Source organism: Marmota flaviventris, chromosome 2 (assembly GCF_047511675.1).
Source record: "Marmota flaviventris isolate mMarFla1 chromosome 2, mMarFla1.hap1, whole genome shotgun sequence".
Classification (NCBI taxonomy): domain Eukaryota; kingdom Metazoa; phylum Chordata; class Mammalia; order Rodentia; family Sciuridae; genus Marmota; species Marmota flaviventris.
This window is the reverse complement of record NC_092499.1, coordinates 197,330,846-197,612,038: the sequence shown is the minus strand read 5'-3', so window position 1 is coordinate 197,612,038 and position 281,193 is coordinate 197,330,846. Positions and strand designations below refer to the sequence as shown.

The 281,193-nt window shown below is 60.7% G+C and overlaps 1 protein-coding gene and 2 long non-coding RNA genes across 4 annotated transcripts; 2 read left to right on the top strand and 1 right to left on the bottom strand.

Moving 5' to 3' along the window:
- Nucleotides 1-101,242: 101,242 nt before the first annotated feature.
- On the bottom strand, nt 101,243-240,620 carry Prex1 (phosphatidylinositol-3,4,5-trisphosphate dependent Rac exchange factor 1). Its single transcript, XM_071609007.1, has 40 exons — nt 240,387-240,620; nt 185,012-185,083; nt 182,290-182,412; nt 175,053-175,157; nt 169,730-169,831; nt 157,445-157,606; nt 152,342-152,475; nt 149,330-149,448; nt 148,343-148,492; nt 146,476-146,623; nt 141,335-141,435; nt 140,134-140,237; nt 139,578-139,627; nt 137,846-137,921; nt 131,399-131,471; nt 128,660-128,802; nt 127,201-127,293; nt 126,420-126,568; nt 124,934-125,019; nt 123,087-123,223; nt 122,555-122,666; nt 122,100-122,287; nt 121,745-121,906; nt 120,952-121,162; nt 120,072-120,330; nt 117,604-117,810; nt 116,180-116,268; nt 114,894-114,976; nt 114,720-114,810; nt 112,783-112,911; nt 111,392-111,433; nt 110,183-110,403; nt 108,743-108,842; nt 107,047-107,190; nt 106,842-106,956; nt 105,840-105,906; nt 104,883-105,055; nt 103,632-103,734; nt 103,381-103,448; nt 101,243-102,065 (listed from the first exon to the last, which is right to left on the bottom strand). Exons 1-40 carry the CDS (start codon nt 240,603-240,605, stop codon nt 102,023-102,025), a joined length of 4,953 nt encoding a protein of 1,650 aa, XP_071465108.1. The 5' UTR covers nt 240,606-240,620; the 3' UTR covers nt 101,243-102,022.
- Nucleotides 240,621-247,916: 7,296 nt separating this feature from the next.
- Nucleotides 247,917-256,706, top strand: LOC114101369 (uncharacterized). The gene is made up of 5 exons (XR_011706806.1): nt 247,917-251,876; nt 252,281-252,360; nt 252,640-252,743; nt 253,283-253,759; nt 255,873-256,706. It is a non-coding gene; the product is annotated as an uncharacterized lncRNA (long non-coding RNA).
- Nucleotides 256,707-265,259: 8,553 nt separating this feature from the next.
- On the top strand, nt 265,260-277,432 carry LOC114101430 (uncharacterized). Of its 2 annotated transcripts, none has more exons than XR_011706477.1 (3): nt 265,260-265,447; nt 266,986-267,202; nt 276,371-277,432. It is a non-coding gene; the product is annotated as an uncharacterized lncRNA (long non-coding RNA). The 2 variants fall into 2 exon arrangements; XR_003584311.2 differs by lacking the exon at nt 276,371-277,432 and adding an exon at nt 267,620-267,815.
- The last annotated feature ends 3,761 nt before the right edge of the window (nt 277,433-281,193 follow it).

The following is a 281,193-nucleotide window of genomic DNA, read 5'->3' as shown; positions in this document are numbered from 1 at the left end:
CTGTTTGGTCTGTCCTGTTGATGACGCCTGCTGTTTCCTGATTAAAATAAAGCAGAAAGTTTAGAAACTGATCCCTAAGGTAGGTGAAAATAGCCTCCAGCTCCAGTGTCTTCCCTCACGCGTGAAGTCCCCTTGGTGTGGAGCCAGGATTCGGGATCTGCTCCTGGCTGGTTTTATCCCATGTGGCATCAGGTACCTGCCCCTGGCCATCCTCCTGGGCTACAGGATGCTCCATCCCAGAGACACGACAGCCCCTTCGATAGCCCCCCACCCTGACGGCGAGGTGGTCTTCTCCTTGGTCTTCCTCCTCCTCCTCTGGTTTTTGGTCGTTATAAATAACCTGCCGTGGACACTCCAGCTGAGAATCTGCACTCCCCAGTGTGACTCAGCTCCCCCTGGGGGAGAGGGAAGCCCTGACCACAGCAAGACCAAGCCTCGGGCGTCCTCAGGGCCCCTCTGCAGCGGTGAAGGTGGGCGGGAGGAAGGTTGTGGACCCAGGGCTTCACCCGGAGCGGACACAGGTTCCACAGAGTGCCTGGGCACCACCGTCCTCCATGTGGACCTGGAACCAGCAGCATTGGGGAGCTTGGGCTGGGTCCCACCCTCCCTCACCAGGACACACTGAGCCCCGGGCAATGCTAAATAACTGGTGCAGACAGGTTTTCCTACAGGAAAGTCTGAGTGTGCTGAGGGCAGGGCCGAGGCTCTGGCCCCTGAGAACCCTCCAGGCACAGGCCAGCCCTGGCTCCTCCTCCTCCCGCCTGGAGGCAGGGGACTGGGCACCTCCTCAAAGTCCCCAGGAGCGAGCTTCATGGGGGACATTTCTCTGGCCTGTTTCCTTACATCAGACAGAAGAAGGTTGGGTGACTGGATGTCTCCAGTTTTAGGACTGACCTCTCTAGGCTGTTTGCTCCAAGGAACCATCTAGAATATTTTGAAGCTCATTTTATGTACTGTTAAAGCCCAACCTTCATAGTACTCTAAACTGAATCGTCCCTCACGTGGTTATCCATGGATACTTGCTTCTCAGTGCTGTCAAAGGCGTGGTACCTTTCATCTTTGCTGGAGAGCATCCAACTGCATCCCCGCCAGGAGCCGTGTTGCGGAGTTCAGATGTCAGAGGGAAAAAGGACGTGAGTATCCAGAGGGCACGGCCACCCTGCTCTTTTCTTGTCACTAGGAAGAGGCAACTGGAGTCTGACAAAGGCTTAGTGAAAGGTGCTGGGAAAGCGGGTGTGGGCTGGCTCAGCGCTGCCCGGCTTCCTCTCCGTGGGAGCAGCTCCTCGGGTCTTTAACGTCTGATGAGAGAAGAACAAAGCCATAAAACACAAGAACGCTGCCCTTGCTGGGCAGTGCGGCCCACAGGGCACAGGCCAGAAGTGCCCCGGCTGCCCCTCAGGAACATGGGCCAACAGCCCCCGTGGGCAGGGACCCACTGTCCAGGGCAAAGCTGTTCCAGAGGCAGAGGAACAGGAGGAGCCCTGCTGAGGGCCAGTGGACCTGGGTGCTGACAAGCATGGGGTTGGCGCCAGGTCCCTGTTGTCACATCTGGCTGCCCGACAGACTCAGCTGCAGGCATCAAGAGGCATTCCTGTCCTTGTCACCTCCCCAGGGCTGCTGGGCTTAGCACACCTGGCCCAGGTGTCACCTTTCTTGGCTCCAAGCTAAGAGTGGTCCCGTCAGTGGCATCCTGGGCCTCTCAGCTTCCTAGGACCAGAGACAGCCGGAGTCCACTTCTCATGGAGAACAGCACAGCTCAGGGGACAAGGCCAGCCATGCAAGCACATTTCACATCTGTCCTCATCACACGGTCACCAGCCAAAGCAAGTCATATAAACAGGGCCAACACCAGGGGACAAGGAAAGTGCCCCACTTCTGTAGGAGAAAACTACAGTCACACGATGAAGGATCTGGGTCCGGGGAAGGTGAGGAACTGGGATGACGTCACCCACCACAGGGTTCAAGGTCCCATGGCTGGGTAGAGGGCACAGGCTCACACCCCAGGATCAGCCCGGAAGGTCTTCCTCATCCCGCTGAAGCCTTCTCTCGTGGAAAGAGGGCGGAGATCATCAAACTGCACTGTACGCATCTGTGACGAGGTTCAAGTGAGCAGGTGGCAGGAGTCACCTGGAGGAGCCAGGCACGGGTCAGAAACCTGTGTCCGCCCCAGCATGGCCATCAGTGCCCGCGTCGCACACATTCCCGCTGCGGTCACCCAGACTTCATTTATTTTCTCTTAAAATAGGGAGAGTGGAGTATCCGGGAGCATAGAGAACAGGGGAGGGGCGCTGGGTGGCACATCCTGGATGGAGCCTCCCCTCCCCCCACCCGCCTCTGAGCTTCGCTCTCACCCTGAGAGTGAGCGGAACCCAACGTCATGTTCCTGGTCCCAGTCCAGCAGGCTGCGTTTCCCAGGGGCTCAGCACAGGGCTGGCACGGGAGGGCAGTGATTCAGGGGACCCATCACCTGGGGTCCTGCAAGAGTCACTCCCTCCCAAGCCTGGTCACCTGTATGCTGATGAGGTGGCAGAGCCAGTCGGGCCAGCAGAGGCCCCCAGCTCTCTCCATCCTTTCTCCATCTCCCAGAGGTGACCAGGGCAGGCCCCACCCAGCCCAGACGCCCTGTGTCCCACCGAGGGTGGGAGGCACATGTGTGGCCACAGGCAGGGCCACTGGGGTCCCTTTCTCCCTGGAATGCTGACCTCAGGGTGTTGGAGACAGGTCCCCTCTCAGAGGACAGTCAGGGGCTCCATCCCTCAGCTGCAGGGGGGCCTCTGCTGGCTCTTGGTCCAGCTTCCCAGGGCCAGACCTGCCCTGAATGATGTCACTCACAGACCCGGCACAATGACCCACAGTGTCACTTCCAGGCCCAGCACGACAGCCCTCCTGCCCAGTGCTGGGCTCGGCCTCCACAGGGGCCATTCTCCTAAAGTGGTCCCAGGATCACCTCATTCAGTTCCAGTTCCCAGGATGTCACACTGTGAAAAGCACCAACACACAATGGCCACACGTGAACTGGTCACATGTAAAGGACACTGCAGCGGCAGAACGTGTGTAGCTGTTGCCACCTGCAGGGACTGTCTGTGGGATTTATGGGCTGTGACGGATCACTGGCCTACCCTGCTCCTAGGTGACAACCAGGAGAAGTGGTCACAAGAATCACGTGGTACAAGAAGACACACTATGATCTTCCAGGGGCCTGGTGGAGACCAAGCTGGACTGGCATGAATGGGCTTCCCAAAGCGACCTCCACGACCAGGTGGGGACACGCAAACCTGAGAGCACCTGCCGGGTCCTAGGGGGCCAGCTGCTCTGCTGCAGGGAGGGAGCCGCCATCTTAGGCCCCTGCTCTTCCAGGTGGGAGGCGAAGGCAGCCCGGCCTGGGGGTCTCAGGACAGCCCCGTGCCCCACACCCCCACACCCCTCGGCCCAGCCTGTGGGACATCTCCTCCCAACACATGTCCTCCTGACCACCCAGGAGGACCACAGTGACCCAGAGCAAGACTGTGGACTCAGGGATGCAGCAGGGAGAGGCTGCACCTGCCGCAGACCCCCAGTTGGCTCCCACCTGCTTGTGGGGCGGTGGGAAAAGGCACTGAGCCCTCAGCTGTCGCAGGAAGAAACAGGTTCAGTTAAAAGAACAGGAGAGTGCCCACCTGTTAGAGTCTGTAAACAAGTCAGGATGGCGCCTGGTATTTTGCCAGGGGGAGTGGTTTGTGAGGTGGCACCATCGAGCCGTTAAGTGTGGAGATTCCTTATTGGTTGACTGCTGTATCTAGTTTATGCTAATTAAGATAAGCTGCGTGGAATGTGTAAATACCTCTGTTGTCCTACAATAAAGGGCTCCCCCTCCTGCTATATCAATCTACACAAGTTGCTCATCACCCCCTGGTTATTTTGCTGCAGCCAGACTGCGGCACCCACCTCACCCCTGGACCAGCCATGGAGCAGGACACTGACGTGATCAAAGCTCTAAGAGGGCACTGGACGACTCTCCTAGGACGAATCTGCCACGAGATGACGGTCACGTTAGTGGCCACGGCACAGGCACTGCCCCCTCCCCTGCTCCACTGTGAGCTCCACCTTCAGGTGTCTCCAGGTGCAGGGAGGCAGGAGGCGTCCGGCAGGTGAGCTGCAGGGGGCTGCGTGAAGGATGCAGCCAGGCTCAGCGGCTCCCAGGGAAACCGTTTCCAGGGGGACCAGTGAGGGGCGGGAGGGGGCGGGCATCGGGGAGCAGACGCAGGAATCGGGAGGAGGACACGGCCTGGCTGCCCGGCTCTGAGCCTGTCTGTGTCGTTGCTGCTGATCCCACCCTCAACCCTGGGCTGGGTTGGCCATGTTACGATTCCTGTCACTGGAGAGAAGGCACCTGCCTCTGGCTAGTGGTCCCCAGGCTTAGTTGGTGGCCCAGTTGAAGGGAGGTGGCCTCTCGGGGCCTGCTCTGTGACTGACAGCAGCTCGTGAGCAGAGCCCTGTTCCAAGCCCGACCTCAGGAGGCGGTTTGGGAAGGGCTCCTGCCATCGCAGAGCGAATGCTTCAGTGGATTTCAGACTCCCATCGTGACTCTGGTCTCAATCCAGTGGCCCGTCCTGGTCAGTCAGTTGTCCCAACAGCATCTGTGGTGACTGTTTCCAGAACTGAGATGCCGATGCAGAGGGGGGACGGCAGCGTGGCCCCGGGGCAGCCAGTGTTCCCGGTACCGGCAGCTTGGGAACCCAGAGGCGGCTCAGCCTAATGTTCTGGGGACTCTGTTCAGTGGCTGCGAAGCCAGTCCTGAGTGTCAGTGTCTTGAGCAGCTCAGAGCCGGCAGAGACTGCCCTCGGCAGTGACATTGACTCCGAGGAGAGTGACCTGGAACAGGCCTGAGCCTGCTGGGCCGCAGGGCTCGGTTCTGTGTCTCACAGGAAGAAGACGGCAAATCACAGGTGTCAGGTGATCGCGCTCCAGCGTGGTGGCTCTGGGGTGCAATCAACCAGCTGGAGCGCCACCGACACTTGATCAATCAGCCGTGATGCTGCCAGAACCGTAGGCACAGGCTGGGTCAGTCCTGGAGAGAGTGATTCCCCAAGGGACAACCAGCCCCCTAGGGGACATTGTCAATATCTGGAGTCAGATTTAGTTGTCACAACCCGGGGGTGGGGGTGCTGCTGGCGTCCAGGAGGTAGGGGTCAAGGATGCTGCTAAGCCTCTTACAGTGCCAGGAAGCCCCCAAATAGACTCATCCTGCTTGACCTGTCACTAGGTAGAGCCACAGGGGACATTCCCTCCCACCTCTGGGTGGTGCCAGAGCTGTGCCAGTGGGACCTGACTCCATCGGGGCGTCGCTGGCCCCGTGCAGAAGCAGACCGTGCCTGGTCCTCGCTCCAGGGCTCCCTGCCATCTTCCCTCTGTTCATTTCTTCCACTTTTGATTTTCTGGGAAATGGAGAAAACGCTCCTGCAGAGTCACTGAAAATACTGTTTTCTTCAGTGAAAGTAAGTGAATTGGAAGTGACTCCCGTAAATCAGAACGAGAATGAAGGGGGAAGCGTGAGACCAGCAAAACTTGACCAGCCCAGGAGAGGAGCCAAGCAGTCTCCAGACGGGACCAGAGGGTCCAGGAGAGCCCCGAGGCAGAGCTGCAGGGAGGCCTGGGGACCCGGGCCTGGGGACACTCCAGCTTCGCCACTAAGCAGTCAGCGCAGCAGCCAGCAGCGTGGAATAGCAGCATGGAATAGCATCATTGAATGGAAAACGTCAGAGGGCATCATTCGAGGTGAAGGGAGACCACGTTCTGTGAAATCTAGATTCGTAAGTTGTGTATGCGCGCGTGTGTATGTGTGTGTGTGTGAGTGTGTGTGCGTGTGCATATGCGTGCGTGTGTGCATGTGTGCGCGCGTGTGTGCCAATATATTCCTTAAAACGAATCATGGTCAAAACATCTCCAGAAACACAGGAAGGGGTGTAATGGTGGAGGGTTTGGGAATAACCAAGTATCTGTCAGCAAATTCTGCAAGAAAAAGAACAAGGACCTTACAAACTCTGGGGGAAATGAGGCTGAATAAGAGAAAGAGCAGCCACGCCCCAGCCCTGGGCTCTGCACAGGAGCATCTGCCTGTCACTGGACCCGCACACCTGGCTCTGTCCCCTTCCTCCAGGGGTTCCGGGGTCTGCAGAAGCTGGTGGCTCTACACACCAATGCGCGTGGGGAGCAGTTTCTGTTTTAATGGTTGCTTGTGACTGGAATGTGCACTGGGGAGAAATGAAGCCTGTGGTTTCATGGGGGTGACAGATGAGGGCACAGGGGCTGGTGCCACGTGATGAATTTCCTTAAGGTGGTTTGGTTTAGAGAAAATGCTAAGTGCAGGGCTGTACCTGCGTGTCTCTGACGGTGTCCCTCGGGGAACAACAGCTTGGGGCACTGAGCCCCCCAGGCCTCCTTATAGATCCATGAGGACCCGTCCCTGGCCAGCCACACCCACATCCTCTTGGGAAAGGTGACAACGTGAGGGACCTGGGAATGGCAAGGCCATGGCAGTGAGGGGGTCCCAGGCACCAACTTCCTCTCGGGAAATCACACGTGATGGACCCGCAGGGCAGGAAACACGGCCTCCTCCCCCGAGTCTCCTGCTGACGTGGAGGCCCACCCCGAGCCTCCCAGGTGCCCTGGCCTGAGTCAGGCCCCGCTCCCAGGGCAGCCAGGCTGGTGGCCTCCTGCTGGAGACCTTTATCCCAGGGCCTGCTCCACCAGGCTGGCCCTGACCTCTAGGTCACTGGCTGAGTCTGCCCACTGTGGCCTGCGATGCACGCAGACCCCGTCGTGAAGCCCCCCCCACCCCCACCCAGCAGCCCACACAGACCTTCCATTGTTCCCCAGGCTCAGACCTGCCCTGGCCTTTGGCCTCCACAAATGCCCACTTCCTGCTAGGGCCAGGGGTCATTCCTGAGCACCCACGACCCTGGGGCTTGTTGGGGTGCTCAGAGCTCCCCAAGTTCCTGAAGAATTCCAGGATGTGCACAGGAAGTCCAGCCCAGAGGAGGAACAGGGAGCCCAGAAGCAGACCAGACACAGCGTCACGTGGTGATGAGTGACGTGGGCGTCTCCAGCAGTGGGAGAGAGGGACAGTCCCTCTGCAACCAGGCCGATCCTCCCTGAGTTCCAGGACCCAGGACTCACTGCCTACGGAGAACAGGTGGGAAGAAAGGGATCAGTCCCCAGAGGCCCGGACGGGGACCTTGGCTTTGGCTGGGACTGACCGTCCCCCACGCCAACCTCACGCCTGAATCTGCCAAGTCTGTTCACTTGCGTTTGTTCTGTTTTTGAGACAGCGTCTGGCCAAGTGGCCCACGCACGGCCTGGAGCTGGCCCCCACCCACCTCGGCCCCCAGCTGCTGGAGCACGGCGCCCCTGGGGCGGGACTCCCACCCACCCGCGTGTGGCCTTGGCCAGGCTCCCGCACCCTGCTTCCTCCTGGGTGAGGCGGGAGCGATGGCCGCCATGTCCCCTGCCCTCGTCAGAACCATGTGAGACAATGCAGGAGCAGAAGGGTCCCAGTGGGAGCCCCCATGGGGCCACCGTCGTCCCTCGGGGAGGAGTCCCTTCAAATTCTGGCCAGAGGAGGAGAACCGCAGGCCCCGGGGCTGGGAGAGGAAAGGAGCAAACCAGGCCCGGCCAGGGGCTCGCGGCCCTGGAAATGGTGGTCACGGAAACCCTGCAGGAGGGACAAAGCCAGGCCTGCTGCTGCCGGGACCCCGCACCTGGCCTCTCTCTGCACCGCGGGTCCTCCCGCCAAGGGCCAGGTGCCGAAGGGCCACGTCACAGACCCGGAAAGATGACTCGCGGCAATGGATCCCCTGGGGGTCAGCACGGCCAGACGGGCACCTTAGCAGGGCCCACAGGAGCCCAGGGATGGCGGCTAATGCCACATGGGTGTGGGGCAGGGCTGGGGGAGACCAGCCGAGTGGCTTCAGAATGATCTGGTAGAAGGTGGGAAATGGCCTGACGGGACGTCTTGAGCTGGTTTTAAGGGTGGCCTGTGGAGTGTCCCCCTTCCTCTCCTCCGTCCCCTCCTTGGCCTGCCCTGAAGTGTCCCCAGAGCCTCCCCCACCCGTACCCTCAGCAGGCCTGGGGGGTGGCCCTCGGGGGCTCCACCGTGGCAGTGGCCACCCGCCTCCTCGTCTGTTCCAGAGGACGCGTCCCCGCCCCTCCCGCAGGAGAGCAAACGTCTTCAAGCTCCTCCAGAGCAGTGGGGGATGCTGTTGAACAAGGGAAATGTCCCCGACCCCTTTGCCTTTCAGGGACCCCAATCACGAGCTGGTTCAGTCTCTAAGGAGCCCGCACTCCTGAGCATGTGACAACTTACAAGGTTATTTCTGAGGTTCCGGTGGTGACATCCATGTGCGGCATCTAAGCTGGTTTGTGACGGAGGATCCAGAGAGCACCTGGCTTCTCTCAGTGTCCCTTTGTCACCAGAACCAAGGACTCAGCAGGACCAGACGCTCCCTGAAGGTCAGCCCTGGGGGGTCCCTGTCCTGGTCTGGACTGAGGCCACCTGGTGACCGGTGTTGGTCATCATGGGAGGGCAGGGGGCAGCTGAGGAGCTGATGGAGGGGGAAGGAGAGTGAGTCCTGGCACCGTGGGGTCCCCAGGCCTCGGCCTCCCCAGGGCCCACAGCCTGGCCGCTGTCCCCTCCTGGCAGCTCCCCTCTGGGCAAGTCCAGCCAGCCTGGGACAGGCCCCTGACCTTGGCCCGGCTCCCGAGGCCTTGTCCCCTGGTGCTCTGCCGTCTCCCCACTGACCGGCAGCTGGGATGGTTTCCATGGTTCCTCGTCTTAGAGCACCTGGGGACACAGGGCCCAAGAGCTGAGAGCCCACGGTGGCCCTGAGACCCCTGTGAGATGGCGCCGAGTGACATTAATGCACTAAATCAGCAGCTTCAGCCCCAGGAGCAGGCTCCTCGCAGAGGCTGGCTGTTGGGTAAAGGCGTCATTAGATGTTTGCAAACATTCCAGGCGCTGAGGAAGGGCCTCGGGCTCTGACAAGTGATAAATGAGAAAATTAGAGGCTTCAGGAAAATGTAAATACCATCCTTTGTAAGTCTGTCCCTTGGCAGGAGTAAAAAAAATGTTTCCTCAAAGCAATGAGGCGTTTCTTTTATTCTCCCCTCCACCAGGATAAATGGCCCTTTACACACGTTACAGATCTTGATTAGTCTTGCACACCTACCCAGGCGGGTCCCAGGCTGCCCACGCGGGGACCCAGGCTGCCCACGCGGGGACCCAGGCTGTGGTTTCAGTGTTGCTCGGCCTTTGTTTCAGAGTCAGCTGTCAGGACACCAGCTCAGCTCTGCGGTGCCCGCCTGGTCCGTCCACTACATGCTCTTAGCCAAGGCCAACGTGACCCGACCACTGTTCCAAAGCCATCAGGCCTCCCTCTGCCGATGGGACTGTCTGGGCAGGGGCGGCTGCATGTCTGGGCAGGGGCAGCTGCATTTCTGGGCTGAGTCCTCCTGCCCCGAAGCTGTGGAGCCCCAGGCCAGTGCAGAGGACCAGGAGGTACTCGCATCATTCCCCAGATCCCGTGGTGACGGGAGCCAAACCGCAACGGTTCAGGTCCCGACTGTGCCCTGAGCCAGTGACTGCACCGCATCACCTCAGTTTCCCCGCCTGTAGCAGCGGGAGGCCAACAGCACTGTCTACATGGCTGACACAAGGATTAGATGAGCTTATACACGCAGAACCTGTGGAATAGTGCCCGGCAGGCGGCCAGCCAGGGACCAGTCAGCCCGACACTCCCAGATTCTGGCCTCCCACCAGCAATGAGGGAGACCAGAACCCACTGAAATAGCCATCAGGGAGGAGGGGCGCTGCCAACCAGGCTCTCGTGGAACGCTGGGCACAGTGGAGATGGGGCTGAGCCCGTGTGTGGACATGGACAGGCCGAGGTTCAGCCTCGAGGAGAGCAAGCGCAGGGCCCCGTGCACACAGGAACCTGAGCGTGTGTGTGGTCTGAAGCCCTCATGGCCATTCTGCACCGAGCACGACGTTTTCAGACACACTTGTATAAACAGATCAAGTGCCCAGAGCCTCTCCCATCCACGGCAGCCCAGCAGCCACTCTGCCCGGCCCTGCTGCCCTCTGACACCTGCCTCTCCTGCAACACACCCTGTTCCTGACACACCACCTCAGCTGTGCCCTGGACGTGCAGCACATTCTGCCTCAGGCCTCCTCCCCTCCCAACCCTGCAGGACCACTGCTCTCCAGGTCACCCCGCGACCTCTGCCCTCTGCTCCAACTCCACCGCCTCCCCCAGGAAGCCCTCCCTGACCTCCCGCGCTCCAGGTCCCCCATCCCCCCCTTGCTGTGTGGAGCTGTCTCCCCTCCCCTCACCCTGGCTGTGCTCCAGGGGGGCCCTGCGGGCACACAGTGGGCACTGGACAAGCACTTGTGCCTTTCCGAGTAGCCATCAGGCCCTGGCATAGGAAAAGCCCCAGAGAGGGGCCCCCCTCCCTGCCCAGCAGCCACCCCGGGTGAGCGGTGGCTGCCTGGGGCGGGGACAAAAGGACCCAGGCTCCTCCATCAGGTCTTGGTTTTCTAACAGGGGAATTCACTTAGGTGTCGTGTGTCACGAGAATTAATTTAATTAAAACATAAATTTCATGCCATGTTGATTCCAGAGTAAAGGAGCAGGACCTTCAGTTCTCCTGATTGAGACATCTGACACCAGGCAGTGCCATCCCGAAAGAGCCAGCCTCACACAGGCAGATTTTGGTGCCTACGACGGTGACAGGAACAAGCCCTCCTGCTGCCCCTGCTGACCCCTGTGGGCAGTTTGCTGGTCACGGAGGGCTCTGCCTCCAGGACCTCCCCTGCCCGTGGCCACAGGGCCAGCTGGGAGAAGAGGTCACCACTCGCCTGGCCGACGCCATCCAGGGGGGTAGCGGAGCCCGAGCAAGGCTCTGACAGCAGAAGTCCTGTGTGCAGCTGGGGACAGCGGCTGAGATCTAGGTCACTGAGCCACGCGCCGGCCTCATAGTGAAGCCCCCAGGGCGCCGTCACAGCGGCTGCGTTGGTTACGACCGGGAGCTTTGGAAGCAGGGAGACCTGTGTGCCCATCCCTGCTCCAGCAGGCACCTGGGACCCTGGGAGGGCACCCCCTGGGGACACTGCACCTGACTGTCACTTACCCAGAGAGGCCACTTCCCGGAGAGGCTAGGGAGGCAACTTACCTGAAAAGCCACAACCGGGAAAGTCCCTTACCTGAGAGGCTATTTCCTAAGAGGTCACTCACCTGGAAGTCACTTCCCTGAGAGGTCACTCACCTGGGTAGGTCACTCACTTTCTATGAGCAATTTCTCTCAGGTCAGGGATCTTGGTGAAGGTTCGAGCATGCGATGGCCTTGTTCCTGCTGGGCGGTCAGCAGACCAGGTCGTGTTCATCACCTGGAGGCTCACTAAAAAGGCCGCTTCAGAATCCTTCCATATCCCCTGAGCAGGAACCCAGAGTCTGGCCACGCCCCAGCTGGGGCACCTCCCTGTGGAAGGGCCTCCTCCCAACAGGCGCTTCAGACAGGGGGCTTCCTAGTCCGCTCCCCGTTACACGATTGCACACAGAATGGCAGGTTTTTTCCTGTAGTTTTTAGCTTTTACAGAATCCCACACCACTTCAGGCGGAGGTGGGGCTGCTCCTGGTGCCTGCATCCTGGTGCGACCCGAGTTTCTCCCCCTCTGCTGCGGGTGGGGTCTGCCCACGCTGCAGCCCTCGGCAGCCAAAACTTGCTGCAGGTCTTGGTGGGGCCAGGCCTCCAGAGCTGCAGACCCCAGCAGCTCACCATGAATTTCTTCTTCTTTCTGGGTCTTTCTCAGTCTTCAAAGAATGAGACCCACAGACCAGGAAGAGTGAGAGTAAGGCAGGACTTTTTCATGGGTACATAGAAATAGAACTCCCCACAGAGAGAAAGGGGTCCCCAGCGGGGTCACCCCCTGAGTGCTCTAGTCTGGGGGTTTATAGAGCAATGGGGTCAAAGCTATTGGTCCAAATTATGCTAATCAGGGTTTGGAGAAATCCGGACACTGTTGGTTAACTCTGGAGCCCAAACTCCCCTCCCAGTCTGCCCCCTTCCATTTTCTCTCCACTCGTCCGCAATCACAGGTTCCCAACAGGTTGCCATCAGTGGTGTGGGGGTCGGGCTTCTGCAAGACATCCACACAGAGCCCGGGCCTGGCCGATGCAGGACGGGGCCCACGGCTTCCCGACATCCCTCTGGCTGAAGGACCCACAGTGGGGTGTCGCTGTGCCGGGGGGCTCAGGGCTGCTGGGCAGGTGGGGACACTGCACCTGGTGCTGGCTCCTCCACCTGCCCACACAGCAGGGCCTTGCCTGGGGCCTGAGCCTGGGGCAGCGAATGTCACCATCCTTCTGACCCCAGGCCATGTCCTCCGTGAGGGGTTGGGATGCTCCATCTGATGTTCCTGTGCCCCGACTAAGCGACAGCTTGCTCATTGCAAAAGTCACCGGCCACGAGATTGTAGGCAGGGCTGAGCACAACAGCCGGGCCTGTCACCTGGGCCTCCAGTGAGGGTCTGGGAGTCTTCAAGCAGAAATAATGGCCACTGTGGACTCTAAAGAGCTGTCATTTATCTCTGGGACCACATCCAGCCTGGAGCGGCCACAAGATGGTGACAGGAGCCCTGGCCATGCGGAGCTTTTATGCCTCAGCTGTCCACAGACGGAGGCCGCTGAGGCTTCGTGGGCCAAGGCACCTGGAGCTGGTGATCAGTGGGGGCACAGAAAAGCAGCCACCTCAGCCTGCGAGAGGTGGCGGGCAGGGCCTCTGCTGCACTTGGAGCTCACCGTGGCTGCTTGGGGTAGCCAGGCCCAGGGGGGACCCTGCAGGAACCCTGTGGTTCAGTGGCCTCCCTCAATCAAAGCTGAACTGTGGGCAGGTGCGTGCTCTCCTCTGATGGAGACGGCTGCACCCACACCCTGCAGCCCCCTGACTGCACCGAGGTGGACCCCGCCTGTCTGCCCCACGTGTTCCTTACTCCTGGGCCCAGCCTCCTGGCCACCGGGCCCACGTGGCGTCGTTCTAGCCAGTGGGGTTGACGCCGATGTCTTCTGGGGATTCTGGGAAGCCGGCTTCTGTCCAAGCCTCTGCCTTCTCTCCCTGCCCCTTCCTCTTCTCCTGCCCGAGACAGACAAGAGCAGCACCAGCCACCGCAGGAGACCCCACCAGTGAGGAGGAGGCTCAGGAGGGCGGCAGAGACAGCAGAGCCAGGCCCCGGGTGGCATCAAGGGTCCCCTGCACCTGCCCTGCCCCTATTGTCTGGAACAAGGCAAATGGCCTTTCCGTCAGGCTGTGGGTCCTGGCCTTCTGTGGCTTGGAGTTGAGCCCAGTCCTGTGTGGGAAAAGCATCCTCACCCTGCCCTTGATCACCCAGGTCCTGAAGGCCACTCACCCACCGGTTTCCATAGAGCCAGGATCACCACACTCATTAGTTCTAGGGCAAAGACCGAATGTAACTGCCACAGACCAGAAACCACTTCCCAGGTACAAACTCCAGGGCACCGGAAGCCTTAAAAGCTAAAGCCAGAGTTGAGAAACTCCTGCACCAACCATCTGCTTCCTTCAAGGTGTTTGCCCCTCAGTCTGGTCAGCCTGCACAGGCCCTCTGGAGAAAGAAAGCCTGTGGCCTCCTCCAGCGTCCACCTCCCCTTCATGGGACAGAACTCTCGATTGTCACTGGGGACAATCCCCTTGACCCCCCTCAGTCCATGGATTTGAGCTGAGTCAGGACCCGGGCCCAGGTGGGGAGCCGCGGGTACAAGGCAGGCCTGGCCCGGCCAGCACACCTGGCCTAGGTCCTGATGGCTCTGTGGACAGAGGGACCTACGCTGGCCCATCAGGTGGCCCTCAGGACTTCGTGGGACCTGCTCTTATCCCTGGATTTGAGCCTGAGGTTGAGAAGCTGGAGACCCGTGGACAGTCCAACAGCAGAGACACCAGTGGACAGCTGGGGCCACCAGCTCCGAGTGGGGCCTGCAGTGGGGCCTCCACAGTGGGTGGGGGACACCCCGAGGCCAGCCAGACCCAGGGGCAGCATCAGATCACCAGACCCAGCTCTGCCTGAAGCCCAAGCACTGGGCCAGAGCCTCTGGATACCCTGCTGGCTGAGCCACCGGGTTCCCTCTGTCACTTGTCACTGAGGGAATCCGCCAGTCAGTGCGGCTTAAATATCACTGGCCCCTGGGAGACCTCCAGCTGCCCAAACCTCAGGAACACGTTCCCCTGCGGAGCTCCATCCCGACACACAGTGTCACTGCTTTGGCCAAATTCAGGGAGTGGTCAGGGAGGCTCAGCTGGGGCTGCCTTTGCTCATTTCCAACCAGGGGACACGCGGTGGGCGATGTCACCCCTAAATGGTGCAGTTGTGCCCTGCGTGGTGCAGGAGTGGAAGTTCCCGATCTCGGGGAACCGTGGGATCCTGTTTCTGAGGTTTGGTTTCAGGAAAAGGGACCTGCCCTGAGTGCCCAACCCTGGGAGGCCAGGAGGTCTGTGGCCGCGGCTGCTCTGAGCACAAGGAGGTCTGCACAGGTGACCTGTGAACCTGCACCCAGCTCCTCCCTGGGTCCCGTCCTGACTGCAGGCTCTGGACTTAGTACACACACACACACACACACACACACACCATATTGGTTCTGAAAACCCCTCACTAATAAATCACCCGCATCCTCACTAGAGGGACAGTTTAGCTGCTTTGTGGAGTTTCCAGAGCTGGTGACAGAAGAATGAATGAAATTATATATAAAAAATGGGCTTTGTTAATAGTGACAATTATTACCCTGATGTTGGGTTAAATATTAATTCAATAATCATTACTGTCAGCTCTGATTTGCCACCAGCTTCATCATTTTTGGGCACAGAGCTGGATTTATATCAGAAACCCCAGACACCTCGAGGTGACAGGATAGGGCGCCAACACAAAGCCCTTCACCCCATGGTCCAAGTAAGATGTCCGTGAAAGGACTCTTCTCAGAAGGGCAGTCGGGGCCAAGGAACAAACAGGGACATCAAGGTCCGTGGATTGGCAGCAGCAGGTAGCTGTTCCTGTCCCCAGGAGGGTGAGACAAGGGAGGAAAGGACTCCCTACATGACGGTCATCATGAAGGACCTGAGGGGCAGGGGAGCTGAAGCCAGGGGATAAAAGGACCCACCTCGTCACCCCTGCTGCCCAGACCTGACCTAAAGTCAGAGTCGGGCCCCACAGAGCAGGCAGGCTGGACAGGGAGGGCTGGACAGAGAGGGCTGGACAGAGAGGGCTGGACAGGGAGGGAGGGATGGGGCAAGACCCACAGGGGCCTGGCAGGGCTGGTGCGGCCACTCCAGGGTGGAGCCAGCGGAGGGGGACAGCGCAGGCCTGGGTGGAAGGTCCTCGTCCTCGTGAAGCTACTAGAGGAGCAGCACAGCAGCGATCAGGAGAATGGATTTCCATCGGGAGCCTCTTGCCTTTTCTAGACAGCCTGAGAGCTCCAGGGAGCAGGTCCGTAGGCAGAACGGGGCAGGGCCTTCCCTTCCTTCCCACAGCCCCGCGGCCCTGCAGCAGCGCCAGGGTGGCCTGGCGGGGACCTCAGCCCCCAGCCCCCAGCTCCAGACCAGCCCCCACTGATGAATGCAGCTCTGAGCCCCAGCCACGGAGCCCCGATCCCCAGGCACAGAAGCAGCCCCAGGCCACTGAGCTGCAGGTCACCCAGAGGCTCTGGTCCTGGTCCTGGGGGGCCCTCGTCCTGGTCCGGGGGACCAGGTGGCTCCCTCTGCCTTCTCCCAGAGCCTTTCCATCTCTGCAATTCACCCACCACCAGAGGGAGGGACGAGAGAGCCTGAAGTCCCTCTGAGCAGAGCTGGGCGCTGACTGCCGGCCTCAAAGACAGTGTGTGGCCACTTCCCTCCCTCCTGCATGGGACCTGTCTCCCCGAGTCCCCGTCCCCTCCCGGCACGCGGCATCTCCTGACCCCCTGCCCTCCCTGCAGAGCCCCTGCTGCATCCAGGGACCCTGGGCTGTGCGGAGGGTGAAGCCCCACAGGGTGCTCCCTTCCCAGGTCACCTCTGCCAACATTTCATGCTCAGGTTCGTCACAGGGAGTGGAAGACGGTTGGACGCTAAGGACCCTCTGAGCCAACACGGAGGCCCAGGAGGAAGTCACAGCCATGGGCAGGTGTTCACAGGCCTCATGGGGGGCAGGTTCCTGTTCTGGGCTCTCCAGACGTTAAATTGAGCCAATGAAGCCATGACGGTGGCCCACAGGATCGTGAGCAGCTGACTCAGCTCCCTAGTGCTGTCTCTCGACTCCTCAAAGCCACCTCCTGCCCTCGGGCTCACTCATCCAGCAGCTGCCCATGGAGCAGCCCCCAGGCCTGTGCTGGGGCTGGAGACAGGGGGATGGCCCTGATGGCTGGGCCCTACTCCACAGGACGCACAGGAGGGTGGGTGTGGGCAAGGGATCCGGGGTCCAAGCAACTGCTCCTCCCTAGGCAGACTCCCTCCATGGCCAGGGTGGTCAGGATGAACTGAATACCTGTGGAGGGAAGGTGGACGGCAACCCGCAGGGGCCAATTCCCACGCAGTGTCGTGAGCTCACACCGTGTTTACGGCTGAGCTTAGCAGGAGGGCAGGGGGTTTAAGTCCTTAACAGAACTGAAACACCAAGGCACTTAAGGCCGCTCAGGACGGCCAAAGGAAAGTGAGAGACCCCGAGAGGTTTGTGTGTCACCGAGACGACGGCTGATCACCACCAAAAAGCCAAAGATGGTGGCAGTCGCCAGGCCCTCAGGGCCGAGGAGGGGGTGGGGGGTCACACTTCATTCATGGCCGGGTCTTAGGTGCGATTTTTATGTTGATGGTCCGTGTTAGTTTTGAAATTTAAACAAATCTAAAGCCACGTGTGGTCTGAAGGTGCTGAAGTGGGTAGATCTGCTTCCCCGGGGCACCAGTCTCCACGCCCACTGTCCACTCAAGAGATGGCCATGAAGAGGACATGGAGTCCCCCCATGACTCCTGGGTTGGAGGCCTGGTCCCCAGTGCAGCGAGTTCAGAGAGGGGGCTTGGAGGACAGGACTCTGCCCCCCCCCCCCCAGGGATTGGCCTGTGGAGGATTCAGAGCTGAATGAGCTGCCCCAGGTGGGACCTTGGAGGGAGTGGGTCCTCGGGGCTGTGCCCTGGGGACCGTATCCGTCCCTGGCCCCTGCCTCCAGCTGTCCTCCGCCACACCCTCCCACCATCCTGCTCTGAGGCTGCCCAGGCCCAAAGCAGGGGGGCTGCACGACCTCAGACGGAAACCTCCGAGACCAGGAGCTAAAGCCAACCCTCCCCCCCTCCTGTGTGTTCCTCGGGTGATTTGTCTCAGTGATGAGGGCCTGAGAGCACCAGTGCCCTGTCCTGCACAGGCACTGATCGAGGGGCAGCTTTGCGCCAAGCCCCGTGTGATGGCAGGGTGAGGGGCAACGAGCCTGGCCTTCCGGGGCTCCACCCACACTCTTTCGGGTCCCAGCACCAAGAAAGGATGACCACACAGGCTGGGGGTCTTCAGGCCTCCTTCCAGCCCCTCAGCCCTCCTAGCATCCCAGCCAGTGCCACCCGCCTCCCCATCACTCCCCGCGACAGCGAGCGCCTCCCTCACCAGGTGGCTCCACCCATCATTGAAGTCCTCCCTGTGCTGAAAAGACCAGGTCCCCACAACCAGCGGGTGCAGCAGGAGCTTTAGTCCCACCATGGTCCCCGTTCCCTCCCCCAGACACCCAGCTCGGCTGGAGTCCACGTCAGACAGGAGCTGGCTGGTCAAAGGCAGCATCCGTGGCCCCCGGGGTCCCCTCCTATGGGACGGGCCCTGAGCCCCAGTGGAAGGGAAGTCCTGGTGTCTGCACTGCCCCGAATCCTGCCATCCCTCGGGGCTTTGAGAACCGCACCTCTGGCTGACGCAGGCCCTGGAGTGGCGGAACCTCTGGTGATCATGGGTGACCCCCATCCTGTACCTAGTGTGCCCAAGCCAGGGGGCATGCAGCCCAGGTGGGCAAAGGGTGGGAGCAGAGAGGGAATGTTAGGGTCTGTAAACAAGTCAGGATGGCGCCTGGCATTTTGCCAGAGGGAGTGGTTTGTGAAGTAACGCCAGCGAGCCATTAAGTGTGGAGATTCCTTATTGGTTGACTGCTGTATCTAGTTTATGTTAATTAGATAAGCTGTGTGGAATGGATAAATACCCCTCCTGTCCTACAATAAACGGCTCCCACTCCTGCTGTATCAATCTACACAAGTTGTTCGTCACCCCCCCCCCCCGTTATTTTGCTGCAGCGGGACTGCAGCAGATGGTGGCCTGTACGGGGAGCCCCGGGACACTCGGGGGTAAGTGACGAAAAAAAGCTGCCCGTCCATAGAAAGATAGGACGGGAGCAAATCTGCTCGTCCCTAGATAGGGCGAGAGGAAAAATGGCCATTTTGAGAAAATGGAAAAGATGGATAGAGTATGTTTGTGTCTTGTTTTGTCTCAGTGTATTGTATTGTCTTTGTGATGAAAATATGGAAAGGTGTTAGGTAGATTGATAAGGGAAGGAGGCACCCCAGTGGAACCAAGAATAGTTAGGGCATGTGTTGATAAGAGCCCAGGAACTCTAGTCAGAAAGAAAAAGAAAGTTCAGAAGAAGAAGGATGATCAGGAAAAAAGTTGCAGCAAAAGGCTATTACTGAATACTTTTCGTTACCGGAGGGTGCGTGAATCGGCGCAGCAGCTGCCAGTCATGGTGCAGCAAGGACTTTCCAAGCTGCGGCAACGGGCTCTTCCCCACCCCCGCCCGGGGAGCGGGACACCACTGTGAGAGCCCAAATCCAAACCTGACCCGGAGGCACGGTCTCGCAGGCTCTTGCTCCCTGTGCCTAATGGCAGTTTGAGTCCGGAACACTCCCGGACTCTCTCCGGGGCCATCTGGGGCTGCCTGGGATGCTGCAGGCGGAAGACGGCCCATGTCCCTGAAGTTTGATCATTTCCAAGGCCAGTAACTACAATGATTCTCCCACACCTGGAGGCTAATGAGTAATGAGCACCATTAAGGCCTACTTCAAATGTAAAAAACCTTGAGATAATGTACTAAATTGTTCAGAAGGTTGTTTTCTTAGTGGAATGCTACAGGATTTTCTTTAGCCATATGGAGTTCCTGCCTTCATCCCAGTGCCAATGAGGACGAGGATGGAAGAATTTCCAGTGTTGCTGAGAACCGGACGAGACTTCGGTGCCGCGTCCAGCTAACGGAGCCGAGTCCGGCGAGGGACGGCGGGGTTAAAAATACACAGGACACCAAGGTTCTTCATCCAGGAGGGAGCGTGTGCGCGCTTTATTGCCAAATTTGTTCCCCTTATATATCTTTTTAACAGCTGCTGGAAATTACTCAAAAGTGAGGAGGGGAGAGTAATAACTGCGTCCTTGGGTTACCGTCACGTCACCGTCCCCTATCAGGAGGCTCGAACAGGTCAAGATGTGGGGGCAGAGGGGCTGCTCTGGAAGTGTTTTGGGAACATTGGCTCCGATTCCCGGACGCCGGAGAGCTTGTTTGATGGACGGCATGTGTCCGTCTGCCTGGCTGCTCACACTCGCACATCCTGCTGCGAGTTCACATGTGGGTTTTCCAGGGGGAGATTGTGGCACGTGGCGAGAAAGGTGGATTCTGGAGCCCACCACACCCCCTGTGTGGCCGCCAGACAGTGCCCAAGCCTCCTGAGCCTCACCTGTGGAGTGGGGATGGTAACGTCACAGGGAGGCCTGGTGGTGAGAGGTGACATAGTCACGGGAAACCTTTGAGAAGCGCCTTGCAGGCAGGGACCGCTCGCCCGTCACTGGGAATTAAGGACAGGCAGTTAGTGTGCATAGGTGGTCAGTCGCATGGGGGAGATGAAAACTGACGTGGTCTGGGAAGATGGAGAGGCCTCTGGGGGGTTGCGATGCTGAAGCCTCAGAGCCCATCCTGCACGGTTACCCAGAGATAAGGCAGAAGGAGGGCACGAGAACAGAGAATCTGAAATTTATAAAAGGGACAGGACACTCCCATTTCTTTGGACACCAACTCTGGGTCCCTTTCTCGGTGGAGAAGTGCGTGTTACCATTCTTCAAATAAAACTCGCGGTCTAGAGTGGCCTCGGCGTCTCTCAGTGTTTCTCAGAAGTTCACCCTCCAACACCGGGAGAGAGTTCCGTCGTCACGGTAACCGGCAGTTCCTCTGTGCCCAGCACCACCTTCCCCAGCAGAGCCACGGTGTGGTGGCCTCACCCCCATCCCTGTGCATTGGCCACGTACTGTGCTATATGTCACCTCCGTCACTGAGCCCCCCTCAGGGGCATATTTAGTGTTAGCCCCATTCCAGAGAGGAGAAAATCTTGACCCGAGAGAGGCCCCCTGCCCCTCAGCCAGGTGCCAGCGGGTGGCCCCGCTAGGACTGCCACCCGGACTTGGATGCCAGTGTCCCCCATCATGTGCTGGGCTGTGCCTCTGTGCCACATGCCACCGTAGGGGGTGGGGACAGACAGACAGGTCCCTACCTGGAGCTTGTGCTCAAGTGGGGAGCAGGGAGATGGTCCCTGAGTCAACCCATACTCAAGGTCATTTCAGGTGGCCTGAGGGGTCCTGAGAAGGGGGACAAGGCAGCAGGCCAGGCGTGCCCAGGTGGAGCAGCCACTGAGGATGTGGTGCCAGGAAGAAGCTCCCCTAGAGGTGACCCTGGCAGAGCTGACTTCAGGGCAAGAAGGGGATCGATCAAAGGGCCGGCACCCTGACTGCCAGGGAGAAGCTCCTCCTAAGGCCCCGGACCAGGAATGACCCCGGGCGGGGCTCCCTCCTCACCAGGCTCAGAGACTGTGCTGCCCCAGGGAGTGCCGGGACAAATGGCCCAACCCAGGTAGCAGCCAGAGGCAAGTTACGATGTGCAAGTGGCTCCTTGTGGCTCCTTGACCAGGGGCTTGCCTTCCCTCCCAATCTCCCAGCTCTGCCCTGTGAAGCCCGGCCGTTGCCGGAGCCTCCTTCCGACGACTATTTGGTTTTCTTACTCTACAGATGGAAGATGAAGCGTCAAGATATACGCATAACGCGGGATGAGGACCCCTGATCTGTGCGGGTTGGTGCCTGACATGGTGCAGTTAAAGAGCAAGACGAAAACACGGCCCTCTCCAGGGAGAGCCAGTGGAGGAGGCACCTCACCCGTTAGTTGCTCACTTGGCCTTGTGTGGGGTGTGGGTCCCACTCTGCAGCTGCTCATGACACCACACACTCACACACACACTCACACACACACATTCACACACACACTCACACATTCACACACACTCACACTCACACACACTCACACACACTCACACATTCACACACACATTCACACACACTCACACATTCACACACTCACACACACACATTCTCACACACACTCACACTCACTCACACTCACACATTCACACACACTCACACACACTCACACTCACACACATTCACACACACTCACACACTCACACTCACACACACACGTACTCACACACACACTCACACACACTCACACACACTCACACATTCACACACACATTCACACACACTCACACACACACTCACACACACACATTCACACACACACTCACACTCACACATTCACACACACTCACACACACACACACACTCACACTCACACACATTCACACACACTCACACACTCACACTCACACACACACGTACTCACACACACTCACACACTCACACATTCATACACACTCACACTCACACACACTCACACACACACTCACACATTCACACACACACTCACACACTCACACACACACTGATTCACACTCTCTCTCACACACACACACTCACACACTCACACACACACTCACACACACACTGATTCACACACTCACACACTCACACATATACACTCACACACACTCACTCTCATACACACTCACACACACTCTCACACACATACCGGCCTCTTGTGTGTATTTACACTGTAACTTTGCACCCCCCAAGTTCCCCCTGACGTCAGAGGCGCCATGATTCACAATGACAGCTCCCCTGGTATCCAAGAGACCTGTGCAGGCTGCTAAGTCACTGTCCCCCACTGTGAGAACTGTCACTAGATTGGAGCCTCCAGCTGAAGGAACAAAATTCCATCCCCAAGGACCCACATTGTGTCACAGCTAATGACCCAGTTAACCTCGGGCTAATTTCCTGCCTCTCTGCGCCCTGGGAACGCTGGTGTTTACTCCGCTTGGGACAAATCTTTATGAATGTGCCCGAGCCTGGCCGCTCTGGGCCAGTGTTTTCATGGAAATTGGCTGAGGGCCAGGGCCCTGCTGAAGTCCAGAGTGTGAATGGCCTCCCTCCTCCCCTCCTCTGCCTGATTTGCATGACTGAGCTTTCTGCTCTTTCCTCTAAGGTGCTTGTTTGTTGATTATTGATCTGTCTCCTATGGAGAGACAAATTATCAGCCCACCAGCAGTGGCCTAAATTTGGCAGAAGCCCCAGCTGTGTCTGCAGCAAACCAGAGTCAGAGGGTCACACTCATCCACAGGAAAATCCCAGAACTCTGATGGCCCAAGGACGCGAGGATCCAAGCTGCTCTGGCCCCAGCAGCGTTCTCAAGAGGAATCTTGGCGAGGAGAACTGGAGGGGTGAGCAGGGAGGAGAGGATCCTCCTACAATAAAAATCTGGCTCAATTTAACAAGAGGCTCAAAAGCCTCTTTAAATGAGCCTGCTGGTCCCTGGGGAAAGGCGTGCTGCTGAGTCTTAGGAAGTGGCTCTCAGCCAGGCACTGGGCTGCTGCAGGCCCCTGATCCCAGGGAGGCCGAGGCAGGAGGAGCACGAGTTCAAGGCCAGCCTCGGGAATTTGGTGAGACCCTCGGCAACTTAGTGAGACCCTTTTTCAAAAAAAAGATTAAAATTGAAAAGGGCTGGGGATGTTGCTCAGTGGTGAAGTGCCCCTGGGTTCAATCCCCAGTATGTGTGTGTGTGTGTGTGTGTGTGTGTATAAAAGTGGCTCTCAGCTCTTTTGAGACCTGATAGCATCTTTTTTTCAAGCAAATATTGTATCATTTCCACTTTAGTTTAAATTTTGAGTTGAAATTAATTCTTGGGTAACAGCCTACTTACACATCTTTTTAGAAATTCAGTGCAGTGCCCTAATTATAATATAAAGGCAAATGTAAGAAAAGTAGTTTGCAATTAGGTCACACCTGTCCCAACATTCAGCCGCTCAGGCGTTGGGATGACTGGTTACATGGCCGGTGACAAGCACGCGGAGGAGGCCCCTCAGACCCAGGGGGAGGTGCCTGGTGATGTCACCTGGCAATGTTCTGCACGAAGCTGCTACAGCTGCCCTGAGTTCACACCAGAGTCGCCATCCCGGGAACGAGGGGACGGCAGGACAGTGCCCAAAGCACGGTTTCCAGGTGAAGCGGGTTTTTCTTTGGGGTTTGATGGCTGTGGGGTAAGAAGACCCGGGTAGGAAGGCGGCGAAGGAAAGGAAGGGGACTGTAGCTGGGGATGTGAAGCACCCACCCCGTACCTGGGCCCGACCCGCTGGGTCCTCTGGGCCCGTCGCTCCCAAAGCTCTGAGAAATCTCCAGGTCTCAGCCTCACTGTGAAGTTACTCATCTCTGAAAATCGCCTCCTGCTGGCGAGATCACCTGCGCCCTGAGCCGCACCATGCCGCTGAGATCAGGCAGAGGACAGCAGGTGCAGTTCAGAAACCTGCGGCCACCTGCAGAGGAGGCGGGGTCCACAGGCAGATCCCAAGGGCCAGGGACACCTCAGGATCTATGATCAAAGAACAGAGCTCACCAGACGGACGTCACCGCCCCCCCCCCCCGCCCCGTGCTTTCCCTGTGCCCACCTGAAATGCTGAAGGCAGGGTCTTCCCTCTGAAATAAGAATAAAGTCCCCCCTGCTGAGGGACGGGAGCCCAAGGGCTGTGACCCCCCCACACACCCCACCAAGGAGCAGCAAAGAAACAGGTGAGTGGAGAGGGAGGTCACCCCTGCCCCTGACCTGTCCAGCATGGACAACTGGCTGTATACGTGCCTCCCCAGGCTCTCAGTTCTATAAACTGCATCTGCCCCTCGGTGGGGAGAAGCCACCTAGCTGCTTGTCCCCATTTTGATCAAACTGCATGAATTCCTTTTTCTATGCGGGTGGGGGACTGGGTCTAGCCAGCCAGGATCCAGACAGGGTCCCTGGTCAGGTTGCTGGTAACACACCTATCACAAGGTGTCTTTTAAAAGCCAGCTTCACCTTGTCACCAGGGAGCATCGCAACCCCCCAGAGGCCTCTCCATCTTCCCAGACCACGTCAGTTTTCATCTCCCCCATGCGACTGACCACCTATGCACACTAACTGCCTGTCCTTAATTCCTGCTTCCCAGTGATGGGCCTCGTCACCAGAGAGCACTCTGTGCAGTCACGGGCTGCGTGCCATGTTCCAGTCCACCTCGGGCCACGCCTCACCTGGTGACATCACACCATGAATACACCCTGCAAAAGAACAAAGTTGCCTCATGGCCGCACGTTTCCCAGAACGTCTTCAGATTCTGCCCTCGACCGCGACTGTGGTCGGCACTAGGAAAAAACCTTTGAGGATTTCTTTTTCAAAGAACATATAACGGTGGGGGGTGCCTCGGTTTCTACGGGATCAGGACGCTGGGTGAGAGGACACGTGCGGGTCTAAGTTAGAGAGGCCCCAGTGGTGGATTCCGCCCAGGGCAGGGCCAGCCAGGATTCCTGGTGGGGCCAGGAGTGACAGCCCAGGAGAGGGTGGGGCTGGGGAGGCCCTCGGTCCAGGAGGAGGGCCAGGGTCCTCGGTCCAGGATGGGGGCAGGGCTCAAGGGCACAGGCCCCGAGGAGGAGCAAGCTTGGCCTGGCTGTCCCCAGTGGACGATAACAAGGTGACAGTAATAATGGCCGCTGCTCTCCTGCAGCCATGGCTGCAGCCCCGCCCTGTCCTGGGCACTGTTTGCAGAGCCTCCCAACAGCTCCCTGAGTCGGCTGTCATCCCGTCCTGGAAGAGGAAGGAGAGGCAGCGCTTCTTAGTCAGCTCTTCACCCTGGGCCAAAAGACCCGGCAAGAACTGTTCTAGAGGAGGAAGTTTACTGGGGCTCACAGTTTCAGAGGTCTCAGTCCACCGTCGGGCCTCCGTCCTGCTGGTGTTTGACCCGATTGACCCACGCAGGGCCTGCGGCTACCTGGCCGCTGCCCACCCTGCCCGGTGCTGGAGCCCTGGGCCTGCTGGTGGGAGGTCCACACTTGCTGGCGTGAAGCAGCGTGGAAGTGAGCCCACCTCTTCCTTCTGATGTCTTGGCATTGGGCAGTCTCAGGTGACAAGCCACGCTGTCCCTTCCTCTCTCCACACCAGGACTGAAAGCCTATTTGTGCCCAACGCCAGGAAAGTGGAAATTTCCCCAGGCCTGTTTCTGGTGCTTAGAGAGACCCCGGTGGCCTTTCCTATTGTTCTTCACCAAAGGAACTGGGCACCTCTGTTCGGAGCTCGCCTGGTGAGACCTCGACCTAACCCTTGGACCTGGTTCCCCCCTGGGACCCTTGGCTGGGCCCGGGCTGCGCTGGGGGCCCTCTGTGTGCATGTTTGCATTTTCTTCCCTGAGACGTGGCAGTCGCGGTCCTGCGGTCCCTGCAGCGGGCCAGGCACATGGAGAGCCACCCAGGAAGGTCTGTCACTCTGGGGAGTGCCAGCTCTCTCCAGCAGCAGACCCCCGCCCAGCCTTCCTCTGCTAGGAAGTACTTCTGCCTCCAGGAAGTAGAGAAGAGGCCAGTGCGGGCCTCGGGCGGCCAGCCAGCTCTGTGAAGCCTGCCCACCGCATCAGCTCCAGATGTTTTTCGTTCAAAATAAAACATGGAGTGGTCAATGCCCCTGTGACCTGCCCTCCGAAGTCCCGTCTCTGTGGGCCCCAGGGATGCACTCGGGGCGTCCATCGATGCAGGGCTTTGTGGTCTGCCACACGCGTGGGCCTGTGAACGCCACCCCGTAAGCCACCCAGTTGGCGTGTTTTAAACCATGCAAGGGTCACACGGCGCTTCCCACAGATGGCTCTTGTCTGAACTTGACTCCCATAGGGCCTCCCGCTGGACGGTGTGTGACCGTCAGATCAAGACAGAAGAGCCGTGTAGAACAGGGCAGGACGGGCAGCTCGGGGGACAGCAGGGGAGGTGCGGGGGGTAGGGAGGGGGCTGTCATCCAGAAGGTGGTCAGGAGCCCTGCTGGAGGAGGAGACACCTGTGAGGGCACGGGTCAGGGGCCAGCTCCACCCAGTCCACTGGAGATTTTCCCCGCACGAAAGTCTTGTGTCCCCTAAAACAAGGGAGCCCATGAAGTCGAGGGGGAGCACAGGCAGGTCCCCAGCACAGCTCGCGGGCACAGACGGGCACGGACGGGCATGCCAGACGCCTCTGCGGATCCCAGTGTCACTCCTGGCGATGACGTTTTTATAATTGTAGAAATCTGTCCATCAGGAAAACTGACTTTTTGGGTGATCATTTTGGTGACTTCTACACAGAGACTTGTGTGACCACCACCAGGGACAGAATCCAGATCAGCTCTGCCGCCCCCCGAAAGCCCCCTGGTGCCATACCAAGCCGCCCGCGTACTGCAGCTCGCCCAGTTCTTCTGCACACTCAGGAGAAGCCAACCCCATATGACTTCTTGTTTCTCTCTTAGGAATTCCCTCGTAGTGGGCTAATTTCTTACTCTTTCCATTCTCCCCCTTTCATGACAGGTAAGCGCAGCATCCTGATTGCCTTTGTGCGTAGAGATCAATTATAGCATTTATGACCTTCTCTGTAGGAGAACAACGAAGCTCTTCACAGGGGGCGGAGGGTTGCAGGGTTGAGAACCCTGGTCCCCAGGGAATTCCACCAGGTCATCGGCAACTGCACAAGGTGGGCTTTTTCTCCTTTGAGTGCCGCCAGCAGCCGGTGTGGCAGGACTCGTAGGAGGAAGACCCAGGTACAGGGCAAAGGGGGCCTGAGGACCCCACGGCTGATTCACTGTGCGTCTGCGGATCTTTCAAACCAGGTCTGGCGCTGTGTCACCTCTGGGTCCCTAGCATGTCTGCTGTCTGAATGGGTCGCCGTCTTTAGGTCCTCCCCCTTAGACAGCAGTAGGAAGGATTCGACAGGTGGGTCCCACGGGTGTTGGGGTGACCGCAGGCGTTGGGGTGACCACGTGGCCCCTGCAAGACGGCAAGGGTCAGTCTCTTGGTTACGGGCTCATGGGAACACCCAATTCAAAGGGGCGATTTGGATGAGTCTGAGGGATTTTTTAGAGCGATTTTAGATCTGTCCAAAACTGGAGCAGGAATGGAGGACTCCTCCTGTTCCTCTGAACTGAAGGTGGTTTTACTTAGTGAAAGTTTAGACGGGTCCAAAGGTCCCGAATGTTCCTTTTAAGTTTCACCCTTTGTGTTTCTCTTCACAGATGGAAACAGGAACTCCCGCTCCCACTTGGCCTGGCTGGCTGGGACAATAACGAGGCGGTCCAGACAGGATGGGGACGATGGGAAGGGCTTGGCATCCACAGCGCCCTGCGTAGGGACAGGGACGGTAAGGTCCATGGGAAGCTCCCCTGGAAGATCCATCCCAAAGACCAACTATCCAGCCCACCAGGACACAGGCGGAAGGCTGGCCATGCCTTGGGATTCTGAGTCCCATTTAGTCCAACCCCCAGCCCACTCAGGCCACGGTGTTTAGTGAGCACCTGCTACGTGAGGGGTGTGGGAACTAAGCGCCATGGACCCTACAGCCTGGAGCAGTGACAGGTATCAGGAGGTGCGCTGTCACACCTGTGGCCGGTTCTGGTTGGCGTGGTTCTCATTCCTCGCATATCTTCCAAGGAATGCTGCTCTGGAGGAGAGACCCTTCAACCCTGTGCTCAATTCCTTTGGAATTCTAACAATTCGGCCCAGCACACCTATTAACCCTGCTTGTACTGTTGCCCCAGGTGACCGAGACACCTCAGAGACCAGGCCAGTGCTGGGGGTCACTGATGGCCCAGCCTGTGTCCCCCCACTCCTCCCCATGACCCCCAGTCCTGTGCTTGCTTGTGCAGAGCCTTGGGTTCTGTCTCAGCACCACAAAACAACAACAACAACAACAGTAATAATAACAACTATCCCGGGGCCTCCTAGGATGAGAAACCCACAAGGTGGCTTGAAACAGACCAAAGCTCTCCCTGGCTCTGGGCAACTGGTTACTTAAAAGTACCTCTTTTTCCTAGGACATTCTGTTTTTAAATTAATCAACAGACTGATTTTTTTGGAGCGATTTTAACTCCACAGAAAAAATGGAGCAGAAGGACCAGGGTTCCCACGCACCTGACCTGTCCTGCAGCGAGCGTAACAGAGACAGGTCCTTCTCTCCTGTGACCCTGCCGTCCCAAGGTTCTGCTTGTGACCGGCACTGGCCAAGAGAATGAAATGTGATTTTATTTTTTATTTTTAATCAGACTTTACTTTTTAGAGCAGTCTCAGGTTTAAAGACAAAATCTGTAGTGAAGGAGGCCAGCGTCCCCAACCCCAAGCCCTGTCCCCCCCCCTCCTCAGTTCTTAGCATCTGGCAGAGAGGGACGTTGGTTACAAATGATGAGTCAACACGGGTCCATTATTATCAACTAAGGGGTCAATCTGTGTTGGCTGTTCTGTGGGTTTTGATAAAGGAATTGTGACACTTTCCCTCCATTGTGTATCTTACAGAGTGCGCACTGCCTACAAGCCCCCAGACCCCATCTCTGTCCCTCCTTCCCCAAGTCCCTGACCACCGCTGATTTTTTTTAAGTTTCTATAGTTTCCACCTTTATGAATCAGCGCGCCTGACCCAAGTCAGTGACGGACCCTGAGGAGGTAAGAGCCCCGGTACCCTCTGTTTGACAGTTGAGCGTGCACATTGGTGCAGGGGGACACGTGGAGCGAGAGAGTAGAAAAGGCACGGCTCACCCCACTTTACCCCCTCCCACATTGAAAATCAGCCTAACTTCCTCAGACCCCCCACCCAGGAACCAGGATGTGATGGAGACCCAGAGGACGTCATCAACGGCGTCAATCCTAGAGCCAGGCCCACGGAGAACCTCGGGAAGGGTTCCTTTGCTCCACATTTCACCTGTATTTCTGTGTCCTATGGAGTTCCCAGTGCAACCCACATGGATTTGTTTTCTTTGTTTGTTTGTTTTTTGGTGCTGGGGATTAAACTCAGGGACTCGACCACTGAGCCACATCCCCAGCCCTAATTTGTATTTTATTTAGGGACAGGGTCTCACTGAGTTGCTGAGGCTCACTGAGTAGTGCCTCGCCATTGCTGAGGCTGGATTTGAACTCACGATCCTCCTGCCTCAGCCTCTTGAGCTGCTGGGATTAGAGGCCTGTGCCCCACCTGGGTTTTTTAAAGAGAGAATGTGCCTTGGTGCCCAGGCTTGTCTGCTGGATGCCCCCACACACACACACACACACCTGCACCCCTCCCTGCAGGGAGCTCTAGACCAGGAAGAGACCGTCTTCCACAAAAACGCAGAGCGCTCCACAGCCTCATGGTCACGGATGCCGAGCATAAGTAGTGACAGCAGCTTGCCAGTGGGCAGGACTTGGCAGAGAGTCCCCATGCAAATCCGCCGCCACACCAGCACGCTCCGCACAGGGCTGTGAAATCCGCCTTCACTCGCTCAATTCACACCCCGGCAGAGCTGCCAACAGCTCTGTGCATCTGCGCAATAACCCTCATTCTGTCACCGTTTCCTTGACCTTCACCCTCTGACAGCATTTTTTTTGTTTTTGGGAAGTGGGGGCTACCTTTAAGAAATTAAAATGTCCAATTCTGTTGGGGGAGATCTTAGGTTCGCTTTTGCTTCATCGTCTCCTTCGTTTTGTGACTGTGAGCTGCGGGAATTTTATTTTGTCTTTGATATTCTGCAAAGCTTTCTCCAGCTGCGATGCAATTTCTAAAAACCAAAATGAGTCGTGCACACATTCCACACTCATGGCTCCTCTGTGAGGCCATCTCAGTGGCCCAGGGTGCTTCCCGGGAGCGCGGGGAGGCGCGTGTTGGCGGTGCCTGCTGAGACATGCTCTTGTCTCCCCGCGACTCACAGGACGAGTCTCCTCCTCTAGGTTTGTGCACACCTGAGAGATGCTCTTCTGTTCTGGAACTAGCTTCAGGACACGGGGGAGGGGATGAGTCTGAGCCAACTGGACCCATGGGAGGACAGGTGGGCGGGACAGGTGGGCGGGACAGGTGGGCGGGCGTGGTTCCAAACAGGGAAATCTGGGGCAATTTCAACTGCAGCGTTATAAGCCCCAGAAAGGCTCTCCCTGGGGACGGGGTTGGTTGATTCAGTTGATTCCCCACCAGTGACTGAAGGGTCACATGAGATACTCGGATCAGAGGACTCAGTTTATTCCTCGTCTAATTAAGCTCCTTAGAATTCTCCTGATGCGCCTGGGTTCTTGTGGCTGCGCATCTTAAATGAGATTTGACATCAAGAGACCGACACAGTTTTCCCTGTTTGAGTCCCTGGTGCAGTTCCCTTCAGGCTCAGAGACTCTGGTGGCCGTGGCCATCCTTGGCCTGGGTCTGTGACAGTCCAGTCTCCTGCCTGGGCACCCGCCTCCTCCTGCACTGACGGCTGTCTGGTCCCCTTTGTCCCCGTCTTTCAGGACACCTGTGGTAGCACTTAGCCTCCTGCGTGCTCTTGGGATCTTCACTGTACACCTGGCCATGGAAGGAGCGGTCACTCTTGCCTCACAAGATCACACCCATAGGCTTTGGGGACCAGAGGTGGACAGAGCTCAGGGGGGCCGCTGTCCAGTCAGTGCACGGTTCCCAGTCTCCTGTCTTGTAAGGTGCCAGGACTGGCCTCCCCCACCAGCAGGGAGGTCCAGGACTGCTGTGTTCACTTTCTATTCACGGCCATCACGGACGACCACAGATTTGGGGGCCCATGTTTACTTGGCGTGTCCCTCTCTGCCAGTCAGCAACGGTCCTGGTGGGTCTTCTCTGTATCCAGTGGGTCCTTCTCTTCCTTCGCCTTCCGGGGCCTCCACTGGCCTCTTGCTCACCAGGCCTTGCTGACCTCTGCAATCCCCCCCCCACCTTGGCACTCCTCTGCCCTGCCCCCACCCGCCCACTCGCTCACTGTCACTGGAACAGGCGCACCTTCCAGCACATTCCCTCCTCCGTCAGACGCCTCCCGTGGCCCTCCTGACCCAGCGACCTGGCCCCAACCTGACGCCCCGGAACACCAAGACGCCTTCCCTCGTGACCCACACCAGCGTCTTGTGTTCATTCTAATGAATTCCAGGGGAAAATGTAATGAGAAAGTAAAACCCATGCTTTCTCAGATGTCTAAGCCTAGGATGCAGCTACTGGCTTAAGGAGAGGAATGGAATCCGTTTAAGGAAACATAATAAACGGATTAATAGACAGAATGCGGGTCAGGAGACCTGCTGGTGGGGGACGCGTCACCGGGGTCTGGAAAACCCTGACCCACAAGATAGACCCCACTTTGGTTTGGGACACAAGCAGGAACTGTCCGAGCCTGTCCCCGCTTGGCCCTACCTGCTGGTGACACAGATGCCCCTTTGGCCAGGGGCTCCTCGGTGTCCCTGAACTGACCGCACCGGGCTCACGGGCCCTCCTGCCTGTCAGGGCCCCCCCACCCTGCCCCCAGGAATCCCAGCCGGCTCCCCTCCCGCAGGAAGCCCCTCTGCCACCTGCCCTGACCTGTCCACCTCTGGTGCTGACGATTGGAGCCCCTCGCTCGGCCAGGTGGACACAGCCATCAGGCCCTCTTCTCTGACGAGTGTCCCCAAAACGCAGAATTTGCCCCTTACCACGGACGAGGCCAACAAGGCTCCTTTAGAAGGCTGCAGATCTCAAGTGCTCTCTCCTCTGTGCGCCACATCCTGCAGCAACAGGTCCCGGTCCTCTTTCCCACTAGCTTCTACTGGGCTGTCTGGGGTCAGGTGACTGCCTGGGGTTTACGCTGGCCAAGGAGAAGGGGGTTTGAACATGCCGACTGGCCAGGCCTGGGTCACCATTGCAGCTAGACCGGGAGGCTGGGGGCCCAGGGAGGAGGGAGAACGCTGGAGGGTAAAGTGAATCAGGGTGGGCTCCCAGGAGGAGGAGGAGACGCAGGGCTGACGGAAGCACCAGCTGCCCGTGAGGTGAGTGAAGAAGGAGAAAAGAAACTCCGTGTCCAAGCAAGAGGGCGAGGCAGGAGGTGGCAGGTGCGTGGGGACCGGCGACCCACCGGAATCCCTGGGCACTTTGTCATGGTTGCTAGTCAAGGAAAGAATCATGCAGATGTGCAGCATGTGACACTGTGAACAGAGGGAACGCCGTGTCAAGTGGGCCGTGTCTGCAAATAGAAGGCGAGGGGGAACCACTGCCTGAGACGGCGCCAGTCCCCCCTCCCTGAGGATCCCGGCCCCACGGGGAGGTTACGTTGTATTTACCTGGTTTAAATATTAAACTTTCAGCCTGCGGCTTAGCTCCTGAGACATCTGCATTTCTGTGCTGCGTGGACTATCAGGGGCAGGGGTCTCCTGTCCTCTCTGATCAGGCTGAAGAACTCGGTGTCTCTGCTTCTAGCTTCTGATGAACAAAAAAGCCTCCCGGGCTGCATCTGGTCCCAGAGAGAGCCTTCAACAGAGGGAAAGGCTGGAATGAAAGCTCGGGTGTCGGCCGGGAAACTCCCAGTCCCCACAGGAGAGGACCAGAAAGGGAGAGAAAAGATGGAGGATCCAAAGCCCACTGCGGCCGCAGGAATCAAAGAGCACGGTTCCCCCGCTTCCTGTCCTACTTAACAGTTGTGAAATGTTCCCACGTCCCCACCTCCTGCCACTGTCCCTACCCTCTGTGCCCCAGATATACGGGCCTCCCTTCTGGCCCTTCAGAGCAAGCCCGCTCCATTCCCTGGGCCTTTGTACTTGCTGTTCCCTCTGCCTAGCACACTGTTCCCTGTAATCCCTCCAAGGGGGTCCATTTTATCCTTCAGGACTTAGTGCACTACCCCCCCCCCTCAGAAAGACCCTCCCAGACCACCTAGTATGAGAGAGCAGCCCCACCCCTCTGGTTTTCTTTATCGCGTCACCCAGTCTGTCCCATTTATGCATGTTTCACAACCTGAGAGTGAGTGTATTTGTATACAGCCCACCCTCCACCAGGAGACTGCAGCTCCTCGAAACACATGGAGTTTATCTCACCCACTACTCTTTGCTTAGAACCTAATGTCTTAATCCATTGTAACAAAATGTAACAAAATACTATAAGCCGGGTACCTTATAAAGAAGAAAACTCTATTTCCCATAGTTCTGGAGGTCAGGAAGTCCAAAGTCAAGTTGCTGGCAGATTTGGTGTAGGTGGGGGCCCGACTCTCGGGGTCATGGATGTCACCTTCTTGCCATGTCTGACATGGTGGAAGAGACAAGGCAGGTCTCTGGTTCCTCTTTTGTAAGGGCCCTACTGCCATTTGTGTGGGCCCCACCCTCAAGATGGATCATCCTCCAAACACAATGACTCCTAACACACCAAGGTGAAGATTGGGTCTCAGCACATGAACTTGGCACCCGGGGGGGGAGGGGACACAAACACTCAGACCATAGCACCTACCCTGTAGAAGATGGGCCGGCATCCGGGAACCCCAGCCACCATAGGCAGTGGCACATACACACACGCACATACCACAGACACGTGCATACACACATGCACACACACACACACACAGTTATTACGACCAAAACTTTCTGTAGGCATTGCCATTGTCCCTGGGGCTGGAGGGAACTGCCCCAGCAGAGCCCCCGTGGGCACCCGAGCTGTGGAGAGCACCCCATGAGCCCCCGGATCCCCCAGGCCATCGCTCTCTGGACCCCCCACCTTTGCCAAGCCTCAGTTCACTCACCACAAACCCAGTGAGTCCCCAGGAGATGCCACCCCTGACCAAAGACTCTCACCTACATCTGATGTAAAAAGATGCACAAGAAACGTCAGGCTTGAGAGGTCCTGTCACCAAGGGCACGGTGGGTGGGGGGGGTGACAGGGCAGCAGGAGGGACAGCCAGATGGGGGGTGGCCTCCCAAGCACTGCACCTTCCCTCACCCCAAAGAGGCCCTGCAGAAACAGGGGCAGCACTGCCCAGAGGCGGACGCTGGAGCCCAGGGCTCTGCTGGCCACTCTGACTGTCCCCAAGGGGGGCCTGTCCTTATTCTAGACAGAGAGGGGCCCTAGCTCCATGGGGGCTCTGACTGGGACCAGGCTGGTTCTCAGGGAACCAGACCAAGCCCAGAGGAGGAAAGACGTCAACGCCACCAGAGACCGGGAAGGGCAGGGCCAGTAATAGCACTGTCCCCTGGAAACATCTGGAGAAAGCTCGTCCACCGCTGACTCAGACTCCAGGACTGCACATGAGCCTGGGGCCAGCTCAGTGAGTGTCGGCGATGACAACCACGGTGACAGCTAACGCCAGTCGTGACTCTGTGCGGCTCCTTGTCTGGATGATCATTCCCACAGGAACCTGCGGGTGGTGTCCCTACTGTGTCTGAGGAGCGGGGACCTCACTCCCTAAATCCCCCCTCAGGCCTGCGCTGGCGAAGGCACCTGGGCCCTGTGTAGCCAAGACGCGCCTCGGCCCAGCTAGAGTGGACACATGCCCAGAAGACTTCAAAATAGACTCTGGCTGTTCTAAAGGTCTTAGAGGAAAAGATAGATGTGAAATGGACAGAAAGATGGAATATCTCAACAAAATGATTGAAAACTCTAAGATAAAGCCAGAAGAACATTCTAGAACTGAAAAATGCAATGCCTGAAATCACAACTGTTTGGATGAGCAAAATAGCAGACTGCACACAGAAGAATCAGCAAACCCAAGTCAGGTTGAAAGTGATCATCCAGACTGAAGCCCATGAAGGAAGAGGGAAGTTGTGTGTGTTTTTAAAGAAGAAATCCTTCAAGGGCTGGGGTTGTGACTCTGAGGTAGAACATTTGCCCTCACACGTGAGAGTCACTGGGTTTGATTCTCAGTACTATGTAAATATAAATGAATAAGATAATGGCCATCAACAACTAAAGAAATACTTAAAAATAAAAGCCTTCAAGACATGTGGCGCAGGGCTGGGCTGGGGCTCCGTGGGAGAGCGCTTGCCTGGCGTGTGTGAGGCCCTGGGTTCGATTCTCAGCACCACATATAAATAAATGAATGAAATAAAGGTTCATCAACAACTAAAAAGAATTTTTTAAAAAAAGACATGTGGTGCAGAATCCAACAGTCTAACATATGTGTTATCGGAGGTGCAGGAGGAAAGGAGACAGGGAAGAGGAGGAATGAGGAGGAGTATTGAGAATTAACATGGCTGAACACAGTGGCGCACACCTGTAATCCCAGCAGCTCAGGAGGCTGAGGCAGGAGGATTGAAAGTTTGCGGCCAGCCTCAACAGTTTTGTGAGGCCCTAAGCCATTTAGCAAGACTCTGTCTCAAAATAAAAAATAAAAAGGGCTGGGATTCAGCTCAGTTGTAGAGCATTTGCCTAACACATAACAAGTCCCTGGGTTCAATCCCCAGTACTGAGAAAATTAAAACAAGCCAACCAAGAGGCCCAACTCCAAGCTCTGCACAAGAAACACTTTACAGAGCAATGAAAGCAAACGGCTGATAAACCCCATGGCTTGGAGGGAGCGGGACAGTACTGCTGGGTGAGAGTGCCCACCTGTGACTGAACACGTGTGAAGTCCAATGATTACTGCAGGGGCCGGAGCAGCCGCTGTCAGGGGTCCTTCCTGACTAGAAAGGCCACCGGGGATTTCGGTTGTGGATGGAGTCTTCATCCTGCAGCAAGTGGGGATCACAGATGTGGATGCACATTTTAAAATCGGGGAGCTGCATATTAAGGCTTGTGGGTTTGGCTGTGCTTACATTCTGCCTTGGGGGTGGGGTGCAGCTCAGCAGTAGAGCTTTCCTGGCGAGTGTGAGACCCCGGGCTCCATCCTCAGAACCACAGGAAAAAGATTCCCTAATCCCTTCATAAGATATGTGTGCTGGACATGGAGTGTGTGTGTGTGTGTGTGTGTGTGCAAGAGTGTGTCCTCACAGCAGACGGGGTGCAGGGCCCAGAGCCTGTGAGGGGATGAAGGAGGCAGGCAGGGGGAGGGGAGGCACCTGTGACCCATGAGCAGCGAAGACCTAGCGAACCCCAGCTGTGGGCCTGCAGGGAGCTCCAGAGCTGCACCCAGGGAGGACGAGGAGCCGTCTCTGCATCCACACCACCTGTCGGGGGAGGTTGGCCCTTCCTTCCCAGCTGTCACTCACTGGTTGGCCTTGCTCAGAGTCAGGCAAATCTGACATTAAACTGCACGGGGCGTGGGGCGTGGGGCTGCAGCAGCACCCTTCCTGGGTGCCAGTCCCATCAGCCCTGAGCTCCGGTGCCTGTCAGAGAACCCGCTGAGCCCTCGCCACTTCTGCCAAAGAAGGGACGCTATTTACTGAGATGTCGGCATCCAAAAATCAGACAGCTGTAGGCAAATGTGAGAAAAGAAGGGGGGTTCCGTGGAGCCCAGCCACGAGGGCCTCCGGAGCCCGTCCCCTGTGCAGCACCGCGCCCACGGTGTGGGGAGGGGCTCTGCTGATCCCCAGGCGCCGTCTAGGTGGACAGTAAGGGGAGCGTGATGGGCCGGGCAGAGGGTGGGGCACCAGACAGAGAAACAAGTCGGGCTCGTGTTTTATCTCAGATTCATAAACGTGAGCGTCCCTCGGCCTGTGACACAAAACCCACTTCTCACTGCAGGTCACCAAAGGGCTTAAACTCCCTGGCCTGAGGGCCCAGCACAGGCGGCTGCTTCTGCAGTACTTGATCTTTCCAGAGAGCAGGAACCGGAACTCAGTGCCCAGCCTGGGAGTTTGCAGCCCGCAGTGGCCACACGCCTGGCCCGTCCCCACCGTGTCCTTCAGTCTAGGTGACCCCCAGCCACCCGGGGCATCAGGGCAGGATCGTCCTTCCCATACAGATGGGGACAGTGGAGACAGCAGGGCTGAGGCTCTGAGGTCACCCCAGGAGGGCAGAGCACCAGGCCCGGGTCCCCCAGCCCAGGCCCAACCCAGCAGGGTCCTGCAGCTCCAGCTGCTGCCCAGGAACAAGCCTGGCCCATGGTCACCCGCCCTTCAGGCCACACGGTGTCACCCCAGCCTGTCTCCAGGTGCCCCACAGTCACAGCAACAGGGAGGGGGAGGGCCATTAGGTTCTGGAAAGAGACCCCCAGCAGGAGGCGGGGTGCAAACTGCCCACACTGCTCCCCGGGGACCACCCCTCCCGCTGCGCTGCCCACGCTTGTCCCCAGCACTCTCAGCCGTCCACTCCTTGGGACACCCCCTGGGCTGACTCAGGAAGTGACAAGGAAGCCCCTGTTCCAGGTCTTGTCCACCACAGCCTGTGGCCCACCACTGCCCAGACCAAGGGGGAGGACGCGAGACGCCCGGGTCCCCCAGAGGGGAAGCCAGCGGAGGGGCGGGTTGCACTGCCCTGGCCAGCTGAGCAGCCCCGCCCCTCACACAGTCCCCTGTCAGGTGACACTGCCACGTCCCACTCAGTCTGTCTGAGGGGCTCAGCGCCACGCTGGCCGATGGGCGGTGACCACATGGAGCGGGGTCAGCAGGGCTGAGTCTTGGGCATGGACGGCTTTGCTCTTTCAAGGCCAAGGGCTCTGTGGCAGCCGGAGTCCTGCACACCCACGTCAGGCACAGCTCTGGGACCATGCCATCCCCACCCCTGGGTCCTTCTGTCCCTGATCAGCAAGGGGACTCTGAATGAGGAGGGGACCCTTGCCCTGCGTCCTGGAGGAGGGGCAGATCCAGGCAAGGGTGGGACCTGGGTCACAGTCCACCTCCCCCGCCAATGGCTGCAGGAGGACCCACAGGGAAAGCCATACCCTTGCCCCACAGCGGAGTCCCTGGAGGGGCCGCCAGGGCTCATCTCAGAGCCACGAGGTGTGGCGGCTGAGCCACTGGCACTGGTCCGCCTGAGCTCCATCTCAGTCCTGTCGCTGACCAGTGGACTTCACGCACTTCTCTGCACCTGTCCCCTGATGGTACTGGAAGAACCACGCAGAGGACCAAATGAATGACCTCCACAGAGCCACCCGGTGTCCAGACACTGCTGACCGCCAGCAGCAGCCGGACGCCTGTTCAGCAGATGTCCTCGGAGGCCAGGGCAGGCCGTTTAAACCAACCCACCATCAAACTGGACCTGCTGATGATGACACTGACCCGAGGATGCTAACAGTGATGGCAAAATCGCTCCTTTCAGAAGGAGCAGGGAGATCACTGCTCAGACTCACGGACATCGAGCGCTGTCCCGACAGGGTGTCCCAGAAAATCAGGGTTCTCCTCCCGTTCCGACAGGGCGGCCATGGCCAGGCTGCCTGCACCCTGAACCCCAAAGCCGAGTGTCCCAGAGGACGGGAGGACGCTGCCCAACCCAGGGATGGGGTCAATGAACCAGGACAGCACCAGTAGGATCTGTGGGACCGTGTGGACAATAGTCAGGGCTCCGAGGCCAGTCGCGGGGTTCAGACCCCAGTCCCACCACTCACTGACTCTGATACCTGGAGCTGAGCCTCAGTTTCCCATCTGTAGAATGGGACATGGAGGAGTGGAGGCAAGGAATGATTCTCCCACCTCTGCCCACCCTCCCACGTGCTCACAGAACATATCCTCACCTGACCGTCCCTGTTCACATTATTGTCATTGTGCAGCTCAAGGACAGTGAGACCTTGCCTGGTCAGGTTTGTAAATAGGACTCAGAGGTGGAGGAGGGAGCCCCACCCACACTAATTAGAAAGTCGCAGGGCCAGAGACAAGCCACTGGGCCACTCACTGCAGACCGTATCACCTGTGGCTTTGTGGGAGGCTGGATTTCTGGGTTCTGGGGGGCTTCCGGAACCCCCCACCCATAGGCAGTCGGCCCTAAGTTGAGCTCAGACGCCTTCACACCATCAGCTAAGGGACACCGTGGGCTTGCAGCGTGGACCTCAATCTGAGGAATTCTCTGCAAGAAATAATTGGGTGCCTTGAAGGGCTGCCCAGTCCTGTTGCTGTGCTTTGGCAGGAGCCTCCCTCCTCGGGGACCGCAGGGGCTGCTGCCAGCCAGGCTGCTCATCTCACCCTTGGTTGTCAGTGCTCTTGTCTTGCTGGATTCCACGCTCCAGGTGCCTCAGGGCAAGATCCTCTGCAGCACCTGTCCCTCAGCAAGGACCCGCTCACCAGCAGCCCATCGTCACATTCCTGCAGTGAGCGCTGTCTGGTCCCATCCACAGCCTCTGGGAGAGGAGGAGCTCAGCTGCCACCATGATGACAAGCGCAGGGCCCGCCATCCCGCGAGACGTCCAAGCCCATGTGCAAAGCTCGCGATGACAACAGGACAGGAGCGAGTGACACCCCCATCACCTTTAATAGAGCTTGTGCCTACCTTTTTACTTGTGACAAGGAAACTAATGACAGTGTGAGAAATCTTCGAGAAAAGGCACCACCCTGCCGCCTGCCGTTCCCCACTGGCCGAGCCCGCCCTCTGCGCCAGCCACAGGCACCAGGAGCCCCCAGGCTCCTCATCAGGCACCCCCCAGCCCCCTCCCGGGCTCCCAGGTGTACCTCGTGCCCATGAACAGAGCTGCACTGGTGAGCGGGCGGGCGGAGGTTTGCTGACTGCAGACGGACGGGGCACGGGCTGCGGGCTGCAGGTGCGGCTCCCACCTGGGGCCTCCCCCTTGAGCAGCAGGTGATCCCACAGCCACAGACGCGTGGAGGCCGTGGGCCCAGGTGGGGCCCCTGCAGATCTGTCCCTCAGAGCTGAGCGGGGCCCCACAGGCCTGGGCGGCCCAGGCTGAAGCCACCTGCACAGGTGGGAGGTCACCGGAGTGCACAAGTCTCATGAGGGTCATCAGGACTCCAGGTGGGGACTCGGAGCCCGGGGACACAGGGAAGGGAGAGATGGACACCCGAGGCCCAGCCCCTCCTGTCTGCCAGGACCAGGGCAGTGCCTGGGGGCAGCAGGGGGGGCTGCAGGGTCGCCAGCCCTGAGAGCAGGCCTGGGCCGTCACCGCAGCAGACGCTCCGACCAGGAACAGGGAACAGGCTGCGGGGCGGGGCCTGGGGAGGGCAGCAGGGGGCAGGACAGGGGGGTCCCTGGGGGCTGTGAGCATCTGTCTTGGCAGGGACAGGGGGACAAAGCCAGGGACAGAGACGGCCCAGTCCTCGGTGGCTCTTCCTCCCATGCTGCCCAGTGCAGGGGCTGGGGACAGAAAGCAGTGCCACCACAGGAGGTTTGCCCTCCTCTGCAGATGTCACCCAGGAGTCCCCTCAGCAGCCCTGGTCGAGGCTCCTCATCCCCTGTCCCTGATTGGGTTCCTCCAGGGAGCGCTGGCGTCCCCGTCCCTGTCTCCCCTCTGACGGACATGAGCAGGGCCCCGCCTCCCGACACCCTCGTCCTGTCCCACACACCTGGGTCATGTCTCAGTGTCCCCTGCAAGCCTCAGACCCTGAGCCTGGGGTCACAGAGGCAGGGACATGGCCTGTGGCCCCGTCCTGATGCTGCAGGAGATGGGTCCTATTGTGCCTGACACCGGGTCCCCTGGTGACACACAAGAGGGTGCTGGCAGTGACCTCCTTCAACAAGGCCAGAAGGGGCAGGGGACCCAGATGACCAGGCGGCCACTGCTTCAGAAGCACGCGTCCTGCACGAGCAGTGGCCCTCGAGACCCAGCAGGTCGGGGACGCCCGGGGACCTGCAGCCTCAGGAGGTTCCTCACAGAAATACCGAGCCCAGGGGACCGCCAGCCCCGGCTGCCCGCGAGCTCCCCTGGAGGCCGTTCTCGAGGGGGAGGGTGGGGGGACGCTCCTCGGCCTCTGCGCCCCCACAGTCTGCAGAGCCGCAGAGACCGCAGGCCGACCCACGGTGTTCAGGAGCCGCAGGAGGCCATGGCTGAGCAGGCCCCTCCTGGCCAGAGGACAGCAGCCATTGTCCTCCCACAGCTCACACAAGGGGCTGCCTGGTCCCCAGGGAGCGTCAGAGGCCAAAATCTGGCGCCTGCCACCTGTCATTCTTTGCAAGTGACAGAGTCCACTGAGGACGGGACTGTCTCTGTCCCTGGCTTATTCTCCTTAAAGGGTCACTTTAAGGAGAGGCGGCCATTGTGGGGCAGAGGGCATTGTGGGCCCCCAGCCCAGCCTCAGAGGGGTCAGCTCTGCCTGCCCACTTGGGGGGAGGAGGACAATGTCCTCAAACTGCCACCGTCCTTCCCAAGTGGGTCTGGGGGCTGGCTTTGCTTTGGGGGAGGGGGAGACATACCCCTGAGGGCCAGAGTCAGGCCTGGCCCGGGCCAGGGGCGGGCTCTTGGCCACAGGAAAGCCGATGGCCCTGTGGAGATTCAGGCCACCACTGCCTGACCGTCCAGCACCTAGGACAACGCAGGAAAGTGGACGCCAGGGTCCACTCTGGGGCTGTAACTGCTCAGGTCAGGGCTGTGTCCCACTTGTCCCTACCATGACCCCCATCTCCTGTACCTACCTGGGCCACCAGGAGGAGGGACACTGGCACCTCCCCTGACCTCTGCAGCCAGAGGCATGAGCCCCAGGGGTCACGTGAACGTGTCTGGTCTGCCAGGTGGACTCAGGTCCCAGAGGGAAACGTCCTCCTCGTTCCTCTGTCACCCCACCCACTGCCACGCACCCCCACGTCACTCACGACCCTCCAGGATGACAGACAGCTCCTCTCTGCGGCTCAGAGGTCACCGGACTCACTGCCCAAGTCGGCTGACAGGTGCCAGCTTGTCCCTCTTGGGTTTGGGAAAACGTGACTCCGGCGTCAACACGGGGCGCGAAGCCTCGCTGGGAGCCGCTGCCTGGCTCTCTGGAGGCCTCGGCAGGTGGGCACTGGGCCTCGTCCTCCCGAGCAGCGAGGGGCACAGCCACGTCCCCGCTGCCCTGGAGATGGGCTCCCTCCCTTTGTCACAGTCCCCACCCTGATTGTCACCCGACATGGAGACCCCAGGCTGGACCCTCCTCCCATCCCCGACGGCAGGGCTGGGAGGGCAGGTGAGGTCCCTCTCCTTCCTCCCCGTTCCACCAGGGACGCTGCAGAAGTCACCACGCACAAAGCGTCTGTGGGACTCACATTCCACGTGGGGGGTTCTGACAGCATCTGCAGCGTGGCCATGACCACTGGTGTGACCTCTCTCTGTCCACCCAGCCTCGCCCTGGCGGTTCCAAACTCTCCCCACACAGGCGTAGGCAGAAAGGCCGTGGGAGCCTGCACTGCACATGACAGCAGAATGTCAACCCGTGGGCAGCTGAGCCGCAGGACTAACATGAGCGATCGTGTAGGCAGAGGCTTTTAACCTGACACACAGGTGTCAGGCTGATGCCATGGAGAATGAGTGAGTGGCCACCAGGGTCACCTTCTCTCACAGGCAGGACCCAGGGGGCTCTGGGCGGAGGCTCAGGCATTGGCTGGCGTCTTAATGACACCTGACTTGCTCGTCTGAGCATGGGAACTGTGAGGGAGGGTTGCCTGGGTGTGCGTGTGTGTGTGTGAGTGTGTAAGTGTGAGTGTGCATGCTCCCTGCTCTCACACTGGAGCCCCATCTCCACATGGACCTTCTCTTCAGGAACTGGACCTTCACCACCAAGGCCTGGGCCTCTTCCCTGGCTGAGCCGGGGCACCTCAGCCCTGGGGGCCTGGCCCCGTGCGCTGCTCCCCAGGACCTCAGCAGGGATGGAGACGGGCTCCTGCCCTCGGGGAGGGGATGGCCCAGTGGGGCCTGCAGAAGAGACACGGAGGACCCACACTTCACAGAGGTGATTCAGATGGGGACACCCAATGGAGACCCGGGATAAAGAGAGTGACCGTGAGGGGCCGGAGCTGGAGAGCCAGAGAGGAAAACAGGGAGAGGCCAGGCACTGCCCCCTGGAACCTGCCCACTGCGTCCTGCTCTCCCCTTGCTCTTCCAGGCTGGACGCTCCTCCCCTGGCCACCAGAGCCAGACCCGCTGGACCCTGGGAGACTCCACTCCAAGGGACACTCAGGCCGTGAGAAATATCCCCAAACACTTTAAAACACACGCACACACATGCACACACTCGCCCTTCCACCCGCACACACGTGCACACACACACCTGTTTACACCGCAGTGGAACCCGTCTCCCCGTGTGGGATGCTCTGCCGTTTCCTCGAGTCCATTCTGGGCTGTGGACATTCAAGTGCTGCGCGGCCCTCCAAGTTGATTTCAGGGCCCACTAACGCACGCCGGCTGCCATTCCACCCTCTGCACTAAGACCCTCCTGTGGTCAGGACGAGTGTCCCAGGTGCCATTTACCCTACAGCAGGGAGCCACCTCTTCCCACAGGTGGGCAGAGGTGGCCTGTGCCCGTGAGACCCTCAGGGCCTGACACCAGTGTGAGACAGTAGCCAGCCCTGGCCCGGAGCACAGACCAGAGGCAGGACCCTGGCCTGAGGCCACAGCCAGGGCCTCCTGAGCCCTCCAGGGACAGACCCCCGGGGACAGCTGGGGGAGGCAGGGCCTGCTGGTCTGAGCAGGCTGTGGACTGGGCACCATGGCCCCTTCCCAAGGACCTCAGACCACTCCTCCAACTGGACCAAGGTCTCCAGAGCTCGGGGCCACTCCCAGGCCCAGAGAACCAGGCGGAGGCCACTGTTGGCCCACCTGAGAGTTCCCTTTCCTCGTGGGTATTATCTGTTCAGGTTACCAGGCCGGGATGCTGTCCCCTGCCCTCTCCTCACGCGGTTGACCTAATGCTGTTAGCGCTGCTGCGGCCATTCAGGGACAGCGGGCAGCCCTATCTCCTGACTCCCCCCACACCTTTACCTTGACCTGTCCCCTTCCTTTGCCCGGTCCCTTCCAGGCCTTCAGCTGGACACACCTCCTGTCCTCAGCTGCAATGCCACTGCCACCCGGGGCCCACACTCTTCATGTCCCATGCACAGGACAGGGGCTGGCCTCTGAGGACCCTGGACAGCAGCGGGCCTTGGTCCTGTGGGGCATCTCTAGGAGCTCCGCTGAGTCATGGTCACAGCTCCCCGTCCGTCCCCCTGTTGGGCATGTCTAGGTGCCAAGGGTGTTTGTCATGGGCCTCAGAACAAAACTGGACACCAGAGCATGATCTGGGGCAGAGCCGCCTGGGCCCACAGCCGTCCTGGTGGGGGCCCTGGTCTTGCACAGGTGCCCACCTGGGAGTGAGGGGCCAGCGCCTCCTGGGGTGGGGACGGTGTGAAGGCAGCGAACACAGCACTCTGTCCTCCGTCCCAACCAGGGCCCGGTGCCTGGGAGCCTCCCTCCTACCCGTTGGCTGCTAAGGTCCCTCCAAGTCCTCTGACTGACCGGCCCCCTAGGCAGGGTGGCTCTTCCTTCTCAGGAGGATAAATTAGGTGCCCAGGGAGACAGGGTCTCTTGTGACGCTTTGTCACTTTGGGGAACTGTCCTCCACACATCTCCGTACCACTGTCCCCTGTCCTGAGCACGGCCCCCATTCCCGGTCCCCCTGCGATGCTGTGCAGGAAGGAGTTCGTGGCCTTGCTGACCAAGTCATCTCAGCTCCAGGCCCACTCAGCAAACAACCTGACCTGCACTTGCTGCGCCGGCCGCAGGACACGGCAGGGAGCAGTCACAGCTGCCTCTGGGGAGCCACAGGGGACGGCAGGCAATGACCGGACCAATGCGGAGGCCCTCCTGACCGCACTCTGGAAGAGCACAGTCCCGGCCGCTGGGAGACCCCCAGAATGTCGGAGCCCTGCAGGGTGAGGAGGAGCGGCTGAGAGGACACGGTGACGAGAACCAGGCCCAGCCCCGTCGCCCTGGTGTGGACACCGAACACCCGAGAAACGCCCAGCAAACGCAGGAATCAGGTTGTATCTAAAGGGTAGAACAGAGCAGGACTCCTCCAGAGAGCAGGGCCCAGAGCGGCATGCCCAGGAAGTGGGGTGCCTGCCCCTTTTGTACCTTTCAGAATTCCTTGTTCCCAAGCCCGGTCCTCCCCCTCCACCCCCCCTTGTCCTGCCTACCTGACTAGTGACCAAAGTGGGGAAGGACCTTCCAGGGGTGCAGGCAGGAAGGGAGGGCCCAGGGGACATTCTTTACCAACTCCCACAATCCCCTGGGGGCAGGTTACCTTGGCCACCGGGAGGAGGGGAAGGGCTAGGGAGGTATTGACAGGCCACTTCCTCCTGAATCAGCCTCCCTCTTCCTGATCTTGACCCGGTCATTTACTGCCTTCGCTGACTGTCCTCCCCCTGGCCCCAGTGATAGGGCATTTCTGGCCTAGAAAAAAAGCAGCTTCAAAGGCCCTGAGGCAGGCAGACCCGGGAGATCTGAGAGGCAGGAGGGATTTATGATGGCTTATCCCCTGGTGCCCTGCACCCTGAACACCAAGTGGAAAATATGTTTCAAAAAGGTGTTTCCCTGAAGAGAGACCCAGTACCTACCCACTGAGGGAGCGTGAGAGGTTCAGACGGTGCCTGAGCCAGCACCAAACACTGCGGAGTCCCACCTATGGAACGCAGTCCCTCCCTGAGCCTGTTCACCTGTGCATCAGGATGTGCACTGCACAAGGGCAGGGGACTTTCTTCACGGTGTGCTGCTCACCTCTGTGTCCCTAGGACCTCGCACAGCGCCACACAGGCAGCAGACCGTCTCTCGATCTTGTGGAATGGACGAGCCAGTGAATGAGTGACAGATCCCATTTGAAGGACAAGCCCCTGGGAGGTGAAGAACTGGTTGATTAAGGGGGGAGGGGGTCAGGAGCCTCCGTCACTCCTTTTGCCAAAGAGAAAGAAGATGAAGACCAAGTTGTGAGGCCTGGGGTGCAGCTCAGTGGCCGAGCGCTTGCCCAGCACGCGGGAGGCCCCGGGCTTGAACTCAAGAATGACACGCAAGATTAATAATAAAAATAATCATTGTCCATGGGGACAGCCTCAGCGCCCAGTTCCTAGGAGGGTAGCAGACTGGCTGTCGTGGCAAAGCCCCCACAGAAAGTGGGCAGAGACAGGAGCAGGCGGAGCTGCTGCTCACCCAGAGTGACATTCTGTGACTGGGGGCATCCTGCTTGTCCTTTGGGCTCTGCCGGACACCTCTCCCCACAGGCCACTCCTTCCGTCATTAGGTCTCACCACTAAAGCCACACCAGGCCCGAGGTGCCCCCCCACCTCCTCCAGAAGCCGCCACGGTTCGTTCCACCACGCACTGGTCGCTCACGCGCTGAAATGCGCCCTGCTGGTCAGTTATCATCTGTCACACAGCCAGCTTTCTTCAGTTCCATGGTGTGTGCGCTTTGGGGACTTCAAAGTCATACTTGAGATTCCAGCCCTCAGGGGGCCTGAGGTGGCCGTGCTGTCCTCTCAGGGGTCAGTCCCTGGCCTGAAGCAGGAGCATCTCTCAGAGGCTGCTCGGAACCCGCAGGTCCACAAGACGTCCTGTCCTGGGGCTGCCTGTCACGGAGTCTCGTCATGATGTCCCAATCGGAGTTCCTTGTTTTCCCCTTAACCCTCCTCTTCCAGACCAGACCTCCTGGTTTCTCGAGTGACAACCCGCCATCTCCCAGAAGAAGCCCTGCCCACTGACCCCACACCCAGCCCCAAGCCCGGGACAGCCTGAGCCACTCGGCCCTGGCTAAGCCTACATCACAGTGACTGGCCCAGGATGGTCCAGTGCTGTTCAGTCCAGGACATTCCAAAGGACGTCTGGGCCCTCTGCTCTGCGAATCTGTGGAGAACGTGGCCAGGGAGCCTCCTCTCTTTTCCGTGTGAGCCCTTATCCTGTGGGACACATTCTCATTAAGTCCCTCCCTCGGGAGTCAAGATAAAACTGGGGACAGAAAATGACCTGGACCCTGGAGTTTTGTTTTGGCCTGTTGTGTTGTACCACAGGGATTGAACCTGGGGAAATACAACTCTGAGCACTTCCCCAGCCCTGTCTTGCATTTTATTTAGAGACAGGGCCTCACTGAGTTGCTTAGTGCCTCGTCTTTGCTGAGGCTGGCTTTGAACTTGAGATCCTCCTGCCTCAGCCTCCTGAGCCGCTGGGATTAGAGTCCTGTGCCTCGGCGCCCAGCTAGACCCTGCAGTTTGACACAGTGCTGGGCCCCTCAGGCTTCCTCGGTGACGGCATTGGGATGGCACCCCGTAGCATCCTGGAGGAAACGGGCCACCCTGAGGCTCTGCACGAGCCTTTCTACAAACAGGGCTTCTTGACAGTTCCTTTTGGAGGCCGCTTCTGTGAGCAGGCGGGGGAGGCTGAGAGAGCCCCTGCCCTCCACGTCCTCCTGTCCCAAGAGCGTCTCCTGCCGTGATGATTCTGAACAAAGGTCGCTCCAGGGCCGCTCACGTCTGGGTTGGAACCACCTCAGTGACGGCTTCATGTCCTCTGCTGTCACTCCCACATGGAAAGGCCACTGCCAGGTGAGCTGCCCACCCCACCCCCCCATCCCAGCCCTGGTTTCTTCTGTCTTTAATGTTGATTTTTGCTCATTCTAGAGACCAGACACAGAGAGGCCCCCCCGACCAAGGTGCCGAGGGACAGTGTGAAGCAGACCCGGGACCCCACCTGAGAGACCGGCCATCCGCAAGCCCTCCTCTGTCAGGTGGCATGTCCGCGGAGGCTGCTGGGGGGAGTGTCCTCTCTCAGGCCGACAGAGTCTCTGCAACGTCGTCTCTGTTTTCTGGGTAAAAACCTGGGAAACCTGTGTCTGGGCGAGAGGGTGACCAGGGCACCTGTCATGTGACCTCCAGGTACCCCTCCCGCCTGGGTACAAAGTGCAAAGAATCCCCAAATCCTTGTTCAGAGGACATTCCTCCTCCCACCTGCAGCCCTAAACTGCTTCCCGAGAATCCCTCTGTCCAGCTCCTCGGTCCTGCTTCATCTGCATCCAGAGTCCTTCTGTTGTTGGGTGTGGGGGGTGTGCGGGGGGAGGGAGTGTGTGTGTGTGGGTGTGTGTGGGTGTAGGTGTGTGTGTGGGTGTATGTGTGTGGGTGTGTGTGGGGGTGTGTGTGTCTAATGGGCACTGGTTTTTGAAGGAAGGAGGGGGAGGTCAGCCCCTGACAGGGTCAGGAGTGGGATGGCCTGGGGACAGACCTCTGGGGTGGCCCTGCCTCCTTTAAAATCAGCTCCTTCATTTTCCCTCCGGGCACTGATGTCACCTGGCCCCGCTGATCACCCGAGACAGCTCTTCCCGCTGGCTCCTGCTGCCCAGACCCCTGGGGCTCCTGCTGCCCAGACCCCTGGCCATCTGCCTGCCCTGTGCCAGGTTTAGCATGGATTCTGTCACCTGCAGCCCCAGAACCCAGCTACACCCCTGTGCCTATGACCCAGGACAGGCTCCGGAGTCCTCTGCTCCAGGAGGGTCCTTCCAGGACATCGGAGGGTGACACAGTGTCTCCAAGGAACTCTGGACTTTGGGGCTGCAGGACAGGAGCCCCTCAGGGGTGGGGACATGGAGACCTGCAGGGACACGGAACAGGTGGGGTGGGGACATGGCTCAGTCCCTGCCCTTGGCTTCAGGGTTGTGGCTTACTTAGGCTCCATGTCCTAGAGTCTCCTGTCAGCAGCCACCCACTGTCCTGCTCAGGGACACCTGTGACACCTGCTGTGCCCAGGACTGGCCAGGTGCCTGGGGGCAGGGGTCCTGGCAGGTGGGGTGGCACAAGCACGGCGCTGACAGGTCGGCTCGAGGCCTCTGGGGCTGTCAACCCCCGTGCTCCATCTGAGCATGTGACTGGACACCTACCAGATGCACCTCCAAGGAGGACCCACCCCAGGGGACACTGGGTGTCCCATCCCTGGGTGTCACCTCATGCACTGTTCCTTGAAATGACACGAGGCTCCAGGACCCCTCCCTCGCGGGCTGCATGCTGCAGTGGAGCCCCTGGTGTAGACGTGATGGGCAGGTGGCTGCCATCAGAGGGTAGATTGCAGACCCTGTGGGACCTGGGCTGCACTGGACAGTTGCGCTGACCAAGCCCCCATGGATTAGACCGATTCATACAGAAAATGGGAACAGCCTCCTAATCTCCCTACGAATGGGCCCAGAAACGGTCTCCACCGACCTCCAGGGCACAAGGGCTGCAGGGCTTGGTGCTGAGATCTCCTGACAGGTGGCAGAAGCTGGGGACACAGGACACGGTGCTGGGGGAGACCCTGTCCCAATGTGCAGCCAGTGCAGCCTGGGTCTGTAGCACCCAGAAAGGGGAGGCTGGTGGGGTACCAGGGACACACGCACTAGCCACAGACCGCCTGCAGCTGTACCCTGGGACATCGGGGACCTAAGACCCAAGGTGTCTGGCCACGTCACCTGGGCAGCTCTCCTTTGTCATGGTGTCTGCAGGCTTAGGTAAGAGAGTCTGAGCAGAGGGCCGAGGCGCTCAGGCCGGCTCCCCGTGACAGGAGGGAGGCCGAGGTGGAGTGAGTGGAGGGACAGGGCACCAGCACTGGGCAGTGCTATGCATGGGTGAGGGTTGGGTCTCATCCACGGCCCCCCGGACCCCTCCTGCCCTGCCTGACCCTGGGACCACCAGCAGGAGTGGAGGAAGGGCAGAGAGGGAAGAGGAGCCCGGGCGTCCTCCCACTAGGGACCCTGAGCCCCGGTGACAGGGCCAAGCCCACAGTGAGAGGTGAGGTCAAACTTAGCTTTTGACTTGCTGGAGCTCAACTCCTGAGTGAGATGGGATGATGGATGAGCGTGTTCTTCTAAGTGAAATCGACGAAAACCCAGGGACACGTCCCCAACTGTAGCAAGAGCTTTGAGGCGGCCATTGCTCAAGGCACTCCTTACGAGGGCCAGCAGATGCCCCGAGGGGAACTGAAGGCAGACACCTGTGCCTCATTCTGCATGTCTCCTTTGTCACCTTAAAATCTGGGTCAGATTGCTGTCAGCTCTGCAGGGGGCTGCTGACCGTGTAGGGGACGTTCATCTGAAGCTGCTGATCCTCCCTCCTCGAGGCCACCAACACCAAAACAAGGGTAACCAAGGTATTTTCAAGATTCGCAGGGACATCGCAGTCCACAGGTTGTCAACGGCCAGTTTCACAAGGTCCCATTGCAGACCCCTGGGATGGTGCCTAGAAGTCACTGCCCTAAACCTGCCAGGGGCGGTGAGACGGCAGGCAGATGCCCTGGGATGGGAACTGGGGCTGCGGCCTAAGCAGGAGCCTGTCCTCATGGGAACCCAACGGCCCCCGGGATGTGAGGCTTCCCCAGAGCCTCGCAGCTCCAGACGGAGACCATCAGTGCTCCCAGAGTTTGACCAAGGTGGCTTAGTTATGCCCACCTCTTGTCCCCACCCAGGCTCATGGCAGTGGTTCAAAGACAGCCCTGAGGACGTTTGCCCCCCGCCTTCCCAGCCCAGCCACGGCGAGTCCCCTCCTGTCCTGGACACCGACTTTCTGTTTGGTTTCTGGGGCAAGTGCCAGGATGACTTGCGAGGACTCCCTGACGCCAGCCCCCTGGGTCTAGCACTCCAGGGACATTTCCGCCACCCCTGGCGTGAACCTAAGGCCCACCAGAGGGTCACAGGAGGACACAGGAGGGCTATGGCGGCGTCCACAGGCTGAGCCCGGGTGACACTGATGGTGGGACGGGGCCTTTTCCACCCAGATCACCAGGAGCGTCACCGGCTCCTCTCTGTCTCTGCCGGTGCCCAGGCAGAGGTGGCAGGTGCCCAGCTGCGGGAGGAGGGAGGACGCGCCTTCGTCACTGGCTCTGCTCCCTGGCTCCCTGCTGTGGATTTGATGACACAGGACCTTTGAGGCTTCACCGTCACAGACTCGATGTGGCTGGTGGATGATCAGTGGCAGGTGGAGGAGAAGGGGGCGGCCGTGTCCCCTGGCACCTCTCACGTGACTCCCCATGTATCAGGGGAGCAGATCGGGGCCGTGGGCGCCCACACGTCCCTGCCCCCCGCCTGCAGTGCCCGGGCTGGGTTCCCGAGGGGCCACCGTGCTGATGGCCGAGGGCGTCTGTGAGCTTGGAATTGTGTTGGTCACCCCCAGGGACCTTGCGCTGGAGCCCTCCCTTGCCACGCGGTGGCACAGATGGCGCCTGTGGGTTTTGTCACCGAGCATCCATTAGGGCGATGAGCGAGGGCAGGAAGACGGGGACAGAGGTGTCACTAACGGGAGCATCACATGGAGCCTCTGAGAGGCTGAAAAGTCACCTGTCACAGCAAGACCCCAGAGTGACAGGAAGGAGGGGCCACCTCCGAGCCAGAGGTCGTCACCAGGGCACGGGCAGGTGCTTGCTGCTCAGGGAGGGAAACAGGCCCACTCAGTCCCCACAGCAGGTCACAGGCATCTGTCACTTCTCAGGGGCCCTGTCAGAGGTCACAATCAGGACCCTTGAAGGAGGACGATCGATTGCCTGACAGAGACCCTGTGGCGTCCCCTCCTCACGGTGGCAGGGCAGGCGCCAGCATCCAGCTCTCCACAGAGGGAGCATTTCCAGAGGACACTGCAGTGGGGAGTGGGGAGCTGAGGACACAGGCGCAGTCTCCTGACCAGGGGGGCGTGATGAGGGTCGCGGTGCCGGGAAGCCACGTCCTGCCTGCCGCACAGGGAGCAGCCACAGTGGCTGAGTGGCCCTGGAACCGCTTATTCACAGCTGTCCCCGTGTCAGTGACTCCGCCCTCCACTCACCTTAGTCAGTTGGGGACTCTACTCCAGTGCCACTCGGGTTACTTAGGAAATTGTGACCCGTCCCAACACCAGCCGCTGGGACAGGAAGACTCCTTAGTCCCCGCGAGGAACTTCAGTCATCTCCCACTCTGCAGGGACATCAGCGTGGCCATGAAGTCACCTGCAGGGAGAAGCCTGAGTGTCCCTGGTCCCCATGTGACCCACAGCCCTGGTGGAATTTGAGCTTCCTGTGCGGCCCAGGCTCTGAGCCCAGCAGGCGCCTCCGACCCCAGGTCTGCAGACCACGTGGGAGCCTCCCAGATCCACGTCAGGCTCAGCCCGACCACACGACCCTCCTCCAGCAGTGGCCTCTGTGTCTGCTCACCATGGCCATCTGGCCTCCCCTCTGGCCTGGACTTACCTGGCCCCCTGCCACCTCGGGACCTTTGCAAGATCTGCCCTCCTCCCCAATGTCTCCCGCCCCACATGTCCTGTACCCACTGACCTCAGTGACCCAGCATAAGGATGCTCACCAGAGCATTACCCACAAGCACATGCGCCCCAAGGATCACGCAGGGCTGTTGGGAGAACCACATTAGAGCTTCAAGATAACCCGAAGGTGTTTCTACAAGGAACTGGGGGGTGAGATCAGGGTATAGAAAAGTGTTGGCTGGGTTTATCAATTCTGTTGGCCTCTTGAAAGAATTAACCTTCATCTTTGTTAATTGTATCTATTAACATCTGTTTGCCACTCCTTGACTTCAGCTTTTCTCTTTGTCTTCCTTAATTCTACTTATTTGAGGTTTACTTTGATCTGTTTTTAATGTAGATTCTTAAAGGAGAATCTTAGGTCATCTTTTTTACCTTCTTCTTTTATAATGTGTGTGTGTGTGTGTGTGTGTGTGTGTGTGTGGTGTGTGTGGTGTGTGGTGTGCAGACACACAGTCATTGAAAGCTATGAATTTCCCTCTTTGCACTGCTTTAGCTGCATAAGCCAACTTTTAAAATTATATTTTCATCATCATTCAGCAAAATTTCCTTTAAAAATATCTACTTAGAAAAATACTGAGTCTATTTAAAACAAAATATAAAGAACTTTATGGACCAGTTGGCACACAAATGCAGTCAAAAGTATGAAGTAAAAATAGAAGTTACTGAGGTCTGAGATATTATATTGTGGCATTAATTTGAAGAAAACTTTTTACTTTAGAACTTGTTGAAGAGATTAAAAAACAAAACAGAAAGAAAAAAGGGAAATCAGCCTCCAGCTGTCAGGAGTAAAGCTGGAATCAAGTTGGCGTCCCAGGTGAGATGTCGAGTCGGCAGGCGTGGAGTTGCTAGATTCCTTACCTGCTTACGCTGACTGCCTGCCCCACTCACTTCCTTCAGCAGAGCCCTGCTGTTCATCAGCCTCTCCCAGGTACACCTCCCAGCAGGAGGACCACAGATTCCAACCTCCTTACAGAGACAGCCCCACTGGCTCCGGCCCACCGCCCCAGGTAAGTAAGTGCGGCCATATAGTGAGCGCAGGTGAAGGCGTGCTTGTTCCGCGCCCACCTGCCTCAAAGGCTCAGGTGTGGCCTGCTCTTCTCCTCTCCCCTCTTCTCCCTGCTGAAATGCAGACCACAGTGGGGTACCTGGACCGAGCAGAGGAGCCTGGGGCCTAGGGAAAATGAGGCAAAACCATACAGGGGCCTGGGTCCCTCAAAGCTTCATGAACCCAAAGGGCCACGGCAGGTCGGCCATTGACATGAGCCGCTGTCTCTGTTACAGCAGTCAAATCCTAGGTCCCAACCAACTCAGAGCCCAGAGACATGGGGTGAGACCGTGGGACATTCTGATGCAGGCTGTGGACCCCGGGCCTCTCTGGATACTTTCTGCACAAATAAAACTCAGTGGAGGAGCAAGAAGTAGATTTTAGAGACTTTGAACATAAATTGCAGCAGAAATAGAAGGAGCTGATTTTAGGAATGGAAAAACTGCGCTGAGCAGATGGAATGAATCACACGCCCAAGTTAGAAACATATTTTGCTACAAAAGTGTGCGGATCAGTGGTCTAACCCAAACAGCAAGTGATGGACGGCAGGCCACATCCAGCCAGGAGACATGTGACCAGCCCACAACACGCTGGTCTTATTGGTGTTTGACACTGACAATGAAAAGATTTCCTAAATTGGATGTTCCACCAATCAGGCCTCCTGTGGCCTACCCCGGTCAACAGCTGACCTTCTCAGGCCAGCAGTGAGCTCACACCTGCCCCAGCCCCCACCACCCTCTGCTGTCCCTCAGCAATGAAGTCCAGGTTCATCACTGTGTGTTTTCATTCAGACTGATTTTTTTTTTTTTGGTCCCATATTAAAACAAATCTCTCTACTCATCTCTCTTGAAAATGATAAAACAAAAGATAAATCAAAATAGCCATGTGTCCCAACAAAAATAGAACCACACATTTCTCTGTGAAAATGAATTCCCTATATATTTGTTATGCAAAAAACTACATCCATCTTAAAGGAGGAGGAGGAGGAGGAGGAGGAAGAAGAGAAGGAGGAGGAGGAGGAGGAGGAAGAGGAGGAGGAGGAGAGAAAAAACAGCCCCACTGGCTCCGGCCCACCGCCCCAGCCTCTGCAGGCACTTGGACTGGACCTTGGCTTCCACAGCCCCTGGGTCCAGCCGGCCCTCTCCACAGCATCCCTGACCAGCCCAGGGCTCTATCCTTCATTCCTGGGGAAACATCTGCTCACATTTTCCAGTGACATCACCCCTGTCGGAGCCAAGTCTCCACTTGAAGGTATTTTCTTTAACTGTTTGTTGTTTTTTTTTTTCCCTCAGACCCAGGGAGCAAGAAAGTCCTGTTTGCTTCCTGACGTGTTAACACCTCAGCTGCTCTGCATCCAGAGGCGCTGTCCCCTAATTGCAGGCTGCTCTTACTCAAGCGCGAGACAAACCCCCCACACTTGGGAGGAAAATTAATTGTACACCAACAAGAACACATTTCATCCTGAATTAAATTCTTCAATGCTCCCTTGGCAGAGGGCTCTCGGGCTGTTTCTTTTCTGTTTGGTGTCAAGTCTCTCCGCTTCCCTGGGAGATTTTCTTGGCAAGCAGGGACAGGCTGGCAGGTCCCTGGTCACCTCCCTTTATTGCTCCTTCTCTTGCCCATTGAAGCTGCCATTGCTCCAGCCCACCCTGAGCCGTGACACTCCCACCCCAGCCTGTCCCTTCCCATGCAGCCCCTCTGAGGACTGAAATGGTCCCCAGTCCACAACGCGCTGCTTCTCCCCGACGCCCTGAGGTGCAGGAAAGATTAACCATGATGAATCGCAGCCAGCAGAAGACGCTACGCGGGGAAAGAGCCTGCGCCAGCCGCGACTCCGAGATTTATTGCCGAGTGCCACGAATAACGAAATCATCCATCTTCCATGGACGGGGAAAGGGCTCCACGGAAAATTTGAAAAGGGCAGCAAGGATAGTGCTGCCCCCTGTTGGGAGGTGGCTGTGACCCCTGCCCAGTAACCAGCCCCTCAGGCTGGGGACTGCACAGAGCAGGCGCCCCTGAGGTCTGCCCCAAGGTCAGAAACAGGGCTGCCAACCCGTGACCAGCGTCCTGCGGGGCTGGCCTGAGCCGGACCTCCAACGTGCTTGGGACTTACTCTCTGAGCCCCCAGGACAAGAGCCCGGTCAGCCTCTGCCACCTCAGTCCCTCTGAACATGCTGCTGACAGGAAACAACCCAAGTTTCGTCACTTGCCTGGGGACATCTCAAGAACACTTTCCCTGGAATCCCAGAGTCTGGGGCAGAAGTGCAGTTCAAGGCTGCCAGGATCTAGGACCCTTCCAGAACTTTCCATCATCCTCATGCCTCACCTGTGAGCACACGCATCAGTTAGAATCCCGGCGGTGGCGGCAGCAGCAGAGACAGTGGCAGAGACAGCCCCACCTAACCGTGAGCATCCAGAAGGGCCTGGGACACGCGGCTAAGAAAGCACAGGAAGGAGGTGTCAGTCACACACCAGCCTCCGAGGGAGCTTCGTCCTCCCCGGGGCCCAGGGCAGACATGCACACTGCTGAGCTGCAGCCCCCAGGGTCTCACGGGCTCAGCACCCGCACCTTCAACCTGGGAGCTTCTCAGTCGTAGGACTGGCTGTGAGGTGAATGTCTGTGTCACTTTTCCCAGCCCCCACCAAGAGGAGGGACGTTGGGGAGGGGATAAGCTCCTGAGGGCTGTGCCCTGTGAATGGATCAGCGCCCTCGTAAGACAGGTTGAAGGGCTGCCTCCCCTGTTTTTTCCCTTGCACCAAAGGACATGAGGACATGACAGAAAGACACCACCCCTGAGGAACCCGGCCCCGCCAGACAGCAGATCTGCTGACCCCTCGATCGTGGACTTTCCAGCCTCCCGTCCAGCCTTAGAACTCTAAGTAATAAATCATCATTGTCCATCGATGACCCATCCAAGTTGTTTTGTTATAGCAGCTAAACAGACTGAGGCAGGATGCAAGGAGGGACCTCCGGTCACCACTTGGCCAGGGGAAAAGGCAGGTGGGCTGGTCCTCCCTCCCGGCCCCCATGCCAAAACCAACAGCTCCTTTTTCATTGGTTTCACAAACCAGAGTTCAATATGAGCTTCTCTTCAGCAGTAGAAGCTTGGAGGCCTAAAAGAAATCTAATAATAACCAATTTACATCATCTGCCTAATTAAATAGCTCTTTAACTCTAGTACAAGGATTCTAACACTGTGGAGTCACTCAAAGAGAATTTCGGCGTCCTTAATAGATGACGATTATCTGTTTCAATTTTCTGAGATTATTTGAAAACAAAGTGGCACATCAAATACATGGCTTCCCTGATAGTGTCGCCTAACGTGAATAAAAAGATCTATCTGAAGGAATTTTTCCCCCACTACTAGAGCTAGCGCACTGGGCCAGCCAGCCCGGCCGTGGGTGTGAGCCGTGAGCATTTTGAGGGCACAAAGCAGACTGGACTGACGATGCAGCTCGGTCTGGACGGTGCCAGTGTGTGTCCCTTCCGCTCTCTCTGCCTTTGATCCCCACAGAGCGTGGCCTTCCAAGATGTCCATCTGCTGACAGCAAGATATCACGAAGCTAGACTCAGCCCCCTAAAACCTGACCCCTTGCCTATTTGAAGGGCTTCTCCCCAATAAAACCCGGGGTCCAGGAGTGCTCCCTCTCTTTCTTGCCTGCTTTGCCCCCTTGTGGAGCTGCGGCTGAGGAGCGGTCACTGAACCCAAAGAAAAGGTACTTGTGTCTGTGACTATATTTAGTCCCCAAATTCACCTGGAGTGACCCTGAACGGTTTAGTCACGTGTCATGAAAGTGTCCACAAGGGTTAAAAGTCAGGAAGGCAGCCCTGGAGGGTCTGGGGTTTGGGAAACTCGACAGCAGCAGAAAAGTCAGGGGTCTGGGGCCTGTCCATGTGGACAGCCTTCCTCTGCCACTGCAGCCACACAATGCTGGGCACACTCGCTCCCTGGGCCGCAGGTGACGTCGGGGAGTCTCAGGCTCTGCCGCCCTTTCCTTGAAGCGTAAAGCCTTCCTGGACCTGGCTTCCAGAGGGTCCTGCACTGGCTGTCTCTGTGCAGTTCCTTGTGGGGACCCCCTTGGGCAGCCTGGAAGTGTCCCTTCCGCTCCAGGTCCCCAGCCTTCCCTGGGCTACATCTGCTCACCTGCACAGGCACCTGCTCACCTAGCAACTCTGCCCAGGAGGGTCCTGCCTCCCCGAGCTGAGCGACCACAGCAGTGGGCTGGTGCTGTCCCTGCACCCAGCTGGGGGCTGTGGGACACAGACCCTCCTTCCTCTGTTGATGGGGTCCTCGTCCACCGGCCCTGGTTCGTTCTACCCACAGGCTCCTCTTCCCCTGGGAACTTCCTGTTTCCTTCGACAGCAACGATCTGTCCTGGGGTTTGCAGAACTAGCTGAGCACGTAAGTACCACTAGGTGACTGTAGGAGTAGGACATTAAAGTGTGTGTGCATTTTATGGGTGGGGGGGGGACACTCTGAACTTGGCTTCCCGCCATTAGAACATCCTGAGAACCCAGGAGTTCCCACTTCCCAACCGCTGTCCACTGCATGTCTCACAGCCGATGAGTCCTGTCTGAAGCGTCTCCACAGCAACCATCCTGGACGACCTTGGGTGGCTCTTGACCCCTTTCTCTGTCTCGTCGTCATTTTCAAGTGATCAGCAAATCCTGTTGGGTTCGCTGAACAGAACCTAAAGCGGACCCCTCTCCCGCCTGCCTCCCCTCTCCCCACCAGGACCCCAGCCTGGGGTCATCCCAGCCCCTCTTTCTGTCCCGCATCTCCATTGCGCCCCCCTCAGGCCATTCTCCAGATGGCAGCCACACAGCTCCTACCTGGATCCTGCCTCCTCTGCCTGGTCCCCAAGGCTCCCAGCCCTGGAAACAGGACTCTGCACATGGACCAGCATCTCCCTAACTCTGTCCCTACCCCGGCCTCCCTTCTCACTGTCCACTCTGCCCAGGCGCCTCCGCCAATCCCCTCAGGGAGTGCCCTCACCCAACGTCCCCAAGCCTGTGTGTTAGTCAGCTCTTTCTCGCTGTGACCAAAACAGCTGACAAGGACAACTTAAAGGAGGACAGACTACTTTAGCTCAGGACCCGGGGTTCCCAGCCCCGGCCTGTCCACTCCATTGCAGAAAACTCATGAGGGAAGAAACCATCTCGGCTCAGGCAACCGGTGAGCAGAGGGGGCTGGGAGCCAGGGGAGCGGTCAACCCTTACAGGACACACCCTAGTGACCAGCTTCCCCCAACCAGGTCCCACTCCCAGGGGGCCACCCAGCCGTGGACAGATAATCCACTAACAAGGTCAGAGCCTTGTGATCCAGTCGTGGCCTAAAAACCCAGCTCTGGACCTTGCTGTGATGGGGACCATGCTGTCACCACAGGAGCTTTTGGGGGACATTCTAAACCCAAGCCACAACAGCCTGTGCCACGGCCCCCCTAGGACTTGACGGGTGGCCTTCCTGCTGCCCTCTGTGTATCAGGTGGGACTCGCCCACCTGCCGGCCCTTTTCTGGTTCCATCTCTAAAGCCCTGCACCCAGGGAGCCCTCAGACCTCGGCCGACCAGAACCACAGGCCGCAGGCTCTGGCCCTGGAGCTGCACGATGTCTGCCTCTGCGGGTCCGCGGTCCCCCTCCTCAGCCCTGCTGCGGCCCTGAAGGCTGACCTCCAGAGGTGGCCCCCTCCAGGCTCCTGGCCTCCGGCGTCTCTGGGGACTTGCCTAATAGGAAGGACCCAGAGAAGATCTCACAGGGCAAGGTGTCCACTTCCCATCTTCTGCTGGCCTGCAGCTCCCACAGCAGCCACATCACCTGATGCCCTGAGTCCCCAGTAGGTGTCCCCTCATCTCAGGTCCGTGAGGTTTGAAGAAGCAACATCCCACAACCTGATCTCAAAATGCTTATAAATACAATTTCTTCCAGCTTGAGGTGAAAGAATTCAAATCCCTTCCTTCAATTTTACTTATCAACCTGCTGAGGGGACGTGTGTAATTCCCGTCTCCCGTCACACCTGATCGAGTGCCAGCACTAAGGAGATAATGTCCCTTTCGTCCATGTCTATCTTGGCGAATTAAATGGCTATGTGACTGCGCCGGAGTCTACAATCCTCTCTGCTCCCCACACCCCCTCGCAGGCTTCGAGTAATAGCTTTGATAAGGGCAGAAGTGATCACCGTCATCACTCGGCTTAAAAGTGCGATCCCGGGTACAGCAATGCTCTGTCGGGCTGGGCAACATGGGGGTGTCGCTGGACAAAGAATGGCAGATGGAACCGGGGACGAGGTACGGCGTGGGGGCAGAAGGGTGCTCTGGGTAGGACCTGCGGGAACGGGGTCTGGGGTGCAGAAAACCGAGAGCCACCGGCAGAATTAAGAGCGCGGCATCCAGAAGGCACAGGCGGCGGCGCCAGTACACAGGAAGCAGGAGATGGCTCAGCCACGTCACCAGGGCTTCCAGGATGGGGAGCCATGTGAGAGAGGCCACCTGCAGAAATCTAAACTGATTCTTTGCTTGGCTGTTCCTGGAGGAGGCTGGAGGAGCAGTTGCCAAAATAAAGGATGATCAAAATACTTTTTTTTTTTTAAAGAGGCAAAATGTGCGTGTGTGTTCGTGTGTGTACAAACACATCCAGACAACGGTGCAGGAGACAGGGAGGAAGGAGAAGGGGAGCGTGGTGACAGGAAACCGAGACCATCTCGATCCTGAAGTTGCTCTGGGAGCCTCTCCAGCACGACCCACTTGAAAGCAGCCTGCGATCTGCCCGAGGAGCCTGAGCTGACGCCCCTGCAGCTCCCAGGCTCTGCAGGGACCAGGGAGCCCCCCGACCACCTGGGGAGCCAGCCCTGAGGTCCCTTTGTCTCGGGGTCCTGCACCCCACTGCCCGCACAGGGGCCCACCAGTGTGGTGGCAGGGCCTGCCCGCCCCACCCCTTCCTACTCAGGTCAACACAGGACAGCCAGCTCAGCCACTGTCCCATCCTCTGCTGACTCTTTCTCAGTTCTTTCAACTACTTCAAAGACAACACTCTGGCGTGGTGCTGAGCGCCTTCAGCACCCGTCTGAGCCCAGCTTCTCATCCCTTGAACAAAGACAACAGGCGGGCTTGGTGCCCACGCAGCCTCTTCCTTCTGCCCAGAGCGTCCTGCTCTGCAAGAGCTGCCGGCTTCGGGCTTGCTCTGGGGACAGTGTTCCTCTTTAAATAAAAGCTGCTTAGCTACAGCAAAAACGGGCTGATTTAAAGAAAACCATTGAGTGAATCAGGGCTCAGCCAACTGCAGCCCACAGGCAAGTGCCCGAGTTCGCACAGCACCTTCCTCGGGGGCTCGGACCTCCACCCGGAGAGTTCACATGTGGTCTGGCCGTGGCCGCCCTCTTGCTGTGACAGCGTGGAGAAGCCACTGGAACTTCTGAGAAAATATCCACCCACCCTGGTGTGAAGGCTCATCTAGAGGGTGGGGGGTCGTGGGGAGAGAAGGCAGTGACCAGTGAGTGACTTAAATGGGGCTAACAGTGAGCTCTGATTGGACCCCAGGTGCGACTGCCCCCAGAGATCCCAATACCCACACTGACCACCTTCTGCCCACTCAGCTGCCCCGAGAGAAAGCGGGCCTCCCTCTCAGGTCCCTGCGATGCCGAGCTGCCCGAGAGCCGCAGGCCCCAGCCCAGCGCAGCCGCAGTGGTGGCCTCTGGGGTGAGCAGCAGGGCAGGGGCGGGAAGGCCACCTTGCAGCTGGGGTGAGAGCTGCCCGGAGGACAGGAGCAATCACAGCTGGGGACACATCCTAAGAAGCCACCTGGGCTTGGACAGTGTGGGCCCAAATTGAACGAGGACCACAAAGCAACCGCTGCTCAGGGGGGTGGGGCTGAGGTCGCGGGGAGCAGGGGGAGGGTGCGGTTGCTAAGCAACGCGTGCTGGTGCCGGCGTTGGCAGAGATGGCCCAGGCACCAGGGCATCCGTGACATCACCTCATGCCGCTCCAAAGTCACAGTAACCTCTGTCCCTCACAGCTGCCCCCGAACATGGACTCGGGGAAGGTAAAACCGAGGAGCCCATGCCACACGTGGGGACAGACACCTGAGAAGCCAGAAGAGCAGCGACTGGGGCCCAGTGGAGACCCCGAGGCTGGACGTGAGAGTGAGGGGCAGGGGACACAGCGCCCCAGCAGCAGAAGCTTCCAGAAGACGGCTCTGGGCAGCCCACAGACATGGGGCTGACCCCTGGATCACGTGAGATCCCGGGGTCCTTTCAAGCCAGAACTGCTTGTGACCCGAATGAACACTGCAGAAATGACAGGCACAGGGGAGCCAGGCTGGTCCCCAGGACCCGGGGGAACAGACAGGAGGGGCTCCCTGCTGTCCGCAGAGCCCAGGTGGGAGGGGGCAGGGTTCTGACCACAGCCGTCTGTCTTTCCCCCCAGCTGCTTCCTGGAGCTTTGCCAAGGTCGACCCCCCCACCCCCCGCAGTGTCTCCATCGCTGACCAGACGCACCACAGAAAGACAACCACCCGGGTCCTGGTTCGCAGTGACGTCCCTGTGCCTCCTTCCGTTGGTCCCTACGCCTCCCTGAGTCCTGTCTGAAGCAGCCCCTTTCGGGACACACCTGTCACCTGAGCCAATGAGCCTGTGGGTTTGTGTTTTCTGTCACGGGGCAGAGGGAGGTTTCCTAACCCACAGAACCCTGAGGAGGTAGTGCGGTCGTCCCCCGGGTTGTACAGGGCAGGACCCTCAGTGTCCCTGTCATCCTGCCATCCCAACCTGACCTCCCGTGGCCTCCCAGCCATGGGAAAGAGGCAGAGCAGGACTCACACCTTAGAGGCCACTTGGGGGCTGAAGGCAGCCCGAGAATCGTGCCCCTGCCCCAGCAGCCAGGTGCCCTGCACCATGGACAGGAGGGACACTCGGGCACCAGCAGTCCCTGCCACAGCTCTGTGACTCCCGCCCACCCTCAGGGCAGCCATGGAGGGCAGGTGACCTGCAGCCCCACACCGGCATGGCGGGCTTGCTGATGGGGGCCCAGGTCTTCCCCGCGGGAGGACAGCACTGGCTCTGGGCAGGAGCAAGCCTCTGCAGATGGACAGGCCAGAGGGGACAGGCAGTGGCCATGATGGGGACGTCCACAAGGCCTCCCCTTCCTGGGACTCCAGGGCCCTTCCTGGGGGACGCTCAGAGGAGACCTGAGGTGGCCACTCTGCCCGTGACCAGAAGGCCAGCCTTGGAGGGAATGCTACTTACAGGCCTGAGAGCAGCCTGCCACCTGCCAAAAATACACTGTCACCTTCTTGTCCCTGGGTGAGCTGTGCTGGGGGCCATGCCGTTCTCAGCAGGCCCAAGGGGCCCAGTCTGGCTGCGTGGGGCATCGCTCCCTGGAATGCCACTGGTGGACAGGCCTGGCCCTCAGAGGAGGCCCCGCGAGCCGGGGACCCCAGGAGCAGAGCTGACGTGGCCGAGCTGCCCAGGGCAGGAAGCCGCAGCTGAGGCGAGAGCCGTGTCCATCCGGGAGGGAGGCTGTGGAAGCAGGGCCTGGGGACACTGGGCCAGACCCACCAGAGGCCAGAAACAGGGAGGCTGGGGGGGGGGGTCTTGAGACAGCGGAGGGAGGGGGCAGGTGGGGGGCTGGGTCCCTCCTTCCTTCCTCCTGTGAACATTCATGGGTCCCACCGGGGGCCAGGCTGCCCTGCGCTGGGTGGAGGGACAGGTAGGGTCGCCGTCCTCGTCCCTTGGTCAGTTTAACACTTCACAAGGACACACGGAGCCAGGAGCTGCCTGGGCACAGGGACACCGGACACCGGAGCCCCTCCCTCCCAGAGCTGGTGTCCTGAGGGGGTCTGACCCCAGAGCAGATGGACACAGTGACAAGATGGGGCCCAGGGCCCTCCTGTCCCTGTGTCTGCAGATCCTCCTTCCTGGGTCCAGGAGGCATGGGCCCCCCCGGCAGCGTCTTCTGCCCAGTTCACCTGTGGGTCCCCTCGAGGGCTCCAGCCACCACTCAGCCCTGACGCGTCCTCTCCAGGGCACAGAGAGGCCAGCTGGGGGGACAGTGCCCTCCCTTCAGGACCAGACCAGGCGAGAGGCTCCGTGGGCAGAGCGGATCTGCACCCAGAGCCCGACTGCAGGAGACTCTGGGAAACGCCATTTCCACGTCCAGCCTCCACTCAGGAGGGCACAGAGAGGACAGCAGGGCCGGGCAGTGTCCTCGGGGCCTCCCTGGGCTGTCACCCCCAGGCCTGCCCTGTCCCCACTCTGAACTCTGCAGCAAGGTCCCTCCCACCTGTCCCTGCGACACCCCCGGGAGCTTGTGCAAAGGCCAGGACACCCCCTTCCTGGGAGGCCAGAGTCCACTGTCCCTCAGCCCCAGGGGCAGCTGGGGAACAGGCGAGGGCTCACGAGGAACCTGCTCCGTCCCCCAGAGAAGCCATGTCGGCTGCAGCCGGAGAGGGCCCAGGGCTCGGGGACCCCACGTGCCTGTCCCTCCAACACCCAGGGAGATGCCACGGACAAGGGCACAGCCACTGGGCCCTGTGCCTGTGTGCACCTGCCGGTCACTAGAAGGCAGGGACGGGGTAGGGGTGGAGCCTGGGGTCACAGAGGGAGGATGGGGTCAGGGAAGAGCAGACCCCAGGGAGCAGTTTGCATATGGTCATTTCAGAGCCAGATGTCGGGAGCAAGAAATTCCACTTGAGGTCACGCCGCGAGAACGTTCTCCCAGGACACTCCCGCGGATGTGGCCAGCGAGACCAGAACCCTGAGCTGCCCCAGAGCACGGCTCCTGGGGATTCTCTGGGTTCAGATTCCAGAACACAGCTCAGGCCGTGGCCTCAGGCCAGTTGTTCACCTCCCTGCCCTCATCTGTGAAGACAGTGACAGTCGCCATAGTGAGAGTCCCCGTGGCCTGGGATCGTTGCTGATTAAGGCCCAAAATATCAGCAAAGAGCTGAGCACAGCGTCTGCCCACAGGACACAAGACTTGAAGTGTCAGGGCCGTCACCACATCCACTTACATGGGTTTATATGGATTATTGATTTTGTATGGGTTATTATTGATGGGTTTATTTTGATTATTTTATTACATCTGGTCACACTCTGAGGACCTTTATTCTGGGACCTCTCGGCTTCTTGCTGGGATCAGTTCTGTCCCTTGAATCAAGACTGTTCCCTGCAGGAACCAGGCTGAGAAGGAGGCTCTGGGGTTACCCTCATGCCCACCACAGTCCACAGCCCTGGGTATCCTGGACATCACTGAGCCAAGGCAGATGCGAGGCCACCGTCCCTTGGATGGATGGCATTCTACAGAGCACATCTCTGGTCAGCCTCCACTGACCCCAGCAGCCACGTCCGTCTCGCCCTGGCTTTCTGCCCCCCCTCTCCTGGACAGCCCTCGGGGGCTTGCACTGACCCACCTGGTCTCCTCCACTTTCTTGCTTCTAGTTCTGAAGAATAACTGTGGGACGGAGCGGGAAGGCCAGCTCCGGAGACGGGGAGGAACTGCCCAAAGCAGCCCAGCCTCGTCCCTTGGAGGCGATGTCACGTCCTCAGACAGGGAGGAACCACCCAGGACAGCTCTGCCCAGGGAGTCAGTCGCCCCGATGCGACACCACAGGGTGGGCTGCCTCTCGGGGTCCCCAGGGTGGCTGCCTCTCGGGGTCCCCAGGGTGGCTGCCTCTCGGGGTCCCCAGGGTGGCTGCCTCTCGGGGTCCCCAGGGTGGCTGCCCCTCGGGGTCCCCGGTGCACACGGTGGAGGTTCTGCCCGTCCTGGGCAGGTTTCCTGGACCTTGAGGACCAGCTCCCAGGGGAGCCCGGCTCCTGTTACCCCCTGGCCTCTGTAAGTAAGAAACCCACCTCACGTGACTTGTGGGCATGTTCCATGCTGCGGGGACCCAGACAAGGTGGCCCCTGGGGTCCCTGGGGCACGGCAAGCCTGCCTCGCCCCGTCCTGCTCATGAGCAGAGCCCCCAGCAGACCACCAATGCCCAAGTCAGAGCCCAAGTCCCCCCTGTGGGCCACCTCAGGGCCCTCTCGCAGCACCAATAGCACAGGACGAGCCTCCTCTCAGACCCCGGGTCACCTGGCCCCTGGCCCCCGCTGCCCAGCCCTGCAGGCTTCCCATGGCTGGCTCCTCCCCAGACAAGGGCTGTGTCAGGGTCTAGATGTGAGGTGTCCCCAAAAGCTCATGTGTGAGCCAACTCAAGGCAGGTGACATGATGGGAGCCTTGACCCAATCAGTGTGTCAATCCACTTGAACAGATTAACTGGGTGGTGACGCTGGCTGCAGGAGGGTCCCTGAGGAGGGTCCCTGAGGAGGGTCCCTGAGGAGGCTGCGGGGCTTGCGTTTTGTCCCCATGCGAGAGCTCTGCCTCCTGACTGTCCCGCCCTGGGTCTGGTGTCCTGCCTCACTCAGGCCCAGAGCCGTGATGTCCGCCGTCCAGGGCCCCAGACCTCGGGAGCCACAGCCCCAGATGGCTTCCTTCCTCTGTGCCGTTCTTGTGGGTCTTTGGGTCACAGGGTGAAAGAGCTGACTGACAGGGAGGGTCCAGGGCACCTCTTCCAAGGTCCTCCCACCTGTCACGCTCCTGCCCTTTCCTTCCTGGACTCAACACGCTGACCTGGCTCTGGGTCACGTCTGGACACTGACTCTCTGTCCCCCCCCACGGGAATGTGAGTCCAGGAGGACAGGGACGCAGGCAGTGCTGGTCACCACCGCATCCTCAGCAGCCAGCAGGTCCCCAGGGACACGTGTGGGCATGGGGTGGATCTTGTGGCCAGCACCGGGGCGAGCACAGCAGGCCTGGCTTCACAGCCTCGAGCGCCCAAGGCCCCGCCACCCCAAATGTAACAGATAAGCACAGACCGAGGCGGTCGGCCAGAAGACCAGGGGGAAGGTTTAGAGGAGCGAGGGACACATCGGCCAGCGCTGGGCAAGAACAGCAGTGTCTTCCTGCCTGGGCTTCTGAGGGGATGCCCGCGCAGAGGACACTGCAGAAAGACCTGAGTGGCCCGCGGCCGTGTGAGGGAGCCTTGGACCGAAGGCCTTGCGCCATGATTGTTGAAAACCAAGCAGCCGGAGCAGGAGGGCAGCCGCCCGAGCCTGGAGCAGGGGCCTCCTCTGCCCGGCTGCGTCCGGAGGCCTGACAGGCGCTGGCAGGGCTGGGCACATCTCAGAGGGGTCCGGGTCACTGTTCTTCCCCACGGCCCTTCCTCTCCTGGATCAGGAGTGACTGGTGAGTTCTGCCGTCTCTCAGAGCCATTAGAAGCAAAGCTGCCCACCCCAGGCCGAGCCTCCCGGCGCCCCGACAGAAACCTCACCTGCTAAGGCCCAGGTCCTGACGCAGGGCCACCTCTTGACCCGACGCGTCTGTGACCCCGACACTCGCCGTGTGCTGGGGAGTGCAGTGCTGAGCACTCCGATGAGCTGACTCCGGGGTCCTGGCCCGGGCCCAGTCAGACGGGCCATGCGGCTCCACGGGGCCCGGGTGGGCAGAGTCGGATGGACAGGGTCACGGCTCCCTGGGGCCTGGGCTGCAGGACAGCAGAGCTGGGTTCCAGGCCACCCGCTGGCACCTGCTCCCAGCCTGACCACTGACCACTGACCACTTGTGCTCTGGTAGGTGGGAAAGACGCCCATGTCACCTGCATAGCATCTAGGTCCTTCCAGCTCCCGTAAGTGGCAGAGTGTCCTTATTTTAAAGGTAAATGGCATTGCTCTGTGTGTCTGCCACTTTTTCATTATTCCTTCATCCACTGGTGGACACCAGGGCCCACTCCATGCCCTGGCGACTGTGAACAGGGCTGCGGTGACTAGGGACAGCGGAAGCCTCCTCCACCTGACTGCCGCCCCCGGGGAGGTTCGCAGCCGTCAGACCAGTCTCCAAACTCGTCCTTCAAGGACTTTTCTTTATAAAATGTTCCTAAACAACTCGACTTTGTTTTCCTTAAACCCAGGCCTCCCCGCACCCCTGGCTGTTGGTTTGGAACGTGTATTTAAGCTGCAGGTGACAGTCATCAGTGTGACGGGGACGGCATGTTTGGAAGCAAACTCCGCGGATTTGGATTAACAAGCAACTCACTGGGAACATTCCAGGGAGAAGCCAGTGGCCCCAGGCTGTGAGCTTGTGTGAACAGGAGGAGGAAACGAAGCCTGTCGTCAACCTGTCGGTGGTGAAGTGGATGCTCCGAGCCCGTGCAGTGGCTGCTGGGTAGAAAGGACCCCCCCCCCCCCGCAGGAACGAAAACCGTCAACTCTGGTCAGTTACATCGTCCATCTCAGGACCATCCACACGGGTCCCTCGGGCCTCCCGGAGCTCTGCGAGGCTGTCTGCCCAGAATCTTCTTCCGGATTCTTCTTCCCTTTGTGTTGCCAAGGCTCTCCTTCGTCCCCAGCACCCCTCAGGCCCATCCCTAACGTCCTCAAAGCCAGGGTGACTGTCCAGTCTGGGCGACTTGCCTAGGGCACACCCCCACTGTCCAGGGATGGGCCGGTCCCCTGATGGGTTAAATCGACTGAAGGGAAGGATCCACGGTCCTGGTTGAGAAGATGCTCTCCCGTCTTTATCTCGTGGACCTGCACCTGGTGACATGTGGCTCCGGGCACCGCTGGCAGCGCTCTGGTGACTAGGTGGTGAGCCAGCATTGGAACCAAGCCCACAGAGTGAGCCACAAATGCCCTGGATCCCTGGGGACCCGGCAGAGCTGCACCCCACCCGACCCCCACCCAGAGCTGGCCTTGGTCGGGGAGATAGCGGATCTCCTGACCACGTTGGTCAGGATCATTTGGGGGCTTCAGTCACTTGCAACCAAGAGCAAGCTCGCTGACGCACCACCATCCCCACGGCCCTCCCTGACCCAGCGACCAGCCATGGCCCTGGTCAGCGAGCCCCAGGACCTTTCTCACTGCAGCCTGAGTGCAGTTGGTGTGCGAGTCTCCAGCCTCAGACACCAGCCCACCGACAAGGGCTGGTTCATCACTCTTCTGCTTAGCCAGGGTCCTGCGCTGAGTGGGAGCTTGACAGGTTTCATGGCACCCATGGAGGAGTGGTCAGAAGACCCGTGTCTCCCCGTTGGTCTGATCTCAGAGCTGGGTGGGTGAGGTTTTTCGGTTTTAAAGACGTGCATGGCCATTCTGCCAAGTGCCCTTTCAGTGACCTTCGGATGCCGTGGAGATGGAGGAAGATGTTTTATTATGATAAACCACACGCTCGTTAAAGCCTCGAGTTTTAATTTGCAGTCAGTTACATTTGAGGACTCGGTTCCGTCCTTGCAGCAGGCCACCCCCTGTTTACGTTACCCTGTAACGTGGAGAACCATCCGGCAAACACATCTGGACAGAACTGCCAAGATAAATCTCTGTAATGGGCCTTAAATGGACTTGGGCCACCAGCCAGGTTTTCAGCGACTCATCTGCTTGCTGACCGTGGGGGCTGCCTGTCCTGCTCAGGAAGAGCCCTGAGTCTCTGATAGGACTTGATACCCCGAGGGTCCAGGTGCTCCTGAGTAACTTGACAAATCGACGTCAATGAATCATTTATGAATTTGGGCCTTATGGTAGCTGGGCAGATAGTGGTGGGTCACTTGGACGGATGTGGGGTCACTCCACCTTGGCACCTGTGCTCAGGACGGAGTAGCTCATGGCCAGCCAAGATGCGGTCACCCTGTGAGATGGAGTCACTCGGGGTCAGGCACAGCCTGAGCACCATGTGCCGGGCCCCACGGAGCCATGTCACATCGTGTGGCCCACCCGGAGGACATGTGCAGAACAGGACGATTCACAGTCACAGAACGCAGTCCAGGGCTGGGGGAGGGCAACGTGGAGCGATGGGGTCACCGTTCCCACACGGTAGCTGCTCAGACAAGGAGGCGCTGGTGAAGAGGGACTGAAGTCACAGGCGTGGGTGACGAGGGGCGGTGGGAGCCCAGCGCAGCTCCCCTGGGCGCCTGTGGGAAGACAGAGCAACGGAGCAGAAACGGCCGGCGCTGAGCTGTCCAGTCGCAGCTGCCTGTGACCATCCCTGGCCGGGGAGCGGGGCTCAGGGGTCTGGGCATGAGCGGCAGAGGCCACCCACCCCCAAAGGCACCCAGAGGAGAAGAGGACCTGGAGTCACAGATGCGGAGCCGAGGCCCGGGGCAGAGCAGGCCTGGCAGGTGGACGCTCGCGGGCTAGCGCCACGGCACTGGGGGGGCTGGATAGTGACCCTCCGGACGCCACAGGATGTGTCCACGTGCTGCCCCACGTGGTGAAGGGACTCGGGGACGTGATTGGAGGCAGATGCTTCCTCGGGGGGTCACGATGCCACTGCTGGGCAGTCTTAGGCTCTGGAAGTCCATCGCCTTCCAGAAAGGGGGGTTTCGTCCCCCAGGGAGAGGCGGCCTGGGGAGCAGGGAGCACCAGGGGCGGCCACCGTTTCTGAGCCTCTCAGTGGATTTCCACCCGTGGTTCTCAGCCAGGGCAGCTGAGCCTCTAGGACCTTTGGGGACCCTCTCGAGGCACTTTTGGTTCTCGCCTCTGGGTTCCAGCGTCAGGGCCAGGACCACTGCCAAAATAAACACCTTTCAACGCACAGGATGGGCCCATGGCAAAAAGTGACCTGGTCCCACGGTCAACAGGCTGACACTGCCCATAGACACTCTGGTCCAATCCTCGGGGGACAGGACAGCGTGGTCAGACTTAGCAAGAGACACGCTCATATTGGGACTGAAGTCCTACCCACTGTTGGAGAAACTCAGATTTAACTGGGTGCCCTGTGTTCTACCAGCAGACCCAGAACAGGGTCATATTGGTCCCCCACGGCTCTCCATGGCCTGGTACCTGGTGTCAAAGCACGTGGGATGAGCGAACACAGGGCCGCCTCCCACCAGGCTGCCCACTCTGGTCACCTGGTCCACACACCCTCTCCCAGCTCTTGCCCCCAAAGCTCAGGGCCAGACTCTCCCCTTCTGGGTTCAGTGATGGCAGGTCCCCTCAAAGCAGCCCAGGTGGCTTCGTCCTGCAAGGGACACCTGGCTTCCTGCTCTTCAGTGACAGGAAGAACTGACACAGGATCAGGACTTAGTCTGCGGGTCACCAGAGCCCAGCACTGGCTTGAGGTCTCCACTGCTGTTTTCACTGAGGCTGAGGCCATCCGTCCCCAATAGTGTCTGGTAACGGCCCCCAGAGGTGTGGTCCCTGCCCAAGGCAAAGAGACCCTGAGAGGACGCGGCTGCTGGCCGGCCACTCACGATGTGTTATCCTCGGGAGCTCCTTCGAGGGCTGAAGGGGGAAATTAGATCCGTAAGAACCCAGGCCCGGGTTTTCACAGTCAGGATCTGCAGGCGATGGAAGAGCGTCTCTCGGGCCTGTGGCCGCTCGATCCAATGCTGATCTGAGGCTCACTCACCGCCCCTTCCAGAGGTCAGGTACCATGTGTGCATGCCACCTTCATTATGTCACCTAACCCAATGACAACAGCCACCCAGGGCCTCAGTCATGGCATGTGAGGCAACTGCTCTCCTCTGAGCTACACCCAGCCCTGTCCACATTCTTCAGATGACGAAGCTGAGGTCCCAGGAGGTCAGCTAAGGAGTGACCAGCCAGTGGGAACAGAGGCCAGTTAGCACCGTGGACCCCAGGCTGCTGTGCTCTGCTTTTATTAAACCACCGTTAATCAGCTCCTGGGTGAGTATGAAGGGACGGTCGGAGCAGGTGCACGGACCCAGGGCCCTGAACTGACCTGCACTTACTGTGGGATGGTCTGATCATCTACCGAGGACCCACGTGCTCTGCCTCGTCCCCCGGGAGCCACGGCTGGGCCTCATTTTGATACTCGGCTGCGTGGATACCAGCACCGCACCCTGCTGACCTCCCTCTGCCAGACGCACAGCTCGTCTCCCTCGTATCCTAACAAGGGCGATGGGTGGGTGGCCACGCGACTGGACCAACTGCCCTGGCACCTGTTCTCACTGAAGGCACCCCTTGCCCTCATGGGACAGGATGCTGATGGAACCTCCTCGTTCCCCAGGAGACGACGGGGACCCCTGGCCATCACGTTCCCCTGCTCCTGAGCACGCGCTGCCAGACACCGGGCATCGGTATAAACCCCACTCTCACTCGGTTATTTGTGATTAAGGGAGAAAACGTGAGCCGAGCTGCAAAGCTTAGCTGTGCTGCTGGAGTAAACCACGGCCGTGCGGCGCGTGGCCCAGAGACGACAGGAAACACGGGGACCGTCTTCTGCCCTAACAGGGGCTGCTCCTCACACCCTAACATCTCAGGACCTAGAAGGTTCTCCCTGGTGGAATCGCCTTCCACCAACGGGACACCTGGGCCTAAATAAAACGCAGGCCGGACGGAGCCCAAGAGTGCATCATGGGGACGATGCTGCCACCTGCTATCGATCCCCAGCACAACTGTCCCTGCGCAGGAGCTGGGGAGTTTGCCCCAAGCCCGTGAGGTCGCCTGCAGCCTCTTCTGCTCTGGGGGAAGCAGTTTGACCCGATTTCCTGAGCTGTTGGGGCCACCTGCACCCCAGGTTGGCATCCCTGGCTCCCAAGCCCCCAGACCCCACGGCCACACTTTCCCACTGAAATGTGTCTCCTTTACCCGTTGATTTGCAGAGACGCATGAAAATCGAGAATTTTAAGACCCTCATTAAATCCCATCTGCTCCAAGCTCCGGCCCCCCAGCCAGGAAGTGCTCAGCCTCGGGGCAGAGTCGGGCAGCAGTGGCCCCTCTGTCATTGAGCCTAGTCACTCTCCCCAAACGCCCCCAAGCAAGATGCGGGAGGAAAGGCAAAGTGTGTAGTGTCCAGAGGAAGGTCCCCATCACAGTAAAGCCAACAGGGAGGGGTGCAACATTAGGAGTGTGAAAGGCCACTTGTCCAGCCAGGACCACCCCAGTGAGAGACGTCACCGGGGCACCAGGGACATGAGAGGAGACAAAAGGTCCCAGGCTGCGCAGATGGGGTCAGGGGCTGGAGACTTGGAGGCCACAAGGTCCTGAGGATTCTGCAGAGGCCACCCAGGCCTGAGTGGACCATGGCTGGGCCACTGCCTGGGCTGGGGGACATTGGAGCCCTGAGGCCCCGCATGTCCCCAGCAGACACTGAGTCCCCAAGTGGGGCCAGCAGTCCCCACCTGCCTGGAAGGACGCTGACCAAAAGTGGGGCCTGGCCTCGGAGCGACATGGAGCTTGCTGGGAATTACGGGAAGAGGGGTGGCTGCACAATGGCTTCAGAACCTCTGACCCCGAGGGTCACTGCGCAGAGGCCTGCCCCCGCCCCAGGAAGGAGGGGGCACAGTGCAGATGGCGCCACGTTTGGGTTGGCACAGCAGAAAGGAAGGAAACCCAGCCTTCAGGCACCAGCGCCTCAGCCCAGCGCGATCCCTGTCCACGGGGGAAACACAACCTGCCAAGCCGCCATCCGTCTCAGGTGAGGCCGCGTGTCTGGCCCAGGGACGACACTCGGAGCCACAAAGAGCGGAACGCTGCCGTCCCCAGGCCAGCCAAGCCCCACCTCAGAAAGTCCGATTTAACTGGTTTGGAGTTTGGGGTGTGGCCTGGGCTTGGGTGTAACTCACCCCAGGGGCTTCTGACCAGCAGCGGAGGCTAAGAAACACTGGCTTAAGTAACAGAGGCATTTAATGACCTCGTCTCTCAAGATGTCCAGGTGAGGGTGCTCACCAGGCTGCCATGGCCGCACAAGGACACGATTAAGGAGCCAGAATCCTTCCGTCCTTCTGCTGCACCACCTCATCACGTACCCAGACTTCATGTCTGATGGCCTCAAGATGGCTGCCCAGCTCCAGACATCACATCCTCACACAGGCAGGAAGGAGTAGCCGAGATCAAAGTGCTTCGTGGAACCCAGCCACATGGCCCCCTTCTCCCGACAGTAGCTATCCCTTCCGTGGTTTTTGTTTGTTTGTGTGTTTTTGCTCACAGTGGGAGATAAATATATAGGCTGCTATATTAGCAAAGAAGCCTGCAGACCATCCTGAATTTAAATTGGAACACAACTATAATAAAAAATGTCCATGCGTATCTGAAAGTCAAATTTACCTGGACATTCTGTATTTTGCTTCCAGTCCTAGTTATACATCTACCCATGAACAATCACTCACCACCACACGTGGGGTAGCCTCAGCCCAGCCTCAGACTGGTCCACCCTTACCCTTCTCTGAGTCTGAATCCCTCTCACTGGCCAGACCTGGGTCGTGTGTCTGTCCCTGAGCCAATCACTGGACTAGAGGAGTAGAAGGTGCTGCCTGAGGAGCCTCAGGGCTCAGATGTCCCCCATCCTGGGCAGTCACGGGCCATCACTCAGCCCCTGGCTCTGCTAAATCCCCAGGGCCCTGGTGGCCTCTGGGTCTCCAACCACCGCTGCCTCCGCCCGCATCACCTGGGACAGTCTTTGTCCTCTCACGCATTTCTGTTCATGTCTATAATAATAGGAAAGAAGGACATAAGCTCCATGATTTCACCACCAAACTGCACAGGTCAGGCTTAAATCTAAAAGAATCAGTCCATTTAAAGCAGACCATTAGGCCGGGCGTGGCAGCATACGCCTGTAATCCCAGCGACTCGGGAGGCTGAAGCATGAGGACCACAAGTTCAAGGCCAGCCTCAGCAACTTAGAGAGGCCCTAATCAACTTCGGGAAACCCAAACTCAAAATTAAAGAAAATAAAAAATTTAAAATAAAAGGGGGGGCTGGGGATGTGGCTCCGTGGTAAAACACCCACACCCTGGGTTCAATCCTGCAACAGAAAAGGGAAAGAAAACCTTAACTAGCGCAGCCTGGTGCCACGGCGGGGAAGACCCGGTCAGGAGGGCCTGGCAGGCTGCTGTCTATAGGATGTGAGTCCAGGGCTTGGCGGGGGCCGTCCTCCCAGCCCATCGGGGTCACAGGGAGAGGTGTCAGGGTGACGGTGCCAGCCCACTGCCGGACGTTGAGTCATGGAAAGGCACCGGGTCTGTTTTCCCCGCTCCTCCTCAGGCTGCTGTGGGGGAAAGCAGATTGGGCCTCACCTGAAGCGTTTGAAGCTGGCTTCTGTGCCCTGGTGGCCGGGTCCCCTGGCTCTCACCTCCCTCCTGAGCTGTGCGTCTGCATTGGATCATGTTTTTGTGTAAAAGATGCTGTTTATAGATCCTCTCCACTCGGCTGCTGTGATGAAGCCGGTTCCTGTCCCCAGGGGAGCTTCAACATGCCCTGCTGCCAGACACAGATGCTGCTGTCATTTAAGAACTGCCACAGCTGGGTCTGAGTAGCAGGCCGCCAGCGCCCTTGGACGGGCTCACTCGGGCAGGGGCAGGGCCAGGGGTCGGGTGGAGGCCCACAGGAGCCTCCACCACCAGCTGCCTCTGGAACTGGGCCAGGACCCCAGAGTGCACCCCCTGGATTTCTGCCCCGGAAAAAGACCCGGCTCGGCCGGCGCTCTGGGCCCAGCAGCCCCGCGACTCCTCCCTGAGCTCCGGGGAAGACTCTGGCAGGTCAGGTGGCCGCCAGGGCTGTCCTGAGCCCCAGGGGCGGGCCAGGTCCCTTCCAGGCCACCTACTGCCCCAGAGGCACCAACGTCCCTTTACAGACAAGGAAACCAAGTCCCACGGAGTGAAGTGCAGCCCGGGAGCGCACAGTGCGGCTGGCGTCTGAGCCTCCGTGTGCGGAACCTCGTGGCCTTGAGCCTTGGCGGGTGGAACCTCGTGGCCTCTGCTCTGACGACCCCTCTCCCCTCTTGTCCAAGGAGCAGCCGCGGCTGAGCCCCTCTGGGGAGCCCTCACACCCACATTCAGGGCTGCGTGGGGCATTGCCCATCCCCGTGACCGGGTGGAGAGGGAGTTGGTTGCAGGCAACCTGCTTGCCCACCTGCTTGCTCCCAGGATCAAGATCTGACCAATCAGAGCCTCCTCCCCAGGTGGTCCAGGGCTGTGCCTGTGACCCGGGACCTCTCATCTATGTCGGGGAAGAGGTGGCCGTGGTCAGCCGGGTGGTGGGCGAGGAGGACGGTGATCCAGAGCTGCTGCTGGCCGTCCCTGCTGCCCCCCGGAGAAGTGGAGGCACCTGGAGATCAAACCAGAGTCCAGACCCGGGCAGGGACCAAGACAGATCCCCTGAGTGCGTCTGAGCTGGGCCTCTGTCCCTGCCCGGCAGACCCCGTGGGCAAAGGCGAACACCCGCCCTGGACAGACGAAGCAGCGAACAGGAAGGGAAGGAGCCCGGGCTTGTCCGCTGCTGGCCGGGCCCTGCGCGATGGGCGTGGACCATGAGCATCTGATCACCTCCAGGGAAGCGGGGCTGGCGGTGGCCCTGCCGGAGCCTGCGCGTAGGTGGACACGAGTGCAGAGGTGGGCGTGGCACTCACAGGTGGGCGGCCGTCCACCGTGGCTCACCCCTGGCGCTGCAGGAAGCTCTCTCCATGCATCTGCCAAGGCCCTCGGGTTGGGGAGCTGAGGCTCAGCGGGTGGCCCCTGTGGTCATGGCAGCTGCCCCGCGGAGGGTGAGACCCGCACAGAGGAGAGAGCCCCCTGGTGGAGACTCCGTCCTGGGTCCAGCTGGGTCCCAAGCCCAGCGCACCTGGCCGGTCACCACACGAGATGGCAAACGTTCCCCTTTCACTTAGGATGTGTGAACTGAGCCTCTGTCACTGGGAACCACAGCATCGGGGCTGACGGAGCCCGGTGTGCCCTTGGTGGTCAGGCCAGCTGCTTCCCAAGGGCTGTGTCCTCTGCGACTGGGACGGGCTTCTCCAGGAGACGCAGGGCTACCTCGGCCCCCTGTCCTGTCCCCAGATGGCTCTGGACCCAGGGGCCCGTGGGGAGCCCAGCTCCCTGCTCACAGCCCCTCTCCCCCTCCAGGGGTCCACGGTCCTGCCCGGGTGGCCAAGCCCACCGACGGCCGCTTTCTGGAGAGGCTGTGATGTGGGTGGGCTGCAGGGGAGAGAGGGTTCAGAGCATGTGCCAGGCCTGCAAAGCAGAACACATGTCCTTTGTCCAGTGTCAGTCCCCTCCCCACAGGACCTGCCTGGGAGCATTGTGAGGGCAGGGCAGGCGTGTGTCCAGGTCACCACCGACAGGGGGCGCCGTCTCTTAGACTGTTTGGCTCAAACCCTGCAATAGCTCCCAGCTGGCTCAGAAGAAAAGCCAGTCCTCACAGTGACCCACAGCCTCTAACCCACCCGTCCCGCCCCCTCCCCCGCCCCGTGCTGAGAAAACGGTCACCGTGGGGCCTCTGCACCTCTTTCTTCTTCTTCAGGAATCCTCACAGAGAGCCGCCCGCCCCACCTTCCATCTCACCTGGGCATCTCCGGTCAGTGAGGCCTTCCCAGCCCCCACCGCCCCATGCCGCACGGCCTGCCTTCCTGCCCTACTCTCAGGCCACAGCGCTGGGGTCCTGGCCAGCGTTCGGTCAGTGAATTCACTGAGCTCTCGTCTGTACCTGTGGACGAGGCTCTGTGTCCCTGAGGTCAGGGATCCCCGGGGGCACCCTGCCTCGAAAACCACCGTCACTGTTAAACACCGGCCCCGGGAGTGTGGGCCTCCCCGGGCAGCCCCCGGCCTCCCCAGGGTGCTGAGGAGTGGCTGTCCCCTTTCCTATTTGTCATGTTGAAAGACGGCTGAGGCACTCCTTCCTCCTCCAGCCCGTTAATGCCCGCCCGAGGCAGCGGGAGAGGAAGGTGGTTCATATCAGTTAGCAGAGGGGCTCTGCAGAGCAGCCGAGGACCTGGGGACACACAGCGGGGGGAGCCCGGGCTGGAGCCCGCCTGGGCCTCTGGGGAAGCGAGACCTGGGGGACGGTCAGGAGCGGCCCTGGCCCCCTCCTTCCCACAGGCCGGAGGGAAGCGTACCCAGGGTCAGGGACTTCCTCCTCTTGCTGCTCCCAGGGTCAGAACGACTCCCCACAGCAAGCAAGTCACCAGAGTGTGCCCTGGTTCACCACCTCCACGTCCCTCCGCCGTGTCCCACAGCCCGCTGCTGGACACCTGGCCTTCACCTGGCCCCTGCAGTCCCCACCACACTTTCTCAGTGCATATCAAGGTCAGATTGAGCTGTAGGAGCGCCAGTCAAACCATGCTACCCTCCTGCTCTAACACCCTCAGTGGCTCCCACTGTTCCCAGAATGAGACCAACCCCCCAAGGCCTCCAAGGCCCTGCGGTCTGGCCCAGGCTGGTCTCTGAAACTCCTCCCTCCGCTCCCTGGCCCACTCCCTGCCCCCACATTCACCTGCTCCCTCCTCTTGTCTATTCAACTCACAAACACCCATGGAGCGGCCTCCTGTGCCAGGCACATCCTCAGCCCTGGGCACAGGGCAGGAGACCCCTCAGCCTCCTGGAGCAACCTGGTGCAGAGGTTTAGCAAACCAGGTAAAGGGAACAACAGAAAAATGTCCAAGGACGGCAAGTGCCATGGGGAAGACGCAGGAGGGACCGTCCTGGGCTTAGCAAGGCGGCCGGCAGCCGGAGGTGCCCAGTAAATGGGATCCGGATCCCGGAGAGTGGTCCTGGGTCAGAGATGAGGGTCACTGTCATGTGCCACAGGGCGTGGGGGGGAGGAGCGGGGGCGGGGGGACGGGGTCCCCGGATGTGAGACCTGAGGGACCAGAGCAGAGGCGGCAGGGGGGGGCTGGCCCGGGGACCTTGGAGTGCAGCGAGGACGGGTTCTGAGTGCTGGGGAGCCTGCAGGGACAGAGGCCTCTGGGCAGCGCCAAGGCCCCCGTCCGGGGCTCATCTTGCCTGGGCTCCCTCCACCTGCCAGGCAGTCGGCCGCTGGGTCCTTCCGTCCCACTGTCCTGGTCGCCTGCACATCCCTCTGTCACCAGAAACCCCTCCGCCTCAGCGGGCAGCTTCCCTTCTGCTGCCGGTAAACAGAGAACCCCAGTGGAGAGTTTGTCCCCAGTCCCCACGTCCCCACGTCCCCGCGTCCCCACACTGGGACTGCGTGGCTGGGTGGGGATGGCTGTTCCCACGGCAGCTGTGCGGGGACCTGCTCCAGTCACTCAGAGCAGCCAGCGGAGGGGGTGCCCCTGCAGCCCAGGGAGGGCCCCTCTGGGACAACACTGGAGCCCTCGCCATGGGGCGGGCTGAGTGGGGGGACAGCAGGCTGGAGCTCATGGGGGAGGTCCCCACCACAGTGAGGACCAGTCTTCCAGGGAATGAGCCAGCACGGAAGACTGAGGAGGAGAGACTCAGGCAAACACTTTATAGTGACAGTAGAGCTCCTGGATCCAGCCCCTCCTGCCACCCCTGAACTTCCCACTAGTGGGCCCATAACTTCCCATTTGGCATATGTAAGTTTGATTTGGGTTCATATCCTTATATCCAGAGATTTTTTAAAATTCTCTTTAATATAAACATTGATACAAATGACAATCTCTACATTTCTTCGTGGACAAATGATTTCACCAATAAACTGTAAAATTAAACATGAGAACACAGAACACAGCAGTCTGCTATATCAGTCACCTCCCAGCCCCAGGGGACGAGCACTGAGCTTGTCAGCAGGAGGGGAGGACAGGGAGCTGCAGGCTGGTCCAGGGCCAACAGGACCCTCGCACCCCGGCCAGCTGAGCCATGATCCCCCGCAGCACATCAGCTTCTTACCACAGTCCCGGACCACCCAGATGATTCCAGAGGAGACAGCGTAAATTCTCAGAAGACGAGCAGAGCTGGTGTTCATGGAATGCCTGACTCTGTTGCAGCAAAGGTGTTAGTTTTATATCAAATTGACAGGCCTCGATCCGTGTGTTGATAACACACAATAGTGCATTTTATTACAGTGGGGAACTCACAATAATCAACGTGGGCGGTAGATTTATGGCCGTCTTTAGAAGGCTCAGGGTGTCATTTCATTACTTTTAAATATTTGCAGAGGTTTAAAGCCGTGTCTTTGCTTTATGGCCCCTGGAGACGTGACATGGCCCCACCTGTGTTTCGTCTGGTGCTAAGTCCTTGGTGAGAAGAGCCCCCGGGAGAGCCTTGAGCTGTGGGGAACCTGAGCAGCATGCTGAGGCCCCCGGGAGGCCATGTCCAGGGTGGCCCTGGCCAGGAGGGGGACACTCCAAGTAGAAAGAACCCCAGGTTATGGCCACCTCAGACTAAGACAGGACCTTACCCTGAGATCTTGGAGACCTCCAGGGACAGGCCAGGTGGGGCCAGGCCAGACAGGACAGGTGGGAACTCAGGAGGCCGAGGAGCCGGGTGGTGCTTCCCGCGGGACACTATGTGACGTCACCGTCTGGGACAGTGGGCCCCGGGGAACTCTCCTTCCCTCCCAGGATGCTGAGTGCTGTGCCGGGCTCTGAGTCACTTAGGTTCCGATGGAGGCTTCTCCCAGGGATCTGCCCCAGGCTCCTGGAGCAGAGATGAGCCTCCTGCCTGGGCCTCGAGGCAGAGGAGGGTCCAGGAAGGAACTGGCTCTGGTTGCATGGTGGGCACCGGCTGTGCGAGTGAGATCAGTGTGCCAGGGAGGGACGGGCAGTGGGTCCTCCCAGCGGTTTCCACACACAGCAAGCGTGAGAACACCAGGTGTGCATGGGCATCTGCAGGAGACCAGGTGTGCATGGGCATCTGAACGAGAACACCAGGTGAGCGTGGGCATCTGCAGGAAGACCAGGTGTGCGTGGGCATCTGCAGGAAGACCAGGTGAGCGTGGGCATCTGAATGAGAACACCAGGTGAGCGTGGGCATCTGCAGGAAGACCAGGTGTGCATGGGCATCTGAACAAGAACACCAGGTGAGCGTGGGCATCTGAACGAGACTAGGTGTGCATGGGCATCTGCAGGAAGACCAGGTGTGCGTGGGCATCTGCAGGAAGACCAGGTGTGCGTGGGCATCTGAACGAGAACACCAGGTGTGCGTGGGCATCTGCAGGAAGACCAGGTGTGCGTGGGCATCTGAACGAGAACACCAGGTGTGCGTGGGCATCTGCAGGAAGACCAGGTGTGCATGGGCATCTGAACAAGAACACCAGGTGTGCGTGGGCATCTGAACGAGAACACCAGGTGTGCGTGGGCATCTGCAGGAAGACCAGGTGTGCGTGGATATCTGCAGGAAGACCAGGTGTGCGTGGGCATCTGAACGAGACCAGGTGTGCGCGGCAGTGGAAACTCCTCCCACCCTCATTCCTGTGGCTGAACCCCGTCCTCTGCAGGGAGTGTCATGTGACCTCAGCCTGGCCAACAGGATTCTCTGGAAGCCACCCACAGTTTCTGCACCAGGGGAGGGAACAAAGGCCGCTGCTCTCTGCCTGCCGCCTTCCAGGACAGGGTTAGGGTTGCAGGTGCCTGAGGGGTGGCAGGAGGCCTGGGGGCTACAGAGAGCCGTCAGTGCATGGCTGCTCTTCAGCTCTGACGTGAGGGCGCCAGGCCCTGTGGGCTTTTATGTGAAATAACTGTCTGCTGCTGCTGCTTATTTTTAATATTGGAAAAAAAATAATTTTTAAAAGAACCATCTGAAGGTAAGGAAGTAAATAAAGGGCACACATATTGGCAAGGTCAACACAGAAAGATCAATCATGTTTCTAAATAATAATAATGTACTCCTAGAAAAAAAATTAATACCATTTATAAAAACTTCCTGGAATGTAGTACTTAGATACTAATCTAACAAGCCTGGGCAGGATTTGCATGCTTTCAACATCAAAATATTGATTAAAGAAATAAAAGAAAACCTAAATTGATGGAAAGACATACCAGGTTCATGGATTGGAAGACCAAAATAGCACACATGGGAATTCTCCCCTCGCTGATCTACAGATTTAGTGTCATATGAAGCCAGCAGGATTGTTTATACATATAAACCAACTAATTTGATGATGTGCAGGCAAAATCAAAGGAGCTAGAACATTTAAAACAATTTTGAAACCAATAAGATTGGAAAGATCATTATCCCATTTTAAGTGTAAATATAAATCTATACAATCAACAGTGCGATATCAATGAAGGAAAACAGTGACGGAAACCGAGAGTTAGAAACAGACCCACCTAAATTTTGCCAAAGGATTTTTAACACAAGGTGCAAATAAATCTAGTTGATTGAAAATAGTCTACTCAGTAAATGGTATTGGAACTGTCCTGATAGCAAAAAGCTCAACCCAACCTGAACCTCACACCTTGTGCAAACATGGATCTAAAATGGACCATCGGCCCAGATGTGGCCACAGAGCTGTGACCCCTCCCTCCACTGAACATGAAGCGTGAATGAGGACAGGGTGAGGTCCACTGTGAGCACTGGACTCACTCCACAGTCTGACTTACGCTTATAGTTTGGGGACTGTGATGTCCTCAAAGGTGGGGACAGGATCTGTGTCCCCCTTGCGTCCCCTGCACCCAGTCCAGCCCCAGCCCTGGGGTGAAGGTCCACTGCCTCTGTGTGGCACAGGCCAGGGGAAGGGTCTGGAGGCCACATCCTGCCCCCAGGATGGAGCTGGAGAAACCCAGGGAAGCTACTGGGGACCCCCCAGCCCGGCCGTGTGTCTGCCAGACCCCGGGTCCCCGACTCCAGGGCTCCAGAGGGTCATGTCTGGTCAGAGAGGAGGACGGGGAGGGACAGGCAGGAAGGGGAGAGAGAGCAGGGAGAATCCTGGAGGCCCTGGCCCCCTTCCCCCGTCAGGTCCCTGCTGCCCGGGACAGGCCTCGCCAGGCCAGCTCCTTCCCAGTTGTACACACTTACTGAGGGCCACTGCCTGAGCCACAGCCGGGCCCCTACCAAGTGCCAGCAACCAGCCAGTCCCAGGAGCTGCAGCTGGACATCCGCATGCTGCCCAGCTGCTGCGAACGCCTGCTCTGGGCAGGTGCCGGTGGACATATCCAGGAAGCGGGTCCCAGTGTCACTGCCCCTCACAGCCCTGTCCTGTCACCAGCCCTGGGAACCAGTCCTCTAGGGCCGGGTGTGGACAGCATCCCAGAGGCCTCTGGGGGAGCAGGAAGAAGACCCCGGGGCGAGGCGGGACCTGGTTTGGCTCTGCGGCCAGCCCAGCCCAGCCTGGCTCCTGCCCTGGCAGCTTTCACTGCAGGAGGTCCTGGGGCTCGGGGACCGGCCCCCCGGCTAGCTTCCTGTCCTGCAGCCACATCTCACTGATGGGGACTGGGCGGCAGGAGCTCTCTGCCAAGGGCCAGCTTTGTCTTCTCAGTGGCTTCCAGGGCACAGTCCCCTTGTTAAGGGACCCCTTAACACCCATCCAGGATCCCTGCTGCTGGTCACACAGGGCACGGCCCCTCCGCCTGCTGCTGAGTCCCGGGCCGTCTGGACCCTGTCCCGGAGAACAAGCTCCAGGAGGTGGGGGGCACGACCTTCTCCCTGCTGTGTCCACCGAGTGCCGGGGAAGGGCTGCGTGGGAGCTGAGCAGAGGACGTGGGAGCCCCGGCGCGTCACCACCTGATGCCTGAAACCACCCTGTCCCCAGCGCCGCCCGCCCACACTTCTTATTCATTCATTCATCCCTTTTCCACTTCACCTTGCCGAGCACCTACTGTGTGCCAGCAACGGCTGCACAGTAGGGAAAGGTGGTAGGAGTGAGGCGTTGCCCTCTGCCCTCTGCCCTCTGAGGACCAGGACAGAGCAGACAGCTCTTCACCTGCTTACAGGGACCTCGCCGGAGCAAGAACCCGAGGAGGAGGCCAGACCTGAATCTCTTTGTAGTTTTTGAAAAGAAAAAAAAAGATGAATGTGTAAACAAATGACAAGTCGGGGGCTGGGCTGGCCCGGCCCATGGGAGGCTGACCACTCGGGCAGGTGTCTGTCCAGCTGACCCCCGCGCCCCGGCTGAGAGCACGTTCCCGGTTCCCGAGAACCAAGTGGCACATTGGGGTGAGCATCATTAGGCCAGGAGTGGAGGACCCAGGACCTGGCTTCACAGCGTCCAGACAAGGACACCTGCTTTGCTGATGGCGATAAAGTCCAGGGCAGGACTGAGGGGCCAGCGGGAGGGGACTTCAGGTGGGGTGGACAGGGACAGGACTGAGGGGCCAGTGGGAGGGGACTTCAGGTGGGGTGGCCAGGGACAGCCACACCCTGAAGTGACATCTCGGTCATGACCTGCCACAGGGTGGCAAGGCCCCCTCAGCCCTGCGAGAGGTGTGGTGTCACAGTCCACCCCAGCGAGCTCTGGGGGCTGCCCACTGAGCCGGCCCCACCCGCAGCGCCTGACGGGCACCGCTCTGCTCCTCCCTCTGGCCAGGACCCGAGGCCCTGGGTCCGGTGTCCTGGGCTGTGTCCCCCGCCCACAGCCTGGGGGCTGTGACCTTGGCCTAGGAAGGACCCCAGGAGCCGTGGGACCTCCTCGTCCTCGTCCTGCCAGTGGTCTGGGCACAGGTGAGGAGACCGTGCAGAGCCCAGCAGGACTCGCCCAGTGTGAGCCTGGAGGTGCTCCTCTGTGGACAATGAAGTGACGTTTTAATTACCAGCAAAGCACCTGCTGCCCCTGGGGTGAGCGCGGGCGGGTGTGGACGGGGCACCTGGGCCTGGAGGGTCCCACCTGGTCCCAGCACGGCAGATGAATGGTCCCCTTCTCTGTCACACGTGCAGCCAGGATTGTGCCCAGGTGACCCCCCACCCTGCCACCAACAGACCCTGCCAGTGCTCCTGGAGTCCTGCGCCAAGGGGCAGCTCGTACCCCCCCTGCAGCCCCTCCACCCCGCCCTGAGCCTGCTTGGACAGGGCAGCTGGGTGTCCACTGAGACAAGGTCAAGGGCTCCCACCGAGGTCAGCCTTGGACAGGAGCGGCCATCTGCTGGGACGGGGCTGCAGGGAGGTCTCAGCCGGGGGCCTCTGGCACCCGCAGAGCACAGAGCCCAGGGCAGAGGCTGCCAGAGGGGCCACCAACATGTGCTCCTCGCTCCTGGGGACACCGCTCCTCGCCCCGGGGACACCGCGTCTCTGGCCCCTCTGCTGGTCCTTCAGGCCCCTCCCTGCACCTCCTCCTGGCCGAGTCCGGCTGCTGTCCAGGCCCAGAGGTAGCTCCCAGGGCACAGCCTGCTGGCCACGGACCAGTGCTCCTGGAGGCCATGCCCAGCACCTGGCCCCAAGTGCACGGGCAGGATGGCCTGGTGGGCACAGACCTGGAGCCAGAGGAGGGGCTGGGATCCTGGCCCGGGGCTGCCACACTGAGAGGTGAGCGCCTGCTGCATACGCAGCCTGGCCCTGGGAGAGGAGGGGCCCTGAGCTACGCTGGTCCAGACTGTCACGGGAGGGTGGGCACAGACGGTGGCCGCTGCCCCCCCCCAGCCCCACCCGCGAAGCCCACCCTCTGCGCCACCAGCCCTGAAAGCTTCCTTCTGTTGGCCGTGTCCTTCCCCACGACCTCTGCCCACAGCTGGCCCCTCTGCCCTGAAGTGGTCTCAGCACAATAGGGCTCCCAGGGCAGATGGCGGCCCCAGCCCAAGGCACGTCCCCGCCTTCATATGAAAATGGGGGAGACAGCAGACAGATGTCCACCAAGCCGGCCTCCCCGAGCACCACGGCCCCAAGGCCACAACCCTGCCAGGTGGCGCAGCCCTGGACAAGCAGCCTCTGCCGGCCTCTCACCCCCCAGCCTCCGGCCCCACCTGCCTCCTCCCGTCTGTTCCCTCCCAGCATCCCAAGGCCACAGTGGGGACAGCTGGCACCTGGCTGTCTAGCAGCCTCGGACGTTCAGACAGGTAGGTCCTCTGCTTCCAAGGGACCCCGCTGCCCATAGTAGAGAAGCAGGTGGCTGGACCAAGAAGTGGCCCAGGGAGCAGCCCCAGAGCACCCTGTGGGCCCCTCCGGCCCCCGCAGCCTGGCTCTGGGGACAGCAGCGGGTCCCCGTTCGCGGCTCTGCCCGTCCATTTACTCGCTCACTCAACAGGTGCTGCGGAGCCTCAGGGGGACGGTGGCCACAGGGCAGCCCCTCAACAGTGGCTAGAGAATTGGGGCAAACCTCGTGGGGAGGCCCTGGCCAGCCTGGCTCGGGAGGGTCACTGCTGGGCGTGGTGGGCCGGGTCCTGCCGGGCGGAAGCACTGGGATCTGGGTTCCAGCAGGCCTGTGGCTGTGGACCTGCCGCGTCCCCCGTCCCCTCTGAGGGCAGAGCGGGCCCCGGCGCCCAGCAGACAGGGCACCGCTGGCTGAGCCAGTGTGGGCCTGAGGCCAGAGCCAGGCCAGGCCCTCTGCCCACCGCCCGGCCTGAACCAGGCTTCTCCACCCCCAGGGAGGGCTTCCAGCCTGTCCTCTGACGGAGCCCCCACCAGACAGGGCCCGGAGAGGGGACGTGGCCTGCGCCCCCAGGAGCCCTCACCCCAAGGGACAGCAGCAGGGTGGGAGGGTCCCTCCAGCCAGGGTCTCCTCTGCCAGAACCCAGCGGCTCCTTCTCTGTGGCCAGCACAGGGCCAGGGCCAGGACTGGTCCTGGTCCCTTGGGGAAGCCCTGACCTGCTCCTGGCCCCTGAGGAGGAGGAGGAAGCCGATTCTCCTGCCGAGGTCCCGACTCTGCAGGGGGAGAGCAAAGAGCAGGAGCCAGGCTGCGGCCCTCAGGAGCCTCCGTCTCCTGTCTGCCAGCTGGGCCTGGAGGGGGACAGAGTCACCTGGGAGATCCGCTCCAGCCAAGTGTCCTGACGTCCAGCGGTGACCGGATGTCCCGGCCACTCCTCCAACTCGGCCTCTCCCCGCCCCGTCACTCTGGGGAATCCCGTCCTTGTTGATGTCTTTCTTCCCCACTTTCCCACAGAGCGCAGGCTGGGAGCAGGGGCCCTGCCCGTGGAGTCCCCTGCTGGACCCAGGGCCTCCACGGCCAGGCCTGGCCCCCAGCAGGTGGGCAGGGCTTTGTTAGAATGACTGAGCTGGAGGTGCGTGGGGACAGACGGGGGCCGTCCATGACCTTGGCCCCGTCATGGGCTCCTCCCTTTGCTCCCCCATCACCAGCTCCAGCCACCTTGGCCTGGTTCCTGGGACACCTGGGGACACTCGAGCTGCAGCAGCTGCTCCTCGTGTCAGGTCACCTGTGCCTCCGCCAGGTCCCCGTGTCACTCACCGCTCAGGCCACCCTGACCACCTTGTCCACAACCGCAAGCCCCCACCCCCTTCCCTGCCCTCCACACCACCCCCCGCCCCTGGTGGCTCTTCCCACAGCAATGAGCATCTTCTGAGACCCTTTCGGCTTCTCATCCCCACTAGAACCTCAGCCCCAAGAGGGTGGGGATGGCCTGCTCCCTGTCTTGCTGCCGCTCCACCCCATGCCAGCCTGGCCAGTGCACCCAGCGGGGCGGGGGGGCAGGGGTCAGAGATATTTTCTGAATGAATGAGTGAGTTGGAGGGAGACAAGGGAGTAAGGCACGCAGGAGTAAGCCCAGAGGACTTCCTGGAAGAGGGAACTAGGTTGGGACCCATGGGTTGTGGGAGGCAAAGTGCAGGTCTCAAAGGAGCCCAGAGCACCTCACAGGCCCGGGGCAGGTGCCACCTCTATGCCCTCCCACCCAGTGCTTAGACTGTGGGCCATTTGATGACAACTCTTTGAAAATTAATTCAGTGTTTTATTCATCCTTAAATTCTTTAAAGCTGCAAATCAAACAGTCACTGGTGCTGGCTCTTGTGTTGCCGATGACCGTGCTTGTTTGCATACCAAGCAGACCTTTCTCTGTCCCCCGGAAAATGAATTTCTTTTGGACTTGATGCTCTAATTGCCTGGGCAGCAGAGGCAGGCAAACATCTTCCCCTCCTGATTTGCATTATGCAAAACCTTAATCTCCCAAGTTTCCTAAAGCCTGTGAAGAGCGGAGGCTCCACAGCCCTCGGTGCCAGGAAATGCTTGATCTGCCACCGGATAAGTGAGATTGACGGGGGGGGGGGGGGGGGGGGGGGGGGATGAAGGAACCTCGGTACTAGTAACTATTGGGAAATGATGACACACATCCCCAGAGTGGATGTCCCATAAATTCGCTTCTTGGGGGGAAAATGGAACCACTGGTCACACACATATTGCCGAGCTGATGGTTTTTGGTGCAATTATTAAGCTGAAGAGGAAGGTGGTGTCTGATGGGACGAGCGCTGTGTGACCTGTAGGTGGGGCTGGCCCTCCACCAGCTGACCTAGGAAGCTGAACAGGGAGCAGAGGAGGCTGCAGGAGGGAGAAAGGACTTCCTGTTGCTTCCATCTGGTTTCACTTCCTCCTGTTTCTTGTGTTGTCCTGCCAATGTCACCGCAGTGCCCTCAAACACACCCGTGGCTTCAACTCTGTAGTGGAGATGACCCTCAGCCCACCACCTTGGGTCTGCAAGTCCAGTTGCTACCTGTGACCCCCTTTAGGTCAGTAAACTTTTGCCCAAAGGCCCACATAATAAATATTTATTTACCAGGGCTTCCTGGTCCCAGGTCTCTGGGGCAACCCGTCGCTCCGGCCCCTGTGTGACAGCAGCCATACGCGGGGTCTGGACACGTGGGCACAGACGGCGGCGCTGAGCGCCCAGCAGCTCTCACCCCAGCCTCAGGCCGTCTCTGCCTTTCCCTTTTCCACCCTCCGCGGATGACCACATGGAGCCATGGAGAGGCTGGCTCTGCTGTTGGAATGATTGGCCTCCTCTCCCGGCTGGACCCGAGCTCATCCAGAAACGGGAACCAGGGGTAGGGCTCCCGTTTTTCTCACTGAATAAGAAACTCAACCTACGGGCTTCTTCAGGTCCCAACAGCCAAGGGTCATCAGGTCTTGATGTTTCACACGACGACGAGAAGACATCAAGACTTTCTGAAGACTGTACGGTGGCCCAGGTGGGGTCAGCATGTGACAGCCAGCTGGCCGTTCTTCTGTCCATTTGGACAGAAGTTAAATCAGCTAAGTGCAGCGCCCTTAGCATCAGCCACTCTCCCTCCTTAGTGGTGGCAGCTCTCCTTGCTGCTCTCGAGCAGCTGGAGCCCGCGGTACCAGGACGAGGGGACTCTTCCTGCAGCTGGAGCCCGCAGGTCCTGGCAGCTAAGGGCTGCTCTCCTGTGCTCCCTGCTGACCCCTGGCTGCCAGCCACCCTCGCAGTTGCCAGCTCTCAGTGTGACCAGGTGGCCTGCTCTTCTGGAGACAGAGATCACAATCAGGCAAATAAACCACTGTGGTGTCGAGGTAAGTGCCCGAGGACTGACCTGATGAGGGAGCTGCTCATACGGATTAAAATGGCGGGCTCAGCATGTGCAGCGTCCCTCGGGCTAGAGCCACAGGCTTTCTGCTCAGTCGTGGGAAGGGGACGAGAGTGGGACGTCTGAAGCAGCTCAGGGGGCTAGAGCCATCCAGAGAGGCCACGGGCAGACTCATCTGGATGGACACAAACAAATGTCCGTGGCTGCAGGCACCTGGGCCACAGGGCTCCCCAAGACAGAGGAAGGGAGAGTGCGCGGTGCCTTGTGGGGAGCCTTGGGTGGACAGCTGCGCCTCTGGTCCTTATAAATTGCTCCAGGAAAACGACATGTCCCCAGGGCTGACGCTGCGTGGGAGGCATCGGGTGGGGTTGGGGTGCTCGACCCCAAATAGCGTGTCTGGGACAGCGGCCACAATTGACATCACCACCTGGTTATATGTAAGGTCACTCTGCACCCCAAGTTAACCTGGGGGGATGAGACACCCCTCCTGCACCCCTCGAGTCTCCGAGGCTGGGAGTCCCACATCCCTCCAAGCTGCTCTCCTGGCTGGGGACTCCGCTTGGATTTTACCCCGAGATTCTTCCTGTTACCAAGAAACTGGTGGGTGGGACCCCAGACCTACCAGCCCACTGTGACTTGAACGTGGGTCAACATGGCGTCTATCGCCCGACCTCGGTAGAGAGGCTGGGCACGAGGCTAACGCTCTTCACTGTGGTGGCCCTGGCCACTGGATCTGGAGGTTTTCTAATAGATGGATCCAGTTGCCTTTGGACAGACTCAGTGTTCACTTTGTTTCTAAGGTCACCTTGATTACTCCATTGCAAAAGTTCCCCTGAGGCCTGACCTTCAGTTTTGCTGGCTTCATCGACCTAGTGACGACTTCTGTCCTCCTGGGGAGCAGGGTGAGTGTGCCGCCTTGTCTGTAGGGGGTGCCTGCTGTCACTTGTCCCCACCCCCACTGATGTCTCCCACCTGGTGTCTCCCTGGCCATCTCCACCATCGTCCCTGGCCCACTGGGATGCCCACAGAGCTGTCCAAGGCCTCACGTGCTCCCTTGGGCATCAGTGATGGTGAACCGAGTGTCCTCCAGGCCTTCGGGGCGCGGAGTGGGTTTGGAGGGTCGCGCGGGTCAAGCCCCCCCCCCCAAGCCTCGGCAGCTTGCGCTTTGCCTCATGTCATCCCCCTGACACTAGCTGAGCGCCACCCTTGAGCCCAGCGGGGACACCAACCTAGTAAACATCCCCCAGTCCTGGGCCGACCACACGACCCCGCATCGCCACTCCGTTCGCTTGAATCCCCGCTCTCGGCCGCGCTCCTGGCTCACGCCCCGAGGCACAGGCTTCCTCTACTGGGCGGGGCTCTGGGCCTGTTCCCCAGAACCTGCGGCCAGTGGCTCCCATTTGGTAGCCAAGGAAGATGGTCTGTGGCTGAAATTCTTTTTTTTTATTTTAAATAAAGCCACTATTGAAATGTAGCCCTTTCATTCAGGGAATTTAAGCAGAATCCCCAACTGTCCAGGTCATCAAAAGTGACATCACAGGCTAAACAGGAAGCCCCTGGAGCAGGCTCAGGTCTGATGCCCCTGACCCTGCATGGTCAGCAAGTGTGGGAGGAAGGACTGGGGGTGGGGCTGCCTCCGGACGCTCTTCTGGAACCATCCGCCTCGCCTGGGCTTTGGTCACACAGCACCCTCCTTCCATTTCTCAAAGTGATAAACTGATCTTCCATTCCCACGGGTAAGTTCTCTCCCGGTCAGAAACCAAGGAGTCCTAGTGACCGACAGCTGTAGGACTCAAGCACGGTGGGTCCCCCGTCCTGTCTCGGGCCAGGTGCAAACCTAGCACTGTCTCAGGCTGGATTTGGCCACAAACAAACACAACATTGTAAAAAAAAATGAATTTTATACAATGGCTCAAAGTGGGGAGAAGCCGGGAGAGAGCAGGCTGACTTAACCAGGGGACATGTCGGCCCCAGCGCCCAGCCTGGCCAGCGGTGGTTCTCAGTTTTCATTTTCCGCATGAGTAGAAGCAGTGACAGGAGTTGTTTGAAGTTTTAAAGGGGCTGTGTTGGCGCCTCGCCGGGGACCCAGGCCTCCACCCTCCCCGAGGAGGCAGCTCCTCCCCAGACATCCACGCAGCTCAGCGGCCACACAGGTAACTGTGGGAGCTGGGCACGGGTGGCACCAACCCCATAGCCACTCTCAGCCTGAGCCCCACGCAGCCCCCCGGCCGCCAGGTCAGACAGCCCGGCGTTTCAGAGGCCGGGCGCCCCTGTCCCCGACACCAATCCTGAAGGATCCAAGCCATAGTTCTCCACCTTATCAGACCCCGTGACCTTCCCAAGAAGAATGTGCTTAATGATCTATTTCCTGCCCCGAAGTGAGAGTCATAAATAATTGACCCATAATATCCCACACCTACTTAAAATCGCATTACGAGGCCCTAAGTGGATTGTAAAAAAGAAATAAAAGGACAATAATTTGCGATTTAATAAATCATATTTCAATATGCAAATGAGCAGACCCAGAAGCAGCACAGTGGGGGCACCCGCTGGAAGGGGAGGAGCGTCCCTAGCGGCCAGCCACAGAGGACAAGGGAAATGCCCGCCACACGTGGGCACGAGCAGAATCCTCCGCACACATTGAAATCTTGCAAGAATCTTGTTTCCATCTAAAGTTGGTGCCAGTTCTCGGCTAAGATGGTCAAACAGCTGGTACTCCAGTGAGTGCCCAGAGGACACCGGAACTTGGGTGGGAAACAGGACAGCCTGCCCCAGACGACTGTCCAGCACCCTGTCCCCATCCTACGACAACACACACACACACATTTCCAACATGTCCGCAGAAGCTACCTTTCTGGTGGCCAATCACAAAAATTCCATTTTCTCAGCTGCTGAAGGTCTATAAAAGCATGGGGTGCAATTTTGGCCAAGTCAAGAGAGGAATTCTGGGGTTCTGGGTGCTCCCTGGCTCTTGCAGAGAGGGGATGGGAAGAGGGGCGCGCTCCTCTCGGCCTCTGGGCAGCTTGGCAGGAGCATACCCTGAGCTGGGAGCTATCCCAAGAGGATCCGAGAGCACACCTGGAAGGGACAGGTGGCCTCCAAGCCAGTGGGCCCAGGACTGCCCGCCCACTGCAGATCCTTGGTGGAGACTGCACCGTCCCTCGGGCTCACTTCTTATTTTGGAGTTTCCCTGGCCCCAGAATAAGGTCGGCCACTTTGCTCATCCCCCGAATCCCCTCCATTTGCTGAACAAAGCACCGGGACACTGAGGCCACCGTCCCCACTTAGCCAAGGAGGACGGGAGGTGGCTTGCCCAGTGTCCGACCAGGGGAGGTGGCTGAGCATCTCTGGTCCTGAGCTGACCCCAGGGCACTGCCCCCAGCAGTACCCGGGAGGTCCCCCAGCTCTGTGACCTGACACCCTCAGGGCCTCAGGGCCCTGAATGTCCACAGCACCCTCCTCATCGCCTTTACACTCCCATTGTTGGGGTGACGTCCCTGGGTGTGAAGAGTGTACCTCTGGACACTCCTGACTAAAACCCGCACACCTCATCTTGAAAGAGCTCATGCATGTTCATCAGCACAAGGAGTCCTCCTGGGGGGCTGGGGCAGGGGCCAGCGGGCAGGTGGGCCTGGGGGCGCGGCCAGCCGCTGGGCCATGAGCTTCTGCTCCTTCCCTCCCCCGTGAACACCCGCAGGCACAGCCTGTGTGCTGGACACAGCGTGTCCTGGAGCCACAGCGTCAAGGCCCCATCCCTGCCCCCGTGGAGCTGGCCTTGCCCTGGGAGGCGCAGACAGCACCACAGGACAACCGTGAGGGCAGGCGGGATCAACCCAAGAAGGAAGCACTTCAGCCCCACGGAAAGGACACGGCCGCGCTGGAGATGGGGACCACAGTAGACGGGTGGTCACAGAGGCCCAGGACAGGGAGACGTCCCAGCTAAGAACCAGAGTGTGAGAGGCAGCCAGCCACGGGAGGACCTGGAGGGAACATGTGGCCAGCAGGGGCAGCGAGTGCAAAGGCCCCGGGGCAGGGGGTGAGGGGATTGTGCCAGTGCCAGGGGAGCAGCGGACAGGTGGATGACGGGGACAGCAGATCACAGGGGCCGTGGAGGCCACAGTGGGGAGCAGTGGGACATCATTCAAACTGCAGGTGACACAATCAGGTGCACTGCAGAAGGCTCCCCCGGGTGTCCAGGGGACAGCAGCAGCAGAAGGAGGCCCTGGAGGGGCAGCCGTGGTCACCAGGACAAGAGAGGACAGAGGCGAGGACAGGGTGATGGAGCAGGTGCTGACCGTGGCAGGACTGGGATGTGCTGCCCACGGCCAGGGCCAGGGGCCAGGACCCCAGGACGCAGGACAACAAGGAGCAGCCTCCCAGGTCGGCACAGGGACGGGAGGACAGGACGCTGGGGCCACGTGTGCGGCTGGAGGAGGGCCCGCGAGGGTGGGAGCTGAGGGTCAGAGAGAGACAAGAGACCAGGGACAAGTCCTCCAGGACACAGACGGAGCCCTGAGGGGACGGGACAGTCCTGCCTCCCTGGGCTGTGGCAGCTCGGTGGCCACGGGAGCCACACTGGAAGTGCCACCTAGCAGTGTGGGTGGCAGGGCAGGGAGACCCCCCAGTGGGACAGGCCTCCCTCCTGCCCAGCGCGGGCCTCAGTGGCCCCTGTGCCAGGAGCCTGGCAGGAGGAGCAGGCGGTGACCCTCAAGGAGGGAGCAGGGACAAGAGGTGAAGCGAGGGGCAGGGGACAAAGCCCCAGTCTACGTCACGACGGGGGCTCGAAATCTGGGGCACGCCGTGGGGCCAGGCAGGAGCTCGGGGGACCCAGAGCCAGCCGCTGGCCTGTGCAGGGCCTTCGGGCCACCCTGCTGCTCCTCACGGGGCCGCCGTCTCCTAGGCGCAGACAGACCAGAGTCCCCTGTCCCAGTGAGCAGGAATGGGGACACCGGGCACCGCGGCTGCCTGGACACTCTGTCCTGGGTGGCTCCTGAGCCTGGCCGACAGGGCTCACAGGGCAGGGACGGGGGACTCTAACAGGGAGTGGGCTGGGCCAGGGAGACTTGTGAAAGTCACACGCACGTGCACACGAGGACACACACACGAATCCCACCCCCCACAATCCATCCGACCCACAGAGGACACACCCCGCACCCCTGGGGGGCTGCCCCTTGCCAACTGCTGTCATCAAGAGGGTTGACGGGGACAGAGGCAGGGTCCCTGCCCATCAGACCATCCGCCTGCCTCTCTCCCACGGCTGGGCTGTAATGGCGAAGGCTGGTCCAGGGGAGAAGACCAGAGTGAGTGGCCACAGGGTGGCCGTGCTCCACGGAGGGGTCTGTCGGGGACAGCCACCACCAACAGATTCACTGAGTGTTTCACCGGCGGCGGGCGCTTGCTGGGCACTAACCACTGGAACACAGTCACATCCCTGGGCCTCGCGGTGACCCTGGGGCCAAGCACTGTCGGTGATTCCCATTGTCCAGCTGAGGAGGCTGAGGCTCAGAGCAGCCCTGGACACACCCGAGGCCACGCAGCCAGCCAGCGGCAGAGCTGGACAGTGAACAGGACCCTCTGACTCCTCGCGGTGCTGAGGTCACCTGGAGCCCTGTGGTGACAATGCTGGGGACCAGGGCAGGTCTGTGGGGTGCAGGGGCCCAGGGCTGCATGTCCTGCCTCTGCCACCCCCAGACCTGAGGGTGCCACCCGGGACCGTGGGTGTCACACCCCCCAGGACTTGGGTCCTGCAGGTCCTGCTGCTGCTGGGGGCCGTGGGTGGCCCTGGCAGAGCTCTGCCCCAGAACCTCCCCGCCTGCCCGGCCCTGCCTTCCTCTCCTGCCTCTGTCTGCAGTGGCCTCTCTGGGGTCCACCCCCTGATTCCGCCTAATTAGCTCCTCAATGAAATCAGGTGATTGGGGAGCAGCCGCCTCACCCCTCTCCTGGAACATTGAGGTGGAGACGCAGGTAAACTGCTCCTTGTAAAGTCAATGGATGCGATTTGTCCCCAGGGCCCAGCCTGTCAGGGTGGGCCTCCCTGTCACAACAGACTTTCCAGTCCCCTCCAAATGAGGCAGTGTCCCCTGGAGTCCTAGAGAAACTGTAGGACAGAATGACCATGGCAGTGTCCCCTGAGCAGGTACGGGAGCCCAGCACTGGTCAGAGGCTTGAACAGCTGCCCGGCACTTAGTAGGTGTTCAGTTAACACCACACCCCGTCCCCACATGGCACTGGGACAGGGGCCACCTGCTCCCTGGGAGGCGGGAGGCTGGATTCCCCTCATGCCCTTGTGGCTCAGAGGCTCTGCGCCTGCCACCAGCCCAGACCCAGCCGGAGCCCGGGAGGGTGAGTGGGTGGGAGGCAGGGTCCTACAGGGGAGGGCCGGGTCTTCAGCTTCAGTGGAGGGGACGGAAGTCCCTGGGGGTTCTGAGCAGAGGCAGGACCTGGCCTGACCTCCATCCTCACAGCGTCCCTCTGCACTGTAACCTCTCCAGCCCTGTCCTTGGCTGCCCGTGGGGGTGAGGGTAAGAGCTGGGGGGCCCAGGAGACTGGAACATTCCGGTCAAACCATGGTGCTGGCAGCAGGGGGAGCCTGGCCAGGGGAGGGAACGAGGCCTGAGGAGGGAGCACCCCGCAGGAGCCCTCCTGATTGGACAGAGAAGATTTTCCCAGAATCCCCAGCGCCGGACTCCTGCATCTGATTGGTGAGAAGGGGGTCAACAAGGACCCTGGGCCTCCTGGAAGAGAGAGTGGCCCTAAGTCTCCATCATGTGGCTCAGGAGCCAACTTCCCCATCAGACCCCCAAAGCACACGAAGGAAAATCAACAAAGAATAAATGGGATTTCACCAAACTAACAAGCTTCTTCCCAGTGAAGGGAAGAATCGAGAACGTGGAGAGAGAGCGCCTCCAGAACCGAGAGGATCTTGACCAGTTGCACCTCGGAGAGAGCAGGACTGTCCGGGAATACAAAGGCCTCAAAACACTTCACACCAGAAAGGAGAAAGACCCGATCCATGAGTGGGCAAAGGAGCCACAGACACTTCCCAGAAGAAGAAGTACGACTGACCAACAGACATGTGAAAAGTGCTCAGCATCTCTAGCAATTAGAGAAATGCAGGTCACAGCGACACTGAGATCCCGTCTCACTCCAGTCAGAATGGCGGCCATCAAGAAGACAAGTACCAATGAGCGCTGGCGAGGATGTGGGGAAAGGCACACTCGCACACGGCTGCTGGGACTGCAAACTGTGCATCCACCCTGGACAGCAGTGTGGAGATTCCTCAGAAAACTGGGACGGAGCCACCATTGACCCAGCGGTGCCACTCCTCGGCATTCCCAGAGGACTTAGCATCATACATGAACACGCGACCCGCGTAACGCGACCCGCGTAACGCGACCCACGTACGGCCACAAGAATGGGAAGCTGCACTCCGTGTATGTGTGACACGTAAAAATACCTCACACTAAAAACACAAAGTGGGTCACCCTCCACCAAACACAGGCACAGGGACGTGGTCCTGAGATGGCCTCTCCCGCGTGAGTCCACCTCTAGAGTGTGTGGGGCCCCACGTTCAGAACTTACCAGCATTTTGAGAGCAAGAGCAGGGCCTGAGGCCACACAGGCCCCCTGCCCGCAGGTCCCTGTGCACCAGCCTGAAGCCAGCCGGTCCCCCGGGTCACCCCCTGGGCTGCACATGCCACCCAGGCAGGTCTGGGGGATCAGGAGCAGGGGGCAGGCCCAGGCAGTGAGGAGGGGACACGGCAGCCGCAGCCCCAGCAGCCCCAGGTCCAAGGTCCATGAGCTCCCGGCCTGGCTCCGCGGGTCCCTGCGTGGGGACAAGGCCCAGGGAGCTGTGGGGAAGCTGTCACCAAACACATCAGGCTCAAGCAGTGTGACTGCTATTTGGTTTCCTCTGGGACGAGACCCAGCTCCCTGGTGGCCTGTGGGTGCCACACAGTGGTGACCCAGGACTACGAAGTCCCCTCCCCCCCACTCCAGTCCTGGGGGCTGAAGGGCCTCCTGGGTCACCTGCTTGTCCCTCCAGCTCTCGGAAGCCCTGCTCTGGAGTCACCAGCGCTGCTGCAGAGAACAGAAACATCACCTGTGTCATCGTAATGCCACACGTTTCATAAAACACCACAGAAGAAGCCCGACAGGTCCCAGAACTAAAGGGTCGCAGCGCCACTTTGGTCCGGGGGGTGCTTTCTGCGCATTTCTAAAAGCCCCCGCATGGCAGGCCCGGGGGGCGGGGCAGAACTGCTCGGTTGCACAGCTGAGGAAGTTGCCTGGCTTTGCTCAGAACCACCAATGGCTTCTAGGCATAAAATCCCAAGTGCACAGGTCGCCTGGGTGCTGTGGTCCCTGCCCCTCCAAGGTCACATCCTTCTCCCCCTCACTGCTCCAGCTGCCGTGGCCTCCTCGCGCCTCCAACTCACCACACAAGCTCTGACCTCAGGGCCTTTGCACTGGTGCTTCTACCTGGAACCAGATCTCTCCATGGATCTCTTCTCCTTTGGTCCCCATTCTAGGGTCTGCCCCAGAAAGGCCTTCCACGACCACCGATCAGAGTGGCTCACACATCTGTCCCTGGGCTCTCACCTACTGTATTTAACTTGCTGTATTTATGCCAGCTGCCATTCCACGTGTTCATACAAATGAAATCTGTCTTCTTGTAGCAGAATGTGAACTCCAGGGGCCTCAAGAATGTGGCTTTAGGCCTAGAACAGAAGCTGGCGCATAGTGAGTCCTTGATGAATAGTTGTTGAATGAAGCCAGGGAGGGTGAGGGAAGGGCCAGACCCAGAATCACGCTTAGGTTTCTGCAAAACCCTGATGGCCAGAACGCGGGGTGAAGACACACTCCTGACGGGGCATCAGTCAGCTTTTCCTTACCATAACGAAATACCCGAGGCAGGATACTTATGAAGAAAAGAGGTTAATTCAGCTCACAGTTTTACAGGCTGAAAGTCCAAACTGCACGGCACAGGCTCTGTAAGGGGCCCCATTGGCTGTGTCACTTCATGGTGAATGCTCTCTTCCTGACAGAAACCTCAGGTGGCACACGGTACCAAGAGACTGTGTGTGTGTGTGCACGCGCGGGCGTGTGTGCATGCCCTGTCAGACAGCAGGAAATGCTATGAAGAACAAAACACGGTGAGGGGAGAGGGTATCAGGAATGGACGGACAGGGCGACTTTGAGCCCACCTGAAAAACATGAGGGAGTGAAGCCAGAGGCCCTAAGAAGAGTGTTTCAAGCCACAGGAACAGCATGTGCGAAGGCCCTGAGGCACTGCTATGACATGAGGCAGTGAGGCTCCCTCTGCTTCCCGGCTGACCACCTTCCTCCCTTTCTCTGGGACAGCGACCTGTCCAACCCTTCCCCTCTCCCCCTTCCTGCAGGTTCCAGAACACAGTCGGCCCTTTCCTGGGGTGCTCCTGGTCCATGGAACCCTGTGGCCACCCTGCTTCTGACTTGCCAAACGTAAAGCTGTTCCCTCAGACCTGAAGCCACACAGGGGCTCAACTTGCCGGCTGTGTGACCTCAGGTAAGTCACTAAACTCTCTGAACCCATTTCCTGCTCATCCTAGAGGAGGCCCCTCAAAGGGGTGGCAAGAGGCTGATAAGGTGGCGCCTGCCCAGGAGACAGCGGGACAGACACACAGCACTCAGCACACGGGAGTGATCCCAAATGTCCCCACTGCTCCTTCAGAGGAGTCGGGGAGGGGCCAGGTGGCTAGAGGAGAATTCCTCTTGGATCGCGGCCTCTCTTCACAGGTGGTGGGGACCCACAGCCTGCGGGGCCTCCCTCCAAACCCTGCTGTCCTGCGGCAGCCTCGGGCGGTCGAGGGGACAGAGGACAGGGGACCAGGGTGGAGGGGCCTCCTGCAGCTCAGTCCCCTGCCTCACCACAGTCCCCAGGAGCCAGGATGGCCTGCCCCACAGCGCCACCTGGTGGCCACAGCTTCCACGTGGCCATGGTCCCCTGAGAGGGACGTGGGGCGCCTCGGCAATCGTGAGTGCCCAGCCACAGCCTTCGGAGGACCGCTCTTCTCAGTCACAGGGCCGTTCACCCCGTCTCAGATCCACTCGGCAGAAGGAAGACACGGAGAGGAGGAGAGTCGCCGAGAGAGAGGGACAGAAAACGAGTCGCGGTCCCCGCAGGTCGGGGACAGAGCAAAGCTGAGAAAAGAAAAGAAACAGCAAAGGCGAAGCGAACAGAAGCCGAGGCAGTCGGTCACCTGAGCCCCCAGGAGGGCCAGTGACCGTTGTCCAAATGGCTCCCGCGCTGCCTGCTGGCTGGCCCTGTCCCCAATGTGCACCCAGGAGCCAGCCTCGAGCCTGATGCCTGGTGCCAGGCCGGGAGCTCAGGAACCTCAACTCCGGGCACGACGTGGTCCCTGGCACCTCCTGCTGGACAGGCTGGGCACCACATGCCTTCGGGAAGCCGCTGAGGGCCTGGCCCATGGGACACCCAGCACTGCAGAGGGAGGTGGAGGAGGAAGGGCTCTGAGCGCGGTGACCGCCTGGAGATGGCCACTCAGTGAGCACGGCAGGCTGTCGGGTCCGGGAGCCAGGCCAGGGTTCTGACCTCAAAGGTATCAGACAGGGCCTCCTGGCCACGGCCAGGCCAGAGCTGTGGTCAGCAGTACATGCTCTGGCTGCTCCCAGCACTAACTGCTGGGCCTTCCTCTCCTTCAGCATGATCCCTGGTGGCCAGCTCTGGGCTGGTGGCTGGCTCTGGGCTGGTGCTTGGCCACACACACAGGATGGGTGGGCTGGCTCCCGGGGTGCTCTTCCTGGCTGCCAACCCCATAAACAGTTATGATTAGATAAAATCATGCAGTGGCCAACACACCCGTCCACTCTGGCTTCCTGAGGGACCCTGTCCACATCACCTGCACTTGGCAGTTCAGACAGCAGCCTGCAGGTTCAGGCCCCGGGGGCCTGGACGCCAGGGGCGCAGGAGCACAGGACCCGAGAGGCCTCTCCCTGGGCTGCACCTGCCCTGGTTCACTGTTGACGGGCAGTGACTCCTGGCCACCAGCTCCTGCCCTGGCTGGCAGGGACAGGCAACTCCAAAGCCCAGGACCTCGAAGGTGAAGCGCCAGAGGTCCTGTCAATGGGAGCCAGGCCCCGGGGACTGGGGGACCTGAAATGCTGGGACCCTGCTAAAGGCAGCAGCTGCTCCTCACCCACTGCTTGTGGCCTGGCAGGAATGTGGACCAGGTGACCAGGGCACCTACTGCCAAGAAAACAAATCAGGATTCAGGAGTGAAATCCACCAGCTGATAAATGAAGGTCCACACCATATCTGGGTGCCAGGCAGCGGGCAGGGACACTCCTACTCCAGGTTCTGCCAGGGCCCGCCCGGGTCCTCTGGTCTCCTGTAAGAAGGCCCCTGGCCCTGGAAGCCCGCTGCCCTGCTGAGCACTGGAAGGGCGTGTCTAAGAGGGAAGTGGGCCCGTCCCCCCAACCCGCTGAGCCTAAGGAAGGATATGATGCCCGCGGCCCCAGAGGCCCCAGCCGGCCCGAGGCTGCCCGTCCAGCACTTCTCTTCAGGCCCCAGGCAGAGTCCAGGCTGAAACCTGACCTTCCTGTGGCAGCGTCTGCTGATCCCAACTCCAGCTGGGGGTGACAGTCGTCTCTGAGTTTCTCTGGATCCAGAAACTGGCTCAGATAATTCTAAAGAATCGATCCATCACGACACCCCAAATCCCAAAGTCCCAAATGCCGTCACAGCATCGAGTCTTTTGAAACCTCAGTTGAAAGACACAAGGATACCCTGGAAGGGGCTGGATGGGGCCTCGGGAATGGGCCCAGAGGGTCAGCCTGGACCCCGGCGGGAGCCCGCCCAGCCCGCGCTGAGCTTCGGCTCCACCCCTGCTCGGATCCAGGGGCCCTGCAGGTTGGGGCGCAGGACGACCAGGTGCTGTCCCTCAGACCTTCCTAAGCCTTTGGCACCTAAGGCACCAGCAGGGGGCAGCCAGCTGCCGGGGAGATGGCAGTCACCATCTTCTACATCACGGAAACCACAGGTCCGGTCCCAAACACAGGGAAAACCCACCCAAGACCCATCATGCACCGCTACCAGCGAGTCACAAGCCCCGTGCAATCTCAGACCGTCCCCGCCGTCCCCGGGAAGGAAGCCACCCTGTCCCTGTGACCAGGAGAAACCTGAGGCACCGGGTGGAGACACCAGAACCGGGGGCCACTGGCTGGAGGACCCGGCACAGAGCTCCCAACCGTCCTGTGTGGCGTTCAGAGGTCAGAGCCACCCCAGGCCACGTGCCACAGACCAGGCAGGCCGCAGCCACCTCCTTTGTGTCATCAACTGGTTTTAATGATACTAAAAGCCCATCTCGAGTGCGAGGAGAGGAGCCCGGACAGTTAAGAAAACCAGTGGCAGTGGCCGCCCCAGGGCCCTCAGCTCCCTCAGCAGGGCTGAGGCGCATCCTGGGCTTTAACCTGCAGCAAGATGTGGCCACAAAGCCACCTCTTGTGGGCCTGTGCACGGTGACAAGAGGGGGTGGCCTCTGGGGACGGTGGGGACCAGGGTGCCCAGTAGCAGCCCACACCCACTCTCCCAGCCAGCCAGGGTGGCGAGAGTGACAAGACACCCCTTCCTCCCCGTGCTCCCCGCAGATGCTGACGCCAGGGACGGCCTGCTGAGGGTCCTCTGTGGGTCCCTCTGCCCATAAGGGCAGTGGCTTCAAAGTCCCAGACGCCCTGCTCTGAGAAGTTAACATCAAAAAAATAAAGTCCACCCGAGGTGCCACGCAGTGTCCTGCGCAGGAGGCCGCTCGGTGGCCCCCGGCTCACCGCCTCCCTCCGCAGCTCTGCCACCTCTCAAGCCCTTGCAGCCACCATCTAGAAAGTTCTAACCCCGAGTCAACGCTGGAGAAGCAGGATGGGCAGCAGGCACCTGTGGAGACCCAGACACCCTGCAACCCCAACTCTAAAACAGAGGACATACTAGTGCTCTTAAAATTTTCAATAATTTAGTTTTTCTTTTTTAGTAGAACTGGATAAAACTGCAATACTACCTCACGTTGGTCCCTGTTAGACAATATGCCTTTCTTTGAAACTTAAAATGTCAAATATATAATTATACAACCTTAGAAAAAATCTCGAAGACGGCAACGACAACAAAAAATAAAATAAAACACCAGAGACGTCACGCCATATAAATAAGTCCGAGTGTGTCTCGGCCCAGGGCTGGCGGCTCCAGTTCCGATGGCGGTGAGTGACGTCATTAGCTGGTGTGGCTCTTGTGTGTCCTCCGGTGGCAGGAGCTGCACCTGTCCCTCTGTCCTTCCTGGCCGAGGCCGGGTGCCCTGAGTCCACCGAGCTGGTTAGTAAGGTTAGGTGTGCGCAGGAAGCTCGGGCGGAGACGGTGCGGGCCCTGGGATGTGGCCTGGAGGGAGCCCGGGTTCAAAGTGCAGTGGCGCCATCCCGAAGGAGCTGTCCGCAGGCCTCGCGGGGCAGCACCTTGACACTGTCCCCAGGACTGGGATGGAGTCCGGAGCCTGGCTGCACCGTGAGCTCTGCAAGCCCTGGCGCCCGGTGCCCAGGGTGGAGAATGTGCGGCCCAGGGTGGTGGGCAGTCATGGCCGAGTGGGCCCTGTCCCCACAGCAGTGCAGGGGGCTGGCCAGGGACAGCTGGGCAGGAGCCTTGGGCCATCTTTGCTGCCTGTGGCATGGCCTGCTGGGTCCCCTCACTCCGCAGCTCCGTGGGTGCGGCTGAGCGGTGACATGTGGTGTTCAGAGGTCTCCGTCCACTGGAGGCTGGCAGAGGCGGTAGAGGCTGGTGGGAGCAGGAGAGAGAGGATGAGTGGGACCCCGAGGCCCTTCAGCACTCCCCCGCCACTTTGTTGACCGTATGGGCGATTCACACCCAGAGGACACCACTTGGCAGGAATCATGAGACAGAGCGTGAACACATAGACATGCCACACCTTCCCCAGCTGCCCGGTCCCCTCCCGGGCCACATCTGTCCCCCAGAGGCCGGTGGGTGTTTACAGACACAGGCGTGTCTTTGGAGCAGACCCGTGTGTTCAGATACGGGGGTGGGGGGCGTGGGGTCCCTTCTGCACCTGCGGCCACTAGCGACACCCGGTCTCTGCCGGAGCTCCTCCCTCCGCTGATCCCGGGACCCAGAGGCAGAAGGGTGCAGAGAGGGCTCCGAGCCCAGCTTGCACCTGAGGGGGGGCGGCTGCTGGCTCTCCAGCAGGACAGGAGGTCAGATGGCCCACGAGGAGTCCTGACCGCGGAGCGGGAGCAACGGGCAGCAGGCCACCGCAGTACGGGAAAGCCAGGCCCCAGAGGGCTCAGGGGACAGGGCTGGGCCTGGGTTCAGCGGCTCTGCCATCTCCTAGCTAAGTGACCTTGGACAAGATGCTTAACTTCCCTGGGCCTCAGCACCCCCACCTGCCAGCTGGGACCACAGCAGGACCTTGCTCTGAGCATAGCTGTTTGGGTCAAATGGGTCCCCATGGGAAGATGGGCCGGGAACCTGGGGCAGGGAACCGCCCAAAAAATATTAGTTAAACAGCTGAGGGTGACGAGCACATGTGGGACCCTGGGGTACCACCGAGGCCTGCAAGGACTGCAGCACCACCAAGGGCAGCGGCCTGGCCCGACCACGTGCTGGGGCCACGGAAGACAGCGTCCCTGGGGGAGTGGCCCCAGGGCGTGCGGGGACACTGCACGACTTTAGCAGTAATCAAGCTGTTTCAAGATGAGAAGCTATTTAACACCGTGGGCAGACGTGGGGAAGGAACTGGGCAGGGTGGGCGGGAGACAGGGTCTGGCCCAGTGAGCCCAGGTCCCAGGGGCTGCAGAGGGCTCAGTGCCACCGAGAGACGGCGGGGTGGAGGACGGGAGGGCAGACTGGCCGCAAGGTGCTGACCAGGTCCCCCCAGCAGCCACCCGCGGCTCACTTAGGACCTTTAGGGACCCTTTCCAGGGCTCCAGGAGAAGCAGGTCCTCGTGAGGTTACAGATTGAGCCAGACTCGTCTCTCCCAAAGCAGGGTCCTCAAAAGCCAGATGGGGCCCTGGCAGAGCCCAGGGGTCTGCCAGGCTGAAGGCCCCCAGAGGAGACGGGGCAGGGGCCACTCACCGCGGTGCACCCTGGGGCATCTGATCCTTGACTCGGAGGTTTTTGGCCAGAATCTCTACTCTGGGGCCCTGGAAGGAGAGAGTGTCAGCCTGGGACCCTGGAGGAGTTGGGACAGGCAGGGACACCTGGCTGCGGGTGGGCTCCCAGGTGGGCTAGGTCTGGGCTGAGGGCGCACAGGCCCAGGAGGCCTCCCCCACCGCAGGGAGCAAGCAGCTCCCCTGGGCCCAGCCTGGAGCGCCGCCGAGGCCCACCTGCTTCCGCATGATGTCCGTCGCCTGCATGATGCACTTGGGCAGCAGCCCGTGGCTCCGCGCCAGGATAGCCGCCTGCTCCAGGGACACGCTCAGGGTGCTCCTGCGGGTGGGAGAGGGCATGGGCAGCGGCTCCCACCGCCAGGCCCCACCTCCAGTGCCGTCACCCCGTGTGGCTGCGCTGCCCACCTCCGCCCTGCGTCCTCTCCGGGCTGACCTCCCCCACCTGCCCTCCTCCTGGCAGCTGCCACCCCTCGGCAGGTCACTGCTGCCAGGCAGGGCCTGGGGGCTCTCAGTGAGCTGAGGGCTGACCGAGGGGACTCCTCCGGCCTGGCCTCTGCTCAGTGGCCCCCAGCACAGCCACGTGGCTCAGACCCTATCGAGTCAGAACCGGCTCGGCACCAGGCCTGCGGCTGGAACCCCACCCTGCGCCCTTCACTCCGGGACCCTGGACAGACGGGTCCATCTCTGCACACCCCATTTCCTGAGAATCAAGACGAATGTGTCATTGACGTGGGGACCAGAAAGAGGGCTGTCCCTCTGCAGGACACTGCAGGACACTGAGAGCACCTGGCCCCACCACTAGATGCCAGTCCCCAGACACTGCCAATGTCCCCTGGGGAGCAAAACTGCCCCTGGCTGAGAGCCCCAGGATGGGCCCTTCCACACCAGCTCAGCTGGGAGGAAATGAGCCCCTGGGTGCAGACACCTCGGCAGTGCCCAGCTCGCAGGGCGCCCTCCTCCCTTGATGGGACACGACTGGACGCCCGCCCGTCAGGTACCTATCAGTGCTGGACACTGGGCTAGGTGGTGGGCTACGGCAGAGAGTGACACGGCGCCTGACCTCACGGGACCCTGCCTAGGGGTGGCGGGCAGCAAACAGAGGCCCTGGTGAGCGGGAGGCACTTAAGTGGGGGGACGAGGGGGCCTGGAAGGGCCCACTGGAGAGGGGCGGTCTTCTTCCCTGGGGCCAGCACAAGGGCAGGGGACAGAAGAGAGAAATGTCCAGCAAGGCCAGGAGACCAGCGCAGCCCGAGGAGGTGTGCAACCCCGTTCCTCGCGAATGGCAGGCTCGGGAGCCCGGCACCCGGCTCCAGGACAACCACAGTCCTGCCACCCTCCACTGCGGCCGCATCTCACAGCAACCTGCGGCCAGAGCGCCGAGGCCCTGCCCCGGGGCCGGCAAGCAGTGGAGGACCAGGCCTTGGGCCCAGCCACCCTGACCCCGAGGCCCGGCCCTCCCCAGCCTACCTCTGCATGCCGGTGCCGCACAGGGCCATCTGACAGGCCCCCAGGCGGTAGCAGAGCTCCGAGGAGACAGGGATGAGGCTGGCACCCAAGCTCCCACCGGCCCCAGGTTTGGGGTGCACCAAGGACTTCATGAGGCGGCAGAGCTCGTCCAGGGCGTTGATGGGGCGGATCAGCTGCAAGGCGTGGGACAGATATAATGGGGACTCTCGGGGCACAGCCGAGGGCCTCTGGCCTGCCTCCCCATCTCCTCCTCATCCAGAGGTCCCTGCACCTGTCCCCCCAGCGCCCTCTCCAAGGTTTCCATGACCTCTGCTCAAGAGCAATCTGTGGCTCCCCGCTACCCTGCAGCTGGCGTTCGGTGTTCGCCCCGTACTTCAGGTCTCACCCCCAGGCCTGGCCTCTTCACTGCCCAGGGCGTCCTCCAGACCCCTCCTGAGGAGGAGCCCTCCCTGCTGTCCCAGACCCCCAGCCACCGCGTGGAGGTAAAGGTGGCTCAGTCTTCCTGTGCCATGGCGAGATCCCGCCGGCCACACATCCCACAGCGCGGTGCCCAGCATCTCCCAGGGCAGCTTCCAGCCCCAAGGCCAGAACGCCAAGCCGGGGTGAGGCCTGCACAAGCCGGGAAGGCCGGCCACAGACCCTGAAGAGCAGGGGCCAACAGGCCGGTGGCCCGGGCAGCCCCGCCCAGCACAGGCCAGCCTGTGGGGAGGAGCCCCCAGGAGGCCTCACACCTGTCCACTTCTCAAAACAGCTGGAAGCCTCCGTGGTTCTCAGGAGATCTCTTGATCTCTAAGTGCCCACAAACAATGTGAAGGAAAAGAGGACCTGGGCCCACCCGGCGAGGGTCCACCTCTCTGACCCGCAGTCACCACGGGAGCAGAGAGAGCAGACCACCAGTGAGCAGAAACCACCTGGGGACCCCGGGGCCCCGCCCAGCCCAGCTGCAGGGGGACGCACCTGGTCTATCTTCACGGCGGTGGTGCTGGCGTCCGTGGGCAGGTTAGACCGCTCCAGGTAAAACGCCCTGAGGGAGAGAGAGGCTGAGAGGGGCCACCCCGCCACAGCTGCAGGGCCGTGGTCTCCCAGGAGGAATCCCTGTGCCCCAGAGGAGGCCACCCTCAGGGCTCCTCTGACAGCCCCCAGCCGCAGGGCACCTCCCCCCCCCAGTGCTGTCCTCAACTGCCCCCGCCCTGCTGCCGCCCAGACCTGCTCTTCCTCCCTGAGCCCCGTCCCCGCCTGGCCCTGGGCGCCGCTCACTGAGTCGCAGAGGTTCCTCTAAAGGGCCAACCCATGGGCACCTAGGCCTTGGGAACCAGGCGGTCTCCACTGGAAGGGAGTAGAAGCCACCGGTGAAAGACGAGCTTGTGGAGCAGGTGGATGACAGCAAATGGCAAACCAGGCCCCAGGGGAGGAGGCCCTGACACTGGACCTGCCATCTCCTAATTCTCAGCCACCCTTTGTCACCAAGGCAGGACTCGGAGGGCCACAGTTGAGGCTGCTGGGGACGTGGGAGCTGCTCCCCTGGACACGTGCTTACTCCCAGCAAAATCTGTTCCCTCCACTTCTCCCTGCAGGTGTGACCAGGACAGAGGCCCAGGGGCCACGCCCCTCTCAAGGCCCATGAATCTCAGCGCCCATCTCAGCTCCGGTCCCCACGCAGAGTGGACAGGCAGCTCTGCTCAGCAGAAAGGACCTGCTTTGAAGCCAGACTGTTGGCTGTGTGACCGTGGGCACACTGTGTATGCCCCTGGGTCTCAGTTTCCTCATCTGGAAAATGAGTTAGCATGACCTACTGTGCGCACTGCCATCGGACTCTCATGCAAAGGCCCCGCACAGAGCAGGTGCCCCAGAAAGGGGCGTCTGGCCCACTCCTCCCACGGAGGGCCTGCCCGGCACTGCTGTGTCCACGCCCTGTGGCAGCTCTCTGAACCCTGGCCCAGCGCAGCCCCAGGCACACACCTGAGCTTGCGGTAGTACTGCTGGACCTTCTCCAGGGACTGGGCATTGACCTCCTGCTGCAGGTCCTCTGCTGCCTGGCTGCCCACAGGAGGCGGCCCCTCCACGTTCTCCAGAGCTGAAGGGAGAGGACGGAGGGCAGGGGCTGGGTCCCCAGTGCTTGGTGGCCTTGGCTCGGCCCCTGCGGTCCCCCACAGCCGCAGCTCACCTTTCGTGAAAAGCACGGTGTGCAGGCGGAGGCTGGCCCCGCTCTCCAGGCGGGAGGGCAGCTTGGAGAAGTGGTCGCTGTCGAGGTAGAAGACCACCCTCAGCGCCTGCCGGCCGCCCTCGATGTGGTAGGAGACGTTGGTGTCTGCGGAGGACAAGGCCACACGGGCTCACCGCAGGGCCCCGCCCCCGCTACAGGACCTTCAGCTCTCCCTTCCCCAGGCGCCAGAGTGACACCCAGTGCCTCCCTGACCCCTCACTCCAGAGGGATAACCCCAGATCCCCTTCTTCCCAGCCTCAGGTGGCACCCTGGGACTTCCATGTCCACTCACGCCAGAGTCGCATCCTGTGACCCCCGTTCCCCCAGCCTAGAGAGCGCCTCAGACTCCCGCCCCACAGGGCGCCTCAGAGAGCCCCACCCCCCGGAGCCGCCTGTGACCTGCCTCTGGGACACCCTCCACAGCTGCTGGTTGCCACTGCTTTATTCTTGGCCCCGACACCGACTGCCCAGCAGGGGAGCCAGCGGGTGTCTTCAGAGCCCTACGGGTGCTCCCCTCACCCTTTGCCTGGTCACTCAGGGCCCCACCTGGCAAAAGCTGCCCTCCAACAGGACCTGCATCTCGTTCACCCCCATGAGGGAGAGCTGCGGGCCAGGGGGGGCAGAGTGCAGCCCTGGGGACCCCTGCTGCGCCTGCAGGTGTCACTGGTGGACCAGGGCTTCTCCCGGGGCCCAGGTCGGCCCACGACAGGCAGCACCACAGCCAACTCAAACTGGCCCCTGTGCAGCCGTCTGCGTCCTCTGCAGGGACGGTTCTGCCCCAAGGAGGTCAGAGCTGGTCCTTGAAGGGGAGGACGGGTGTTCCCGAGAGCCCAGACACGCGGCCCAGACACACAGCAATTTCAAGGGGGTGGCACTTGGGAAAAAGCTGTCTCGGGGGGCTTTTTATGAAGTGAAGTGAAAGAGCACCGATCTAGAGAGCAGCCCTAGGCCCATGAGCTCTGGAGTCCTGGGGACAGCACGTGGCACACGGGCGCCCTGCTCCACCCCCGAGTTCCCGAGGAGGGAGGTCTGGGCGGGGTCCCCAGGGCCCAGCAGAGCCGCGCTGGAAGCACACACAGGGTTCTCGGCCTCCGCGGGAGGTCACCTGCGCTCCCCCGGGACCCCTGCCCAGGCCCCACCTGACCCACAGCAGCCAGCGACTGGGATCGGCATCTCTGATGCCCCCAGGTGACCCCAGGGAGAGACCACGGGGAGGGCATAAGCTGTGGCCATGCTGCCCGGCACTGTGGCCCAGAGCCCGTCTCTGGCTGGCAAGTACCGGGTGCTCCCTGCTGCGGACGTGTCTGGGTGGGTGGTGCGAGTGGGTGGGCAGGGGGTGGGCAGGGCAGAGGGAGGAAGACAGGACAGAGGAACCTCAGGTAATCAGGCCTTAGTCCCTAAGAATCTTAATTCTTCCCGCAAAGAGGGGCGAGTCTAGGGTGGGATCTGAATGAGAATCGCTCGTGGGTCTTTTAAGGGTGCTGGGGCAGCTGGGTTGATGGGGAAGACCCCTTCCACGTGTGCTGCGATTCAGCTCTGAGACTCCAGCTGGGGTGTGAGGCTCGGGCAGCTGGCCTGCAAGCAGGGGAGGCCAGGTGGCCCCCACGCTCCTGCCGCCTCAGCGTCCTGACACCCACCGTGCGGGGGAGTCACTCACTGGCCACGTAGTTCTCATCCAGCTGCTTGAAGGAGAAGCTGACGTTGTCCAGCTCCGACAGGGTCACCCAGATGTCCTCCAGCATGGTGCGCTCCTCCTTCTGCAAGAAGACACATGAGGGACCTCGGGTGCCACCCACCCCAAGCTTTCCCTGGACAAGCTGGGGTCCGAATCTAGGCCACGTGCTACACAGCGGGCTCCTCCCACTGGTCCTGCGTGTGCTCTGCCTTCAGCTTGTCCTGCACCCCAGGGTCAGAACCCATCTCGCTCTGACTTGCTGAGCGGCCCTACCCTGGACCAACGGTCACTGACAACCATTCCAAAGCTAACCCACCACCCCTCCCTGCCCCTCCAGCAGGCCCCACCCACCCGATTCTCTCTCCCCTTGCCCCATACACAGCCATGACCAAGCCCTGAGACCCACCATCAAAACACGCTCCAGAGCCCCCCAACTTCCCAGCCACCACTCCAGGGGTCCACGTCCCAGGAGGACCCCACAGTTCCCCCTTACCCTCCCCCAAACAACCCCCCTCTCCCCGTGCCATCACCTTTGTCTAACTTGAACCCACATCCCACCTCTCACCTGCCTCCAACCGGCGAGCCTCCTGCCCAGAGCAAGGCCCAGCCCTGCAGGCCCAGCCCGCGCACCTCACCACCCACCGCCTCCCTGCTCCTGGGCCACACTGCCTCCGTGGGGACCTGAGCACAGCTGCTCCCTCTGCCCCACGCTGTTCCTCAGGCCATCTGTCTACTGGCTCAAAGGTCACCGCTTCAACACGGCCAGCTCTGACCACAGATTCCCAAGAACGTCATGGCCTCCACTTCCCTGCCTCTCCCGCCAGCCTTCCATTCTGTCTTCTCATCTGCCTCCCCAGCTGGAAGGTGAGCTGCAGACCCCAGCAGTCTGGTGCCTCGCAACATCAGAGACCAAACGGACAGGGACTAGCATCTGGCTCTAAGACATGAGGGCTGGTGTCCGGGCAGCCTTTCTGAGTCCAGTGAGAGCAGACCTCTGCCCAGCAGAGGGCGCTCCGAGGCCACACTTCCCACCAGCCAGCGGCTGGGCCTTGGCCACCAGAGCCAACCAGCACTACAGGTATTTGTCCTGGGGACTGTTGTAGGACACTGACGAGCATCTCTGGCCTCCACACACCAAGTGCCAGAGACACTACTCCTGGATCTTTCAATTGCTGTAACTAAAAATGTCTCCAGATGTTGCCAGTGTCCCCTGGGGCAAAACCGCCTAGCTTGAGCACCATGGTCTACACCACGTCTTTTACTTATGTGTGTCTCCCGCCCACCAGGACGTAAGGCCCCAGTTCCTAACAGCGGTACAGGGTAGGTGCTCAATAAACACCTGCTGTGTGAACAGCGGGGCCATGGGAGCCAACTGCAGGGGACACAGGCTGAGGGGCCTCCCGTCCTCCTCTGCCCACTCACCACTGCGGCTGGCGCCAGCAGGGACTGGCAGTGCAGCAGGACCCCGGTGGCGGCCACCTGCTCCAGCCACTTGCGGCTGGCGTCCCGGCTGCTCTCCTCGTACTCGCCGTTGTTGTTGTAGCGGTAGCTGAGGGCCGCCAGCAGCTGCTCGGAGAAGGTGCACACCGCGGCCACCAGGGCCTGGCAGAAGATGGCGTCCCTGCGCAGCTGCAGCTCAGTGTCTGTGATGGACCGACAGGCCTCTGGGCAGGTGCTGGCAGCAGGCTGCACCACCCCTGGCCCCGAGCCCCCCACAGACCCTGCATGGGGCAAACTGGCCAAAAGTTCACTTGGGCCAAAAGCCAGGTCCACAAAACTCCCCCTCCGTGAGCAAGCCACTTCACCCCAAAGCTGCTGCTCCCCCGACCAAGCAGGTGGGCCCGTGGGTTCCCGGCCACTATCCAGGCCCATCCCTGGCCATCTCTCTGGGATGCAGCACTTCTCGGCCCGGCCGGCTGTGTGCCAGTGGTGCGGCTGTGCCACCGTTGAGACCGGTGTTCTCCTGCTGCCCCGCCCCTCCACCGCCTGGCCCCGCCCCTCCACCACCCCGCCCCTCCACCGCCTGGCCCCGCCCCTCCACCGCCTGGCCCCGCCCCTCCACCGCCTGGCCCCGCCCCTCCACCGCCTGGCCCCGCCCCTCCACCACCCCGCCCCACCTGAGGCAAAGAGGCTGCAGGTCTCAGCTGCTGAGAGGAATTACCCTCAATGTCTGGCCAGCTGGGTGCAGCTGCCTATTTTGACCTGGATCCTCCCTTGACTACAAGTTTCTGGGAAGAAGGGAGGGACAAAGGTGGACAAACGAGGCCCACCCCACCTGCAGCTCGGGCCTCCACCGTCTGCTGGGTCTGGAGCCTACTGACAAGCAGCCTCCCTCGCCCTCCGTCCTCTATCCTGTGTCCTCGTCAATAGTCACCCAGGTAGCAGGTGGCCCAAGACAGGGCTCCCAGCTCCAGGGACTGAGACTTGTCCCTTGGACACAAGGTGCAAGTCTTAGAGGGGCAGGAGGCCAAAGTATCGCCTTCCCCAGTGCAGATCCTGAGGGGCCAAGAAAAAGTCACCCTGGCCACAGAAAAGGCCTCCCCAGGCTGTCCTCATGGACGCCCACAGCCAGCGGGCCTCGCTGGGTACCCCTGGGCCCATGCACTCACGGCTGCCCCTCAAAGCCCTCACCTGTGCACTTCAGCAAGGCCAGGAGCAGCTGGTTCTTCCCATCTGAAGGAGGAGGGAGAGGAGGAGGAGGCTAAGGGGGGCTGGCAGGTGACAGCAGAGCTGGCCCAGCCCCGTGCCTGAGCCTCACAGAGGGCCAGTGCTAAGGCTGCACGGGGGCAGTGTCTACTGAAGGGTGGCAGGTCCCCATCAAGCAGAGACGACAGCTTGCACTTCGATCTCTGGAGCCAGAGTCGCTGCACACACACACAGGTACACACGCACACACAGTACACACGCACACACAGTACACACGTTTGTGATACACCCACTCACACCAGCAGAGACTGAGTGCACACAAGTACAAACACACACCGAAGCTTGGCCATCCTGGACAGCACGGCTGCCCTCAGGAGAAGGCCCTCCCTCCTCAGACGCCTGCCAGCAGGCGGCTCTCCTTCAGAGGTGCCCTGGGGCCAGAAATGCCTCAGAAGGAAAGTCTAAGTCCTGATGCAGTCACTTGAGGTACCGTCTTCCCTAGGATGTCAGTCAGAGCAGGTGCCAGTGGCTGAGCGTGCCCCCTCAGGCAGGGCACTAAGTGCTGATGGGTACTGACTGGTTTATCCTCCTGACCCACAGGGGCAGGCGGGAGCACTGGGAGCTGCTGCACACGCAGAAGTGGGGGCCAGAGAAGGCAAGGGTGTGGAGGTCGCATGGCCACAGGTGTGTGGCCTGGGATTCAAGCCCTGGCCAGCTGGTCACAAAGCCCACACAACTGCAGATTTGTAAACAGAACAGCTCAGGGCCAACAGAGATTCCAGCTCAGAGGTGGCTTCTCCTTGGGGCCACGCCCCAGTCCTTCACCTCCTGCTTTCCCAGTCCAAGGTCCCGCGCCTGGGTCCTCTAACCCAGGAGACCCATATTCAAATACCAACAAGGACGGGGGCGGGGGCCACATGAGAGGTGTGGCATAGATGCCAGGCTGCAGGGAACTGGAGAGCACCCCTCGCCACCCCAGAGGGCAGCCACCACTCATCTCCTGCCCCAGTGAGCATGGGACGGCTGGCCTGCTGCCACCTAGAGCAGCCAGGGGAAATCCTGCTTCCCGGCGAGACCTGACCAGACACTGGGCGCCCATCCTTCTGCGGCCCCCACCTGCCAGCCTGCAGCCTCCGTGATAAACAAACGACTGAACCGAGCCCCTTTGGAAGCCATGAGGAACAAGCTCAGCTCTGCAGCCTGCGAGACGGGCTCAGCACCATGGGCACCGGGTCAAGGGTCCACAGCCCGGGCTGGCCAGGGGAGGTCACTCAGCTGACAGCGTGCAGCCACTCCTCTTCCCCTTCCCTGAGCACACAGGGCAGGGGGCACAGAGGTGGGCCACAGACCCCCCATGACCCTCTCTGCCCGCAGACCTTCCACGTATCTCTGGATGTTGTCCACCAGGGTCTTGATGGAGCTGGGCAGGTTCCAGGGGTCCTCCTGGATGCTGATCTGGATCAAGCTCCGGCCACGGACCATACACTCTTCTTTCTGTTTGAACTCTGGGGCAGGAAAGCGGCATGAGGGCCAGGGAAGGGGCTGAGGTGGCTTTGGAGAACAGTGGTACAAAAGCCCACGCCCTGTCACCAGATTCCAAAGCTTATAACCTAGATCCAGGGAGCAGCAGGCTCTAGGATGTAATCCAGGCCTTGGAGAACAAATACATGGTAAGTGTGCTACCACTTCACATGCCATTCCCATCGCAGACATCACTGATCCATCTCAGCACCCTTCCTGCTAGTCGGGGGCCAGGATCCACAGCCACAGACAATCCAGTGTAGGCAGCACCAATCAATCACAGCAGACTTTGCTCCCAGATCTGGACCCTGTAGCCACAGAAGCCTTCTTCTCAGGTACCAGGTCTCCATGCCACAACCAACTAAGCAGGCACATGAGTTGTGACCTAGTTCTAACCCTTCCCTATACAGAGGAAGAAGCCCAGGCAAGTCACTTGCCTAAAGTCACACTGGGTAGTGGGAGAACTGGGACCTGAATGTGGCCCTAACAGGGCCAAAGGCCAGGCAGACGCAGGTCCCTGTTCCCTTGGCCTCTTCCCGGGTCTCTGAGGTCTTTGTGGCTTGGGGCCCTCTCTGCTGTTTCTTCCTGAGGTTCACCCCTGGACAGGGGATTGACACAGCGGGAGGGACAGCTGAGCAGACCCGATGCTCCCCTGGAGGCAGAGGCTGTCCGCATTCCCATCTGCACACAGCTGGGAGCCCCCGAGGTCAGCAGTGTCCCATCCTGCTCAGGGTCACCAGCACCCAGCACAAGGCCTGGCACAAGCTGGCTCTAGGGAACTATTTACCTGCTACATAGCTGCACAGATGGACTGGCAGCTGGGGACGGACAGATGGTGAGGGGGGGTTAGTGGGATGAAAGGCAGGAGGACATAAGAAATGTCAATTCTTTTCGTCTCAATCATTGCAGAGGAAAGTCTCAGTTTGGTGCTGGTGAGGCCTGAACGCTTCTCTCACTCACACAGCCCTCTCCTGAAGAGCAGCAGAGGCCCCGGGCAGGGAGCCATGCCCACCTGACCGCAGTGGGATGACACTGTGGCTTTCCCATTAAGTTGATCACTGTGGCTTATCATTAATATATGGCCTACCACATGGGCTCTTCCTATGGGGGCATTTTAATAAGATCCTTTTAAAATTCAATTTCCAAAAGGAAGATACCTTTTCAAAACCTATTTGTTCATTCACTTAGGTACGGGGGAATCGGACCACCAGCCCTTTACCACTGAGCTACATCCCCAGTCCTTTTTTTTTTCCTTTGAGACAGAGTTTTGCTAAATTACCAAGGCTGATCTCAAGCTTGAGATCCTCCTGCCTCAGCCTCCTGAGTCACTAGGATCACAGGCCTGCACCACCATACCCCACAGGAGATGCCATTAACAAAACAAAAGTCACATCAATAATAAACTCCGCAGCAAATTCACATGGCTGCAAAGTGGGATGAGGGGAGCAGATCCCCGTGGGCGTGACAGACGGGAAGTGCACTCCAGGCTGTCCCTTGTGTCACAAATGGGCAGGCCCAGGGGACCCAGGGACCAACCCCAGGACACCAACTGTCCCTGTAGAGAGCCAGGTCAGGCTTTGCAGCTCCTGCAGCTTCTACCACACAGACCTTGTTGTTCGGCTTTTATGAAGCTTTAAAAGTAAAACATAAGGACGACAGTGGAGACAGATTCTGAGCGAAAGCAGGCTGTGGGCTGGCGTGGCCCAGGAGTCTGCCGGCCTGGACCAGCCAGAGCCACGCAGCAGGGCTGTGTGCCACAGCGTCCATCCTGCTCCCACCGGGCGCCCCTCACCTTGGAGACTGTGCTCCATGGGGAAATGCCTGGTCTCCTCGAACGCCCTGCCCATCACCGGCCCCTTGAGCAGCGTGTTGATGGCGTCCACCTGGAGACAAGAAGCCCCCGGTGAGTGTGGCTGCCCGGGGGCTGCGAGGACCCAGGGCCACACCAGGCTGGGACAAGGCCGACCTGGTTGAAGAGGTGCTCCAGGCAGCCATGGAGCTTGTCCTGCTTGTCCGATGGGATGCGCATGTCACAGGGCAGCTCGTCCCCTGGCAGGAGAAAGAGCGTGGCTGTCAGTCACTGCTGCCCCACCCCGCTCCTCCCCAACCTCTTCTCAAGGAGGCCACACGGCCATAGAGCCCTAGACCCACAGGGGACATGCAGCCTGCCAGACTCAGGCCCCAGCTGAGTCACTGGGAAAATCCCTGGACCTCTCTGAGCTTCTGTTTCTTCATCTAAAAAATGGGCAAGAAGCACTAACACCCCCCAGATGGCAAGCTGTTGTCATTCCCACTCCACAAATGAGGGCACTGAGGACAAAGACCTGGATCCCAGCCCCACGGAGTCACGGCCCCTGTTCCAGTGAAGTCAGCTGCCACTGAACCCCTCTGAGGACATATTTCAATGGCCTGATCTTCTGTCATGAGACATGAGAGCCAGCCACACAGTCCGCCTTCCTGGGCCTTCTTTTCTTCTGCCACATGATGGGGGCAAGTTTTTATGTACAGAAGTCCTCTGGCAGGACACAGCAGTAACGGGGTGCAGGGGGGACGGCCTGGGCAGCAGGAGGCTGTGGCTGAGGGTGGGAGGGACCCGCCACCTCAGCCTGTCTCTTGTCTTTCTAACAATGGCCCATGTGGACGTGTGACCTATTTATGCACAAAGTGTACTTTCTAAGTCTGAGTGAATGAGAACTAAAATTAAAACGCAGCAACGTCAGGCTTCAGGAAGCGCTGCAGACACAGCATGACCTCATCTGATCATCCACCTGTCCGTCCAGCGGCCCGCCAGCCACCGCCATGTCCCTCTGCAAACACATGCCCTTGCCGATGGCATCCAAGTACCATCGGTGGGCACACCTGGGAGCACGACGGGTTTGGATTCGAGTTCACTGGCTTCCTTAAACCTTCCTGTGCTATCTGGACTTTGGGTTGGTGCATGGTCCTTCCTATGGGCCCCCTTGGTTCCAGGGGTCTGTGGGACCTCAGAGCACCCACCACCCACACATCCCATGCAACCACAGGCCATGGTGCACGACCGCACCGAGGTCTCTATCCGCTCTGTGCTGGGATCTTAGCTTTGCTAAGTTCCAGCACCTGGCATGTGAGAGGTGCTTGACTAAGTACCTGCCAAAGCAGGACACAGAAGGAGGCTCCATGAGATGCAGAGCCACGACCTCCAAACGGCGGGGCCGAGCAGGAGGAGCCCGCCAGCCACCCGCCAGGACCCTCCCCGCTGGGTGGCCCACTCACCGGACCCCATCTCGTCGCTGCCCAGGTAGGAGCTGTTGCTTCTCACACTGGTGTAGGACAGGACCGAGTCCCGGTTGCTGTTGCACTCGCTGTGTTGGGCGAGACGGCGGGTCACCCTCCCCTCGCGCCCCTGGCCCCGCACCCAGACCTGCTGCAGAGCACGGCCAGACCCCAGCCCAGGGACAACCAGCCGGGGGCCTCTCAGGTCCGCAGGGGGGAAGCGCTTCACGGCCCAGCACAGAAACAGAGAGGAGAGTTGCTTCCACTCAGCTGTCACCACTGCCCTAGGTCCCCAGTGCTCCCGAGTGCCTGGCTCTTCTTAGGGACAACCCTGACTCTGGGCACAACCCACCACTCACCCGACCAAAAGGAACTCAAGGAATCAGGAGCAGCTGCTCCACCATTCCACCCCACGCTCTTTGACAATTCAATGAAAACCAGAGGGACAGGAACTTCAGAAGGAAAACCCAGGGACGCGAGGGGCCTTGGCCTCGGAGCTCCGAGGACAGCACACAGGCAGCCAGAACGACCCGGTTACAGACCCCAGGAAACCGGGCACAAAGACCAGGCAGGTCCCGTGGGGACAAGAGGAGCATTCGCTGGCCGCATCCCGGCAGCCCTGGGCTTTGCCCACCAGAGGGGGTCTGGCTGCCTCGACTCCTTCTGGCTGCAGCTGAAGGTGACAAGGCCCTTCTCAGGGGGTCCGGGGCTCATTAGGCTGAGATAAGAAATTACCAGCAGCCAGCACAGAGTTAGCACAGGGAACCGAGTTCTAATCTATTTAACCCGCTAATTAAAGCCCCACTGATCTTGTTACAATTAATCTAACCAGTGGCAAGACAGCTCACGGCCTCTCAGAAGAAAAAGAAAACAGACTTATTCCTCAGATCAAGTGAAAATAAATAGCATTCATGTAAAAACTACATTTTTTTGTAGTGCTGGGGACTGAACCCCAGGGTGCTCTACCATTAAGGTGCACCCCCAGCCCTAACTACCTACCTACCTACCTACCTACCTACCATCTACTTATTTTGAGACAGAGCCTCACTAAGTTGGCCAGGCTGGCCTTGAACTTGGGATCCTCCTGCCTCGGCCTCCCCAGCTCTGGGATTACAGGCGTGCATCCCTATGCCCGGCAGAAACCACAGGTCTTAAACCAAGTCTGAAGCACACCGTGTGGGCAGATCAGCCCTCTCCTCTGCACTGGGACACGTATGGCTGAAAGGGTGGCGTCTACCAGGCCAGGCAGAAGCGCCAGCCTGGGCAGGGAGCTGGGTGGGCTCTCTGGGATGCACCTTGGGCGGGTCTCAGGGCCAGACCACCGCATTCCACAAAACGTCCATGGTCCCAACTTCCGCATGGTCAGAGGCTCACTGTCCTGCTGGCCGTCCCACCAAGCCCTGGGCCACCCATACCATGCCCACCTGTAGGAGTCGCGGTAGCTCATGGTGTCGTGGCCCGAGTCCTCCTGGTCTTCCTCAGACACCTTGAAGCACACTTTCTTGATGCCCCCATGGTCGGTCCTGTCCATCTCGCTCTCCTCGCTGACCAGTGAGGAGGAGGAGGCCTCCTCAGCCAGGGGCGGGTCACAGGCCTCGCCAGGGGTGGGCTCCGTGATGGTGGACAGCAGCCTGCAGGGCAAGGGCTCCAGGTAAAGGCCCAGGCCCCAGCTTCACCAGCTGTGACCTTTGATCCTGCACAGGGAGCTGCCCAGGGTTTTGTGTCCCCTCCCCCCTTGGAAAGCCCACCACAACTGCGCAGCCGCCCGCGGCCCTGCCGGGGTGAGAGCGCAGGTTCATGCCTTCTGGCGGCTCCCGGCCTGGCTCTGCGCATGGGCTGGGGCTCTGCACATGGCCCAGAGGGCATGGCTTCCAGACGGCAGGCCGCGGGGCCTCGGACACCCCTGGGCTCTGCCACCACGGACAAGAGCACCGGGGACAGATGGCAGGTAAACACGCACACAGCTCAGCACAAGGAAAAGTCATTCAAAAGGCAGTTCCTGCCCAGGCCGCAGCCCCTTCAAACCCTAACGCCACCACCTCCTGTCTGAGAGGCCTGAGGCAAACTGTTCATGAGACTCGACCTGCACAGTGGGATGGTGTCACAGGAGCCTCAAGGCTGGGAGGTGGGGACTGACAAGCCACGCGTTAGACACAGTGCTGGGCCTCGCAGGCGACCCACAAGCCCGGGCTAGCCACCATCCCGCCTCTCACGAGATCAGGGTCACAACTGGCCCCGCTCTGCAGGTGAGGAAACCGAGGTCAGAGAGGCAGCCTGAGGTCACACGGCCAACAGGCCAGGAGTAAAGCCCAGGCCTTGGGCTCCTGAGTCTGCAGCCGCGGCCTCTACAGAGAAGTCCCCACCCATGAGGCAGAGGGCGTGACAGGACCTCAGGAGCCTGCAGCAGGGGCAGCAACACGAGGGGTCCACCTGTCGCTGCAGCCCCCCCTCCCAGCCCTGAGGATTAAGAGAGCCTCCAGAACAAGTCACCCTGTCCATCCCCCTTGTGACTCTAGCACAGGGCTTTTCAGCCTCTGATCTCCCCCAGGGGCAATGTGCCTTGCAGGGGGCAATGTGCCTTGCAGGGGACACTGGACGCCGTCTTGAGACGGTCTGGGTTGTCATCACAGGGGCAAGGGATTCTAGGGCCTCTGGGGGATGGAGGTTGGTGACGCTGCCACCCACCCACAGTGCCCAGGGCGGCCCCACAACACAGAATGACCCACCCAAAATGCCAACAGGCTCCAGGGATACGCCCTGTCTTAAGGTGACCATGTGCCTCTCACTATGCAGAACGGAATCAGCAGTTACTTAGCCCCCTTAGTACCTAGTCCCTGCTCAAGTGTCCCTGACACTCTCAAAATCGTCCCCTCCAGGCGGGTCATGCACTGCTTCATCTCCTTGAGGGCCACATCCAGGAGGGCCCCAGCCCCATCCAGAGGCTGCTTCTGGGGGCTGGTCTCCAGGGTCCTAATGGCTATGTCCTGCCTCCTCCCCGACATGTTTGCTGAAGAAAGGGGTCACTTTCATGCAGAATGGCCCACCTCTGGCCTGCCCATCCCGGAGGTGCCATCAACCCTGCTCTGCCCCACTCTGCTGCCCTGCAGACACTCAGTGCCCACCCTTGGCACAGGAGGTGCTGCATGCGCCCTGCTGTGTCACAGCAAGGGGGACCTCAGGTCCAGCTGTCTATCTTCCTGGGATGTTAAAAGAACAAAGATCCCAAGGCTTTCACCAGGTGCTTCGGCCTCCCTGAGGAGGCTGCAGCACTCACTGCTCTGCTGGAAGGGTACTATGGCCCCCAGGGGCATCTGGCAATGTCTGTAGACACTCTGGGTTGTCACCTTGGGAGTAGGAGTGCCCCTGGCATCTGATGAGCCCAGCACATTGTGTACACGACAGCTCCCCTCAACAAGTTCACTCCCGTGCTGTGGAGTGAGGCCGAGGGCCCCGCCTCCCCGCGGCCCCGCCTCCCCGCGGCCCCGCCTCCCCGCGGCCCCGCCTCCCCGCGGCCCCGCCTCCCCGCGGCCCCGCCTCCCCGCGGCCCCGCCTCCCCGCGGCCCCGCCTCCCCGCGGCCCCGCCTCCCCGCGGCCCCGCCTCCCCGCGGCCCCGCCTCCCCGCGGCCCCGCCTCCCCGCGGCCCCGCCTCCCCGCGGCCCCGCCTCCCCGCGGCCCCGCCTCCCCGCGGCCCCGCCTCCCCGCGGCCCCGCCTCCCCGCGGCCCCGCCTCCCCGCGGCCCCGCCTCCCCGCGGCCCCGCCTCCCCGCGGCCCCGCCTCCCCGCGGCCCCGCCTCCCCGCGGCCCCGCCTCCCCGCGGCCCCGCCTCCCCGCGGCCCCGCCTCCCCGCGGCCCCGCCTCCCCGCGGCCCCGCCTCCCCGCGGCCCCGGGCTCACCTGTTGATCTGGGTGACGTACTGCTTCATCTCCTTGAGGGCCACATCCAGCTTGGTGAAGAGCTGCAGGTAGGCGTCCTGCACCTCACGGTCTTCCTGCTTCAGCAGGAAGCTCAGGCCCCGGTCCTCCGGGCCCAGGGCCCCGCTGGGGGGCCCGAGGCTGTCGTCGGGGTCCCCGTCCACAGCAGGCAGGCACTTCCAGGACGGGGCGGCCATGGTGGTGATGCAGTGCTGGGTGTAGGACATGGGGTTCAGGTGGCCTGCGGGGGAGGAGGGCAGGCGGGAGGTCAGCGGAAAGCAGACCCACTCCCAGAACTCCGGGAGAGGGAACTTCCCTGCCAGAACTTTCTTTTTCTTTTCCTTTTTTGGCAGGTACCAGGGATGGAACTGAGCGCCTCGTGAGGCCAGGCAAATGCTCTACCACTGAGTTCTACCTCAGCCTTTTTAAAAACAATTTTTTTTAAATTTGGGGACAGGGTCTCACTAAGTTCCAATGCTGTACTCAAACTCTGCGATCCTTTGCCTCAGTTTCCCCATTAGCTGGGATCACAGGTGCAAGCCCTTTTCAGAATCTTGATCCACTAAGTTACCTCAAGAAGACAGTTTCAGTTTGATGCCAATACACCTTTAACCACGGTTGGCTTTTCCTGTCTGGAAATGCAGACATGGTGGCTGGCACACCAGCAGCCATACTCTACCATGAGGCACCCTGAAAGTTAGAGCCCCCTTCTAGAGATGGTGATGCAGAAAGATAGAAGGGCCTGGACTCCTAATGACCACGGAGCCACATTCCAGCCTGGACTGTCGGCCCCCAGACACTGTTCTGTTTAGGTACCGTAGTGTGAGTCTAAGCACCACCTCTAACAGACACCAGCAGGTACCTTGCTCAGGGTCAAGGCCGATGAGGGAGGGCTTGCGTCCGAAGCGAATGCTGAAGGACCTGCCCACCGAGGGGGTGGTCTTGGGGTAGGACACCTCCATGAGGTTGACGTGGCAGTTGGTGGGGCAGAAGTCCAGGCCGCACAGGGGGTGGGGCTCTAGGGCCGCCTGCTTGAAGGCGGGGCTGACCCGGCTCCTCAGCTGAGCTGCAAACTGAGAGCAGAGGGGCACGGACCGTGAGCGGGGACCCGGGGTTCTGGGCCACCCCTAGGAAGCAGGGCCTCCAAACGGGAAGCACTGCCCCCACACTGTCCCTCCTGGGCCGGGCAGAGGCCGGGGCGCGGAGGCCTCAGGACTTAGGTGCACCCACTTCTCCACGTCAGCTGCTGCACCTGAGCTGGCCTCAAGCAACCGTCTCTCCTGGCTCAGCTCTGAGGTTCAGGCAGGGCTGCCTTCCCCCCAACAGGGACCAGGACAGGGCCAGCAAGAGCTCCCTCTGATAGTGCTAAAGCCAGAGCTATGAGGGCCACCACCTCACGGCCCGAGTGTGAAGCCACGTGGGGAACAAAGCCGAGGGACGGAGAGCGGCCGTACTCCTGCAATAGTGTCGTATCCGATTGAAAGCCTGGATACAACCATGCCTGAAGTTCACCTCTGCACTCTTCAGTGACAGAAACCCATGAAATTTCCTGTTTGTTTAAGCAAAGTTGGACTGGAGTTTGACACTGACGAAAAAATACCCCAGGTGAGGTCCCACGCCTGGCAGCCAGCGGTGGACCTGTGGGGCGTAGCTACCTTTTGGTAGCAGGCGATCCTCCGGCCAATGCTCTCCAGCTTGGTGTCACAGATGTTGCGGAACTCGAAGTGGGGCATGGTCACGATGGCGCTGCTCCTGGCCATGAGCCGTCCGCAGTTCTGCACGAAGGCGCCGTCCTCCGCAGCGAAGGCCTCCAGGACCTGCAGAAGCAGCAGTGGCCGCTGAGCACCCGCTGAGCCGGGAGGGTCCGCGCTCTACCAGCACCCCAGGTCAGGTCCGCTGCGGCCATGCTGCAGACTCAGGCTACGGGACAAGTCGCCTCCTCGGCCCATGGCCACCAGGTGCAGGGACAGGGACTGGACCTCGGGCTCCAGGAGGGCCCCTGCCCAGGACCTTGGCGGCGAGGCCGAAGCAGCCGCGGGGCTCCACGATCCTCTCCAGCACGTGGCACTTGACGCCGGCCGTGCTCACGTACTCGTACACCACGCCGTGCTCCAGGCTCACGTTGTCCACCGTCAGGCTGACCACCGGCCCGTCCTCGCGCAGGCTCAGCTGTGGGCCCAGGGACAGCAGGGGCCAGGCTGGAAGCCAGGGGGCAGGCGACACTGAGGAGGGCGCGGCGCCGCGCCCCGCAGCCAAGCCCTGGCACCCGCACGGGACGGGAGCCTCAACCCAAGGGCGGCCGGAGCCCGTTCCAAGGCGCTGGCTGCCTCTGCTGCCTGCTGCCGTCCACCCCGCCCTGGAAGAGCCTGCCCATCTGCCCCCACACCCAGTCCCACAGGTGGGCAGGACACTGGCACAGAAGAGGACACCCACCCTGTCCCTGTCGCGCCCCCGCCTCCCCCTACCAGAGTCTGGCTGGTCGTCCTCCAGGGCCCCCGTGTCCTCTCCGGGGGTCTCCTGGCTGGCTCGCGCCTCCTGGGCGTCCTCGTGGGTGTGGTAGATCCAGTGGTAGAGGCCCTGGGAGGAGCCGCTGTGAGAGGGACCGCCAGGGAGGAGGAGACGGGGCCAAGGGGCCACCCGCTCAGCTCTGGGCCGGTTAGGGACACTGCCTTAAAGGAGCCTCCCAGATGTCCCTGGAGCTCCCAAGACCCCCGGGAACGCCCCTCGGCCTGGATGGCGCCCGCCCCACCACTGCCAGGGGAGGGAGCCTTGGAAAGTGCCAGCACCCGTGTCCCCAGGCCAAGTCACAGTCTGGCCATGGACACCTAGACAGACAGCAGAGGGGGTGGACGATGCCACCCTGCCTAGAGCCCCCGTCCCTATCCCAGAGCTGGGGACCCAGGTGGGGGGTGGGGGCAGTCCTCTGGTGCCCTGGGCAGAGCCCCCTGTGCTGCCCGCACGTCTCCCCAGGGAGGGCACCCAGCCCCGGCCGCTCACCAGCGCCTCCTCTCCACGACTCCGGAACGCCTGGAAGTGCTCCAGGACCTCCAGGGCACCCTCGCTGGCCACGTTGTTGCCGTTGACCTTCAGGACACACTGGCCGGCACACAGTCCGGCAGCCACGGCCTCGGAGCCTGGGGGAGGAGCGCTTGAGGCAGGGCCAGGGCAGCGGGGCGCAGCAGCCAAGGTAGGCCACCGGAGGCACCCGACCACACCTCCCCCTGGAGCCAGCAGTGGCCCCCGAGTGCACAGAGTGGGACCTGGCACCCCACTTCACAGGAGAGATGTACTCAGAGGGGACAGCTAGCCAAGGCCACACACAGGGGACCCGGGTCTGAATCCAGGCTCATGTCACTCGAGAGCTTCGTCTCCCTCATTGTCCTGCACAACCCGTGGTCCTCCACCAGGGTCAGCCCGTGTGGCCAGGGGAGCAGAGGCTCAGGAGGATCGGCAGCCTCGAGGCCACCTGGCCAGAAGCTGGGGCTTGAGCCGGCGCTACCAGTCGCCAGGTGCACCTTCCTCCCGCGTCCCCTGGGGTCTTGGGGACGATGTGACTTGCAGACAAAGACTGAGATTCTGCCTGTGGTGGGCAGGTGACAAGGGCACACCCTGCTGTCCATGGGACCATCATTCAGGACTCCTCCACCTGCTGGGCTCAGGGTCCTCACTGCTAAGAGGGGACGAGGATCAAGCCACTCACAAGGTTCCTGAGAGACCAGGGAGTTGGCACAGGAGGCGTCCAGCACTGAGCCTGGCTCTGGGTGCTTTCTCAGAGGTGGAGGAAACACGAAGAGCCAGGCCAAGGCCGTAGCCCAGCCCTGTTTTGAGACAAGGTCTCACCGAGTTGCTAGCCTTAAATTTGGGATCCTCCTGCCCCAGCCTCCTAAGTTGCTGGGATTATAGGCATGTGCCACCATGCCCAGCCAACCTTTCCTCCATGTAAGGTGACAGTCTTGAGTATTTTGTTGTAGTAACGGAGAGCTGCTGGCACACCCATGAACACTACCACAGCTGATCACTACACGCTGCGGTGCTCCAGGGCAGGGCTTCTCCCACCGCCTGGGCCAAGGAGCTCGGCTCTGTAGGGCCACCCTGGGCACTATGGGGTGACAGCTGCATTCCGGTCTGCCCTAGAGGCTAATGGCACATCCTCCCCAGTTGTGACCACTGAAAACATCTCCAGTCCTGCCAGATGTTCTCTGGAGAAGGAGGCAAGTCACCCACAGTCACAAATCACTGCTTTAAAGATAAATAACAAGCTCACTCTAAAATGTTCTCCGTTTCTCAGGAGCCCTCTGTATGACGTGCACTTTCTTAGTGAACAGATATTAGATGTATAACTCTGACCTCAAAAGTGACCTTCACAGTTTAAAAGGAAGCTTTGGGTATACAATGCTGGGCCCAGTCCTGCAGACCTGCCCGTCTCCTCTCCAGGACAGAGTGACTCCTGAGGCCACCAGGACAAGGCACTGTAGAGAGCAGAGGCCCCCAGCTGGTGGCCCTGGGGCTGCAGCATGGCTCTATGGGACCCTAACTTCTCCTGACACGCCCAGTCTGGCTCCAGGGCCAGTCCCTGCCCCGCAAGGCCGAGCCTGGAGAGCGCTGCCGCTTCAGGGACGAACAGGGCCCGTCACCTTGCTGTGGTCCCCACGGCTCCCTGGTGTCTCAGGCTGCTCCGCCCACGTGTGGTTAGTGTTCCCAAGTCTTAGCTTCAGGAAGGGAAAAAAATGCCAATGGCACCTGGGCCGGCAGAGCTGGGTGCACGGGTCCCCGTGACTCTGAACTCTGGGGACACAGACAGCCCCAGCCCAGAGCTGCTGCTGGTCAGCAAGGCTCCTGCTCACCTCTCCCCACGGCGAAGACATAGGGCGGGGCGGCTCCTCGGATCTGGAAGCACAGGGCCTCTGGGTGGTCGGGGACTTTGATGGTCCTGCCGCAGGCACAGTGACAGGGTAAGGCCATAAGGAAAGCAGCTTCCTTCCCCATAACCTGGGGCCACCTCGGGGAGCCCCTGCCTGTAAGGCTTCTGGGAAACTCAGCCCAAAACAGGAGCGGCACCAGGAAGCCCAGTCCCACATGAGGGGACATGCCAGTTACCCAGAGTCCATGCCACCAATCCTCAGTGGCCGAGAGCCCCGAAGTTCCACAGGCCTGCCTGCCCCGCCCCCACACCCAGGAGCCCTGGAGGCCAGGCCAGCACCCCCGTGGACATTGACTCAATTATCGTAGATGGCAGGGTGAGAAGTGGCCCAGCACATCTTGGTGTTGTCCCCAAAAAACACCCACCGGGTCCCCTAGAGAGGGGTTGGAAAGCCCGAGTGTCAGACACGCTGGGGCCCGTTCTCCACCATGGCAGAGAGGGGCCACACCTGCTAGGGTGGGCAGCAGGCGTCCTTTGTCCTAGACACACCCACCCAGTCCTGCCTTCGTCCCTCCTGTTCTGGCATGTCCCCTCGTGTGCCAGATAAAGCCATCCCATAAGCCTGTTCCCAACCCCAGGTGCTTCCGGAACGTCAAGCAGACGCCTCCCCCTTGGCTAGCTCTGCCACCTGCACGGGCCAAACCGTGCTCAGATCTCCCTGAACGAGCTGGCCTTTTACTGAAACTGTCACATCAGAACCCCCCCTCCCGTCAACAGAGCGCTGGCCTCAAATAAAAGAGAGGCGTAGACACCAAGCGCATGAGTTTTCAATGGACGACTCTCCCCTGTACCTCTGTCTGTCCCGCCGCCCCTCCCTCTCCCCCCGTCAGAACCTCCAGCCGCTCTCCACAGGGCTCACCGTGGCGCAGGGCCCCACAAGCCTGGCCGCCCTGTCCCGCTGGCCTCCCCCACCCCGTCCGCGCCCCTCGGCCTCCCCGCTGGGCCTCACAGCTGCCAGAGACGGCCCCACCGCAGGCCCAGGCACCGCTGCTTCCTCTGCCTGGAGCCCTGCTCCCCCAGAAGTCCCCGTGAGGAGCCCTGGTGAGCTCTCTGCCCATGTTATCTGCACAGCACAGTCTAAGGCCAGCTCTCTGCGTCTCCATGGACCACTCGCTGCCCCGGCTGGGGACGTATCTCACGCCCCGACCTGTGTACTTCTGTCCCCTGCTCTGTCCCGCACTTGACCAGGGGCCCATGAAGGGCAGGAGCTGTGACCATGCTGACAGGGCCGCATGCCAGGCCCACTCCCCTCGGCCCAGCCGAGGCTGCTAAAGAGCAGGGGCAGCGTGTCCCATGGTGGCTTCAGTGACGGCCACCCACCAGGCCGCACAGCTCCCACCCCACCAGCCCCAGCACTGGTCCCTCCTCAGCATGCCATCAGGCTGGGCACCAGGCCCGGGGACACTCACTCTTTGGCCTTGGTGGCCACCAGGAGGCGCAGGGGGCGGCGGGAGCAGAAGCACTGGTTGAGGAGGGACTCCACCTCCGAGAAGGGCCGCAGGAACACCAGGTCCTCGTTGATGGAGTAGATCCTCCTGCCCACCTGCAGGCCGGCCATCTTGGGGGCAGCAGACGACAGGCGTGTGAGTACCAACACTGCCATCCCCAGTGAAGGACCCTCCCTGTGTTCCTCAAGGACACGGACAGCCCAGCGGGCCAAGGCGGCTCCCCCAGGGAAGCCCTGCAGGGCCTGGGGCCTGAGTCTGGACACAGCTACAGGGGCCACAGGTGGCCTGCCCGGCTGGGTGGAGCAGGGGGTCTAACAGGGTGGCCACCTCGTGACTGCCCCTCACATAGGGCTCTGGGAGCCTGGGCTGCCTGGCCTGGCAGCTGCAGCCCCACCTCCCCACCCAGGAGAAGCTGCGAGTCTGGGGCTCAGATCCCCTCCCATCCCTTCTCCTCCAGACCATGCCCAGGGGACAATGAGCTCCTCCTGTTCGAGCCACCAATATTTAGGTTTTTTATCCTCGCAGCTCATTCCAAAACTGCTTCAGAACCAGCAGGGGGCGCTGGTGGGCTGCACCAGGACAGCGCTGAGCGGCCCAGGGCGTCCGGCTCCCCAGTACCTGCAGGGGTCCTGGGCCCAGTTTCCCGATATGGACAAGAGAGAGCAGCAGCCCTCGTCCCCAGACCTGCTAAGCTGCCCTCCCACCTGCACAAGCCCCTGCCAGAGCTGCCCTAAGGCCTCACCTCAGCCAGCGAGCCCCTCTGGACCGACTTCACCACCACGGCCTTGTTCTTCTCCTCGATGTCGAAGCCGTAGTCCTCCTCCTGGGGCAGGATCTGGGGGCCCGAAGCAGAGCCGGTAAGGCAGGAGGTGCCCAGGACACCCCACCCCGATGCCCACAGGACTGGGATCCTGTTGTCTCCTCATGCCCCAGGGCCACCAGGGTGGGGTGCAGATGAGGGGCCTACAGCACAGCAGCCAGACCAGGCCAATACAAGCCCCACCTGCACACAGTAGGCACCTGAGGTGAGGGCACCACCTGGCTCCCGCCAGAGCCTGGTGTGTGTTCAATCTGTCACCCCTTCCTCCTGCCAACCCAGGGACAGTCCCCTCTCTCCACACTGTCTCCCCATCCACTGGCATACCATAGGTGCTCAATAAATGACTTAATGAATAAAGCAGACTGTGGGAGTGGAGAAGCAGCTCAAGGAGCAGCAGCCCTCTACTGCTGGAAGTAGGCCCTGGGGCTCCTGGGGACACAGGGAAATGGGCACAGCCATGCAATAGCGTCCAGGGAGCGGCGCCGGTCACACACGCCAAGCGCTCCGTGGGTACGGCAGACACGCTCCCCAGCAAGACGGACTGGACAGTCCCCCTCTGCAGCTGACCGCAAGGGAGGGCCAGCCCGGGATCAACCGCAGACGGCGGTGCAGGCTGTGAGCAGCTTGAACTACAGGACAGCAGCTAAGGGCCGGGGCCTGCCCTGGGCGGCCGAGGGCCACACTGGCGCTGAGGGCTGGACACGGGAGTGGGGAAGGACCCCAGGCAGCAGCCAGCGGGCCACGGCCCTGAGGCACTGAAGGGGGAGGAAAGGGCTCAGGTGGCTGGGGCCGGGCGAGGACAGCACCGGAGGTGGAGGGGAGAGGCAGAGTCCCCCAGGCCACGCTGAGCACTTGCAGCCCACCCTGGGTATGACGGGGAGCCCCGGAGAGGAAGGAGAAACGGAACCCACAGAAGGCACTGAGCGTCTCCACACCAGGCCGACTCCGGCTCTGACCTGGGCAGGGTGAGCAACCGGCTCTGAGCCCCTGTCCACCACCCGCTGGGACCATGCATCAGGAGGGGCTGGTGCTCACTGGTGGGCAGAGAAAGAGGATTTGGGGGGCTAGGCGGGTCAACTTCCTGCACAGCTGTGAGACCTCCCTGAATTGCAGAGGTATCAACAGCCACTGAACACAGGCAGGCGCCAGTCTGAGACCCAGGCTCTGGGGGGCAGGGGAGTGGCTTTGGAAGGCCGTCCCCAGGCATAGCGCCAGGCTGCAGCAGCCGGGAAGACAAGAGGAGCTGGAAGAAGGGGAGGGTGCCCAGCACCCGGACCTGTGTGAGGAGGGCGCCTGGGCCATGCAGTGACCTGCCCTCCGGCCACCTCCAATCCCACAGGAGGCCTGGGAAGGGCGGTGCCCGGGCCCAGCCTGCTCCTACCAGCAGCCGCTTGGCCAGGATGTTCTCCACGAGCTTGAAGTCGTTGCGAAGCTGTCTGTTCTTGCTGCTGGTCCCCTCCATCTCCTCGTCAGCGTGGAAGCGGAAGTACTGGGACTCGTCCTTGAACTCGCTCTTCTCCAGCACTGCAGACCCAGACACACAAGCCACAGTCAGACTCACAGCCACACGTCAGCCACACTTGCCACCTGGCAGCCAAGGGCTGGGGTAGCCCCACACAGGTTTGGTGTGTCCCAAACCCCCTGGCTGCTCAGGGTGTGACGGGCGTCAAGGACTGCAGGGCCCTCTGCAGATGGGACTCTGACTTGGGAAAGAGTAAGCCAGACCCCTACCTCACACCACACACCAGGACTCCTGGGGGTGGAAGACCTGCTTGTGAACAGTAAAGCCACAGCCGGCCAAGCACACGCACGCTACCTCGGGGCTAAGGCAGGTATGGACACAAACCAAGGGGTCGGCAAACTGAGGCTCCAGGACCCACATCTGGCCCACTACCTCTTCCTACAAATAAAGTTTTATTGGAAAGAGCTCCACCACTGTCTGCAGCTGGCAGCTCTCCAGCCACAATGCCAAGGTTGGACAGGTGTGACAGGTCACAAGGCACACAGGGCCTAAATTCCCACTATCTGACTCTTTACAGAAAAAAGTGCTGACCTCTGTACCAGGATGAGCCAGGAAAATGCACACAAGAAACCAGATGCAGCCCGAGGCCATGGCTTAGGGTCACCAGGCACCTCCGGGCCAGGCCTCTGTGGCTGTGCTTAGCTGGTCTACCCCTTGGGCAGGTGGAAAGACCAACGCCCAGGCCAACAGACAAATCCATCCAGGTCAGGGTCAGCAGCCGCACTGGGGCCCCACGCAGGCCCCTCCTTTCCCTGAGCTGGCCCCCAGGCCTGTCAGCGAGGGCCTGTGAGGTTAAGGTAGCCAGCTGCCTGAGGTTGGCGGGTCCCTGCGGCCAGGAGAACCAGCTGCCTAGACGCACCCCTAAAGACGGGGGATCTGGTGGCTGAACAGAAGGCAAAGGAAGTGTTTCCTCTTCCTGGTCCCCAGGACACTTTGCCAGGACCCTACCTGTCTGGCCACCATATCACCTCTTTGGAGAAAACAGACACACAAATTGCTACTTTCCCCAGAGTGGGGAGCCAGGAGGGCGGGCTGGCTTGGCCTCCACTGTAAACACGAAGCTAGAAAATTCCGGGAGTGGGAGGAGAACGCAGTGCTGTGTCCTGCTGGCATGTCGCGAAAAGGCAGGGAATCCCCAGGTGAGGCCCAACCTAACCTCTCTGTGGAGGCTGCTGGCCAGGCTCTGTGAGCCACACAGACCTGGAGTCAGGTCCCCTGCTTGGCCCCTTGCTGACCCTGACCATATGCTCGTCCAGCCTCATCCACAGGGAATAGAGCAGACAGCCTGTATTTGCATGAGAGGGGACCAGCCTGGGGGTGCCTCTCTGGGACAGCTCAGCTCCACTACAGGAGGTCCCGCCAGCCCCACTCTGTGCCTGCCCTGCACTTGGCCAAGGCCGCAATCCTGGGCTTGGGTTCTTTTTCCTATTTTAGCCTATTTTTGAGGTCGTGGCAGGGACAGGAGAACAGGGCCGCACCCTGCAATTTCCCACCCCCCAGAGCATCCAGACTGCTGGGACCCCCCTGTGGAATGTCCTCTCCCAGCAGCCTTCCTGGAATAGCAGCGGGGGTGGACCCCTAATTACCCTCACCCACAAACAAGAGGTCCGGCCCAGCTGGCTGGTGGGCGAGCAGAGCTGTCGGGAGGCCCCAGGGGCACAAGGGCAGCTTCTGGGCACACTGAGCCAGGGCAGATGGGTGGCCTAGCCTCACGGGGGAAACGAACGGCAGGAAGCAGTCCCGACCCCACAGAACCATGGCAGATGGCAAGGCCTCCCGGGAAAGCTGGGGAACTGAGGCCAAGCGGGGAGCCCCCCAGAGGCAGGTCCCGCCCCGCCCACCAGCCAGAAGGCAGGCCATGGGGCTGGAACACGGTGGCCCGCCCCTGGTTCCCTAAATAAAGTTTGACGGCACATGGCCATGCCCAGCTGGTTCAGTGCTGTCTATAGCTGCTTCTGTGTTACAAGGGCAGAGAGTGGCTGTGACAGGGACCCGGTGGCCCGCAGAGCCGAGAGCACTTGCCACCTGGCCCTTCAAGAGAAAGTTCCAAGCTCTGAGTTCATCAGAAGAGCGGCAGCTGGGGAGGAGCCGGCCGAGGGTCTCCTGACCCAACACTCTCCCACCTCTGTGCCACCGCCTGGCCCTAGCCACGTGGCCCTGCCCTGGACCTCCTCCAGGCCCCTGCCCCGCCCCACAGACTGTAGCCAGAAGGTTCCAGAAGAAACCCAAGTCACCACTCCCTCCTGCCCAGAACCTCCGGGGGCTCCTGCCTCGCTCAGAGTAAGAGTCCAAGGTCTCCTCACTTGCACCACCTGGAACGTTCCAGAAGATGTGCTCTTTCTGATTGGGACACACACAGAAACGACTGGGACCTGTTCTGCTCGTTGCTGTCCCCAGGATCTAGCACCGAGCCTGGGACACAACAGGCACCGGCTGGAGAAGAGTCTGGAAGGCCACGTGGGCTCAGCCACAGGCAGGAAGGGCGCCTTGACATGGGCCCCCGGAACGGCGCAGGGGGCTGGCGGGCAGCAGGAGCCGCGCTCTGAGTGACGGGCGAGGCGGGCGGGGAGCGCTGGGCAGAGGCCGGGGAAGGGTTACCGTGGTGCATGAAGCCGTTGTTGCACAGGCCCACGCCGAGCGCCACGGCCTCCTCTCGCGTCTGGCAGTCTCCCTGGCATGGGACAAGAGGGGCACAGTGGCATTAGGTGAGCTGGCAACTCTGAGCCACAATCCCGCCAGAGCCACCGCCCACATCTCCTCATCCACGCTGTTCCTTTAAGTCCCCTTCCACTTGAGGCTTTGTCCCTGCAACTGAAAACTTGCCAACTGACACCATCAGAACCACGGTTCCTCTCAGGGCCACCTGGGAGCCACCCGCCTCCCTCCGGAAGCCTGGAGAGGACAGGCCAGTGCGCAGGGCACTGTAGGGTTCTGCCCCAGCCGACCCTCCCTGGCAGACTGTCCTGAGCAGGACCGTGCTCAGGACACACCCCCACCCCAGGGACAGACAAGGAGTCACCATCCTGCGGGGCCACGGGAACCTGGGTGCGGGACACCTGAGGGGAGGAGGCAGGACGGGAGGCAGGTGTGTGCTTCTTCCCAGCAGCGGCCCCTGAGGTGGTCCCCGGGGCTCCCCCTCCTCAGACTTCCCTGGCGCCTGGCTCCCAGGTGTGCCCCACCTCCTCCCAAGGAGCCCTGTCCCCTGCCACCACCACCCCCGCTAAATTATCCAACATCATCCCTGTTGCCTGCAACCCAGATAATCTCAACACAGCAGCAGAGAGAGAGTGGAAGGGCAGCGGGGGGACTCGGGCAGAGGACAGCAGGACAAAGGCCCAGAGGTGGGAAGGAGAAACCAGGAGGAGCAGGGCAGCCAGGGGAGCAGCCAGGCAGGGGCAGGAGCCTGGAGCCTTGCTGTGTCCCCTGGGGACAGGGCTGCAGTCCTGCAGTCTGTGGGCTGAGAAAGGAGCTGGGGAGGGGAATCCCTGGCAAGAGGCCCTCCAGCCACCTCCCTCCCCAGCAACTGGCCAAGGAGCGGCAGAGGGTTCTGCGGTCCTCCCTGCCAGCAGCCTGGGGGTGCGGAGGGCATTTTCCCAGGTGCAAGGGACACGGCTGCTCTATCAGAGGTGGCTGCTGCTGAGCACACGCCAGGCCCTGAGCCAGGTGGGGGCAGCTGCAGCCTTGGGTTTACTGAGCCCAGCCAGACAGTGCTGGAGAGCCAGCGAGCTCAGGCCAGGCTGAGGGAGGGCCCCGAGGGGCTGCATCCCGGGCAGCCACCCCCAGCTGCCAGGGATGGCAGGAGGGACATCCAGGGTCCAGGTGGCGCAGGCCCAGCTCGACAGCCAGGCAGGCAGGGCAGCATGTGGCATCCACCTGGCTTCTGGGCAGCCTGGGCTCCCCACCCTGAAGGACCTGGGCCAGGTGACCAGCGAGGTCCCTCACCACAGCAGGGCGGGCGCAGGTTAGAGTGACAGGTCCTGGATTCATCACCTGAGAGCAAACCTGTCATCCTGGGTTGGCAGTCAGCACGGGGGGCATTTTGTCCCCTGTGGGGAGAGGCACAAGCTACATCAGGCTCAGAGGCCATGTATCTCACTGCCCACTCACGGCTCACCCTCGGGCTCCAGCCACGCTGGCCCTGCTGTGCACGCACCCCCCTGGGGCCTTTGCACCTGCTCTTTCCTCCACCTAGGGTGCCGCCCTGGGCTTTTCAGGCCTCAGCACCAGGTCACCTGCTCTGAGTCCTCCCCTAATGATCCTGGTCCTCTTCAAGCCCTCCCCCACAAGTCCTCCCCAGGAACACCACCCGTCCGTCTCACTGCCCAGCACACTGGGGCTACTGTAGGGTGGTTAGGGAAGGCCTCAGAGCAGGTGACCGCGTGCTGAGGCCTGTTCTGTTTAAGGTCTGTCTCCCAGTAGAGTTGGCACCATGTGGGCAGGGCCCTGGCACTGGCCCGTGCACTCACATGGCCTCGCGTGGAAGCCCCAGCCTAGCCCTGATGGGACATAAAGCATGGAAGGAAGCGGGGAGGGGAGTGGAGGGACCGGGAAGCTGACCTTGAGACCGCTCTGCAGGGTTCTATGCCCCTGAAACAGGGGGATCATCCCGCCACACCCCAGAGCTCTGGGGCATGAAATGAACCGCTCCAGGGGTCCCGCTGGGTCGGAGGCAGCAGAGGTGACGCAAGGCCGTGGAGCGGTGGGAGAGGCCCTCTGCGTGAGTCTGAAGGCCTGGGCAGGCCTCTCGTGCCGAGCACGTGCCAGTCTGGGTGGTCAAGTCAGAAGCAACCATCACGCCTGAGCTGCCTGACAGGGGAAACTGAGGCACGGCAGGCTCTCCCCACCACCAGGTCGTGGCTGGGGAAACTGAGGTGCACGGGGTGGTCGGTGGCCCAGGACTCTGTCCCTGTTCAGCTGTCACCCTCACCCCTGGCCTCTGCCTCTCCTGCACTAGCCCTCGCTGCCCACGCTGAGCCCGGCTGCCGTCGGCGCCTGCCATCTGCCTGGGAAGGGAGTTGGCAGAGCAGGCGGGAAAAGTCCCGCCAAGCCACATGGACGTCGGCACACTCATGCCCTCTGAGCCTGACTCCGTGGCCTGGCCTGGCCACACTCGCTCCAGCCCCAGCCCCAGCCCCAGCCCACCAACCCTGCCCCCCTGGGCATCTAGGAGCCTGGGCAGCAGGGAGAGGGGAGAGCGTGAGCCCCTGTGCTGCCCGCTGTGACCGTGGCAGTCAGCTGACCTCTCTGAGCTGCAGTGCCTCACCCGTGTTTGTGCCCATCTTCGCCAAGGTCTGCACCCTGGAGTGGTCCATGCACAGATAACCAGGGCCACCGTCAACACAGAGCATCTTTACATCTTTACATCAAGGCACCACAGCCCTAGCCTCTATAGTGTCCTACGACTATGTGCCCAGAGGCAAGTTAGGGAACCCCAGCCTCAGTTCCTCATCAGTAAAACGATCAGGGCCGTACCTTCCCCCGGCCATTCTGAGGGTTAAATGAACTAGGAGGAGAGCAGGTCAGAACTGACCCTTACCCTCAGAGCTAAAAGACTCCCCGTCTGGGTAGTGAGTCCGGAGCCCCTCGTGAGCATCAAGGGAGGAATCCTGAGCAATCCCAGCTTCTCTCAGAAATTCCTGTCCTTTTACCCACAAACTGGTTTAGGGGATCCATCTGGCCAATGAGAACTAAGCAGAAGACCATGGGTCAAGGGGCAACTGTGAGAAGTTTTCTCCCTAATGTGGAAATTGAAAAAGCACTTTCAAACTGAACCGCTGCTGGCTTTGGGCCATAGTTCATTATAAATGAGATACCTGGAGGTGTGGCAGCCATTTGTGATTGTGAGGCAACTAGCAAGAAGCTAAGAGAACCAAACAGAAAGGTGCATTTCAGGGTGCAAACAGCATTGCTGGGTTCTAGGACCATGAACTCTGAACATTTAGTTATCTAAGAGAAAATGCCTTTACTGTGTTAAGTCCAGTTCCTACTATGAGAAGACAAAAGCATTTCTAACTGATCCAGCAGGCGTTCAACTGACGTTTTGTCCCAAGGAGCAGAATAACCTACAAGTTAGAAATAATGAGATGTCCAGAGGGAGGGGAAGCCCCCTTGAGCCACTCGATTACATGTTCTCTGCTCGATCCTGCTGAGGTTCCAGGTGGGGATGGGCCTTTGATGTCATATCCTGTCTTGTTGGTTCCAAACACTCCTCAGACCTGCCCCACCCCCAGCCTTTGGGGAAACATCTACTTTTCCCTGTGACACCAGCAGGCTGTCCCCTGGCACAAGTGGAGTCTGGGAAACATGAGGCCACAGAGTCCATAGCAGAGAGGCCCGGGAAGCTCAGGGCCCCAAAGCCAGGGCTGTCTGGGCTGCGGCCAAAGCACCTGAACTACAAAGCAGGCACCCACGTAGCAGCTCACCTGCCCGAGGCACAGCTGCCCGAGGATCACCTGCCTGCTACACACCTGCCCGAGGCTCACCTGCCTGCCGCACACCTGCCCGAGGCTCACCCGCCTGCTGCACACCTGCCTGAGGCTCACCTGCCTGAGGCTCACCTGCCTGCCGCATACCTGCCTGTGGCTCACCTGCCTGCCTCACACCTGCCCGTGGCTCATCTGCCTGCCGCACACCTGCCCAAGGCTCACCTGCCCGAGGCTCACCCGCCTGCTGCACACCTGCCCGTGGCTCAGCCGCCTGCTACACACCTCCCCGAGGCTCACCTGCCTGCTGCACACCTGCCTGTGGCTCACCTGCCCGTGGCTCACCTGCCGGCTGCACACCTGCCCGTTGCTCACCTGCCTGCTGCACAGCTGCCCGTGGCTCACCTGCCTGCCGCACAACTGTGAGGCCAACTCTCAACTCTGCAGACGTCCCCACTGCTGTCTCTTGGTCTCACTATTCCATGCCCGCGAATCCCCTGTGGTTTCTTTAGCCTTCTTCGCTGACAGAACTTGGGCCCGCCTCGGGTCCTCCGCAGGAGGTGAGGACTGCACTAAGAGCTACACTCGCCAAGCAATAACTCCCGCCAGGCTGTGTTTTTTAACAGGTGGGCAACCTGAGGCACAGACACGGTAACCAGCAGCCCGAGGTGACGCAGCCAGGAAGTAGCAGAGCCAGGATGTGAACGGGTCCGCCTGGCATGCCTCTGGGCTGACTGCACACAGTCCCCAGGGGGCAGTGCAGTGGGGGGTTAGAGGCCCTGCGCTTCTAGACAGCAAGTCAGACCCCAAGGCCAGGGTCTGGCAAAACCCCCCGATTTCTCGGTCCCACTGTTACAGCAAACACTGAAACACACCCACAGTTCACACTAAGGACAATCTGTTAGCCTGGTTTTTTGTGAAGCACTTTTCTAAACCTACTTTTGAAGTTACTTGGTGCCGAGAAACACATAAATTGAGTCTCCACAGCAGTCTTCAGTCATTTGCTCAGTGTGAGAAAATCCAGCCAGCAAAACTGTGGTTTTTGAATGGAAGGAACTTTTTATGAACACTAAATTTAACAATTACTCAAGCTGGCTTACAGCTCCGCTCTGCAGCTGGTTTCGTGGTTTGGTTTGGCTTGTTCTTAGTACTGAGGATTGAACCCAGGGGCTCTCCACTGAGCCACACCCCCAGTCCTTTTTAATTTTTTTTATTTTGAGACAGGGTCTCACTAAGTTGCTGATGGTTTCACTGAATTGTTAAGACTGGCCTCAATCTGTGATCCTCGTGCCTCAGCCTCCTGAGTCACTGGTATTATGGGTCTGCACCACCAGGCCCAGCTTCGGTAGTTTAACTAGACATTCATCCGTTATCATGTTGCAGGGTCCCATCTTTTAGAGCTGTACGTCCTTTTCTCAGACCATGAATGAACATTCTGTGGGCTCCCTGAAAGATTCCCAGAATCAGGCAGAGTTCTGGATGGGTGAGATGGTCCCAGCCCCATCCTGTCTTTGCCGTGGTCAGGCTGTGCCTCCTGGAACCAGGCCCTGGCCTTTCTGGGCCCCATCCCTCCCCTCTGTAAATGGGTTGAAGGCCACGGTAGGATAACGGACAAAGCCCAGCCAGGGCCTGGCCAGAGGAAACCCTGTTGAATGACCATTAATAGGAGCCATAAAGAAGGAAGGACAGGCAGGTGGGCTTGACCGCTGGACCTCAATGGAGCAAACAACTCTGCAGGGTCAGCAAGATTGATGGAGAGATGTCTAAGCCTCTGCTGGCCTCGGGCTTTCTTGAAAGGAAGACCCTGGCAAGAAGCTCCAGTTTGGTGCCAGGGTGTGAGAACAACTTTCTGTTCTTTACAATTACCTGGTCTTGGGTATCTGGATACACACAGCATAAATGGAGTAAGATGTGTATATACACTATTTATGGGACCTTAAGAACACAGGAAACTCTACAACTCGAGGACATGTGCTAAGTGACATGAGGGCGTCATAAAAGGTTGATATGGTAGGATTTCATTCTCAGGTGGTCCCTAGAGTAGTCAACTCCAGAGACAGAGCCCAGATCGGGGCTGGAGGGTGGGGCGGGGCTGGAGGGTGGGGCGGGGCTGCAGGGGGGCGGGGCTGCAGGGGGGGCTGCAGCAAAGGGCTGGCTGCCCCTTCACAGGCAGAGCTTCAGCTCTGTGGGTGGGGGATGTCTGCAGGACATCAGGCCTGTACTTAATGCCACTGGAACTGCACACTTAAAAGGGGTTAAGCAGGTAAACTTGCACTATGTGCCCTGTGCCACCATTAAAAACACAAATTGGGGCTGGGGTTGTGGCTCAGCGGTACAGCAGTCGTCTAGAATTTGCGAGGCCCTGGGTTCAATCCTCAGCACCACATAAAAATAAATAAATGTCCAACTACAACTAAATGTGTGTGTGTGTGTATGTATATACATACATACATATATATATATATATATATATATATATATATATATATATATATATATATATATACATACATATACACATACATATTTAAAAAAATAAAACAACACAAGGCTCCACATTCCAGGAAGCCCCCCTCCTCGGGCAAAGCCAGATGCCGGCCGCCCAGGTCAGGGTGGTCCTCACCTGGGCCAGCAGCCAGTCGACCAGCTTGCTCCCGGGCAGCACGGACTTGTAGGTCTTCAGGTGGTAGTCACGGTCTCTGCAAGGAGGAGGGGGTGGCAGATGAGCAGGGGACGCAGTGGGGCCTCCTGGGCTTGCCGAGATCTCTAGGCGCAGGGCAGGGGCCAGGCAGAGGCCCAGCCCGGACCCCACACCTGAGCCACAGTGAGACTGCCCACCCAGGCCTCCCCTCCCCCAGGGCGCAGGCACTAGGCTCTAGGCCTCTCTCACTCTCGCCCAAGGACCTCAGCCAGGGCACTGTGCCCTCCGAGGGACCCGTGGGCTATCAGGAGCCGGGGTGGGTGCTGCTGGCATCTCGTGGTGGAAGCCGGGGGCCACGGAACATCCTCAAAGCGGACTCATCTGGCTGAGATGCCTTAGCGCACAGGCCTAGGAGCCCGGGACCCTGACATGAGAAAACTCAGCCTTTCCCTGTCCTTCCCTCTGTTCTGTGCAACGGTCCTATGTTCAAAGATCCCGGCTATGGTGACACAGAAGCCCCTCTCTGGGGCTAGGGTGGCCAGCAAGATCCCCGGGTCTCTCCTGTGAGCCCTGTGGCGGCAGCAGCCCGGGCCATCCCGCAGCCTTCCAGGTAGCCCCCGGATTCCGTGGCCAGCATGGGAGGCCGAGGAAGGGTCTGGCTGAAGAACTGCTCCAGCTTCGGAACCGGGAGCCCAGCAGCCGCAGTGCACTCGTGAAGGCCCCAGGCCGCTTCCCCAGGCTGGCCCAGGGCAGCAGCAGAGCAGAGGACCGGGAGGCAGGGCTGGGGACCAGGGTCAGGTACCAGGGACCAGGAGAGCCGGCAAGAGCTAAGGATGGGGCAGAGGAACGTGCAGCCGGGGTAAGAATCTGGTGGCCCTGGGGCCCTTCATCCACCACTGAAGCTTCACATAGGGGATGACCGCTCGATGGCGCCCACAGACCAACACCACTCAAGGCACCTCCTATGAACTGAGCCCCACGGCACCCAGAGCTGGGAGCGACTCTGTGCCCCTTTCACAGAGGCAGAGGCAGAGGCGAGCGCTGGATCCACCACTCACTCGGGATGGCCCCGGCTGCAGGCCTACGCTGCCCAGCGTCAGCCCTTTTAATTTCAATTCAACCCCCAAAAACTAAAGCTTATAAAATAACATAAAGTCAAATTAAAGATCATGTTCCTCAATCTCCATGTTTGAAAATGCCATGTGACTAGTGCTCCCATGTGGGACAACGGACACAGGGCACTTCCACCAGTGTAGGCAGCTCTACTGGACAGCAGGGCCCCAAATGAAGTGACAAACACAGAGCACGGCAGAGACACCACGTCTGAAGGGTGAAGACATCCCATGCAGCGGGAAAAGCAAGTGCAAAGGCCCCGGGGCACATCCTGTCATCCCCACTCCAGAGAGAAAAGTCAAGGCAAAGGGGGTGTCCAGTGACTGCCCGAGGTCACAGAGCTGGCAACTAGCAGGCACATTCAAACTCAGCCAGTCCCTGGTTCTAGGGTTGACACCCTCTGCCCTCATCACAGCACTTCCCACCAACCGCCCACTCCATCCTGTGACAAACCTCCAGGGTAGGTACCGTTATTAGCCCACTTGATAGAGAAGGAAAGTGAAGCTCAGAGAGGCGAAGGTGCCAGCCCCAGGCCACACAGCTGAGAAGAGGCAGAAGTGAAGTGGAAAGTAGGGAGGGACTTACAGCACGTGGGACTTACTTGATCACCGGGGTGTAGAGGCTGTGGAGACGGCAGTATAGCCTCACACCCTGAAAGAAGAGAGAAGGGGAGTTGGGATCAGGCCACATGGTTCAGAGGCCCCGAGGATGCTGGAGAGCGCAGAGATGGCCCTCAGAACAGAGCAGGGGCTGGCCTGTGGCGCACGCCTGTGATCCTAGGGAACTGGGAGGCTGAGGCAGGAAGAGCTTGGGTCCAAAGCCAGCCTCAGCAACTTAGAGAGGCCCTGTCTCAAGACACAGGAGGTCGGGATGTGGCTCGGAGGTCAATGGTTACGGCCCGGGGTTCAATGCCCAGTGCCAGAAACACAACAAGACATCAGGGTCGGGGTGGGGTTGGCAAGGGCAGTGGAGGGGAAGACAGGCCGCTGGACAGAGGCCGGCTGTGCATGACCTCTGCTGGGTCAGGGTCATGGGTCAGGGTGTCAGCTCAGGGTGGAGGGTGGCTACCCTGGACATGATGCCAGGTCATGGGTCAGGATGGAGGCTCTGACCTTGAAAATGACATCAGGTCATGGGTCAAGGTGGAGAGTGCCTACCTTGGACATGATGTCCTCCAGCTCACTCCGGGCCTTGTATGTGCCATCGTCATAGCGGAAACGGTACATCACCTGCTCGTTCTTGAACTGGTGCTTGTCAGAAACTGGAGGGAACCAGGGGCCAGTGAGGCTGGGCACCCCCGCCCCCCACCTGTGCCCAGTGGGCTGGCTGGCCCCACTTCCCCAGTGCCCAGACGAGGAACGCAGGTCCCCTGCAGTGCAGGGCCACCGGAGACCTCCGGCAGGCCAGGCACCTGCGGAGGAGGGGCCCAGACCACCTGTCTGGCTCAGCCCGTGGGGGGCCCGGGGGTCTCCGCCACACAGCCTCAAAGTCACCCTGGATGCTGTGATCCCTGCAAATCCTGCTAGGCCCAACCCCCGAACCCCAAGCTCTCGGGCCAGGCCCCCCAACCCCACAGCTGCCCCCGCTGGGCTCCTGCTCCCACCTGGGACCCAGCACCTCTGCCCAGCAGCCGAGGAAGCGTGAGGCGCGGCCCTGAGCCGTCGGTTCTCTGCAGGACTCAGCAAGGGCCTCGCACCTCACGCACGCGAGAGCCACCGCCCCTGTGGGCCAGGATGTTCTGGGCCTCGTCTCCCGACTGCCCACTCAGGGGCAGCCTTGCTGCCTCCGTGCCTGCGCTGAACAAGCCACCCTGGCTCGGGCTGCCCCCACCGGGAACCGCAACGCCCTCACCTTTGGGTACTGGCCTGGGTCCCCTTCCCAGAGACCCCCAGACCCCACTCGGAAATGAGCCACTGAGACAGGTCACCTCCCGCCCTGCTCCCGCTCCTTGGGCACCCACACCTCCTGGACACAGACCTTTACTTCTGGGTTTTATCCTCTCCCAGTGGCAAGGTCAGCTCCCCGGGGACAGGCGGCTGCACTGCCTGCCCACCCGTGTGGCCAGCACGCCCAGCCTGGCGCTTGGTAACTGCTCATGGAACACTGAAGCTTGGGCCGTGACCCTCCCCTCTGAAAGGTGAGGGGGGACATCCCCTGCCACCACCTCTCCCAGGTGTCCCTGTCTGCTTGTGTCCTGGGGGAAGGCTGGGTCCCCCGGCCCTGGAAGCAGCCGTGTGAGGACATCCGCACCCGGGGGCAGGGCGAGCTGGGAAGCGGGCAAAGCTGCCCAGGAGGGCCCGGCTCGCGGCAGCACAGTCTGCCTGGTCTGACGCCCGCCCTCCACGGCCGGCCACGCACCGTGGTGGATAATGCCGTTCTCCAGCAGAGCCTGGCCCAGGTTGACCCCTTCCTCCGTCTTGCTGATCTCGCCGATCTCCAGGAGCCAGGCCACAAACTCACTGCGGGAACAGGAGACAGGGCTGGGGGTGGGGGCTGCAGGGCTGGAGAGCTGGGGGGCCAGGGCTGGGGGGCTGGAGAGCTGGGGGGCCAGGGCTGGGGGGCTGGGGGGCTGGGGGGCTGGAGAGCTGGGGGGCTGGAGAGCTGGGGGGCTGGAGGGCCAGGGCTGGGGGGCTGGAGAGCTGGGGGGCTGGAGAGCTCGGGGGCTGGAGAGCTGGGGGGCTGGAGAGCTGGGGGGCTGGAGGGCCAGGGCTGGGGGGCTGGAGAGCTGGGGGGCTGGAGAGCTGGGGGGCTGGAGAGCTGGGGGGCTGGAGAGCTGGGGGGCTGGAGGGCCAGGGCTGGGGGGCTGGAGAGCTGGGGGGCTGGAGGGCTGGAGGGCCAGAGCTGTGGTGCCAGGGCTGCAGGGCTGGGGCTGGGGGGCTGGGGCTGGGGGGCTGGGGGGCCAGAGCTGTGGTGCCAGGGCTGAGGCTGGGGGGCTGGGGGGCTGGGGCTGGGGGGCTGGGGGGCTGGGGCTAGGGGCTGCAGGGCCGGCCTGGCCACAGGACCCTGAAGCCAGCCAGAACCTCCCACGGCAAGCGAGGCTGGGGAGCCCAGCCTGGCCACCAGTGGAGGCCTGCGCATCTCCCATGACCCGTGGCAGAGGGACACGTGGCCAGGCCCTGGGTCTGCCTCAGGCTCAAAGGATGGAGCAGTAGAAGGATGGGTGGACCAATGAATGGACAGATAGACAAGTGATGGACAGGTGACTAGCAGGCAAGTAGATGGGCCGGTAAAGGAAAGGAAGGTGAGAGGATCTTCCCTTCCTGAAAGGTGCCAGACTCTTCCTGCCCCAGGGCCTTTGCACTGCCTGTTCCCTCTGCCTGGAAATGCCCTTCCCCGGCTCTTCACGTGGCCTTCTTTTCATCCTTCAGGTCTCAGCACCAACATCACCTCCTTGGAGAAGGCGCGTTCTCTGGCAACACAACCCACTCAGTGGCCCTGTTCTTCCTCCGTAGCACTTATCACTGTCTGAATTTATCTCATTTGCGGATTTATCCCTTTCTCAGCCACCTCCTGCAGCCAGAAGGTAATCTCCCTGTGAACCGAGCGCTACCTACTGTGACCCAGCCTGGGAGAGGCCTCACGCACAACAGGACGCACTAATCATCCACTAAACAAATAAAGGAAGCAACCATCAAGCAAGGAGGACTGTTCTGGGGTCAGCAGGAAGGTCGGGGAGACAGTGCCAGGGGCAGAGGAGACGGGCAGCTCTTTAGCCAGTGCACCCGGTGGGGGGAGGCCAGGCAGGCCAGGGCCCCGCTCCCGGGAGCTCTTCCTGGGCTCAGCACAGAACTTAGCCCCCTCGAGAGAGCAGGAAGGGGGACCTGGGCTGTGCTCAATGACAGCAGGTGGCAGCCAGCCAGGGCCCCACGCTCTCCTGCTCACTGAAGCCTGCTGTCCCACGGGGAAACTATTTTTAGCCTCCCCGGGTTTGGCAGGGAAGCCCTGCGCTGTGTAGGCAGCGGTGTGCCAGGCGGTCAGAAAGCCCTGCTGGAGGCGGGAAGGAGATGCGTCCACTCTGCAGACCAGCGCGGGGGAAGGAGAACGCTCACTCTCAGGTCCCACAGCCCCAGCACCCAGACCCGCTGCCAGCAGCTGCAGGAGGGAGCGGATGTCTGCGTGCCCACTCTCGGAAGCAGGGACCCAGCCTCCAGCTGCCCACCAGCTGTCCGGCTGGGGGCCACCTCTAGCACTGGCCAGCAGCCCTGAGCCAGGGAGGAGGGACAGGAAGTGGCCCTCAGCAGCTGCGGGGGTGGGAGAAGACAGTCACAGGACAACAACGTGGACCCGTGAGCTCCCAAGCTGGATCTTGCCACCTTCTGGCGATCAGGAAGGTTCACGGCCTTCTGGACAAATCTGGGCGAGTTTCTATCCCTGTCTGGGCCTCGCAGGGTTCACCTGGCAAGGGGTTCACTCAGGAACCTTCTGGGTTTGGTGGGGGAACCTTCTGGTCATAAGGAACCTCGGCCTGGACCCAGCTGCACGACCAGCCGAGCTCTCCCTGCGGGGCCTGCGCTCTCCCGCCCACGGCCTCCAGCCAGCAGCCAGTGCCCAGGAGCGCGGCCCCAGGGAAGGCGTGGGACTCCGTGGGACACCGTGAGCCAGCACAGGGCAGGACTCGGTGTGTGAGAAGCCAGTTGGGAGGGCAGCCAGCGCAGCGCGAAGGGCAGCAAGGTCCAGGTTCCAGAAAGATGTGACCCAGAGCAGGCTGCTGTCCCTGGACGGGAGAAGCCCCCCATGGAGTGGCCAGAGCTGCTGCAGATCAGAGCTGGGGTCCCGCTGATCAGGGCTAGTCAGCTCCCGGCCTCTTCCTGACCCACTAACACTCACTTAGCCCACACCAGGCCAAGGCCGAGCCGAGACAGCGAGGAGCACACAAGCGTGTCAAGGCACTTTCCAGAGAAGGCCACCAAGCCAAGTCCCCTCAGGGGGCCCTTTGTCTTGCCTGCTGCCTGCTGGGCCTGGGCTGTCACCATTGTGGAGGTGTCCACAGCACGCCTGACAAATGGATCCCCCTCCTCCTCACAACTCATCCCCACACCTGGGCACATAGGAGGCCCAGGCAGGGAGGCCTGGGCAGGGAGGCCGTCCCCTCCAGGTCAGTAAGGAGGTCCATCTCCAGCAGATGTCAGTAACTCAACTGCCTCTAATCACCACGGACTGTGGAACCAAGGCTCTCTCCTTCCAGGAAGCCTTCACTGACCGCCCTGCTGACCACACCTTGTCCCATGTGGTCCCCTGAGCTCTGGCAGCCCCCAAGAGCGCCCTCCTCTGGCCTCTGTGATGAGGCTCATCCTCACCCCAGGCCCTGCTGTGCCTCCGCCACTGATCGCCTTCTCAGCACCTAGAATACAATTAGAGCCTGACCCAGGCCCTGCTGACCCAGCCCCTCTGGTTCCTGTGGCAACCCTGGTCTCCCACCCTGTGGCCACCCGCAGCCTCCTGCCTCGCTGCTGGCCCCCCTCCACCCTCAGAACTCCCACCTGCTGTTCCCTCGGCTGCTCCGGGTCTTCTGGGGGGTGCTGGTCACTCGGACCTTGTTGAAACAGCACCCCGAGAGGCCCGTGCACCCCCTGAACCAGCCCCACTCCCTCCCTGCCTTGCAGCTCCTGGCAGAATCGATTCCAGAAAGACCCCTTCACTTCATCCGTCCTGCGGCCTGCGTCTGGCTACTCTCTAGACAGGTGTCTCCCTGAGGGCAGGCATTCCCAGGGTCCTGTCCCCAGCTGGCCCAGGGGAGGGGCTGGGTCAACAGGAGCAAAGGATGGTTGAATCTGATGGTTTCAACTAAGCAGTGACACACAGGTTTTGCACCTAGGTCACTTTTATGTATAGCCACCTCACAGGTGTCACCTGCCTCCTCCAGCAACCCTGAGGGCCATTTTATTCTCTTTGATCACGGACTGAAATTCAGCAAGGTTAAGAGGCTTGTCCAATGTCACGCAGCAAGAGAGTGAGGGAAACGAGACCTGAACCCACGTGTGACTCAGAGCCCAGCCCTTGAAGGCCGAAAAGCCAAACCAGACACATTTTGGATTCACAGATAAAAATGAGCAAACATGGCAGAGCAGGAGACGGGGCAGAGCACGCCAAGTCACCAGCCCACGTGCTGGGCATCCCTGGGCCTTCTCCTCGCCCTTAAAGTGGGGACAGCAGCAGTGACCCGCCTCTGTCAGTGCTGGGCAGCAGAGGCAGGGCTGGACAAGCCGTCTCTGTGGCCACTGACTCCGTCCACGGGAGGGGACCAGCTCATGCAGAGCTCGGGAGCTGGCCCTGTGGGAAAGAGGCCTCAGCCGGGCAGGTGCAGAGGGCGCTGCGCGGGAGGCAGGTTTCTTAGAAGGTCTCCCTCGGGGCTTGTGGCCTCCTGGGCCCCATGGCTAAAAAGCAGGCTGTGAACCTGGCCCTGCTTCAAAGGGGCGGGAGAAGCGATCCCCTAATCCTTCCTGAGGAGGAGCCCCTCTGACACTCTCATCAGACGGGCTCCCGGCTCCGGCTTGGCAGGAGGCAGGAAGGTTCTCTGACCAGAGGCCGGAAGCAGCCCCTCCCAGAAAGGGGCCAGCATCCTTTCAGCCAGGATTAGGGATTAGCTGGTGGAGACCAGCCAGGCCCCTCGGCTGCCTCCCAGGCCCCAACTCTCCTCTCCACAGACACCCCAGGGAGAGCAGAACCCCAGCTGCTGACCCGGAGGGCACCGGCAGCCCAAGCCCAATCCCCGCCAGCCCTGAAGGTTGCCTGCTGGGTTCGGACCCCAAGCTCGGCCCTGGGCCCCACCCACTCCAGGCTGGGCCCCACCCCCTCCAGGCTGGGCCCCACCCCTCCAGGCTGAGCCCCACCCCCTCCAGGCTGAGCCCCACCCCTCCAGGCTGGGCCCCACCCCTCTAGGCTGGGCCCCACCCCCTCCAGGCTGGGCCCCACCCCTCCAGGCTGAGCCCCACCCCCTCCAGGCTGAGCCCCACCCCTCCAGGCTGAGCCCCACCCCTCTAGGCTGGGCCCAGGTGGACACCGACTGTCTGCAGGCACTTTAACCTTAGCACAGCTAAAACCAGGCTCGCTCGGCCTGACTTGCTCCCACTTCCCATCCCCTCTTCCCCCGGCTGCGGGTGCCCACCGCCTCGCCCCTTCCTCCCACATGCAGGGCTCCCATGAGACTTCCCTCCCCAAGTCCAGGTTCATGTCCAGCCCAGGTCGACACCCCCTTCTACCAGAAGCCTCGAAAAGTGACGAGTGGGCTGAGCGCCACCCGCCTCCCACCCGCCTCCCCTTCTGCTCGGCCACCCCAGGCGCCAGCCGGGGCGGAGGCGGGAGCGCAGCAGCGGGCCGCCACTCCACAGCATGCAGTGCGCTGCCAGCCATGGCGTGACAAGGACCTCACAGTGGGTTGAAAACCCGCCTGGGACGCCAGCCTCTTGACTCTGAGGTGGCTCCACAGGAATAGGGGTCCTGGGGGCTCCGCCCAGGAGGGCGCGGGGAGGGGTGTGGGAGTCGGCCGGGCGCGCACTCACTTGCCCAGGAAGCACTTGGGCACGGTGCTCAGCTTCCGGCGCCGGTCCTTGATGAGGTTCACCTTCTTGCTCATCATGAGGTGGTACAGCTTCTCCCCCTTCTCCGCGATCATGACGTAGGCGTCGCGCTCCATGCCCAGCTTCAGGCCTGCACGGGGACAGAGCGGAGCAGCCCGCAGCTCCTGAAAACTGCCCCACCAGCCCCACCGCGACCGCCCCAGGGCAGCCATGAGCACTTCCTGTCGGCCACCGGGGCTCCAGACACTGCCATGCAGCCCTCACAGGCTCCACGTCACACGGCAGGTCCAGCCCTCACCCCGGAGCCAGCTCCACAGCCACGTCCCCCCAGCCCCAGGTGCGGTTCCAACTGCAGAGGCCGTCAGGGAGCCCGGAGCCCTCTGCACTCCAGCCTGGGCTGCGAGCTGGCCGACCCTCCAAACTGACCTTCCTCCCTGCACACCGTCCGGTCTGGACAGCAGCAAGGGCAAGCAATAATGGCAAACGCCTTCACAGTGGGACGACACGCAATGGGTCCCTCACAAGAACCTGGAACCATGACAGGAACCAGGACTGTCCCCAGGTCACACTGAGGCCCAAGGAAGTTAGGTTCTCAGTCCGACGGCCCAACAAGAAAGGGCAGAACCAGGATTTTGATCCAGGAAGTGGGCTCCAGACCTGGCTCCTGACCACAACACCAGCCTGTGCACCAGCCCAATTCCAATGACCAGGGCCCCTTGGGCCCCACCCTACCCATGACCATGGACCCCCAGTGCCGGCCACAGCACCCCCCCCCCCCAGGCCTGCCACAGCCACCCTGGTCAGTTTCAGAGGTCACATCCTGGCCCAACAAGGGCCAAGCCCTGGGGTTCACTGGGTCTTTAATGTTTTGATGCAAACTCAACGTTGGAAATACCTCCCGATGGTCCAGGTGTCTCCTGGAGAAGAGGTGCCCACAGCAGTGGCCATGTTGCCCCCTCCCCAGAGGTGACAGTGACCAGTGCCTGGCTGCAGGTGGAGGGCAGTGGAGCCTGAACCTGGCGCCACGCGGAACGCAGACCCGAGGGCCTTCCTTGCCCATCGACTAACACTGGAGAGTGGGATGCAGGGGTCAGGGTTGGGCCAGTCAGACTCTGAGCAGGGGCAAGTGGAGGGCCCCTGGCTGCTCCTGGGTCCAGGGGAAGACCAGCTGGGCAGAGAGTCAAGAGACAGCTGTCCACCTCGCCACGGCAACAGCAGGAAACAGGCGGGGACAGAGGCCGGCCCCTACTCTGCACACCTGGCATTGGGGGGTCTGGGACCACGTGTCGGACTCCCCAGGTCCTCAAGTGCAAGGTCTCACACAGCAGGGTCACAGCCCTGCCCAGGAGCGACTGCCTTCCACAGAGGAGGACACAGGGGCCTGGGAAGCTGAAGACTCGCCAGACACGGGGCCCCTTCCCAGCCCGGGGGGCCTCTGCCCACAGCTCAGCACCCCCTAGTTCAGAGCACACACCCCACACCCCATCACTGCCAGCCCTGGGGTCCCTTCTGTGACCCGACCTGCCTCGGAGTCCCTGTGCCCAGGGGGTTCCCGACCACGCTCAAGGGAGAGGGCCTCTCCCAGACCCTCATCCAGCGGACACCAACAAGAAGGCACAGGCACAGTGAGCGGCGGGGGGGGGCGTCCTGGGGGGACGGGCAGCCCCATCACCTCCACCCCAGGCACCAAGTCCCTGCACAGTCCCGTGGCTCCCGCCAGCTCCTGCGTCTCGGAGCGCGGAGCTTTCTGGAGAGGACCCTTGGCCCCTCCTCGGCCCCTCTGGCCTGCAGAGCCCTGCGCGGCCCAGGCCCCTGGAGCCCAGAGCCGCCAGGAAGGCCCCGCACTCACTCTCGCGCTGCTCCCGCTCGCGGATGATGGCGTCCAGCCACTTCTGCTTCTCCTCGGCCGTCTTGGCCATGCACACGAACCACTTGTTCTTGGCGGTGTTGTGGATCTTCCAGCCGTTGGTGACCGTATAGCCGTTGCTGTGGTAGTCGGCTGGCAGGGACAGGTGGCAGAGTGGGTCATGTGACTCCGGACGTCCCAATAGGGCCAGGTGGGGACTGTTCTTCACTCCCACACAGAGGGTCAGGGCCAGCAGCAGGGGCAGGACCCAGAGCTGGACATTCGCCTTGGGAACAACCCCTTCCTGGCTGCTCTCTGGGGGCAAGGAAGACCTTCCTCAAAGACCCCTCAGCTCCTCAATGACACGGGACCTCGTGCAGGCGCGCAGACAGAGTGGCAGGGGACACCTGTCAGGAGCCCAGGGGACCTGCCAGCCTCTCCCTTTGCCACTTGGGGACTAGTACAGCCCCAAGGCCAAGGGCAGGGCCTTGAGGTGAACCAGGACACTCCTGCAGTGGACACCACCCAGCCACGGAAGGCAACGTGTGCCGAGAACCGCGGCAGGGGCAGCAGGGACCCTCCGCAGGCAGTGGCACAACCTGTGGCTAGACAGCTGTGGCACTGCGCATGACCGAGTATGTCCAGAGCCTCTTCAACAGGCACATCCACCTAGTGAGCTTGAGAGCACCGGGATTTTACTTAAAATGCTCAGTAAGGAAGTCACAGTGGGGAATGTTTAAACAGCAAAGAAACGGTCATCACAGAGTCCAGCTGAGGCCCCTCCTGGGCCGGCAGCGCCCTGCGGGAAGGACGAAGGACGGGGCGCTGCCTTCTCTTGGTGGACGCCTCATGCCCCAGGGGCTCACTCGGGTACCTGCCCACCAGGCACTGTCTGTAGGCAGGTCACACATCACGGTAAAAGGGAAAACTTCAATGCCACAGAGTCGTGTGGGCAGGCGGGACGGGCCGGGCTGAGCGCGGCAGGCCTACCTGTCCCGTCTTCCACGTTCTCCACCTCCATGACCTCGGTGTTGATTCGGCCCCTGAAGATGTACAGGGAGCCATTCATGGATTTGGTCCTCTTGGTGGACTTCTTGCTCCCAGTGACCCTGAAAAAGTTGGGAAACCAGTGTCCCCTGAGGGAGAGAGCAACACAGAAGGACGCGCGGGACAGAGTGGGGTCTGGCGAGGATGGTCGGCCGGTGGGCGGTGGCTTAGGCCAGCCATCGTCCCCCATCACAGTTTTCTCATCAGAGAAGCGGGCTTAGAGCCTTGCTGACCTCTCAGGGCACTTCCCAGATAATAGGAGACGGCGTGAGAGGCCAGTGAGAAGCGACAGAAACCCAATCTCCTTGACCAGCAAGTGGGAGGGGCCCACGGGGCTCCCAACAAGCACTTCCTGAAAAAAGGCCAGAATGGAGGAGAGCTTGGGGTAGGCGATCAGCTGCCCACCCGCCCGCCGCCCGCCCACCCACCCATCCATCCACCTACCGATCCATCCACCTACCCACCCACCCACTATCCACCCACCATCCACCCACCCATCAGTTCATCCATCCACCCACCTATCAGTTCATCCATCCACCCACCCTCCCATCATCCATCCATCCACCCTCCCACCCATCTAACCACCTATCAGTTCATCCATCCACCCACCCATCCACCCACCCTCCCATCTATCCACCCATCATCCATCTGTCCACCCACCTACCTACCCGCCAGTCCATCCATCTACCTACCCGCCAGTCCATCCATCCATCCATCAGTCCATCAACCCACCCATCTTACCCACCCACCATCTTCCTAGCAGTCCGTCCGCCCACCCACCACTCATTCATTCACTCGGGTCAATTCCGCTGCTCAGTGGCTCAATCCTGCTGCAATCTGACAGTTGGTGTCCCTCCAAATTCCTATGCTGAGCCCTGAGCTCTGAAGCTCTGGTATTAGGAGGTGGGGCCGTTGGACGGTCTCGGGATGGAGGCAGGGCTCTCGTGACTGGGATCAGTGACTGTAAAAGAGGCCTCACCCCTTTGCGGGACAGCTGCCTCGGCCGTCCACCCTCCGAGGACACAAGAAGGCCCCATGTGGGTGGCAGACAGCAAGCCCTGTGGGGCAGACCTGGTGCTCTGCACAAGCCTCCCCAGCCCTGACCCGTTTCTGTCTCTGCCTCCAGTGTGCACTCACCACCCGCTGCTCACTCACACCCTCCACGCAGCACAAGAGGTCGCAGCCAGAAGAGAAGGACGGCAGGTGAGCAGGTGAGAGGGAGAGGACTCAGCCTGGATGGAGCTCCAGGGCACTGCCTTCCCGCCCTCAGGCTCAGACAGACACACGGCCCCTGGGTCTCAAGCTGCTGCTCTCAGGGCAGGAAACCCCTAGGTCCTCGGGCCACGAGCTGCAGGCCTGGCCCTCAGGGGTTCCTGAGGGTGACTGGTGTGTGTGGGGGGGTGTGTGTGGGGGTGTGTGTGGCGGGTGTGTGTGTGGGGGGTGTGAGGTGGGTGTGTGTGTGGGGTGTGTGGGGTGTGTGTGTGGGGGGGTGTGAGGTGGGTGTGTGTGTGTGTGGGGTGTGTGTGTGTGGGGTGTGTGAGGTGGGTGTGTGCACATGCACCCAAATGGGACGCCCTCCGGGTCTCTAGAGAACCTGCTGCAAGTCTCGGTGTCACCTACAGGGATGTGCACACCCAAGAGAGGACACACACTCCACTCCACACCCCAGCCACAGGCCACGCACACCGTGTACACCTGCACTGTGCACGCGTTGCTCACCGACCCTGTGAAACGAGGCCAGCGGTGGGCAGTGATGGACTCCCCATGCTCCTGACCGCGACACACTAAGCAGACAGCTGGCATGCAGCCGTGAGCCCTCCGGGCCGCAGTTCCCCATGGGCGATTCACAGGGTGGGCTTTTAAAAGCCTCCTGCTTTTTTGGGGTGGTGGGAGCTGGGGATTGAACCCAGGGGTGCTGATCACTGAGCCCCAGCCCAGGCCTTTTTATATTTTATTTAGAGGCAGGACCTCCCGAGCTGCTCAGGGCCTCGCTGAGTTCTGAGGATGGTCTGAACGTGCGACTGTCCCCTTTGCCCCGCCCTCGGAGCTCCCTGCTCTTCCTGGAGCCCAGGCGGGAGGGGACGCACAGCACAGAGTTTGTGAGGGGTGGTGTGCATGCTCGGGGCTGGGGTGAACAGGTGGGAGGAGGGGGGGTGGCTGGAGGTCTGGGGGTGGCTGGATGGAGCGGGTGGGAAACGGCTGCTTTAGGCGCTTCCTGTGGCCACACCAGTGGGGCTGGGGCTCCCCTCACCACTGCCCAATCCCCAGGCCCCCGGGGTTCCACTCTCTACTCCCCATCAGAGGCGGCTCACTGCCTGATGCCAGGCTCTCGGCAGGCAGGTGTGCACAGCCCTCCAACCTCAGGGAAGCAGCCAGGTGCCTGCTGACTTTGGTCCCTGCGGGGACTCGCGGGACACTGCCTGTCTGGGACGTGGGTGGGGGAGGTCTCCGACGCAGTGCTCTGAGCTCCTTCAGAATTAGAGGCTCAACCAGGCCCAGGGGAGCACACCTGTAACCCCAGCGGCTCGGGAGGCTGAGGCAGGAGAATCACAAGTTCAAGGCCAGCCTCTGCAACTTATCGAGGCCCCAAGCAACTCAGCGAGACGCTGTCTCTAAATAAAATATAAAAACTGAGGGGTGCTGAGGGCGACCTGCACCCCAAGTTTTCAAACCGACTTACTGTTTTATGTATATGTATGTATATATGTGCACATGTGTATGTACATATACAGTTATAACTAAATATCACACTATATTTGTGACTACGTTGTTAAATAAAGGCACTACTTAAATTCATTTTATAATAGCGTATGTGGCGCTCACTATGGATTTAGAACAAACCCCTCAAGTCATGGAAGAAGTCCAAGACATCACCTCAGGGAAGCAGCACATTGGCCCTGCCCCGCCTCCTGGCCCACGGGGGCAGCCAAGGCGCCAGCCTCCCCAGCAAGTCACCTGGACTTCCGCTTGCAGTAGACCAGGAGGTTGTCGAACAGGAAGAAGGCCCTTTCCTGGATGTTACCCGCAGAGATTTTCAACAAAGTCCCCTGCAGGAGGAGCTGGGTGCAGATGTCCGTGAGGTTGGAGCCCTGGGAGAGGAAGGGCAGGCAGAGGATGAGCAGGCCAATCCAGGAGAGCAGCGGGCACAGACTTCCCTTCCCGCCTCCCCCTGCACCCACAGCAGATGGAGACCAGCTCTGGTGGGAGCTTCCACCTGCGGGCGAGCAGCACAGCCTGGAGAGGGCTGGGAGACCGAGGGAGCTCAGTGCTCAAGGGGGCCCACTGGGGTGCTGGGCTGGGCCGCCTGCCCACCGACAGCTCGTCCTTCTCCCCACAGGAGTGCCACCTGCATAAGCATATGCCACTGTATGCCCAGCACCCACAACTCCCCAGTACACAGTAGGTGCTCAATAAGGGCTTGCAGAGCAGATGAACACGGCATGGACACCACCAGGCCCAGGGTGGTGCGGGCAGTCACTCCAGCCACAGCTGTGCGTGGGGACGGGCATGGACGCTGGACCCCGCCAGCCCTCCCTGCTGAGTGACGGGAGTGTGAAGCTTCCTGCACATCGGGAGGCCCAGGTGGCATGGCTGGGGACGGTGTCGGGGTGCGGGGCAGCGAGCTGGCCTTGGACAGGCTGAGGGAGGGACGGGCGGGCACAGCTGGGAGGAGTCCTCAGCGGGACCTCGGGGCTTGTGGAGCCCCGAGAAGAGCGGCCAGGGCAGAGAGCGGCGTGCTGCCTGGGGCAGCTGGAAAGGCCCGTGGACACAGGAGGCCAGCTGAGGGCCCGGGTCCTGGCCCTCCTCCTGCCCCCTGGGGATGCCCACCGCAGCCTCCCTTGCACCAGGCACGGTCACGTGATGGTGCCAAGTCCAGGGGCCTCGCTGCCTGGGGATGCCTGCCTCCTGCGCCCTCTTTTCCAAGGCTGGCAGCCCTGGGGCAGGAGGGCGGTGGCAGGTGGGGCTGGAGGGACCTGCCCACCCAACCTCTCTGCAGCTCCCTGGAGCCAGCACCTGTCCTCCAGCTGTCACCAGGTGGACAGCAGGGCCCCTGATGTCGAGGCTCGGGAATATGCTGCAAAGGTCCTGCGGCAGACCAGCGGGCTCCACCAAGGGAGGGACGAGAGACCTCACCGTCCCTGCCTGGAGATGAGCCGGGGAGGGAGGGCCACTCAGACTCCCTGGGCACGCGCTCAGCCAGGAACCGACGGGAGCTGGCATCAGGGAGACCTGCTGACCCGGGACTCTGAGACCCAGTCGGGGAACGGGCTCTACATGGCCAGCCACAGGCTCCCCCCTGCTGGGTGGTCAGGCTCCCCATGCCCGGGGCCAGCCAGGTGCAGCCAACCCACTCACAGGGGTGCCAGAGACCACTGTCCTGGGACACCACTGGCTCGTGGTCCAGGCTGTGGGTCCAGGACGGGGCTGGTGGGCTCCTACCCTTGGGGGGGGCACACGGCCCTGGGCACAGGCACCCTGCAGCCTGGTCTGTTTCCCTGAGTTTTATTTTGATTTTTTAATTTACTTGCAGTACTGGGGATTGAGCCCAGGGGCACCTCACCCCCGATTTATGTCCCCAGCCCTTTTAATCTTTTATTTCAAGACAAGGTCTGCCCAGGCTGGCCTTGAACTTGCCACCGTCCTGCCTCAGCCCCCCGCCATCACTAGGATCACAGGCCTCATCGCACGGGGCCTGCAGGCAGGTAGGTCTCTGATGGCCCCCAGGAGGGGGGTGCCTACTGCAGACTCAGAGCTGCCGCAGAGCCGTCCTCACCAACAGGAAGGGACCAGGCTCCGTCAACGGCCGTGGCCAGCACAGGGCAGCCAGCGGCCTCCTCCTTGCCCTGCCCTGCCCCACTCACCCTGCTGGGTCCCTTCCAGGCTCCAGAGGGCCTGGTACCTGGCCCACACAGAGCCCCCGGGTCACGCAGCCCTGGACCTGCCTGTGGCCAAGGCCACCTCGGGGGCCTGAGGGAAGAACGCTCGGCTCAGGAAGCTGCCTCGCGGCCTGGCCAAGGGCATCAGCAAAGCGCCCTCCCGGCCGGGTGCCCCCCGCCAGCCCTGCAGGCCCCCTGGGAGGCTGAGCCCAGGCACAGCTGCTCCTAAGGGTCCCAAGCGCCAAGGTGCCCACCGGTCAGGGCAACACCCATCCCAGAGGCCTCCCCCCAACACACAGCCCCAACCGAGCTGCACCGCCACGTTTGGTGATGACCAAGCCAGACGTCAAAGGCCCAGGCGGAGGCCAGCGTGGCCCGTGGTGAAGTGGGGACGAGCATGAGCAGCTGTCCCCACCCTTCACTGGCCTTGTCCTGCGCCCTGGTTCCCTCCTCCCCATCCCAAGCTGGCCAGCTGACTGCCCCCTGCCCGGGGCGTCCAGGGCCAGCAAGGACGCTTCCCTCTCACTGAGAACACGTGTGTCCCCTGGGTCACCGTGAGCCTCCTGCAAAGGTCCCTCCCCGGGGCCTGCATCTGGGGGCCCTTCTGCAGGGGTGGCCAGGGGCAGCAGCCCCAGGCCAAGCTCGGGAGGCTCTCACCCAGGAAGGGGCCCCGCGCACCAGCCCGACACCCAGCCGAGCCAGGGCACGCGCTCTGAGGGCACCCAGCCCAGCCCCGGCCACCCGCAAGGGAGGCCCCCGCTGCCCAGGGCCTCCAGAGGAGGAAGCCAGGTGGGGAGCCCCGGGCGGGGCCTGCCGCTCCTCCCAGGGACCACCACCCGCTTCCACTTCCTCACCGGTCAGGACTGGGGACTGGGGACTGGGGACAGGCAGCTGGTTTTAATGAGGCCAGTCTCACGACTAAAAGGGGCAGCGGCTCAGGAAGGGGCCAGTGAGTCAGCGACGGAGAGCAAACCAACCCCAGCCCACACCAACCCGAGGACGGTGGCCGGGAGGGGACCCAGTGGCCAGATCCCAGGAGCACCCACCCCATCTGATCAGAGCAGCACCAGGGCAGGCGGAAGACCAGCAGGCGGCAGGGCGCCACGTGAGCCACGGCCGGCCAGGCTGTCCCCAGGCAGGACCAGGTACCGGCAGGCACCACTGCTCGCAGCTTCGCCAGCCAGCAGGACCGTCCACATGAACCTGCGCCTTCACGACTCACCTGAGGAGCCCTCCTACCTGCAGAAAGCCCCTCCATGTCTCCAGGGAGCACTCGGCCCCCTCGCCCCCCTCAGAGCGACACGAGAGTCACCTCAGAGACACCGCTCAGAGGAACACCCAGGAGGAAAGGGGCCCAGGGCGCTCTGCAGGTCACAGTCTGGGCCTCAGAACCAAGTCCCTGCGCCTCACTGTCCACATCCGGAAAACCAGGACAGTAACAGTACCGCCCCTGTCGCATTGGGAGCATGCAGTAGGTGCTCAATACTGGAGCAGCTCTCACTGAGGTCAAGTGCCTTCCTAACTGCATCCAGAAGCAGTGATCACACAAGGGCCCCTGAGCCCCCGAAGGGTGGATTTTCAGGGGCAGGAAGGGCTTGAGGCTTTCTCTCCTGTCTCCTCAGGTTCCCATGATGCTTCTGGAAATCACCTTGCCCTGGCGTCCCAGGAGCCTGCCCAATGTCCCTGCAATGGAGCCCACCTGAGAAAGTGGCCAGGAGACTCTAGATCTTCCAGAAAGACCGTCACTTCCCCCCTTTTTGACAATGAGTAACTTAGGTGTGCTGCTCTTTTTACCTTGGCTGTCAGGAAGCTCTAAGCCCAAACAGACAGCATCTTAAGTGAAACAACTCTATTTGTTCTGGAAAATGACCATGTGACCCACTCCTGGCCAATGAGATGAAAGGAAAATTTTTTTCTGTCTTTTGAAAAATACTTTCTCCCACCGGGGCCTCTCGCTGTCCAGGCCAGGCCACCTCCTCCAGCTTTGAACCCACAACCTTCACGGAGCCACACGGGAAAGACCAGGGCGCTCTCAGAGCTCGGGCTGTGACACCACGAGGCCGAGGCGGAATCCTCAGAAAGGGGCGCTGATGGCCAACCTGAGCAGCAGCAGGTCAGCGGCAGGGAGCAGGCGGAGGGAGGCATCGTGGGCAGGGAGGGCGGAGGGTCAGTCACTGAAGGGCCAGAGAGCCGAATGCAGGAGACCCGCAGGACACCCAGGTCCCAAGGGCACGGCCAGGGGGTGAAGCCATCAGAGCCCGGCCTGTCCGTGTGGCACTCACAGGGACGCTGCCCAGGCGCGTCTGGACACCCGGCAGGCCACCTGCAAAGCTGTCCCAGGCCTGGGGTGCCCACTGCCACCCCGACTCCGGGAGCTGGGACCTGGGCCCTCGGCTAGCGCCACCCCAGCAGCCTTAGCCGCGTGGTCACCCAAACAGCAGCGGGCGGCCTCCACCCTCCAGAGCTCAAGCAGCTGGGTCAGATCTCGGCCGAACCCCAAACCCCACCCCAAACCCCAGCTGCAAGGGAGTCTGGGAAAGGGGCTCTGTCCTCCACCCTCCCTGGCAGGAGCCCCGCAGAAGGAGGGCAGGGCCACGCAGGTGCCGTGCCGCAGCGCCGGCTGCCCCAGCGCGGGAAGGGACACTAGAGCCCTCAGGCAGCAAGAGCCACCAGCCGGGGACCCCAGGGCCTGCAGACCCGGAAGGCCTCGCCCAGTGACCTGCGCCTGACCCACACTCGACTGGGCTGACCACGTCCCCCACAGCCTCCGGGAACTTCCCATCACGCGAGGAAGGCCGGGTGGAGATCCTGGGAACCACGGGCCAGCACCACGGAGCACCGCCACACGGCAGCTGAAGACGAGGCTCTGGAGTCACCAGCAGGAAGTGGCCAGCCAGAGCCCTGTCCTGCAGTGGACCCTGGCTCCAGGCCCACAGGTAAGTGGGGAGCTGGGGGCTGCGCAGGATCAGAGGCTCAGCAGCTGCTGCCGTGGGACACTGACACCCAGCGTCACCAGTTTTTCAAGAGAAACTTCTGATCTGAATTACTTGGGTTTAATTGGGGAAAAGCTAAGCAGTTTTCTTACAAGCAGAACACGGGGCCCCGCCTGCCCCGGGCTCCAGTTCACCCTGCAGCTGTGCCCACCCGGCCCCTCCAGGCAGGACCCCGCCACCGCACGCACCTCCCAGCCCTCGATGTGGGACTGCAGCTGCTCCAGGGCTTCCAGCTTCTCCATCTGCCGCTTGGTCTCGTTGATGTTGGAGCAAACGGTCTTCATGGCCTGCAGGGCGCTCTGTACCGCCGGGTGGTCGGGGTGCTTGCCCGGGGTCCTCTTGGCCAGCTCCTGGGCAGGGCAGAGGCAGGAGGAGACGTCAGTGGGGGCCTAGCGGGGCCGGCGTGACCTGGGCTGGGGACGTCACTCGTGCACTCCTAGAAAGGCCTCCCAAGCATCTCCTCGATGGCAGGCAGAGAGCTAGGGTCTGAGATGAACCCCCTCGCCTGGTGGACGGCACATCCTAGTGGAGCAGTCACGGACAGAACCCAGCTCCAAGCAGGGACACACAAGACCAAGCAGACCAGGGTTGGGGCAGGTTACTTCAAACAGGGAGGTCAGGGGGACCCTCGAGGAGCTCACATCCGAGCAGCCACGGGCTGAAGTGAGGGGACCTGTAATAATATGAGGGAGGAGTGTCAGGGCAGAGGGACCAGCACGTGCAAGGGACCTGGGGCAGGGGCACGAGTGGTATAAAACAAGCACAGCGAGGAGCCAGTGCCTCTGGAGGAGGACAGACAGACGCAGAGACAGGAGAAGGGCAAGTCACGGAGGTGGCCACGGATCCTGCCCTAGCCCCAGTTTTCTTAGTGAAATGGGCATAAAACATGTCTTGGGGCTGGGGATGCAGCTCAGTGGCGCAGGGTTTGCCCAGCATGCACAAGGCCCTGGGTTCCATCCCCAGCACCGCAAGATACCCCTAGCCTAGGGGACTCGAGATGGGCGTGTGAGGCTCACCCCAGCCACCCGCCCCTTCTGTCAGCTCAGTCCCCACCTCAGGCACAGGCTGGGACGCGCGGGACGCCAGGCCAGTCTGGATCACAGGCGGGGCACTGCTGGGCATGGTGGGGGACTCAGGGGCAGGGACGTGCAAGGCCCCTGCCAGCCCGCCCGCCCGCCCTCTGGACGGCACCAGCACAGGAAGTTCCCTTCAGCAAGTGCCCAGACGCGTGCCCAGCCTGTCCACCGGCCCCTCTGTCTCTGGAAGGCCAGGAGCCATCCCTGCAGACCAGCTCTCTCGGGCCAGCTCTGCCCTGCTTCTGGGGGAGCCCCTGGGAGCTGGGGCCAGCCACGGCCCTCCTGAGCCTCGGCTTCCCCGTTGCACACCAGCAACAAGGGACGCTGGCGATGACGGTGGCGAAGGCTTCACCCGAGGCAGGTCCTGCTGTGGCCTCCCCGAGCAGCCGCAGAGCGCAGGCCCAGCAAGAGGACAGGGCCTCCGAGGAGAAAGACGGGGGGTGTGGACTGGGACATCGGCAGGCAAATAGATGCCGAAAGCATTGTGCGCATACAGCAAGTGCTCAACACATGCAGCTCTCAGCACCCCTGGTGTCTGTAAGGAGACCTGCACCATGAGCCCCTGTCGTCCCACAGGGCTGCCGCTGAGCATCCTGCCGAACACCCACTGCAAAGCCCCGGCCACTTGCCACCCCTGGGCCGCCCAGAAATGAGCCCTGCTTCCCTGAGGACCAGCCCCTTCCCCAGGCCCAGACGCCTGTGCCCAGGACCCCGGGGTCCACTGAGCTCCGCCCAGGCCCAGGGCTGTGTCCGTGGGAGGGGAGGCGGAGGCGCCCACAGGGGAGCATGCAAACTCCTGCTGCCCAGCTGACCCTCACGTCGACCCCGCCAGGTGGGCCTGCTGTTACCCTCAGCTGTCAGACGCAAGAACAGAGGCACAGAGAGGTCGGGTCAGTTGTCCAAGGTCACACAGCAGATCATGAGCCCAACCAGTCTGGCCCCAGAGTTGGCATTTTGAGTCCCTGTGCTGTTTATGACCTTTTAATCGGTTTCCTAGAAATGCCTTCCTCTCAAATCAATGCCTGCCTCACGGCACGGAGGGCGACTAGCACCTGTTGACACAAGTAATGAATCATTTATGTGGTTGGTGAGGGGGGGGGCCGGCAGGACACGGGGAGGGGGAGGGATGTGCCGGGGGTACGGGGGGAGGGACGTGCGGAGGGTGCAGGGTGCAGGGGAGGGGGGAGGGACGTGCTGGGGGTACAGGGGGGAGGGACATGCGGGGGTGCATGGGGGGAGGGACTGGGGGGGCGCAGAGGAGGGACGTGCCGGGGCGCAGGGCCTCTGAGGACAGGCCTGGCAGTGGAGCTGGACGCTGCGGGAAAGCGCTCGGAAGGGGAGGACTTGGAGCGGAGGCCACGAGGCCGCAGCGCAGGGAAGGAGGGAGGTGGACGATGAAGTGGGACGAGCCTCGGAGGCCAGGGGCACCCAGTGCCATCCAGGAGCACGGGGAGGTGACAGGGCTACAGGGCTGTGAATGAGGCCACACCATCCACCTGTCCCCTTCAGGGACCCTCTGGTGGCTGAGAGGACACAGGTGCAGAGTGCACAGAGGGCAGGAGACAGTCAACGGCCACGGCAGGTGTCCGGCAGGAGACAGAGGTGGCCTGGGAGGGAGCCCCTCTGCCCAAGGCCCTGTGGAGCCCACAGCCCGCTGCAGGTACGTCCACGATCAGGCACACCAGAAGGCCAGGACCTGGTGGTCATCACTGGTCACCTGTCCATGTCCCCAAAGCCACCCCATCACACGTCTGCAGATGAGCAGCTCTGAGCGTCTGGACGTGAGGCCCAAGAGGTCGGCCAGCTCCGGGTGAGTGGGGGTGGGCTGCAGGACGGTGGCAGCCACTGCCACCACGCCCATCCCAGACCCCAGAAGGGGACGCTGCAGTGACCCTCCGCCGACGGGCCCCCTCCAGGAGCCAACACCAGCTGTTAGTAAAAATGAGAAAAACGCCACTTCCCCTTTCTGTCTGGCTGCCCCTGCCTCTGCTCCTGCCTCCGGTCAGCACTGGGCTGGGGGAGAAACCAAGCAAGACGTGGCCAGGCCCGAGGCTGGCCAGAGCTGTGGGGGACGCCAGCTGTGTGGCCTCCATTCACAGGGGAGCGCATCCGTGCCTCGGCTTTGCACGTGCCACTTCCTCCCCCACACTCCTCCCTTTTCAAGCTCATAAGAGGCACACGGTGCCGTAGATGGACAGTCCCGGAGAACTGGGATCCAGAACGAGACCTTACGAGACCTTACGTGTGGAGTCGGTTAGAGAGAACCGTCTTCCAACAAAGAGTGCCAAGACACCAGACACCAGGGCCAGCCGGCACCTGCCCACACCACACCCAACAGCCTACTCAAACGCAGCCCAAGCCTCAGCACAGCAGCTGGAAGTAGAGTCTGTGAGGAAAACACAGGAGTAGATCTGTGTGACCTCAGGTTTGGCAAAGTGTCCTCAGACAGGACGTCAAATACAACTAAAAAAGTGTCACCCTAGACTTCATCAAAATTAAAGACTTGAGTGCTTCCAAGGGTATTGTCAAGAAAGCGGGAAGACAATCTCTAGGGGGCAAGAGAACGACGCACATTACGAACCTGAGAGGGTCTGGCGTCTAGCATATGTAAAGAGCATCTGCAACTGAACCAAAAACCACAAATAATGCTACTTAAAAATGGGCAACAGGTTTGAACAAGCTTTTCTCCACAGAAGACATACAAACAGACACCGAGCAGATGAAAAGGAGCCCAGGGTCACTCATCCCTGGAGAAATGCAAAACGAAGCCACGTGAGATCCCCTTTCACACCCACTAGAACAGACACAACCAGGAGAGGAGCAGTGACAGGGCAGGAAACAGAGACGCGGGGCCTCCGACCCTGCTGGGGGACCGAAAGGGCAGCGGCTCCCAAGTTCTTTTATTGATTATTTACGTGATTTGGGGGACAGCGGCTCACTGTGTTGCCCAGGCTGGTCTCAAACTCATGGACTTATGTCTCCCACCTCTGCCCCGAGTGGCTAGAACGCGGGCATGTGTCGCCACGCCCAGCTGCAGATGGGGAAGGACAGTTCCAAAGGGACACCTGGATCCATCTCCACCTGAAGCCATCCATCCGTGTGTTTTCCAGCTGGGGAAGGCCGTGCGTTTTTACACGGCCATTCTGAAGCATGTCTGCGTGTGCGTGTGCACACCTACACGTTCAGCCTGCGGAGCTCGTTTTTCCGTCTCTTGGACTGAGGCAGCCCTGACTGCTGCTGCCAGTGTCCAGGTGGGCGGACACAAAACACAGGAATCTCCAAGGCTCGCGGGAACTGGAACTAAACCAACAAAGGTCTAACAGGCAGAGGCAGGGAGGTGAGGAAGCTCCTGCCAGTTCAAAACCAAGGGAGCTGGAAGTCAAGTTCAGAGACGGCGGGCTCCACGTCCCAGCTGCAGCGCTGTGTGCACTCAGGGGCGGCCAAGGAGGGCCAAGGGGAGGGGACCGAGAAGGGCTCACTGAGCGCTTGCCCGTGACCCCGAGGTCCCAGCTGCTGTGTGCTCAGGGATCCGTCCTCACACCAAGGGGAGCTTTGTCACAGAAAGTGGCGTCTCCGGGAGCAGTGCGCTCCCTATGGCTGGAGCAGTCCCCTCGCCTGGGCTCAGACGGCACCTCACAGCCTGGACCTCAAGGCCAGGGTCGAGGCTGGGCTCTGGGGAGGGGACGGTGGCTCCAGCTGGGACCTCACACAGGGACCTGCCTGGTGAAGCCATCTGCACATCTGTGAAATGGGACAACTGTCCCCTCCAAAGTCCTCTCCAGGGGAAGGAGGAACGTAAACAACAGGGACACAACAGTGACCAGCACCGCCATCGTCTCCATAGTAACGGGCGCTCACACTTGGTATCACCTCTGTGCAGCATAACTGAAGTCACCATGGTCATCGTAACTACAAGCATCTATTGAGCACCTTCTGCATACCCACCACGGTTCACAGTTAACTCCATCAAGTTGTCTCCTCTTGGAACCCCCAGTGGGGAGGGCCATCGTGTCCCCACCGACGTGCGAGGAGTCTGAGGCACACGCAGTAAAGGCTCCTGGCCAGGCCACAGGCAGACGGCAGGATGTGGACGCTGACACGTCCACGGTCCCTCCAGAACCCCGACGGCAGGGAGGGACACGCACGATCGGGCTCTGAGGACAGGAAGGCCCGGCGGGCCCAGGGGGCTCGGAAGACCCAGGCAGCAGGGGCACCGGCTGCAGGGGTCTGCAGGGGAGCGGGTGACCTTTCAGCATCCGCCACCCCCCGGGCGGCTTCCTGGCACCCAGCGAGGGCTTCCTGGAGGAGAGGATGTGGGCGGAGGAGCTCCCGCGGCTCCCGCCGGCGCCCCCACGGGCACGCTCCCCACTGGGCACAGCAGCCCCACATGCCCCACGCGTGGCCCCCACCGCGTCAAGGCCACAGCGCCGTCGGGACAGGGCCTCCAGCTCCAGGCCAAGTGTCCTGGCGGACGGGCAGCCAACCCGGCCCTGGGAGCTCGGCCACCTGCTGAGCCAGGCCCAGGGGCAGGGGAACCAAAGGGCCCAGAGGAAGCGTGAGCAGCCGGGGGCTGGGGGCGGTGTCCCTGCTGCTCCTGCCCAGGCCTCCTGCAGGCGGGGTCCTGGCGAGGCCGAGGCCGGCTCTTGTCCCGGGGACTCAGGAGGCCACCTGAAAAAGCCGTCCAAGGAAACAGCCCAGGGAGGCCGAAAGCTGGCCTGGCGGCCTGAGAGCCGCGGGAGCAGCTGGCTGGCCGCAGGCTGCCCGGGTCTGGGCTCCCTGCCACCCTCTATGTTTCATTCTGTCTTTTTATTTTTTCCTCCGTTTCGCCCCCAGTGCTGAACCAGGGCGGCTCTGTCACTGAACCACGTCCCCTCTGCTTTGAGACAGGGCCTCACTCAGCTGCTGAGGCTGGCCTCAAACTTGGGGTCCTCCTGCCTCAGCCTCCGAGTCGCGGGGATCACAGGCCTGCGCCTCCGGGCCCAGCATTTCCACTCCTTTTTGAATCAGCAAGTTGACATTTGGTTTTCCAAGTCTGTTTTTTTCAAGGTCATAAAACAATTAAGTTCTCAGCCGCTGGCAGCAGAAGCACAGGACAGACCCGTGAAAAGGAAGCTGGGTTTGTCCCTGGAAGATGTGACAATGGCCGCTATTCCCTGTGACTTGAGGCTGGTGGGGGCTCAAAAGGGGACTCGGATGGGAAAGACACACTGTCCCCTCCACAGAGGGGTGTCACCCGGTGTCTGGACCATTTGGAGTAACACCTGGGGACGCCAAGGCCATCTCTGGGAGGGCCGGCTGCCTCTGCCCAGGGTCCACCCTCCAAGCTCAGGAAGGCTGACACTCTCCAGAACTCACAGTCTGGGTCCCCTCCTGCCATCCCCAGGACAGCAGGCACAGATGCCGAGGTGCTGGTGTCCCCTCCACACGCCACTTAAAAAAAGGAAAAACGGAAAAGACACAAGAAGCAAGAGCCGTCGGGGCCAGGGAGACCCAGAACCGCAGCGGCCGGCCCCGAAGCTGACCGGCTCCTGGGCAGGGGACACGCACATGTTTCTGATGTGACTCCTGTGGCCTGAGCCACAGGTCCAAGACGCTGCAGCCTTGGGGGCCGGTGGCCAGTGGCACAGAGGAGAAGCCACCTGTGGGTCCTCCCACCGGGAGAGCAGGAGGCAGGAGAGGCCCGGGAGGAGCAGGCCCTGCTGGGCAGTGCCACGTGCCACGGGCAGCAGCTCCAGGTGCCCCAGCTCTCCACAGAGCTCAGGCCCTGGTGGCCCTGGGTGGCCTCTACCTGCCCTCAGCTGGTGGTGCCAAGGGGACGCTGCCCTCGGTCGGCCCCGGCCCTCGCCCTCCACACCCGGTCGCTGCCAGCAGGGGCGGGTGTGGCCCTGGCCTGAAGCCCCATGACCCAGCTGCAGCGCTCAGGGCTCTGCCTCCAGCTGCCAGGGAGCCCGGGACACTCCATCCCGGTCATGGCCTGCTCCCGTCCCCGCCGGTGGAGCCAGGTCTCAGGAGGAATCGGGGACACTGCACGGGGGCGGTGGCTGGGGGGGTGTGAGTTCTGGTTCAGTGGGAGAAACGGGCCGCTCAGCCAGACCAGACTGGGCCAAAGGAGGGGGCAAGGAAGAGGCCCTCACAGCCACGAGGGGTGGGGACAAGCCCCCGCACCGCACGCCAGCCGGGGGTCACTGTCGGAGCCTGCAAGGTCTGAACTCGCGGTGCTCGCGGACGAAGCCCTGAAACCTACGAGGCGGAGAGCGCAGACGGTCGCGGTGGGAAAACCCGGATCCAGAGAAACCCGGGCAGGACGACCCTGGCACGGGGACAGTGGCCGCGGCCCGTCACTCTCAAGTACCTTTCGGATGAGTCACTTGCTCTCCGTGGCCGCCCACAGCTCAGGCGCTGCAGACAGGAAACCGAGGCACCTCGTCGCAGAGGCAGCCCAGCGGGAGCTGGGACTGATGAACGTGGAGCCGCTCGCACCTGCCCAGAAACACCCAAGTGCTTCCAGCAGCCGCCTCGCGAGTCTCATCTAACCTTCTCAGCAAGCCTGCAAGGAACTGCCATCGGACTTACATACGGGAACGGAAGCACAGGGAGCTTCACAATCTGCCCTTGGATGCACAGCTCAGCAGACGCAGAACAGAATTTCTGAACTCAGACTCCGAACCACAGACAGAAGAGAAGGAGGGAGATTGCAGGCAGGACCCCCGCAGGCTCCTTGGAGGATGTCTCCTGTGCCCTTGGCTTTGACAGGGCGAGGCAAGCAGGGCCTGGCCCCAGAGGTCTCTCTACAGCTGGCTCTCACACCGGAAGGAGCTGAGCAGACGCAGCCCAGAGGCCGGGTGGAGGACGGGCACTGGTCGGGAGAACAGGGACCAGGGCACAAGGCCGCAGAAGAGACCTCCACGTCCTGCCCCTCAGCTGGACACAACGACGCGGGCCTGCAGGAGGCGGTGGGCCTCCCAGCGTCGGGGACAGAGGGAAAGTCCAGAGAGGACCTCGGGCCAGACAACAGCACGCACTCCACAAAGCAGTTCAGAGACACCCGGTGGGACAGGCAGGGCACAGGAAGTGACCTCCTCAGGTGCCCCAGCCTGTCCCCAGCACCCCACCCTCCATCCCCCAGGCAGCCAGCTCAGGTCCCCAGGCAGGTCCCAACACCTCCCTAGGATTCCCACGCCCTGGGGAAGAAGACCCAGAGTGGCCCCAGGGCCTGTGCAACCGCCCATGACAGAGCCACTCCCTCCCTGTCCCCCCCAGGAAGGTCCCTGCCCTTCACCCAGGCACATCCTGCCCAGGGCAGCTCTCGGCTGGCCCTTCCGCCCAGAGGACGCTTCCCGGCCACTCAGAGCCCTGGCCTGGAGGGGTCCTGCCCCACAGCAGGCTCGGGCTGTCCTTTACTGCACTTCCAGGACCCAGGACAGCGCCTGGCACGGAACAGCTGCTCCATAGACGGCAGGAGCCACTAAAGGACGTCCCAGGACCCAGCGCTGAGAACCTGCGCTCAGACAGGGGACACCCGTGAGGTCCCAGGGCACCACCAAACCACGAGACCATGGCGTCCACGTGGCCGTCACGACCTGACATTGCCATTGGCCCGGAGGCTGGCTGCTGAGAGGCCCAGGTGCCGCAGCTCTCCCAGGAGCGGACAGGGGGACAGAGGTCAGCAAGCACATCCCCCCTCGTGGCTCAGCCCGGCCGGCCCCCCTCCGCCTGTCCCTCCCCTGCACAAGGTCCCTCGTGTCCCCCACAGTCCTACAGAACACTGGGACGTGTGCACACCGAGAACTGAGGCCGTCCCTTCCCACTGTACCCCAAGGGTGCCGACCCGGTCTAGGCCACATCCTGCGGCCAGGGGGACCGAGGACAGCCAACGTCAGCCCAGAACCAGGCACAGGAGATGTGGACACACCAGGGACTGGGCAGGGACCAGCCTCCCAGCGCAAGCCCAGCACAAGCTGCCCCGCCTGGTGTGCCCTGCGCGGCCCTGCTGACGAGCGGCCACCCGGGCTGGCTGGCCTCAGGCACGTCCACACGGCAGTCCAGTTCCTGACGTGGATGCAGCCGGCAACCCTGGGTGGCATTTCCACACTCGCTGTGTGAGCCGCCGGGGCCTCTCCTGGGCGCCAGGCACCGCTCCAGGCGCTGGGGAGGAGGCTGCCCGACCTCCCTCCGGAACCGACACCACAGGACGGACAAGAACACCCACCCAGGCACCGAGGGTCCCAGGACAGAAGCCAAGTGGAGCAGGCGAGGTGCCGAGCACTCGTCTGCAGCTCAGTGGACAAGGAAGGCGTCCCTGAGGAGGGGACATCTGAGCAGCAGAGGCCTGAGGAAGACTAGGAAGCTGGGAAACAGCAAGTGCAAAGGGCCTGGGGCAGGCAGCTGCTGCTGTGCTCAGAGAACTTGCAGGAGGCAGGTGTGGGTGAGAAGAGCAAGAGAGGGTGGGGCGGACACCGCCAAGAGGAGCCAGGATGATGCCGCAGGGCCTTGCGGGTGGGACAGTGGGGAAACTCAATTTTAGCAGGAGAGGCCGTCAATCCCCCAAGGGGAGAAGCTGACGGGCAGGAGGAAGAGCCTGGGCACGGGCAGAGGTGCAGGCTGCAGTCAGCAGCACTGAGACCGAGTCACCCACGTTGCGCGTGCAGACGTCCCCACTCCTACAGCCAGGAAGCACAAGGACCCCAACCTCCATCATCCGGTGAATGGACCGACAGCCTGGCGGCGATTCAGCCGTGGGTGGACAGGGCGTGCGCCACGTCACGGCACGACGGGCCTTGACCATGCCGTACAGGTTCAGGCAGCCAGCCGCGGGGGACGGATGGCGCGGAGCCACCCAGAAGCACCCAGACAGCTCCCTTCACAGCGGAGCAGGAGGAGGTCACTGTCCACCGAGAAGGGGGGACAGGGAGCGGCCGCCCACAGGCCTGGGGTTTTCTGGGGTGATGGGAATGTTCTAAGCTCCTTCTGGGGACGGTGACACAACCCTGAGTGGGAAGACAGAGCCACCCAGGAGGGAGTCTAGGGAGGGCAAGAGGAGCACGGAGCCGGCACCCGGGGCTGAGGTCGGGGAGGCCAGGAGCCAGCGGGGGGCACGGCACGGGGGGCACAGCGGGGGCACAGCGGGGGCACAGCAGGGGCAGAGGCAGCAGCGCCCCCTCACAGGCCGAGCCCGTGGCCACCCACTCGCTCCCGCTACACCAGGCCCAGCACTGGAGGCCGCGAGCAGGGCGCCCTGTCCTGTGACGGTGACTCCGGGGCTGTGCCTGCCACCCGGGCACAGCAGGAGGCCAGCAAGAGCCGGTGCCTTTGGGGAACGAGGGGCTTGGTGCCGGCCAGTGCCCAGGGCCATCTGTGCACCAGAGGTGTCACCAGGCCTGAGTCACTTCCTGGAAACGCTGATGGGAACCCTCGGGGCCTGGGAATGCGGGCGCCTCCTGGGCTGGCTGAGGGGCCTCCGGAGAAGATCCCGCTGTTCTCAGCGACGCCCGGGCACTGCAGGGCTGCTCCCGAGGAGGCCGCCTCGCTCCTCTCCCTCCCCACCGGCCCCTCGGCCCTGCGTCCACAGCACCCGGGCTCCAGGGCCCACAGGACGGCTGCAGTGTGGTGCCTGGGAGGGGACAGGCGGTCAGCTCAGCTACTCAGGCTCCTGGGACGTGTGACAGCGAGGAGAGGCGGTCTGCTGACGCACACCTCCCGCTGCAGGTGCCAGGGACCAGGACACTGCGCAGTTCTGAGAGGCGGGGGGCGTGGCGTGTCCCCACAGGGGACTGTCCTGCTGCCCTGCTGGCTGGTCCCCCAGCAGCCTGTCCCCACCCCTAAACAGCTGGAGGCGAAGGGCCAGCAGGAACCAAACAGTGAACACCCCTCGGTGGCCCTGGGTGGCAGCTGTGGCCACAGGTCATCCCTTCCAGGTTTTGATCCCAAGAAAGCCGCAGACGAGCCACAGGGCCATGAAACACAGGGCCACCTGTCCCCAGGCCCCGATAGGGAACTGAGCTCTGCACCCCGACCCCCAGGACCCTGGCCACCGACGGCCCCAACAGGCCTGCGCCTGGGGTGGGCGGGGTCTGAAGGAGCCCGTCCATGGCCTCCCCGGCTCCCGCCATGAGGCCGCGACAGCGGCTCGCTCTCTCCCACCCACCTCATCCCCAAAACGGGGCTCACCGCAGGGTCCACCTCGCGGGCTGCGCCCACCTGGACCCATCACAACAACCTGGAAGCCCTGCTGACGAAACCCTGGGTGACCACGAGACACTGGGGCACAGGCCACGGCGTGGCCTCTCCAGGTCACGGGCCACAGCAGGGCTGGAACCCACACCCAGACGCCTCTGCCTGCGAAGCCCGGCTCCGGCCCAGGGGCAGCCCCGTGTCTCTGTGAGGACCGGGTGTCGGCCACAGCTGGCTTCTGTTCTTTGTCCTGTTTATGACCCTTTAAAAACGTGACGCCACACTTCGCTCACGGCCAGCAACCCAGGCCCGGCGGCTGGCTCTGGGGGCCGCGGCTGCCCATCACGCCCAGCAGCATGGCCGCCTCAAGTTGGAAGAGACACCAAGCGGGTCTGGAGAAGCAGCTCTGCCGGCCGTCCTGGTCCTCGCGCCACCAACACCCAGGTGCCACCCGAGCTTCTGAGCCGCGGCAGGTCACTGCCTGCCAGGGCACGGAGCAGCGGCCAGAACCACCACACACCTCCCTCTCGTTCCCCCAGGGACGGTGAGCAGCCAAGCACCGGGCCAGAGGCGGCACCGGAGAGCCACACAGCACAGGCCTGGTCCCCAGCAGAGCTGAGGGCCACAGGGCCTTGGCCAGCTCCGAGGCCCGAGCCTGACTGACCTTCTCCAGCAGGGACAAGTTCAAGGTCTCGCTGGCTCCCTCCCCCTCGCATTCCAGCACACGGAGCCAGGGTGCCACGGGCACCAGGGTCCCATGGGCACCAGGGTCCCAGAGGGGGGCACCAGGGTCCCAGGGGGGGGTACCAGGGCCCCACGGGCACCAGGGTCCCAGAGGGGGCACCAGCCCAGAACCTGCCAAGCAGGGAGCCCAGGAAGCGTAGTCAGACACAGGGACAGGGCCAGGACCATGGCAGCTGTGCAGGCTGAGACAGCAGACGGCGGCACGCTGTCCCTCAGCTCCCATCTGCCCCAGGGACTCCGACACCCAGAACCAAGCCTCTGATCTCCCAGGCCTGAGCCTGCCTGCAGGACCCAGGCTGGACCAGTTGCTGGGCAGGGCAGGACACGCAGGCCATGGATGGCGGTCGGCTGCCAACCCGCCCTGTGCCTCCTCATCCCCTGCTTCCCGGGAACAGAGCTTGGTGAACGGCCCTTGTGCCCAGTCCTGGGCTGGGCACCACCCCTCCTCCCTCTGGGAAGCGGTGGCTGGAAGGCGCGGCTCACCTTGAGCAGCAGCGGGTACTTGCAGATCCGCTGGATGGGAGACAGCAGGTAGCCCTCCAGGGGGATGTCCGTGGTCTTCCGGCCTCCCAGCAGCATACAGCTCTGCAAAGGAACAGAGACCCTCGGTGACTCACCAAGGGCAGCACAGGGCCCAGGTGCCCTCACGTCCCCAAGGAAACGCAAAGCAGCATCAAGGAAGCAATGTCATGACCCCAGGAGAGGTGAGGCCACACCGGGGTGGTGGACCATGGGCCCCGTCCTGCTGCCCCTGGCTGGAAGTCTCATAGAACACATCCACTGCCACCACCTCTGGCTGCTTCCAAACGTGGACGCAGAGGCCAGCGGCTGCAGAAGAGACCAAACCGTTGGGAGACCTGAGACGTCACTACCTGGCCCTCTGCAGAGAAGCCGGCTGAGTCCTGGTGAAGGGAGACTTCACCACACACGTACCAGGGGTCAGGGGACAGGGGACAGGGGCCCAGACCGGCCAAATGGCCTCCTTCTGAAGAGCAAGAACTGAGAGGCGCCCTGGCTGGCTCCCAGCTGGAGGGTAGGGACACTTGCCTGTCTGTGGACGTCGGGCCGCCGGGGTCACACGGCCCAGACGAGCACCCCACAGGGCCACGTGGTGACCCCAGAAGCGCACCCCACAGGGCCACGTGGGGAGCCCAGCCGCGCAATCCACACAGCCACGTGGTGACCCCAGAAGCGCACCCCACAGGGCCACGCGGGGAGCCCCAGAAGCACACCCTGGGCAGCAGAGGTTGTGTGCACCACGAGCCCCTCCCCACAGCTAGGGACGTGGGCACTGCTGGCCAGGGCGGGGCCTCCGGGGAGCCCAGCAGGCCCAGGGCTCCAGCCCTGCCCACTGACCACCCTGCACACTGAGACTTGCTCTTCCCGTGTCGCAGCTCGGAGCTCTGGAGTTTGGGAGGTTCAGCCTGTCGACCCAGGTCACCCCATCAGTCACCCCAGGACCAGCGAGCCACAGAGGTGGCACGGAGCAGGCAGCCGACGAGGACCCTGGGCTTGGAACCTCGATGCTGCTTCCCAGCCCCCACCTGGGCTCCCGGGCCAGGACCCCCTCCTCCTGGGTCCCCCTGTAGGCCACCATTCCACACAGCCATCGTCACCCTCTAGGGACTGTCCTCTCCTGGGGGGGAGGGGGCTCCAACCTAAGGCCATTTTTTGGGTGGTGGGAGCCTGAATTATTAACGTCTACAGTGGACGGTCTTGGGTCCCCAAGGCTCACGCCATGCACAGGGGACACAGTGGACAGGCTGCCAGCACTCCTCCCTGAGCGGCTCAGCCCTCCTCTTCCGCACCTCCCCACAGACTGGCAGAGGACAGATCCTGGGACGGGGTCCCCCATCACCCCTTCGCCTGTCCATTCATGGGTGCTGAGCGTGGGCACCGACCCAAGCGCAGGGGACTGCCCAGCAAACAAATGCCCGCATACGGTCAAGGGAAAACAAGGCCAGAGAACGGCTGCCGTGTACCCACATGGCGGCCACCGTGCCTGGCTTCACGCACAGGGAGCCTAGGGACCAGCGGCACCGGGGAAGCCGTGGCACAGACACGGGGCCCAGGCACCCGCGCTGCCCCACCTCCCTGCAGCACCCGCGGTGTCTCCTCCTTGGAGGGGCGGCTCTGCCACCCAGGTCCCTGGTGGCTGAGCCGCTCTGCTCCCGCCACCGTGTCTGCTCTGGCACAGACGGGGACCCGGGCCGCAGCGGGAAGGTGCCAGGCCCACGCTGCCCACACTCAAGCCTTTGTCCTCTGAGCCAGCGCTGGCCACCAGCTGCCCTGGTGACGTCAGTTCCAGGCAGGGGGCAGGGAGCCCGGGCAAGGGCTCTTTCCAACAGACCAGGGCTGGCTGCAGAAGGCCGGTCTCCGTCCAGGACCAAGGCGTCCTCACAGGACCAGCCGGCCACAGCTGCACGGCCCCCTTCATTCACAAGGGAGAGGAGCCTCGCACACACAGTGCCACCCCCCTCTCTCCCGGCCTGGGGAGGACTCTCCAGAATGACCTGGCTCCCCTGAGGTCCCAGAGAGGTCCAGGTGAGGGGGCCACTTCGAGGCCACCCCGGCCCCTCCCTCCCCTCCACACACCACCCGACCCGGCCTCGAATGCCACTGCACACCGCACACTCGGACTGGCTTCGACTCCACCCTCTGGCCCTGGCCGCCTGCCCGACGCCCTGCCTGGACAGCTACTGGACAGCCACAGGACAGCCACAGCCCTTGTCTTTCTCTCTTTTTTGGCACTGGCATTGGACCCAGGGGCGCTTTGTCACTGGGCTACACCCCGGTCCCCTTTTGCACTTTGAGACAGGGTCTCGCTAAGTTGCTGAGGCTGGCCTCACACTCTCCCTCCTGCCTCCGCCTAAGTTGCTGGGGTCAGAGGCGTGGCCACCTCACCTGGCCTGTCACAGCACCTGAACCTGACCCACCCACAGTGGAGTGTGCCCGCCCCCCTCAGCAGGGCCGGCCCTGCCCTGCAGCCCACCTAGCCGCCTTCTCCAGGCCCCAGAGCCAGCACAGGCCTTCACGCTGTGGGGACCCAACTGCTGTCCCCACGGCCCTGTTCTCAGCCACTGCCTCCGGCTCCAGCAGCCCTCAGTGGTTTTGAGTGGTGATCCCCAAAATGCCGTGTCCCCCCAGAACCTTAGGATGGGGCCTGATTTGGAAAACAGGGTCTTGACAGATGTGATCACTATCACAGGTTCTGGGGCACCCTGAATCCATGACTCTGTCCTTACAGGGAGGAGGAGGGCACAGAGGAAAAGCCCCGTGCTGTCCCGCGGCCGCAGCTCATGGGTGGGAGTTGACGAAGTAGCCAGAGCCCAAGCCGATTCGGGAGAGTCCTCAGGGGAAACCGACCTTGGCTGAGAGGGACAGCCAGGGTCGCCCTGGGGCCCAGAGGGCAGACTGAGAGGAGCCTGGGGAACCTCTGCTGAAGGAATGTCCTGACCGTGGGCTCCGCGGTGGCCCGTGGGGGCAGACAGGTGTGGCGCCCACCCCTGCAAGGACACTCACTGTGCTTGAAGCAGCTCAGTAAAAAGGTTTCTCGGGGCTGGGCTGGGGCTCAGGGACAGGGCACTTGTCTAACGTGTGTGAGGCCCTGGGTTTGATTCTCAACGCAGCATATAAATAAATGAAAAAATTAGGCCCATCAGCATCTGCATCTACACACACACACACACACACACACACACACACAGAAAACGAAGTTTCAAAACTCTCAGGCTCTCCAAGGACCAAGTGGCCTGCCGTTGCTGGTTTTCCCTCTCTCTGCCTCCTCCGGCTCTTTGCTCCACTGCCCCTGGCCTTGCTGCTATTCCTCGAGCACACGCCCACCTCAGGGCCTTTGCACCTGCAGCTGGTCTACCTGGAATGCCAGCCTCCAGGTCACCCTGCCCCCTCACTTAACCCACATCTCTGCTTAAACATGAGCTGAGACAGTTTCTCCAAAGACCGACCTAAGACAGCAGCACATCCCAACTCCCTCAAGACACCCCACCCACCCTAGCCTGCTTCACGCCCTCCAGAGAACCTCGTACCCTGTGACCTATCACCTGCATCCCCCCGGTAGGTGGCCCTTGCCTGGCCCTGTTCACTGTGGCAGTCACAGGACTTAGAATGACCCCTGGCAGATCACAGGTGCCAGTAAGAAGCTGATGAACGAACAAACTGTCACCAGTCAGTGGACAAGAAAACTAATGCAGAGGACACTGACGTCCCTGCCTGCCACTCAGTGGGTGCCCGCACATCCCGAGCAGATTCTGTCGTCCCCGAGGCTTCGACACCCGACGACAGGCGCACGACGGCTCTTCTGCAGGTGGCCAAGAGCTGGAGACGGGCGAGGAAGAGACAGATGGCACAGCGCTGGCACCACGCGTCCTCCCCTGCCCGGCAGGCCCGGCCCAGCTGCCGTTGGAAAGAGCATCTGGCCCACCAGGAAGGGGACAGCAGGGACAGAGAGAGAGCAGGCACCAAGGGACAGCAGGGACCGAGGGGGGCTCCTTCCTGCCTCGCAGGCCCCGAGTGGCCAGGGGAATGCTCGGGGGCGGGAGGCTGAGCCGGGAGCTCCCGGGCTGGGCAGTGGGGCGAGGGCAAGGCGGTGCTGCCCAAGGTGGACAGGTGCGGCAGAAAGGTGGCCCCTGCGTCCTGTGCTGCAGGGAGGACCAGCTCTGCAGTCAGCACTGAGTGTTTTATGAACCCAAGTGCAGACACGGGCTGTGGCGGGCACCGGGCAGGAGGGGGACACGTCAGCTCACGCAGGCCACGTGCCTGGGACAGAAGGAAACAGCCACCACCTGCCCCCCAGACGCTGTCCGGGCCCAGGCCAGGCCAGACCCCCTGGCCCCAGGGGCGAATGTTCTGAACCAGAATCCTGGAGACGCGCTGGGGAGACTGTGCCCGGGACTCTGTGATGACGTGGCCCGCTCCCTGGGGGCCCGGTGCGCAGCCCCCACAACGCTCCAGGTCTGAACTCGCTGCAGCTGATTAAAGCCAGCTTGCAGGCTGGGTGGGGCTCAGGGGCAGAGCGCTTGCCTGGCAGGTGTGAGGCCCGGGGTTCGATTCTCAGCACCAAAAAATATGAATGAGATAAAGGTCCATTGACAACTGAAAATAAAATAAAATAAACGGCACAGGAGGGCATCACTGAAGGGAGAGAGGACTGAGAGGCAAAAGACCTGGACTGGACCTCTGATGAGCTAAGTCACCTTTCAAGTATGAACTTTAGAAAGTCACTTAGTATTGTGGGATCAGAGAAGTCCCCATGAAGACAACGCAGAGAAGAGTGGAGTCTGTGTCTTGACCACATCCTGGCGAGGAGATCTGAGCACCTGGGCTCAGCTGTGCCTGAAGCCCCTCAGGTCTTGACCTCCTTAGAAAACCGCACAGGTGAACTCGTTATTTTTCTTGTTACTTTGCTTAGCCAATTTTACTTAGATTTTCTTTCAATTATAAGCAAATAACCCTAATGATACCCATGATACTACTAATATTATTCTACGATGTCATTACCATTATTAACTATGACTGCCGCCATTTTTATTGGGAACTGGCAGAGCTGACCGCCTGCGGCCTGATTTTGCAAATGAAGTTTTATTGGAACAGCGTCAGGCTCATCCCCTTCCATGTTGTTTATGGCACCTCAGTATTTATGGCCACTGAGCATGAGCCGAGTCTTGACGGGACCTCTGGGATGGACAAGGCCTCCCACTGGCCATGAGAAGAGCCTCCCATGCCCACCCCACCCAGGAGCCCCCCTGGGACTGGGGACGGCGCCGGGGACAGCGCGGGGCACACTCACCAGGAGGAAGGCGCGGGCGGCGGGGGCCTTGTTGAGCTCCACCAGCAGCCGCAGGGCCTTCTCGTGGTTGCTGCAGTACTCCTCGTAGACGCAGAACTTGTCCTTCTGCAAGGCAAGGACACCGCCTGAGGGCGCAGGCCAGGAGGGAGGCGCCGGGTGTGCCGCGCTGGCCAGGAGCCTACAGGTCAGCACTGCGGGGACGGGACGAGAGCCACGCGGGACCCCGGGGGATGCGGCTCCCGCCGGCCCCAGTCCTGCACCCAGCAGTCCCTCGGGAAGGCTCAGCCCCGGGGTCGGGAACAGACAGAGCGCGGGCCTGGCCCCGGGGGTGAACTCGGGCAGGCCCCCTGGCCCTGCGCCTCAGTCTCCCCAACAGGAAGGGGCACTGACCAGGGCAGGGAGGCATCATCTGGGGGAGCTCGGTGATCTCCAGACGCCCCTGGGCCCCCCTGGATTCTGTGCAGCACAGAGGTCCCCTGGTCACCAGGTCGGTGCCCGTGCGTCTGGTTTCCAGAACTGGGAGGGGCACCCAGGATGCGTCTGTGCGGGCGCCGTGCAGGGCGCCGCGTGTCGGTTCCGAAGCCCACCCTCCTGCTTGGTGTCCTGGTGCCCGGCCCTCCCCTGGGAGGAGGCCTGGGGCCCGTCTGGAACCTGGACGGGCTGCAGACGCCTCCCCCTCCCTGAGCGTCTTGGGGTCTCTGGCCCACCCCAGCCCCGGGCTCTGCCACCGTCCTCCCAGTGGCCTCAGGACATGCTCTTGGGGGCCTGGCGGGTCCCAGAGCCTCTGGGACTGGCGGCTCAGTGGAGGGCTTCCTGCTTACGGAGGCACCCCAGGCTCTCAGGACGGCCATGCTGCTCTCCCTCCCTCCACACAGCCCCGCGTGGACCCGGGGACACAGGGGAAAGCCAAGGGCAGGCCTCTGGCCCCGGGGTCTCCAAGCTCCGGACACAGCAGAACCAGGACGCAGCGGCCCTGAGCCCCGTGCCAGCTCCAGCCCCCAGCGTGGGGCAGGGCCGAGAGCCGAGGCCAACACCCAGGTACGTGCAGGCCACAGACCCAGACTGGGCACTGCGGCAGGACGCTGTGAAGCCCCCGCACACCCCCTAGGCAGAGCAGCTCCCCCTCCGCGGCACGGTGTCCCATAAGAGGACACAGCAGAGCCCGGCCCTCGGCCGCTGCAGGACTGGACAACACACGTAGAACGAGCAGGGGGTCCCGGCCACAGGGAGCGCCTCTGAACACTCCACAAGCACAGCCACAACCAGGGCCAATGGACAAACAGGTCGTCAGTGAGACACCACACGGTCAACGTCACCGTCAGGCACAGGCACAGACACGGGCACGCAGCGCACACCCAGGGACCGTCGATGACCTGAGGCCAAAGGCTCCGTCACACCCTCACGGCGGTGCAGAGACCCACCGAGCCACAGAGCCACCGCCTCGCCCGGCCTGCGCAGCCCCAAGCCCTGCAATACCACGGGCAGGAAGAGGGCCGGCCCCCGCAGTGCCCAGGCTGACCGACCCTGTGTCCACTGGCCTCAAATGAGCCCCAAGGCAGGAGAATCCCGAGTTGGAGGTCAGCCTTGGCAACTCGGCAAGACTCTCAAAAAAGCAAAACATGGGCCGGGGGCGGTGGCCTGCGCCTGTCATCCCAGCAGCTCAGGAGGCTGGGGCAGGAGGATCGCGAGTTCCAAGCCAGCCTCAGCGATTTAGCGAGGCCCTGAGCAACTCAGTGAGACCCTGACTCTAATAAAACACAAAACAGGGCTGGGGACGCGGCTCAGTGGCCGAGTGCCACCGAGTTCAATCCCTGGTACCAAAAAAAAAGTAAAAAGGGCTGGGGTGCATCATCCTGCGTGTCACCGTCACCAGTGTTACTTCAGGAAATTCATCATCCCCCAGTGAACCGATGTGGGGCAGGGCAGTGGGCGGGCAGTGGGCGGGCAGACTCTGATGGCTAACTCGGCACTTTCTGAGAGGCAGAGTCGGGAGGAAGTGGCTGGGCAGACAGACATGAGGCCTGGGGAGGCCGGGGAAGAAGCGGGCAGACGGAGGCTGCGGGCCTGGACCACATGCTGACATCTCAGCCGTGCACCGTCCATCTGTCCACCTCCCCCAGGCCCGGAGGCCACGAGCCCCCCAGGGGCAGGCCTACACCTGCTGCGGCCCCTGCTGAGCAGCAGTGGAGACCCATGAGCCGGGCAGAGAGCAGGCATCACGGTGTTTGATGAGTGAAAACAGGAAAGCAGGAGGAACTGAGAGAGGCCTGTGGCTCCCCAACCAGCTCCACCTTCTGCCCAGACTGGCCCACCTCCCCCAGGCATGAGAGGTGAGCATGTGACCAGGCCTAGCTGGTCAGAGCTGCCTGTCCTGGCAACAGCGGCCATGTGGCTAGGCTGGGCCAATGGACACTCTCCAGGGCCCCTGGTGCAATTACTAGAAAGAGAAGCTCTGACTGAACTGTTGCTGCTAAGGTGACAGCGGCAGCCCAGAGCCGCCAAGGACCACCTTGGACACCACGGGAGGCATGCACCTGCCCACCACCACTGCTCTCCTCCAAGAACAGAACCAACACACGGATGGAGAGAAAGCAGGTCCTGAAATGTCATATGGGCTCCTGGATGCAGCTATGCCTGAAGCCAGCACACCTCCCTGAACACTCTATTTATGTTTGCCAAAAGAAGTTCCTGTCTACACCTATCCGAGTTGGTGTACTTGGTTTACAATGAAGACAGTCCTGACTTGGGTACATCTTCAAAGAGAGGAGAAGTGAAACACACAGACCCGAGATCAAGTTCAGTAAAGTGACAGTCTCCCCGTCTACCTCCACTGGTACCACGATGGGGCCAGGCCAGCCAGCAGGGACGAGTCTGTTTATTCTCACACGTCCCCCCAGTCGATGGGCAGTGCTGGCTGGAACGTTGCTGGTGGACTCTGGAGCCCAGGGAGCCGAGGGACCGTGTGCAGCACCCCATCGTGACGGCTGCCACGGCTGCTCAGAGAGCCGCGAGCGCCTGGCACTGTCCCTCAGCCCGCGGAGAAGCAGGGCCGGGCCCGAGCTGGAAAGCTGCTGCAGCTAACCACAACAGCCCCTCGAAAGCCCGCCAGTCCAGCACCCCGTGTCCTTCCACGGAGCCTGACCAGGTGCCCCGGGCCCGGGGCCCTGCGGATCTGGAAGTGCTGCTTGGGACTCTGTTCCGCTCTCCCAGGGCCCCTCGTGGGCTCCAGGTGACACACAGTTCCGTGCCCAGGTGTGGTGGTGGGTCTGGGGTGTAAAGGCCACGTGGACAACCTCCAGCTGGGGACAGCCAGGGGAGGGGAGCTGTCCCCCAGGGAGGGCACCAGGATGGCAGCTGTGAGCTGTCCCCCAGGGAGGGCACCGGGATGGCAGCTGTGAGCTATCCCCCAGGGAGGGCACCGGGATGGCAGCTGTGAGCTGTCCCCCAGGGAGGGCACCGGGATGGCAGCTGTGAGCTGTCCCCCAGGGAGGGCACCGGGATGGCAGTTATGAGCTGTCCCCCAGGGAGGGCACCAGGATGGCAGCTGTGGCTGCTGCTGCCCACAGTGTTCAGGGGGTGACCATCTGCTCCAAGCCACTCAAGTCTGAGGCTCGAGGAGGGAGCAGCGGGCTGTGGACCCCCCCCAGAGGAGGGGCCAGGGTCCTGGGGGCAGGGTCACGGGGTGGGGGTCACTCTGCAGGTCTCCTTGGCCTGCCACGCCCTATCAGGGGGAGGCCGCTTCCTCCTGAGCCAGAGACGCCCAGTGGAGTCCTGCCATGGGGACAAGACCCGGGCTCCCTGCCTCGGCCACAAAGCCCTGGGGGACCTGACCCCAGGACGCCCCACTCCAGCCACCAGGCTCCCAGCTGCAGGGCCTCCCTCCCCGCCCCCACTCAGGCGTCTGCCTTCCCTCGCTCCTCTCAATCTGGAACACCACCCCTCAGGAAGGCTGTCCCTGCCAGCCAGAACGCAGGACGCACAGCCGCACCTGACCTCAGGGGCTCACAGGTAAGTGCTGACTGAAGTGCACCACGCACTGACCAGCCGACGCGCAAGGCATGTTCTGTGGTGCCCTGAACGTCCCCATGGCCCGGGGAACTGCGTTTGTGTTTGCAAAGTCTAGCGACCCCGACCCCAGCCTCCTGATTCAAGGGGGGTCAGCCTCTCCTGGCCACATCTGCATGGCCATCTGAATGGCCTGTTAATGCGCCCTCAGCTCTCGGCCCCTGAGCCTCCTGGCAGCCAAGAACAAGTCCGTCTCATCCAGGCCAGACACCCAGAGTGGGCACAGTGCCCGGTGGCCGGCAGGTGCCTGCTGTGCGTCTCAGGAGACGTGGAAAACCGACTGCAGAAGCCCTAACCCAGCCCTGAGGCTCCGCGGCTCTGAAAGCTGGCCTGTGCCCGCTCTCCCTGGGCCTCGGTTTCCTCACCTAGAAACAGGTCGTTACCGCACCTGCCCTTCAGGGCTGTTGGGAAGTTTTAATGAGCTAATGTGCCAACTACTCAGCACAGCACCCAGCACAAAGAAAGGGCCGCTCAGTGCTCATCCGTGATGGACTCAGGAGTTAGTGGCCAGGCTGGCGGGTAAGGAGGTGAGGGCATCTCCCCACCCCCTGGCCAGGGCTGGCACCGGGCGGGTCTGGGAGCCGGGCCCCTCCTCTCTGGACAGCCCGTCTGGAGTTCTGTTCCACCCGAGCCGTGCCCTCCCCACCCCGAGGCTGGCCTTGCAGAGGGGACCGGGGGCCTGGGGCACGGCCCCCCTGCGGAGGCTGCTGTGCTGTGCCAGGCAGCCCCCACCCTTGAGGGCAGAGGCACGTCCCCCCCAGAGGGGGGTGGTGGCAGCCGAGTCCCCTCCAGGCCACAGACAGCCCTGGGCATGAGGCTGACGCCCGTCCCTCGCCCGGTCACGTGGGGAGGCCGGCAACCTTGATGCACCTGGGCACAACCTGAGGCCTCGTCCCAGGGCCTCTGGATCTGCTGAGGCCGTGGGAGCTGGAGCAGCCTCGCCCTGGGCCACTGCCCGGGCCACCTACACGTGACTCTCCAGCTTCCAGAACAGTCCACAGGCCACTTTCAAAACCCCAGCCGCCCCGGCACGGGAAGAGGGGGCGAGGGCTCCTCATTTTAAATTGAAAATATGATTTAGAACTGAAAACACCGACTCAGGCCGAGAAGGCCGGCTCCCTCCCAGGATCCAATTAGTCAAGGAGGCCCTGGGTGGGCCCGGGCAGGTTCCCACCGTCCCCGGGACTCCACCTGGGGACGCAGGGCGCAGGCCTGCGGCTGAGGGTGTGGGCAGGCCCCGCAGATGTGGTGCTGGGCTCCGATCCCGCAGGTGTCACAGCAAGAGCCACCCACTTCCCGTTCCCAGGGACGGTGCTCACCTCCCCTTTAAGTCTTTACCTGCCTCATCCTCAAAGAACAACCCGGGGCTCGGGGAAGGGCAAACACGGCCACGTCACTGGGACCGGTGGCCTGGGGCTCTGGCCCAGCCACTCGACACTTGCAGGTCTGACCTGGCTCCTGCTTCCTTAAGGGCAGCGGGAAGGGCTGACAGAGAAGGGGCCCGAGGGCTCTCACACCCTGAGACCCCGTGGGAAGGGGCTGGAATGTTCCAGAACAGCGAGGAGCCAGTGTGGCCGGTCAGGGAGGGCCCTGCGCGGTGTGGGGACTCCATCTAGGAGAGGGGCAAGGAGGCCGGGGGCGCCAAGGGACCCCGTCTTGGCCCTGAGCGTCCGTCCCAGCCTGGGGCGTCCGTCCTGGCTCAGGGTGTCTGTCCCAGCCCTGGGCACCCGTCCTCCTGTCTGGGGCTCACAGCAGCTTTGTCAGGCGGAAGGACGGGCCTCTGAGGCTGGGGACTCCTGTGAAATCCCCGAGCGCCTGGGTGTGGCCCAGCAGCCCGCAGCCTGGGGACTCTGCAGCTGCGCCCCAGAGAAGCTCAGGAGAGACTCCAGGGAACAGAGACCCCGCGATCACAGCGACAGGACACAGTGACACCCCGAGCCTGACATGGGTGAGGACACACTGCCTTGGCCACCTCTCTCAACCACCTGCACGGCAGTGTTACCGCCCCGGGGGACAGAGGGGGACACAGGCAGTGAGAGGCGAAGTCTCGAGGGCCACAGAGCAGGGAGGCAGCAGGGCCAGGCTGCGGCCAGGCAGCCGACTCAGCTGGACCCCACAGCCCCGCGCACTGCGTCCTGGGTGCCAGGAGGGCTCCACACACCACCACAGCTGGCGAGCAGGCCCTCGGCCAGCACCGGTCTCACAGGACTCCACGGGGGTCTGGGCAGGGCGGGCAGGGTGCCACGCGCACTCCCTCCTCCCTTCCCAGGAATCCCAGGGAGTGACGGGGGAGGGCAGCTGAGCGCCCCAGCAGGGACCTGAGGGTCCCTGTGAGCCCTCAGTGTGGGCAGGAGACCGGGCAGGAGACGAGCCCCACACGCACCTGCGGACCCGCCCCCATTCCTGCTAACGTCAGCTACTCCATTCTCAGCCGCGCCATCATGTCACAGCCAAGCCCAATGCCACCTCCTCCAATGCCCTCCCACAGCTACCACTCACGGGACACGGGCTCAGGGCTGGCCAGCTCCCAGGGCTTCACCTCAAGTGACTCCTCCCTGCGCCCCCAGCCTGGGCAGCAGGACCCTCGCTCCCTGTGCTGGACAGCGGAAGGCGGAGGCCTCAGTGTGCGCTGACACCACAGTCCCTGGCTGGTCAGCACTGAACAGGGACGTGAGCCTCGGCTGCTGGCCCCAGAGGGACGAGCCCTACTTGCTTTCCCCAGAAGGTGCCGCAGCCCTGCACGCCACGTACCACAGCACACAGAACGGCGTATGGAGAGCTGAGCCTGTGGCTGCCCAGCCCCACAGTGCCCAGGAGGACAGCCCAGCCTCTCTGATCTGTGGCCCAAGCAGCACTGGGCATCTGGTGCCCTCCTGGCCAGTGGGTGGCCAAGCCTGGTTCAAACCCGGTGTGTCTGGGCCAGTTGTGCTCTCGGCCGCTGGCTGCCGCTGTTGGTCCCTCTGTGGCAGAGGGGCTCTCAGCCAGCTGGTCATGGGACCCCAGGGCACAGCCACTCAGCAAGAGGCCACAGCCCTCAGGAAGTAGAGAGGGGCCACCCGCTGCCCACTGTGCCTGGGAGGAGCAGCCCACCACGGCCCACCTCCCAGACGGGCCTGCAGGGGCGCTGGGCAGGGTCCGCGCTGGGCCGGGTCCGCGCTGGGCAGGTACTCACGAATCTGAGGAACACGTTGCCGAGCTCGTGCTGAGACTGCGGCTCCGGGTGCAGGCAGCACTCCAGGGCGGCCAGGAAGTCCTTGTGCACCTCCAGGATGTCCTCGATGTTGGAGAAGAGGATCTGCGAGCAAGCAGAGGCCCCCGCGTCAGCAGGGCCCAGGGCAAGCCACGCGCCTGAGGAGACGGCGCTCCGGACACCGGAGCCTGCAGGGAGACGGGAGCTCCCCCGCGGGCCCGGCCGTCCCGAGAAGGTGGGCGCGAGCAGGCAGCCTGTGTGGATGGGCAGAGACCGGCCCAGAGCTAAGGTCGTCATGGTCATCATGGTCATGTCACGGTCACGTCATGTCAGCCAGCTCACCCCCAGCCTGCAGGTGAGGGACCAGCACCCCAGCGCCATGTGCCAGCAAGCCCCAGGGACAAGGGTACCACCCTGGCACGTCACACCCACATGCCAGTGCGCGCCAGCCCCAGGACTGAGCTGCACGTGTCCACACCAACACGGGGAGGAAACGCGGTCTGGGGGTCTGGAACCTGCCGTGCAGACACCCCACGTGGGGCCGCCTGCTCCGTCACCTCCACCCAGAGGTTCAAATGCAACCTGACCCAGTAATTCCACACTGTAGAATGTAGCCTTTCAGTCATTTCCAGCTAGAGGGACTTTTGCCCCCACGAGACAGACATCTGGCACGTCTGGGGACGTTTCAGGCTGTCACAGACTGTGGGACAGAGAGGAGAGTGCTACTGGTGTTTGCAGTCACAGACCAGGCATGCCACTGTGGGGCACAGAACAGAGATGTTCAGGCACCAGTGTCCACAGTGCCCAGATGGGAGTCTGGGGGTTCAGCCAAGTGACGGTGCTGCAGCCTCACTGGCATTAACAAAAAATTGGGAACAGATATCCACCTGCAGGAACCAGTTAATCACATTATAGTAAGATACATTCCACAGGCAGGAATACTATGCACCTGGAAAAAGAACCTGTGGATACATACACACACAGAATCCCATCGTATCCTCATATAGATTTTAAGTGTGTGGCAGGGAGGGGAATCCAGGTGCCGAACAGGTTCCATTAGGGGCCTGTTTGTGTAAAACAGAACCAAAAATGGCCCCTCCTATCTATGCTGGCGGGAACAGAGACTTTTTAGATGGTGATATAAACTGGCAACTGTAGAGGTCTCCGGAAAGGACCAGGAAAGATCTTTCTGATCTAAACTCCACAAGTTCCATTTTCCTTCTGTTTATTGCACAAGTGTCTGTGTCAGTTTAAGTGCTGAGCAAGCAAGGTGCTCCCTCGGCTCAAACGCCAGCGCGGAAATGAGCACACGCACAGTCTTGCTCCCTCCGGCATTTTCTGAGCACCTACTGTGTGCCGGGCTCAGAGGCCCAGAGGATACGGCAGGGAGCAGACGAGTCCCACCCCCATGGTGGGGGTGCCCGGGGCGCCCGTCACAGGAAGTGGCTGTGGCAGCCCCAGCCTGCAGTGCCGGGTCCCTCCAGCATGTCCGCTCACGGGCTGACCCCACTCCTAAGGCCCTCGGTGACTGTAAGGAAGGGCAGGAGCGTGAACCCAAAGGAAATGAGAAACGTCCACCCGAAAGCCGCCTGCACAGTCACGACAGCCAGCAACTGCAAACACCCAACCTGGAGGAGGGCTGTGTGAAGTATTACAGAGCCATGAAAAATCACGGGCCCCACACAGAACAAGGGCAGCTCCCAGAAGAAGTGAAGGCAAGACCTGGACCCGAAAGGACAGGTGACGCCGACCGATGGCGTCAGGAGCCAGTGTGCACTCTGAGAGGGAGGACTGTGTAGAGGGACAAGGACGCTCCTGCCTTCGTCTGGGCCGGTGGCACACACCCCTGGGCACCCGGCATCTGGGCTTCACTGCAGGGCGGTTCACCCTCACGGAGAGCAAGGGTCTTAACGCTCGACCTGCCACGATCTCTGAGACGGGACTTGAAGTCACCACAGCGTGCCACAGACAGACCCAACCCCCGCAGTGCTCAGCAACGTGTGCCGAGGGAGCAGGCGAAGGAGGGGACCTGGAGAGGGACCCCAACACTCCCCCCAGCCGTCCCCGGGCCACCGTAAGCCTCAGCTTTCCTAGGCACAATGTGATCTCAGAGCCATCGAGGTCCCCGTCCAGTCGAGCAGGGACACCTGGAGGGGGCGGGCATCTTCCTTGGCCACGTGGCTGGGACCTCAGATGCCCACGGTCCCCTCAGACCAGGGCCTTCACAGTCCCAGGGACTGGGCAGCGGCTTCCCAGAGAGCAAGGTCACATCAGAGCCAGGCCCAGCAGGAGGCCCGCCTGGGAGGCCCGGTGCGCACACAGAAGGCCATTGATCTCCTCCTCAGCCTCCTGAGCCTCTGCCAAGACAGAGCTGCCTGACCACTCCCCGGCCCCTGACCCCGCTGCCCAGCCCGGGCAGGAGGCAGCTGCAGGAGCCGGGCTCCCAGGGCCCTTGGGAAAGGACTTTCCGCTGGTCGGAGCCGGCGCCAGACCCTGGCAGCTGGGAGACGGGGGCCGCGGGGCCAGGGAGGGTCCCGCACTGGAGCAGAACCGAGCCAGCCGCTCACGGGCCCGGGAGTCCTCCAGGGACATGAGAGAAGGCTGGGAGCACCAAGCCAGGGCCAGCAGGTGACCTGCCCTCCCAGCATGGCCCAGCAGCAGGGCCCTCCACGGGGCGGGGAGGGGGGGCAGCTCTGCGTCCCACCTTGACGTTCTCGTCCGTGAGCCCCTTCTCCACGGAGTCCGCCGCGTTCTGCCGGATGCGGTGCAGGAAGGCCTGTGGAGAGAGCGACAGTCAGCGCCCGGGAGGGACGGGCTGACCCCCCAGGGCCCGCGAGGCAATGGTCCAGGGACAGGGACGCCCTGCTGACACCCGAGCCAGGGACGCCCCTCACCCTGCGCCAGCTGCACCTCCTTGGGGGCCTGAAGAGACCCAAGAGAATGACACGGGCCAGCTCCCCCCCTCACTGCCACCCACAGTCCCCGGCGGGTGACAATTCACCTCTCCTAACGTCTCATCCTTTTTTTCCTAAGCAACTTAACCCTCAAACTTTAACACATTCGCACGGCTCAGAAGTCAGGAGTACAAGCCCGAAAACAGGAAAAGGCTCTTTCCCAGCCGGCCCACCCCATGTCCCCACCGCCACCCAAGCGTCCTCCGCCACCGCCCCCGCATCCCCACCGCCACCACCGCCACCTGCCCGCTGCCCCCACGTCCCACTCCCGCGTCCTGCCCCTGCCACCCCCATTAATCTCAGCCAGGGGCTTCTCAGGGCCTCCAGAGTCTGCGAGCCCCACGTGCACAGGTGCATATAGGGTGGGCCGGGTGCACAGGGGGCGGGCAGGTGCGTGCATGATGGGCCAGGTGCACGGGGTGTGCACACAGCAACTCTCGCATCTGCTCCTTCTACCCCCAGGAGAGAGCAGCAGTGTGCACAGGATGGCGACGGGCAGGCACACCCATCCCTTGCCTGGAGCACCCACCCCTCGCTGGAGCACCCTCCATCCTCAGACAGGGCCCCTCGTCCTCCCGTGTGGGTGGACCACGGTCCTTCTGCAGCACTGTTCCGGGGCTCAGCACAGAGAAATCGCCTCCTCCTCCGTGAGGCGCAATGTCTGATGACTAAAAGAAGGGACGGGGACAAGCAGGCACAAGCCCACCTGAAGGAGCTGCCCCCTGTCCGCTCCTAGAGGGAGCAGTCGGGAGGCAGAGGCTCAGGGCCCCCGGGTGTTCTGGTTGCTCTATTCTGTTTTGCTTTTCCTGGGGAGTGAGCCCAGGAGGGCCCCTCCCCGAGCCCTTTCTTGTTTTCGCTTTGAGACAGGGTCTCACGGAGTTGCTTAGGGTCTCACTGCGTTGCTGAGGCTGGCCTCAAACCTGCGATCCTCCTGCCTGGGGCTCCTGAGTCTCTGGGACCCCAGGTCTGCGCCAGGGCACCCAGCTGCCATCTGGATACCTTATAGCTGAGCCTCCCAGCTCGGGGTGTGGGGGAGAGGGGTGCCGTGTGCCATTTAGAGGTGAACCTGGCCTGGCCCTGGGGGTGTGTGGGACAGAGCCAGCAGGGAGGGGCTGAAGGTGGGGAGGGAGGGGTCGAGGTGGCCCCTAAGGAGAACAGGGCTGTCACCAGCGACCTGCGCCTGCTCGCCCCGGCTCAGCACTGGGCCTGGGCCGGGTTAACCAGACAACAGTCCCACGGAGACCCGGGAGAGGGAGTCCAAGGACTTGTGCCACCCCAGGCCACCGTGAGCTGAGCGGGCCTGGCAGCTGGTCACAGCCCATGGGGCCCAGAGGGAACCACCCCAGCGAACAGGGGCCTCCTGTCACCGAGCCCAGCTGCAGGTTCACCGCGAGCGGGCCCATCCCACCACACCGTCGACAGGGACCCTACGCGTGCTGGGAAAGATGGCGGGGACAGGCCACCACAGAGCTGGGGTCAGGGAGGCAGAAGGGAGGCTGGCCTCCACATTCAGCTGTCGGATCCTTTCCCATCACGCAGGTGACGACCACGGGGCCACCGCAAGCCCAGCCACCACCCAGACTCAGGCTTGAGAGGACGAGCGGCTGGGGTCCCACTCGCGGCCTCTGCGTCCCCGTCCAGGCGCAGTGCAGAGGGCTGTGGTCCACCTTTGGCTGACACCCTGGGGTGTATGTCCCCCACCTGGGCCCCCTCCAGTGGCTCTCCTCGGGTAACCTGGGCACACGAGGAGCACCTCCCACCCACCCCGCCTCCTTCCTCTCCCAGCGCCCCACCCAGTCACTGCCCCTCTGCCTCCGGGGCTCCAGCCACACCCCGCCGTCCTCACCCCCTCTCTTTCAGGTCCATTTCCAGTCCATGTGCAAACACCACCGGCCTCCCCTGGGAAAGCCCACCGCCTCTCCCACCTCACAGCCGGCCCCCAGCCCAGGCCACCGCATCCCCACCTGGACTAACGCAATCACCTCTGCCCTGGTCCCCCTCACCTTCCCGAGAGTCTAGTCCACACACAGAGACAGAGAGGTCCTTCTAAACGCATAAACCAGCTCTTGTCACCCACAGCTCAAAACTTCCATGACTTCCACAGGAGGACATCCAAACCCTCCAGGGCCATAAGGCCCCCAAGCCCTCTGACCCCGCCTTCCAGCACTCCATCCTCCCACACTTCAGGAATCTTCAGCCAAACCTATTATTCCTGCCTCAGGACCTTTGCACATGTCTTACCTGCTAGCAGGCTGCTCTTAGCAATCCACCCTGAGCAGGCTCCTTCTTACCCATCAGGCCCTGCTCAAATGTCTCCTCCTCAAAGGGGCCCTCCTGCCTTCATGCTCTCATCACCTTCCCATTTGACAGCTGAGAAAACTGAGGGGAAGTGTCTACACTTGCTCCTCAGGGACAGGCCAAGCTTAAGAAGGGAGCATGGCTCCAACGGAAGAGGTCAGGTTTGGAAACCCGCGGGTCTCCCTCCTTCCTGTGTGTGACCTCAGGAAAGTGTACGGCTTCTCTGAATCTTAGATTCCGCTTCCCAAGTGTGAGAGCCTGGTGACACCGCGGGGACTTTCACAGGTAACAGGACAGAGTGGGTGGGAGTGGGCGGGAGCTCCGGGGAGCAGGGGCCAGGGGCCAGGAGAGGGCCGGGCACCAGCAGGCTGGGGGACCACAGGAAGTGGGAAGTGCCTGGCGGGACAGGCCCCGACACCTGCTGGCTGGCCTTTGAAAGGACAGCAAGGGAGGGGACGGACAGAACTCCTAGAGGATGTGTGGACCGGGCTGGGCGCCCACAGGAAGCCAGTCCCCAGGCCCAGGGACAAAGCACCTGCCCAGTGCGCAGACGCAGCTGTCCTGCAGGACCAGGGAGTGGCTGGCCTAGATGGGCTTCCTGTCCCCATTTCTTCACAGGAGCTCAGCCACCACATGGTGCTGGGACAATGGGAGCTCGGGCCACCCACTGAGAAGCTTCAAAGAAGCCGCTGGTGGCACAAGGAGCAGCTCTGACCTGAAAGAATGGCAGGCCCCGCTGGCTCTGCCCAGCCCGCGGCCAAGGCACAGGGACCTTCCAGGCGGCAGGAACGTCCTCTGAACGCTGGCGGGAGATGAAGTGGGGCCCTCTCCCAGAGGTCTCCAGGGAGGCTCTGCCTGGACCACTGCCCCTCTTCCCAGTGTCCTCTCCCAACGTCGGCGACGAGAGACAGAAGGGACAGAAACCTCGCGCCCACCCGCGCCCACCGCCCGGCGCTGGCAACCCCTAACTGGGCCGGGTTTGCCCAGGGCCACTGACACAGGGGAAGGGGCGGCCCTCGGGTGCAGGAGCCTCCCGCCTCGTCCGCATGGGGACAGTGTACGCCAAGCCCGGCAGCGAGCACCCTGGACAGGCCCACCTGGCCCAGCTGCCCTGCGATATCAGGCCCCCAGGAGAGGGGACAGCAGGCCCTGGGCAGAGGGGACCCTGCCCCCGGCAGGTGCACAGGGCGGTGAGGTGCTCGAGGAGGGCGAGAGCCACAGAGGGACCCCACCAGGCACAGCCCAGCGCCTCCTGCAGTTCCTGGGCCCCACTGTGTGCCAGGCCCCACTCGTGGCCCAGAGGGTCCAGCTGTCACACTGAAGCTGGGGCGAGGTCCCCGCCCTCCGGGAGCTTCCAGGATCCACTCCCCTGGGAGGGTGGCAGGTCTCCCGCCTTCCCCACCTTTGGGAAGAACCCAGGCTGCTGTTTGTCCAGGTGTCCGGCAGGGTGGCGCTCCGGTGGCCCCAGAAACTGCTGGGCAGCACCTTCCAGCTGGCTGCTCCCTCCCGGCAAACCACTGTCCCCACGTCAGCCCAGGAAGTGGTCCCTGGGGAAGCCACACACAACCAACCTGGGGCTCACCGCGTGGTACTTAAAACGGTGATGCCACCACTCTCACACGCTTAGGCTGTTTCTTATGTCCTCGCTGTCACAGGGCTTGATGGACCTGGTGCAGGGCGGCTGCTTCCGGGCTCCCCTTGGGGACGCGGGGCCTTGCTGGGTCAGGGTGCCAGCTTCTCGAGGTGTGACGCGCTGGCTAATGATCAGGGACACCATCATCTTGACTAGTTAGTGCCAATGGCCTGCGTCCAGCCGGCAGTGGGAGGGCTCCAGCAGCACCCCTTGGAGAGGGCCACAGCGTCAGCCGTTCACGCAGCACGCGTCCAACAGGACCTGCCAGGGCCACCGTAAGCTCACTTCACCCCCAACGGGTTGGTCTCGTCCGCGTCCCAGGGCGTGAGCCACCTGGGAGGGCTCCAGCCAGAAGCCAGCAGGGCAGCACCTGGACCCAGGACTGTCCGACTCCTGCTGCCGAGGGAGGAGGGGACCCGAGAGCTGCTCAGTGGACGCTGACCCCGGGTCTCCGTGGTCCCCAGAGCCTGGGACGGAGCGGGAAGACCTGGCAGGATTGACTGGTGGTGCCTGCCAGGCTGGGGGCACCGGAGCCCCAGCCCCAGCGGCTGCCTCACCTGAGGCCCAAGGTGAGCTGGCGACCCACAGGATCACACAGGACCCCAGCCAGATGCCTTGCCGGCCCCACCCGGAGCAAGGACTCAGCCTGGGGTGGCTCTGCCGGGTCCCCAGCGTCACAGTGGGGAGGACATGCTCCGAGCATCTGGTGGGCTGAGGCCAGGGCTGCCACTCAGAAGCATCCCCAGAGCACAGGATGGCCCTGGGGGACACCAGCCCAGACCCAGGTGCCCAGGCAGAGAGGAAGCCCTGCTCAGAAGTCACCGCCCGCCGCAGGCCCAGCGCCCTGTGCTCACGGCTCCAGCCGAGGGCCTCCTCGCAGAAGCGCCCTGCACTTGACACAGCCCGGCCCCCGTCCCCCGTCCCCTGTCCCCTGTCCCAGCCACAGCACGCACTCTCTCTGCCCATGGGGGCAGAGATCCCTCCTCAGATTGAGAGACCTCCCTGTGGGCCCCATAAAGGAGAGTCCGGCCACCACCCCACACTGGCCCTCCCCTGACCCCTCCACAGCCAACATGGCTGCTGGCACAGACTCAATGACGTGCCAGCGTGCCCCCCTGGCACAGGGCGGCCTGGGACTGGCACAGAGCTGGTGCTCAGGAAAGGTGGGTTTGCTGAGGAAGGGAGGCTGGAGGCGGCCTCCGGAGTTGGCAGCCCAGGATGGGGGTGCCACCAGAGCACAGCCGGCATCCTCCAACACCCATTAGTGTCCCTAACGTGCTTGGCCTTCGCCAGGCGCAGGAACTTCTCTGAGTGATGTGGTTTCTGTTAAGAGAAGGCCTCACTGTGTACTCCAGGCCAGCCTCAAACTCCTGGGCTCAAGTGATCCTCCTGCCTCAGCCTCCCGAACAGCTGGGACCACGGGTGCAGGCCAGGGACCAGCTGCTCCCTGCAGCCTTTAATCCTGAGTCAACTCCTGGAAAGAGGCGCACGCAAGACTCTGCCCATTTTACAGAGCAGGGCACTGAGGCTCTGCCCAGGAAGGACACCGAGCCACTGAGAGACGGAGTGGGTCTTGAATCCAGGCAGCAAGTCCCAGCCCGGCCCTGCATGGGCAAGTCGCTGGGCCACAGACCACAGCGCCTAGAAACAGGCAGCAGCTGCCTTGTGGGGTTCCCCCGGGAGCAGCCATCTGTCTGGACCCCGTGGCCACAGTCCTGGGAGGATAGATCTCTCCTAGGAAGAGGCCTTGGAGTCACTCTGAGACCAACACTGGCAACCTGATCTGCCAGGGACACCGCCTGTTTGCCCCCAAGGACACCCCAGTCTCAGCTGGGGTGACCTCACTAGACATATGGCGAAACCTGAGAGGACCAGGGGACAGGCTGGGAGTGGCCCTAGCCTATGGCAAGGACAAAGGCAGGCAGGGATGCATCCCAAGGACCCCAGCCCAATGTGTGCCTAGTGGCCAGGGTCCAGGCCAGCGGACCTGGAGCAGCATGAACACACCATGGCCAGGCACGGCCACCCGGGATGGTCACCCCACAGGCAGCGCCAGCAGACCCCGCCGGCCTGCGCCAGGACGGCTTCCCGGCCGCGAGGACACCAAGGGCTCAGAGCTGGCGGGAGACGCTCCAGGTGCAGGCCCAGGTCAGGGGGCGGCTGAGGGACCCGCACCCCAGGGCACAGAGCGTTCCTCCTGGGATGCATCTGTGGGTTCTCCGCAGACACCCGGATCCCCCAGCTCTCCTGGAGGCCTCAGGCTCCCTTCTCCAGGGCCAGGAGGCCCCAGAGTCCTCTTCTGTGTGGTGCCGGAGACGTCACCAAGCCAACACCCCACCACCCAGCCTCGCCCCACCCTGGGGCACTGTGTCCTCTCAGGAAGCAGGATGTGAGCCTGACCGGGGCCAGAGGGTTCAAATCCTGCCCCTACCATCCACGGCTGTGTGACCCAGACAAGGAGCACCACCTCTCTGTGCCTCAGCTGTGGGCGCGACGGACAATCCCAATATTGCGGCCCCGGTGAGGCCGGAATGAAACACCGCGGGCAAAACATGGAGCCCGGCTCTAAGGCCAGCTCTGCTGCAGCCTGGTCTCCCGGGACGTGGGGGCCAGGTGAGCACGCAGACACCCCCACACAGGGCAGAACTCCGACTGGGGCCTGGAACATGGTGGGTCCGCAGGAAAGTCAGCGATTGTCACGTCCACGGTCCCCACGTGGGACAGGCCTGCTGAGCCCGGCCAGTGCAGCCCCCAGTACCAGTGCTGCCCTAAAACGCTCTCCTGGGGCTCCAGCACCACCCCGAGGGGAGGGAGGGGCACAGGCACTGTGGACCGCAGCAGGCCCACCTGCACACCAGGATGGCCATGTGCCTCACCCCGCACGCCCGCACCCCACCCGCGACGCCCACTCCCAACCACGTGACCTCAAAGGAGCCGGCCTCACTGGGTCAACTTCCTCTTCTGCAAAGCGGGCAGCTGCTGAGGTTTGAGCAAGACGGCGCAGGCAAGGCCTCTGCCCCAGGCTTCCGGGGGACGCCAGGGGCTGGGCGGGGAGGCGCCCTGGGCGACCAAGGAGACACTGTTGTTCAGGGTCATCTTCCGGGGTGAGAAGGGCCTCTCCAGGGTCAGGGATGGTCAGGAAAAGCCCGGCGGAGAAGCGGGCATTTGAGCAGACAGGATGGAAGTGACCCAGCAGTTCCGCGGGTGTCTGAGGACATGGCCAGTGCAAAGGCCCACCCTTCCTGGCCAGTCCTCCACAGCTCGCCTGTCCCTGCCCACTGCTCTCCACTGCGAAGCCCTGATGGACCTGGGTTCAGTTACCACACGGTTATCCATCAAACCCACCCAATGTCACCTCCAGAAAGGCTTGTCCACCTAGGTCACTGTGGTGTCCCAGAACCTGAGATTAAGCCCTCCATAAACATGTCTGAGCAACTGATGAGCCGTCTGCACGGACCACCTCTACCCCAGCCCCTTCTAGGCCCAGGCCCGCCCCATCCCCACCCCAGAGGAAGGTGGCGCAAAGCCCCAGCTGCCGCAACCTGCTGGGGAGGTGTGACACCACAGAGGCAGGGGACACGCCCAGGAGGCCCCAGGGGAACTAGGTGCTCCTCCCCACAGGCCTGCACCCCAGGGCTGGGCCCTGCAGCCTGCCCTGCACCCACCGCCACCGGCTCTGGGCCACCTCGCCCTGGCCTGCTCAGCGCCCTGCAGGGGGTCTGCCAAGGCTGCAGCCAGGGCGGAATTTCAGACCCCAACTCCCCACTGCTTCTGAGAAAAGTGACCAGGGGCCTCAAGTGTCCCCAGGGCTACAGGCGGCTGGAGCGCAGGGTGTCTCCTGATCTCGGGCCCAGGGGGCTTCACCTGCTCCATGCAGGGCCTCTGGCAGGAGGCCAGACAGGGGACCCAGGGAGCCCGCTGCGTCCTCCGCCCAGGGCAGACATCACTGATGGAGCGCAGATGTTGCTCCTGCGCTCTGTCAGCGGCACCACCACCTGGGCTCACACTGGCCTACTCGACCCGACCTTTGCCGTCCTGGGGACCCCTCAGTTTCCTCCTTGTCACTCCTAAAGAACAGGCTCGTCAGGGTGGGTAGCAGGGGACCTCCACCACGGTGCCTTGAGCCTCTGCTGAGGGCGGCCCTCTGTCCCCCTGGCTTCCCCCACGGAGATACCCACAGCCCTCCTCCCTCTGGCTCTGATGGCCAAAATACCTCCAGGCATTGCCCAATGTCCCCCCAGCTGAGAGCCACTGCATTGTGGCTCCGTCAGGAAAGTGACCAGAGCCAAGTATTTGGGGTCTCAGGGTGGCCCCGACTACTTTCTCTAGGAAATGAGGACTCAGAAAGGCACCAACTGCTGATGGGTCTGGAGGCCCTTATGGGGTGACAGGCGCGTCCTCAGGTTGGTGACTGTGATAACCCCAAGACCTCCGCCCTGCTCTCAGTGTCCCTGCGCCACCAGGCCTGCAGGTGGGGCCTGGAGCAAAGGCCTGAAGTGACCAGATGGGCGGCTGGGAACAGCCACTTCGGGTGGTATTTCCCGCCTGATCGTCTGGGACAAAGGGGACCAGTCACCGGCCCCAGGATGCAGGGTGGGGAGGATGGCTGGGGCCCTGGGGTCCCCTGCAGTCTGACAGGACAATGGCTGGAATGTGGTGTCCCCTCTGGGGGCTGACATTTGACAGCTGAAGACAATGACTTTCAAGAGGTTTTGTTTCCTGTCCAGAGTTTTTTTTAATCTCCCCAAACAATCGTCCCTGGCTGCCACCTCCTTCCCAGTCCCGACCCAGTCCCCCTCCTCCCAGTCCCCCTCGGCCTGCAGAGGGTCCTGTTTGCAGAGCCAGAAAAACAATGCACAAAAGTGAGAGAATGCAAAAATAGTGGCCTCGAGGAACAGGACGGGCTGGGTGGCCTGCAGTGCAGTCTCCTGGGGTCATTCTCCCAGTGCCTGGGCAGGCCCAGGAGGGGACAGGCCGATGGCTGCCCGATCCAGGAGTCCCAGGAGCAGAGTGCCACCCTGGCTCAGCTGCAGCTGGGTCTTCAATTTAGGGAGCGTCTGTAATGTTCCCACTGCTTCCCACGCACTGCCTCATCCCAGGCAGCCCTACCCTCTTTACAGAAAAGAAGACACAGGTTCTCAGTGGACACCGTGAGGGCACACATGTGGGATCTGGGCCAACGGAGTCCAGATGCTGACCTTCTGCCACTCTGGCCCAGTCTTGTGCTCTGGGCTTCCCTGACCTCCTGCTCACTTCCCACTCATGGTGGGGCCACATCATTAAGTCATCTCCCCACAGAGCCAAAAAGGCAGGTACCTTTGTCCCCAGAGTCCAGCCCAGGCCTGGCCCTCTGGGCCCAGGAGAAGGAGACCTGGCAGGAAAGTGGCAGAGTCAGTGACACCTCAGGCTCTCAGAGAGGTCCAGGGAGCCTTGACCACTGCCGTAGGCTGAGTGAAGGGCCAAGGACGCCCCACAGATGCCCACACGCTGATCTACGACACCTATCAGGTGTCCCCTTACAGCAAGAGGGACTGTGCAGACGGTGACAGTCGTGAAGTGGGAGGTTCTCCTGCATTACCCAGGTGGGCCCAAGGTCACGGCAAGGACCCTTGTGAATCAGAGGAGGGGGCCAGAGAGCAAGGGTCAGAGTGCGTGGAAGGCGCGGGCTGCTGGCCGGAGCACGGGCAACCCTGAGTCCAGGAGCGCGGTGCTGCAGTCTGGCTGGGCACAATTCAGGAGCCACTTGTCAAGCAGAAACGAACTTTATTTTTAGAACACACACACCGCACCACACAGCTCCTCAGGAAAAACCCTCAGAGCCCAACTGCCACCACGGCTTCCCACAAGCCTCTCAACCCCCCCACTCCTCCTGCTCTTGAGGCCAATTGGCTGGGTCGCATGGGCGGAGCCAAAAGAGTCCCCCAATGAGCAGCTCCGTGGTCTGAAAGGGCGGGGAAACAGCCCAATGAGCATCACCGCAGAGGAGCCAATCAGCTGGCAGCTGGAAGTTTGCTGGGGCCACTGAGAGCCAATCAGCTGGCAGCTGGAAGTTTGCTGGGGCCCCTTCGGCTGTGGCTCTCAACAGCGCGGCCTCCAGGAGCTGCGAGGGCAGGGGATTCGGCCTGGCCCCCTCGGCAACTGGATTCGGATCCCTGAGTCCCAACTCCAGAGCTGTAAGGTGACCAATCTGTACGGTTCAAGGACACCGAGTTGGCAGAGACTTGTCACAGCCACCATGGGAAGGCCAGGCACTGTCCAGACGGCGAGGAGCCTCCATCCCCTCCATGTCACCACGGCAGACGCCTCCCAGCCCCGCGGGGTCACGGCCAGGCCTCACCTGCACCTGCAAGGGCAGACAGCCCGCTCACAGGTGGACAGCCAGGGGGGCGGCCACGAAGGATGGATGGCCAGGGAGGACGGCGAGGGTGGATGGCCAGGGAGGATGGATGGTCAGGGAGGAGGGCCAGGGTGAATGGCCAGGGAGGACAGCCAGGGTGGATGGTCAGGGTGGGCGGCCAGGGTGGATGGTCAGGGTGGATGGTCAGGGTGGATGGCCAGGGAGGATGGATGGTCAGGGAGGAGGGCCAGGGTGAATGGCCAGGGAGGACAGCCAGGGTGGATGGTCAGGGTGGGCGGCCAGGGTGGATGGTCAGGGTGGATGGCCAGGGAGGACAGCCAGGGTGGATGGTCAGGGTGGATGGTCAGGGTGGGCGGCCAGGGTTGTCAGGGCAGGTGGCCAGGGTGGATGATGGTCAGGGTAGACAGGGCGTGGAGAGCCAGGGAGGACAGCGAGGGTGGACGGCCAGGGTGGATGGTCAGGGTGCAGGATCAGGGGGTACACTGTCAGGATGGATGGTCAATGGGTGGACAATCAGGGTGCCCGGCCAGGGTGGATGGCCAGGGTGGATGGCCAGGGATGATGGCGAGGTGGGTGGTCAGGGAGGATGGCCAGGGTGGGCGGCGGAGCACTAGTCTTTACCATAACGATGTGGCCACACGAAGCGCCCTGTGCTGCCGGTCAGCTCGTTCCCTGAGCCTGGCAGGTAGGAAACTCCTAGTGTGTGGGGACAGGGTGGGACAGAGCTCAGACGGAGTGAGGACACAGAGCCCGGGACCAGCCAAGGGCTTGCCGCATGCCAATGCCAGGGTATCGAGGAGGGGACTGCTCGGGTCCCCGACCCACAGACAGGGAAGCGTCCCTGAGGGCAGAGTCACATGCTCAAGTCACCTCTGCAGGGAGGGAGGACGGAGCCCAGAGGCAAGACTGTGACAAGACCCCGTGTCCCCCTGGGCTCGGAAGAGGGGAAACTAGCTGCAGGGAGGACAGCAGGCCAGACACCAGGACACTCCAGCGACCAGTATCAAGGCGCGTGGGGTCACCCATGGCCTCGTCACGGCCCACGCGCAGCCCCCACTGCCCTGAAAGAACCTGAACACCTGCAGGACCAACTCGGGAAGGAGGGACAGACGGACGGATAGACGGAGGACTCCACGGCTCCCACACCCTTCTCCCGCCCCAACAGCTCTAACTTGACCTTGACTCGAGGGGCCCACCACGGCCATCCCCCCACTGTCACCTCAGCGCTCAGTCAGGAACTTGCTCCTCTCCGTCACCTCATCCCAGCCACAGCCCCAGAGCTCAGCACCACGGAGCCCCCGTTCCTACCCTCAAATGAGCAGGTGACAGGAGGGGAGGGGCCAGAGGGGACAGAGGGGACAGGAGAGGAGGGGAAGGAGGGGACGGGAAGGGAGGGGAGCAGGAGCAGGGACCATGGAACAGGGCCACTGGAGGATCACAGGGACCCCCGGCCGTGATGCACAGCAGCTGGGCATCTGGGGTGCCCTGGGCCTCCATTTCCCCTGCTGTCCACTGCTCAGAGCTTTCCACCCTGGTCCCAAACACAGCCCTGGGACCCTGGAAGCCACTCCATGCCCCATCCTCTGTCCCTCTCTGCAGAACGGAGGAGGGGAGCCCCACGGAGCAGCCCTCCAGGCTTCGTGACCACGGAGGCCCCCCACCCCCCACCCCCGGCCCAGACCGCACTGCGTCACCCTGATGGTGCGAGTCCTCTCCCAGGACCACCCGCCTGCTCGAGGTCCCTGAAAGCCGTCTGCTATGGGAACGTCATGGCCCTCGTGAGCGCCAGCTGCCCGCGGCCCCCCTCGGCTGTCTGTCTGGCTGCCGTCTGTGGCGGAGGGGTTCAGGCCAGAGCGCATGGGCCATCCACACCCTGGCTGGGTAAAAACTCAGATTCTTAAAATCACAAATGCCCATCGCTGGGAGAACGGATGAACGGATTCTGGAGTTCCCCAGAGAGGCTGGGAACACAGGTGGCATTGCACCACCTCACAGGAGGAGGAAGGCGAGGCGGTGGGGCAGAAGGTGGGGTTCCACCACCACCAGGTTCCAGAATCCCAAGGCTGCCCTCAGAGGTCAGGGCCGGGCACCGTCTGGGGGCTACAGCGGCTGTGACAGAGCCTCACCAGGGCAACGCATGGGCAAGGTTCACGGGCCGTCCCCTAGAGTAGCTCCCCTGAAGTACAGAACTGCACCAGAAACAGCATCACAAAAGCACTTTTTTCGATAAAGCTATGACCTAAAAGGGACTGTCCCCTGCCCCTGGCTCATCCACCTCCCCAGGCAGGATCAGCTCTGCTGAGGCCTGTGGCCAGCACGGCCCTCGGCCTGGGCTCACCCCGCCCACCCTTCCTGCCTCACACCCGGGAGACCTGGCTCCTGGGGCCTGTTGCCAAGAGACAGCTGCCCCCCCACACACCCCCAGGTCGAAGCGAGGCCAAGGACAGCGTCAGCTCTGGCTCTGAAGCAAACAGGAAAGAGGTCGGGTTGGCACGGGGGGCAGCCCAGGGCCCCTCCAGGGCTGACGGTGTCCCCACCCCCACAGGCACGAGGACTTTACAGGCTTCACTCTGCAGCTGCTGATGGGCAAGGCCAGGAGTCCCAGTGCAGCCAGGTGGGGACAGGCCCCGGACACCAAGAGCAAAGTCACTGCATGTCACCTCCCTGCTTAAAACCCCAGCAGTGGATGCCACTGTCAGCAAAAGCCACACTTGCCACCGCAGCCTGGGGAGCCCTGCCTGGCCTCACCTCCCCCTCCCACACCGGCCCCTGGATGGCCTGGGACACCCCGCAGCTTCTGCCACACAGCCCTGTCCCCTGCCCATTCCCAGGCCGCACGCTAGGTCTCGCTCAGGCACCAGCTCCTCAGTGAGGCCCTGAGGAGGGGTCCTCCCTGCACCCAGACCCCCCACCTGGCTACTTTTTTTGTCCAAAGTGCAAATCACCCACCGACATCAGAATGTTTCCTTCCTGGACGTCTTTACTACCTGTCTCCATCATAAACCCCAAGAGGGAGGGACCCCGCCTGTCTCCTGCTGCATCCTCAACACAGAAGGTGCTCAGCGCATCAGGAGGCGGCCCAGGCGGCCAGCCCAAGGTCCATCACAGAACCCGCTTTCTTATACAGCTGTCTGCGTCACTTCCGCTTCTGCTGTGACTGTGTTATCTTTACAATTTAGAAAACCCAGTGACGAGGTGGCCCTAAAAGCCAGGTGTGGCCCACCCCAGGTCAACAGGTCTGATGACCAAGAAGTGGCCCTGAGAATCAGCCGGGGAGATTCTCAGAAACCCTGTGCCCGGGAGGCGCACCAGGGAAGGCCAATTGACTCCGGAGGCCAGCCACAAAGGCCTCGAGGACACCCAGAGCTCAGGCTGGAGCAGGTGGCCAGGGGCAGCTGCTCAGAGAGAGGATGGAAGGATCCCGGGGTGGTCGTGACCAAAAAGCAGAAAGGGCCAAAGCAAGGAGTCAGGCGGGCCAGCAGCACGAGCCTCACGCTCCTCAGGTCACCATGCGCAACCTCTGCCCGGGACCAGCGGGGCACCCGGTGAGGCACCGGCCCCTGCCCGCCCTCAGAGGCCGGCTGGGCGGCGGGAAAGCCCGAGTGTGCATTTTCAGGTGCTGTCCATGTTGGTGGCCAGCGGGGCCCTGGTCTAGGAGGTGGCGGTGATCCTGACCTGGCTGGGTAGGTGAACTGCCCGTAACCACGAAAATTAACACAATGACCACAAAAGAACCCGAAAACACGCCCCGTAGCGCCACTGTGCACGTTCTGCTGTCCTGCGCAGCTGCAGGGACAGCCGCATGGAACTTGGAGGGTCACCCTCCTCTGGCCCGCAGTGGCTGAGGAAGAGGGCGGGTGCACACACCTCCCCACTGCCCCATCTCAGGACCCTTGGGACGTTCCCAGCTTCAGACCCTCACTCGCAGGCTCCCGTGAACACCCTGGGACACCAGGTGCCTGGGGTTCCCCCCACCCCCCGCCCCGTGCTCGGGAATTTTTTTAGACTCATCTTGAGAAATGGGGTCCCGGGGGTGTCCAGAGGGCCAGTGGTGCTCTCTCTGCTAAATGTCTCTCCAGTGGGCTGGCACCAACTCACTGCCCTAAAATGATGCCACAGGTGACAGGTCTGTGCCTTCAGGTGGCACAGCTCCAGGGCACAGAGGAGGAGGCTGAGGCGGCAGCAAACTGCCCAAGGCTGGTGCTGCCCAGGAGCTGCCCTGCAGTGCTGTTGAAAGCACTTTGTGGGCGAGAGCAGCGGCAGGCCACCAGCGCTCACAAGGCTGCCACCTGCACCCGGCTGCCCTATGAAGATGACCCTTCCGACCACCCTCTGACAGGACTGGTCCCAGGAGGCAGGGCCAAGCTTCCTGGTGGCCCAGGCACAGCCAGGCAGGGGGTTCGCACCCAGCATGGGAAGGGGGTCATCAGCCCACACCTACAGCAGGAGCCGCGCCTGGCAATGAGACCTGCTTGCTGTGACTTCAGTGACACACTGTGACTTCAGTGACACGCACCTCGGCCACACAGACCCTTCCTGCAGGAGGGATCCCCCAGCCCGGGGGCCCCGGGTCAAGACCTCAGAAGTGCAGCAGAGCATGGGGACCAGGCAGAGGTGACAGTCTGCAGGCACATGGGCAGCAGTGCCCGGGACACACCCAGGGTCCCAAATATCGCCCCACCACCAGCCGCAGGACACGGACCGGCTCAGAACCAATGTCCAGCTCCCCCACCCCACCCCCCGGAACTTCCCACCACATCAAGCTGGGGAGGAAGCCGGCGACCAGCAGGAGGAATGTGACAGCGCAGAAATCACGTCACCACGTCGTGTCTGCAGCGGAAAGAGGAGGGGGCAGCGCTCGGAGCAGCCGTCTGGAGAAGTCACTCGGGCCTACCCGGTGGCCACAGGCAAGTCGCCAACCACACCAACCTCAGCTTTACTCGTCTGTGAGAGGGGCAAGGTGGCAGGTGCCCAGGGCCACCATGAAGATGGGGACAGAAGTCAGAAAGCCCTCACTAGCCCAGGCCCAGCGGGCAGCGGGCGCTCAGCAAACCCCCTGACGACACCAAGTTCAAGTCTATCATCCTGGCTCTGGCTACCACGTCCTATCAGAGCCTCCTTCAGCTAAGCTGGTCCTGCCCAATGGCCTGGAAGTGCCACATACCCACCCACTAAGCACACAATGCACCCACAGTGTGTCCGCAGAGGCAAGAACCTTCCCTGGGCAGAGCCTTCGTGCGCCTTCTCCCCACATGCACTTGCGGCATGATGGCCAAGACCTGGTGAAGGGGCATAAGCCAAGTGGACAGGGGGGACACTGTTCCAGGCAGAGGGAACAGCATGCAAAGGCTCAGAGGCCAGAGCAGAGGAGCAGCAAGGACAGGGCTGAGTCAGAGGGAGCCAGAGGGCAGCGGAGGGAATGAAGCCGGGAGCCAAGCAGGAGCCCCAGGGCAGTCCTGTGGGGCACCTGGGGCCTTCGCTTGCCCCTGAGCAAGGTGAAAACCACAGGCTCCAGTCCAGGTGGGGGACAAGATGTGACTTGGTTCTAACAGACGCTCTGGCGTGTGGAGGGTGGACTGACGAGGGCGAGCCAGGGCCCATGTGGACCCCGGGGCCTGGGCGGGGTGGAAAAGTGGGCGGACACTCAACTGCCCTGGGGCCGAGCCCAGGGGACCTGCAGACAGATGGGAGGGATGCGACTCCCGGGTTCTACCTGTGACACTGGCGGACAAGAGTCACTTTTACTGAGACAGGAAAGGCTGTAGTTTGGGTGACGGAGTAGAGTGAGCGTTCAATCTGGGACATTTTGAGTCTCTGCCCTCACGCCAGCCATCGGCGAGGAAGACAGACCATCAGTCAGCATGTCCTTCCGCTGTGACCAAGCGGGCGCTAGGAAGGTCTGGGCAAGGAACCCAGGAGGGGCATTCAGGGCAGGCTGCCTGGCCGGGCCCCAGGTCTCCTGCTCCCCGCCCCCCCTCGCACCCACAGCCCAAGCCCGAGAATGGAGGCAGCCTGGCTCTGAGGCCCGAGCTCTGGGGTGGCACAGAGCTGGGTTCAGAGCCCAGAGCTGCCTCTTCTTGTGAGCTGGTCTTCCCGCCACAGAGGCTGCTTAGACGGCTTGGGGTGAGCAGAGCCTGCACACCCGGGAGGGGTGCCCACCGCCTCCCCAGCGCCAGGGAGAAGCTGCCTTGCGGGAAAGCTGAGCAGGGCTCCGACCACAGGCCAGACCCGGCCTCCAGGGCCCGCTCCTGGCCACCCTGCCCAGGGCACAGCAGCCTGCGGGGACTTTCCACAGGCCCAAAACAGGAACTGAGTGGACGTGCACAGCCTCAGGGCTGCACCGAGGGTGTTTTTCCACAGGGAGGCCGAGCACAGTGCTGTGGCTGTTCAGGGTGGCCACTGCCCGCTGCCAAGAGAAGAGGGGCTGCGAGTACCCAGAGCCGCCGCAGCCCCATGCAGGCCCTGCCCACCCACCAGGGTGTCCTCAGCAGCTGCTAGGGCCAGGCCCCGGTCTAGGCCCTGGGGAAACAACTGGAAGGAGGCGGCCACTCTCTGGAGGCCAGGCAATGGATGGGGACAGCAGTTAACAGAAACCTGTGGCTAAGTGTCCTGAAGAAAATCAAGCAGGACAGGCAGGCGGGGGGCGGGTGCTGTTTTGAAGCAGTGGCCTCTGCAGGAAAGGCCTCCGATGAGGGACAACCAGAGGTCCAGGGAGGAGGTGAGCCGCGGGCAGCAGAGCGAGCCAGCCAGGCAGGGGGAGCCGTGCACAGTGAGGACACGGCTGGGGCGGAGCAAGGACTGGACGAGGCGGCAGGAGTGGGGACAGGCGTGGGACTCTGCAGAAGGGAACGCCGAGGCCAGGCCAGGTGGCAGGAAGGGGTGGGAAGGGCCCGAGGAAGCAGGGCTGGGCATCTGACAGCTGCCTGGGGGTGCAGCCCTGTCCCCAGGGCAGTACCGAGGACACTACCCAGGACCCGGCCTCCCTTCTGCCCCCCGCCAAGCCTTATTTGTGCCCATATGTAAAATGGAGATGAAGGTCCCGCCCAGCTCCAGGAAGGGGGAATGAGGAGGAATCGGGAGTGTGGCCAGAGGCTGGGCCATCCCGGACCCCAGGGCTGTCCGCTCGGCAACCTCCCAGGTCCCACGGTCACCACAACAGACGCCGCAGCCCCCAGAGACCTAGTCCCTCCGGCAGCCCCAAACAGGCTCTTGGGAACTAAGGTGTCCCAGGGGGTGGTTCCTGGCAACCAGCCGCCTGCCTAGCAACAGTTGATGGGATGGCAGCTGGGCTCCACGGCAACCAGCCGCTGGGGCCCAAGGCCGAGCACCACTTGGGGGGTGGGCTCCCAGGCGCCTCTCTGAGCTGCATGACTCACCAGCTCAGAACACCCAGCAGGCTCCTGCATCCAGGGTCCAGCTTGCAGGGCCACAGGCCGGGCCCAGCCAGCACCAGCCCAGGTGGGCACTGCGCTCTGCTGACCCCTAACTCTCCGCTCTGGAAGGAGGCAATGGCGGCCTGGAAGGGACGTGAGAGGGCAGTGTCCACACTGGAGCCTCACCGAGCACAGCAGAGGCAAGCAGGGAGCACGCGTCCGCACCTGGTCCTCCCACAGTCCCCGAGTGGTGGCCTTATTAGTGCGGGACTCTGGGATTTTTAAATGAAATACCCAGATGTGAACGTCTAGACCAGCACAGCGGTGAGCACATGTGAACTGGCAGTGGTGCATTTCCAGGGGCTTCCAGCAGCAACGGGAGCACCAGGCGTCCAGATCTTGGTTTCTAAATGCCATCCCCCAATAGCGAGGACCAGGCTCCCAGGGGGACTGGCGGGTTCTCAGGCTGGAGCACGGAAAGTACAACTGAGCCTGGAACATCTTGTGGTGCCAGCAAGTAAAGCAAAGAGTGGCCAGAGGACAGAGAAGGAAGAAGGAGACTCCAGGGGCACAGGTCAGAAAGGGCCAGCGGGAAGGACTCCCTCAGGGCCAGTGGGGGGACGACCTGAACAATAAGATAAATAGCCATGCGGCTGAGGCACCAGGCAGGCAGCAGTGTGCAGACCGCGGAGGGCCCAGCCGAGGGCTGTGTCCAGTAAGAGGCGGGGAGGGCAGCCAGGATGGCAGGGGTCTCCCAGCAGACGGGGGACCCAGGGCGACTCCACTGAGCCAGCACAGGGTGGAGGGAGGGAGGAAGAGCAGGGAGGGCCAGGCTCAGGGCAAAAGTGACGACGCGGGCCTGGCCCTGCTCAGTTTGAGAGGTCATTAGATATCCAGGTGGCAAGGCAAGGTGGCGTGGCCATGAGTGTGAAGTCCAGAGGAGGACATGCCAGATGCACTCGCGAGATGGTGGAGAACCACAGAGGTCCCTCCCCTGCACAGCCAAAGTCAGGGCCAGGAGGTGGCAGAGAACGGGCCTAGCTACTGAGCCAGGCAAGGGACAGCAGGGAGCCCCAAGTCCCAAGAGCAGCACTTAACTGTGAGAACGGCCTCTACCATCTGCAGCGTCCTCCAGAGGTGCATCCTGAACACCCCACCCCTCACCAAGTCCCCTCAAAACTGGCCAGCCACTTGTAATGTCACCTGGAGGATCCACACACAGCCTGCCCTGTGAGCATCTCCCCAACAGTGCACTCATGATCCCCCAAGACCCAACGCTGAATACCACCCGAGCCACAAAAGATCAAAATCCCTAAAGTCAAACTCAGAGAGCTGAAGCCCACAAACGGGAAAGCCCCAGGGAAGAATGGCTGTGTATGGGGGAGGGAGTGGGGCTGCGGACGGGGTCACCTGCAGGCAGGGTGGTTGCCCCAACCCCGTCACCACCCCATCCACATGACACCTTCTACACCAGAGGCCCAGCAGCTGCAGAATTCCCCGAGGGTGGGCTCATTCAGGGCTGCAGGGCTTCTGGTGAGGGTCCGAGTGCGGAAGGAGACAGGCTCCACAGAGCTTCCCAGACCTACCACAGACGCCCGACAGCTGTCCCACTGGGGCTAGTGGACGGCACCTTGAAAACCGTCTGCACCATTTTTTATCAAATATAAGCAATTCATGCCCCAGCTGGCTTTGCAAGTTCTAGAACTTACAGCTCACTTTTGCATTCATGACTGGAAGAAAGCAAAGCACTTCCCAAATGCTTGTCTGGAGCCGTGGTGGGCTGTGTAGACGAGAATGGATCTCAGTTGAACCCCCAAACCATAAAGACAGATCTGGAATTCAGTGTGACCAAGGTTCCAAAAGTGGATTTCAAGGCATTATCAATAAAGTGGGCTTTTTTCATTTTTCCATTCTGCCCAGTGCATTTGGCAAGAACTTGAGACACGTGGACTGGCCACAGCGTGCAGCGGCGACTCCAGTTTAGAATGGTGTCTTCTGCCTGCCTTCCAGCTCCTTCCAGCTGATGAAATTCCAGGAGCTTTAAAGGGTTAAACCACACTTTCCTGAGGAAGCCGGGGCGTTGGTGACAGGCAGGAGATGACCACGTGCAGTTAGGGGAAGGAGACCCCGGGGCAGTGGTGCCACCCTCAGCCCCCAGGAGCCTCAGGGTGGTCCTAGGAGACAGCACTGAACGCTGAGCTACTGGCTCCCGCAGGCTCGGTCCCGGGTCCCACAGCTACGCTGCGTACACCCAGCACCCCGACCCCTTCCCCGGAACCAGCTTCCCCTCCTTCCACCTCCCAGGAAGCCTTTCTTCCGGTTGGGGGATGGGGCTTTCAGGACTCCAACATCACAGGTTGTAATTTCTAAGGATGATCATTTTCTTTCACATTTTTTATTGGTGCATCATGGTCACACCCAAGGATGGGACGTGTCCTTACCTATGCGGTCATGCACACCATGTAAGGTCAAGTGGCCAATGTCACTCCCCAGCCCCAGCTGTCCCCTCCCTCCCTTCCGCTCACTCCCTTTCCTCCTCTGACCTCTCTGACCTTCAGGAGACACCCCCCACCTTTCTTCTCCTTTTTCCTCTCTCGTTTCCACACAGGAGAGAAAACACACAACCTTTGACCTTCTGAGTTTGGGTCATTTTGCTTAACATAATGTTCCCAAGTTCCATCCATTTTCCTGCAAATGCCACAATTTCATTTTCTTGGTGGCTGAATCGAACTCCAGGATGTAAGTGCCACACTTTCTTTATCCATTCATCCACTGACGGACCTGGGCTGTCCCTGGTGTGGCTGTTGTGAGTTGTGCTGCTGTGAGCGTGGGCGTGTGTGTCCCCGAAGTGAGAGGACTGCAATTCTTCAGGTTCAAGACTGAGGAGTGGAGCGGCCGAGCCGTGTGGTGGCTTCGGGCCTGGTCTCTAGGCGCCTCTGGGCTCCTCCCCATGGTGGCTGTGCTAATTTCAGTCCCCCCAACAGTGTGCGAGGGCTCCTCTTCCCCCAGAGCCTCTTGGGCGTTTGTCATCGTGGGTCCTCTTGGTAACGCCACTCTGCCTGGGGTGAGACGGCATCCGAGTGTGGTTCTGGATACTTTATTCCCTCGGGTGGTGCCGGGGCGCAAAGCCCGGCCCATAGGCGCCCGGCCAGCGCTCCACCCCGCGCTGCAGCCCGCCCCAGGGGAGCTGTGATTTGAGTTTCCCTCATTTCAGATATTTGTGGGCCCCTTGTATCGATTCTTCTGAGAAGTGTCTGTTGAATTCACGTGCCCACTGTTAACTGGTTATTTGGTGTTGAGTTTTCTGAGTTCTTTATGTGTCCCGAGATTGACGCGTAGCTGGTGAAGGTTTCCTCCCATTCCTGCCCCCTTGACTGAGCAGAAGCTTTTTAACCCGCTGCCACCCTTGTCAACTCCTGGCCTGATCCTAGCCAGGTCCTCCTGGGCGTCTCGGCCGGCCTCTGGTGGGCGCTGACCTGCCTGCTGTCCTAGGAGCTGCGGTTCCTGGGCACGCCCAGGCCTTTGGTCCATTGGGAGGTGACTTGGGTGCAGGGTGAGGGAAAGGCTCTGGGCCCCCCTTCCACCCGGGGATCCCAGCGTCCCAGCGCTGTCTGTGGAAGAGCCGTCTTGTCTCCAACCTATGTTCTGGCTCTGGGAGGAGGCAGGCTGCGGGCGTGCGGCTGTCCCTGTGCCTTCTTCTCGGGTTTTGCGTCCATCGGGCACTCTCTCTGCTGAGCGCTGTGGACGACTCGAGGTCAGGCCTCTGCGTTGCTTTTTTGGCTCAGCCTGGCTTTGGCTCTTCTGGGTCCTTTATTAGGAGGATGACTGCAGAGATTCTTATCTTTGGGGATTTTGACTTTGGGGATGCCAACACTCGGGACCTGGCATTTGGGGGTGTTTCTGAGTGGCGGCCCAGGCCGTGGAGGAGGCCCGGTGCTCCCCCGGGCAGTCCCAACAGAGGAGAAACGGACAGCAAAGGGCTGCAGTGAAACTGCAAGTCCTTCAAAGGACGATGATTCCGTGACATCAATGAAAGTGACGGGGACAGGTGAGGCTGAGGCCAGGAAGCCATGGTGGTCGGACCACTGGCAAGGAGAGAGAAGCTGGGTCAGAGGAGCCGGCTGGGAAGTCCCCAGGAGGTGCTGCGACCACCAAAGAGCAGGCCATGAAAGCCCAAACGACTTCACCGCCACACTGCAGGGCAGCCCTGGTGGTGACCGCGCCACACGCGGCCATTCAGCTTTATCAGAACTGTCAACTCTAGAAATTCACCAGCACTGCGAGGACGTCCCAGATACAGCTAACAAACGAAGAAATTCCACCTATTCTTAGGATTCTGGTTTTCTTCTTCAAGGCAGAGGCCTCATCTGGCCTGTCCCTTGTCCCCAACGCTGCCAGGCCTATCTTCAATGGCTGCTCGGGGCGGGACAAGTTCTGGGGCTGGCCATCTGGAGGGGGAGGATGTCCTGGCCCAGCACACTGCTGGGCCCACCTGGGCCAAGGGCCGCCCTCCCCTGGAGGACCCCCTTCACTAAGGGCAAAAAGCTGCTCTGCCCTGGGCAAGTGGCCTTTCCCGAGGCCACGGTGGCTCAGCCCAGCTGGCTGGCCTCCTTGGGCAGGGGCTCCCAACCTCCCCAAGGCCCCCTCCCCCCCCCCAGAGCACACGGATCAAGCCATCAGCAGAAAACACTCGTGCACGCACCCAAAACCTGTCCCTTGGTACGCAGGAGCCCCCAGCCTGGGCCAGGCAGTGCAGGTGCAGAAATGGGGAGCGCAGAGCCCCCAGGAGGGACAGGAGGAGGGGTGCGGCGGGAAGCTAAAGCTGGGGTGGGTGGGAGGTGCCACTGAGCGGAGAAGCAGGTGACAGACCTGCCCAGGCATGAGCTGCTCGGAGCCAAGGCAGATCCAGAGGAGGCCAGGGGCAGGCAGGGGAGGCCAGGCACTCCGGAAAGCCCTAGGACAGAGGCGTGGGCCCTACCAGGTGCCAGGTAAGTGCTGGACCTCTGGAGGACAAGTAGACATTGACAAAGGAGAGGAGTCTGCAGGGAGGGGGGGGTCGAGGACAGGGAGGAGAGACGGGCAGGTGGGGAGAGGCGAAAGACAGCAGGGGACCGAGGGAGGGGAGGAGACGGACGGCCAGAGGCCACACTCTGGCCACTGACCCCTGGCCTTCCGGCCCCACTCCCCTCAACCCTCCGCGAAGCTCTCAGAAGCCCATAGCACAGGACGCTGTGACCTTCTGGGGCCCCATTCCCTGGGCCTCCCTGGTGGCCAGAGATGCCCAGCCCAGGCTGCCAGGGAGCTGGGGAGGCCACTCCCAGTCCCTCCTCCGTCACCATGGTGATGGTGCCCCTCTGCCCCGCCCCCTCGGGACAGCAGGAGCATTCTTTCTTTTCTCTTCACCCTGGAAACTGACCCTGACGCTGAGTCTGCTTCCCGGGACCCCAGGGCCACAAGTCACTTATGAATGTGTCAGTGTCACCATCATGTAAGGACGGTTCTAAACGCCCAGTGGTTCTGTTCAAAGGCATCATAAATGGTCCTTTATTTTAAAAGTTTTTTTAAAAGCGGGGGGGGGGGGGGAGGGGGGGCTGATTCACACATCGCACTCACAGGGTGTGAGGGGGCCCGGCCAGAGCTCGCGCCGCCCCTCGGCCCCCCTCAGCCCGCTCCTCTTCCTGCTGCGCCCAGGCGGGAACCTGCCCTGCCCCGCAAGGAGGAGAAAGTCATCACCAGATCCGGGAGACGGCAGTCCAGGGGACCCTGAGAAGTCTGGCAAGAAAAAAGAAAAAGCCTGACAGGGACACCCGGTGACACAGTTTTAAAGTCCAATTTTGAAAAATGATCCAAACACTCTTTTCCCCAAACATGACGAATGACGAGTGGCCACCAGATGCTGGGGTCAGGAAATACGGCTGCGGCTGGTTTTATTCTCTTTGTTTTCAAGAAACCTAAAAATTAGGGATGTCACAAGCGCCCAGGCAAAGAAAAAGCAGGAGACCGCCTGTGGTGAGTGACCCTCCCTCGCAGACCGCCACAGGCCCCCGGTGGACGCGCCCAGAACCAGACACCCGCGCTGGCACGGGGCCAGGGAGGACGCACACCAGCCCGGAGGGACCTGGAGTTCACTGACGTATCTAGAAGGCCCGGGAAGTCCACTGCAGGCCGGGAACGTCCATCGTTAGGACGGCATCCACTGCCCAGGGAACAGGTGGGCAGTGTCCCAGAGCCTCCTGCAGGACGCAGGGCAGAGGCCTGGGGAAGTGACGTAGCCTGTGGAGTGGGGTCACCCGGGGATGAGTCACGGAAGCAGCCCTCGAGTGTCTTGGGAACGCTCAGCTGCAGGACAGCGCGGACCCCCGCCTGCCCGCGGGCCCTCACTCGGGAAGCTCCTCTCAGAAGCCTGGCACTGGCTGGGATGGCAGCGTCTCACCTTCTCCACCAGCTTCTACGCCCTGTTTGGGCACAAGACGAGGCCAGGTCCTTGCACACAGAGCCCCTAGATCCTCATGGGCCTGAAGCTGGAGTTCCGGCGCCAGAGTGTCCGTCACATGTCCCCTGCCCTTTCGTCAGTGGGATCTGGGTTTGCAGTCACTTCCAGGAAGTCCACCATCCGAGGGTTCAAGAAGACCCTGGGGTTAGGAAGCTGGGAGTCCGGCTACGCCCAGCCCTTCAAATAACCACTTCAGAGCGAGCAAGTCCTCTCCAGTGTCACAGAAGAGGGCGAATCACAGGAGGCCTAAAGGAAAAGACGGAATCGGGCGCAGCCGGAGTGACAGCAGACAAGACGACCTCAAGACACGGTGCCTCTCCAGAGGCTGAGGCAGGAGGATCACAAACTCAAAGCCAGCCTCAGCGATTCCGTGAGACCTGTCTCTAAATAAAATATAAAAAGGGCTGCGGGTATGGCTCCATCCCGCAGTGCCTCTGGGATCAACCCCTGGCACCCCAAAAACTAAAGAAAAGGGGGAGTGAGGAGGGCGTGGCCTGGGGCAGGGCTAGAGAGGCCCCAACCACACTGTGTGCCCTGCCCTCGCACACCTGGCCGCAGCCTCTGGCCACCAACCTCTCCTGGCACAGCCACCCAGCCCGGGTCCAAATCCCTCAGGAACGGCCTCAAGCTCTCTCCTCCCTGCTACCTCCCTGGTCAGGGCCACCAACCTCTCCACCTGGCCCCCCTGCCCCCTGTGCCTTGTCAATCAACCCCTTTGTGTTCCTCCCCTGCCCTCAACCCCCAGCGGCTGCTTCCCAGGCACCCAGGAAAAGCCCCACTTCCTCAGCCACCCTGATCCTGTTCCGTGAGGCTCCTGCGCCTCCCTACTGGCTCACTGCTCCTCACGCCCACCTTGAACTGCAGACTTTTTCTTTTTTTGGAGTATAGAGATTGAATCCAGGGTGCTCTACTGCTGAGCCACATCTTAAGCCCCTTTTTTAGGTCTTATTTTGAGACAAAGTCTAACCTGCAGAGGCTGGCCTCAAACTTGCAATCCTCCTGCCTTGGCCTCTGAGTATCTGACCACAGGCATGCACCACTGCACCCAGAACCTCAGAACCTTTGCACTTGCTATTAATTTTGCCCAAACAACTCTCCATAAAGCCCTGTAGGGCTGCTCCTTCCTACAGCTCAGTAAAAAGGTCACCTTTCTAGAGGCCTCCTCTGACCACCCTGGCTAGCGTGGCTCACCTAGACCATGGCCTATGCCATCCACCGCACCTCTACTTTGGATGTTCGATGCTCGATGTGCGCGTGGGCACCACGCAAGGGGCCCTGCAGGTCCACGCAGGCGCTGCCACCGCTGCCCGCAGCCCGGGCCTGGCTGGCAGCACGTTGACATCAACAGTCACCTTCGCGCTGCTCCACGGCATAGGCACACCCGTGCGCTCATGACAGACACTGCCCTCAGTGCCACACATACCCTGCAGGGAGAACCCGTCACCCCTGCTCGGGAGATGGGAACACCGAGGCACAGGGGTCAAGTCACCTGCCCAACTCACACTATTGGTGGGACCCCAAAGGAGGATGGGAAGGATCCCAAGAAGACCCGTCCTCACTGGGGCCTCCCAAGCCCCACGTCAGTGATGGGCCAGATCCCAACACGACTGGCACAGAGGGGGCCAGCAGCCCCCGGGGAAGGTGGGTCCCCAGAGTTTGGAAGTGCATGAAGCCTAGGTCCCCAGCATGTCCCCAGCAAGCCACTCTGGGGACAGAGGGAGCAAGCTGGCAGCCCCAGGCCTGGCCACAGACTTGTTTTGTTTGGCCCATGGACTGTGGGTTAAAAATGCGACCGAGCTGCCAATCTGTGAACATGGGGTGGTCCCACCCAGAAAGCCCTTGTTCCAGCCGCTGGAGGACACGGTGTAAAGGGCAGGAGATCTAGCAGCGCTGCACCAGAGGCACGGAGCTGGGAAGCAGCTGTCCTTTTACCAGGGACACTCGCTGGTGCTCCAGGACACCCGGGGCGTGGGGTTAAGGTCATGGGCTCTGGACCCAGATGGATGGGCTGGCTCAGGTCTGAGCCATCTGCTCACGTGCTCCGGCCCCTCGGCTCCTCATCTGTACAGCAGTGCCACCCCACAGGTCACAGGACACAGGCACCCTAGGTCTGTGCAAAACGTCACACACCAACCATCGCAGCCGCAGGACCACCCCAGCCCACTGTCCACAGACCGCTGGACGACAACAAGTGTGGTCAACCCACACGCTGAAGTACGCTGCGGCCAGGGGAAGGAACGCTATCCTGACACCCGCCAGCACCCGTGACCCTGCAAACACCGCGCTCAGTGGGAGAAGCTGACACAAGAGGCCCCGCCCTGCCCAGCTCCACTCACAGGACGCATCAATCAGATCCACGGACAGCAGGTGTGTGGCCTGCGGCACAGAGTGGGGGTGACTGCCAGGGGTCCAGGGCTTGCTCCTAGGGTGATCAGTAGTGCCAGTCACCCACTCTCATGGACACAGAAGCTACTAGAGTGGACCCAAGGACGGTGGATGTCACGTGTGTGAATTATGTCTCAATAAAAATGTCACAACAAGAAGAGGCCCTGGGAGGCGGGTCCTGTGATGCCATCGTGGGGGTGAGAAGCTCCGCGGCTGGAGGGTCGGTTCCCGCGGCCGAGCCATGTTGGCAGCAAGGGCCAAGCGGGTGCCAAGGGTCGCCCGGCTCCTCAGCTCTTGCCAGGCAGATCGCTCCTGTCTCTGAGCCCTGTCAAAGGCCACGCTGGAGTCACTCTTGACCTGGTCCCTCTGAGGTCCCCAAGGACCCTGAAGTCTGGAGCATCACAGGGGACCTTTGCTTATTCATATCTATAAGGACAGCTGGGGACATCATAAATGAGGACTTGAACAGCCCACAGTGGGGACTGGCCCTCTCCCAGGGGGACGGGAAGAGACATCGTGGGTCTCTGAGTCCAAGCCCTTGGCACAGTGGCTCAGATGTCAGTCACCTCCTCCCACAAGGGTCAGGCCAGCAGGATGGTCCCTTTAGGGGAGGACACCTTGCTTACCAGGGGCGGATCACCTTGCTGGGCAAGAGTGTCCCCTGCACACCCAGGGGTCCCTCACGCACCAGCCCCCAGGGTAAGAGGCCCCATGAGCACCCTCCCATTAGAGCCTCGCTGAGCCCGTGGGGGCTGCAGAGGAGCCCTCTGAAGGGTGGCCCGTCTCCTGAGCAGGGACAGGGCCTCAGGGGCGCCAGGGCTCAGGGCAGCCTACTCCCAGAACAGGGCCAACCTGGGAGTGAAGGGACCAGGGGCCAGAGAGGGACAGGGAGGGCACAGGGAAGAGGAGACTGAGAGTAGAGGGGACAGCAAACCCAGGAGAGAGCGGGCCCGGGCTGGGCAGAGCTGCCCGGCCAGGAGGGGCCAGGAGGGGCCAGGAGGGGCCAGGAGGCGGGAGACCAGCGGGGCCTTCCCCGAGGTCCTTCCCACAGCAAGGGAGGCGCCAGCCCTGCCCAGGAGCCCAGGAGCCGGGCCTGGGGCTTCCCCCGCCAGGACAGGAGGAGGCCCGTGGTCAGGCCGGGGCTGGGCCCGGAAGTGCCAAGCATCCAGCCAGGTTGTCATGGCCACGAAGACAAAGGGGGCACACAGAGGCCTGGAACAGAGTCCCCAAGAGGGCCCCGGCCGCCTGAGGTCCCTAGGAGAGCCCGGCTTCCCCCAGGACCTACCTAGCAGGGGCTCCAGGCGGCCGCAGGGAGGGCCGCAGGTCAGAGTCCAGCGCGGAGCAGGGAGACTCCCAGACTGGGCCTTGATGGCCTCACCTGTCCGGGGGCCTGTCCTCAGCTTGTCCCCATGGCAAGGAGCTCCCTGGGGAGGACCCCGGAGCCTGAATGACAGCGTACAACCAGAGGTGGCACCGCTCCGCCGGGTCCCCAGTGCCCGCGGGGAGAAGGTGACCTCCCGTCTGCTCCAGACCAAGGCTTTCGTGAACCGCAGTTGAATGGACCACCAGGAACATGGGGTGCAAAGACCCCTAGATCCAACCCAGGTGACCCACTCTGCCAAGTGGCACAAGTGTCCGCGTTTCCCCAGTTTCTGACTACAGTCTGTCATGAGCCACATGGTGCCCTGAGTAGAGCCAGGGGACCTCAGGGCCACCAGGATGCAGGCATGACAGTGGGCCTGGGGGAAAGCCCCCGCGTGCAGGGTCTCCACCCCCCTCACTACTTGCTGGCCAAGGCAGAACATCCCCAGGCCTCAGTGTCCCAGCCACAATACGAGAGTAACCCCAGAAGGACCCCCGGGCCTGGGGGTATTCCACGAGCTGACACACGGGACACTCTCATCAGGCCCTCCCATGGGGACGATTACTGTGGACACGGTCACACGTCGGGTGGCACTGTTACTGACACACCTCCTCACACCCACTGACCCCCGCCTGACATGTCCAGTGCATTCTCAGTGACTGGCCTGCAGTCTGTCCCTCCACCAGAAGGTCCTGCTTGTGAGGGCAGGGGCTGGTCTGGCCCATCCCCTGATGAACACCAGCTCAGCCTAGACCCAGGCCTGGCACTTGGTGAGTGCCCATAAATGACAGGTCAGGGCTGGGACCCTGGCTTTACAACACCTTTGCTGTGTGACCTCAAGCAACTGACTCAATCTCCCTGAGCCTCATGGAACAAGAATCTGGGAAACCAGAATACAATGCCCTTGCAAGGTGCTGAGGCTCAGAGAAGCATGGGCCTGCAGTGCTGCCCGACACAGACCAAGATTGTCAGCTGACAGCATCCTCTGGGGGCACGTTAGGTTGTCACAGACGTGGGTACGGCTAGTGGGTGGAATGAGGGGTGCTGCTAGCCATCCTACGGGCACAGGATGGCCCACACAGAACCATCCAGCCCCCGGCGTCCACAGTGCTGAGGTGGAGAGGCCCTGACGGGAGGCCAGGCAAAGGCGAGGCTCCAGGACCAGAGGAGGGAGGCGCAGCCCCAGGGCGAGTCCCTGCAGCGCAGGAGGAGTCCCGGGAACCCTGGGGCTGCCCCAAACAAGGGAGACCACCACCCAGAAAGCCCTGGAGCCAGCAGAGCCACGCGGAGCGCTGGGTGCCACCACAGTGCACCTGCAGGTCCCACCCGGAGCCGGCTGGGAGCCCGCGGCTGGACACCCACCCCGGCCTGGGCCCAGGGCTTTCTAAAGCACAGACACAGCCTCAGAAGCCAGCCACAGCACAGCCACAGGTCACATGTCCATGGGCCAAGGGAAAAGTCCACGAGCACCCAGGGAAAGGGCCGGAAGACAGCGGGCGGACCAGTGAGCACCGGGGTGGGTCGACCAGAAAGGGCTGCTCACTCGGCCAGTTCTGCAGGGACACCGCCTCCTCCTCCGCCTGGTGAAGAGGAGGGACACACACGCCCTTGGCCCCAGAATCCCTTCCTGGGTGTAACCTACAGGTACGCGGAGCTGTGGTCTGTCACACCATCGTTTACACTGGCACAGCCTCTGTGTCCCCCAACGGGACTGGCACACACACACACCTCATCCAATGGAATTCTACGCAGCAATCCTGGGGACCGTGACAGAGCAAGTCCCACGATGGGGACAACGAAGAGCACAAAACGTGTCTGTGTCAGCTGCTCTCTCTGCCGACGGACCTTTATTTCACTTACTTGTATGTGGTGCTGAGAATCGAACCCAGGCCTCCCACGAGCTGAGCCACAACCCCAGCCCCTGCGCTCGGCTTCGCACAGCCAGAGGGTGAAGGCCACCTGAGGGGGCCCCAGGAGACGGGGGCCTGCGCTGCCCCTGGACGGACTCAGAGGCTGGCTTTCACTGGACTTACTGGAGACTTTCATACTGGAGATTGAACCAGGGGCCCTTTACCACTGAGCTACAGCCTCAACCCTTTTGTATTTTTATTTTGAGACAGAATCTCACTAAGTTGCTGAGACTGACCCCGAATTGCGATCCTCCAGCCTCAGCCTCCCACGTGGCTGGGATTACAGCGAGAGCCAAGGCATTACTATACAGTTTTAATTTTGTCCTGGGTAGATGCACATTTTACCTATGTACAACATACATACCACACACACGGACACACACACACACACCGTCTCTGTACGCACATACAGCTACATCACGGCCTGCAACATACGGCATATAAAACACGCAGGTGGTACATGTGTGGTCTATGTAGTGTGTACACTATGGTTTTATACTCGCACACATGTGTTTACATGCACTTGTGTCATTACAATTTTTAATTAATTCAAAAGACACAAAAGATGAGAATGATATGATTCCAATATACATAAAGTCCCAAAATAAGCAAAACTACTTGATGACAGACATCAGAGCAAGTGGTTACTTTCGGGGACACTGTCAAGGAGGGGACACCCTCTAGGTGCTGGCAACACTCCCTGCCTGGTCCGAGTGACAGCTACACAGATACAGCACATCATGAATCCACCAGTCACGTGCTCCTCGCGGCTCACTTGGCACCAAGACAGGACTAAAGGGTCAAAATGAAAATGTCTTATGGGGAAGAAATAAAAAGGACTGGTCGTGGGGGCACTTCCAGAGATTCCCCCAACTCCACCACCGCCATTCCCAGAGGGAGCGCCCCGCTCAGTGCCCTGGGAGCAGGCCAGGCGCGGGGACCCCCGGGGTCCCCCCAGGAAGAAGCCACATGGGAATCAAGCTGGCCTTTGTGGATGGGGCCAGCAGAGCGGGACAAAGGGCCAAACGGCGGCCCTGCTCCCCAGCCCCCTGGACACTGAGGCCCATTCATGTTGGAGGCTGGCCCTTCCCCAGGCTGCCCGCCTCCTCTCCAGAGCTGGGAACAATGTCCCCTTTGACCACCCTCTTGTCTCCCACTTCCGCATTTAATTGCAAGTTCATGGGTATTAAGTGGCCCGCACAGCTGACCCAGCTCGCACCCCCTCCCCACCCCCAAAGAAGAGGCCCACAGCGCTGCCTCTGTCCCTTCCCTGCGCCCGCTGCGGCTCGGTGACCCTCCCCAGGGAGAAAGGCCCGCCGCCCGCCGGCCCTCAGCCTCTGTTCTCGCCCAGAGAGCTCGGCGTGCCCACCGCGCTGCTGCTGGCCTGGCTGGGGGCACCAGCCCGCGACGGTGGCCTCTGCTCTGACCTTCATGGCCACCGCCCACTCCCCTCACACCTCACAGTGTGGAAACAGGCCTGCCGGCCACCCGGAGCCACCCGGAGCCAACACGGGGCCTGGAGGTGGCTCAGCCGGACTCCACGACCTGCCCTGAGCTGCCCCTGCCCCCACTGGAGCGGATGGCCCAAGTCTCTGACCCTTAACCTCCCCTGCAGCGCCACAGCCCAAGGACAACTGCTGAGCTCATCTGTGGTCCCTGGAGGGCTGAGAAGAGGTCCCACAGCAGTGTCCTTCCCAGCACTCACCTCTGACCTTGCTCATGGGGTCCCCACCTCCAGAAGGTCCCCAGGCCTGAGGCATCTGCAATGGACATTTCACCTCCTCCAGGAAGCCTTCCAGGTTACTTTGGCCCAGGTCCGGCTTCCCCTCCACTGAAGAGCCCGCCACCACCTCCCCGACCAGCTCAAGGCTGACCTGGCTGCGGCTCCAGCCTCAACCTGCCTCCTTCTCTGCAGGCCGCCTCCTGGGCCATCCCGTGCTGGACACTGAAGGAGCTTCCCCGAGCCCTGGAGCTCCACAGTCAGCCTCCTGGCTGGCACCCCAGGGCTCCCCAAGGCCCTGCCTGAAGCTCTCAGGGCAACCTGTGGCCTTAGAGGAGGTCCCTGCCACACACCGTCACCTGCCCATTCCTGGCCCTCCACCCTCCTCTCCCTCCACGCATGCACCACCAGCTCCCTGCTCACAGATGCTGCCGAGTCCCCCAGCTCCCAGCCTCTGCACGCACTAGCCAGCGTGCCTGTGTGGGGCTGGGGGTCTTGTCAACATCCGCTACTGATGCAGCAGACCTGTGGGATCCCACACAGGGGCTCTCAGTCCCCAGAGCTGGGCTGGAGAGGAGCAAGGACCTCAAGGGCTTTGGCACGTAGCAGCTGCTCAATAAAATTGATCCCCCGTTTATTAAGCTCTAACCAAATGAGGTGAAAGGGAACTGGGTGCCTGATCTTCCTAGCGGGTCAAACTGGAAACCTGTAAGACCTGACTTAGGTCTCAAACACAAGTAAAGGTGACACTGGGCTTTGAAGAGCCTCAGCTGCCGCTGCCTGGGCCTGCGCATCTTCTTCCATCTCATTCTCAGGCCTCCTCTGGGTGCTGGGCGGGGGGTGCGGGGGCTCGCTGCACTGGGCCCCTCACAGCCACCGAGTGGGCTGCTCCCCACTACAGGGACACACGCGGGACCAAAAAAGACTGGAACACCCACTCCGAGCCCTCAGCTACCAAGACAGCGTCACAGCACCAGGAGTGAGGAGCGACTCCCACGAACCCCGAGCTCCCCGCGCAGCGGCCGCAGCCCCTGGAGCCTGCACGCACCTGAGCACTCGCTGGCTCCGAGGCCACCATTGGGACCTGCTTTTGTCCTGGGTGCGTTTGCCACCAGCCCAGGAGCCAAGGGACCCGGCATCCACACGCCCCGTGGCTGAGGCCTCTCCGGCCAGGCTCAGAGGAGGAAACGGGGTGCAGAGAGGGGTCCCGCTGGAAAGTGGGCTTCTGTCCACCCCCAAGAGGCCCGGTGAGGGGCCACCTGGGTCGGGACCTGAGAGGAGGGCTTCAGCTCTGCTCCAGCTGTGGCCTCCCCCTGCCAGGCACCCCGGGCGCCGACAGCATCCCCCTCTAATCTGCTGCAGCCCGGGCGCAGACCCGCCATAAAGGGGGCCTTGGGGCTTTGATGTGGCGGAGGACGGAGCCGCCCACAGAGCGGCCAGACAGGGGCCTGGGGGGAGGGAGGGGCACGCCAGATGGGGCTGCCCCAGGAAAAGGGGGACAGAGGGACGGCACCCCTCCTAGGAGCTCAGCCAGCGCCCCAGCAACACGCAGGTGAAGGCCCGGCAGGGTCTGTCTGCTACGGGGACACCAACAAGAGCCAGCCATGGTGGGGGCCGGCTGGCCACGGGCAGCAGGTTGGTCACAGAAGACGCAGGAGCCACGCGAGGAAAGCCCGGGCTTTGGGAAGCTCCGGCCCTTGAGAAGGTCCCATCCTGGGGGCCAGGCCCGCAGCCAGGTCCTGACCACAGTATGACCACACAGGCCAGTCTGTCGCCGCCCACCAGGTGGCCAGGTCCTGAGGCGAGCCCAGCCCTCCGCCCTGCCGCCCAGCAGCCCCGGGAGGCTGAGGCCAGGCCTCAGGAGGCAGCACAAGGCCACAGCCTCACCTCGCAGGATCCGTCTCTGAGCGCAGAGGCCAGCTCCACCTGAGTCTGGCCGTCCCTCTCCTCCCCCCAGCCCCGGGCCAGGCCACCACGGTCCCCACCTGGACTGCTGCTGCGACCTCCTCCTGGTCTCTCCTCTCTGTACTCCACCCACCCAGGAAGGATCCCAGGAGGGTGCCCCTGTGTGGCCCGCTCTTGTTAGCTGTCCTCTTTCCATGTCCCCTCAGTGCCAGGTCCACAGATGCAGAGAGCTGGCCTGTCGCATTCAGAGCTGCCAGCGCCCAGCAGGATCTTAGTCAGCAATTGACGACAGTGTGGGACAGCAGACACCAAGATCCCCAGAGCTTAAGGTATGTCCACTCCCTCTGTGGCAGGGGCCCTGGGAGGGGCAGTTCTGGCTGGGGAGGGCGGACGAACTAGGGAGGGCCTCTGAGCAGCTGCTTGTGGGCCACCGAGCCCACACGCCTCCGGGGCTGTTAGAAACACAGCCTCAGGCCTGGCCCAGGCCTGTAGGTTCACAGTCTGCATCTGGCCGCCCCCAGGGGCTCTGTGGAGAGCAACCTGGGGTGTCCTGGACCAACCTCAGAGTAAGCAGGGGGTGCAGGCGCGGCTGCTTCAGGCAGCCCTGGGACCAAAGGCTGGGACAACCCTCGGCCACGCGGGGCCAGACAGAGCAGAGATCATCCAGGGACCCAGCACCCCCCTCCCCCCCTCGAGAAGCCAGCAGGTGGCATGTGCGGTGGGGGAGGGGAGCAGGATCTGAACGCGGCAGATTCGCGCAGCAGACGCCTGAGAGCCGCACCATCTGGAGCCCCTTGGGGTGCAGGGAAGGGGGCAGCGAAGGCAGGAGGGTCTGCAGGATACTGGGCGAGGGGTGAAGGAGTGCCCTGACAGGCAGGACCACTGCTCCAGCCACCGCCACGCACAGGGCCACACACCCAGAAAATGTCTCTGACACCTTCGGCAAACCCCTCTGCGCTTCCAAAGAGCTGAGCTCCGAGGCCAAGCCCCAAGTCCTCTTCAGCACGCCAGGTCATGAAGGAGCTGGCCCTCGCCCCTGTGTGCAGTGATGGGCATGTGACCCAGCCTGGCCAATCAGAGCTCCCACCCCACACCCCACAAGCAACACTTGCTTCAGGGATGGCACCTAAGCCAGGCAAGGAGCAGCTGAATCCAGCCGCGCCTGAAGGCGCCACTCCAGAGTCCAGTGAGCCCACACAGCCATGGAGTCCGCCTTCTTTTTTTTTTTTTTTTTAATTTTTGCTTAAACACTTTTTTTTTCCTTTTTGGGGAGGTACCAGGGATTGAACTTAGGGACTGAACTCGCCCACTGAGCCGCACCCCCAGTGCTATTTTGTATTTTATTTAGAGACAGGCCTCACTGAGCTGCTTAGCGCCTCGATGTTGCTGAGGCTGGCTTTGAACTTGCCATCCTCCTGCCTCAGCCTCCTGAGCCCTGGGATCGCAGCGTGCCCACTGCACTGGCACATCAGCCTTTTCGAGGTGGGGTTTCTATGTGTGTGACACAGACACACAGTCCCGCACCTGTCCCTAGTGTCGCCGCTCTTTGAGGACGCTTACCATTGTTCCATCCATCAACACAATCTCAGGAACAGTGCCAAGGACACACTCACCCGCACCAGGTGCTGCTCTGGGTGTGGGGACACAGCAGGGAACGGAAGAGACCGAGGAGACCCCGTCGTCCCGGCCCCAGCTCTGCCGAGAGGAGGGCACTGAAGGCGGCGGAGAGGGGGGCCCTGGAGGGGTCACGCGGAGAGAGCCAGGCGTCTGCAGGACCCGAGAGGCCGTGAGGGCCTGGACACCTGCGAGTGTCCAGAGCAGCAAGATGGCCAGGGCCCTGGGGCAGGGCCCATCTGGAGGTGGGCTCGGAGGCCGTGGGGAGTGGGAGAGTCAGTACGGGGGCTCCCGGGGCCCATCAGGACCTCGGCAGTGACTGTGAGGGGGACCAGGGGCCCCGAGCAGCAAGGATCGCGCTGACTACCAGGGTGGAGACGGGGACCTGGGACCGCAGCAGTCCCTGCGGGAGGCAATGGTGGCGGAGACCATTGTCGCGGAGGTGGAGAGCCGGGGTGGGGCGGGGAGCGGCCAGACTCTGGCCACGTGTCCAGGCTGCAGCGGGATCCCCTGGCGGGCTGCAGCGGGACGCGAAGGGTGGCTGGAAGTGGCTTCAGAACGCGGCTGGGCGGCCGCGGGAGGTAAGGGAAGGAGACAGAGGGGTGCCCTGGGACACCCAGGGCGTGAGATCCTGTCGCCAGCTAGAGACAGACACCTAAAGGTCAGGACAGAGGTCGGCCCAGGGACAGTGACAGAACAGGTGAACCCCACCACAGCTTGACGAGTGGCGAAGGACGCTGGCCCCGGGCCACCAGCCTGCCTCTCCCGTGCTGGGGAGCTGAGGAGCAGCCGACACCGGCCTGGGGGACAGGGACAGCCTGCTGAGGACAGTCCCTGTGGGGGAGGCAGGAGGGCAGGGCCTGCACCCACCCCATCTGCTGCCCAGGTGAGAACCTGAGGCTCAGACAAAGGCGTGACGCAAGGTGACACAAAGTGACACTGAGGCTGAGCCGGCAGAGGGGCAGAACCAGGCAGGGCATCAGAAGCCACAGGCTCTGTGCCGGGGCAACCCGTCACCAGCACAAGTGGGGACCCCCTGCCGCCCGTGCCCCAGGCTGCCAAGGCCCTGACGCTCGGACAGAGGGCGGAGAAGGCGTGCTGGCTGTGGCGTCCTGGTGACCGGCAGGGGCCATGTGCCGGCAGGCAGTCAGGCGGCCCCCCTGCCCTCCCCTTTGGAACCTGGTGGCACCTGCTCCAGAGGGCACAGTGGGCCGAGACCTGGGTTCAACTCCCAGCCCACCCGACAGAGCGGCCCTGGACGACCCGGCCCCACCAGGTCCCCCCCGCCTGGCCGGCCCTCTCCGTGCGGAGCTCGCTACGAGCCTGGGTGACCAGACGCGCGCGGGTCTCTCTTGCTCAGCGCTGCTGACTTCTGGGGCCAGATGCCCTCTGTGAGGTCACCCTACATCCGTGGCCCCACCCACAGGTGCCCAGGGCACCTTTCTCCCTGTCAATAACCAAAACCGTCCCCAGACGTGGCCGTGCGTCTCTGGGCGGGCACAGCTGCCCTGGTTTGAGAACCCCTGCCCTATGCTCACCAGAACATCCATGTGGCTCGGAGGGCAAAGAGCTTGTCCACTGTGGACTCTGAGGCGCTGCCCAGCCGCCCCACCCTGGTTCCCGAGGGCCAGTGGACATGGGCACGGCCTGGCGCTCTAAAGGGTCTCTAAAAGGACACATTCTCCATTTGTTCTAAACTCCAGACTTGGTTTATTTTGTTAATAAAATAATTAAGCACTTATTAAGCACCCCTGTGCACCATGGCTCATCTCAGACGCGCAATGACCCGAGCAGGGTGGCACAGTTACTGCCGAAATCCCCGCTCCCTGAGGACGCGGCGAACTGGGTGCTGAACGGCTCCTCCCAGGTGGCTGCCAGCCCTGGGCAGAGCAGGGCTGGGGTCAGGGGCCAGGGCCTCGCACACCTCAGGCCTTCAGGCTGGGACGGCCCCCGACGAGGGGCAGCAGGCACTTACTAGGCACCCACCTGTGCCAGCCTAGGGGTCAGCAGCAGGGAGGCCCAGGCCAGGGTGGACCCTAACCACGCACCAGGCGGATGTGGCAAGGGTGCAGGTGGCAGGAGGACTGGAGGGAGGGAGGCACACAGACGCTGAGGACACACCAGATAAGGAGACAGCACACAGGAACCCACTCAGGGGAAGCCCTCGGTGGGCGGCAACAGAGCACAGCCACACTGGTGACGGGGAGAGGGCTGGCAGAGGGACAGTGCTCTCCCGACCAGCACGGCTGTCCTGGGGCAGAGCAGCCATGGCCAGGACAAGTGCTGGCACTGAGAGACACCAAGGAGAGGGCGGCAGGGACCAGGGGCCAGGGCTGACTGACCGGCCACACCAGGGGGCAGTGGGATTCTCTAGGCCACTGACCCATGGGACAGACAGCTCAGAGGCCCAGGGCCCTGCTGGTGTCCAGTGCCAGCCCCAGCACGGGAGTGCCCCTCCACGATGTGCCAGACCCAGCAGCCCCCAAACGTGGGCACTGCCTAGGGAGAAGGGCAGTACCCGTCCCCCTTCACTCTAGTCCAGAGTAATCTGAAAAATATTGAGCTGATTATGATTAACATAGTGATGCAAAAACGGACTCCAGGATGAAGCGGCACCCTCTCCACACCCCCCACCTCGGCCTGAGGCCACCAGCACTGGACCCCGAGCGGATCCTATAGTCCCCGCCACACTCCTGCACACTGCCAGGGTTTGGACCTTGAATGGCCCCAAAGGCTCCTGTGCTGAAGGCTGGATCCCAGTCTGTGGACCATCAGGAGGGGGAACCCTCAGGAGGCGGGGCCTAGGGAGGAAGCCAGCTCCCTGGGGGCATGGCCTGGCAGGGGACATGGGCAGCCCAGCTCCTCCTCTTTCTCCTGGAGCTTCCTGGCCACCAGTGATCAGGCGCCTGCTGCCCCACAGGTCCACGACCTGGGCCAACCATGGACTCAAACCATAGCAACCAGGAACCAAAATAAATCTTTCTTCCTTGAGGTTGACTTTCCTGGCTATCTTGTCACAGTGACCGAAACCTGACCCACCAAGATAGCCTTTTGTGTGTGTGTATGTGTGTTATTTTCTTCTAAAAATCAGGATCAGACTCCATATTCAACTGCCCTTAGCCCTCATTCTTCAACAGAGCAGCATGCAGGGCCCCTCCTGTCCACCCAGAGAGGTCAAGCGCATTCCTCAACCCTGCCTGATAGCCCAACCAGTGGACGGACGACAATCCAAACACTTCTCTGCTAATGACTATTACCACGGCTTCCACAGGTTGGTTGGCTGGTTCTCATTGTGAAAAACAGAACTGGAATAAACATCGTTTTTTAGTCGGTGGGGCTGGGGGTACACCCAGGAGCACTTGACCACGGAGCTACACCCCCAGCCCTTTTCATCTTTATTTTGAGAGAAGGTCTTGCTAAGTTGCTGAAGCTGGCCTTGAACTAGCCATCCTCCTGCCTCGGCCTCCTGGGTCTCTGGATCACAGGTGCGCCCCGCTGCGTGCAGCTAAACACCTTCACAATAGGTACTTTTCCCTGTCTCTATGGGAGAGCCCCCGAGGAACTGAGTCACAGGTCTGTGGTTCTGATTTCTGAAGAAGACGTTGCCAAACTATTTTTCCCCAGACAGCAGCCGCCAACGCCCCGCTGCCATTCCCCAGCAGCCGGCTCTCGCCCCTGTGAGTGGCAGGCCACGGAAGGTGACGCTGGCCCATGTGGCTTCCCAGCAGCACTGCAGCCCTGCACAGTCCCCTGGCCACAAAATGCCACCAAGTCACGAGGAGGCTGGGTCCAATGAGGACAGAGGGCTGGGGTGCAGCTGTCCACCCTCAGGTCCTGGGCAGCACCGGGCACCTCCCGGCCTCCCTCCCGGCCTCCCTCTGGCCTCCTGAGCCAATGCCCACCTGCCCATCCCCACCCCTAAACACATTTCACACCCAGGCTCAACAAAGACGCGTCTGTCCCAGAGAGGAGCCCTGCCGCAGGGCACCCTGGGTCCTGCCCACTGGCCTCCATGTGGGGGAGGAGGCAGCGTGGGGAGGAGGGCACGCTGGCCCCCCCAGCCCACCTCACGGTGGGCCCCTGGCTCCCTCCACACCCCGAGCGCTCACACGGGGCCCACCCTGGGCACTTGCCCTTCACCCCGGTGCTCAGCCCCACAGCCCGACGAGAGGAGCACCAGCATCACCACCACCCCACAGACGGGGAGCTGAGGCTCCATGCACCCCAGGTCACGCAGCTGGCGAGTCACGTGGGGACACGAGGCAGAGACACTTAACGGGCTTCTGACCCCCACAGAACTCTCGAGGACCCAGCCATCCTCCTCGCCCACCCAGGGAACAAGCACCTCCTCCCTCTGCCCCCACTGCCGCCTCCACCTGTTCTCCACGGCAGCCAGCCCCCACAGCACCTCCCCAACTCTACCTCCCGCCACTCTCCCCGGGCTCATTGAGTCCCGGCCATCCTGCCTCCCTGCTCTTCCTGAAACATGTCCCTGCCTCAGGGCCTTGGCACCTGCGGCTTCCTGTGCTTGGGATGCTCTTCCCCACCCCATACAGAGACTGAGACCCTTCCCAGAGGCAGCACCAGAGGGCAAGAGCCTGGGTTCAGCTCAGGCTGTGTGGACTCAGAGAGGACAAAACCTTGGCTGGATCTCCATGAGAGAAGGGCACCGTGTCTCTGGACAGGTGGCTGGAGCTCTCTGACCTACTGTTTCCTCATCCATAAAACAGACAACACAGGAACACCTTCCCCCCAGGTTCCTGGGAGCCACGTGGCTTGGAAAGTGTCCACACTGAGCAGGACACCTCAGACGGGCGGGACCCCAGCAAGGCCCTGAAGGTCAGAGGTGACCTGAGCCTCAGGGGAAGGCAAAGGCTTCCATCTGGGGGAGGCCCCTGCACAGAGGAGGAGAATCCCTCCCACCTGCCTGCTCCCTCTTCTGACCCCCATGCCCAGGGGTGTCCTACAGGAACCACACCCCACTGCCATGGGGACAGGCCCCTCGCCCAACCTGGCCAGAGCCTCGGTGCCTGGGTCAGAGGGGGCATGTGGCCAGGGGCAGCCCCATCCCGGACGAGGGCCAGTCCCTTCACCAACACGAGCCCAGCAGGCCTCATCCGTGGGCTTCCACCACTTTCAACTGAGGATCCCAAACCAGAGGAGGGTCCAAGCAGTGTCAGTCCTGCCATCCAGAGGAGGCCCCAGAGAGCACCGCGAGGCCACACACAGGGAGCCCTGCTTCCCCTCTGGGTCCGCGCCTGGCATCTTCCAACGGAGCCAGGGGCAGGATGTAGGACAGAGGGACACGGGAACGTCCCGTGTAGCCGCTGATGTTGCAGAAAAGGGAGCGATGGCCACAGGAAGTGGAAGCTGAGGCCACAGAAGTACCCCCTAGGGCAGGACCACCTCCGGTTCTCTAAGGCAGGACCACCCAAAGCCTAGGCCACCTCCGAGGCCAGGAGCCTGGGTGGCTTCAGAGGCCACACAGTGGAAGGCTTCTGCCTGGGGTGCAGGGCTGTCCTCCCCCTGCCTTTCTTCAAACACAGGAGCCACCGGTCCTGCTTTTAGTTTTCCATGAAGATGGGCGCCGTCCAAGCGGCTTGGGAGGCTGAGGCTGGAGGATTGCAATTTCCAAGCCAGCCTCAGCAAAGGGAGGCACTGAGCAACTCGGTGAGACCCTGTCTCTAAATAAAACACAACACAGAGGTGGGGATGTGGCTCAGTGGTCAAGTGCCCTGAGTTCAATGCCCAGTGACCCCCAAAAATGAAATTTAGAAGAAACCTGTCTCTGTCCTCTTAACCATACAGTTAAAAATTAAAACCAGCCGGACAAGCACAGTGATAAAGGGCAACACACGCTCTCGTGTCAGGGCCATCAGGGAGGGCGGAGGCTGTGGCAAGTGGAGACCGACAGCCCTGCACCCACCGGGGGGCTGCCCTGTGGCCCAGGCAGCTCCACCTGCAGGAGGGTGAGCTTGGCACAGACGCGTCTTCTGATTATTTCAGAAGCCAGAAATAAAGAGTTTCGTATAAGATTTCTTGATTTTCAATGTCGGCAACTATTTAAAAAAAAGTTAAACACTGTGGAAACTCACAAAACCCACTTATGGGCCTGATCCGGCCTGAGGACCCCTGGTTTGGACGCATGAATGACAGGGAGGGGCGTGCTGTGATCACATCTGGGTCCTCAGTGGCGAGCACAAGAGCTGGGCAGAGCAAGGCCCAAGAGATGACTCTGACCAGATCCTCACATGTGCACACGCGGTGCACACAGGTGTGAGCGCACATGGTGACTGAAATCAACGAATCTGAAGGTGATGCTTCCCAGAACACAGGAAGACCCACAGTGGCAGGTGCCTCCAGCTCACCTGGAGACGCCCCGACCTCCCGCCCCGACCTCCCGCCCGGTCCTCCGAGGAGTCTCACTGTGGGGTTAAAGCAGCTCTGGGTGGGAGCCAGGGAACCCGCGTAGCCACAGGCGCCCAGGGCAGCCCCAGGCCACCCCTCGGCACGGTCCCGGGCCTCGGCTGCCCTTGCTGGGAGCACACGTGGGCACAGGCCTCTCCCACCTGAACTCCAGCTCAGGGCCCCAGCGCCAGGACTGGCCTGGACACAGAGGCACAGGTCGAGCCCGGCCTTCTCCAGCCCCCGCTACTGAGTCGAGGAAAGAAATGGTGACACCTGAACGAAGCTGCCCGTGGCCTGGACTCTGCCAACCTGAAGTCACCTCTATGCCAAGGGACGTGGGTGGCCAACTAGCAGCGCTGGTCTCCTGGTGTCTCCGTCAGCAGGACACCAGCACGACCGGAGCACGCGGCGCTGGCGTGAGCAGCACAGTCGGAGCCGGCACTCGGAGCGCTCGCCCGGCCAGGCGCTGCCCTAGGAGCCGACGGGTCCCCTCTGTCTAAGTCCCCCCAACCTCAGAGGCAGCCTCCACTCTGACAGGGGCAAGAGGCCGAGCCGGAAGTGCCACCATCTGAGCTGGACAGGGGACCCATGAAGCCACCAAGGGAGTGTGATGAACCGTTTGGCAGTGACACCCAGTGCACACCAGGGGCAAGTGAGGCCAGATGTGACCCCAAGCAAGCAGGGCGATCAGACCAGGTGACCACAGTGCAGAGGAAAGCGGAGGCACCGAGGGGCCCAACCGGGCTAGCACTGGCCACTTAGTGCCCTGTCCTCCCAGCTCCAGGGCCCCCAGTCTGTCTGCCCTGAACCCTGCTGCAGCCTGGCATCTAAAACAGGCACACAGTAGGTGCTCATCAAAGTGTGCAGAGGAAGAGACCAGGGAGGCAGGAACAGAGACGCCCCATTTCACAGCCAAAAAAACTGAGGTCGCAGAGTCATCTGCTAAAGGTCGCAGAGCTGTGACCCAGACCCACGTGAGCAGAGCCCATCTCTGGGGAGTTTCCACTGAGCACCGTCAAAATCACAAGGGCCACGCGGGGCTCAGGGGTATAGCGTTTGCCCAGCCTGTGTGAGGCCCGGGTCGGTCCCCACAGCAAAGTCACTAAAGGGAGGTCACTAAACACAGTGGGGGAGGGCGGGTCTCAAGGGCACCTGGGGGAGATCTGCGTATCACTCAGGGCTGCTGTCGCCTGGTAGCCAAGTGACAGTCCTGACCTCCCTCACCACGCTCTGGTTACCTGAGGGTGCTCGTGCTCGGGGTGGGGGGGGGGGGTTTACACTCCCGGCCGGGGGCTTCCTGCCCGCCATCACTCCCCACGGAGCAAACAGAAATGAGGAGGTTTGTGTGCAGGGAAGGGAGGGGCACGGGGAGGGAGGAAGGAGGGGGTCGAACATTCTCTGAAACGGTGACCTGAAGTCGTCCATCACCCCAAACACAGCGGTTTGCGTCCAGACCCTGCTGTGTGCGCGTGCGTGGCACCTGTAGGCAGGGGCGCAGATCACCCCTTCGCCCCGCTGGCTTCCAGAGCCGGGCGGACAGGGACGTGCCTGTGACAGGCACCTCCCCTCAGGCAGTACCAAGGAAAAGGTCTTAGGACCCCCAGGCCCGGATGGCCACCCGCCAGCGCCCAGGACCACACAGACTCCCCATCGCGGCCACACAGCATCTCTGTCTCCGCCCAGGAGGCACAGGAGGCCGAGCAGCCCAGCCTGCAGCTGCCCACCAGGTCCCGGCCAGGAAGGGCTCTGTCCCCCTGCGCCCCACTGATCCCTTTGGCCCCTGTGTCACCTCCCACCAAGGCTAACAGAGCGCCCGCCCCGTGCCAGGTGCTGGGGAGATGTCAGTGACCGCAGCGCGCAGAGCTCGGCCTCGGGGACTCACACTCCAATGGGAGGCCCGGACACCAGCAAGCAAACAGGCAGGGACAGGGACCAGGAGCGAGCAGCGATGTGGGGAGTGACCGGCCGCTGAGAGCTGGCCTGGCCCAGGGCTGAGGAGGGAGGGTCAACGTCCTCCCTGTGACAGGAACAGCAAATGCAAAGGCTGAGGCTGGACCGACGGAGTCCACTTCAAGAACAGAGAGGGGCCAGGCAGGGTGGGCACAGTGGGCACGCAGCTGGCCTGGGCACAGGGGCAGGATGTTGAAGCACCTCCCGGCCAGGAGCCGAGTTCCACCCGCCCCACGGTCTCCTCCTCCTGCCTCCAGCAGAGTGGGGATGGGAGAGAAAGGGGACCCGTGTGTCGTAACCATCCCCTATGTTGGGGACAGAACCAGAACGTTGGATCTGAGCCCAACACTGCCAAGAACCACGTCAGGCAGGTGTGAGCTAAACCGTCTCGTCAGAAGGAGAGGCTGCCAGGGCTCTAGGGAGCAAGAACCGGCACCAATGTCCCTGCAAGAGGCACGCCCGAAGTGCACACAGGAGCCGAGAGGGCAGGCGGACACAGAAAGCCAAGTCCCCAGCCACAGCGATGTCAGGGGAGACGGGCCTCCAACACGGAGCATCACTGAGGCTGAGGCAGGACCGCGAGTTCAGAGCCAGCCTCACCAAAAGCCAGGCGCTGAGCAACGGGAGACCCTGTCTCTAAATAAAACACAAAATAGGGCTGGGGTATGGCTCAGTGGGCGAGTTCAATCCCTGGTGCCAAAAAAAAAAATAGAGGTGCACCATCAAGGGAGGGGGGTGCACCATGGGAGAGGAGGGGGTATACCATCAGGGGAGGGGGTGCACCACGGGAGGGGAGGGGGTGCACCTGGGGGAAGATGGGTACAACATGGGGAAGGGGTGCACCATCAGGGGAGGGGTGCACCATGGGAGAGGAGGGGTCGACCCACCAAGAGGCGTACCACACAGAACCATCTCTGGGGTGCCGGGTTGGAGGGGGGACCTCGTGAGTGCTAAGCACTGCTCCACCACTGAGCTGCACCCCAGCCCCCACAAAGATCGTAAAACACAGCACTAAAACAGGCAGGTTAAAGACCGACAGCAGGAGATGCCACCGCCCTTCCAGCGACTGCAGAAGAGGTGGACAGCAGGGCTGGGGGAGACCGGGCCACCCCAGCCACCCTCGACCTGGACAACACGCGGAGAGCCTGCCACCCGCCAGCAGAAACGCTCTGCTCAGACACACATGGAAGAGTCGGTCAACCAGCGGACACGGGCTCATGGACCAAGGCTCCGTCCACTTCAGAGAGTTGGACACCCGCGGGGCCTCCTCTCTGCACACGACAGAATTCAACTAGTAAACCACCACCCGCTAAGTCATCTGGAAAAGCCCCAGTGTTTGGAAACGGACCCACGAGGACAGGCTTCCTCGCTCCACAGCCCACGTGTGGAGTCGGCGGACACCAGCGGGCAGCAGCCCCACGCCAGATCCAGCCCAAACCCCGGTGGAGGGGGACCAGGAGGGGCAGGAGCTCAGCTCACCCTGACCAAGCCAGTGGCAAACCACTCCAAGAGAAGCAGGGGGCCCGTGGGCCTCGTCAGAGAGGCCGGTCCTGCAAGGGAGGAGGCTGCACCCTACCATGCACCCCAGTCCACCTACTCAAAATGAACCCAGCTCACTCCACCCACCACAGGGGCAGCCATTCTGGGTGGGCCAGAGAGGAAACAAGCAAAACACCGTGGTCAGAACACAGCCTAGGATCGGGCATCCTGGATTCAAACCATTACTGACCAGCCTTGGTAGACCCTGAGATGCCCCCAAGACCCCTGCCCTCCTACCTACATGCCTGTGGGCTCCCTTTCCCCTTCACGTCACTACTGTGCATGGGAGCTGAGGTGTGCTCAGCTAGTGACACGTAACTGATAGACTGTGGGACTAACAGGGCCCAAGGTGTCTGCAGATGTGATCAAGGTCTCAGAGCAGCTGACTCTGGGTGCGTCTGACTGAATCAGGTGATTTTAAAAAATAATTGGTGGGGGGCTCTGGAGAGGAGCTCGGGGCTAGCATGCTTAACAAGCATGCACGAGGCCTGGACCCAACCCCAGGACCAAAAGAGAGAGAAAAGATAACCAATGGGGGAGGGGGGAGGCCAGGGTGGGAGGCGGGACCAGGTCGCCCCCAAAGGGAAATCAGAAGCAAGAGATTTCCCTGCTAGCTATGAAGTGGCCATGCTGTGAGAGGGCCACACAGCACACCCTGAGGACAGCCCCAGTAGGTGACAATGATCACCAGCCAATAGCCAACAAGAAAGGGGACCACAGTCCTACAACCACAGGGAGCTGGGTTCTACATGTGGCCTGCAGCAGGGCACGCAAGCCCAGATGAGAGCACAGGTGGCCACGAGCTGGCCTGCAGCCGGGAGGTCCAGAGGGCACCACCTCTGCTGTGCCCGACCTCTGACCCACAGGAGCCTCCAGGAAGCCCGTGCTGATGTGAGCCACCATGCCAGCCAGCGGTGAGGCGCCGAGCAGCCAGGGGCCGAGAGCACACTGGCCCCACCTCACCTCAGGCGAGTGGCCTCGCCCTGCAGGGTGGTCTGCGCACCAGGGCCATGGCCATGGGATGAAGCAAGATGGTGGCAGCCTCCCCAGCAGTGGGCTGAGCGCAGGGAGCAGTTCCAGCTCCAATGACAGCCCCCCGGGGCCCCGCGCCCACTGCCTCCAGGCTGCCACCTGTCTAGATGAACTTGGCTGCTTAGTTCAAGCCCCAGGAAGGAGCAGGTGACGTGCTATGACCATTCCTGTCCAAAAAGAAGCAAAGCACCAAGAAGCTAAAGCAACCTGAAAATAAGACCCCTGCCCATCACCAAGGCCGGAACCCTTGCCAGGCACTGAGCCACGCCCCAACCCACTTTACAGTGAGTAAGTCAAGGCCCAGAGGGGGCAGCTCCCAGCCCAGGGTCACACAGCAGACCCTCACTCTGACAGACTGGCCTGGACCCTCACACCTGAGCACCATGCCGCATGGAAGAAAAGTCTCCTGCACCAAATTCCCTCGACCCACACACCTCTGGTTATGTTGGAGAGCACCAGGCTACCTTATCTTAGTCCTAGGTTCCCCAAAGTCTGCACAAAAATACCTCCAGTTACGTAATTCAGACAGTCACATTAGGTAGTAAAACACAAGCATGTATACAGGGAAGTGGATTCTCCATTCGACAAATATTTAATGAGCATCTACTATGTGCCAGGCATCATTCCTGATACCAGAGAGATAAAGCAAATGGAGAGTTAAGAGTCCCCATCCTCGTGGAGCTGAGAAAGACAATGCAGAAACAATCACGCAGAAGCCCCACATGTCAGCCACTGGGAAGAAGCACTCAGGTGGGAGACAGACGTGGCAAGGTGCTGTGGTGGGTGTCAGAGAGGACAGGGTCAAGGGCACGCTGTTTAGCCACAAAACCACGGGAGGCCAAGGAGCGGGCCTGGGCTCCTGGGGGAGCAGGCCAGAGCGGGGAGAGGCCCCGGCGGGCAGACGCACACGTGGCGCACTTCTGAGCGAGGGCAGGAGTCGCAGGAGACCTGGGATTCCACGGTGGAGGCCGTGACTGCCCGGCTCAAAACACGGAACGCACACTCCGAAGGGGCCAGGCCACGGCGGGCAAGGCCACGGGGCAAGGCCACGGCGTGCGAACCGCTTCTCAGTTTTTAAAACTGTAAGAAAGAAAAAGTAACAACAAGGGCGCACGGAGAGGCCACGCGGGACGGGTTCTAACTGGACCAGACCCGGGGCACCGGGATAGCAGAGCAGAGCAGCCCGCTGTGGCGGCCTGGGCCACTTCCAGACAGTGTCCCTGGGCACGCGGCCCCACCTCTCGGCCCTCAGCCTTCCTGCCTGCAGAGTGGGTCTGCACAGCCCTCCCCGCCCCACGGGGGACAGGTGTTGCTGTGACAGCTGAGAGGAGGGTGGGGTCAGACAGCTTCTAATCAGGCAAATCCGCTTCCTGAGCAGAGAGCTGGGTGTCTCCCCGTCACAGGAAGCAGGGGCCACCCCACACCCACAGCGGCCTCTGGTTCACACCCTGCCCACCAACGGCCGAGCCCTGCCTGGGTGTGGCAAGCTCAGCCGGCCTCCTCCAGGGACCCTTCCCCATCACCTGGTGACACAGGACCGTGGGAGGTGAGACCCAACAGGGGACAGAACCAGCCCCAGGTCACACAGCAGGCTAGAGGAAGGCAGGGGGATCCCTCCCTCCTGGACAGTGTCCAAGCCTGGGGCAGAGGGGCTCTGGGACCCGAGAAGCCCCATGCAGTCCTGGCTTCTAGGCCACAGGTGGACCTGCCACGGCCCTGTCGAGGACCCCCGTGGCCCCTCACACCCCGGGAAGGAAGCCAGGCTGCTCCCGGCGCGAGGCCCCAAGCCACCCTGCCAGCTGCACCCAGCTCACCGCCCCGTCGTCCCCTTGGGCCACCTGGCCACCTAACGCTCCTCCACCAAGCCGAGCACGACCCCGGCTCAGGGCCTGGCCCTGCCTGGAGCTCTCTCCCTCTCCACCGCCAGCTCCTCCTCCTTGGGACCCAGCTGGACACCAGCTCCCCAGAGAGGCCTCCCCTGACCACCCCACCTGAAGTATCTGTCACCACCCTTGTCACCGACATGTCCTCAGTTTATTTCCTTCCGGGTGCCCCCACCCCAGCTGCATGGCTTGCCCAGTATGTGTCCACCCGGGCCTACTTCCCCATCTGCAAAGGGGACACAACAGCGACGTCTGCTCAGAGGGCTGTTGCAAGGGACCAGGGAGGTGGCCACGCCGAGCAGACAGCAGAGCACGGGCACACAGGGCCTCCGCTGACATCATCACTCTGACAGCTCAGGTGCGGGCCGTCTTCCTGTGCTGGCTGAGGGCTCCACCAGGGCAGGGACCAGGCCCATCTTGTCCCAGCTGCGTGCCAGGCACCAACCTGCACGTGGCACACGGCATCTGCCTACTGTGCGCTCACTGGGCGAACCAGGGAGCACCCGCTGCCACACCGGCTGCGATCTCAGCCCCACCCTCCAGAAGCTTCTCACAGAGGCAGCCCACCCTCCCCAGCAGGAGAAAAGCACAAGACCCTGAGTCCCCGAGGCCGAGCCACCTGCTCCCAGCAGCCATCAGTGCCGCAGTCAGACCAGCCTGCACCCGCCTGCCTCCCTGGCCCAGAGTCAAGGGATCGGCTGTCAGTCCAGCCCTGGGGAAGGGACCCAGCAGTAAACACAGACAGGGCAGTGGGCGACTCCCTTCTGGCCCTGGAGGAGCCGAGAAAACAGAAACAAACCCGGCAACTCAGGAGGCTGACACAGGAAAGTCGAAAGTTCAAGGCCAGCCTCCGCAACTTAGCGAGACCCCAAGCAACTCAGTGAGACCCCGAGCAACTCAGCAAGACCCCGTCTCAAAATTAAAAATCGAAAGGGGGTTGTAGTTCCAAGGTAGAGTGCTCCCAAGTTCAATTCCCTGCATCTAAATAAATAAATAAACATCAGAATCCACACAGCCCTGCAAGGCTGGGACTCCCTGCCTCCTGGAGTCCCAGCCTTGGCTCAGGGACACCAGCGTGACCCACATTTGGCTGTGCTTGCTCCTTGAGGCAAACCCCAGGAGGGCTACAATCAGGTGGGGCAGCTTGGGGGGGGGGGGGGGGACACACAGAGGCTCAGGGCTCGGCCAAGGTCACAGAGCACAGAGCTGGGATCTGACTCAGGTGCAGCTCTAGAGTCTCCTGTGTTCTAAACCCTGAGCCGGGGAGCCCGGCCACGCCGCAGGGTCTACTGGAGCAGACACGCGTGCGCACAGGTTCCACGTGCTGCTACAGGGGCTGAGGCAGAGCCGGTGGGTGAAGGAGTGGCCCGCAGCTGGCAGCCACCCTGCACCCACCCGGGGTATCTGCCATGTCTGCCGGCAGTCTTGATTATCCCGCGGGGAGGCCGCCCTGGCATCTACATGTGGAGACCAGGGTGCTGCTCACATCCTGCCAAGCACAGGACGCCCAGCCTGAAAGTCCACAGCGCTGGGGACAGGGGCAACCAGGGGACTTGTCCCATCTGCACCACTAGAGCTGGAAACGCACTCCGCAGACCCTCTTTAAAGGGGACTCTGGGTCCTGGCTAGGACATAAGTGCCCAGAGCAGGACTGGCCAGGCTCTGGAGCGGGACCACTGACCAGCGCTCCCTCCCCCCGCAGGCCACAGCCTGTCTCACCTGTGGGACGAGGACATCAGCCCAGCGACCCATCACTTTGCTCAAAAGATCTGTGTTAACTCAACTCTGGGGCAAGAATCAGCTCTGACCACACCCAGTGCCCAGGGAACAGGCTGGGGGGGGACACACTGGCCTGAGGGTCAGCCCACCTCGTCCCACCTGGAGGGCATTTCCTGCTGGGGACAAGAAATCACAAAACTCAGGGAAGTGGTGCCCCGCTGCCTGGCCTGCCTCACACATCTAACCACCCAACCGAGCTGGGGGTGGGGAGGACGTGGGCCTCTCCTGAGGGAGGGCCCAGCCCACAGGTGCTCAGCTCGCTGGCCTGACAGAGGGGCACTCTCCAGAAAGAGGTGCCCTGAGGTCTCACAACCAGGAACACCAGCGCCATCCATCTCTTCCCAAAGTGACAGATAAAGGGCTGCCAGGACGTTGGTGAAGGGCCCCAGTGTGCGCCTGGACACCCAGCTCATTCAGATGCTGGCACCGCGTCTCCGCTGCCTGAGGACAAGGCCCACATCTGCCCAGCGAGGGCCGTTCTCACGCACAGCAGAGGACCTACCAGCTTTGTGGGTGACCTGTCCACAGCTCTGTCTGCCGTGTGCACACAGAACGGGGCCCCCCTCACCCACTCACACATGGTTGGTTTATATTATGATTTGTTTTTAGTTGTCGGTGGACACAATCTTTATTTATTTTTATGTGGTGCTGAGGATCGAACCCAGGGCCTCACACGTGCTGGGAGAGCGCTCTACCTCTGAGCCACGGCCCAGCCCTCGCACTTGGTTTTTATCATCAAAACATTTTCATGACTTCCTGGGCCAGGCTCCCTGGCAACCTAAAACTGAGATAATTTGGACCTTGGCTTAATTATTGCCCACTCGGGCATCCGGACAGTCTCCCAAGGGCAGTAATTTTGCTCCTGAGCCCAGACTCATGTCAGAGCAGTTCAGACCAGTAGAGAAGTGTTGGCTATGCAGCCAGCTTCATCAGGCTGTGTGATCTTGGAAAAGTGACCTGGCCTCTCTGTGTCTTTGTCTCAATTGTAAAATGGGAAGCACAAGAACATGTGTACTTCTGAGTTGATCCATAGGAGATGCCTTGCCCAGGGCTTGCAAATGTGTTAGCAAGTTATTGTCATCATCGCTGTATTCATCTCATAGCTGTGCCAAAAGTGACACTTCTTTCTGTTGGCGTTTCTTTTTAAATAAATTTGTACACATATGCATTTTATAGAAAATGGATATTTAAAAATTCAAAGAAATTTTAAGTAAGTAAAATTTCTTTGCACGTTTTTTCCTTTTTCCCTCCCCCTGGCCCTTCTCCATGCGATGCACATCGCTCCGACCTCTTCAAGCTCTTGAACCTTACAAGTTAGGATCATGATCACTGATTCCTTTCCAAAGTGGGTCTGCGTCCCCCACTTCATACCCCTGTTCCAAGCACCACCACGTGAAAATCCCCCCAGTCACTAGGTGATCTTTCTGACTTGGTGACTTTAGAATCAAAGATGTGCCCTTGCCGGGCTCCTGGGTGAGACGGGGAGAGCAGAATCTTCTTAAAGAAAAAAAAAGGGACGAAGCAACACTGCAGCTTCTGGTTTGGGCAGCAGAGCTCCGGACCGTGGGCCTCCGCCCTCCAAAAGCAGAACCAGACGTTCTGGGAGCTTCCTGCTCAGGTCTCTGTCCCACAGCGGCCAGGCCGGCCAGTTCCTTCTGGGTGCCTGGGAGCAACAGGTCTCTGTCCCCAGCCAGGGGAGCCATTCAGAGGCTGCTGACGGCCCCGCCCATGCTTGCCCTCTTCCTGTCCCTGCCCAGCTGGCACGCCCACCATGGGGCCCCCAAGCCCCTGGCCCTGAGCCTCCCCTCACAGGCAGGGACTCCAAAGCAACCCCACCAACAGGCAGGGCCCAGACTCAGGAGCCCCAAAGAGACCTCATGTGGCCCCCACTGCTGCACATCCCCAAGAAAGCCACCGGGCACCCCAGCACCCCATGTGCCTGGCAGAGTCCTGGGGTCTCTGACCTCAGGCCACCCATGCTGCATGACACCCGGTGAGGCAGGGCGCCCGTGGCACAGACCAGGAAACTGAGGCACACCGCAGTGGCCATCTGCCCAGGTGGCCTGCGGTCAGTGTGGGGGGCAGGGCTCGCACAGCAGCATCCTGGCTCCGGGGGGCCACCCACAACTCATGCCGCGAACAGACCCGGGCGCAGAGGAGACAGGCGGCCTGACACACTTCACAGCTGTCCCCACTCTGCGGAAGACAGCACAGGCATCACAGAGGGGAAGTGACAGGAAGGGGCCCAAGAAGGTGAAGGTCACACGGGCTGGGTTCCAACCCTGTTCTGCCTCCCTAACAGCTCTCAGGCCACGGCCAGCCCTTACTGTAAGCCGGATGTGGTAGGGGGGCGGCTAGGGACATGGGCACTGGGACCCGCAGCAGGGGCGGACCCCAGCAACTCTCCAGGTGACCAGGGCAGCTCTCTGCCTTGGTTTCCTCATCTGTCGACAAGGAAGAGTAAACAAGCTCACAGGTGCAGGGCCCAGTGGGGAGCAAGTGTCCGTCACCATCCTGCCTGGTGCTGTCCACCAGCACACAGGGAGTGCCCCACGCGGCCCGGCTTCCAGAAGGCGTAACCCAGGGTCCTGAGTCAAGTCCCCGGCACCATCTCCCTCTGTGGTGTCCCCAAGCCAGATCCAGCGTCTCCGTGAGAGGGCTGTCCTTGCCCTCCCTTGACTCTCAAACCCCAAGACAGCAACCCCTGGGCCGTGGGAGGGCGAGGTCCAGCACTGAAGGAGGGGGAGGCAGGGAATCTCCAGAGGAACCGCGGAGCCCAGGCCCGGGGCCACGAGATCGCTGGGTCCTGCGGCCTGAGGAGGTCAAAAGGAAACTGGCTCCAAGCCCGTCTTCCTTCAAGTCCTCAGACCAGCTTCCTCCAGGTAGCCCTCCCTGACCACCCTGCCCGGGTCCTGTGTGCGATTTGCTCAGTCATCACATAACAGCAATAACTAGAGTCTTATGGCCTGGCAGGCCCTGCTCCAGGCTTTATACTGACTTATCCTCTCATAAAACTGTCACTCAGGACCCATCACCACCCCCAACAGATAAGGAAAACAAGACTCAAAAAGACGACACCAGCTTGCCTGAGGTCACAAGTCCAAGGACTCCACCTGGGCAGCCTGGCTCTGGAGTCCGGCCTTGGACTTGGACTTTAGTTGTTGGTGGTGGGTTTTGCTTTTTGCAGTCCTGGAGATTGACCCAGAGGCACTCTACCACCAAGCTACATCCCCAGCCTTTTTATTTTTATTTTGAGACAGAATCTCACTAAGTTGTTGGAGCTGGGCTCAAACCCGCGATGCTCCTGCCTCAGATTCCCGAGGTGCTGGACTCCAGGTGTGTGCCACCACACCTGGCAGACTTGGATTCTGTCACCTGGGCTGGATGTTGCTCCTCGAGGGCCCAGGCCTAGTTTCCCCACCTCTCCCACGGCGCTCAGGGCAGGCTTCGTGCCCCTGGCACACAAGAAGGCCAGGGTGGCCCTGTAAGGCCTGCCTCTGCCACGTGGATCTGAGAGCAGCCAGGGACAGCCCCGCAGCCCTCCATGCCAGGAGGCAGGGGATCCCTTAGCAAGTGTAAAGGCTGAGGGGACAGAGGGCAGCAGGAGACGAGCACAACCCGCAGGACACCAGCCCGCTGCCAGGAGAGCCCTGCAGCGCTAAGCCCCAGGTTCCAAGACGAAAGGCCACCGAGGGGCCATTCCCAAAGGGCAAAGGAGAGGCCCCTGGCTCCCAAGCGAGGTCTGGCTGCTCAGGTTACACAATCAGTCTGCTCCTGGCACCAGCTTGGGGGCACACAAAAGGACAGGCAGCAAAGAAAACCAGATTCGCCGCCTCTTGTTTACAGGTGGGGAAGACAGGCAGAAAAGGCTTTGCGATGGGCAAACGAGAGGTGCTCAGAGCATCCCGGACACGGTGCGCAAGGGACCCTTTCTTCCCTGTTTCTTTCATATCAAGAATGTTGACTCCAATCAATTTCCATTATTCCAGCTTCCTGGGACTCCACACGTGGACAATCTAAAACCACAGTCAACACAACACACTCTATATCTGGTCTGAAACGAACGGCACCATCAAGCAAGGGCGCGGGAGGGAGCAGTATATTTTCTTTCCCATTAATATAAAAATTGGTTTGTTTCCTGTTTCTCTTCCAGACTAAGGAGCAGGGAGTGGCTCAGAGGGAGAAGTGAGGAGTTCCCTAGAATCTGACATTGCTTAGCAATGCCAAGGCTGCTGCATCTTTAATTCAGAAACTGCCAGCTTCAAATGAAGAGACTCGTGCGTGTGCGTGTGCGTGTGTGTGTGTGTGTGTGAACTGTGACAGGGAGAGATGGGAAAGACAGCCAACCTGCCTTATTCTTACAGTCATTTCTAGAAGGGTCCTTTGGCCAAAGGGCTTGCAGTACCTGTGCACAAACCCCTCCCCCTACTCAAGGGCCTTTCACAGGGAGAAGGGCTGCAGCGCTCCAGCATCCCTGAGTGGGAACCGTGCTCTCACACAGCCTCCACTGCACCCCAACCGCCCTGGAAGGTCCCTCTTCACCCCAGAGACTGGGAGCTGCCACCAGCCCGGCACCAGCCCTCTCTAAACTAGGATTAAGACTTCCTAGAGCCCAGACTGGGAGTAAATGAGGACCCAGCAGGAGGCCTGGAGATTAAAGCCCTGGAGTCTCTAACTTCCATCCAGGCTCTGCCGTCCCACCCCCACCACCCCTGGCCACTTTTCTCACTTCCTAGGAGGGTAGGGAAGTGGCCTCTTCCTCCCCCGCCCCCCACCACCAGAAGAAAAAAGAAAGGGAGCTTAGAATCGGAGTTTAAAGCCCTAGCTGGGACTGCCCTGGAAGCCCAACATCCCCAACTTAACCAGCTGTGTGATCCTGGGCAAGTGGTCCAACCTCTCTGGAGCTAAACTCTCCCAATCTTACAAAGAGGGTAACAAGTCGCCCCTACTTCATGAGCCACTTGCAAAGGTTAAGCCTGCTGAAGACACACGTAAGGTCCTGGCCCACGGCGAGCGCTCCGCTGCTATTTCACAGTGTGGTTTTGCAAACTTGGGGGTGGGAGGACAGTTCAGAGCTTCGACTGGGAGCCCTCGGTTAGAAACCGGCTCTCCCCGAGCTCCCGCAAAATCGCGCGCCGTGCCGGGACCGTCCCCTGGGGCTCTGTGGATCCCCGAGCTTCCTCGGGGTTTCGTCCCCTCCACCGGCGCCGGGGACGCTGGACTCCGGGGCTTGGGCCATCTGTCCCACCGAGCAGTCGCGGGTGCACCGGGCGGCGAAGTTGTTCCCCGGCCAACGCGGCGCTGGCCGGCGGCGGCGCGGGGTCCCCGAGCCCCAGCCCGCGGATGTAACTAATTTTAAACTATGTGAAAGGCGCGGAGGGGTCGAAAAAGACAAAAGGGCAGCGCGGCGGGCCCGAGGCGACCTCGGCGCGGCGGCCGGGCCACAGGTGGCGGGGCGGCGGGGCCGGCGGCGGCGACTCACCGACTGCAGGAAGCGCAAGGTGCCCACGTAGTCCCTCTCGGTGCCCAGGATCTCGTTGAGGACGCAGAGGCGGAGGCGCAGCTGGCGCTCGGACTCGCGGGCGGCCGCGCACGGGCCGGGGCCGGGGCCGGGCGCGGCGGCGCCCGGGGCCCGGGGGTCGGGGTGGGCGCCGTCCGCGGCCCCGTCGCCGCCGGGGTCGCTGCCGCTGGGTCCCTCCATCCTCCCGGCCGCGCGCCGCTGCTTCCCGCGCCGAGCTCGCGCCGAGGGCTCAGGCGTCCAGGCGCCGCATCCCGGACGGGGCGCGCGGGCGGCCGGCTCGGAGCGGCCGCGGCGGCGGCGGGGGCGGGGCGCGGGAGGGGCTCGCAGACTCGGCCGCCGCCGCCCCCGCCGCCAGGGAGCGTCTGCCAAGTGCCACGCCGCGCTCCCGCCGCAGAGGCGCTCGGCGCGCGCGGGCCCCGGAGACGCGCCGCGCGCCCGGCGCCGACGTCGGAAGCTCAGCGGGGCGCGCGCGGGAACCTCCGGAAGGGCCCGCGGAGCCGGGGAGGCGGGGGTCCGGCTCCGCGCCCCGCCGCGTGGCGCCCCCGCCGCAGGCTACGCGCGACACTCCTGAGCGCGGGCACACCACGCAGGGCGGGCGGAGAAAGGGCGGGCGGAGAAAAGGCGGGCGGCGACAGTGACGGGCGAGCTGCACCAGCCAGCGCCCTCGCCCCACGAGCGTCCCCGCCGCCCCGGGACGGAAGCGGGCAAGAGGGGCGGCCACTGCAGGGAGGTGACTCCCGGGCCTTTTGGGTGCCCTGGGGCCTGCCACGACCTTGAGCAGCTGGCTCTCCTTTCTTTCCCTTTCTTTCTCTCTCTTCCCTCCTTGTTCTCTTGTGTCTGAACTTCTCTGCTCCAGGACCCTTGCCCTTCCCACCTTTCCCAGAAGACATTGTCCCCTGCCCCCTCCTCCTCCCTTGCACCCCACCGGGATAAGACCTTGGGAAATCCAGCTTCTAGTCTAATGTGACCTTGATAATAAAAGGAACCACTTGACAGGCAGGTGAGGAAAGAGGGGGCCCAGGACCCAGAGCCCCCAGGCTCCACCCAGCCCCTCCCTGGCTAACTGCTGGCCAGGCTGGGTCCAGCATCAGGGTCCTCAGTGTTTCCCTCAGTGCAATGGGCGTAGCGGTGGCACCCAGCTCCTAGGGCCTGTCGGTCAGTGGGAAGTACTTGAACAGCTCTCAGCACCTAGAAAGTTCTCTGCCAGCGTTTGTTCTTAATCACTACTGCATTTGTGACCTGCCCTTGGGCCTGACCCCTCTCTGAGCTGCCCATGCACCACTAACCGCCCAGTTGCCAGCTGAAGACTGTATTTTCTCTGAGGTAGATCAGCTGAATCACGTAATAGCCACCTCTGAACTATAATCATCTTCGGGGCAGGAACATTATTGCTTATTTATCTCGATTCCAGATGCCTAGGATTGTTCTCCCGGTGGCCTCAGGGTAGACACTGCAAGTGCCTACAGACACAGGAGAGAATGGTGACTTCTGCCCTCCCAGAGCAGGTGCATCCCATCTGGCCTTGGGGTGCCTGAAGGTGTACTGAGGAAAGGGGGTCAGTGGTGAGCCCTCGGGTGTGGGTCCTGGAACCAGTTGTGTCCAAAGGTGGCTGGCCTTTTGTTCCCTGGATTCCTCACAAAGTGGTAAAGGGCTCTGGAACAGCTCTGCTGTCTGACCTTGGGGTGGTCCTAATGCCTCTCTGAGCCTCAGTTTTCCAGTTTGTAAAGAGGGGGTCTGGGAGACCACACTGTACACATGTACAGAGCTTCTTAACCTTGCCTTGTTGACGTTTGAAGTCAGATAACTGTTGTCGGGGTACGTCCTGTGCCTCTAGGACAATAGGCAGCGTACTGTACCTCCTAGAGGCCAGTAGTGCCCCTCCCCAGTGTGGGAGCCAAAACCATCCCCAGATACTGCCCGCTGTCCCCTGGGAGATAGAATTGCCCCCTGTCGAGAACCACTGATAAAGAACCTTACACAAACTGTTGGCACACAGTAGGTGCTCAGCGGATGTCAGTCCCCTTCTCAGCCAGGGAGGGCTAGTGTCAAATTCACACCAAAATCCCATGTTTCGCGGAAGAATTGACCCACGCCCCCAAAAAGAATGTCTGGACCTTCCCACACTGTGACTGAGACCATCCTGGGCCTGTGCCCGTGTCCTGCCCACCCTCTCGCTCCCTGGGTTCCTCTGGGATTTTTCCCCATCCTCCTCTGAAAGATGATACAGCTTTTAATCAGATGCTTAAGGCTTGCTGGTGCCCGTGGGCCTCCTCTGTGAACTGAGAGCGCCAGGGCCTCCATGGAAGGTTGCTGCAGGATCCCTGAGTGATGTGGAGAGCCTGGAGTGCGTGGGGGAGGGCTGAGTGCTGATCCATTAAGATGCATTTGGCTGCAAGGAGGAGAAATGGGCTACTGATGGCTTAAGACAGGACATTGCTTGTTTAGCAAGAGTCTAGAAGAGGTGTATTCCTAAGGTGGGTTCAGAACTTGGTGACAACATCAAGTCACCTCTGACCCTGCTGTGCCCATCACGGAGGCTTTTTCTCCCCAGGTTTGGGGCCTCAGAGTCACAAGATAGCTGCTGAAAGGGCACCATTGCCTTCTCACACAGCAAGTCCATGGCAGGAAAGACAAGGACAAAGGCCCTGCTGACTGCTCTGTGCCTGTCTTATCAGGGAAGAGCCTCAAGGCCCCAGCAGGTCAGAGCTGGGCCATGTGGCCACTCTTGCATGTTCCCTGACGGAGAGCAAAGCCTGCCACCATTGACTTAGATCAGACCTGCTTCATTCCTGGGCCGTGGCTGCCAGAACAACTCGGGGCTCTGCTGTCAAGCAAGAAGGGATCGACTTGGGGGGCACCTAAAGCGTGTGCCACAGGCGTCTGCTGCCGGGCCTGGGGGACGTGCCCAGACTGCAGAGGGGACAGCCCGCCGCATTCAGGCCCTCGGCACCCTTGTGACTCCAGCAGGGGACGGTGGACTAAAAGGACTTAGCCAGTTGCTTCTGTCCTTCGGCAGGTACATAATGAGGGCCTACTGTGCGCCAGCGAGGGCACCACAGTAAAGACAACCAGTAGGTCCCGCCCTTCAGTCCAGAGCAGGGGACGAAGGGGAATAACCAAATAAACAACAAATAAACCAGATCCTTGGCTTCCCTCAGGCCCACAGAGGATGTGCTGGGAGACAGGCTCAGGTCACTGCCCGCCCCGGGCCCCGTTACCCAGGGTCCCCACTCTTGCTGGGATCAGTGGGCCCCCAGCTGATCCTGGCACAGAGCAGCTCCACAAGCCCAAGGGGGGGACTTTCTTTCCCTGTCCCCGCCTCAGCCTTGACCTCTTCTCTCTCCTTCCCCGTCACCCCAGCCACCCGCTCCAGGACTCTGGTGGGCAGCCCCTGGGTCCCGGGCGTGATCTCTCAGGGCAGGGCTTGGGCCAGGCTGCAGCCGGGAAAGTCATAAAACAACAGTGAGGTGGGAAAAGGTGAAGACAGAAAAGGAGACGCCTTCAGCTGGGGGAGGGGAGTGCTGATAGGAGAGGGAGAGTCTCCTGGGGACAATTTCAGAGCCCGTTGCCACGGTCCTCGCTCAGGCTGGGAAATGCCGATGCGTCTGGCTTCACGAGTTTCACATTGTGGGGGAGAAGACTCCGCTGCTTGGCAACTTCAGTCAGTTCCTTGTTCCCGACAAGACCCTGTCAGGTTCCGTGGCCTTGGGACTGCAAGCCTCTCCCTAAGCTTCCCCTACAAGAAAAGTTAATTAGGAGAAAGCAGGGGGTGGGGAGGGGCTTTTCCCCAGGTGCCCAGTGAGCTGCTGGCTGCCCAGGGGTGTCAGTCATTTTCCACATGCAAATGAGTTCTTGGTATATCAGGCTCCCCACCCCCACTCTGAGCACCTAGAACAGCTTTCTGAGAAGAGGGAAGTGGCCCCACTGGCCTTGGAACTGGACAGAACAGCTGGACAGCGGAACCCAAGGCTGATCACACGGACCTAGCTTCATTGCTTCAGATGGAAATATAATTCTCCTCCAGATAGTCCAGTAGAGCCGCCTCTGACTGCCGGCGTCAGCCCCTCTTCAAGCCGGGCACAGTGGCCCACGCCTGTCATCCCAGCAGCCCAGGAGGCTGAGGCAGGAGGATCGCGAGTTCAAAGCCAGCCTCAGCAATGGCGAGGTACCAAGCAACTCAGTGAGACCCTGCCTCTAAATAAAATAAAAAATAAGGCTGGGGATGTGGCTCAGTGGTCAAGTGCCCCTGGGTTCAATTCCCAGTAAAGAAAGGAAGGGAGGGAGGGAGGAAGGAAGGAAGGAAGGAAGGAAGGAAAGAAAGAAACAACCTCCCAAAGATAGCCCTGCTGTTGGAAGCAGCTCTCTCTCCAAAGGGCTGTGGTTCCAGATCTGATTGGAGCTTGATAGATATCAGATGAAGCTGGAATCCAGAGCTTTGCCAAATCATATTGGTGCCACAAAACACTGGGAATAGAGCTGGGACTTTGCCCCTCTGTCATTGGCATGCATGCCTTCTCAGCCAATCCGTGGACAGTCTTGTGCTCTAGAAACCAGCTGCTGGGTTCCAGTCCCAGCCCGACCACTTCCTAATTGTGTGGTTTTTATGCAGGTGACTTCACCTTTCCAGGCCGCAATGATCCTGGTCTGTAAAACGGGGCAGATGAGTTCCTCCCTCACAGGGTTGTTGTGCAGATGAAAATACTTCCCAGATCTAAAGTGCTTCGAGTGCTGCTGACCCTTGGTTGAGTGTCAGCTGTTCTGAGCAGTGAAGCCAAGATGCCCCAAGTGTGCTGGCCACTTGGGTCTGAGACCATCAGGGAGGACAGTGCTGACTGATGGAAGATGCAGAATAACAGAGGGACAGAACCTGTAGCTGTGGTGTCACCGAGCTCCTGAATTAACCCACGTGGAACCGCCTGCCTCTGGACCTGTTGTGTTGTAATTTTCCTTGTCATTTAAGTCAGTTGAAACCTCAGACAGTTCCTTATCCCCTGAAGAGACCCTACCAAGATGCAGCAAAAGCCTCCTAATCACCGTCCATCCCCTTCTGTGGATTGCTCCCCACTTAGAGCAACGATCCCCGTATGGACAGCCGAGCGCACACCCCAGTTTGCCTGAGACAGACAACCCCACAGCAGGCTGTTGTCTCAGCATAATTATTAATAACTTCCCGGTTTGGACCATATGGCCACCCGTCCTTCCACAGAAGCTCTGCTTCTGCTTCTCTTTTAAGATGCAGATGTCCCAGGGGGTGCGATCTCCACCGGGTCCCTTTCCCAGTGGAGCAAAGACCCAGGTTCATAAACCGAAGGTTGGGTTGGGGGGTAAAGGAGAAGAAAAGAGCTCGGAAAGACAGTGGTGCACAGAAGGTGAATTCTGCACATGAGTCGAGGGCAGAGATCGACCTGGATGGTGCGTCTTGAAATTCGCAGCCAGCAAGGCCAGATGGTTTCAGCAGACACGCTGGACACACACTCATGTGTCTGGGTTTTTCTTTTCTTTTTCCATTTTGTTTCCTGGACTGAAAGCACAAAAGTAGGGCTGTGCAGTCCCAATCCAGACACCTGGCAGTGCCCACGGAGACTGACTGGGAGCCGACGGTGTCCTCTGGGCCAGCAGAAACACAAACAGCCACACCCTCTCCAACGCCACTCGGGCTCCGGCCGGCTTCCAGATTTCCAGCACGGATCCCATCCTTAGCGGAGAGCGGGGAGTGCCAGCCACAGTCACGCTCCCTGGGAGTGCTCCCCGTGCTCAGGCGCCCCAGACCCACCCTGAGCTCTCGTCCCGCCTGCCCTCCATGGCAACTGTGATGGCGGTCATCCCTGGTTTACTGATGAGAAAACAGACAAGAGCTGGGGGAAGGTCACTGCGTGGGGACAGAGGCTAGAGGGCGTCCACTCCAAACAGTGAGGATTCTGTGCAGTGGAAGTTCCTATCCTCATGTTGCACCCAAGTCTAAGCCACCTAAGACAGGTACGGAGGCCCCACCGTGTGGGATCCCCGGCACCCTCCAGCTTGGGGCTTCGCCCATCTTCACCACGGCCAAGATGGCCACTCGGGCGCCACAAACCAGCCAGCAGGAAGAGAAAAGGGAAGGGACGGGACGGCGGTCCTGCGGAAGAGCGGACACTTTCGTGAGTCACTTCTGCTCCCGCCTCCCTGGTCAGAAGTTGGCCACCCTGGTGTGTGTGACCTGAATCCAGGCCACAGGGCTCTACCCCGCAGGTGACACAGGTGGCTGTGGGAATCCTGTCCCCGCACGCTGGGGCAGTGCCAGGCGGGAAGCTGTGGCTGAATGAGGGAAGGAATGAACTAACCCCAAGTTCACGGGCTCCCCGTGGAGAAAACCCTCCCCATGAACGTGTGGTTCCCCCCAGGCTCCAGGAGACCAGCGAGCAAAACAGACGAAGCACGTCAGAGCGGCGGGCGTCCTGGGGAAGAGAGTCCGTCGTCGGTAGAAACCGTAAAAAGGCCGGGTCCACCAGGTCAAGGACAAGAAACGAGTGGGATGACCAGGAGGGCTGGGGCAGCATTCCAGGGGGCGAGGAGGTGACATCCCCAGCAAGAGGTAGGCCTGCAGGAGGACAGCAGGACAGGGCAGGAGGCTGGGGCGGCCAGGGAAGGCCAGCAGGAGGCCAGGGAACAGCCTGGAGGTGGCCCCAAGAGGCGGGAGGCTCTCAACAGGGGAAGGACTCTGCCTGAGGTGCCAACAGGATCCTGGGGCTCCCCGGAGACAGGCTCCCGGGACACTCAGGCTCCACACTGAGAGCGGGGGCTGAGGGCTGCTCACCCTGGCCTGAGCAGCCGGGGACGCGAAGCTGAGCCCTGGCTGACGTGACAGACATGACAGGCAGCTCCGTCTGCACCTGCCCCTCTGCCTGCTGTGCCGCTTTGCCGCCTTTTACCAAAGCCCTTCCCGGCCTCAGTGCTCTCAAGATGACGATTTAAAACACACGATCCCGTCTCCCTCCAAAACTGATTTGGAATTACACCGGTTTTCCCGCCAATTTGTGGATGGGGCAGTCTGACCACTTCGTTCGGCACAATGACACCCAGGAATAGGAGACGGCCAGGTCGGAAGCGGGGAGACCCTTGGGGAGGGCACCGCAGCCGTCCACGCTGTGACGGCGCTGACGGGTGGGCTCCAAACCCCAGGGTGGAAGAGGTCACAGGCGACTCCAGGCGTGGGTCTGCAGGCCTGGAAGGCTGGGCTGGGCACCCACCAGGACGGGACCGCGTGGGTGGGGAAGACGGGGAGGCGTCGGATGTCAACTTAGATGTCCGGGTGGAGGCGCTGGGTGGGCTCGGGAGCGGTGGCCCAGACACGTCACCTTAGCATCGTCAGGAGACAGCTGAAGCCGCGCCTGGGGGAGACGTGGGGAGGGGACGTGCTGGAGAAGAGAACAGGCGAGGCCCGGCCACACAGCGTCCAGGGCTGGGCAGGCCGTGAGCCCACAAGGACGGGTGTCATCGACGGTCCCTCCCAGCTGCTCACAGAGCTCCCTGGTCACTTTAGGATAACCGGACGGAGCAGCGGACACTCGTGTTTCCTCTCGTGGTGGAAACGGGCAGAGGGCCACCCTCACGGTCCCCTCCCTCAGAGCCTCAGCTTCCTCCTGGGGCAGATGAGGACATTAGGAGCCAGGTCTGTCTGCCAGGTCTCCACGGGACGCTGGGGTCACAACAAGACCTCACAGACCCCAACATGCTCAAAAACACGGGAACAGGGCTCCCTGCCCACCACCGGGGTTAGGTCCTCAGAAGTGTGAGCCTGATGCGGACTGGATTCGGAGAAAACAGAGGACATGGACGGGAAGCCTCCCCCAGCTCCACGCAGCGGCGGGGGGTGGGGACTTCAGAATCAGCGCTGAGCTGAGAAGCCAGCAGGAAAGGGCACTTTGTGGATGAGTCCATTTACACAGAGCTCAAAGCCCTGTTACACCACAGCGCCCAGAGTGCGCAGGGGGTAGCAGACCTATCAGGAAAGGAGGGGAGCACCGGCCTCGAGACTCAGGGGCCTGAGGGGTCTGCTGTCTGGCAACTTTCTTCCTTTGATTTTTAGTGCTGGGGAAGACCCCCAGGGGTGTTTTACCACTGAGCTGTTTCCCCAGTTCTTTTAATTTTTTGTTTTATTTTATTTTCATTTTTTGAGGCAGGGTCTGGCTAAGATGCTGAGGCTGGCCTCAAACTTGCAATCCTCCTGCTTCAGCCTCCTGAGTCACCAGGATCACAAGTGTGTACACAGCTGTACCCTGGGCAATGTTCTATTTCTTCACCTGCATGGTGTGTCATGGGAATTTTTGTGTTATGTTTTATGTTTAAGCACTTTTGTCTATATTCTGTTTCCCAATTTAAACATGCATCCAAAGCCTTAAAAATAAATATATACAAGGGCTGGGGTTGTGACTCAGAGGTAAAGCACTTGCCTAGCGTGTGTGAGGCACTGAGTTCGATTCTCAGCACCACATATAAATAAATGAATAAAATAAAGCTCCATCAACATCTAAAAAATCATTTAAAAATAAATACATATGTACATGCATATATACACACCTACATTCATGTCCCCTGCCTGTTTTCATTCTGGTAATCTAAACTACAGAAATAATCACTCCGTCTGGCAAACTTTAATGCACAAAGATGTTCACTGCAGCATCATTATAATAGCCCTGTGTTCTCACTAGTATTAAATACTGGAATCCTGCATGGCGTGTCTGCAATGTGGAAAGTTATTTAGCCATTGGAAAGTCTGCCCAAAGACTACTTCATGAAATAGGAAAAATGCTCACGATCAACGGGGGAAATGAGGAGGGAAGGAGTAGAATATAAATCATAGGTACTAAATTATTAAAATGAAAACTCCCAATAGACACATTACCTGTAGACTGTGATCCCAATACTGTCAATGTGTGTACATACGTGTGTACGTGTGTGTACGTGTGTGTGTGTGTGTGTGTGTGAATAGCAAGAGCACTCACGTTAGGGAATGGAATTGTAGGATCTGTTTTCCTTATACACTTTTTTCTTGCTGGTGCCGTTTGTGCAGTGCTGGGAATTGAACCCAGGGCTGCTCGACTGCTAAGCCACATCCCCAGCCCCTGTTATTTTTCATGTTGAGACAGAGCTTCCCTAAGTGGCTTAGGGCCTCACTAAATTTCTGAGTCTGGCCTCAAACCTGGGATGCTCCTGCCTCAGCCTCTGGAGCCGCTGGGACTACAGGAGTGAGCTCCGTGCCCGGCTGCTTGGCTTGGCTGTGCGGCTTCCCCCTCTCGACGTGGACAGCAGATGCACCAGGCAGAGGGCCACCCTGCTGGGCTGGCAGGCAGCATGGCCCCTGGCCTGTGGCTTCTCCCTCCTTCCCCTCTTACTCCTGCCTCCCTGGCCCGCCCCACTCCTCTGCTCCCTTCTCCCCACAGACACCCACGCGGGGATATTTCCAGAGTGTTCTCTCCTCCATCTGCCATACATTTGTTTGGATCTACGTGTATCCAAATAGTCGTGGTGAAAAGCACATGAAGACGGAGACGTTCTGCTTTTTATGTGTTTCTCCGTTTTTACACCCAAGGCCCCCGAGCTCCTGCTTCTTCCCCCTCAGCCCGGCCTTGGCGAGGTCGCCGTCGCTGCTCTGGCCGGTGGGACTCGGCTGTGTCGGGGGTGCACAACCCCCTCAGCCACGGCGCTGCCCCGGGGGCTTCCTTCTGGTCCTGGGCAACTGGGGGCCCACCTCCGGCCTCCTCCGCAGGTGAAGGGGCCCGGGAGCTGGCCCTGGGCACCCGCGGGGGAGGCTGGTTCCTGGGCGCTGGCCCTGCAGCCTCCTCGCGGCTCCTCCTCCTCCTTTCCCTCCGAGCTGCTTGGGACGGTGACCCCTGAGTGGCTTCATGGTGGCAGAGGCCACCGGTCTGAATGCTGCCTGGGGAGCAGATGGCAGGCCAGGCCGTGCCCCCGGCCCTTGTGCGGCAGTGACCCCTCCGTTGGGTGTGGGCCTTGGGTCCACCGTCACCATGGCCAATGTGAACTTGAACCAGAACAAGCAAACAAGGCCGTGTTCCCCTCCTGCCCGCCTCCGCTGGGCACTGTTGCCCCAGAGCTCTGGAGCGAGGCCATCGTGAGCCCTCCACAGTGTCCCTGTGCATCTGTAGCAGGTAGGAGGCCACAGCCAGGGGCTGCGACCTCAGAGGCCCCGGTGTTCAGGAGCCCGAGGGCACACACCTGCGGGGGGCCAGGGTGGCTGTCACTGGGTCTCGTCTGGCGCCATCCCTCGGAAGGCTCCGGCTGTGGCTCTGGTGGCCTGGCCCCTGAGGCTGGCTCCTGACCGTCCTTGAGATTCTGAGCGTGCCCTTCCCTGTCAACAGGACTACGAGGACGAGTTCTGTCGCGCCCAGTGGCTGACCCTTGTCATATGCTTGACCAGAGCCCAACAGGGGCGGATGGTGCGTATTTTGACTTTATGGATCACACAGTTTCTGTGCAGCCCAGGCTGCGGTGGCACTGTTGACACAGCCGCGGGCAATCTGTAAATGAGTGGGCGTGGCCACGTTCCAATAAAACTTTATAAAAACAGTGGCCCCGGGTTGTAGTTTGCTGATCTCTGAGCTGAGAAAGAGGTGTCTTCTCTTCAAGTCTGTGTAGTATTCATGCCTTGTTTCCTGTCTTATGTACTAAGACAGGAAAACGCAGAGGGGCCCACACACAGCCTCACACCTCCGCGGGGGTCAGCAGTAGACAACCTGCGCAACAGAACCAGGGCACCAGCGGAGTCCAGGCTCGGCCCCACTGAGCGCCCCCTCCCCCCGCGGTGGCAGCCCCCGCCAGCCAGGCTTTATCCCACGTCCCTGGTGGCATCCGCTTCTTGCTGAGGAAGGAGGGCAACCGTGGGGGCTCCATTCTCAAAGGCGAACTGTTCCGGTGACTAATCCGTCTTTCCCTCCCGAGTTTTCATTTGTCCCGCTCCACTGGGCCTGAGTCAGGCTCTTGTGGAGCTCTGCTTAAAATGCAGGCGAGTGTCTGCCTCCGACTGCAGACCCGCCAGGCCTGGGCGCCTGGATTCCAGCAGCGACCTCGGGAGCTGTCCAGGGCTGGCCAGGACTCCCTCCCTGGGCGTCGGACCCGACTCAACAGGGGGAAGAGGGTGAGGGGCCGCGGTACCCCCCAGCACCTCCCCTTCTTCCAGGACCTGCCGCAAATCTGATCTCAAAGGCCAGCTCCGAAGCTCTGCACTCGGATTTGCAAATCCGATGGACCCTCTGCTGACCACGCTGCACCTGGACGCCGCTCCCGCAGTCCCGCGGAAGTTCCCACGCTGCTCCTTTCAATCAGTTGGTGGCTTTCTTTGTGCAGCGTGACGTCGTTTCCACGTGGGCGACTGCTCGACGCCCCCAGCCTGGTCCCGTGGACAGAGCCGATTCCGGAACCGTGAGAAGGTGCCAGAGCTCCGCCGCGTGGTCCTTGGTGAGGTCTGGCTGTGTCCCCAAGTTCACGTGCTGGACCTTGGTCCTCGGTGTCAGTGTTGGGAGGCAGGGCTCTGTGCTTCCCAGTGGTTCAGGTTGTCACCACAGGAGTGAGCCAGGTGTCCTGAGTAGATCTGTCATCAAAGCAAGCTTCTGCCTTCTTGAGCCCAAGAACTTTCTGTTCTTTATGAAGTACCCAGCCTCGGGTATTCTATTATAGCACCAGAAAATGGATCAACGATCCTCAAGGAGCATCTGTTGAATAATGATGCAGTGTTTGTTTCCCATCCTGCCTAACTCCCCGTCCCCTGGGCACTGAGGGTTGAACCAGAGCCTCGGCATGCTGGGCCAGTGCTGTGTTCCTGAGCTACGTTCTTAGCCCCCCTCCCCTTTGCTTTGGAACAGGGTCTCCCTACGTTGCCTAGGCTGGCCTCAAACTTGTGGTGATCCTCCTGCCTCAGCCTCTGGAGTAGCTGGGATTACAGGTGTGCACCATGGGGCTGACCTTTGCCTCATCTTAAGAAGCTCCACTCTCCTCCCAGGAAGACACCTCTTAGGTCAACCTTAACTCTCTAATTTCCACATTCAGAACTCATCCCTCAACTTGCTTTTCCATATTGTCAAGGATCCTTAAGATGCAATGGCAGAAACCCAACTCAAGTTCAGGCAAAACAGGAAATGTATTGGTGCATCTAAGTAAAATGTCTATTTAGCTTCAGGCACAGATGGATCCAGGTGCTCAAAGGGACTGACTCTTTCTCCAGGGTCTGTCTTGGAAGGCTGAATCGGAGGGGCCAGGACTGGAACATGCTCAATCACCGACTGAATGACCAGGCCTGATCCGGGTGTCTCCTGCTAGCAAGGAAGGGTGAGTCCCACTGGAACCTTATGGACTGAGGGTGGGTACAGGTCCCCAAAGGTGAACTGGGGCCTCAGCACTAGGGGGGCTGGGATGTAGCTTGGTTGGTAGAGTATCTGCCTGGCATGTTCGGAGCCCTGGGCTCAGTCCCCAGCACCACAAAAAAAGAGGGAGAAGAAGAGGAACAGATGCTGAGAGGCAAAGCTAAGGCCCAGAGAGGCTCCTCCCCGTCTCCATTCCAACCCGCACACTCTGCCTCCCGGAGGGCAGCTGTGCCGAGCTGCTCCCTCGTGGGGCACCTCGGTGGCCCCCTCGGTATGCGGGACCAGCGAGGAAGCGGTTCTCAGAATCCAGATGACACTGGGGGCGCGGAGTCGGGCAGCCACAGGGGATGCAGGCGCGGGCTCCAGGGAGACCCTCCTTCCACCGCGGCTGCTCGGATCGAGGTCCTGGTCTGGACCTGGACTCCCTGTCCAGCGGCCGCTCTGCCACCCTATCTCGCTCCAGCACTGGGCAGCGCTTGGCTCAGTGACGGCCTTCCCCTACAGCAGGCGCGCAGCAAGACGAGGTGCCCCCCCCCCGTTTCCTGGCCCTGCCACTTCCTGGTACCTCCCCAACAGCAGAAGCACACTCAGGCTTTATCGTCTACACCCACAGAAGACACCACTGGTCACCAAAGCACAGTTCCCCCTCGCCCTGTGGAAAGCCCAGGTTTGACCCGTGTGAGGTCAAACTGGAGAGAAGGAACCCCTTCCTACTCCCCAGTGGGCAAATCTTAAGGTCTTCGCCAATCAAGGACATTTCTAACCGTAAGATTTGATGGAAGTCTACGGAAAGCTTCAGGGAAAATTTTCTTCCCTCTTGAAACAGAATAGAGGGAAAGAAATTGACCTCTTGTGTTCTGACCTGTGGATGCTGCTGTAAGAGCACAGTGTCTGGAGATGTGGCAGCCATCTTGGGTCCATGAGAGAGACTGTGCCATCACAAGAAAAGATGGAAAGAACCTAGATGTTTGACACTTGCTGGTGAGTTGCTGAATTGATCAGCCAACCCTAGGACTGCTCTACTTCAAGGCATTGATGAAGCCACACTGGGTGTGGTCATCATTTCTTAGTGGCAAAGCCATCTTGTGGGATGCATCCCGCATAGGGTGAACTAGGCAGAAGCACGCCTCCTGGCTGGAACTCCTCAGCATCCCTCCAGACCCCTGGGAGGTACTTAGCTGACATCCTCTTGAGCAATCCTACAAGCACCTCAAAAACATCTCGGAACTTGAACCAATACCTGCCTAACTCCCCGGAAGAACTTGTCCCTACCTGCCTTCACGGGTGAATGGAGTAAGGCCAAGTTCCAACCCTGTGAAGCTTCCATAGCAAACACACAACCATGCAGGAGGCCCATGCCACGGCCCGGGGTGGGGGGACTGGGGAGGTGCCACGGAGAAGGGATAATTCAGCTGTGATTTCAATACTGAAGAGAATTTTTTGAGATTCAAATTCTCAGCTCTGAAGAGGAAAGAAGAGCTTTCCAGCCAGAGGAAATGGCAAGTGCAAAGGCCCTGGGGTTGGGCTGAATCTGTGATTTTCCAGGAGCAGCAAGGAGCCAGGGAGGAGGTAGCAGTGAAAGAAGAGCAGAGGAGGGGGAAGTCGGAAGGGCCTGTGGGGAGGGCGCAGGGTCCTCCTCGGAACTGTCTGGTTGTATCCAAAGTGCAGCTGATAGGGATTGAAGGGCAAAGCACTATCAGACTTGGTTTTTTGTTTGTTTGTTTGTTTGTGCACCGGCATTGAAGCCAGGGCCCTCACCACTGAGCCACATCCTCAGCCCTTTTTTTGGGGTATTTTTTTATTTAGAGACAGGGTTTCGCTGAGTTGCCCAGGGCCTTACTAAGTTGCTGAGGCTGGCTTTGGACTTGCGATCCTCCTGCCTCAGCCTCTTGAGCCTCTCGGGTGCCGCAGCCCTGGTGACTCGAGTTTTTTTTTTTTTTTTTTAATATATATATTTTTAGATGTTGATGGACCTTTATTTCATTTATTTATTTATTTTTATGCGGCGCTGAGAATCGCGCCCAGGGCCGCACCCGCCAGGCAGGCGCTCTACCGCTGAGCCCCAGCCCGACTGGGTTTTTAAAGGGCTGTGGGGCGGGGGGCGGCCCTGGTGACAGAAAACGGCCCTGCGGGGCGTCTTCCAGGGGACACCGAGCCCTGCCTGTGAAGTCGCCGACTCCTCCCAGCCCCCCTGCCAGGTTGGCCCGTCATTCTTTCCATTTCGTAGAAAAGGAAACCGAGACCAGAGAGGTGAAGAAAGTTGCCCGCGGTCACAGAGCGAGGAGGAAACAGGGCGCCCGCTAGGGCTCGGGGTGCTACCAGTGGGGCCGCGGAGAAGCGCCAGGACCCCACAGCACCCTGTCCCTGCGGTCCCCTCCGGGGGCGTCGGCGTGGCTCTGTCCCTGAGGTCCCCGCCCAGCCTCCGGCCGCGGGCGTCCCGCGTGCCCAGCTCCCGCCGCGTGGCCCCTGGAGTCCGCGGCTCCCCGCGCCCCCGCTGCGTCCCCGATGCAGCCTCCGAGCCGCGCGGCCTCCGGGTGGCACTTTGCAGACGCTTCCTGGGCCGCAGCGAGACTCTATTGTGTCGCCAGAGCCGGAAACAATGCGAGTGGCGGGGGCGAAGCTGGGTCCCCGGCCCCGGGGCGCTGGGGTCCGCCGCAGGTCGCAGCCACCTCCCCCGGGGACGGCCGCCCCGGCCTTCCCGGGGCAGAGGCCGCGGGACTCCACGCAGGGCCTCCCACCCGGGGCTGCGAGGTCGCCCTCTCGGTTCCCCCGTAGCCCCCCATCAGCCCGGGACGGTTTAGTGGTGACAGTGACGGAGAGGGACCTGCCCAGCCCGCGGCCAGGAGCCCCGCAGAGCGCGCAGGGCCCGGGTGGGAGGAAAACCCAGGGGGACTTCGCGGAGGAGCCGGCCTGCGGGGGAGCACCGGTAGCCTCCACTCGCGGCCTCCCCCTTCCTCTCCTTCTTAAAAAAAGAAAAAGAAAGAAAGAAAAACCTCCTCAGAAGACAAATAAAGATCGACAGGAGGTGCGAGTTCTGGTCTGTAAGTGTGCAGGCCATGTGACTCTTAAAACTTCTGTCCTGCTCTCTCCAAAGCCCTGTGTGTGCGCATGGCCAGTCCCGGAAACCCCAGAGGAGCCCAAGGAGAAAATGAAAATCACCTGCATTCCCAGCCTCCACAGACGCGCACGGAACATGCCGGGTTTTATGATTAGGGGACTTTTACTCACAGCGACGCGCACAGACCTGAAGCAGGGGGTTGATGGATTTGACAAAAGGTCACGCCCGTGTGTGCCGCCCTCCAATGGAGACCGAGAACATTTCCATCGCCTCAGAAATTCCCCTTGGGTCCCCTCCCAGTGATGCCCAGCCCCCACCCACGGCGACCCCCCCTCTGATGTCCGTCGCCATGAATTAGTTTTGCCTGCGCCCTAATTGGAGTCACATGGCCCATGTGTACTCCTCGGAGTCTGGTTTCTTTCACTCGGCATTAATAATGCGCTCAGAGTCATCCAGGCTCCCGCCGCCTGTCCCTTTTTATTGCTGAGTAGTGCTCCACAGTGCGCTGAACCCCCGGGCCTCCCCGAACTTGGGAGGATCGGGTAGGTGTCTCCTCCTGGAGGCTGTCATGAGTGAAGCTACTTGCGAACATCAGTGGACAAGTCTTCATTTTTTCTTGAGCAAATTCTTAAGAGTGGGATACCTGGGTCCCGGGATTAGCTTTTGTAAGCGATCACCAACCAACCAAAGAGTCGGGCTGTTTTGTCTCCACGTAGCTGAACCAGGGTCTTGCTGTTATTAAGTCTCCTTCACACCTCAGATACATGGAGGGGGTGGGGATGAGACGCGGCTCAGTGACAGAGTGTGTTTCCAACATGCGCCAGTTTGGGATTCGTCTCCCCTAAAAAATAAATCTGGGCCCAAAGCACATTTTTCTGCAATTTGCTTCTTTCATGTCCACAAATAGAGCTCAGCTCTTTCTATGTCGGCAGGTGCAGCCCTTGTTCCTCCTGGAACCTGGCCCCCAGGACACTCTGTCATGTGTCCCCCGTGGGTGGACACTCAGGTTGCTCCCCAGTTCTCATCCTGGACAGTGTCCTGTATTTATGCTCCTCTCCTCGGGCACCGTGTTTCTCTGGGACAGTAACCCACAAAGAAATGGCTGGGTTCAGGGTCTACACATTCTAAATGTTGGTAAAATCAGCCCCAAGAGTCAGGATTTCTGTCACTGGATCCCGCGAGGACAGGAACACATCGTCCACGTGAGAAATGGGAGAGGAGTGACCTGGGTAAGCAGGGAGAAGGCTATGTCATGGCCAATGGGACTGGAGGGGGGACGTCCTGGACACACTCCCGGAGCCACATGCCCCGGGCTCACCTGACGACTGCCACTGTCCAGCTGCGTGACCTCACACAAGTCACTCCACTTCTCTGTGCCTCTGTTCCTCACCTGAAAAAAATAATAAGAGTAGCCACTACCAGGGGAGTGAGGACCCACATCTATGTCAAGTGTTAAGTCCTGAAATGTCAAATCTGTTGTCAAAACTCTAGCCACCAAAGTGCGCTGGGTCTCAAGAACACACTGCACCACGGTCCTGCTGGCCGCGCCTCCCTGGCCCTAGGTAGCTTTCTGTCCCCTGCTGGAGGGGGGCCAGGCCCAGGAGGAGCTGCCCAGCAGGCCGGTGGGCGGGGGACGCCTGAGGAGTGGCTTCCCAGGAGCCCTGACAAGATGGAGTTCCCAGAAGCCGAGGTGGTGAGCAGCTCCAAAAGCCCCCTGGCCGCCCCTGACAGGGCCCAGAGGAGCCGTTACAGTTTGGCAGCGAGGAAGTCACCAGTGACCTTTGGGGCAGAAGTCAGAAGGACAAGGGCCCGGGCTGGCTGGGCTGGGGGTTTCCAGTGAGCTGTCGACTGCTCTTCTGAGAACTCTGCCAGACGGGGCCTATCTGAAAAAACGGCTCACTTTAAGGACCCAGAGCTCTGCTGCGTGGGTTTGGGGTGCGCCGGGGTGCTGGTGTCAAGGTCGTGTCTGCAGGGCCCGCGGGCAGAGCTGGGGCTCACCCCACCCTGCACCTGCCCACCCCCTGCCCCAGCACCCTCCTCCCCTGCCTCACCCCTCCCCTGCGCCTTCTAAATCAGGGGTCGCCAACTCCAGCCACCTGCCCAGTCCAGCCGCTGCCGGTGTCTGAGCAGCTTGTGAGCTAAGAACCGTTCTACATTTTTAAGTGGCTGGAGGAAAAATTCAAAAGAAGACTGTTTTGTGTCCCAGGAACGTGATATGAAATTCAGATCTCGGCATCCATAAATAAAGTTTTATTGGCACACGGCCCTTGGTTTGCCCACTGTGGGTGGCTGCTTTGTGCTCCAGGGGCTCAGTGGAGCAGTTGCCACGAGACGGTGGGGCCTGCAAGCCCTGAGATATCAGCTCTCGGGCCCTTTGGAAAAGGAGGCATTTGCTGACCTTGGTCTAGATCCTGCTTCAGGTGAAGGAGACCAGGGCCAAGGTCCTTCTCAGCCTCTTCCCCTCCGTGACCTTCCCTTGGTCCTGTGGACCACATTAGCACCATGACCAGCTCATGTGTCACAGGGTGCAGGCTGGCTGACACCAGCTCTCTGTTATATCCTCGTCCCTTTCTTGCTCAAGTAGCTGGACCTTGGCATTTAGGTTGAATCCCCCATCATTGGACACTGACTTCAGTATGAACTTTAAGTATTAAATACTGAAAGCCGCCCATTCGCCACTTGGAATCCAGTTTTCTCATCTGTAAAGTAGGAGACCTGTTCCCTCAGGCCTCTGACCATTAGGAGAGGAAGGACCCTAAGACCTCGCCAGGCAGTGTGGGGTCATCCATCGGCCAATACATTGAAAAGGCATTTTGAGGACATGATAGGCTCCAAACTCAGAGACTGTGGGTGTGATTTCAGCCCAAATGTGCTTTACGAGTATGCACCTTTTCTAAAAAAGAAAAAAAAATAGCTAAAAAGTCTGCGTAGATCTAACAGTCCACAGACCCTACCTAACTGGCCCTCGTGGGCAGCTGAGTCACCCTTGGATGGAGAGTTAATGGCCATGATTCCCAGGAGCCCTAAAGAAGTCTCTGCCAAAAGAAATCTCCTTCATGTTGGGTTAGGCCCCAACTTCCTTAACAAGACTCCCACAGAGCAAGAAATAAAATCAAGAATCAATAAATGGGGTGGATTCACACTAAAAAGGTTCTTCTCAGAAAAAAAAAAAAAATCATGAGGTGAAGAGAGAGCCTACAGAATGGGAGCAAATTTTCACCACACTCATATCAGGTAGAGCACTCATCTTCAGGATATATGAAGGACTCAGAAATCTTAACTCCAGAAAAAAAACAAAACAGTGTGTGAACAGGCTAAGGGACTGAACAGACACTTCTCAGGAGAAGATACGCATGCAATCAAAGATATATGAAAAAGTGCTCAACATCTTTAGTAATCAGAGAAATGCAAATCAAAACGAAGATTTCATCTCACCCAGTCAGAATGACAATCTTCAAGAATACAAGCAATAATAAGTGTTGGACAGGAGGTGGGGACCAGGCACACTCCTACACGGCTGGTGGGACTGCAAATCAGTGCCACCACTTTGGAAAGCAGTGTGGAGATTCCTCAGAAAACTGGGAATGGAACCACCGTTTGACCCCGCTGTCCCACTTTAAGGACTTAAAATCAGCATACTATGGTGACGCAGCCACACCAATGTTTATAGCACCTGAGTTCACAATAACTAAACTGTGGAACCGACCTAGATGCCCATCAATCCATGAAGGATAAGAAACTGTGGCGTGTATACACAATGGAATTTTACTCAGCATTAAAAGAGAATAAAACTGTGGCATTAAAAGAGAATAAAATGGATGGAGTTGGAGAAGATTATGCTAAGTGAAGTAAGCCAATCCCCCCCCAAACTGAAGGCTGAATGTCTTCTCTGATTAGTGGATGCTGCTGATCTATGATGGGGGGAGAACTTGGATTGGGCAAAGGGGAGGTGGGGAGGGGTACGGGGTAGGAGAGATGGTGATACACGTTTGAGGACTGCACGGATGGTGCCTCTCTACACCGGGTACAACCAGAGAATTGAAATGTCGTGCTCCGTCTGTTTCGTCTTGTTTGCTGATATTTATTCTTAGTTGTAGGTGGACACAATAACATGCGGTGCCAAGGATCGAACCGGTGCCTCACGCGCGGTGGGCGAGCGCTCTGCCCCGGAGCTCAACCCCAGCCCTGTGGCGCCCCGTTTGTGTGCGAGGAATTGACAGGCGTCTGCTGTCAGGTGCAACAACAACAACAAAGATTAAAACAGAACAGAGCGGCCCAGAGATGACCTCCCCCGTCACTTCACTCACTGGGGCGAACCCTGCCTCGGCAACCTACCAAGCCCAGAGCCTGAGCCGCCTGGAGTCTGCAGACGACCCCAACTGCCCCAGGGGTCCTCCCGGGGTGGGAGCCCGACTTTGCTGGTTTAAGAACCGTTCCCCACGCGGATCTCAGGCAGAGTTTGTCTCTGAGGCAGTAGAGAAGGAGCAGGGCTTGTCCGCGGCTTGTCTCCAGGTACCTGAGGGTCGGTGTGGCGATCGCGACCTCAAGGGGTTCCTACACCCATGTGGGTCACAGAGATGGCCTGGCCACCACTGTCAAGGAAACAGAGCGGATCAGAAGATCCGCTTGATCTTGGGCTTGATCTCCTGATCCGTGGACAGACCCTGTTTCCTTCCTACCTTCTGGAACACCTAGGAATATGTAACGAGCAGTGGACGGGGAGCTCCTGGAAATGTGGTAAGTGATGAGCTATTTATTTTTCAGAGATTATCCCAATTCCAGAAAAGACAAGCCCCAAAGTTATAATTCTCCTTCAAAATCATTATTTTAAATACAATCATTTTTAAAACCCTTTTTAAAAATAAATGGAAAATGTAAATCACAACAGTACACAGATGTGAACGGCCTAGCTTGTGCTTGTGATGGGCACATGTGAATCAGACCACGGGGACCGCCGGGTCCCCTGCCTGGCACACCATGTGCACACGCGCTTGCACCGGGTGCCGGGGCCTGTGTCCGGGTGGGCGGGCTGCTGGCTTGAACTCTGCAAACCGCGGTTGGGTCCCAGCCCCACCAGCTGAGGGACATCAAGCAGGACGCTGGGCCTCAGTGAGCCTCACTCCATAGCAATGACCAAAATAGCACTGGCTGCCCTCAGCCCTCGGTGGCGGGAAGCACTCCATGAGAAGACGCCTTACAGCCGAGCCCTGATTTGGAGCAGGTGACCGGTGGTTCCCGAGCTGGAGTCCCGTGCCCGTCTCCCAGGGAGAGGGGACAACAGGGAAACCCAATACCCCGACCTTTGCAGTCAGGCAGCTGCTCCGAGCGGCCCCTGGCAATGCTCTCCTCCCACCCTCGGTCCAGCTGCCAGGCTGAGTCACACACAGAGGGACGGAGGGGATAGGCACATGACCTGGTGGGGAGCCAGCTTGAGTGTGGAGGGGGAGGGCCGTAAAAGCTGGGGTGGCCACGCCCGCTACGCGGGAGACTTCCTGCAGGGAGGACATCTAAGCCTGGCCCCAGGTCTGCCACTCAGCTGCGGCTGGCCCTTCCTCTTCCTCCAGGAAGCCCACCGGAATTGGGCCTGGGGTGCCTGTGTGAGGGACTCGAAGCGTGTGTGCCACAGGATGATACCAGAAACCACCAGCCTGGGCTGGTCTCCATCCTCAGCACCTTGGGTGAATCTTCGTGAACACAGACACCATCATTGTCACCGTCACCTTCACCCCACTTTCCAGCTGAGACCAGGCACAGAGCAGTGACGTGCTCACACGAGGTCACGTAGCACAGTTTCCAAGACAGGCGTCTGGCCCCGGAGGCCTTGCTCCTCGCCTCAGCTACAGGGGATCTCACTCCTGGAGGGGTTTCGGGGCCTCGAGAGTGGGTGGTGTGGCTGAACCTGTCCCCCTGGGTTTGACCTGGCCTGTGACCTGGATCCCCGCCCTGGCCTCCTGTCAGCACCCCAGGCTCCTCGGCTGTAAATGGCCTCCTGGCTGTCCCTGAGGAGTGGCCACGCCCGTTACTGACCTATGCTATGGAGAAGTGAGACAGCTGGGAACCCCTGCTCCTGGGCCCAGGGACCCCTCTCTCTTTTTTAGCGTTTGTTCATATTACTCATCTGCAACATCCTGCCTTTTTTTTTTTTCTTTTTTTCTGTCTCACCCACCCCTTAAGAAGGTGAGAAAGGGCTAGAAAGGAAAGTGCAGAGGCCTCAGCCACAATGAAGACCATTTTATTCTGGGCACAGGGGCCCAATGACTTGGGAGGCTGAGGCAGGAGGATTGCAAGTTTAAGGCCAGCCTCAGCAACTTAGAAAAACCCTGTCTCGAAATAAAAAATACAAAAGGCTGGGGTGTGGCTCAGTGGTAGGGCACCCCTGGGTGCTCCATCCCCAAAACTGCTGACAACACCACTCCTTCCACCACTGTTATCGTGAAGCTAAGACGGAACCCGGCTTGTTTCTCAGAATCTCCATCTCTGTTGAGACCCTCACAGAAGAGAGGCCCACCGGGGTGCCACCAGACTGGGCCTGGGGACAGTGAAATCCATCTTTTAAGGTCACTTTCACCTCTGCATCTCTGAGAGACAAATTTGGTTCCGAAATTATTGAGTTGGACCCTGTTCCAGGCACCTGCTGGGGACCGTGGACACAGCGATGAAGAAGACCGAGCAGAGCCCTCGGCTCATGGAACTGGATTCCAGAGACAGACCGTCAACAAGAGACTGTCCACTGTCAAGCCTCCAGAAAATGCCATGGGGGCTGGGTGTGGCTCAGTGGCAGCGCTTGCCCAGCACACGAGAGGCACTGGGTTTGGCCCTGAGAACCGCGTACAAATAAATAAATGAATAAAATAAAGTCACGGTGCCCATCTACAACTAAAAAATATAAAAAAGCAATGCCCAGAGAAAAATCGAACAGTAGGGGAACAGAGCGCGATCAGAGGAGGCCTCTGGGAGATGTTCAAGAGAAGAGCTACCGAAGTGAGGTGTCTGGGGAAAGAGGGTCCCAGGCTGAATGAGTGTCATGTGCAAAGGCCCTGAGGCAGAATCAAGGGAGGACATGGCAGCCAGTAAGTTTGCAGAGGCAGGGGAGGCTTTGCTTTCTGCCCCTTTCCTCTCAGTCAGACCAAGTGAGGACAAAGACCGGTGGTCCTCCATCCATTCCCGAGCCGCAGGGAGCTAATGGGTGGGAAAGAGCTCTGGGAGGCTGAGCAGAGACCAGTGAGAGGGCTGTTAATGGACGCCCTGGACGAGACCCACGGCAGGGGCACTTTGGGACAGTGTGGTTTCTCCTCCTCCTGGTGACGCCGTGTTCTCCTAAATACCACGTTGAGAGAGCCCAAGTCTCAGACATTTCCACCCTCTCATTTGAGGGATGGAAAAGTAGGGCCCAGAGAGGGGAGGAGCACTGCCCAAGGTCACGTAGCAAATTCCTGCCAGAGCCCAGGTCTCCAGGATCCGCTGAGGATCACAACAAACGTCCAACATCCCCTTCCCAGGTGGAAATGAGAGAAAGTCGAGTCGATATTCTTTCCTCCTTAAGAAGCGGTTACCTCCCCCGGGGCGGGAAGGGGGAGAGAGTGTCTCTGAGTGCCTGGGGGGGGGGGCACTCTGCAAAGTGAACGGAATGTATCAGAGAAGCCCTTTCCCCACAGACTGGCCTCTTGGCTCTCAGCGAGCGAGCGCCTTCTTTGTGATTTTCATTGTCAATTAGAGTCATAGGGGCTTTGTCCCCTGTGGGGGCATCTGAGGTGCCAGAGAGTGAGACCACTCCTGGGAGACACGCAGGCCGCTTCGCAGAGTCGACGTCTTCTCTAGAGAGAGAGAGAAAGAAAGACCATAAGCACCTGTAAGTTATTGCACAGGTAACTTCAGAGGGTACCAGACTATGAATGGAATAAGACAGGGACGGGCAGAACCAACGTCGGGGGTCGGAGAAAGACCCCGTGAGCCTGTGGCTTACAAGCAACCAGCTGTGCTCGGGGCCAGGCAGGGAGGGTTCCAGGCCAAGAGGTGGCAAATGCAAAGGTACTGTGGCTGCAGCAAGCGTGGAGGGGCAGAGAGCCAAGGCCCGTCAGAGCGCTGATGTGACCAGAGAGGTGGGGCCAGGGACAGACCTTGCGGGTCTTGCAGGCCACTGTGAGGAACAGGGATTCAGTCTCGGGCAGTGGCCGTAGCAGGGGGCTCCGGGCCGTTGGCAGGGCTGCGCCTTAAGCCCAGGTCTCCTTTAGGAAGGCCCTCTCCTCCACAGCCCCCTCCACCTTCCTGACCTGGAACTTCCTCTGCGACCGGGGTTCCTGGTTGTGCGCACCTGTGCTGGGCCCTGCCCCGGGCCGTCAGGTGAGGCCCACAGACTCCACCCACTCACCTGTCCCAGAGCTGGGAGCCTTTTCTCCCTGCCAGGCCTGAGGCAGGCTCTGGGGGTGGGAAAGGAGGGAGCCAGAGCAGGCCCCACCTGGGGGGCTTCTCAGCCCTCGGGGACAGGCCAGCTCTCCTGCTGGGAGCGGGCAGGCAGGACCCTGGAAGGAGGCCAGCTGGGAAGGGCCTCGCAGCAGGGCAGCCTCCAGGGGCTCTGGGGTCCTGAATCCCCACCATCAGACCCCGGTTCCCTTCCTGGGTCTCTTTCTGTGAAGCAGGCAGCTGGGACCGTCCTGGTCCCAACCCCAGAGCCCACAGGCCTCCCTGCGCGCTGCTTGCTACCAACGGCAGGATCTTAGCCCACTTGGGCTTCAGCGTGAACGGGAATGAAGGGAACCTGGGGATCTCGTGGCTCTTGGCAGGTCGACCCAACAGGTTGGCAACGGGACAAGGACAAGACAAACCAGTGACAGCCTCAGTACAAGTCCAGCCATCCCCAAGCTCCCCCAAGTGCCCCCGAGGATCCTCCCATGGTGGGACACTGCGGCCACCCTGGAGGAAGACCCTGCAGGTGCACATCAGGATGGCCCTGGCTCACCCATCAGGAGGGCGAGCACACAAAAAATAGACGAGAACCGCGTGCAGAGGCACAGGTCTGTGATCCCAGCAACTCGGGAGGCTGAGGCAGGAGGATCGCAAGTTCAAGACCAGCCTCAGCACTTAGTGAGGCCTTAAGCAACTTCATGAGATTCTGTCTCAAAATAAAAAAATTTCAAAAACTGGGGATGCCGCTCAGGGGTTAAGGCCCCTGGGTTCAATCCCCAGGACCAAAAACCAAAACACACAACAACAAAAAACCAGAATCGACAGTGTTGGTAGGAATGTGGAGAAACTGGAGCCCGGGGCACCGCTGGTGGAGAGGGAGGCAGAGCCGTGGGTGTGGAAAGATCACGGCAGTTCCTCAAAAAATTAAAAATAGAGCCACCATGTGACCCAGCAAGTCCCCCACTGGGTATGGGCCCAGAGAACTGGAGGGAGGGGCTGGGACAGATCCCGACGTCCGTGTCCACAGCAGCAGGTAGAGGGAGCCCCCGGGGTGCACACCCGCAGAACACCGCGAACCCGGGCAGCCCTGTACCCACAGTGGGTGCTGCGCCTCAAAAGGCAGCCTGCCAAATGCCACGACCAACGGACCCCAGGGACCCCGGGACGTCATGGGAGTGAAGCAGCCCAGCGGCCAGCGGAAAGGCCAGGTGATTCCACCTAGAGGGCACCGGGGCAGTGAGACTCAGCGGAGGGGAGGGGGACGGGACTTACCATCTGGTGACGACAGAGTTCTGGTTTTGCAAGATGAAGACTTCTGGGGGTAGATGGTGGTGACTGTTGCACAAATGTGTCATTGTACTTAATGCCCGTGGAGTGTGCACTTTAAAATGAGGTCACATTCACAACCCTAGGAACTCAGGAGGCTGAGACAGGAGGACCACAAGTTTGAGGACAGCCTCAGCCACTTAGCAAGACCCTTTCCCAGGACTCTGGGATTCCAGGCATGTACCACCTCGCCCAGCCTGGAGTTGCCCAGGAGTCAGGTCCAGTGCCAGACAGGACGGTTTGGCCATCACAAGATTTAAAAATTAGGAGATGGCCCATTAAAAGGCCCAGCCACCCGGGTGCCATATTGCTCCAAGGTCACTGTCACCTGGAAGTACACCAGCACTCTTGGGGGGGCCAGTGGTGCCCTGAAGTTCCCCACCCATGGGCCCGGACCTTCCAACACCTGAAAGAAGTGACATTGAGGGTCTCTGTCTTCAGTGACAGCCTGGTTGGGGTTTCACGGTGACAATGTCTTTGGAGACACAGTTCTGGGGTTTTGATCATGAGACACACTAATTCTGGGACCTCTTCTTTCTCAGCTCCTCCCCCCAGACTTTTTAGACCAGTTTCCCCAAAAGTGGGGCCTCACAAGAGGGTCTCAAAAGCCCGACTGCCACCCCACACTTAACTTCCCAACTGAGTTCGCTGAAGTCCCCAGATGGTGGGGGGGGGGGAGACTGTGCCCGGGCCTGGCTTGGGGGACTTTCCCACGAAGGCTTCCTCCCACCTTATCTCAAGGCCCTTGGTAAAGCCTTCCTCACCCCCCACTCCCGCCATGTTCCGTGCCAATCGCAGGCTCCTCCCAGGGCGGTTGCCACACCAGCTTCTCACAAGCACTTTGCTGTTTCATATGACCCTCACCACAGTCCAAGGAGGTCGCCGCTGGAATCAACCCCATTTCACAGAGAAGAACCCTAAGGCCCAGCCCACCCAGTGGTGGGAGAGGTCCAGAGTGGCCCCCCGCTGTCACCTGGCCCTTGTTCTCCAAGAAACTTCCAAGTCCTAGGAGGAGATCATTGTGGGCCATGGGGTTCATTCCTCCTTGAACACATTCTCTAAAAATCAAGGTACAACTGTTGAAAGAATAAATCCAAACGACCCAGCCGGTGTGGAGCGTGTGTTTTGAAAGTCAGTTAGTGAGACTTAAAACTAGGCCCCTCCCCACACCATTTAAAAAGTGGGAGATGTCCCATTAGATCACACAAACACACACACACACACACACACACACACACACACACACTGAACTAACGGACTGTTTTTTAGCAGAGTTTCAGGTTTCCACAGTTGCTCTGTCCCCCACCAACACCTGGCATTGGTGGGTACGTTGTTACACGGGTGAGCCCGTCCTGATACCTAATTGTCAACCAAAGCCCCCGTTGGCATTGAGCTTCTCCTTGCTTTACACCCTCTGTAGCCTTTGGAGGACAGTGACGTGTACCCACCAGCACAGCATCCTGCACCACAGTCTCGCTGCACCTGCTCGTCCTGCGTTCGCTCCCCACCAACCTGGCAACCAAGGATTCATTCACTCGGCCCTAGGGTTGGTTTTTCCAGAATGCCACCCGGCTGGAATCATGGAATGCAGCCTTTTTTCCTTTTCTTTTTGGTATCTAGGGTCTGGCCCATGCCAGGTAAGTGCCCCAGCACTGAGCTACGTTCTTGCCTTTTGACTTTTTATTTTGCGGCAGGGCCTCCTTAAGTTGCTGAGGCTGGCCTTGAACTTGCCATCCTCCTGCCTCAGCCTCTGGGTGGCTGAGATCACAGGTGTGCGTCCGTGGGCTGGACTGTATGTTGCCTCTCACACAGGTTTGCCTCACTTGTAAATCTCTATTCGGGACGCCCCCACCCAGCAATACAGTCACGCTTCTTCCCATAACTCGAGAGCCCCCCCCCCACAGCCTATTTTAAACCACAGGAGGACATCACCTTATCTTGATGTACCACAGTTTATTTATTGACTCATTTACTGAAGGACATCTTGGTTGCTCCCAAATTTGGTGATTATTGATAAAAGCCTGTATGTTTTCTTAAAATGATTTTTCTTCCAGTTGCAAAAAGCAATCAGACGATCATTGGAAAACACAGAAGAGCCCAAAGAATGAAATCAAAATCTCCTATTTAACCCGGGTACAGTGGCGCACGCCTGTCATCCCAGCAGCTCAGGAGGCTGAGGCAGGAGGATGGACAGTTCAAAGCCAGCCTCAGCAAAAGTGAGGCGCTAAGCAACTCAGTGAGACCCTGACTCTAAATAAAATACAAAATAGGGCTGGGGAGGTGGCTCAGTGGTCAAGTGCCCCGAGCTCAATCCATGGTACGAAAAAAAAAGAAAAAAGAATCTCCAATTTAACAAATGAGCAAACCCAGGCTGAGAGACAGGAATGCCCTCTTCCCCTCACTTCCTCACCCCTTCATCCCTCATTCTTCCCGTGGACACTCACGGAAGGCCTACCGTGTTCAGGCATTGCACCAGGGCAGGGGATACCCCTGGGAACAAGGGACATAAAGTTTTCCCCTCCTGGAGTTGATATTCTAGACAAACAATAGCCAAGTGCACAAATGAATCATGTGAATGATGGAGACGACAGCTAAGATTGGCCCTGTGCTCTCTTTGCCCCAGGCATTGTCCCAGCTGGGGAGCATCAGGGGCAGCTCAGGGGTGGCTCAGCCTCGCTGGTACTCCGGGAAGTGAGCCCATCAGGATCCTATACCCCAAATGGGAAAACCAAGGTTCAGAGAAGTGAAGTCGTTGATCTCAGGTCACACAGCTCACAAGAAGAGGAAGCAGAATTTGAACCCAGGCCAGGGGCTTCATCATCTGTGTGTTTAGCCACTGCTGTCAAGTATGAAGGAGGTCTGAAGATTTCAGACTGAAGATGGGGGGCAGAGCCCCACTGGACCCTGATCTTCAGCGTCCATCTTCTTAGTGTTGGATCCTTTGCTTTTCCAGAAACCAAATGTGGCTGTTCTGCATGGCTTTGGGGTTTCTTCCAGTTCCTTAGCTGTGGTCCCCCGGGGAGCCCGAGGCTGGACAGAGCTTGCTGGACATGCAATCGTATCCCCGAGGACAAGGCTGCTCTTTGGAGGAGGAGGTGACCTAAGAGAAGTGAGCGTCAGGGCCTGGAAGTCACTCCCCTCAGCTACGGCTCTGCCCGCAGGCAGGAGGGGCCTCTTGCCCACCTTTGCTTCCTATGAGATGGTTCAAAATCATCAGCAGAAAACGTCAGAATCTGATCTGACCGCCTTGGTGGGCTCTGGGACGTAGGTGTTCTGTGAGCCGCGGTGACGGGATCGCCATCACCTCTTTGGAAAACAAAAACGGACGATTTTTAAGGGAATGCAGGCTTTAACCCAGAGATTGCAGGTGGGGGGTGGGGGACATCATGCAGGTCTCCCGGCACATGCAGGACCACTCCCGTCTCCCCTGCCGCACATGCAAGTCCCTGGTTAGAGGGACCAGGTCCACGGCTGCAGAGAAATCACTGCAGGGCTTCCATGGCAGCCTCTGCAAAGGCGGCTGAGCCTCCTTCAGGGGCGGGCGAGAAGGCAAAGTTCAAAACATTATATGCCACCGGCTTCGAGGAAAAGAGGCGGCAGGCTGTGTCCACAGAGGGCTGGCGCCCTGGGCTCTGGTCCAGTGCGGCCTCCCTTGCTGAAGAAGCGGCCTCTCTGCCTTCAGCTTCCTCCGCTGTGAGCCTGGGCCTGTGGGAGGAGTCAGAGAATCCATCCCTGCAAGGGGTTCCGCTCAGCGCCGGGACAGAGAAACGGCCAGTAAAGAAGAGCCGGGCACTGAGGCCCATGCCTGGAGTCCCAGCCACTTGGGAGGCTGAGGCAGGAGGATGTCTTGAGCTTAGGAGTCCAAGGCCATCCTGGGCAAGACCCTACCTCAGAACAAAACAAAGCAGAGACTAGCTTCCATGATGATCGTGGCTGTGCGGGAACCCTCGGAGGAAGGCCAGGATGTGGGTAAGGGCCGTTGCCCAGGCACTGGGAGAGCTGGGAGCTGGAATGAGAGGCCTCCGTCACTTTAGAGGGGATGGACCTTTTTTTTTTCAAAACCTCGTCCATGTACCACATGTTTAGAGAATGTCACTTAAGTTGAGGGCAAAATCAAACTGGGGTGCAGCTGGGTGACTTGCTGTCTGAGCTGCAGGCAACCTGGCCCTGGGGGACAGGCCCTGCTGTCACCAAGGGCAGCCCAGTCGCACCCAAGCCGCGGGCCTCGACCTGCACCAAGCCTCCAGGGAGCCCCCGCAGGTGAGGTGCAGGTGCACCCGGGGGGAGGCTCGGGAGGCTGGGGCTCGAGGACGCGGCTCTATCAGCTGCCCAAGGTCAGAGGCAGGAGCTTTCCAGGTTTGCCTCTGGGCCTTGCAGAGGGCGAATGGAATGAGCCGCCTTTCCCGCGAGGGCGGAGGAGCACAGAGGTCGGGCCTGCAGCTCCTGGCAGCTCCCGGCTCAGGGCTCAAAACAACGTCCTGCTTAGAAAAAGGGGAAAAGAGCTAAGTGGGAAGACAGAAGAGGGAGCACGCCGCCCACACCTCTCTGGAGACAGATCAGGGGCCACGCAGGGGCGCAGAGCGGAGCGACGGCCCAGGCCTCCTGTCGCCAGGTGGGAAACCAGGCCCCCAGAAGGACAGGGCTTTGTCTCCGCCTCTCGGCAAATTAGGGCAGAAGTGGGTCCAGCCGCGGAGGCCCGAGAGACCTAGAGCCACCCACCAGGACGGAGCGCTGCCCAGGGCGCTGCAGAGCCGTCCCCAGGCCGCCGGGGCTGCGCCGTGGCAGTGCACCGAGCTGGGTGGGGAGCAGCGCTGCTAGAGCTTCTCCGGTTCAGGCAGCTGTCCACCCACAGTCCAGCGCTTTGTCTTGATTCACACAACCGAACACTTAACCGTTGTGACGACTTCCCCACACACCGTTAGTCGTGCAAGCGCAGCAACAGTTGTGCCCCGGAGAGGGACACACGAAGGAGTTTCATTTTCCTCTTGTCCCTCTCTAAGGAGACACAGTGACCAAAGGATGAACACAACAGACACTGGGTCCCAGGGGAGGAGCAGCAGGGAGTGGTGGGGCTCAGGCCGACTGAAGAGAGCCAGGCCCGGCCTGGGCAGCTGCTGCTCCTCTGGCCACCTCTGGGGCAGCCCTGTGATCCGCCTGTGGGGGTCCTGTGACACTTCCCCGCGTGCTCTCCCTCTCCCTCTCCCTCTCCCTCTCCCTCTCCCTCTCTCTCTCTCTCTCTCACACACACACACACACACACACAGAGTTTTTATTTTCTACAGTGACATCATGCTGCACGTAGCCCACCTGACACACTTAGTGTCCAGGCAATTAACTGCACTGACCTTATGATCAGGCCTTTGGGGCCTCCACTTCATGTGTGAGGGACTGGGGGTAGGACGCCTTCCCAAAGCTGGGTGTGGTGGCACATGCCTGTGACCCCAGCTATTCAGGAGGCTCCTAAGTTTGAGTCCAGCCTGGGCAGCTCAGCCGCCGCCTGTATCAAGACAACATTTTAAAGGGCTGGGGTGGAGCTCTAGGCCCCGGTGGAATCCCCAGCTCTGGAAAACCTAAAAGCTGCTTCCCAACATCACCCGCCTCCTAAATAGCCGAGTCAGGACCTGACCCCTGAGATTCCAAAGCTTCTCTTAATTACAAAGAGGTGGCCTTTGTCACAGGGAAGAGGGTGTGAGTTACAGCACCCGAGCTCCCTGCCCTGCTCCTCTGGGACCAGAGGAGGGTGTGCGTGTGTGCGCGTGTGTGTGCGTGCGTGTGCGTGTGTGTGCGCGCCCAGGTGTGGTACAGGAGGAGGGTGGCCTGTGTGTTTGGGTGATGGTCACCACAGCCAGACTTCTGCTGGGGTCTCTGGGAGACATGAAGCAGAGGAGGAAAGACCTTCACACTCCGTCACTTACAATTAAGACCCAGGACCCTCTCTCCAGGCAGAGGGAGGCCAGCCAGAGTCCCCCTCTCGAGGGCTGATGACATCACCCTCAGGGCTTTTCATTACCTGTCATCTTAGAGCTGACCACAGAGGAGAGCCCTGCCAGGGGCTGGTGTCCTCTCAGTCTCTGGGGAGGACACGGGCCTCTGCACCTTCCTAGACAGTGGACGGAGGTCGAGGAAGGGGCCAGAGCGGGAACAGGGTGAATGTGTGTGCCACGTGTGTGCCACGTGTGTGTCACGTGTGTGTCACGAGGAATGGGTCTTAATTAGTCCGGGTCAGGGCTTCTGGAGCTGGGACATTCCACACGGAGCCCGGAGCCAAGGAGAGCAAATGAACAGGCCAGAGAGATCCCAGCAGGGTCCCTGGGCGCGGCAGCAGGAGAGGGACCCCTGTCCCTGTCCCTGAGCCCCGGGCAGGGCCAGGGGAAAGCGGTGGGAGAGCAGAGGCACGTGGCCACAGCTGGGGCCCAAGAACCACGGTGCAGCCACGTGGCGGGGACGGCCACGGGGCCTGTCAGGCAAGGCCTGGTGGATGGCGCTTCCGTCCCTGGCAAGAAGCCCGTGTGGACCTGCACACGGCCGAGGGGGCGTGATGTGCTTGGGGTGCCTGGCAGACGGGGGTGCAGGAGGTGTCACGGGGTGACGGCGAGGAGGTCTCAAAGGCCAGCAGGCGGGGGACACAGCGGGGGCCAGGGGCGGCCTGGGGGGGTGCACGCTTGGCCTCCTGCAGGAGCGGGCACAGGGGTGCCGGGTGGCACGGAGCCGAGGACGCTGGACCAGGGACCCAGGGAGCAGCAGGTTCAGGTGGCCCAGTCACCCATGCCCTGTCACCCGAGGAGGAGGGCAAGTCACCAGGCCCGCCCTCTTCCTCCACACAGAGACACACCTGTCAGGGAGGAGGAGTGGCAGATGGAGGAACAGACCCTGTCCTCCTGTCCCCGCCCCTGGGGTCACCAGTCCTTCCCAGGGGGCGCCAGGCCTCTGGTGGGCAGGAGGAAGGCCAGCCACAGTCCTCTGGCGGTGGACTAGGCCCTTCAGGGGACAGAGTGAAAACCACCGCCTCAGGAAAGACGGCGGCCAGTGGCCAAAGGCCCCCTCCCCAGCCAACCCCCCCGGGAATCCGAGGACGGACCGAGCTGAGGGTCTCGCTTTCCCTGTTTGCTCCCTGGTTAGCTGCCAGCCCGGTCTGTGGGGCAGGTCGTCCTGGGTGACTCTCGGAAGGTCATTTGTCCTGGGAGGTAGGTCTGTGCCAGCCTGGGTTTTGGGACATCTTTCTTGTTGGGAATCACAGCCGCGGCCAGCCGTGGTGCAGGTCAGGGAGCACTGACCCAGGTGCTCCTTCCTTGTGGCTTCGACGCCCTTGGAAGCGACAGAAGGGGAGAAGCTCACCTTTGCTCTGATCCCGACGGGGCGGGGAAGCAGACGCAGAACCACTGTGGTTTATGGAGAGTCCTTAGCTGTTCCCTCTCTCAGCCGTGAGCACCCTGGGAGCCAGAACTCAGCCAGAACTATCTCAGCATCTGATTCTGGAACCAAGCGCTAAGTCGGTGTCAGGGTACCTGTTGTCTCCCTGAGGATTCTTTCCACTGTAATCATGAGAAGCGCAACACAAAGTGGCTTACTCAAAGAGTGAGATAAACTGACTCACTGAACTGGGAAATCCAGGGCTGGGGTGACTTCAGGCGTGGCTGGATCTAGGAGTCAAGCAAGGTCATCAGGTCAGACTTTCTTCCTTTCCCTCACTTGACTCTGGGCTCCTCACTTTGGCCTCATTTGCAGTCGTAGGAAGGGGTGGTCTTGACAGGGAGGGATCTTAGTAGAAAGGGCTTATTTCTCCCAATAGTTTCAGCAGAAGGACTTGGACTGGCTCTTACTGGACCCATGTACTCCTGATAGGAGATGGACTGCCGACTGACCAGGTCTGGACCCCGTGTCCATTTCATATTCGTTACAGGAATAGACGTAAGACGTTATAGACGCAGCATACCGTCTGGCATTTGAACAGCAAAGCTAGAGCCATCCTGTTTGCGATCCACATCGAATCACGTTCGGTCCTTACGATGGCCCTCAGGGCCCTCCCTGGCCTGGGTTCCTGGCTGGTCATCTCCCACTGGCCTCCCTCACTCGCTCTGTTCCAGCCGGGCTGTTCTCACGGACCCACGATCAGGTGCAGCAGCTCCATTTCCTTGTTAATGAAATGGGGGCATTTGGAGTCGGCCCCCGATATTCTGTGTGCCCAGCATTCTCCTCTCCCTGGCACCTCGGTGACCCCTCGCGCCCCGGCCCACATATTTCAGGAAGTGTGAACCCATCCAGATCCAGAGAAGGGCCCGTGACCCAGGCCCGCCAATCAGGGCGTCTAGCAGCCTTCCAATATCACCCTTCGCCTTGGGTTCAGGGGTGGGCGGGTGTCCCCAAGACGACTGAGTGAGACCGAGCCCTGAACTTCCCCAGGAATTGTCAGAAATAAAACCGCCTTGGTGGTGCTGATAGCGTCAGAAGGATAATGCTAGTCTTGAGCCTCCAGAGCCACCACATGGAGAGAAAACCCACCCGTGAGTGAAATCAGCCATAGGAAGAGCAGAGAGAGGCAGGAAGGAAACTGAGTTCTGAAGATCTCTTTGAGCCCCTGGATTCAGCCATGCCTGAATCCCACCAGACTTTTTAGTTACATAGCTTAGTAGGTCTCTTCTCTGCTCAAGCCACCTTGAGCTGGGTTTCAGTTACCTTGAGGGGCTGTCATCGAAGGGGTTAAATAAGTAGATGAATTATAAAGTGCTTGGCAATAAGGCCACCCCCAGAGTGGGAGTCATTACTATTAATGTTTTATGATTCCATCTTCCACACACCTATTTAAATCTGTTTCCACTTTTAAACTGTTTACTTAAAGAAAAAAAAAATGTTTAAACTTATGCAAAACCAGGGCAGATATTCATTTGGTAACGGCGTACCCATACAGGTTACTGAAACACTGAGCACTTCCGTGGTGGTTGATGGGGGCAGCCCTGATCTGAATCTCCTGTGCGCCCTGCCTGTCCGGCTCGGAACCTTCCGGGCATCTTCTGATCTTCACCTCGAGGGTTGACAGGCCCCCAGCAGGGGCCTCCAGGACCCCCCCTAGGACTGGGATGCATATGTTCGATACCACCTCAGGGTCCGGCTATGACTCTCGGGTACGAATGCGTTAAGTGGAAACACCAAATCGCCAACAGCTCCCCAAAACGCAGTCCCTGCCAGATCGCCAGCTATCGTGACCTGTGACCTCTGCCAACCTGAGGCCGCTCAGCCGCCGGGCACCTGTCCAGGCCTCCCACACCCCAGTCAGATGGCCCGTCTCGGTGGCAATCCGATGGTCCCTCATCTCACGGCACTGAGCTGCCTCCCGGGCTCTAGGGCGGGACATATGGTCCGTTTTTGTTCAGCTTAAGAACTCGCAGAGGCTGGAAATGGACTTTCCATGTGGTGCCCATCTTTGGGACAACGAGCAGCGGGTCCCCCCCCCCCAGACTTCAGGGTGCGGATCACAAGGCAGTTTGGCTGTGGGTGGGCAAGTGCTCTCGGCTGTTGCTCTTTGAAATAAGAAGCCTGTGCTCGGTTGTGTGACGCTGTCCTTTAATAAACTATTTATTTTAACTCTGAGTCCATAATGGGTTTTAAATGGTTTAAAAACGATACACAAGACGAAGTCAAATGCTCGAGAGAATTGAGAAGGGAGAGCAGGAGTGGAGCTGACAGGTACTGTGTTCAGTTGCTGGCAAGAAAGACCAGAAATCGCAGTGGCCTGAACACCATAGGACTTATTCTTCTCTTGCATAAATGAAAGCTGGAGAGAGGAAGTTCAGTAGCACCGCAGAATCGAACATCAGGCTCCTTCTAGCATCCGGTTTCATTATCCTTAGAATATGGCTTCCATCTTTAAGGCTACCTCATGCTTCAGGATGACTGCAGACACTCCAGCGATTGCAGCCACATTTCAAGCAGCAAGAAGAAGGAAAGGAGAAACCCCTGTAATCTTACCTTTCTTCAAGGAAACTCTTGAAAGTTTCAGCTCCAAACCTCAGTTGGCCAGAATTTAGTCTTAGCTGCAATAGAAGCTGAGAAATGCAATCTTTTAACTGTACACAATACCCGTGTGAATAAAATCGGGGCTTGGTTACTAGGAAAGAAGGCAGAATGGATAACTGGTAGGCCACTCGTCATCTCTGCACAAATGAGAAAATTAAATGGTGTCAGGAGTTCAGCTGGTTCACTAATTTGCCTCCTGCAAGGACCCGTAAGGGTCTGGCTGCCAGTGTAGGGGTCTGAGCCTCCCAGTGGCCACGGCAGAAAGGGAACCTGTGACCAAACAGAAAGTATCACCTAAGCAAAGGAGGCCAGTCCATGGCTGGGGGAGACTCGCCTTTCCCCCGCTTCTAGTGCAAAAGAAAGTCAACTCAGGTCTTCACAAGAAAGACCCAGATGTGGACCATGGCAAAATCTCAGGCAGGAAGCTCTGCGGTTCTGAGATTGGCTTCAAAAATTCCATGCAGGAGAGTGGGCGGGAGCCCAAAGCCAGATGGGCCGCGAGTCAGTTGTCGTCGGGCTGAGTGGAGACACTGGGGTTTGTTTTAGGTGTCCCTTTACATTGGTGTATATTTAATTTTTTTTCTATAATTAAAAAAAAAGAGGGCTGGGGTTGTGGCTCAGCGGTGGAGCACTTGCCTATCATGGGTGAGGCCCTGAGTTCGATTCTCAGCACCCCATAAAAAATAAATAAAATAAGCGTCCATTGACAACTAAAAAAGAAGAAGAAAAAGAATCTAAACTCTGAAATGATTCCTTTTCTACAATTTCTTTTAAAAATATTCTTTTTCTTCCAGGTGCGGTGGCCCACTCCTGTAATCCCAGCAGCTCTGGAGGCTGAGGCAGGAGGATCACAAGTTCAAAGGCAGCCTCAGCAGCTCAGCAAGGCTCTAAGCAACTCAGCAAGACCCTGCCTCTCTATAAAACCTAAAAAAGGGCTAAACACACACACACACGCACACACACACACACACACACACACATTCCTTTTCATAAATTTGCCCTTAAGTTCAACTGACAGGTGGTTTCTATCCCAATCACTCCCTCCTGTTTTCTCTGGTCTTTTCACCTGCTTTGCTGATTTATTGTCATATTCCAACAGATTTATTGAGATACGATTCACACCCTATACAACTCACTGAAGTGTAAAGTGGCCCATTCAATGGTTTCTCACAGAGTTGGGCAACTGTCACCACCATCTAATTTTAGAACACTTTCATCACCACCAAAGGAAACCTCGTCCCCCTGAGCAGTCACTCCTGTCCCTCTGCCACCCCTGCCCTCAGCTCTGGGCAACCGCTGATCCCCTTCCTGTCACGGACGGGAGGCCTGCAGGCTGCTCCGTGTGTGCCTGGGCTTCCCTCCCCCGTTACCGTGCCCTCTCCAGGGTCCCTCCAGGGTCCCTCCGCGGGCAGCATGTGCGCGTCAGCTTCAGACCTCTGACGCCTGAGAGCGTTCCATTTCACTGATAGACACTCTGCTTAGCCAGTGATCGATGGCATCTGGGTCGTTTCCAATTTGGCGCTATTAGGAGTCATGTGGCTAGGGACCTCCGTGGGCGAGTTTCTGTGGAGCCGTGGGCTTCAGGAATGGGCTGCCTGGTTGGTGACCCCTGCTCACTGCCTTGAGGGTTGCCCAGACTCTGGGCATGGGACTTTCCCTCCAGCAGTGTCTGGCTTCTCCTTACCTTGCCCACACTTATATCATCTGCCTTTTATTTTAGCCACCCTGGTGGATGTGAGGAGGCATCTCACTGTGGCCTCGATTTGCATTTCCCCAGTGACAAATGATGTCCGTCATCTTTTGAGGTGCCTCTTGGCATTCATGTCTCTTCCTTAAAGAAACATCAATTCAAATATTTTCTCATTCTACAACTGGTTTGTCTTTTTTTTTTTTTTTTTTTTGAATATATATATATATGTTTAGTTGTAGATGGACACCAAACCTTTATTTTATCTATTTATCTTAGGGCCTCACACATGCTAGGTGAAGGCCCTCTACCCCTGAGCCCCGACCCCAGCCCCTTATTCTTGAGTTATAGGTTTTCTTGATGTATTCTGGATGTAGGTCTCTTGTTATACATATGACTTGCAATATCGTCTCCTATCCCTTCATTAGTCTTTTGAACCCTTTTTGTTTGTTCATTTGGCCGCACTAGTGTGGGACCCAGGGCCTCGCACGTGCTAGGTGAGCACTGTACCCTGAGCCCTGGCCCCAGCCCACCCCCCCGCCCTCCTTTTACTTTCTATTCTGAGACAGGCCTCACGACACACTCAGGGGCTTCTTTCCTGTGGGGTCGGTAGCGGTGTCTCCTTCTCATTCCTGAGTGTGAGAACTGAGCTTCCGTCTTGTTCCTGGGCGTCCGCGGAAGGGTTGTTGACTCTGTTAAACTGTTGGAGGAAGACGTCTTTGGCTTCATGGATTCCCTCTATTTTCTATTCTCTGTTTTATTAATCTCTGCCCTGACATTTATTTCCTTCTGCTCGCCTTGAATTCGTGCTTTCTGAACTCTTTCCCCCCCAGGGCGAGGGTCATCACTTGCCACATGAAAAATGATTTATCTGAACAAGTAATCGGGGGACATGCTGAATTTGACCGTGCTGAATAGTTTTATTGTGTTTGTGTTTTCAGCTGTCTGGCTTTTGAGAGCCTCTGCTGTTTTCACAATATTGAGAGTTCCTCAGAGGCAGGTTCAATGTGCAGGACTTTCAACAGTTCACTGAGGGACAGGGGCTGTGGCTCCGGCAGAGCGCTCACCTGGCACGCGGGAGGCGCTGGGTTCCATCCTCAGCTCCACATGAAAATAAATAAATAAAACAAAGGTTTGTGTCCGACTACAATGAAAAAATATTTTAAAAAAAATAAAGGTATTGTGTCCATCTACAACTAAGAAAATTTTTTAAATAGTTGATTGAGGATCTGAGGATGTGACCCAGCGGTAGGACACCTCCTAGCATGCACCAGCCCTGGGTGCCATCCCCAGCACACCCGGTTAATTAGTTAGAAGACTTAGCTTTTCGGAGTTTTTGTGAAGAAATCTCAGATTCCAGGGTTTTCTGAACCCTGCTGTGATGTTTTGCCCTGCACAGAGACTTGGTGAGGAGACAGAATGATCACATAATTTATCACCCAAACACATTCATGCTGGGACCACATGAGCGAAAGCCAGCTATCTTGGACTTTAAACATGGACAAGGATTCATGAGGCTCTGGGTTCAATCCCCAGCCCCAAAAAACAAAAACAAAAACAAAACAAACCCAAGAAATGCCCATGGCCACAGCATAAAGTCAGTCAGATGACCTGTGTTGGACTCCCAGGTTCTTATAGACAGCTGTGTGACCTCAGGCAAATTACTCAATCTCTCTGATTTGGTTACCTCATCTATAAAATGGGGCTAATTATAGCAATACTGCCCTTAGAGATATTTGGTGCATATAGTGCGTCAAATAATCATGCGTCAAATAATCATGCCCGTAAAGACCAGCATAGGGACTGGGGGCGTTGCTCAGTGTCAACCGGTCAAGCATGTGCAAGGGTTCCCCCCTCCATACTGAGAGAAGAAGGAGGAAAACAAGCCCATCAAGAGAGAGCCTCACATCACCACCACCACCACCACCGCCATCACCACCACCACCATCACCATCACCACCACAGCCACCACCACCACCACCACCACCACCACCGCCATCACCACCACCACCACCATCACCAGCCTCACCACCACCACCATCACTGCCATCACCATCACCACCATCACCAACACCATCACCACCATCACCACCACCACCACCACCATCACCGCCGCCACCATCACCAGCCTCACCACCACCGCCACCACCACCACCACCGCCATCACCATCACCACCATCACCGCCGCCACAATCACCACCACCATCACCACCACCGCCATCACCAGCCTCACCACCACCGCCACCACCACCACCACCGCCATCACCATCACCACCACCATCACCACCATCACCATCACCATCACCATCACCATCACCAGCCTCACCACCACCGCCACCACCACCACCACCGCCATCACCACCATCACCATCACCATCACCACCATCACCATCACCATCACCATCACCACCATTATCACCACCATCACCATCACCATCACCACCATCACCATCACCACCACCATCACCACCATTATCACCACCATCACCATCACCATCACCATCACCATCACCACCACCACCATCACCACCATCACCATCACCATCACCAGCCTCACCACCACCGCCACCACCACCACCACCGCCATCACCACCATCACCACCACCGCCATCACCACCATCACCACCACCACCATCACCATCACCATCACCACCATCACCATCACCATCACCATCACCAGCCTCACCACCACCGCCACCACCACCATCACCATCAACATCACCACCACAACCACCCTCACCAACACCAACACCATCACCACCAACACCACCACCACCACCACCATCACCACCACCACCATCACCACCGCCATCACCACCACCACCGCCGCCATAAACCACCTGGATATAGTAGAGCCTGGGTGGGAATGGTGTCTTGTTCATCTTTGTGTCCAGCAAGTGCTAAATAAATGCTTCAGTGAATAAGTGGGCAGGTAAGTGAAGAAGATGGGACCACAGCGGGCTCCAACCTGAGCCTGGAAGGTGACACCAGCAAGTGCTGGCAGGACGCGGAGCCGCGGGGACCTCATTCACGTGTCCAGGGGGACCAAGTTCACGTATCCAGCCGCCATGTGCTGGGGGGTCAATGGTGACTGTAAAAGGACCCGCCATTGCCAGAGGTGGGGCAGGGAGGGTCTCTAGGGCAGCCATGTGACTCTGAGCCGCATCAGAGCGGCCCTGGGAGGCGCCTGTCAAGACCACAGCAGCGTGGGTGGGGGGGCGGGCGTGGGAACCCCCTGTGCTCAAGGCTCATTTTCGCTGCAAACCTAAAACTGTTCTTAAAGTCACGGGCTGGGCAGGGGCTCAGGGGCAGAGCGCTTGCCTGGCATGTGGGGGGCACCGGGTTCGATCCGCAGCACCACGTATCAGTAAATAAAATAAAGGCCCATAATAAATAAAAAATCAAAATAAATAAAGTCCATTATCACCCCATGGGATGGGGGCTGGGGTGCAGGTCAGCTGAGCACCCCGACCCACCTGGGGCCTTGGTTTGATTTCCGGTGCCTCGAAATGACGAGGAGGAGCTGAATGTGCGGGGACTTCCACGAGTCCCCGGGGGCCAGCCGCCTGGTGTGCTTGGCGGTGCCCAGGCGCTGGCCTCCCCGGCCGGGCCTCTCACTTCCTTCCTCCTCCCAGGGCCTCGCGCCCCACCCAAGGGAAGAGCAGCAGCCTGAGCTCCCTCTGCGGGCCCAGGCCGCCGCAGCCCGCCGAGCTGACCCTGGCCTCGGATCACCTGCCAGACTGGATCCGTGTGACCCGAGGCCTCGTCTCCAGGGCCTCACTGTGGAACCTTCCAGGGGAGCCCCCAGAAACTAGGCCCAGGCCCAACCGATCTCAAAGGGACCGGGGGGCCTTGGGCCAGGACATGGCAGTCACAGGCACTAGGCCCCTCCAGCCGGCTTCCCAGGCTCAACCCGGCTCACGACCACGA

Bases quoted from the DNA above. Each gene is read 5' to 3' on its own strand.
- Prex1 (XM_071609007.1), bottom strand. From the start codon at position 240,605: ATGGAGGGACCCAGCGGCAGCGACCCCGGCGGCGACGGGGCCGCGGAC. The intron at 122,288-122,554 runs GTAGGGGGAGGC...CCTGGCTTCCAG, and splicing joins GGACGACCAGCCAGACTCTG to CCTGGCCCCTGCTGTCCCTG. The intron at 111,434-112,782 runs GTCTGCGGGCAG...CTCCTCCTTCAG, and splicing joins CATCCAGAGATACGTGGAAG to ATGGGAAGAACCAGCTGCTC.